The 211,728-nt window shown below is 44.3% G+C and overlaps 6 protein-coding genes and 1 long non-coding RNA gene across 10 annotated transcripts; 3 read left to right on the top strand and 4 right to left on the bottom strand.

The window, feature by feature from the left end:
• Positions 1 to 29,861: 29,861 nt before the first annotated feature.
• On the bottom strand, positions 29,862 to 41,690 carry LOC115616018. The gene is made up of 4 exons (XR_003994204.1): positions 40,028 to 41,690; positions 39,277 to 39,341; positions 38,130 to 38,265; positions 29,862 to 31,287 (listed from the first exon to the last, which is right to left on the bottom strand). It is a non-coding gene; the product is annotated as an uncharacterized LOC115616018 (long non-coding RNA).
• Positions 41,691 to 43,688: 1,998 nt separating this feature from the next.
• SMIM32 (small integral membrane protein 32) lies at positions 43,689 to 47,188 on the top strand. The gene is made up of 2 exons (XM_030504824.1): positions 43,689 to 43,759; positions 44,497 to 47,188. The coding sequence occupies exon 2, from the start codon at positions 45,211 to 45,213 to the stop codon at positions 45,529 to 45,531; it is 321 nt and encodes a 106-aa protein (XP_030360684.1). The 5' UTR covers positions 43,689 to 43,759; positions 44,497 to 45,210; the 3' UTR covers positions 45,532 to 47,188.
• A 5,228-nt stretch (positions 47,189 to 52,416) lies between these two features.
• SMAD5 (SMAD family member 5) lies at positions 52,417 to 88,446 on the bottom strand. Of its 2 annotated transcripts, none has more exons than XM_030504442.1 (7): positions 88,218 to 88,446; positions 63,419 to 64,015; positions 61,914 to 62,165; positions 60,653 to 60,772; positions 59,812 to 60,033; positions 57,068 to 57,324; positions 52,417 to 56,133 (listed from the first exon to the last, which is right to left on the bottom strand). In XM_030504442.1, exons 2-7 carry the CDS (start codon positions 63,819 to 63,821, stop codon positions 55,990 to 55,992), a joined length of 1,398 nt encoding a protein of 465 aa, XP_030360302.1. In that variant the 5' UTR covers positions 63,822 to 64,015; positions 88,218 to 88,446; the 3' UTR covers positions 52,417 to 55,989. The 2 variants fall into 2 exon arrangements, with proteins under 2 accessions (XP_030360302.1, XP_030360301.1); XM_030504441.1 differs by lacking the exon at positions 88,218 to 88,446 and adding an exon at positions 73,536 to 73,745.
• A 7,557-nt stretch (positions 88,447 to 96,003) lies between these two features.
• TGFBI (transforming growth factor beta induced) lies at positions 96,004 to 156,405 on the bottom strand. Of its 2 annotated transcripts, none has more exons than XM_030504981.1 (17): positions 156,266 to 156,405; positions 151,635 to 151,733; positions 145,221 to 145,285; positions 144,201 to 144,358; positions 143,249 to 143,413; positions 142,629 to 142,775; positions 141,804 to 141,945; positions 141,023 to 141,235; positions 140,740 to 140,877; positions 140,360 to 140,505; positions 140,058 to 140,194; positions 139,485 to 139,615; positions 137,455 to 137,579; positions 136,434 to 136,536; positions 136,163 to 136,242; positions 135,751 to 135,775; positions 96,004 to 96,403 (listed from the first exon to the last, which is right to left on the bottom strand). In XM_030504981.1, the coding sequence occupies exons 1-17, from the start codon at positions 156,379 to 156,381 to the stop codon at positions 96,384 to 96,386; spliced, it is 2,010 nt and encodes a 669-aa protein (XP_030360841.1). In that variant the 5' UTR covers positions 156,382 to 156,405; the 3' UTR covers positions 96,004 to 96,383. The 2 variants fall into 2 exon arrangements, with proteins under 2 accessions (XP_030360841.1, XP_030360840.1); XM_030504980.1 differs by lacking the exon at positions 96,004 to 96,403 and adding an exon at positions 134,500 to 135,581.
• A 26,843-nt stretch (positions 156,406 to 183,248) lies between these two features.
• Positions 183,249 to 186,211, top strand: LECT2 (leukocyte cell derived chemotaxin 2). Its single transcript, XM_030504979.1, has 4 exons — positions 183,249 to 183,356; positions 184,749 to 184,845; positions 184,988 to 185,133; positions 185,616 to 186,211. The coding sequence occupies exons 1-4, from the start codon at positions 183,305 to 183,307 to the stop codon at positions 185,780 to 185,782; spliced, it is 462 nt and encodes a 153-aa protein (XP_030360839.1). The 5' UTR covers positions 183,249 to 183,304; the 3' UTR covers positions 185,783 to 186,211.
• A 4,895-nt stretch (positions 186,212 to 191,106) lies between these two features.
• On the top strand, positions 191,107 to 195,663 carry LOC115616112 (myeloid protein 1). The gene is made up of 7 exons (XM_030504978.1): positions 191,107 to 191,213; positions 191,713 to 191,845; positions 192,940 to 193,091; positions 193,623 to 193,793; positions 194,536 to 194,650; positions 194,858 to 195,009; positions 195,426 to 195,663. Exons 1-7 carry the CDS (start codon positions 191,168 to 191,170, stop codon positions 195,614 to 195,616), a joined length of 960 nt encoding a protein of 319 aa, XP_030360838.1. The 5' UTR covers positions 191,107 to 191,167; the 3' UTR covers positions 195,617 to 195,663.
• A 1,561-nt stretch (positions 195,664 to 197,224) lies between these two features.
• LOC115615958 (F-box/LRR-repeat protein 21-like) lies at positions 197,225 to 210,605 on the bottom strand. 2 transcript variants are annotated; one of them, XM_030504705.1, is made up of 7 exons: positions 210,231 to 210,605; positions 207,244 to 207,339; positions 205,876 to 206,014; positions 203,437 to 203,886; positions 202,189 to 202,311; positions 201,368 to 201,539; positions 197,225 to 200,093 (listed from the first exon to the last, which is right to left on the bottom strand). In XM_030504705.1, exons 4-7 carry the CDS (start codon positions 203,809 to 203,811, stop codon positions 199,450 to 199,452), a joined length of 1,314 nt encoding a protein of 437 aa, XP_030360565.1. In that variant the 5' UTR covers positions 203,812 to 203,886; positions 205,876 to 206,014; positions 207,244 to 207,339; positions 210,231 to 210,605; the 3' UTR covers positions 197,225 to 199,449. The 2 variants fall into 2 exon arrangements, with proteins under 2 accessions (XP_030360565.1, XP_030360564.1); XM_030504704.1 differs by having other exon boundaries at positions 207,244 to 210,569.
• Between the last annotated feature and the right edge of the window lie 1,123 nt (positions 210,606 to 211,728).

Below are 211,728 nucleotides of genomic sequence, written 5' to 3'. Positions count from 1 at the left end.
TAGGATTTAATATTCCTTCGACAAATTCATACTGCAATGGAATGGAGCTTTGTCCAAGCTCTTTGTAGATACAGAATTATAACTTTTTATGGGAAGTATGTTAGAGAGGGGTCACACAAAGATGAAACTAACCTGAAGTCATCCACACAAAGGTGAATATTCTCCAAGAGATCATCCTAATTCTGCAGATCCCACAGGCTAGTCAAACTAGAACTTAAACAGACACCCTGAGGAAGATCAGAAGAAAGCCATTAACTAGCCGATATTGATTTACTGACTTCAGACAATTGTTTCACACCTTGCAAAGACCAAACCATTCAGCTGCTGCTAACAGAAAGGGAGCAAATGGAAGACAACATTACCATGACTCCAAATAGCTGAACTACCAGGTTTCAAGGCAGGAACCCCTGCTGACCAGAGGTGCAAATCCCGAACCGAAGAGGGCTGCCCGAAGGCATTTGGCATCACGCCACTGCTTTCAGCAGCATGAGGTGAGGTTTGCAGCCCACAGGGTGGAGGTGGTGTTTCACACACAGCTTTGCTTTCACAGCTGGACTAATTCTGCCTGTAACTCTACAGAGAACGACTGACCATCACAACCTACAGCTCCCACAAAATATGGTTTAAAAGTAAGTAAGAAGCAAGAGCAGTGTCATGAAAAGAATGGCTTAGAGGGCTGCCTATACCCTGATTAGAGCTCACAGCAGATTAAGTTGTCAGAGCTAGGTGTTATTTTTAATTAATCCACATGAGAAAAGCATTTCCAGCAGTCCAAAAGAAAATACCTTAATTAAAAGATGTAAGAGACATCTTACACTCAGCAAGGACACAGTGCATCACCTCAAATGCAGAACAGAGCAGTGTGGACAGGGTTTCAAGCACATCTCCAGCTGACCGCAGATCTCTGCCTGCACCAGGGCTGGGTCTGTGCTGCAGCCCTGGGCTGCAGGTGCAGGAGGAGGAGGCAGCATCAGCCCTGCATCAAGGGCAACGCCTCTGCTGCATCTCACATCCCAAGCAGGAGCCTGGCAAACAGGTCTTTTCAATCCTCATTTGGCTTGCATTTGCTTCCCTGACTAACCCAAGTAGGGAAATGAAAACACGACTTCATAGCCAAGGCTACCAGGACTGTTTCGCAACATGGCTTTCAGATGGGAAGGGTAGATGTTTCCTCTATCCAGACATCATAAATACTTTCCTTGTGACCCAGCCTGACCCCTAAGCAGCTCTGTCCTTGCTTTGGCTACAAATCTCTCACCACTGCAGAGTTAGATGCTATGGTCAGCAGACCCCATGGCTCCCTTCTTCACTCACTTGGTTCATGTCCATTATGTTACCTTGCCAGTGGCTGGGCTATAAACCCTGAAGGTGGGAGATCTGATGTTGGACACCAGCCTGCACAAATTACAGCCTTACGTGTCTTACTTACATTTTTAGTAAAAAGGAATAGGGAGCAGAGGAGCAATAGCCCTAGCTTCCAATGAGGAAAGAGAAGTGTAGAGAAATCCAGGGATTTACCTTAACAAGCTGGAATTCAGAGGTCAAAAATGGGACTGTGGCTCTGAATCTTGCTTAGGGCTATATATACCCATTAGCTGCACTCTGTCTTGGCCCCTGTTCTGCATCTTTGTAGGGCACTTACTCCAGTGTGAGGGATAAGATCTGCCAAAGCCCAGTGCAAAGCAGCACAAGAGCAACAAAAGGAAAAAAGAATCATTGCCTTAGTTATCATTTATCGTTTTAGGAAGTGATTCCCTCAGCCTCTGGGAGGTTTTAATGGCTCCATATCAATAATGAGATAAGTCTTCACTATAGCTGAATTTAAATAAAGCCAAATAGAATGGATGATAATAACTGAAAGAGGCAAAATAACTAAACTGGTTCTGGAATTTGTAATGCCTTTAATAGCAAGTAAAAGGCCACTCATTTAAGGTCATTTGAGACAGATATTTAACACAAATCTGCGGTGTGATAAAGGGCTTAAAAGGTTAATGAATAGCTAGCGAGCTTGTTAATATATAACTAATGTTTACTATAATAGAGGCTAATATTTAATTCCCTTACTAATGATTAATTATTCTGCTGCAAGCGTTTAATTAGGGCTTACACAGCAGGAGTGTGGGGGATCTGGTGCTGAGATGAATTTCCATGTGGCAGGCGCTGGCCCCAGCTCTAGGCTCTCCTCCAGCAGCCACCCCTGTGGTGGGCACAGCTTTAGGTGTCAAGGCAGTGTGAGACTGACAGCTGAGATCTTCCTTAGCATGAAGGTTTTTTTCTTGTACACCCAAATGGGTGGCACACAGACTCCATAGCAAGTTAGTTTTGAAAGCAAATTCCAAAAGGAAACCTCTCCTCCCACCCTTAACAATCAAGAGCATCGTGCACTGCAGCTGTGCTCTCCCCTTGGAGCTGGTCTCCAACTCTCATTATACTGCTATCTAGCATCACTTGTGACTGCAAGGATGGTGATAACTTACTCTAAGGTTTTAATTTGAAGATTAAAGCTTCCATCAAATTAAAAAGTTCATTTTGTACAGAAGTGTTTTTTGTATACTATCATGCTTTATGCCAAATCTACATGATGATTCCCAAACACAAATAATAAAAGTGAATTCATCCTATAAAGAAAGTCATTGGGCACATGTACTTAGGAACAGCACTAACTGATACTGGCAGTCATTCCTGCAGCCAGCCAGGGCAGATAGTGCTTCAGTAGCCTATTCAGCAGACCACACTCATCTTCCCAGCCCTGCATTTGCAGCCAGCCAAGTGAACTCCCAGCTTAGTGACTTCTATTTTGGTACTTCCCCCCCCCCCCCCCCCAATCAATGTCACAACTCTCAGGGTCATCAAACCTGACGCCTATAAAGAAAATCGTTCCCCCAAGCTGTGCAGACATGCTGGCTAGCTGAGAGCTAACACAGGGGGTTAAACATGGCATAGATGTATCTATAGTCTGCCGAAAGCCAGCCCCGAACCTAAATGCTGGGTATAGCCCAGAGAGAGCTTCATAAAGTAATAGGAATCATTGATCCTGGTAATGTTAACTGATGCCACAGCCTGCAATAACCCCAAAATCCATAAGCCACCCAAGCAGCCTGCAGTCTGAGAGGAGAGAAACTATTTCTTTACCATTGTTTCAGGAACTTTTTTCTGTCTTTTAACTGCAAAATTTCAAACCTCCTGTCTCTGCAGAGAGCTACAAGGTGTTTCCCTGTGTATTCTCCATGCTTCCGAATAAAGGGTGTCTAATAGGGATTTCAGTGGGCACATCCATTCCCAAGGGGAAAACATAAACCAAAGCATTCCCAAACTCCACAACAAACTCTTGTGGATGAAGGAGGGAGGAGGCCTTATGCCCACCGCTGCATGTTGCGGCTGGAGCCGGCAGGCTGTGCTCATGAACAAGTAATCCACAGCTCTGCCTCTGATGCTGTAAAGTAAATCAAAGCTACAGGAGAAAAGAAACCTCTTTCTGGAGGGTTTTTCTTCAGCTCGTTATAGCAACCTGCCTACAGGCTTTAATAATGCTTAAAGCCACAAGAATCTGGCTCATATTAAACTGTATTATTAAGCCAAAGAAATGTTGAACTGCAGCTTTCTTGTTAGAGGGAAAGATTATATTTCTTTAGCTGACTAATGCACGCAGATAGGGTTTAGTCTTTTTACTGTCTTACTTTTTGCTTTGATAAAGGTCTACCTTGCCCCCAGGGGATCACATCTTTCAGAATCTCACCCTCGTTCACACCCACACAAAACAAAAAGCTCCATAAGCAAAACTTTCGCTTCAGCTGAAATTTGTGTTTAGGACTTGCTATGGCCAAATCTCCAAAGTGCAGATTCAGCTATTTATACTTATTTTTAAAAGGTGAAGATTAGCTTCTCCTCTAATCTATACCTACTAAGCCAAAACAAAATTACTTTAAACTCATGTTTCTGCTATCATCTCATAATAAGCAGAGTTTTCTTCACGCATCCTTCAATTTTTAGTAGTATTTCTAATAAAATGTGGAACATTCCTAGATCTGAGATACCAAGACACTTGTGATAGCAAATTAAGTGACAACTCTTTTCATATTCTAATAGGCAATCCCTCCAGCATGCATCCTTCTCGGAGCTGGAATTTCTCCTTTAGCCTTTACTCTTTCTAGGCACAAAGTCTGTCCTTGATTAAAGATAACACTTCAGTCATAACCTAAAATTCCCAAAGTTTTTTTCTTGCTATTCCTCTTGCACTGGTGAGTCAGAAATCTTTGTGTTATGACAGCTTAAACCAATGAACCTGATGCTCCCAGATGCAGTTAAGAGACAGGGAAAAGCTCAAGAGTGAAGTGCATCTCTCCTGTGCCAAAGCCAGGATAACCTTATTCCTGACATTTAGGTCTCCAGTGATACTAAGATGCACTGTCAGTAGTAAGGAACTCCTCTGAGGGCTGGGTGAAAGACAGGAGTGATACAGAGTTATTGGGGTGACACATCTACCACACTCCTCAATTTTAATTGGCATTTCACAGAAAATACCCTGAGTTGCCCCATCTAAGGAAGTTCAACGGTTTCTTGAAGAAAAGAATAAAGCAGAGATACATGAAAAGCATGCCAAAGCTGAATTAGTGAGTATCAGAAAGATCAAAATGAGTCTACCAACAGCTCTGTGTGTTGGTCCTGCTATTTCATGTGCTCCCACAGCCTTTCTGCCCTCCAGTGCTAGAATTGCAGGGACCTGGAGCTACCCCCATGCCATGAGCACAACCCCGTATCGGTGATGTTCACAGCATAAACCACAACCTTCATCTTGCTCAGGCAGAGGGCTGTGGCTCAGGAACATACTATTATCATCTAAGTCAATCTTCTAAGCCAACCAATTCCAGCAAGTCACTTTAGAAATACCACCCACATCCTATAAAAATTCAGATTTGAGATGCAGCCCACAGAGATTAATGAGGGTTTGAATTTATACTTCAAGAGCTTCTAATAGTTTTATTTTTCTGCTATATCACTATAATCTTCCTATACAGGTAAGTTGCTCACATATTTTCAGCTAGGAAAAGGGCTTGATTTCACAGCTAATAAATATTGCATTCAGGAAAAAGACGAAATAAAACAAGTGCTATTATCCAGGCTGTATTTTAGCACAAAGTTTAGTTACGTAAAGGGGTGTGTAGTGGACAAACTAAGTTTCAAGTGGTATTTTTCTCAGCTGAAGCTTCTGAAGCCCCCCATTGGTCCTGGCACCAGTGGGCACATTGCAGCAGCTTCCATAATGCTACAGTGGGGGTTCCCTTCAGAAAGCTTTTTGCTTGAGCTTTGAGGAGTGAAGTCAGGAAACATACAGCACTGGTGACAGCCAACATGGGCCTTTCTTATTCCTCAGCTGGACAGATCTTGTGAGGATGCTTTGCCACTCATGCTGCTGAAAGCCAGCCCACTGAGCATGCCCATTAAATGCAATAAAGCACACCTCTGTGCTTACCAGGCATTTCAGATCAAGTACTAAACAAGCTTGTTAGTTTGGGCAGAGTTGGCTGGAAAACAGCTCTGTGAATGTATGTTTTACTCTATGTACACGATAGACATGGGCAGCCCTTGCAGAGCACCCAGGTTTCGCCTTCCTTTTCATTCTGAAAGGAATGAAATCCTTTCAGATTTCATTTTCCCAAGTTTGAATTGGACATTCCGGGGGAAAGGAGGGGAAAGAATCCTGGTATTGCCTGAAAAGACAAATAACCTTGTTTTCACAGCCTACAAGAAAATGTCTCTGTCCTCTCCAAAGGAAAAGAGAGAACATTTATCTTTGCTTAGCACTGAGTACCTATTTCTGAACAATTCCAGTACCTATAAAGCTGTAGGAACGAAAAGACATTCTTCCTCTCTACACATTACACGTTACACACCCTTAAAAAGCTCTCAGGACTGTCTTGTAAGACCATGACCACTATGAGAGTGTGAACCACTGCTGTCTGAAGCTTGTGATATTCCTGCTTCTGTGTGTGCATCTGTTTGAGTTGCACTGTGCATAATTCAGCACAATTGTACACATTTCTTGGTTGATGTACTCAAAATAATCATTACTCAGCTTGATGACTAGGTGTTCGCTTACAGCCATCTGGATGGTTTATTTTAGAAAGAGATTTGGAAGAACAGTGCTTTATTCATAATTATTATGAGGGCTCTGTAAGAATACGAGGGCTGCAGGGATGCAGCTCCTGGACATGTCTTGCCTTTCTCGCACTAGCCTCCAGTTTCATGTTTACCTTAGCAGTTCCCACATTATTTGAAGGAGGAAGATAATATTTATCATCAACCACAGCACACTCTTATCATCAAACCTTAAGCAGCAACAGCATAAAGGCCACCCAGCTCCAGAGCTGACTCACGTAAACCCACTACTCACACACCACCAGCACATGTCAACCTGCTCTGGGCTGCAGCCAGATAACAGAACTACACTTAACATCGATGACAATTAATGCTCAAATGACTCACTCAGACCTTTTCTGTTGCCTTTCAGTGTAGCACTTGCTGCGCCAGAGCTGTACCTGGGTCAGGATGCTACCAACTCCTGCAAGGCAAAAAGGGAAAGGCAATGGAAATTTAGGAGGGGTTCTTACGTATTTCAGACAAGCCTCGTGGTACCTAAATGATTTTCTCTGCATTTGATGCATTATTTATTGTGCCCCTTTTGCCCACACTTGCAAAGGAACACAAACTAGTGGCTCTGCCACAGATTTCTACATCATCCTAGCTCCAACGTTTTCTTCCAATTTTCTTCCAAAGGTCAGATTACCATGCTGTTTTCAAGGTAAACATATTTTCCTTCAGGTACATAGGTCCCCTTGGGTGAAAATGTCCCAGTCAGCCTCTGGAGAGGCAGGAACATACCCAGCAGCTACAGCAGAATGAACTGAAATTATCGGAAAAGGTCACTGAAAGAGTTTTCATTATACACATGGTTCTGATCACTGTGAATAAGCAGCTGCTTTGCTGCCCACAGCATATTTACATGCCCAGAGGCTAACTACAGAGCATTTACCTGTTAGGAGGGTACTGCTGGACCCTCCTGCAGTGGCTTTCTCCTTGCAAGAGGGCATCATGACTGTGGAGCATTTCCCATCTTGGAACTACTGAAGGCTTTGGTGGCTGGGTTGCTTTCCATCACCATCTCCTGCCATGTGGGGCAAACCCTCTTCACTGCTCGTTTCCCCTGAGCCAATGCTGCCTGTTTAGAAACGCTTCCATCTGTAATTACTGTACAATGGGACTAAGTGAGGGTGCCTTGATCACACATTCATTATATCTCACCTGCTTTGAAGAGAACTCTGCAGAGTGACAGCATCTGTTTTAACCCCCAGGTGGTGCCCATAAACACAGGAACTGGTAGTTTAATACGATGCTATCTGGTGGTGTCCTATTCCTTCAATAGCTAATAATAGAACAAAACTACAAAATATAGCAATGATCCTACAGCTGCAAACTACCCATTAAATCAACACAAGACCTGTAGAGGACGGCTGTTAGCACCCTCAAAGCCAGTGAGTCATCTAATGCCCTCCCATCAGCTTAAATGAGCACAGATCTCATTTATTTCCCCAATACCTGTCAGAGCAGGAAAAGAAGAGCATTTTAAAAGGATATCAAAAAATCATCACTGTCAGGACCAGGATAGAACCTCTTCAATTGTCAGATGTCACAGCAGAGGCTGCATGGCACTTCTGCAGGTCTTTCCTAATGCTGCCATGTCAGAAAGTTACTGGGCTGCTTACAATTTGATCCAGAAAGGAATTGTCAGTTGGCAAAAATAAGCAAGGCCACCCATTATATTTCACAAAGAACAAAGCCAAACAAAAAGATAACAAGACAGGGAATAGATCTGGCTTGCTGAAACAGACAGGTACTCCCTCAACGACATTGCAAGTGGCAGGAAGGCACACCAGGTTTTTTCCCACTGTGCCTTTTCAATGAAAGAAACAGAAGCAAATAAGGAGGGTTGATACCACGAGGCTGCAAAGGTAGTCTCAAGCGAGGCAATTTTGCCTATAGCTCTTGCTGTGTGGTCTCTGGGGATGTAGTCTTAGCTGGCATTAATTGGCATGGAAAATCAATGCAGCCATGTGTATAAGCCGAGGTTGTTGCCAAGGTCTGTCTTTTCCTTCGCCTTCTCTTGCACAGAGGTGTTGTGTACTGACAAATTGCTTCTTGGGGTGGTATGTGCTAACACCACAGTTCCTCCTGTAAACTCATTTTCTTTAATCCCTTTCTGGTGCAGAGGCTTATGAAGGCAGTTGTGATTCCTGGATCTCTGCCTTTGGCTACACTGGTGATTAATGCCATTCCGTGAGTCTTGCAGACTTAGTGTTTTAAGAATATGATGGAAGAAAACCCGAAATTGTCAGGCCCCAGGGGCCTAAAGTATTTTGAGGGCCATATCTTTCCTGTGTGGCATTAGATTGTCCTCACTGATACATTATTTTACCCAGATTTTGCATTTCAAATAACAATGCTTGTATCCATTTTTTGTTAAACACAGAGAAACACACTCATGTTTTTTTGCTGCTCTTTCCCTCGACACTGCATTGCTTTTTGGCTGTACCCTCCTGCTTATTATTCTCTTCTTTAAACCTGAATAGTTTACTTTTTTATTTCTACTCACCTTTTCACTTCTTTTTACTGCCCTTTGCATTTCTCTGGTGCTGGTGTGAGCATCCCAAAGAGGGCAGGATGAAAGTCATGCAATCCCAGCAGAGTCATCCCCTCTTACAGGACCTGTAGGATCAAGTACTGTTTCTTGGTCTTTACTGGACATCTATTAAAGGCTGAAATAACAAATGAGACCCTTCTTTATGCTGGTAGATACACACATTCAAAAAGCAGCTGGAGGACTGAGTCTGGTAGATGTTGGGAGAGGAAGTCAGCAAGTACCAATGCATCTCAGCCAAGGGAGGTGCAGCAATCAGCTCACCCCGTCCCAGCTGTGGGCTCCTCAGCAGTAAGTTATCACACCTTCTTTGGAAAACACAGGGATGTGACAAGCACAGGGTTAGAATATCCCTCACAGAATACATTTTACTATCTGTACTCTGCAGGATTTTACGTGCTGAGGAGTGTTACCACTGGAGAATAAAAGGGAAGGAAGACAGCTTCCAAGAACAAATGGACATTCAGCAACAGACATCAGATAAATCTCCTTGAAGGCACTTTACATGGATCCCAGCAAATCTGCAGCATGAATCAGAATTCTGACCATCCTGTATGTTGTTAAAAGGGAGCTAAGTTGACCTCTGCCTTCCCTTTCAGTGGCTTCTTCTCTAGTCCAGCACCAGAGGGATTTGCTTGACAGTAGCAGAAGCAGATAGAAACTTAGAGTTCAGATAAACAACATAAACAGGAAAACAATAAAATCATTACATGGATTACACTTACACAGGAATGAGAGCAGTAACAGTGGTGTAGCCAGGACGGTGCAACTCCACAAGCAAGAATTTGTATGTGTCCTGAAGAAGGGACTTTCTACTGAAAACCTTGTGTTTTCCTAGAATTATCATTCGATCTAGCAAAAGGCTCTGCCTTTCCCTATGGATTTGGTGTTATTCATAGATGACACTTGATGCTGGCTTCAGTGAGTATTAGCCCTCAGCTCTTGCTGTGTGGAGAGGTGTCCTTGCTGGAAGTTGCAGCAGACACAGGGCAGAGGAGGAACACGTCCAGTCTTTGCTCTCTGACACTGCACAGCAAAGGACAAAACGAATCTGACTTAATGACACTATCCAAAAAGAAAGTGCTCGTATCTCTGAGGATTTAAATCATTCCGTCAGACATTGCTCCTGCATGAACTGTTGGCATGGAGACTGATGAAATGTAATACAACATAAATAAAATATTAATGACATAGGAGAAACCAGCAGTGATTTAAAGGGATACCAAGCGGCCAACCAAGCTAGTTTGGAATTCATCATACAAACAACAGGGAAAACTATGATTAAAGTTATAAAGGGCAATGAGGAATAGCCTCATTCTGCCAAAGTCTTCTGGCCATCAAAAGCACTTGGAAAAGTCTGATTTGGCAGAGGGATGAAGTGAAGAACTTCCTAAAAGTGTTTTTCCATTATCCCAAACAGAAATAAAAGGAAGGCCCCTGTGTCACGAGCAGCAGGGCCATGCCAGCAGGCTGTGGGACGTGGCTTGGAAGTGCACCAGATACATCACAGCACTCACTGAGATCAGAATAACACTGTCACAGCTCTTGCCTCAGCGTCTTGGTTTGTCTTTGCAAGAAAAACAATACCCAGAGGGGAGGAGAAAGGACACTGCTGAGGTGGGGATGCCCAGAGCTGGCAAGTATTGATGATGTTATTAACATGGATATAGACCGAGAGATTCAGACTCAAATCCCCATTTCAATAAGAAATTATTCCAACAGGTTCAGCCAAGTGAGAAACTAACCCCAGATTAGCAGAAGCAGCTTTAAGGTGTTCACTGGAGGAAGGAAAAGGCAGCATGAAAATGTATCCTGGTCTCTCACATCCTGAGCAATCACCTTTCCCAGTAGAAATGATGCTTTTAGTGGTGCTCTCCCAGTCTGAGAAAATTATTCTTCTGTAAAACTATTTCACTGAAAAATTCCCAACAATCCTTAATTCTCACACTAAATGGTACTTGAAGTCACACACTTCCAAAACATGCAAAAATAACCAGCTTTTAGTATAACCTTGGGCATGATGGTAAAAACTAAGTGAAATCTGATTCTTACATGGGTTGTCACAGGCTCAAGTAATTGTAAAACTGTTCATAAACTGTCAGAGAGAGTCAGCAGAGTGGCAGAAATGACCAAAACAGTTCCTGAGCTGGTGGAACCAGAGCTCAGAGCTTAACCAGCTCTATTGAGATATCTGGCCTCAGCAGAGTTACATCAATAGACATGGAGGCAGAACTTCATCCCAAATCAGCACATTTCTTATGTATTAATGTCTGAAAGAATGGAACTTAAGTTCTCTTTATTCACATCCCTTTTCTCTTTGCAAGGTTTTATAATCCTCATCCCTTGCCCCAGATCCTCTTACTGGTTGTGTGTAAATAATATTAAAAAATGAATACATTTCTGAAGCCTGATCATTTTGCATTTACATAAATCATAAAAATTTCTCTTGCAAGTATTGGAGGACTGAGTGGTTTGGGAATAATGTAAGTCTATCTGGACCACATATCTGAGAGAGAGCTGGAGATGGAAGACACCCAGATACAATGCAATGTATTAGTCGTGATTTAAAAGCCCTGTCTCCAGGAGATAAAATTGTCCCAAGTGACTACTATAAATGCTGAATTTCTAATACAGAAGTAAGCACTTCCTACTCAATGCTCAGTGCACCACAGAGCAGCAACACAGAGTACTGCTGGAGGAGGACATGAAGTTGAGTGGCAACAGAAGCTGAAGCATAATCACTGGTGATTTGCTTACTGTCATTATCTTGCTATTCAAAATGAACCAGAGACCACACAGGTACACATTTTTCTGTTTGCAGGTGCAGATACATCAACTGCATATATGTGCACGTGCAAAATCTGTCACAGAACCTTTTGCACACACTTGTATAACTGCATCTAAAATATTTGAAGCATAATCTCATTGTGGAAAGCTCACACAGGCACTGAAATCACTAGGAATATTATACTCTTCATAGAAGAGAGCAAGTTCACATTCCTACCAGCTATTCAGTGAATGAGAGCTAATGTTTGGGCTAGTCCACAGCTGTATCAGTTTATTACGCACTATCTAGAAAGCTGCATGAGGTGCTTATTGACTCATGGGGATGTGGGGAAATACAGGAGAATGGTGTGGAAGTGCTCATTAAAGTGTTTAGCACATGCACCTATTGTGCTTGTTTTCCTTCTATTGTCTCTTGGGCAAGCAGGAGGCTGGGCCGTTCTCAGTGAGAGGATGTCTGAAGTCAACATCAAAAATATTTTCCTGGGAAGTGGATGCTGCAGTTATAAACAGGAGTTCTCTCAGCCAGAAGCCAAGTGTCCTCATTGCCTGGTTAACATCACCTCTGCACCTTCCACCGCCCCTCTGAACTGAATTCCTCTAGCTTGTTGCATTATATTTTCATTCCTGTAGCTTCAGGTGTTACTTTAATCTCATTAAGTGCTAGAAAAATTATATTGCAATTAGGTAAATAATTATAAGCACATTTATAATCATTCATCCAGGATGCAGAGCATTAGGCTGCTCAGGAAAAGCTCATTTCCAGGCAGGTAGGTTTCAACACGACTTCCTCCTGTCTGCAGAAGGTGATGGTGATTAGAGATGGAGCCCAGATGTACTCCCAGCCTAACCCATTTGCTTCCAGCCTCACTAGAGGTTGAAGACAGCCAGCGCAGAGGGCAGCCCCTCCAATGCAGACCCTGGGGACTTGTACAGCTCCGTGATGTGTTTTTCTGGAGCAGGGCCCCACAGGAGTGTGTTTTCCAAGCTACCATCTGCTATGTTGGGCAGAGCATCAATGGTATCCATTGGAGGGGTTGTTGATAAAAATCCTGTACTTGGCAGCACTAAGGAATAATATTAAAAGAACAGAATATATTAAAAGAACAGAATAGATTAGAAGAATAGAAGAATATTGGAAGAGAAAACCAGCAAAAATCCAGTTTTGAACAGCAACAGCAAGACGAGAGTATGTAGGAAGTGCAATGAGCAGTCTGAGCAGCATTTGCTTTTTTTCCCAACTGCTTTGTAACATCATGCAGTAGTAAGACCTTCCAGCAACCCTACCAGAAACTATTCCCCAGGCTGCCTGCTGAGCAATCCTGAGAGACGCACCAGTACCAGGAAACCCTCAGGAGTCAGCTGCCGTCTGCTTCCCAAACAGCAGCACGTACTGCTCTCTTCAGACATTGCAGTACTGTGCCACTTATAAAGGATGGCTCAAGCATCCTTGTTTTGTCAGAATTCTCCACAGGAGAGTTTCCTGGAGGAATTTAAGATGTTATTTGCATCCCCTTCTTCCACAACAGCCCTAGGGCTGTTTGCTATCACCTGGAGATGCAGACATGGCCAGCAGCCTATGCTAGCTCAGCTCATGGGGTAGCAGTCACTAATTGTACCAATGTAGGTCACTGATTCTGTACAGAAATAGTAGCCCTTATGTAGGTTTTGCCAACTTTGGCTGTGACAGCGTTTATCATCAGTGGAGGAGTTGTAGTAAACATCATGGAGAGGGTTTCTACACCCTCCTGGCTGTGCCCTTTGAATGTTTCTCTCATTGAACATTCAAAAGCTGAGACAGATTCTTCGCCCCTCATTTCATCACCGCTGACCCAATAACATACAAAGGGAGCTGATGCACCTTTGGAATGCCAGATTTTGCAACTATGGCGATACGCAAATGTGTTTCCTTTCCCCCTTCTCAGGGAAATGAACTGAAATACAAACCCACAAGAAGAAAAGTTTGCATGCCCAGTGAACCTGGTGGTGATGGAGCAACCTCAGCTGGGAAGGACTCACCAGCGGTGCCCAAAAGTGCCTATTGAATTCTCTGCAAAGGGATTGACAGCTTTGAGGATTCATACCTGTGAATCTACTCAGCTGAATTGCTATAAGCTTGGCTCAGCTTTTACGACTTGCTATAAGCTACCAAACAGCCCGGCCTGATTAGTTTTAGTCATTGCAGCACAACTTTCTGAGTCAGAAAAATTTAGTTTTTCTATTGCGGAAAATGATAGTTGCACGTTGTAGGAGTAATACTCATATGTGAGGAAAAGTCAGACTCTGAGATGAACCACAATGAATTTTCACCTCAGGCACCCTTTTTACCACATGGATTTGTTTTCTTTAAGGAGAAAACACCAGTGCTTTAGAGATACAAGCTTTATGGCAGCAGAATTAACTACGCAAGCTCATGTAGTCTGTGGCTCACTTTGGACGTTCATCTCAGTGGCGATTTCCACCCTATTCTTTTTCACACACCATTACTCCGGGTGATTGCAGCCTGTTTTCCAAAGGAAATGTAAAAGTCTCCTTGAGACATGCAACAAAATTCCTCCAGCTGAACAGGGAAAAACTTTCACAACTGCACTGTGGCTGCTCCCCAGTGAAAGCTGCGCCTTTCCTTTCCCTGCTCTGTTTGCATTGTGAACAAAGCACAGAGCTGCTTTTCACTGGAACCGCTCTTGCCTTGCAGCGTTTCACCCTCCCACATCCAGCATCCCAGTAGGATTTCCCTGCCGTGCAGATACTTGAGAAGGAAAAGCAGATGCTGTGCTTCATCCCCAACCCACTGGAGCGAACTAACAGCTTGGCTTCAGTCCCACTCCAACTCTCCTGCGTGCTGTGAGCCCGGCTCTTTGACAGCGGCAGGTAAAGACAGAGGCTCTTCACGCACTGCTTTAGTCATCACGGCAGAAATCATTTCCGTCTCCGTGTACCTACCGGGAATAGCTACAGGAACATATTGGCAGCATCCTGTTGTTCCTGAAAGTGAACTGCCCCACAAGAGCTTTCCCATGTTACCTCACTCCTTTGCTATCTGAAGCATTCGGCTGTCCTTACTGGCTGGGAGAAGCTTTCTGGAAACACAGAAGGGCCCTGGGCTCCCCTGGCAGCAGCAGGGCACGGTACTCAGCACCCTGTTCCTCACAGATCACCAGGCACATCTCTGGCTTTCAAACCATTGTGTTTTATAGGAGGAGAGAGTGTGTGGGTTTGGAGAGGATGCCCAGCTCTTACACAGGTGAAAGTGGGAATGGTGCTCTCCCCTCTCCTGCTTCTACCACCATCTGTCCCACCAACAGTAACCTGCTCGCCTGTGGCAACCCCTTTCTCACTGTGCAGCCCCCAAATCGCAAAAGCCCACAAACACAATTCAATAATGAGCTTCAATGCACTAACATACACTTAAAAGCAGAAGCTGCTGTTGCTAATAGAAACAGATGCTCCATTTCTAAAGAGGCAGTTTCCTCAGTAACTGATGCCAGCAAAACAACAGGGCCTCATCCTGCACGGTTCTGGCTGCTCAATGGGAGCAGAGAACTATGTAGGAGGTGCTGAGGCATCTTTCCTTAAACACCCTATTAAAAATAGGCAGTGCCTCTAGCTGTTGTTTCAAAAAGCAGATTCTGATTTCCCTCTAATGTGAAATAATTACATCAGGGAGGAAACATTCCCCCATCAACAGGACATTTGAGCAAATGTTCTAATATGAGAACAGTCACTGGTTTGCAGAACACAAGCAATGTCACACCTCTAATCACAGACTTTGCACTGCCTGAATATGGTCTAGTCTTGATGACACTTGACAGATTATTAGACAATATAAAATCTGAAATGACTATATCAGCATTTAATCTGGTTTGAATGGTAGATTCTCCCCTGATTTCTATAGATGTAACATCAAGCGATAAGAGAAACTGTGATTTTACTGAGTTGCTTTTTCTCTCTCTACAGAGATGGTGTGAAGAGCTATTACATATTCCTCATTCTGCCCTCAGATCTGCCTGACACCTCCCACAAAAGAGCAGCCACTCTTTTTTCTGCTGGGAACTAAACAGAGAGCAGAAACTATGGGTAAATGCTGGCTTGCCTCTTCTGCAGCCATGGGAGAAGACACAAGTCCCTGCAGGGCAAGCTGCCACCACGAAAACTCATCTGCTCAGCAGGGGAAGCCCCTAAGGACTGTGGGTTTGGGGTCAGAGCGCTCCCTCGACATCCTATGTGTTTTGGACAGCTGTTTTACTGTCAGCTGTATTCACCATGGAGGTACCATGGAGATCCTCCCAGATCCCAGAGGGAAAATGTATTTACCTGATCTCTGCTGCCAAGCAACCACAGTGGGACAAGAGCAGCACATGCTGGGGCTGGCCTTGGGCTCTACATGTGCTCAGTATGTACGTGATCCTGGCCAGGCAGCAGTCTCCAATCCTGTACCTCAGCAGGCTACCTACATATTGACTGACAAGAGACCCAGGAGAAGGTCTGACCTGTAAAGTCTCTATCTGGGTTCCCTCTGGGGTGAAGGCTGCTGGGGATGCCGGCAGATGGTGGGGGCCATGGGATGTTTGACCACATCCAGAGCTAGAGGAGACCTCCAGGAGTCATCTCGTCCATCTCCACCCCAAAGAGCAACAACCACACAACAACAATCCTAGCAAATGCTTCTCCAGCCTACCCTCAGCAATCCCAGTGACAATATCTCCAGACCCACTTGCCAGGGTATGGATCTGCGCTGTTACCCCCACCAGTCACTCAGCTGTCTTTTGCCACCTCCTTCCCAATCAATCATGTTTTGTCTGTTGTCTTCAGTTTTGTTCTGCTCCTTTTTCTCTTTTCTCCTTGCCTTTTCTTTCTCTAATCCTGACATTGATTTGTTTCTCCTCCAGCTTTGAGACTCATCTGAGCTTTTCAACACATTTTATTTCTTCTCATCCTTCCATTTCTTTCCCTCTCCAAGATCCTCCTCGTGTCGATCTCAAGCACAGACCAGGCTGTGGAAGGCAATTGACTCTGAAAGCCTTTCTGAACTGTATTTTCCTTCTTGGAAATAATCCCAAAACCAAATAATAAATGTTTATTTTAATTAGTGAGAGTCCACTAGCCTAGTATTAAAATCACCTTCTGCTGACAGGATGCACTTAACTGGCTGCTGATTTGCTCAGCCAACAGGGCTGCTGGGTTCTTTCATTAATTCCAGGCAAGAAAAAGAGAGTCCCACAACAGACTTGGCTCTGCACATAAACAGCACCCGTCATCACAGCAGCACATCTGTAGTTAAGGTTAAGCCAGTCTACTTCTGAAACCTGTGCTTGTCCAGGCTTCTAACCTGGCAATAATGGGACCTGCTGAACCAAAACGTCTGCACTTTCCTCCTCCATGAGTCTCTCCCACCCACAGCAGCACTATGGATAGGCAGGAATGCACTTTTTAGCCAAATGAATGGGCAGCTAAGGTAACTTCCCACCTCTTGTGTTAGTCTTCCCATTAGATAACTGCAGTGAATCAGGGAGCTTGACCTCCAGCCCAGTGTGCAGATACATTGCTGTGGCTGAGGGAAGTCTTTCCTCGATCTCTGGGTGCCATGCCATGCCACGATCTCAGACTCCCCCAATGGACAAAAATCAGCTATGACCCAACCTGAAGTTTCTCTGACTCTCTAGAGCAAAACAACTCCCTTGTTTAACCTTTCCAACACCTTCGCTTAGTATCAGTAATTCCTTGGTTTCTCTATGAAGGTTTTTAGATTGTCTGGAGGGGGCCTAAAGATGGAAACAATCTCTTACACTGAGAATCCAGTTAAAACCTGTAAATATCAGCACCCTGCGTTTCACCAATGCCTGAACAAATACACTAATATCATCTCTCGGTAGTTGGGGTGTCTCACTTTTACCATCGTCATGTAATGTAGCCATCAGTGACTTTTGTCGTGTCATGGTACCTGCACCTCTGTGTCCTCTGAGCAGCGGGTAGGCTTCCAGGAGAGATGCTGAGTGATTATTGAAGCAAATTCCTGGTGTTCATGAGGAGATATCCATCCAGCTCTTCAATGCCTCTCTCTGAGGGGTGAAAGGGAAACAGCATTCACTGACTGAATCTGATCCAAGGGAAGAGACAGGCCTGAGCTTGGCAAAGCAGATAGACTCGCCTTGCTGCAAGGTTCCATGTGCTGCAGCTGCCAAAATCCCACAGGGAAGATGACCCCTGAGGCCTTACCTTCAAGCTTGGCATAGCCCAGACGTGGAGGTGCTGGGGTGAGTACTGGTAATAGGACCAACCCATCCTGGGCAGCAGGGGCTTGTCTGTTCCTTCCAGCCACCTCTGGGATGAACCCAGCAAACCAGCTGGTTTACTTTGTGATTCATCACTAGACCTGCACCACATTACCCTGGGTAGTCCTCCTGGCCAAAACACCTCCAAATGATCCCCTCAGAACAGGTTTTCCAGACAGTGTTTGCAATATGCCCATTCATAAAACAGATGATGCTGCTTTTGGTAGGACTTGCACTGTGCTCCAGCAAATCTGCTCAATGGTAGCAAAGTTTCCAACTCGTCTACCAATGCATTGAAGGGCAGACTTAAATACCTCTTTTTTTCCTCCTAAGTTTCTTTTAAATTACAAACTCCTTATCTCCTGGTTTGAGGCTGATATCTCTCCTTGTTTAAGAGAAGAAACCCAAATCTGAGGCATCAGTCACCCTTTCGCTGGCTGACACATCCCTATTGACTCAGGCTCACTTCCTAAAGTCCTACTGCCATACAATAGCAGAAATGTTTTGTTTGATCTTCAGAAATTACACCTGAGGAATGAGGCTACAGAAGGGCTCTTTGGTAGAATAATTCTTTGAAAATACATGCAGGTTTGTCACAATGGGCTGTTCTCAAAATCAAAATGATAGAGTCAAGTGCCAAATTTATAACAAGAATTAAACCTTTAAAACAAACCCCAGTAATGTCCCATTCATTTGCTGTGGAAACCTAACAAACACCAGCTAGGGCATCGGTGATGGCACATTCAAAAGAAACAGCCACTGTTTGCCACTGTCTGCCCCTGTCAAGCATTGAAAGAGAAAAGTCTGTGGCCCCTCTGCTACATGCCCGCAGAACAAGGAGGAGGACTCCAAGGGCTGTGTTTGCAGCTTGCCCTTCTCTCAGCGAGTCACCCGGTAACATTTCGGAGCCAGCAACTGTCAAGCTGAAGCCTCAGCTTCTGACAAGCTGCTCAGTAAAGGTCAGGCACTTCGTAATGAAGCCATATACATCACCAGCACAAAGAGAACACAAATGACAGGCAGTTCTGGGAAACAGCAGTCCCTGCGCTGCACATGCCGCACTACCTGCCAGCAACGGCCCCCACTTTTAATTTGCCCCTTGCCCCCAGTGAAAAAAATCAGACTGAATCAGGGAGCCAGGATGGGAAGTCGTCTGTCCACATTTCTTCTGCTCCATGTTGGACCAGAACCATATTTGAGACTTTATAGGAAAAGGTTCAGACAGGAGTTCACCTGTTTCATGTGCCACACCGAACACCGAGCTCACAGCCTGACATCAGCCACACTGACACAGGGACACGCACCCAGAGCTGTCCCCTTCAGTCTCCACGCTGGTGTTTGTGATGTCCGATTTCAGTCACCTTTTGGTCATCCTTTCATTTCTTATGAGCCAGAGGAGATCCTCTTAGAAGCAAATGCCTTGAAGATGCACTCCTGAAGATGCTACATGCAGTCCCACAGGGATAGTGCATGTGTCACCCTGCAGCAGGTACAGCTATGATGGCTGTCCATGGGTCTAGCGGACCTGTGAAGATCATAGCTGGATCAAGCATCACTCCATGAATTATCTTTCTCCTGATAAACTTATAACTTACATATATTACATATGCACATCTATGTGTATATATAAACACATTATACAAAAACGCAGATATATTGTATAAAATAAATGATAGCATCAGGTCTGACGATGCATTACTGATGACCTGGAATAATGAAAGAAAGCAGTAATTTCTTTTTTTCCTACAGGAGAAGGGTATTTAACACAATTATGGTTAAAGCATTATTTATAGGGTAACCTTGTCTCCAAAATCTCTTACAGTGGAAATAAATTAGGGCTCATCCATCATGAGCAAATGCTGCTGTTCCAGTCTCCCCTGGCGCAGTTTCATACCAGACTAGGCAATTTCACCAAGCACCTGGAGTTGATTCGATCTCTGCTGCCTTTGGCCATGCTCAGCTGCGTGGTTAATACACCCTTCCTGCACGAGCAGCCCAAATGAAGTCAGCACAACATTAAGGTAATCTGGAACTGCCTGGTTCAGATAATCAAAGTCAGATCCCCAGGGCTTGTCTCCACTGAGAAATCAGAGCAAGACATCCAGGATGTGAATTATCAATGCCAGAAGCACTCGCATTAAGTCCTCCTGCTCCCCCCCTAAAACTAATTTCTCCCAGTTCAGTCTAACCGAGTTCCCAAACTGAGCTCAGTGAGACAAAGGTAATTTCAGAGAGCAGTGAAGGTGTGGTGGAAATTAGTGCAAAAAGCTGCAACTCGGCAGTAACAGTTCTGCCTGCTCTTCCAGGCACTCCAGATGGGTCTTTGGACATGTTTCCATTTGAAGGTAGAAGAGTCATCTTCCCTCACTTCCTACCCACTGTCTTATTTTAAGTAATGAGTCACATGGTTTACTTTTTCCTTTTTCCCTTAGGAAGCTGCAAATACAGATCTTTTTTACAGATCTGCAAATACAAAGCTTTTCTAGTCTTTCAGAATTCCAGACTTCTGCAACCCTAGCAGCAAATAACCTTTGCTGCTATGAAACATTATTTTAACATTACTAAGTGTCATTTGTCATAGAAGAATGACACTTTTCTGATTTCTTAAAACATTCCCCGGGGTGATAGACCTTGTTTTTTTCCCTAATTAGCAAATTCCTTCCTGATATTCAGAAATAAGGGAAATATTCCACTCTGAAACTTGAGGATTAATCCAGGATGTCTGTGAACCTCCTGAGCCGTGGACGAGACCATGCATGTGGAGTCTTTTTCTGTCAGAGAAAGATGATTTTTATGCACTTTTCTAACTGAACCTGAGACCTTGGAAATAATGTCTGTGTGAAAAAATGACAGGGAAAAGCAAAGCAGCATACAAAACTGCCCCAGAGGTGACGGCATGTCACCAGTGCAGCGTGCACCATGTCCTTCAGCTGACAGCACTTTCATTAGCAGCTGAGCATGCTACATTTGCTCCAAGGTGCCCAAAACACCACACTGACAGCTCTTCAGTTGCTTTATTAGGCCTGTTAGACATGGTAGCAGGGAATCAATCAGCAGTCAGAATATTTAAGTTGTATGTAACTGTGTGGACAAACACCCTAAAGCAACTCTCAGCCCATGCAGATGCTTGACCAGCGTTTCCTCACCCAGAGGCTGAAGGCGTTTTAAGTGAGAAGGCAATGATAAACAAGGATAATTTAGGCAAATTACGGGTTCAAACTTAAACAGGGGAAGTTTAGGTTGGAACAGGTTGCCCAAGGAAGTTGTGAATGCTCCATCCCTGGCAGCGTTCAGTGCCAGGTTGGATGGAGACTTGGGTGATATGGTTTAGTGTGTGGTGTCCCTGCCCATGGCAGGGGTTTGGAACTGGATGATCTTAAGGTCCTTTCCAACCCCAACCATTCTATGATTCTATGATTCTAAATTGTGCAAGAAGATGCCCCATCATGCAGATGGAGCCATTCAATCTGGTCTATCCCAGAGGGGGGATTTGGTGAGGAGCAGCTCAATCCTTACCCAGCCACCAAGAGCCACGTCACCCCCCAAAACCTCACAATTGTTAAGGCCTTCCCTGGTGTGAAAAACCTTTCTGGACTTGGGGAGGGGAGAGAATTTTCTGGGTTAGTCCTGATAGTAAAGTGCCTTTTATAGGCACCAAACTCATTTCCAACATAAAAGCAGAAAAATATGGAAACTCAAGAGGAAGCAGAAGGTAGGGAATCTAGGAAGCTAATCGCCCGCTTGGCCAAACTGACAGCAGCAGACTGCTTTGCAAGCTTATTCATACTGTACACAATTATCCAAGACTTTTCTCTTGTGGCTTGGTAAAATAATCAATACCTACCCACTTGTGAGGTTTAGTGAAAATAATGAACTGGCAAATATTTATAGCAAAAGCCATGGCACATTAGCTATTCCAAAGGGCTTATGTAGGCACCGCTTTCTCTAATACAGCTTTAGAGGGAATGTTTTAAGCAGCTTTATCAGCATAAAACATACTCTGAAATTCATGAAAATTAATAATGGGCATAGCAAAGTCGAAGCCATCCAACTGGAATGACTTAACCCTGCTGGACAGTATTTATCACTAACAATAATGGTTAATCTGACAGTTGAGAGGGGAAAATTCTCTTCTATTGTCAAACGCAATGAAACAAAGGAGGAAATGTCTCCAGCTGGTGGGGACTTTATGTCAATAAATGGAATAAGGCAAGTTCTATAGAATGAAGCCCATTCTTTAAAATAAAACCAATTAATCCCAACTAAGATGACGAAACTGAGCCAGAGCAATTTCCTTGTGACTGAACTAAGTGCTAGGTTTTACTCTGGCCTCAGCCTTTATCTCCTCAGTGGGTATTTTCTTCAGACCAGCCTTATGGTGCTGGCATGGACTTGCCATCAAAGTCCTTCACTCTGAAATATTTACACTGTTTTCACACCCATTCAGTGGTTGACTTCTATATATATTCTAGCATACAAATGGCAGAGCTTAAGGCCTGGATTTTCCTCCAGGAGGTTGTAGCAGGGAGTCCCTGCAGGGGCCAGGGCAACATAGATCTGCACTGTTACACATTCTTGATTTTGCTCAATTAAATGTATGAATTGAACATACATTGATGTATGGAGAAGTGTGACAAGGCTTTGTGCAGTTTAATTTATACCCTGAAATTCACTGAGCTTCGTATCTTCCCCTGCCATTCTTGCAGAGTACCCACACCCCAATTACCACAGAAGATGAGTTTAGAAGAATTTCTCCTCTCTTTTGGGTCTAATTTTATGCTTCACAGAGTTGTTTGGGGTAGTTAAGGGCACCTCAGGCTTGGGATGCATCCTTCTGTAGCTAAAAGCTACACAGAGAATTCACATTCTTGCTGTCATCAAATACATCCCTATTAAAAACTAACAAACTACGCTCCCTGCCAGCAAACCCAATTTTTTTGCTTAAAAACAACTACATGTCTTCAAGCTCCCTCCTACCAAGGGCTGCAAAGAGAACTCTTTTATTTATCCTAAATTGAACTAAAATCTATAGCTAGTTTCTTGCACATTCTCTATTCTTTGCTTAGACCAGGGCCATTTGTCCTGTCACATTAAATGGGTCCTTCTCAGTTCCCTCTTTGGAAGAATACACAAGAGCCACCAGTGGACCCCCTTGGGCTGGGCTGACTGCAGGCTCCTCCTGACCATTGCTTCTTGCTGATTTCTGCTCCTTCCTTAATCTCAGAGTTCCTGATCTGTTTACAAAGATCATCTTGGATCACAAGACTTTGCCTAAATCCTCCTCTTTTCTGGCATTTATCACCTACTGAATTTGGGGTTCTTCATTGGAAGAAGCCACCATGTCAAAGCAAAAGCAGTTGCCAAGGCTTGTCGATTTTCAAACAAAAGCCACACATACCACCAAACCAGACAGGATTTGTCTCTGAGTTGCAATGAGTGAAAACTTGTAGCCTACTAAAATTTAAGATCAAATGAAATCTCCAGCATCTCTATACCACTAGAACAAATTGTTCTCCCTCAACAAATTAAAACTGCTATACTTCGCAAGGTTGTCTTTGTAATCTCCTCAGCCAACAGTAAGTTCTACTTTATATATACAATTTGCTTTGGTTATAAAACTGTGAACTCTGGGAAACGTGCTGTCCACCTGGCACTAACTTCCACAGCCTCCAACACAGAGGATGCAGTTCCTCATAGAAACACTCCTTACGCTCCATCATGAACTCCTTGAGGCAAGGAATGATTTTTTTTGTGTGTTGTGCCTGACACAACAGGGGCCAGATTTGCATTAAGCAGCATATAATAGGATCAACAGCATAATGTAGTATAATGAGTGATAACAAGCAGAGTGGTAAATGATGTAATTTAGTGCATACTATCCCTGTGGTTCCCTATCATGAGCTTTTTATTGAACTGGCTTCTCCTCAGTTTCTTGCTGATCTGAAAGTTTGTCTCTAGCATTATGCCTGTCTGGGTGTTTACTAAATGCTTTTCTGCTGTGGCTCCTCTTTCTCAGCCTGCTCCATGGAGTTGGGGACCATGTTCCTGTTTATCCCTTTTTTTTTCCCTTTTTCCTTTTTCTTTTTTTTTAATTTCCTTTACCGCTTCACTTCCCAGCTCTGTAAGCAGCCAAGTGCTTTTGAAGGCCAACACATGATATGCAACCACAGAGGCAGATTGGCCCCAAACCCAGAGATGATCCTCACAACACCCCTTCTGCTTCCTCATTGCCTAAGAAACTAAAACCAAACACTTTTCAGAGCATATCACTGCCAACTCTTCCTCAGCTCTCATTAGCACCTGACCCAACAGCAAAGGAGCCACATCCTTAGTTGTCATCTCAGGTTTTAGCTTGCATCACTCTCAGTCCCCTTCCCATCTGCACCACCTCCTGCTACTTCCATCTTCAGTCCACACATTTCAAATCATGCAGCAGGAGCTAATACAAGGCTGGTTGTTTATATTTCTATTAATCATCTTCCCCTCATCCCATCTTCCACCTCTGTTCTTCAGTCTGGCCCACCCAGCTCCCAGATTTATAGCACTCCTGATTCAGAATAGTTAATAGAATCCAATATCTCAGCAAAACCTCTGGCATCTGCTGTTCTGTATTTGGTTCCCAGCAAGGGCTGCTCAATCCCAGCCTCATCTCCTTTGTTTGTACCACAGTTCCCATTAGACCGAATAAAGAGCTTAATTAATTAATTGGTACCCAAACGTTCCACATGCATCATTAGAAAGAATCAAAATAGCTCTGCTGTATGTGTATCTTCTGGCTATGTCTTCTCACTACATTTATTATTTGCAGAGTAGCAGTAACTCGGAGCCCCAGCTCACCCTAGGATCTCACCACTGCAGGTCTGAAGGGAATGCAGGGAAGGGAGAGCAAACCAGAGAAAAACAGGCAAAAGTTATCCATGGCCTATACTTTGTGTTCGCTTGAATAATACTCAATGAGTGTGGGTTTCTAACTGAAGCTATTGCAATTAAAAACCAATAAAAATCAGAAGCAGCATGTCCACCCCTACCAGACTTACCTGGCTTTGAAACAGAATTTCTCAACAGTTAGAAGGTTTTAAAGAGGATATTTTTAAGATCCTAACCAGTGTTTGACTTCTCACAGATCCTGAGGCCAGTGTTTTCTGGCACAAAACAACAAGTGCCGCAGGCAGGTGGAGGCAGAGCTGGGGCCAGGCAGCTTTGAGCACTGTGAGATGTAGAGAGCAAACCCCAACAGCCCAAACCTGCTCTTTGATACCAGACCCAGCTGTGCTTCCTTGTCCTGCATGGCCTCCGCATTTGCCATTCATGGATTCCAGCACAGTGGTCCACGGCACATCTCTCATGAAGACGTGTTATCCCTTTTTGTACCAACACTAATGGAAAACGCTTTATCCACCAGCCCAACCCCACTTTCTTTCAGAGGTGTTACCTCAGGCATTCACTTAGTTGACATCCATTATTTTTCTGGAGCCCAACTGCTTTAGCTCTACCCCTCATTCCTTTTCTTCACAGCACAAATCATCCGGATGCATGCTTAACTCTGAAACAAAGCAGCCATTTCTTCCTGCACAGCTATGTCTGGTGCCTTCTGCTGAAGATAACTCATACATCTACTGTTCTTAGCAGCAGGGATGTAAAGGGAGAAGGCTGGGGTCTGTTTAATAAAAGTACATCTTATACTGTTTACTGGCCAAAGAGTTGTTCGACAGATGCTTCATCCTTAGCTGTTTAAATTATTCCCTAAGCAAACAATACAAACTGTGCACTTCATCTTACCCAATACAAAAATAAACAGACCATGCTAAATATATGGCCATGGTATAAGATCCCATACAAAGAACACTGATTTCTCCTTTGCTTAAATATTTTCCGCACAATGTTTGCTCGGTAATTCATTCTTCCACTGGCTACAACAAATTAAATGTCAAAATCTGTTTATCTAATGAATTTTCAAGACTAATAGTGAGTCTGCTACTTCAGCTTAAATAATGTTGTTGGGGAGATACCTCTTGATGGATTGTATAAATAAAGCCAGATACATAGATTAAAGAAAAAAAACCCAAGTGCTAGAGGTTTTTTTCCCCCATTTTTCTTAGTTTATCAGAGAGGCACATGAATGCTGTGACCAGCTCTATTTCTGAGGTGTCTAGGGCCTTTACAGAGGAAAGAAAAATCATTACCTGAAATGGATTAAAAAAGAGCTGCCTTCAGGTCCTTCCTCCCACATCGCCTCTGCATCCTGCCTCATCCTGCAGTGCAGATGCTGTCATAAAGAATGACAAAAAACACTTCTCACCTTGACCTTTGAAATATGGAGCTATGTCAGACATACCAGACACCAGATTAGGGAGCAGAAGTGAATGTGTCCAAGGAAGGCCATTGGCCTTCCTTGCCCATCATTACAGTTCATTCCATATTAGCCCAAGCTGGGCTCTCCTGGGCTGCCACAGAGCCTGGAATAAGATCCCAACTAACAGTCTTCACATGCACTTAGTATAAATGCTTCCCACTAATTAAAGTATTTGCTCACAAGTTATAAACAGTCTAAGCCTGGCAAAGCCCTTCCATATCTCTATAACCACCTTATGCTAATTCACAAACAAATTATACCAATTTATTTTTCACAAGACTTAAAGGCAGAGGGAGGAAGAATCCATTTAGAAACATCCTGGCACTGCTGCCAAGAGCTTCTTATCATTTCCCCTGCAAAAGCAGAAGTTGGGCTGTTCTCTTGCTTTCTCGAAGCTCAAAACAAAGCAACATGTTATGTGGATCTACGTAGATCTACAAAGCCCAGGAGCTACCATCTACCTGCTGCCAGCAGTTCCTGCTGATTGCCACGTTGCCACCTAGGACAAAACCATGTATTGAGACTTCTGTAACAGGGTCAGGGACAAGTTCCTGTCTTGCTTTCACTCCTGGCAAACTTCACATTTCCAGCAACAAGTAGGAGAGGGACAGGAGCCTGTTTCCTATTGTGTACTTAATTCACATGCTGCTCCAGGGCTTTAGCTGGGGAAGTTTGGATCCTGACTTTCTGGATCTGTCTCACTGCGTCACTTCCCACCAAATATATTTAGAGAAGCTGAACAAAAGAATAAAACATCAAGGAGCTAATGGGTCTGATTCATGGTGGTGTTTCTCCAGATTTAGGTAATTCCTCTCAAAACTCTGCTTCACAAATGCAGAAAAACTCAATGCAGACACCAGCAGCAGGAGTGGAGAAATTTCTGTCAGTAGTGATGCAAGAACAGTGACACAGCCCTTGAGGGGAAGGAAGGATGCAGATGGAAAGGGAAGAAAGGAGATGGCCTCAGTTTACCAATTACTAATTCAATAAACAGATTAGCAAGATGAGGAAGGCCCAGGGGCTGAAGAGGAGATGCCCTGGAGAAGGGATTAAAAGTGCAGCTATTCAAATAACTGGAATGTTTTACTGGCTCTTTGGTGTATACAAACCATTATTGTGAGGGTGGACCAGTGACAGAGACCTTTATGTTTAACAAGCTTTCTATCGGAAGATTAAAATGCATCTTTGAATGGTGAAGGGGCAGGAGAGATGGTACTGACACCTTCCCGCGGAAGACAAGCACAATAAAAAGCAACTGGTTTTCACATCGAGAGAGACAGAGAATTATCGAGCTCAAGGATCCTACTGCACCTGTGGGTATCTCCAAAGCAGCTGAAGAAATATGGCCTGATTTCTCTCCACAGCCAGGGGATTACATACCCTCAGTTAGCAGCAGGGATGAAACAGCTGTGCACAGAGGTGTTTCTTCTGCTTGTCCAAGTGTACTTGATAAATCACATCTCTGCTGTACTTGGAAAGCTTCATTCTGACACCTCCAGGTCCAGCCTTCCCAAGTGGCCACTCTCCAAACGAAACGTAGGTCAGGGAGGTGTTAGAGAATGTAACAAAGCTGTCAGCATCCAGGCTAGCATCCCATGAGCCTTGTGAGAAATGGTTCTAAAAAGGGTTAGATGGAGGCTCTGTTCAACACTGCACATAGTTTACCTGAAGCAGGATCCAGGAGAGGACAAGAGCAATGGGACATCCTGCAGGGTCCACATCTGTCACTGGGCAGGGGGGGCTCATATGGACTCTTGTGCCAGCAGAGAGATGGGGGGAAATATTTGGCTGTAAAAACACCAAACCAAATCAGAACATTGAGATTCTGTTACTTGAACAGGAATGTCTTTGATAAGAGCTTTGCAATAAGGCAGCCTTCATATAAAGTTGAAGATAAAGAATTTAGCAAGAATAGATGGTAAATAGAAAATAGTAACCTGCTTGGAGCTAAATACATTAACCACAATCCAAATAATACTGAAATTAAGGTACAAGAAGCACAGCAGCTCCCACATGACCTCTGGGAGCAGCATGCATGAAATGGTTCCTTCATTTAACGAATAGTTTTATGGAAGTTTGTTTCATACTCAGCAGCAATGCTAAGAGGGAGGGAGCATCTCTTGCAGCTTCTTCTCACTAAGAAAATTCTAATGGATGAGAAAATAACTGTAACTGAGTGAAAGAGGATTTCCATCAGAGGATTTTCTTTGCATCCGTGTGTGTTGCCAAGTCTCAACCCAGTGACAGATCACTCAGTCCATGACCTTTTTACAGTGTTCTGGAATTAGCTCTACTAATAAGACATGGAAATACTCCATTTAGGTGAAGGATTTGGAAAAGACACAATTTTGGTATGGAAATTAGTATCACATTGAAACGAATTTATTCATTCAAATGAACTAATGAGCTGCCCTTCCTCTGCCCTGACACCAAAGGCTGCAGTCAATGGTGGGCTCAGCCTGGTCATCCCTGATGGAGTAAAGGCTGTTTCACGTATATGAGCACTGGAGACACCCGCTCTGCTGTCATCTGCTGGGAGCCAAACCAGCTCTAGGGAGGACCTGAAGGCATGTATTGAGGCTGGGATACCACCGGAGAGGCAGGTACAGCCCTGGGCAGACCTGGGTCCAGCCTCCTCCATCAGAGCGGCCAGTTCTGCCAAGCCTGCCCTGACGCCATTCATGGATAATGGTCTAAGGAAACAGCCTGTGCTCACAGTAATGGGTCTGTTACCTCTCAGCTGCTGCAAGGGGAAAGTGGAACAAACTTTCCTGTTCCTGTGAGTTGGTTGCACAGTGAGGAATTGCTGTGAATCTGCTCTCCACTGACCTACAGCACTGACATGATCCCAACTGCCAAATGCTGCTTGGGACTTAGGAGAGTTTATTGTCGAGGGAACAGGCACATACGGGGCTGTTTCATTAGGACTCATGAGCTGGAAAATGCTTTCAAAACGCACTGAATAGAATTATAGATCCGGAGAAATGCATCATAAAATGCCTCTTTGAACATTACTACCAAGGAACCCAGGAGAACAAATACTTTTATGATATGTTCGCTTGTGAAAGAGGCTGTAAAATACGCCAATAATCTGAATTTTGGTATGTTTTCTTCTGCAAGATGATACTGCACAGAGGTATCATACAGACCCCAAAGTAGGAGCAACCCAAATTATCTTGAATATCAAAATGTACAGTCATGCATTGCCCGCAAAGGGAAGGAGGATAACTTGGTATTGCCTAACTATAACTTCATTATCATCATGACTCAATTATGATTTTTACTGCATAGCTTTTCCCACTGTCAGACCCACAGTTATCACTGAAGAGGAGGTTTATTTTCCCTTTCTTGTAAATCAAACTTGGAACAAAGAAAATTGGGCAAAATGTATTTTGTTGGCCTATTGCCTGTCCCAGCCAAACCCCTGCATGTCTGCTTGGACAAACAGCTAAACTCCTTCCACCAAAGTTACACACTGATTTTGCAGACCCTTTGTTTTCCACTGTTCCATCAGAGAGTAGAAGCAGCAGCATAAGGCTTATCTAAACAATGGCCCCAAAACATGAGAAACTTGCAACCTCTGCACAGATAGTCTATGAACTGAAAAAGGTCTCAGTTACTTGGCTAACAGAAATACTTACCCAGCTCTAGGGAAAATACTCAGCCACAGATTTTTATCTAACCATTTCTCTAGTGACAGTTTAATATGGAATTTGCACTCAAAAGGGTAATTGAACTTCAACAAGCTTTTCCTACAAAGAACACTGAAAATTGCACTTTATTCTGGCCGATGGATGTTTTCATTGTTTATGGTATAATATTCTCTTAGCATAAAGGAGATTACTCATATCTTATGCATTTACAGACATAGGTCCAAACACATGTACAGGTATTTTGTGTACCACTGAGACGTTGCAAATTAAAAATGTTGAGATTTTTGCATCTTGGGTGAGGTTTTAACTAGCTCCCAAATGTCACATGGCAGTTAAAATAGAACCACACTCATGTTTTTATTCAAATAACTACTCTAAAATTACAAAAGATAAGTACCACCTTTCAGCATGAATAAACTTGAATACATGCTAAAAATAATCTCACATTAACTCCTGAAGTTACTGCCTTCTGGAAGGTGGAAATGGATAGAGTTTGCTATTAGATGCTTTACATAACCATATGTCAAAAAATTCAATAGAATGAAAATTGCATATTGAAAAGTGAGTCTGCAGCATTTTGAGAGATAGTTTCATAGTTATTTTATATATATACTTATATTTTTTATATATATATAAGTCTTATAGCTAAGTCCAAGATTTTTTACACAATTCATTTTTTCAGCCTGATTAGATGACATCAAAATTTTAGGGGATGGACAAAGAGGTCTGAAACACAGTTGGGGGATTAGGGTACAATTGTTTTATCCTTACTTACAACAGTTTGTACATAACAGTGTGAGTAGCCCTGATGAAATCAATGAACTCAACTGCAGAGTAAGGAACAGCTCAAAATAAGGAAGCAAGCAGCATGTGACCCACTATTGACAAATGAACTCCCATGGTAGACTGTGGTTTGAGCTATAACCCAGTGCCCTTCACTTGCTTTTGCATACCACACCAGACTTTTTAACCCAGCCAACCGGGTATTGGATGAACACCCAGTTCTAGAGGATCAAGATGGCCCTGGATGGTGCTAGGAAAAAATTCCTTGTCTATCCCAAACTCTCTTCTTCTTGCACCTTTTCTCACCCTTATGGCTGACCATGAGAAGCCCAGAGCAGTGGGACCAAAAGGGATCTGGTTATCGTCCCTCCATCACAGAGCCACAGAGTCACCTCGTGGTCAAGGAGTTCCGTAAAATTCCTTGGTGAGAACGCAGGTGAACAGGATGTCACTACTTGGCTCTGCTGCCATGGAAGATGCTGAGGTTCCTGCAAGCTCAGAGAGGAGTTACTTATTATATGTCACTTACTTCTTACAAAGAAACTTCTCTCAATACGTGTGGCAATGAGTACAAGTACACCACTTGTGAAGCAAAATGCAGCAATGCTTCTGCAATTGTTTGCAGGTTACTTGAGGAAGGGCAGTGCTGGGTTGTGTTTCTTTCTCATAACTCGAAGGACAATTTTCATCCTTGAATCAGGCATTTTCAGAAAGTGGAGCTGCTGAGAATCATCCAGAGAGTATTTGGAACTGTGAATAATAAAACATTTATTAACCTGAGTACAGCAGATTACAGCTTTTTATTCCTAGAAGATACAGCGCAGACAGCTTCTTGCTATATGCAAGGATGAGTTCTGTAAATCCAAATAAAGCGGTATCATAAGCAGGCAAAGCATAACACAAAATGAATTTGTAACTATGAAGTAAAGAGTTTGAGAATTATTGTAAAGGCTGACTTTTAATCATTTCAAATATGGGAGGTTCTACCTTCCAGCAACAGGATACTCCAGGACTGAACTTTTGGGCTGTATTATTAATGGTCTATAAATATCTTGACTTTCACTCTGCCACTTCTGTACACATCATCTTCAATTATAAAGACCCACATCTTAGAAAATAATGGTATATATTATTATACAATAGTTCTACTTCCCAACAACATAGTCATATCCAAATTTCAAGCTGATAAATGTGCAAGAAGACTCTTTAATGTAACTTGAAGTTCCAATTTCAGGGAGGAAATTACACACTGGACCAGCCCCCAGAGGGAGTTTGTATGTTAATTCAGGGTACTTAAATCACTATGTGTGCAAGCTGGCTTTCCAATGAATTACTAGGTTCAACAACATAAGTAATTTTCCATGTAGAAATCACAGGAGTGGGTAGTCTTTCCACCAACCATTTCTCCTAGCACCAAGGCAGATACCAACACTCTTCATAGAGCCAGGGCAGAGGTTCCTCAGAGCTCTGCTGAGCTGTCCTCCCAAGGAGCCCAGCTCCCCTGTGGATGACTGCTGTGATCAGTCCCTTCAATTATGAGTTGCAAATGCACAACCTGATGGACAGACTCAAGTCTTTACAGGTGAGGGCCGTGACACTTAACTAAGAGTTTGAACATGGGATGCAGAGCAGATCTTCAAGACAGGGCAGCAAATGTCAGGTTCTTTTTAGAGAGAAACTCTAACCAAAACAGTGACAGAGAAAACAGCTTCGTTTTGGGTCTTCTGCAGACTCACCCCATTGCATGCACTGTATTTCAATGTCCAATTTGACATCCATTGTTGGTAGGACAGAATGTCCTGATTTTTCTTTACTAAGAGATCTATTCTCTATGGAACTTTACAGATCTCCTTGCTGTAAATTTGCCCTACTCTGATGACTTCACCCCTCTGGAAGTATAAGTGCCTGCCTCATTTGGACATAAACCACTACACATTGAGAGCAGGAGGATTTTGGAAAGTCCACAGCTCACCCTTCTGTCTTCTTTCCCCTGGCTCCAACAGGAGCAGAGTTAGATCAGCACAGGCTTCCTTTTACAGCCAGTCCCTGCAGTCCCATGTTTGCAAATCATTCTTAGCTGTGGGTATTCATGCTGCAAACATCTCTTATCAATAAACACCTTTCCAAGCCAAGCCTTTGCTGTGTCACAACTTGAATTCAATAAACGGATTTTAGGCATTTGTTGAAGAGCCTAAAAAATAGGAACATAGAGTTAAGGATCTTTCTTTTTGGGAGCAGTCATTTGCCATCATTTTCCTTCCCTCTATTTACATGTTTTAGCAGAGCTGTGTGATTTTTCTTTCTTACATAACATAAACTGGATAATTACCAAATGTCCCATATGTTGTAGGTCATTCCCACGGCTGTTGTCACTTAATCTCTTGTCTCCTGTTTGTGATGCACAGAATATATTGGGTAGAGGAAAAGGATTTCTTTACAGTACTAAAAAAAGGAAAGGGGAGGGGGAGAGAGAGATGTTTTGAACTATCAGAGCAAAACATTTTAATTGAGCTGATACAAAAATCAGTCCAAAAAAAGGATCCAAATCTCTCACAATATGGCAAATCTCACCCAGATCTGAACTTGAGGGGTGGATGCTGGGCGCAGTCTGGAATCTGGAGCAGAGACAAGAAATTAAACAAACAGCAACCGCAGGAGAAGAGGAGGTATTTACATGAGACATGATAAGCAGGGCAGCGCCTGATGTACTGATCCACAAGGAAACCATTGCAGGATCATTCATTAGTGATTGACACTTCGGATCTCGAGGTGAAGAATTCCTGAGGCTCTGACAGTCTCGCATTTGGGGGAAGGTAATGAGAGCATTTTGTGAGCAAAGTAGGTCATGGCTCAGCAGGAGAGGCACGTTGTCACATTAAGCTATGAAGATGCATAGCTTCCAAGAGGGTTTCTTTCATCCTTCAGTTATATCGTTTCACCCAGTATAATCTGTATTTTCAGGAAAACAAGATGGTCCTCATTTATGGGTCACCTCTTTGATCTTGCTATGGCTTTGTGAAAGAGGGAAGTGATTGCTCTGTCTCGCTACAAAAGATGGTGATTTGAGTAAGTAAGCTCAATTGTCTGAACAATATTCTGCAAATGAGTGTAAAAAATTATATCAGAGAACAAAGCGTGAGTCACACAGAATTACTCAATAAGACAGAGCAAGTCAACTTTCCCGGGATTTGGGCAACGTGGATATCTCCTGAAGTTACACTTCGCTGCAGCAGCAGTCATGGTGAAAACAAGATACACATAGAGCAATGAAAATACCCAGTCTCTTCGAGAGTAATAAGCAGAAAATTTCAGGTGACAAAACATAAAACTCAGTCACCCCTTATTCCTGATAGCAAAATGAGCCCACAAATTATCCAGAGGCCTAAGGAACTGTGATGTTTTGCCCGCTATCCCATCAGGAGCAAGAGACTAATGACACGAATGATTGAGGCGAGATTTTGACACTCGAGAATACATAGAGTAGGTGTAGAAAAGATTACAGCTATGCACACAGATGGGAGAAGTAGATCACTGGAGAACAGAAAAGTGACAGTATTAAGACAGATAAAGTAATTTATTTTATAGGAAATGATTATACAGTTGAGAATCATGGAGGTTTTTTTTACATCAGAGTGAAAAGGAGAGATTATCTGATTTTCTCCCACATGATCCCACAAGATGTGCCATGGGATTCTGATGGTGTCAGAGAGAAATAAACTGATTTAGAGAGTGGGTGAACATTTGGATTTCTACCTGACTGACAATGTGCAAGTCAGGGAATTGGCCTGGCATCAGTATCTAATTAATTTTGGGATTAAATACTGCCAACACTGCAGGAAAACGGTCATGTAAGAGTTTCAGAATCAATACACTGTCCTGTATTTAAAGAGTTAACATTGAAATTAATAATAATTTTACTAATTCCCTGTCCTAGGCTTTCTCCTGTAGAAGCTGGAACAGCTCCTACGTTTAGGAGTGGGTTTTGGGCACTGTTTCTCAGGGTCCATTTAATCTAGTGACCCAACATAAAACCCCAACATGCCAGCACTGGGAGTTACCCAGGTCTCAGTGGGAACCTCCTCCCAAATCTTGCAAAATATGATCTTCTGCTCTGAATTCATTGATTTCATATCTCTTTGCAGCAGTGACATCATGCACTGACCAGAAAATATCCTGCAGCCAGGGATTAACACTTCTTTCTTTTGCACCAGGTAAAGGCATGCATAAAGCAGGAGTGATTTCTAACATCAGAATGGGTTGCATTCCAGCATGCTGAGGCCAAATCCTCTCTTACAGCCAACCCCGGAGTTTCACATAAATTACAAGACCAAATCTGAAATTCTATTAGAAAAGGATAGAAGAATAAAAAACTTTAAGGAAGAGAAGCAGTTTGAGGTAGCTCAAAAGTATTTCAGAAATTCATTGACTTTGCAGTAATTGGCAATGCTGTTTAGGCACCAAGTAAGCAATTCTTTATTGTGTAAAGCAAAAGCTCTAAGGGATGTTAGAAGAGAAGGGCAGAATACTTGTAGAAAACACTTCTTTCCTGCTAATCTTCCATGAGGTTATCTGTAAAACACATGCAGGCAGTACAAAGGTATTGGAGCTTTTCATAGTCTTTTGTATATTCTTCCTCCACACATTACAGAGACATTAAGAGTTGAACAGATCACCAAAAGCAATGTATGTGCCTAAATTCTCTTCGTTTCAGTAGCCTACATATTTCCTGAGACTCCAAGTCCAGAGACACCAGATGGTTGTTTTTCACAGCTATTTAGGCACCTACACATGCAAATAGGTGCCCGGTGGTATTTTCAAGCATGTCCAAACACTTTGTTCTCTAAATAACCATTAAAAAATATCTATGCAACATTTTCATCTTACAAGATTTCTCTAAAATATCACAGGGAAAACTAATTCTATGGAAATCTTTCAGAAATTGAATAGCTGTGCACCTGCAGGCTACAGAGTGGATAACAGAGAGATCTGTGATATTGCAGCTAAATGCAATACAGGGCAAAGCAACGACAGCAGCTCTAGGAATAGCCTGGCACTGGAAGAGTTAAAAACTCTAGTTAAAGCTAGGTAAAAACTACCAAATCTCTTTGTATTGCAACTATGCAGTTATCACTGCCTGTGCACACAAGGCCCTCCTGAGGTCCAACAGGCAAATGTCTCCGGCTCTCCCTATTCTCCAGGATTCCCCCAGAATGGATGGGGACACAAAAATACACTTGGGAAGGCTGATTTTATGAAATTCATCTGAAATTTACCCCTCTAAACATTCAGCAAAGGGTCCTGAACAAAAAGAGAAGGCAGAGGCACCTCAGTGTGGAGAAGACAGGTATAAATGCTAAACAAAAATATGAAGATTTATCCCCCTCTTTCTATGAACATGGATTTTGTGTACTCTAACACTAGCAGAGCTCTCTCTTAAACCAAACAGCCTGTGCTGGGTTTTATTAAGGAGAAATAGGGTGTTACTTTGGTTGTTAAGAATAGATGATAGGTTTTGTCCTAGAGATCTTTTCTTAGGTTTCTGACAGTTCAGCAAATCAGTTTACAGCACAATACAAAGGAAACTGTCTTGGGGAACAATTAGAGAGTTTTAAAATGCAACAAAAAAATTACAGGGAAAAATCTCTTTCCTACAATTACAATTCACAGTTTTGTCTCAAAGGGAATTGAGAGAATTTTATGACTTTGATCTCCTAAAGAATGAGTTTCTTAACTTCATTAGTCAGTTTGCTTAACTTTAAAGACGGATGCCACAAGAGATAAAGCCCCAGCATTTTAAAAGGGACAGTCCCTCCTATATTTGTCAAAATTGCCCTCCTGAAGTTCAGTTCAAAAGTTCAGTTAAAGAGATTTATGGCAGATGATCTATTATAATTAATGAGTATTCATAATTAATGGCAGGCCTGATGTAGCCTTTGAGAAGGATCACAACCTTTCTCTTTCTGATCTTGACGTAGCGATTTCTCTTGATGATCACAACCTTTCAACCTTTCTCTCTACTTAAAAATGTAACAATGAGTTAAATGATAGCAAGGGTTAGATAATTCCACTATTAACCAAAGTTAAAAGTCCTTTAGCTTGCAGTTCAAACTGTACTAACTGTACTGATTATAGAGCATGAATTTTAATGACAATACCATACTGTATTCCTCACCAGCATGAGTTGAGAACTAATTAAAATGCAACGGGAATGTATTTGCCTTTATCTGGGCAAGGAACACGACTAAGTAACAACATCTTTTTGCATCACCTCAAAAAGAAACAGCACTTGGTAACACCACTTTTCTCTGCAAAGTTAAAAGGCAGGTGAAGTTTTATTTTACTAAGGGGGAGGGCATTGTAAGTATTTCAAGCGGTTGAGATTTAAAGTATTCCTCTTTGCTTTGTATTTCTTGCAGTTTTCCTTTTATGAGCACTGTTACAGATGTGAAGAAGATGATACTGTTATACTGACACTGTCTTTTGAGCTTTTCAAATTTACTTCCATGAAGTTATGGCAATGAAATTTAAACCAATTTGTTTGCTCTGTGAAAAAGCAGATGTTCCAGAAGCAATAAGATTTTAGATTATTAAAATAATCCCTGTCACATGCTGATAGATTTTCTCTCCAAGCATATTCAGCAAGCATAAGCTTCAGCCCATCTTTGCTGAGGGTGTTTCACATCTTCCCTCAGTGGTCACCAGTGGGCACCAGGATGCCACATACCCACAGGCAAGCCACAACCCTACAATGGCAAGGTCACCTCTCCATGGCTTCCCAAAGAACAGGCTGTTCCAGCATGGTGTAGTCCCATCCCATTTGGCAACCATGGGCAGCTACCTTGCCTTGACTAATAATAATTACAGTCTTAGGCAATGAGAGCCAAAGACACGAAGCCATCAGTTAATGAAGAGGGTGGAGAGGACTTACAAGGTTAAGCTATGCTAACAGGAGAACCAAGAAGATGAGTAAGAGTGGTTTCCCCTGCAGCAGACGCTGCTGGCTGGGCTTGCTGCTCACAGATCTCTTTTCCCATCTCTGCCTGGCTTTCCTCTTTCTTCTGGCTTATACAAACACACAAATCACCTAAAGCAAACCTGGCTTTCCATAAAGGCCTGAGCAGCGACCTCCCATAGGAACCAGGAGAGGGTTTATGGGGATCCTTAGGAATCTGGAACACGAGAAAAATTGACTGATTTTATCTGATTCAAACCTGGGTCTGCTCCAGGTTTGAGACATTGTGTAGTCACTTATTTAATTAAAGGCAGCCTAAATATAGAGCACTGATAAAATACATCAAATCCTTCTCCAAGATCCAGATTCCGTCACGGAATAAAGAATAACAGATACAGAAACCTGACGTAGAGGTCTCTGAGCCTTTTTCTCCCCTTTTTGGGCAATTGTTCAATGAACAGTGCAAATATTTCAGATCAGCTGTGCAGTAGGAATTAAAACTACAACTTTACCCTCTCCTTGGACATCTGCAGGTGGTTTAGGAGAGCATAAGAAGAAGGGAAAGGTTGGGGTTTTTAAGGATTTCATCCAAAAAAATTGAAACAAGTCCTTTTGTTCTGCCATCCTATAGATAACTTACTTCAGTCTGGGACATAAGAGTTCAGCTGATGGAAACTTTGGCTCTGCTGAGGATTGACCATTCCCCGCCACGGGCAGGCCACCGCTTTGAGATGCTCCATGTATTTTACAGGTTTCTATCTTGACACCGAAAAGACCTTTGAGATAAAAACAAGCAAAACAAGCAGCAATGTGATTTGTTGAGTCAGACTGTTATGAATGGCAAATTAGAAATCATAAAACTGTTTGTCCTTTATCAAGCAGCGCACACACAATTAAAGCCGCTGATTCCCTGGCGTGCTGAGGAACATGTGTTCCATTTTCTTTTCATTTTTGTTACAGCTATAGATGGAACTATGCCTTAAAGCAGTAGCCAGGCACACTGAGGGTCTGGGCTTCCCAAAACAAAGTTCATCTAAAACTCTGAGGTCTATGCCCAGCCTAAGAAGTGTGATGCGCTGCTCACTCTTTAACCTAAGCTGCTGTTACCATCACCGTGGGGCACCAAGGATCCAGCTCTGTTAATATGATCACTATTTCTCTGAGCTAACGCTGCAAGCAGGCTGAGCTCACGCCGAGACCAGTAATAAATAACCCACCTTGAGCAACACATTTGCTTTATTAACTTACAGAAGCAGGGAAGCACACATGCAGCAAATCCTAATGCTGCTCAGAGGCGAGGATTGCCCTGCAGGGGGAGGCATGCTGTGTGGGAGCAATGGGATGAAGGTTTAACCTTCCAGAGACTGTCGGTACTTATAAAGATTTCAGCTCCATCACCCCCAGGGTTCAGCTCCCTCTTTTAGGTGGTTCTTTAGTCCTTTTTACTGCACCAGAGCACTTGCCACCTTCCGTAATTAATCCTACAGAGCCCTGCAGGGTAAAGAACTATTATTAAGCCTGTTTTTCAAGCCAGGAAGGGGGTTGTAATATAGACACCTTGTTGCACAGAACCTGATGACAGAGTTATCCATGTGTGCAGGGAGGCAGGGGTACCCCGGTGGGTAAGATAGATAAACTCCACATGTATGCCATGGGGATCACCTAGGTTTAATAACTCACCCTCTCTACTTGGTGTTGACTCCCCTCAAAAGTTACAATTGATACTGACCTTAAAAAAACAAAGCAAAAATCAATAACCAGAGAAGAAAGAACCCTGTCCACCCAACCTGTCATCTGCTGTCTGATAGACACAGCCACAGCTTCCCATCACTGACAGACCATGCCCCAGTGCCTGCAAGAAAGGAGGAAAAAAGTCTGACACCAGACAGGGGAGTTGTACGAGCAAGAATCCATGAACAAAGGCAGGCTCAGCTAATAGAAGAACCCTGTGATGATCTCTGAAGCTTCCCAAACAATCTTTGTCTCATCCCATACCACTAATGCTGGCAAAATCAAGGTAGGGAGAAGCAGGGCAATGCCAAAGGAAGAGGGTTTTTTAGCTGAGTTCTCGAAAGATGATGGGGACCCCCCAGTCCCTCCTGATCTGAATTCCCTACAACAAAGCTAATGTTATGGTTAAACATGAAGCTTTACAGCATACCAGTGGAACAGGCAGGAGGAGGGTTATATATACAGGTGGGATGTGTTTTGTGCAGCAGCCCACAGAAAGATTCATTTCATTCCCTTTGAGAAGAGACATGAATAGGAGAGAGATGACAAGTTCTATTCTCCCCACAGCCTCCCCAGATCCGTTTCTGATCCCCAGAGAGTATATTCAGGATGGGACAGACATTGCCCTTTATTCATATTGCAGGTTGGTAAGGGATTGCTACAACCAAAACCAAAATACATTCAAAACTAAAACCTCACAGTGAGTTTTAACACTTCCTCCCTTCTTCTCTGAACTAAAATTCGACCTCCAATAATTGGGATTAAAAGCTGGGAACACAGGCACTGTAGCGCTGTTAATGCACATACCTGTTCTTGGGTAGTGGCAGGCTGGAGCAGGAGCCAGCCCCAGGGAGCATCGTTGTGCTGCAGAGACAGAAGTGAGACAGTCACAAGCCAACGCGTCTGGGCAGCCCCAGAGCAGCAGCCTGAGGACTGAGCTGACACACACCTGATGAGCTGGGAGACTTCCTCCTGCCCAGCACAGCATCTGCAGCCCCTTCCACACCCAGCTCAGCTCACAAAGCAGTGCTTGTGACTAGAAATCAGTTTAAGGGTAAAGGAGGTACCAGAGACAACCTTTATTTACAATTACACCTTTTGCTTTTACTTCTAAAGCACCTTCCTGCTCATGTTCTACACGTGGATGTACTGATACTGCATCCGCTGCAGCACCACTGGATGAGCACCCACCCGCTCCTGGCTGCATGAAACTCAAGATGTGCTTTCCCTTTTGTACACACTGAGCTATCATAGAAAGAGAATGAGAGTTCCTGTCAGGACACGGGGAATCCGCACACCTACCACACAAGGATACAAAACCTTTCACTACGGGTGCAGATCCTAGCACTGCAAAGCTTGGAAGCTCTGCCGAGCTGCTGCAGGATGCTGGACTAGTGATGGGAGGGAGGGGCAGGTAGGCTGGGATGCTCCCACCTTCCCCAAACAGCCAGAGTTATTTCCCGACATCCTCTTGAGAAGTGGCAAAGCTTACCTGGATGGCAGGAGGTGCAGGATGCTTATCCCCATCCTCTGATGAAGCTCCTCACAACCCAAAGAACAGCAAAGGATCTGGATGCAGCACTGATCAAAGGCACACGAGCTCCTGCTTTTCACAGACTTCTCCTGAAATGCTCTAAATGCATCTGCTTTGGCTGGTGCAAACATGCCCTGAGAAACCTAATGTTAGAAGTTGGTTTTAACTAACTGGCTACACACAGGCTTTGAAACAAAATATTTTCAAGACCTTTCAGCACTTGGGCCAATTTCTTCAGGCATCCAGCCCCATACTTAAGCACCAAAGGCAAGATCCCCGGATTAGGTGTCTAGTGCTTAGTTTTATGACCCTAGAAAAAAAAAAGTCCTTAATACCTGCTTCTCAGGCACCTGGAAATAAGTACTTTCCTTTGGAGTGATTAAAAAAAGGACGTGATCTCTGTATATTATTTTTATTTTCCTTCCTTTATATGGTTTTAAGACTGCTTTTCTGCGTCACTGGAAAGTTACAGCCTGTGATTTGTTGCATTCTGCTCTGCTAATAGAAACATCCCTCTGACTGCTGCTCACTCCTAAGAGCAGGAGGATCGTAACACAGATTGTAAATGGTTGCATTACTGAGAAAGATAACGTTTCTTTCCACTTTCATTTCCTTCCATTGATATTTATCACCGTAGGGGTTGTGTAAGCATACAAGTGAGAGATCATGCATTATTTACCAGGCTGGAAAAGGGGGAAGGCTCCAGCCTTTCACAGCGTGGCTGAACCCCAAGTGGTTCTCACCCCTAAGATTTGTGCTGTGTTTGGTGGCAGCTTGGCTGAAGGATCGTTAAAGCAAATACAATCACCCTGCCAGCCCAGGGAGCAGCAGCAGTGGAGAGGGGCTGAGGGTCGCATGCTCCTTCTTTGTGAGACCCCCCTGCAGTCCTGATCCAGCTCTGGGGCACCAACACAAGAGGGACATGAAGCTGCTGGAGAAACTCCAAAGGAGACCACGGAGATGCTGCGAGAGCTGGAGCAGCTCTGCTCTGGAGCCAGGCTGGGAGAGCTGGGCTGGGGCAGCCTGGAGAAGAGAAGGCTCCTTAAGGGGAGACCTCAGAGCAGCTCCAGTGCCTAAAGCGGCTACAGGAAACCTGGAGAGGGGCTTTGGACAAAGGCCTGTAGGGACAGGACAAGGGGAATGGCTTTAACCTGCCAGAGGGAAGATTGAGATTAGACGTTAGGAAGAAATTCTTCACTACGAGGGTTATGTGGCATTGGCACAGGTTGCAAAGACCCTCTCCAGCCCTGCGATGCCACCAGGGCCAGTGATGCTGACCCGGCTGCCAAACACGCCAGCAAGTTGCAACACTCAAAGGTTTATTATTGCTAAGCTCCAGCCAGTGTCAGAGGCTCTATGTTTGTCCTTGCAGCATCATTGCCAGAGCACGTTAAGTAAAACCTTACAAAACAAGCCATTAAGTGCTGGAAACCTTGGGGAATAAAAAAAGAAAACAAGAAACATGAACAAAACTACTAAATAAGAAACAAGTTAATGAGGAAAAATTACCAGGAACTTTAAATGCTTTCCCAAATTAAAGAGAACAAAGGGAAAGGATCAGCTCTTATCTTTGCAATTAAGGTATTATTTATGGCAATTCAGCTTTTTAAAGATTAAGCCTGGATACAGTGCTGCAGAAAACACATCTGATTCACTCCCTGGGCTTCTCATCCACTCTATATCAGCTTCAGCCAGCCAAAAAGCAGGAGGAATTCTGTGCACTCCCAAGCCTGTGAGCACACAGGGTGCTTGGAAAGCACACGGAGGATTTACCCCAGTGACTGTCCCATCGATGCGAGTGTCCCGTCCGCCTGCAGGGATACCTCCAATGGCTCAGAGGGACATCCCCGTGGGCTTGAGGGATGGAGGGAGGTGGAGGATGAGCACATGGCCACCAAGAGCCCTGGCAGAGCCCTTCCTTCTCCTCCTCTGCCTAGATTGACTCCGAGCCATCAAACAAAGCACCATGGGGCTGCCCAAAACCACACTTTGTGCAGTCGGAAAATGCACCCACAACTACAACATCCTGTGCATCTTTTGTAGTATTTCCCCGCCTCTTGCAGAGTTGGCAACATTCACAGAGAATCTGTTTATAACAAACTTTTGGCTGAAATATGTGAAGCATTAAGACTGCCCAGACTATTTGCAGCACTCAACCCCCCCCGATGCCCTCCTGCTTTTCCTACAGACTAATAGAAACAACAAAGTAAATTACTAAAGATGCAAAGTTTAACCAAACTCAAACACAGATGAGGGATGAGAGCACTGAAGATGGGATCGTCCAGCTTTGCAGCCAGCCACCTCATGCTGCTCAAAACTCCTATTTCAAAGAGACATGACAGATAAAACAGTCGCGAACTGTATTAGCTTTATGACTCTGTTGACTTTTCCAAGCTGCCTGCCTGCCTCGGTGTCCTGTTCTTTGAACCCACACAGAGTAAATAGGTGTAACTGCTGTGGCTGTGCGGGCAGGAGACGTGTCCCCAGGAGGAATGTTATTAGGTACAAGCAGGGAAAGTCTCCTCCAGGCATTGGAGACAACTGCATGCGGAAGGGCCAGCTCACTGAGGCTGAAAAAGGATGGAGGGGAACAAAGAATCAGGAAAACCTTCAAAACTTGTGAATTCAAAAGGTCCCCGAGACTCAGAGGTACACACACAGGTAGCGGCTTCTCCGAGGGCAGATGCATAAGGATGTGAACAGAGATGCGACAGCCTTCAACCGCCCCAGCACACTGGACGCACAAGGGGTTTAACTGCAGTGCCTGGAGCTTGGCAGGAGATGAAGAACACGCTGACCAAGGCCTCAGAGGGTGCTTCCCTGTACCAGACACTTCATTTAAATCTAACTGACCAGGAGATTTCTCCTCTCCCCATTCTCCTTCTCCCTGCAGGAACATTTATTACGCTAAGTGAAACATTTAACCACCCGGGACCGCTGCCTGCAGTAGCTCATCATAAGCAGCTTTAGTGGTTGCTTGGATCAGCACCCTGGGACTGCAGAAGGTGTTTCACCCTTTCCCCTGCTTAGTTCCCAAGCTCTCCTCTCTTCCCCCCTCTTTTCACCCCCTGGCTTTGTCCCCTGTCCCCTTTTTCAAGTGCAATGTGTTGATATAGAAGTATGAACAGTGCTTATCTGATGCAGGGGAGTGCGAGAGCTGGCGAGCGGCCAGCAGCTAATAGCAGCATAAAAGCAATTTGATGGGAAAAGAGAATTAACATGTTAATTGTCGGGCTGGAGAGGGTGCTGGGGACCAACCAGAAGGGAGGGAAGTGAAGAAAAGAGACATTTTCTGGTTACAATAAAGGTCTGAGGGAGACAGGCAGGTTTTGAGGCAATTTTCTTCCTTTTTGTCCCGTTCTCTACTGCCCTCCCCCAGCTCAAAACCTCTACCCAGAGCCTGAGGCACTCACAGGGATTTATCAGGAGATCTCTTCCTTTCTAGCATCGTGTCACTGCCAGATGCACCACGGGCTGCAGAGCGGTCGGCACCACTGTGCATAGTTCTCCCCTTCCCACGGTAGCAAGTGACGCTGCGGTGGAGCTTCTGTCAGGGGAGAAAAGTGATGTTTGACAGAGCCCTGCACAGTCCCACCTCGCAGCTCGAGCCGAGGGCACTGGGGAGGTTTCCAAAGCACTGACCCTCCCTTCCATCCCCAGGGAGGCTTTTTTTGGTGTTTCTTTTCTAAACAAAGGGACAGTGGTTGATTTATCTTCTTCTTTTTACATTTATTTTTCTCAGAGCAGTAGAAAGGAATGCCTGGAAAGATCAAGCAGGAAGCTCAGCTGCTTTAACATTGGCTCCACAGCTCGCCGTTAACTGGGATTAAAGAAAGTCAACTAATGCTTCACAGCACCGGGATTTCAACAGCACAGAGCCTCCTGAGGCAGAGAACCGCGACGGCAAATCCAGCAGGATCTCAAAGCAGCAGCTGCCTCTCCCCACGGATGCCATTTAACCCTGGATTTGTGAGCATCCCACTTTGCAAAATCAGCTGGAAATCCATTGTGCCTTCTCTTGATGGACGGTGAGTGCTGCCAGCCAAAGCCTGGGCTCCACACTGCCCAGCTGCCACCACCAGGGCTGGGATAGGGAGAGCCTTTTCCCATGCAAGGGGCTCCCGGCAGATTCCCGGAGCTCCCAGCCCATCCCGGCTGACCAGCAGATGATCCAGAGTGTTTCCCTACGAGAGGTGTGCTGGGGGAACGAAGGCCAGGACACGAGGTACCTGTATCATTTTGTGATTCATATTTGTGGGTGAATGCTGTAAATATGAGCCAAGAAGATTTAAAAGAGAGTCCCTGAGCCACGCAAGTGAATTCATTTGCTTTTAGACAAAATGCGGCTGGTTTTCAGCCTTTTACAAGCAGGAACATTATTTCTTTCCTATGCCAAAGACTGACTGCATTTGCTCTCCTGCTTTACTTCTACCGTGGAGGATATTTAAGCAAGAACATGTATAGTGAATTGCTAAATTCAACCAGTGCCACTGAAGCTCACCTCATCATTCAGACCAACACGCCCTACCTGAGCAGCACACCGAGACCCGTGAGCTCCTCAGCTTTCTACATGTCCACAGCCCGGGTGTTAAAAGAAGGGGAAATAAATAAGCCAGACCTGGTGACTTACATCATCCTGTTTTTCTTTCTGTTCTTGACTGTGACATTCATTGTGCTCTTCATTAACTGCCAGCTGAAAAACTCTTTCTTTGCTACTCTTCCTTACGACAGATCGCTCAGAGAAGCCAAGAGCCCGTGGAGGACACAAGCTGTCTGACACTAGAGAGCAACGATGGGTTACAACAGTAGCAGGCACCAGAACCCCCGCGCAATAAGGCATTATCTCCATGTGTTGCTGAATGGATGTGACCCTCTTTAGAGTAATAGGCGGCATCGCAGGAAAAGATTGCCGAGAAATATCCTGTGTGCAAATGGGAATAGCTGTAAATAAAAAGCTCTGTTATGAACTCGATAGAATGCTTTAGCTAATTTACACAGTTTTGTGCTACAAAATCGCCCCGTGATTCCAGATTAAGCTCTATATGTATGCAAATGTCATCATCCACCCATTCAGTGTCCATACAAGGATATTTGCATTAACAACCATCTCTGATTTGGGCATCTGGTGGAGCTTGTTACCCGTGTTTATGAAACCATAGCATCAAATGTAAAAAACCCACAGTATATTTACCTAACGGTTCCACGCTGAGGGTATGAGTTTACTTTCCAGACCCATTTCTCTCCACTGCTGCTGTAATGCAGTGGGAGTCCTGCCAGGCAGGAGGAGGGAAGGAAAAATATTTATTTAGACTTTTGATTGTGATTCTGTTAAGATTGGGGGTTTTAATGTTTTACTGCATCATCGATCAGGTTTGAAGTTACCAGTTATGTGAACCACTAAATACTTGAAGGAATTTTGCCTTCAACTTTCTTTAGCTACAAAGGAAATTGTTTGCCAGGGCATGAAACCAAAATAATCAGGATGGGGAGAAGGAAGGAGAGAAAATAAATATCATTAATAGTATGCAAACTAATGAAAGAGGAGAGCAGAGTGCTCCGAGTTCTGTACAAAGCAGGTAACTTCTGCAAGCCATAAACCACAGTTCTACAGGAATAGTTGCTTTAATGCACAATACCCCCACTCCTTGCTCTTTATATAAACCTAGCATGATTAGAAGCATGCTTTATCAATACAGTAACAGCTTGATTCAACACTGATTGCCAGAAAACCCCACTATTTCATATTACTAGCTATCCCACTTTGTCTAAAAGCTTCTGCTTAACCTTGTTAGCTGACATGCTATTCTACAGATGCTGATTTCTAGCAATCTTGCAGTTACAGCGCATTTCCCACTTGTATTTCCCCAGAAATGGCGGGCAAAGGGCTTTTCTTTTAAGCCCAGTGGCTCAACATGCAACCAAATTGCAGCTCTCCCGAAATCCAGAGTCCTACACTCTATTTTTGCTAGCGGATCATCTATCACAGGAATGGGGTTCGAGTTGTGTCAGCCGCTGTGCCCCTAAATCTGTTCTTAACATGCAAAGTACAGCAGACGTGCTGTGTGTATATATGTACATAACTGATTTAACCTAAATGAGATTTTACAATGCAATTACACCATACTTGCACTCGAGCACACAGACAAAATGCATATGTACAGGAGCCTGTTTGCAAGCTTTTTTTACACTGAAATGGCACAGTTGATAACACTTCCATGTCATTGTCTTGGTTACCATGTTTTATTCTGCTCAAGTGAGTTAAACTACTCAACAACAGGCTGAAATATTTTATTCCTTGATAGGTGGCCAATTTTGATCTCCTCTGAACCAAATTTAAGCGGTGTGATTCCAAGCAATTACTCTAATGTAGAAAGCGAGAATAAATTCAAGTGTGTTTCTCTCAGCCCTTTTTGAATAAATCAAGTTTTATCAAATCAGGAATTTCTGATTTATTTTGAAGTAACAACAGCTTGTTTTCAGCCACCAGCCTTAATGAGTTTGCTCTAAGAATTCCTGCTGGCAAAAGCCTCAGAATCTGATCGAGCACGTGTTGCATTGCACCCTTTATCGAAATAAATGTTCAAGAACAACCCAGGAATAATCTGACTTTTCTCCACAGCTTAATAGTTGGAATAATACCCCAGAAGAACCTGTCACACTTGGAGTGCTAGCTGATTTATCCAGAAAGCTTTTGTGCATGCCCTCTGTTGCTCTTGTTGATACTCAGAATCATTTCTATTGCAGAGGAAAGTTCTATTAAGGACTTTTTAACGATTGTATGAAACATTATTTATAGAAAACATCTGCTATATGCTCTTTTACCAGAACCAAAATTCAAGCTGACCACAAAATCCACTTCCCAACCACAAGCATGCCAGAGGGACCAATGGGCATTTATTGACTTCTTGTAACTGGTTTGTTAGGTGCATGACACACACGGGGCCCCAAATGCTCACTCCATCCCTTCCCTTCGCCTTCTGCCAGTCACACTCCTGCCCCTGGCACAAATACACCATTCACTGGGTCTTTAGAGCAATGCCTTCCCAAAAAGCCTCTTAGCACCTGCAGCAGCCCCCTCCGAATGGTTTCTCTTCAAGCGGACTGGAGGTCAACGTACTGAAACACGAAAGACAAGTGAAACACCAGAAATGTGGGACATGGTGCTATGAGAAGCAGGGTGGCCCCAGCTCAGAGAAGCTTTTAATTACATGCTTTGCTTTCAAAAGATGAGTAGCTCCCATAAAGCTTCGGAGAGCATCTGTACGCTTAAAATACACGGCCATGTGCTGTGCTGCATCACAACCTGCGTGTTAAATAGGGGTTTAACTCTTCTCCCTCTGAGCCAGGGAAACAACTCACCACTTCCACCTGGAAGCAGTGAGACCTTTTGTATCTGATGCTACCCTTCCCATGGATTACTGCTGTATTTCAGTGTGTTGGCTTTAATCTCTTAGTCCACAGATGGTTTTGAACCAGCTACCCACAGGGAGTTTGCTGCAGCACTGGTGCTGAGTAACCAAGGAGGAGCTGCCAGCGCAATGCTCCTCTGCAAGAGCACCCCAAAATTGGGGGCTCATTCATCCAATTGCTCTGCCTGAACACTGGGTTCATCAACACTCTGGGGACCCAGCAGGACCCATCTTTCCTCTCACATTTCCCACCCATAGGTGGGCTTTTCTATGGGCGTTCGCCCTCCTGCATTTCCCTTTCCCTCAAGCAACAACCAGGGGCCGAGCTTTTTCCACACCCAACGCCACACGGCCATCACAACTGATCCTGGACAAGTCTATCAAACTACACAGCAAGGCAAAAGGCAAAGAATAAATCCCAAAAGCTAAATATTTCACGCCTACTTGGGGTGCCTCAGGTTGTTAATTACCCGGGTTCTACAGGGCAAAGCAGAAAGCAAAGCTGCACAGCATGATCCTGCATCCTTAACTTGTACTTCCAGGTTTAACATACTATATTTACCTCTGATTTCTTACTGGAAACTTAAGGAGAATTCCATCTATAAAGATCAGCTTTTAAATATCAGCCAAAAAAACCCAGATCTTGCCTGGCAACATGTCTCTGCTGGGATAGATCTCCTGCCTCCACAGTTTTTAAATTAACTAATTAAATTTTAGACTGATTTCTTTTGTTCTACACAAAACATATCGTTACATATTTCAATGCTGTATGTTGCTAGTGGCTGCAATGCTGGTTTTTAACTGGATGCCCAAAATGCCCTACAACCACATTTACCAGCTGATGAAACTGCAGCCCCGGACTTACCTTTAGAAGCACAGAACAGGAGAATTAAGAGAATCCCAAACTGGACTTTCACTTGGGTTTGCACTCATCCAGAGCTCAAAAATGGTGTTCACAGATTTATTTGTAGAGCACACTCGAGCATGTGGCCCCATCAGGCAGGTAATAGTATATTCAAAAAGAATCTGATGCAAACTGCCCAGATATTGTAAAGCACGAAAACACTTATCACAGGGGTATTGTACGTGTTTGTGCTGTCTTGTATTAAGGTTTGCTCCCTGTTTTGAAGTGATGTACCACTAGAACTCCACCAGCCTAGAAACAAGACTCAGCGGAGACCTTATCCACATGTCCCAGTATTTAAAGGGTGGCTGCAAAGAAGATGTAGACTCCCTTTTTACAAGTAGTTATATGGAATAGAGGGGTGACGGGCACGAGTTACTCCTGGGGAGACTCCGACTGGACACGAGGAAAATTTTCCACAGCAAGAACAACCAGCCATTGGCATAATCTCCCCAGGGAAGTGGTGGACACTGTTAAGATCCAGTGGGCAAGGTGCTGGGACATCCAGCCTAGGTCGTATTTTGCCTAGAAAGGGTGGACCAGATGATCCTTGTGCTCTATGATTCTATGATCAGCTAGAGGCTTCTTATTTGGTATCTTAAGGTCAAGTCCTTTGACTGTGCTGGACTTTGAAGACTACACAGTGTGGTTTTAGACGAAAATAACCCTAAATATAGAAACAGGAGGCAAAACTAAAAAAGCCAGACAGTGTGGTTTAGTCTACCTGCAACAAACGGCTGGCACATCCCTCTGTTTTGACTTCTGCTGTTCCCACGGGAAGCCTGGGGACAGATGCTAAACAGCTTGCACAAGTCTCAAACCTCCACTCCACAGCTTGTGCAGGCTTCACTTTTCAGTCTAAGTAAGCTGCTTTCCAGCGTGCACCTTCCTTCTGATTCACTATTACATTTGCAAGTGGTTGGAGTGAGAATTCACACTACAGAGCTACAGAAAACCATCTCTGCTGTGCCTGTATGATAAAAACACATAGGATGATAATTCTTTACTTCAAAGTTAACACACAGATAGCCAAAAGTAAGGGGAATGATTATTGCTGTTCAATGTCACCCACCCAAAGTGCTAAGAAAGGCTGACCAGCACAAGCCACAGCTAATTGAGCATTAAGATGATGAACTATCTAAAACCATTTACATTTAACTGAGTGGCTGACAATTCACAGGTACTTTGGGACCTTTTACACATGCCTCAGCACACACAGCAGATAGCCTGTTCTGCATCCTAAATCAGAAGATTAACATTGCTTAAGATTCCAGTGGAAACTAGAGCCAGTACCATCACTGAGTGTAGTCTGGTTTTTTTATTTTAGCAGGGTCTGGAAAACACAAGCTCTGAATCACACAGGCCAAAGCACAAAATTTGGCAAGTTAAATGGAATCAGCATTTCCACGATAAAGCTATTTAGAAAAGCCTGATTTAGTGCACTGCCGTGACGCTCCAATCACCAGCGTCCTCTGACTACAGTATCTATAGCAAAAGTAACTTTCCAAGTTTTCCTACTTGGAATTTCTATGAACTAGATTATCATATAGATGAGTAGGATTTCTTGGGATGGTGTCAGACAAGGAACAGTCCTTGGCTACAACAGGGCAGGGAGCACTCCAGGACAAGAAAGGCTGATTTCTCTTGGCACAAGGTACATACAGGACACCCAGCTTTAAATGCCAGCGAGATATTTGCTTTTTACCTAGCAGTGAATAGAAGTAGCCTCTGACTCATTTAACACACAATGCAGGTTGGAATCGGGTGAAGAGGTTTTGCCCAAACCTTTTATTTCCCCCTCTGAAAAAAAAATAAATTAACAACTTCACAGGTCACTTTGACTGGTTACTCACAGAGATGTATTTGCCAACTGTTACTACACATCTAAATTCCCCAGAGAGAAAGACTAGTAAGGTTAACAAAACCTCTTCAATCTATAAAAGATTTCATTTGCTTTTACTTATATAGAAAGCTATTAATAATTCCATATAAAGTTTCTGGAAAGTCGAAAAGCCACTGCAACACTTCATTTGGATGTTACAAGTTAAACTGTATCATCTAGGTAATACTGTCACAGTAAATCTATGAGCTTTACATGGCAATCCTTGTTTTGGAAGTAAAACCATCAAAATTGTATCAGGACATATATATATAATATAACAAACTAGTACCTGAGTGATTGGATCCTCCTTAGTATAGTGCAGTTGCACATTCAGAGGAAAACACCCCTATTATTGTTGAGAAGATGAGAGAACTTCGGAGTGTCACTGCACCGTGGCAATCTGCTGGCCAAATTAAAGCCCAAAGCAGGCAGCACACACAGGATGAAGCAGTGTCAGCACTTTTGTCTCAGTATTGTACTAAGCAAGCAATTTGTCCTTTCTGTAGTTCACAGAATCACAGAATGATTGGAATTGGAAGTGACCTTAAGAGATCATCTGGTTCTTAAATGGGTATCCCTGTGGGATTGGGATTCAGTATTTTTATACTCATCTTACCCAAAAAAGAAAGATTTCTTTTCATTTATGCACTCCACCAATTACTGTTTCAACCTTTACTTCTGTAGTATCTTGGTAAACGAGAGAAGAGTTTTTTATTCCTCAATCTTAAAAATTAAAGCAAACAGAGAGTAAAAGAACAGCTCACTAAACTTCTCCTAAATTCTCGTTTTACTGGAACAGTACGAGGACATTCAAAGAAAGACCTTCATTTCAATGACAAGGCTATCAGGTTAGAGGCCATCAGTTTAAAGCTCTACACATCCAGACATGATGATGGTTGTTTAAAAACGTTAAGGTCAGCCACAAGGGTAAAAAAACCCAAACAAAACCCCAACCACCCCCTACACAATCAGCGCTGTTGAAGTCTTACAGATACACTTTTGTACTGCAGGTTTTGTATTACCAAAATGCTGTAGAGAAGTGTTTGTAAGACCTCACCTGTACGAGGAGGAGTATGTACATGATAAGGCATCAGCACCGAGTTACAAGAAGTCATAAATCAGCCCTTGCAAACAAGTATTTCGGACGTACGGAGTTACAGAGAAAGGAAATGAGGAAAATCGGTGGGTTTTTTTGTTTTGTTTATTGAAATATGAGCAGCAGTATGCAAAAAATATCTTTAAAAACGTAACATAGCAAAACCTAATCATTTAAAATTAACAAAATAAAAAGATGTTTAGAGTTAAATGAAAAAAACTCATTGCTAGAACTGTGTTTCCTACAATGTAAACAAAAAGCATAAAGGTTATGCTTGCAACAAACACAGAAGCAGGTTTATGGAGCAGCACAATAAAGCAACATTATGTTGTAATTTGATGGTTTGGTCTATTGATTTGAATTCAGAATGGGACACCTTCCTAAAACACAACTATAAAAAGTTAGTCACATGTTTGTCTTTTGAAGCAAAACATGTGGGTTGGTGCTTTTGTCCTAAAATCCATCACTAGCAACACTTTGGGGCAACTAAAACAATAACCTGAAGACAAGTTTGTATTTTAAAGTAGGGAGAAAGCCTGACACATTTTAGTGTTCTCTAGACTTATGCTGCAAGAAAATCTGCCCAAGAATTGACAACTTTCACACTGTGGTATTGTGGGGAGAGGAAAAAAAATCATAGCTTCAAGCAAAACCAATTCTGTATCAAATGATAACACATGGGCTGGTTTATCACTCTTTTGACTAATGGCTGTTCTGTTAGATTTGTCTCTCATCAGTCAGTCATACTAGAAAGTTGTATTTTGGTCCTATAGATACTCTAACCCAATGTCATCCCTTCATGTACAACTACTTCATGCCTAATGCAATTAAATGAATGTAATACTTATGCAAGGCACTGGACTGACTGCCAGCAAGGCTGAAGTCCTCTAAGGAGGAATATCCAAGCTACTATCTCATCTCAGTGACTATAAAAGCAAACCCAGAAAGAACTTCAGTATAAGGCTGTTCTAGGCTATTTGCTGGTATTGCCAAAGCTGTTAGTTAATGCTGTGGTCGGTGCAAAGTAGAAAGATGCCCAAAAAGGAAATACTTACACTACAAAAGCCAAAACAGTTTTCACTGAAGAGTAACATCAGTCTAAGCTGGGCTACACTAGAAAGGCTCCATTCTCCACTACCACACTACTGGCTGGTGCAGTTTCTCCATCCCTCCATCTAGATCAAGAAATGACTTACACACAAGTATGCTGCAACAGAAGCAGCGCTTTCTGATATCACTATGCTTAAACCATCACTTGGGTCAAACAATTCTCCATCCAATCCACCCATGCACTGATAGAGGAATTTTATATCAGCAGCACAGTTGAACTAAACATGATTAGGAACACCAGGAACCAGTAGCACACATTTGTTAACTAGAAAGCTCTCAAAAAATCCTTCTTAAAAGGAACAGAGTGTAGAACATAGACAAATCTTACTGGGTCTGCTCCTGCAAGCCTACCCTGGTAAAATCAGCAGTCACAAGGATATTCCCATCACTGCATATATTACAGTTCAGGACTATGTACACAGACAAATGCCAGAGCACTGTAGTACTTAATGACAGCATCAGAAGTGGGTTAACTGGATATTATTGCAGAAATTATGGTTCAGTGCATGGGTAGCCAATCTAACCACAATACTAGCACTAAGCACCAGCTTTGGCTCATGAACACCCCACTTCAGCAGCCATTCTTGAGTCATTTCGTTGGCCACATCTAAACACACAAGTGAACAGCAGAGATGAAGCCAAGTGAGAAACATTTTGGATAAAGTAAAACCTTGTACCTACAACTGAGATCGTTCCTTAATCCAATGTGCCATGACATTATAAAAGCTAGTCAAGAAAAAGATCCTGTAGTGTAAAATACACATATTCAGCAACTTGGCAAAATAAAAGCCTGATCCTGTGGCCAACTGACTTCACATCTTATTCGATCGAAAGAACCATCTCCGGGTTGCAGCTCCAAAGAATGAAAGAGAAAACCCCAAAGGTGAGTGGCAAATCATGTTCTTCCCCTTCTCCTGAGCATTCACTTGCTTGGTTTTGAACACACTTGAGAAACTGCTTAAAAAACACCAAACCCCCAAAAAATAAACTACCAAAGTAATACAGAAATTCCTGTACAAGAGAACATCAGGGTTCTGTAGAAGTGTTACAGTTTATTCCTTTAAGGCATTTTATAAGAAACATTTTAATGACACGTAAACAATTTCATTTCTTTAAGATCATTTGTTACTTAGGTACCATACGATGCTTGATTTCCATGTCATTCAATAGAAGACACCAGAACGTGTGTAAGCAATCAATGTCTCAGGATTGCAGTAATTAACTGCTACACATCTTTGAATAAGTATTTGCATTTTAGAGTTTTCAGCCTCTCCCCCAAATGCTGAACCCTTTTCTGAAGAGGTGAATCAGGATAGTGAAAAAGGAGGGTGAGAAGGTAAAAAATATGATAGGTCTTTTTCTGCATGCAAAGAGATTTTGTATATAATTCACTTTAATTCTCTTAGAATATTTCTTTCAGCCTCCTTTTTTATTATTTAAAGGGGAAATATATGCATATGTTGTTTAACTGATTTCTTTTAGTGTTTAGTACAGTGTTTAAATTCTCTACTGAGTAATACAACAGCACAGGCAACAGGATTCCTTACATGTGAGAGAGAAATTTCATCATCATATTAATGCAGTCCTTCCATCCCATAAAGCTGCCAACTACAGTTACGAGTCTTCCGACTGAACACCTGCCATCAGGGACAGGATCAAGACCACTGTTTCACGTAGGCTACAAAGAAGTGATTACTTTTGGTCATTACCAACGGGTCTGTATTAAATTACATGATCTGGAAGTAAAAGCTTCTGCAATCAGTTACTAATTTGCTAAGCCACTCACAGTCTTCAAAGAGACTCAAACTCATACTGAAAGTGAATTAAATACAGTGTAATCACTAATACTGCGTAATGTCTACGGAGAGATTAAAAAGGCCTAACACAGATCAATGCCAGACAGGTAAAATAAACAGCTAGAACACCAAAAAGAGAACAAAAAAAAACAACTTATTCCTTCCAAAAAGTAGTAAGCACTGCCATTTACAAATAGTAGTGTTTATGTTAAAATAGAGAAGGGTACCTAAAAAGAAATAGCCTTGGCAACCAAATCCAAACGGCATGAGTGTAAATCAAAGCAAAACAAGGATTATTACTCCAGAAACGTGCAAGATGTTTACCTTGTATTGATTACTATTGAAAACGGTGGTTAAAAGAGAGATTACAAAACTGAAGTGGGAAAAAGGCTAAGAACTGCTATTCTGCATTAATACAAAGTGTGTTTATGACAGCATTTTCCAAAAGACAATAAAAGTGTTTTTTTTACACCACTCCGAGATTTGTAAAAAGTATTTCATGTGTACACTTAAAAAAGAAAAGTCACATTGTTCAATCTGAGGCAAATTAGCCATGATAAAGTCTGATTTTGCTTATGACAGATGTCAACCTTAAGATGTTAAGCAACTATGCTAAAACTACAGCTTGCAAGCTGGAGCTGCACATGTTCAAACAGTAAAAAAATCCCAAACTATGATATGCATTTATTTGCTGAAGTCAGTCTTCATAATTCTTGTCCCTCCAGGACAAAAAGCATTTTCCAGTTAAGACATATGCCTGTAAGTTCTAGGGGAGGGAGGGGAAAAGTGTTCTGAATCTTTTCAATAGACTTTTTTCTTTTCCACCCTTAGGGCTCAACTGTCACTTAAGCATCACAAGAACAAATTGAAATGTAAAACTGATTAGCTATACACAATGGAATTGGTCACAAAGGGCTTTAAAAAAAGAAGTTAAACCGTAAGATCCATTCTCCATATAGCTCACAGTATCCACACTGGAAGTTTCACTAGAATTAGAATAAGTTCGCTAAAAATAAGGCTGAAGATAGAATTTCAGCACTATGAAACAGATGAGATGGGATTAAGAGGAGAACCCATTTGTGTAAGTACTTTATCCAGCCACTGGAGGGGCCCATGAAGGTGAATTTCTATCCAGCATGGGGTGCTCGTCACGTCTTGTCGGTGATATTCAGCTCCCCAGCCCTGTAAAAATGAACAACATGTTATCAATCAAGTTGAGGACATGCTTTCAAAATAACTGTACTAACAAGCAGCAGGAAATCATGTTCTAAGATACTTATCTGAAGGTAACTCACAATTTAGCAACACTCCTTATCTAAAGGAAAAAAACCTGAGGTTTGGAAGGAGTGGGAGGGAAGCTACACCTTGAAGCCTGAATCAAGTCTTACCTGCTACAGCCTCGAAGTGACTACCAGAGCTCCTCTTGGAGCACACTGCTGACTCAAGAATGACTTCTGGCTATGGCCACATCTTTTCTGTTTCTCCCTCCTGCTCCCTATCCTGTACACTCTCAAATTGAGCAATATTTATCACAACTGACAAAACAAATAAGATATCTTTTGGACAAGACGCAAAAAAACCCTGGAAGGCCCAAGTCTAGACTCTGGGCTAACTCTGAAATGGACAGCATCTTGATTAAACATGTTGAGAAAACACTACTGACAGTAAGAGCAGAGTCTGACTTCACAAATTCAAATCATGTCTTTTTTCCCCACAGTCAATTGTTTAAAACTTAATATCATCTCTTTGAAGGAGTTGCATTTCTTTCTGCAATCTCTTATGCTCCTCTCTACTGACACTCTTTTAGTGGTCTTATAATTCACTTTGTTCTTTCAAATTTAGAGCATGAGCTCAAATCTCCTTTAATAAAATTTTAACAATCACAATTAAATGCCTTTCCTGAACACTGAAGTAACTAGATAGCCAACATCCAATATAGCAATGTGTGCTTCTCCTTTCTTGCATTGATTTCCCTCTCCCCTAATTAACCATTTTCAACATAGTTATCATTGAAAAGAACCACAGCAGGTCAGAATAGCTTTGCTACCTTGTTACAGTGCTAATGAAATTACCGCTGAATACCCAAATCCACAATAGATATCGATGCCCTGTTTACCTTTACAAAGCTCATGCGAATGGTGCACATTTTGGTGAGCTCATACACTGCTTCAAATCCATGGTTGACAGACTGAGCTAAAAGCTGAGCAAATTCCTGATTGTTAAAGATTTTCAGACTGCATCCACTGGGAATCTTGCATACAGTCGTTGGATGAAAGCCATGGTGGTAGTTGCAGTTCCTGCTCTGTACAAATATGCTGCTGTCACTTAAACACTCAGCATAGACTTCTCCACCAACATAGTAGAGATGAACTCCTTGAAAACAAAAAGATAAAAACGTTTCAAATTACTTTTTCTTCCAAAAATATAGTACTTAATACAGCTCCCTCAAAACCAGAGACAACAAAGTACATTTTCTGTTTGAGGAGCTTTTCAGTAAAGCTCTTTTGCCCACACTATAACACACTTTCTCAATGCAAAACACAGTAGGCTTCATTGTACATCAGCCACTAGATGTCCTTCTCGCATCGACTACAGAATAGAATGAAAAACTACTGCCACACAACAGTTATTTCAAGCTATTTTCCTCGAGAACTTCTGCGGATTTTAAAACTCCAGTTTTGTAAAACAGGTGGCTTCTGCCTATGGCAATTCCAAAAGAAACAAAAGTGTCCTAGAGAAGGGGCAGTGACAGACATGAATGAGAAAATATATCCATGCTCTTGATTTTGAGTGTGTTTTTATGCAGTAAAAGAAGAGGTAACGCAATTAGCTGCACAACTTAAACACCATCAGGCTTTACAAACCTGATAATCAAAGTCCTTAGATTTTCACACCTGCCTGGATTCAGCTATGTAGGTAAGTGCTTCCCTCTCATTATGCACTGAAGCCTATATATCACTGCAGACTATCCTGTAGTTTGCCAGATGAGGCTGCAGCAAGTCAACAGATGCAAGTTAATCTTTCAGACAGCAGCAACTGTTGTGTACATTGCTAGATTTGCCTGGGACTATGGTAGGATGAAGGTTACACAGAGGAACCACTGGCTTCAACAACCATAGGCAGCTGTCAGAAAATCTGGGGTGGGCAAGAATGCATTTTCACCACACAATCTTATTTATTTAAAAAGACAGGGACTACCACTTGCTAACTAACATCTTCTGAGTAAAGACTTTCTGAAAGATCTCTGAAGAGGGCAGCTAGATAATATAACAGCCTGAGAAGAACAGAGGTACTTCTAATTGTGCACTGGATTATGCTTGATATCATGCTTGCAATGGAATACTACAGAAAAAAAGCTTATCAAGTAGGATTGGGTAGTTGTAAGGAGGCAAAAAACCCAGACCTTCCAAAAGCCATAAACAAACAATATTTGAATCCAAAACCCATAGAAGCATAGAAAGGTTTGGGTTGGAAGGGACCTTGGAAGGGTTCCAACCAGGGGAAGGTCTTCCACTAGAGCAGGTTGCTCGAAGCCCGTGTCCAACCTGGCCTTGAACACTGCCAGGGATGGGGCAGCCACAGCTTCTCTGGGCACCCTGTGCCAGCGCCTCAGCACCCTCACAGGGAACAACTTCTGCCTAAGATCTAAACTAAATCTTCTCAGAACTTTTACCATAAAGCAAATTTATTTTAATAATTAGTATTAAAGATGTAGACATATTAAAGCTCATTGCAGCCAATACTACTCTACAACATGATGCCGGGCCCTTGTTACACTTCTGACCTTAGGGAGATGCACTAGATTTCCCTGCCAGCACCATCAAAAGTGGTAAGCCAAAACAGAAGAACCTGACAAACCACCCACACCCCAGAAATCAGTTGCTCCCCTTCATATTATTAAATTTTCTTGGACAACAGCATTGCAAAGCCAAGTTCCAACAGATTAATATAACTTGTGGTCTCCAGATTATGTGAAAAAGTTTGCTGTATTTATAGTTGTTTCTAATTAAAAGACCATTAAGGGGCAGGATGGCTCTTGAACATGTATTACAAGTAACAGTGACCAACTGTACCGAAAGATCTTAGGTGTTAAAAAGGCCTCTATATGTGCAATAGAAACAGGGTTCTCTTCTCAGGACTTAGTTAGAAAAAACCGAGGTATTCAGAAAAGAACTACTACCTTTTAAGATAATCCAAGCACATTCCATCAAAGATGAAAACTGTGCATCTATATGTGCTATCAGCCAAACAGTATGGGAAAACTAGAAGATCTTGCAAAACCTGCTGTCTCCAGGAATCCCTCCCACACACAAACACACCCCATGGATCCACTCAGACAAATGAGCCCTTGCAGTTTTGCATTAGCACTTCAAAGTCCCGCTGACAACTCATGCAAGATACTTGAACATACTGTAGACAGCAGCGTAGTATCTTGCATGTACAACAAAAGGGAAAAAAAATCTATCTTTGATACACTGCGTAGTATGAAGAACTTGATTTAGGAAGAAGATATAACATAGATTACCAGAAATCCTGCAGTATTTCTTGGTGCTGAAACACAAAATTCTACATACAGACTACCACCAGCCATAACAAACAAGCCCCTATGACAATATAGTGTGGTAAGGAAGAGGTAATATTTAATCTTTTAAATTAAAGCCAAAGAAAAATGTGTGCGATTCCCAATTAGAACCAAACCATGCTTAAGGAAATCGTGTTCTGATACCAGAGTGGTAGATAACATATCACAGACGACTTCTACTATTCTTATCTGAGAATAATCATTGCTGCAGCATACAGATGTTCAAATAAAACCAAGGACTTCACTTCATAATCATGCATAACACAACTGAGCTTTACCTTTTCCAATGTGTCGTCTAGTGTTCTCGATTGTCGAGTTGCGATTAACGTTGGAGAGCAAACCTAAGCAGAACCTGTTTTTGTTATTGGAGGGATCTGTAAACCCATCTACTAAGACACTCGTAGAAGATGCATGAAAAGCCTCCCCAACACGATTATTTAGCTCGTAATACACGATGGAACACCAGTGTTTGGGTTCTTCATAGGCAACAGGCTGAACATCTGAAAACAGGCAAAATGGAAACATCAGTGTACATAAGGGTTAAAATATTAAATCTCAAACTGTAAAGCAGACCTTCCAGTGTATCACCAGGTAAGTAAAAGCTTAGTCAACAGTTATGATGGGCAAGAACTGGCCTGATCAAGATCTTTAGGATTTTTACTTTCATGCTTTCTATAACTTGTCTGCTGATATTATAATATTTTCCTATTTTAAGCCTCATACTAAACAAAAACCTACACAAAAAAATACAGATGACTGTGATATCACGTGAAACAGGATTCTTCTGTTTTAAAAGAATTGTTATCATTTCTGGACTATTTTCAGAGCCTTTGTGCATACACAATTCCAACAGCAGGCAAAGGTAGTAGGAAAAAAAGATTCTGAAAAATGAATAAAGTTCAACTTGTTGTAAGCCATAGGATGCACCTGAGGCTTTAAAAGCAAGAGATGCAAATAAGCAAGGCAAGCTTTATTTCTCAACTCTTGTTCTTACGGCCCAGCTTGCCTTGGAGGACTGCTTCCACTTATCAACAAGGCTCACTGTGCCATCTGAAGTTACTCACTCAATCTGGTCATAAGCCAAACTATGTTAATTTTATACCATGCTCTACAACTTACCTCTGGTAGATATATTTGGCATGATTTGAGGGATCATTGAATTGCTTGTGTCCATAGACTGCGTATTATCCTGCCCCATTTGATCGTCAGGGGGCATATATGCAGGAGGTGGAGTATCAGCTACAAACATGAAAAAAGAAATAAGAATAAACCAGAACAAACCTCAACAATTTAAGAGTATTTATTTATTCATGCTACAGTTGTAAATACACAAAAATACTCTTGAACAAGAGACGTTAAAACATTTGGACCCATTTTCAAAGTAACCTGAAGACAACCCAGCCAGCTGCCTTTACTGTAAACTCCTTCAACACTTGCATTCTTACCTAAAAAAATGAAGAGATGGGCTTTTTTCTTCTTGCATTTTTGTTTTAACAACTGCACTCCTGCAGCTGGGCAAACTACAGCTCCTACCTCCTGTCACACAAACACTAGCTTTCCTGCCTACCCTCTTCTCCATGCTCAAAAAGAAAGTACTAGAAGAAATAACTATTTGCTGTAGCATTAACAAAGGCCTAAACCAGTTATGGTTTTGCTGCTTCTGTAGGCTGAGTTCATTACAAAAGTGTGGATCTCTGCATTCTTCCGATCAGCAGTCAGTGTACCAACATATTATTATCCCCTATTTCAGAAATTCCCTCTGGATACCATTAATGCATCCATCCCAGTGATCCCAGTACTTTATCATACCCCACTGAATGGACACTTTTTGCAGCCAGAAAGAACGAAAATGCGGCCACTGAACTACTGGAAAATCAATTCTTTCATCTATTAACTTCTTGGCTTTATAAACCACACCAATAACCAGACAGACTCAATAAGGCTTCTTTCCTTTGCCTTATCATCTGTTGGTTTTTCCTTATTTTTACCCAAATAGGTTAAGTTCCTATCAAAAATCTGCTATTTTTTCCAGTTAAATACCACATGTGTCTTTGTTCAGAGAAAGACATCAATAAACTTCTTGTTCAACCTCTTACATCTGCTTCCCTTTCATTGCTAGATATTCTTCTAAAGCATGAACCAGTTATTCTACATGGAAGCTGTGCAAAATAACTGACCACTATTGCACCCATGACAAAAAAATATTTGAAAAAGTAAAACTAGAACAACTAATTCTGACAAAACTAGTAAGAAACCCCCCCTTAAAATGCAAATGGAAAAGCAATTTACTGCAAGTATCACAAATTCCTGAGCTAATAAGTCACAGTAGCATGTGACATTTCAATTACTTTTATTAAGTTGACATTTAGGCTGTACTTACCCGGTAGCTGAAAGGGACTGGATGGTCCAGAGCTAGCTGGGGAGCTCGGGTAAGTGCTGCTGGCTGGAGAAGGTGGATAGGGACTGTTTGGTGAAATGGAAAATGGAGTGCTGTTGGGTTGCTGGAAAGAGTCTGGAAATGTCGCGTTGTGTGGCATGTGTGGTTCGTTGTGGCTTAGGTTCCTGAACTGGACTAGTAGACTGTGCTGCGGATTGAATTCACTATGTCTAGGCACTAACACTGGAGGTAGAACTGGAAACAAAAGACAGATAAACTCAGATTAAAAACAGAGATAGAAGGAGAGACAAATAACATGTTGTTCTGCTCACCCCAGAAATTTCAACACTAGCTGGGGTGGAAAGAGGAGTAGGGGATTCATCTGTGATGCCTTTACCCCATCCTCTCTCCTTTATCTTTTTACATTATCCTTCATGGAAGACTCAAACTCTACTCTTGCAAAACCAGAGCAAACTTACATTTATTTCATGCAACTGGACCTTTTTTTAAGAAAAAAGCAGTTTACATGTGGCACATACCAAAGTACTGATTTAGAGGTGCTAAACTGTCCTGGTTTTGGCTGGGATAGAGTTAATTTTCTTCCTACTCTCACTGTATGTGTACATTATCAACTGAGTAGAAATGGAAATACAGTCTTTATTACTATAGCTTAACTATATAGTTACACATAGTCCTTTCTTACTGAAGACAAACGAAATCTATACTACAATACAACTATTGCTAAGCTGGAGTTTTAACTCTTAAATTCAAGACTGCTGGAGTCTGGAATCCAAGTGCTAAAGTAGAGCACTTGAGCACTACAGGTGGTTGCAGTACGTTACAACCATTTTGTGGAACAACAGAAGCAACTTTTCACTGTACTTTCCAGAGCAACATACTCCACCTCTCCCACTCGTAACCACAATGCTCCTCACCTTCTCCCATGGCAATGTGCCCTAACAGCAGACTTGCTACCTGACACAAACCTGGTACCTTGCTCTAACTGAGCATCACTCTTGGTTCTGTTCAGCTCTGCTGCCTGCTGCTGGGAACTCAAGTCCCACCTGACTTGATGAACGCTACATCCTAGAATTCATTTTTTTTCTTCTATCTCCTCAATCTGTGTCACTCAGTGATGAAATATTAAGCTCCTAAAAGGTTATAAACCTCCTTGCAAAGACTGAGGGTTTTAAACAATTTTGTCAAAGAAACCAAAGTCTTTTGATCACTGCTTTCTGCTTTATTACAGTTGAGGACTTTGCCATTAAGTTTAAGGTTAACGGGCTTAAGAGATCTGTTGGAAAAGCATGATTTACCACAAAGAAAAAACAGCTAATACAGAATGGACAACACACCTCCCCCAAGCCCCACAAGAAAAGTACACTTGGAACATTATTCCTCTTCCAAACTCCCTCATACACCAAACGTAGTTTGTTATACAGCACTGGAGGAGGAAGTGAACAGTAAGTGGTTCCTAGTGTTTTTAAGACAGCCATGTTCAAACATACCTGGGCTCTCCACCCTCTTATAGTGGTATGGATTGATGCAGACTTCCTTCTGTTTAGATCCAAAAGGAAATTCACAAATATCCAAAGGCTTCAGCTCATGATGACTTTGTAGATCAGGCCAACGCCAAACACGACAGTAAATGACATGGGGAAGGCCCTTTCTGTGAGAAACTTGAAGTCGTCCATCTAAAGAGCGGGGGATAGTAACGCACTTGCTGGGCTGTCCTGGACTGCTCAAGGCTTTCTCCAGTTCTTCCATAGCACCCTTTTTCTTCTTCAGCTTTTTAACCAAAGCGTCAACAGCTTTTTCTGCCCATTTTTCCTCTTCATCTCCTTGTTTCCAGCCCAACAGACGCTTTACAGCTGGGCTAGTAAAGGAGAACAAACTGGCCATTGACGTCATTTGACACAAGTCTTCAAAAGGTCTGTTGGGTTTTGTCTGTTGGGTTTTTTTGTTTATTTGGGGTTTTTTTCAAAGAAATGTCAGTTATTGCCACTGATGAGCTGCACTAGTTCTTGGAGGCCAACAAATGAACATATAGACGTCAGTGATGAAGTCTTCACATCAAAATAACGATCGATTCCTCCAATTCAGTTCTATGAAACAGATAAGTTAACAAGGAATTAGTAAACAAGATTGTGGTAAAACAAAAAAGCAGATATGATTCTACATTAAAAAGAATCCCTGTTTCAACCCTAGCCATGGCACCTGATTTTATTTCAGAACAACATCCCAGAAGCACAAGGACCTGACTCCAAAGCTAAACCAAGTAAAACATGATCAGAGTCCCCAACTCCTGCATTACTGATCAGTGGAGGAAAGGTCAGCCAAGGCACCAAAAGGACAGCATGGTTTCTGTTAGCATTCTTTAAATAAATGATTTTCCTTCATAAAACAGTCTTGGGGAATATACTTTAAAACTGGTACTATATCCCTGTCATAGTGCTTCACCAGAAGACTTAAACTCGTGATGAAGAAACAAGGAGGCACAGTGGAACGAGTAGTTCCACAGCCAGTACTGCACTGAAGCACTCAAATGGACCTTTATTATCCAAAAGGAGAAAATATGAAAGCATCTGCTTGCTCTTGAGCTCCAATTTGGTACCTCATGCTTTTTGAAGAGTGTTAAGAAAAAAAATGAGGAAGAAGCTGTAAGATAACTACAAGGAAAACAAAAAACAATTGAAAGAAAACCCCATTAAACCCCCCCCAAAGCAGCCCTTCCCAGCCACTCAAAGGTGATCAACCTTTTCAGCTGCGGCTATTTTTATGCTGCACTTCCTTGTATCTTTTAAGAAGAATATTTGAAGCGCTGGATATTTTTAGCCTTTGGCACAGAAAGAAGTGTTTTCTTTTCCCCAGCAAAAGAAGGGGGGAGTCACGGTGGAGTAAATACTGTGACCTTTACTACGAACTGCCGCAGAGAGGAGAGGAGCAGAACAACACTGTGCAACTCAAGCAGCGCTCATGAATGGTGATGTTTTCTACCACTCACCAGCTCTAATGCAAATCCTCCCCCCACCGATTTAAGGAGTACCGATGACAAGAGGAAATGATGTGCTGTGGCAACGCACTGATAAGAACTTGTAAAATCCCTTGTGAATACTAAATAAGCAAGTATAGACAATGAGCAGCTGGCAAAAAGCAAGAGCAGAGCTAAGAGAAAGGATGTCAATAACAAAAGATGCTTCCTTTCTTGCTACAGAGACTGCCAAACAACATTGTCTCTCAACTTTTGATAAACCGTGGTGAATTAGAACACCTAACATAGCCCGAGACGCCAAATCTGCACATAAGAGAAAGGTGTGTGTTGGGGGGAAGAAAGATTTAAGTTCCTCTGTGCTGGTTCTCTTAGATTGCTACCTTTGATCAAGATGATCTTTTTTTTCCTCTCATCTTTGATTAACTAAAAGTCATCTGATAAGGTTTCTCTTAGTGTCTAGGCACATTTACAAGCTTGCTCACACACATGGACAGGTATTTTACTCTAACAGAACCATGCATTAAGCATCATCAGTCAAAGATACAGCAAATATCCCTAGACAAAGCATTTATGTCCCACATGTAATCATCCTAAATTTTCTACTAGGGAGGTGGAAGGTGAGGAAAGCAGGGAACAAACCCAAGGACACTTGGCCACAATGAACAGTGTAAATTTAAAAACTTATAAACACTTTTCACAGGAAAAAGCCCATTTATTTCACACAGTAGCTTAATCCCATTGGTAATTCTTTGATTATTCAGCTTTGTTTCAAGAATATGGAAAAAAACCTGGGAAAACCAAACCAAACAAAAACTGTTTGAAGATCTCTTCCTAAGTTCTCATAAAATGCAAAATGAACAAAAAGAAATTAAGGGAACAGAAGTCTCCCACTGCTTCAGTAAAGCCTCAGAAGAAGGCACTGAAGAAAAAGAAAAGAAGAAGAACCCACAACCAATTATGTATCACAAGAAATAAGGACATGTCTGCACTTTAAGTATCATTTAGTTCCCCAGAACTATTACACATGAGAACCTTTGCACCCTTCAAAGTAACAGGAAACACATAAAGGGAGATAAACTTGGCCAAGAATGCAGACTAAATTTATTCTTTTAGTGAGGATAGAAGTTTACTGTTTTAAAAAGTAAAAGCTGTTTATAGTCACATTAAGTTGCTTCCAAGCCTTGCGCGCATTCAATAGCTGTAAGATATCAGCTATTGCTCACACCCCTAAGAAAGGAAATGAACCCACCTAGAATCTCAGACCAGAAAGAAGACAATTCAAAAGTTCTATTTTTGGTTCTCAGCTATGCTTTCAAAGAACCTTCAGCATCACCCAGGCAGAAGAGACACCAGAAATTTCTATAGTTGTTGAGCTCAGATGAGATTCTAAGAAACGCCTCGACTGTTGCCACCCTGATCTATTTTCCATTACAGCTGCCCCATCTATATTAAGCAATCAAGTTTGCAGATCTAGGATTCTATTCTATGATCATGTATAATTGTTTATTTTTTATTTAACACAACAGGATCATGCATCAAGTAGGAATGAAATTTTCCTGCTTGTATATCATTTCAACATCATTTACCCACAAGTATGCTCATGGAATAAACAAGCTAACAAAAGGCAAAGAAAGTTGGAACAGTTCTAAACTGATGCTTTGCAGTAACTAGGATTTGGAGGGGAAGTGTCCAGAGAATTTTGACAAATGACTGTCCTATAAATGATGATTTTAGACATAGTCTGCTTGGAGTAAGTAACATAATTTAACTCTAAAACCTTTACATTCATCTGAATACCTAGTAACAAAACCAAACCTCGTAGAACAAGTATTCCAAAAGCACTGTTAACAGATTTGATCACAACTGTTTCAACTTCTTAAAAAAGAAGTTTCCACATACATGCTTGTACTATAACCACCGAAAAATGAGACTGCTGAAGCTGAAAATGTTAATGGCATTTGCTGGAAATCCATTCTGGCCACCCATGAGGCTTTCAAGACTCTTCTGCTGAAGCATATTTTCACCTGTTCAAGAAAAGCAAGGGCAAAAAAGAAACCCTGCGACAAACTACTAACAGACTTTGAGAAGCACAAATGACACTGAATTAAATCTCATTAAAAGCCTTTCAGAAGTTCATTCTGGAAGGTAGAAATACTGAAGGTTTACAGCTTTCGCTTTTTCTTAAGAAAGCAAAGTAGAATTAAAAAGCTTCATGAATTATTTGTAGACTTAAAGTGTTTCCTTCTTTGGAACTATTTAAGGCCACAGAGCAGCAGGTTCAGGCATTTATGTAGAAACTAAACATTTTCATGCAGAAATGGCAACTCCTGCAGGGTTTTAAAATATCTGAGCAGCATAAACCACATTTAGAACACATATTTGTATTTGATATCATTTCAGCATCTAATTTTTGAAAGGTTTCTCAGTAACCATGCATCTGCTAGGAACACCATCATCAGATCATCTATATTTACAATCAATTTCTTCCGAGATTTTAAAAGTGCACCTTATGAGCTGTGATTGCAGTACAACAGTGTGTCACCAACACTTGAGCACAGAAACAAATGCTTTAGAGTCACATTTTCATTCATAGTGTTGCACAAATTACATGTATTGTGGCACCTCTAGACCCAGCTGGTAACAGCTTTCATGGGGGGAAAAGAGCTTTCTTAACTTTCCTTAAGAGGCAGAGGGGCTATTATGCATTACCTGCTTTTATTAAATAACTTTTCAGCTGAGCTACAAGAGAACATCAGCTGAAAAACATGTTATTACATTTAAAATAAAGCAAAAGTTACAAACACTCTAAAGAGTGAGCGTAATGCATTGCATGGGGTAGCATGAGGGGGCTGTTAACAGGTGAGTATAAAAGGAAGTAAATGCTGTATCAAAACTGGACTTTGGGGCATGCATTATTTATATGTTTAAAGTTCTTGGTAATGACTGAAGCAAATGGAAGGAAACTAGTTGTGTGAACAGATCCATTGTTAAACCCCCTTCTTCATAACTCATCAAGGTAGCTATATACACACAAATTGGGCTAACAGCAGAACTTATATTTCAGTTGTGAAGATGGGAGGAAGAGACTACCTTTCATCTACCATCACAAACACTAAGCAACTCAACTACTTTTTGGTTCCTCTTCTGAGATTTTCTTAGCCTATTATATCAAACCAACAAGTTTGGCAGATAAATTTGATTCACTATCAAGGAATCTCTTTCTGGCTAAAAGGGCCTGAGCAAGACTCGCAGCAGAACAGATCAATATAAAATTAAATGCAGTGTATTTATTTTAATGAGCTGCACTTTTTATGTAACATGTTCTGCCATCGATTCCAAACTAATTTCCCACCTGCAAAATCTATATTTAAAGTATCATTAACCAAGCAGGCCATCACCCCCAGCAGTGTGGCAAGGGATAATGCTTTTTACAAGGGTAAGAATAAAATGGGGAACAACTACACAGTCCTCATCTTTCCCTACTGCCAATACTAAGCTTGTATTGCAAATGTACGAGCACTATTCTCCTCCTGCTTAATTTACTTGTTTGCAAATTAAGACAGCTTCCTGTAGCACCATACCCAGGCTGAACTAAGGAACCTCAGTGCTCATGATTAGAAGCTGCTTTGAGACTCAATTTCAGAATAGAAACAAACCACCACTTATAACCAGCTACACAATTGGTAGTTCATTAGAGCTGCTGCAGATCTGCAGTTAAAACTGTGCTTAACTTTACTGCCTCTTCCAACTTCGAAACGCTCAAGTATTTTGACTCTACACACACATTATTATATACTCACACAGAATGCTCAGAAACTCAATTACAGCATATTATGCTGTATTCAGTCATCAGTATTTTCTTAAAAATTGCCTAAAACTACAACCTCACACACCAATTTCACCTGGTTTTATGAAGGTCCTTCTTTCTCTACAAAGTTCCTGACAGGGATTGCACTTTTATTATAGTTTTCCCAAGTCTATGTCTTACCTTGTAGCTCAGCACACAATCCCATGCAACAGCATGCACTAGAGCCTTTTCTTGACGACAAATACAGAAAACACGTTAGCTCCACAGTTTTCCCATATATACCAAAGATAAAATAAATCCCAAGGTTACACAGTGGTTAAAAACTTAAGTAATAAACCCAAAGGGCCTACATATCTCATATCACTGCCATAGCCCTCCAACAGAAAGGGTTTTTCTTCAATTATCCTATGCAACACCTTAGCCATGAAGCAGATCACCAGTGATATAACTATTTTTTTCCCCTCCTCCCCTTCAGGATAAGTAAAAGACGAAAGGAGATTTTATAAATGGTATCAAAAAGGAACTTGTGGTGTTTTCATCAGAACTGGGTTTGCATATCCAAATGCACATCCAGTTGACCAAAACCCATAAATGCTTTTATACCAGCACTAGATTTCTTTGCTTGAAACATGCCTTGTAAGGCAATATATTCTAAGTAATACTACATGTAAACAAGAACAGAAGGGAATTGTCTGGTATCTTCAAAACTTTTACTAACCATGAACTGTTCTCCAAACACAAAAATGCACTGACAACTTCAGACATGGCTTTCTCACACAATGCTTGTTCTTTTCATTTCCACATCTGTACATCATCTAACACAGCTTAAAAAAAATGTAAAACTGAAGCATTTAGCTCTGTCAACTGAGAAGTATTTAACTAGCACTCTCTTAAAGGAAACATCATAAAAACTCTGAGGCCAAGCACAAGCAGTAAGTAATACATTGTACATAGAAGTAGAAACATAAAAGCCAGATAGTAAAAGCAATGCTGCTCGTTTTTCTTAAAATCTTCTCAAAAATTACTGTTAAAATATAATACAAGTGATCATGATTTCTATCACAAAAGAGGTCCAGTAAGGAGTTCACTAATAGAGCTTTACTGCATTTCAAAAGTACCCTCACTCCCAACTGATGCCAAGAAAACCTCAGAAAGAGTGTAACCAAAGAACAGAAAGGTCTGAATTTGGTCTGCATGATGGCAAAACTTGAGCTTAACTGTGATATAGAAGAGAAACACAGAAAACTTCCCATGCCTAAACAAAGTTAATATCTATTTCTTAAGGCATCTGCCTAGAACACAAAAATCCACCACTCCCATGGCCCTGGTGTCTGCAGCTACTCTAATTACTGAGCAATTAGCTTTTGTAGAAGTTCTCAAAACCTACAAATTCCATCTCTGAACCAAAATCTCTCTCCCTTAAGTGTTTTGTCAGATCTGTACATTTTCTCACACTTCTGTTTCTGCTAATTGGCACTTTCCAACAGAAGCATTATGCTGAAAAATGCCATTACCAACAGTAATCAGCACGTCTGAAAGCCAGCCCTGAAACTGCCTCATGTTTTTAAGGTTAAGATCTACTCTAACCACAGCAGATAGCTACAAGTTAGCATCCCTTTCTTAGTTAAAAATCACACACAAGAGCATTACTGAATTTCACTGAACATGAAAACAAAAGCCTATGTCTCCATTGTTAGGTTGGTGGACACAGACAAGCAAGGAGGTGATTAGAAATGACCTCAGTTCTACACCTGCAGGAAAAAACTGGCGAAAAAAAGGTTATCTTATACTTTTCACGAATCCTAAAGTATGTTAAAAAATTAAACTGAACAAACCCTTCCAAAAACGTTGATGTTCATATGCAAGACCTTCATTAAAGAACAAGATCCTAAGATGTGAATTAGCCAACAAAAAGCATAACCTGAAAGAAGAGACTGTACAATTTCATGAAGCTTTGAAAGAGGGGAAGAAAAATAAAGATGTATGTGTGTGTGCGTATACACTTCCACTCCATCTGAATCGCATTAAGGCTGTGACAAGTTTACAAAAGCTACAGGATTGGAGGGAACACTGACAATAGTAATTCAACCAGCTTTCCCCCCACACCCCCTTTGCACAGAATGAATGAATGGCAAAGTATTCTAAATTTGTCAGTTTGTGACATGCACTGACCCAGAATTCAGAGACACTACTTCATAGTTGGTGTATCAGTAGCAGCGATCCTGACAAAGATCCTCTGTCGGGGATGACAGTCCTGGCAGGCTCAACCTTGGTGGTAGGTCAGCAGGGATACAGACTTGGCAGGCGGCGGGCTGCACCTTGCCAACCCACGCTGGTCAAGCGCGCTCAAGTGCCAGCCAAACCTTTCTACGTGGTCACAGGAACACGGCTAAAAAGGCTTCCAGAAAACAGGGCAGGAACTTGCACTAAGACTAATGATAACTGCAAAAGTCTTAAATGACTGTTCAACTTGCTTTTAATGAGCTGTTTATCAATGTTAGCCATGAACTATCTGAAGTGTTTTCAGCTCACACAAGAACACATCTTTTAATGCTGTGCTCCCTTACCTGTTGCTATTAAAAAATATTGAAAGATCTTTGAGGAAGAAATATGAACACATTAATTTTGGCAAATCTATCATAGACATTAGCAGAAACTTGAATTTTGATTAAAAAAACAAACCAAACAAAAAAGCGGCTCAACTGGCAGGGAAGGAAGATACAGGGACTTGCACAGAATTGCCACAGCAGTATTTCTGCAGGTATGTAACTTAGCCAAGAGCAACAAAGGAGTTCTTAAGAGTTTTCTTTAGCGAATTATAAAGAAAATATAGAGGACATTTTACTAAAATTAAAAGCATCCTCTGGAATATTAAAGATCACAACCTAAGTTGCAAAACCCACTTGAATAAACCCCAAAAGTTGCTTAACAGAGTGTGCGTACTGTATCTTGAGACAGAGTTTCTTTGAGCTCAGATAATATTCTATCATCACAAAAACTCTGCCCAGGAGATCACCCATTCAAGGTGCAAGATTAAAAATTGGACTTCATAACCAGAACTAAGTAGTACAAAGTCCACAGTTCCTTCAGATTCCATCAGAGGTTAAAATTCCAAACCTCAGACAAAATACACCCACCACAGCTGTGTGCAGCATCATAGCAGCATGCCCTTTGGTTGTGATCTTTTGTCATCGAGAGAAAGAAATGCAGATGAAGCCTCTCTTCCTCTTTTCCCACTTCTCATCCCCACCAGGACTGTCCATCTTGGGCTTCCACTAGGAAAGTTTTCTAAAGAAAACAAGAAAATTCCTCTCTCAAGTGTATTTTGTCCACATTGGAAAGGAAAGGAAAGCTTTGACAAAGGCAGGTACCCCGATAAGCACATGGTTTGTAAGAGTTTGGTTTTGTTTGCAAAAGTAAGTGCTATTAAGCGCTGAGCAGCAATTTCAAGGCCAAGCGAGCAATTTTAATATCAGCGGTAAGAGTAAACCACTATCAAACGGTAGGGATTAAGACATTAAATCCAACAGCGCTCTACACACAGACAGGGCACTCTCAAAAGTTACAACACACTAATTATGAAACATCTTCAATTAAGTTATTTGCTGCTGCTATTAACTTCCACTACCACCAGCTGCCAACTTCATAAAGTATTGCATTACTTTTGATGAGCACGGGCACATGACTGCAACACTGTTTCCACCTTTTTTCTCCCCCTTCTCTTCAACCTAATTCTGTGATTCCTCAATTATCGGATAGATATTCCATAACTGGGATATACAACGATGTTAATTTCAGGTTTGAGTATTATTAAGCCACTGACAGAAGGTAAAATCAACTGAAATTAACAAAGGCATGAAAACCAATAAGAGATTTCATCTAAAACCATCACATACTGACGATCTGATTTCCCCTGACAAGGCAAAACTCAGAGGCTGATGCAAATGTTGACAGTTATTTCTTGGAGGTTTTGTGAAAGCCCAGCTCATTCACTGAGTAAAATCCCTAAATCCCTACAGATCCCACCAAAACATTCAATGACTATTACTGAACCTATTCAATAATATATTCAACAACTACTGCAGAATCAGTTCTTCCCTACCTTATTTTAGTAAGAAATACCTTCATTCAACGAGTCTCAAGTCCCACCAGAAGCTACCCAAGTGGAACAGCACACAGATCACTTGATTCCCAGTCTTGTGCTTCAAACCGCAAGACCATATTTCCTCTATTAAGTTTACAACCCACAGAAAACAAAAATTGCCATTCTAAATCACTCGGGCGGCCCATCTGTTGTCAGGCAGCTGTCAGGGCTGGGTGCACGCAAGGGAAGGCCGAGGTGGACAAGTGCGGGTGCCCCACCATCGCCTCCGCGGGAAAGCGCCTCTCTTTCCCAAGGGATCCGAAACATGTGGAATTGTTCCTCTCCCCTTTCCTTGGGCCAAGGCCTTGCTCCAGCCGGGAGCAAGCTCCACGTCTTAAATAAATAATAAATAAATAAAAAGAGAAACAAAAACCACCGAGGCTCTCATTAGCGTTGCAACAGTTCGCTCCTACAGTTACGTGCACAGACTTATTTTTATCAGCACCGAGCGTGTTTTAACAGCCCAGCAGCGCGATCCTGAGCTCCCCTTTCCCTCCCGCGGCTGCTCCTTCCTCCACACGCCGCTCACCCGCCGCCTCCCGCTCCCCCTCAGTCCGGCCCGGGACGTCCCAAAGCCCCGCACCGCCGGGGGAGGCCACGGCCCCGCTGTGAGTTTCGGAAAGGCCCTTTCCCCCACCCCGGGAACGCGAACCGCAGCCCCCCCGCCCCCCCCGGACCCACCCGACACGGAGCAGAGGCAGCCTGGCTCCACCGCGGCGGCGGCCCGGGGCGAGCGTCCGTCCGTCCGTCCGTCCGTCCGTCCGTGAGGCTGGAGGCAGGGGCTGGGCCGGCCGCCCGCCCGCCCGCTCAGCAACAAAACTTTATTGGGAGCCCGCGGAGGGGGACAGCGGCGCGGCGGCGCCGGCGGGGCCAGCGCCGGGACCCGGATGTGCGTGAGGGGCGGAGCCAGCGAGCGGGCGGGAGCCTGCGCCACCCCGCGCATGCGCCATGCAGACGGGAGAAGGCAGACGCGGCGGCAAGGGTTTGCGGGGGTCTGGCGTGAACCCGCCAAACAAAGTGAAATAGAGAAAAGAAGAACCGTGCGGGGGCTGTTGTCGATAAAACAACTTATCCCGAGGCAGAGGGATAAAAAGTTGACCTGAAGATCAGTGCGGTCCCGCTGTGGCCGCTTATGAAACGCCTCTGGCGGGGTCGATCGAAGGCCCCAGTGGCAGCCGAGGGGTGGAAGCCGCGATGGCGGCGCTGCAGGGGCTGAGATGCAAGGGCAGGGTTGAGGGGAAGCAGCGGGAAGGGCCTGCGGGGATCCAGCTTGTACCCGCAAAAGAAGATGAAATAGAGAAAATATAGAAGTGTAGGGAGTTGTAGGTGAAAAAATAACTCACCTGAAGACGCAGGGATAGAAAATGTGCTGCAAAATGAGCGCGGTACCGCAGAGACCCCTTTCGAAACGCCGCTGCCGGAGCCTCATGAAGGCCCCAAGGGTCGGCGCTGCAGGGCCTGAGGTGCAAAGGCTCGGCCGGGCTGATCGAAGGGCTGAGCCTGGCTGAGGGCATGCAGTGGGGGGGGCCTGCGCGGATGCGGCTTCTACCAGCAAAACCAAGTGAAAGAGAGAAAAAATAGAAGTGTTGGGGTTTGTTGATGAAAAAACAACCCACCCTGAGACAAAGGGATAAAAAATACACCACAATATCAGCGTGGTCCTGCAGTGACCCCTGCGAAACGCCTCTGCTGGGGGGTATTGAAGGCCCCAGTGGCAGCTGAGGGGTGAAGGCTGCGATGACCAGCGCTGCAGGGGCTCAGATGCAAGAGCTGGGGAGAGGGATGTGGTGGGGGGGACTGGTGGGGCTGAAGTTCATACCCACAAAGTGGCATAGAGAAAAAATAGCAGTGTTGGGGGTTCTACACGAAAAAAATAACTCACCCCAAGAAGGAGGGATAAAAAAAGGGATAAAAAATGTACCTGAAGATCAGTGCAGTCCCACAGTAAACCCTTATGAAATGCCTCTGCTGGGGCCTATTGAAGGACCCAAAGACAGCCAAGGGGTGAAGGCTGCGAAGGCCTGGAGGCCCCAAAGGGAGCTGAGGGCTGGAGCTCACTTGCGCTGAAATAGATAACAAAACCAGTTGTCTATTCAAGGGCCTCATATCGCAGGGCAGGACTAGCAAAGTCCTGTTTCACTTAGAGAAGACGAGGTACCTTACAGCAGTGTGTGAAGGCTGAACAATGTTCAGTTCTGCTCCTCGCTTGCTTCAGTTGCAGGTGGAACTGCTCGACACAAGGCTGAGGCCTGAGCTCTGATAGCACTGCGAAAGGCAGCGCGTGTGCAGTGCTGACAGTTGGAAGTGGATGCGGCAGGGAGGGCAGGGCTGGGCTGATGGGACACTCGGGAAGGGCTGGCATAGCCTGAGGGGACACAAGCGGGTGGGCCTGGGGGGATCCAGCTTGTAGCCACAAAAGAAAGTGAAATAGAGAAAAAAGCGAAACATTTGGGGGCTGTTGTCAAAAAAACAACTCACCTCAAGATGGAGGAATAAGAAATCTAACGCAAGATGAGCGCAGTCCCACAGTGACCCCTTATGAAACGCCTCTGCTGGGGCCTATTGAAGGCCCCAAAGACAGCCAAGGGGTGAAGGCTGCGACAGCTGGCACTGCAGGGGCTGAGATCCAAAGGCTCCGCTGGGCTGATCCATGGGCCGGGCTGAGGGGACAGGGTGGGAAGGGCCTGCGGGGATCCAGCTGTACCCGCAAAACCAAGTGAAATGAGTTAAAAATAGGAGCGTTCAGAGCTGTTGAAAAGACCACGATCCCCAAGACAAAGGGATATAAGAAATGTACCTCAAGAGCAGCGCAGTCCCACAGTGAATCCTTATGAAACACCTCTGCCGGGGTCTATTGGAGGCCCCAAAGGCAGCCGAGGGCTGGAGCTCACTTGCGCTGAAATCGGTAACAAAACCAGTTGTCCATTCAAAGGCCTCATATCGCAGGGCAGGCCTGACAAAGTCCTGTTTCCCTTACAGAAGACGAGGTACCTTAGAGCAGTGTGTGAAGGCTGAACCATGTTCAGTTCTGCTCCTCACTCACTTCACTCGCAGGTGGAACTGCTTAACACAAAGTTGAGGCCTGAATCTGCTGATAGTGAGACATGTAAAGCATGCACAGTGCTGATGGGAGGAAGCGGGTGCAGCGGGAAGGGCTGGGCTGGGTTGGGCTGATGGTACACAGCGGGAAGGGGCTGGGGGATCTGGATTGTACCCGCAAAAGAAAATGAAAGAAATTAAAAAGTGTTGAGGGCTGTTGATGAAAAAACAACTCATGCGAAGACGCAGGGGTAAAAAATGTACTGCAAGAGCAGTGTGGTTTCACACTGACCCCTTTGAAACGCTTCTGTTGGGGCCTATTGTAGGCCACAAAGGTAGCCAAGGGGCGAAGGCTGCAACAGCCGCCGCTGCAGGGGCTGAGATCTACAGGCTCAACTGGGCTGATCCAAGGACCGGGCTGAGGGGACAGGGTGGGAAGGGCCTGCGAGGATCCAGCTGTACCCGCAAAACCAAGTGAAATGAGTTAAAAATAGGAGTGTTGAGGGCTGTTGAAAAAACAACTCGCCCCAAGACAAAGGGGTAAGAAATGTACCTCAAGAGCAGCGCAGTCCCACAGTGAATCCTTATGAAACACCTCTGCCGGGGTCTATTGGAGGCCCCAAAGGCAGCCAAGGGCTGGAGCTCACTTGCGCTGAAATCGATACCAAAAGCACTTGTCTTTTCAAGGGCCTCGTATCGCAGGGCAGGACTGGCAAAGTCCTGTTTCCCTTAGAGAAGACGAGGTACCTTAGAGCAGTGTGTGAAGGCTGAACCACGTTCAGCTCTGCTCCTCACTCGCTTCACTCGGAGGTGGAACTGCTTAACACAAAGTTGAGGCCTGAATCTGCTGATAGTGAGACATGTAAAGCATGCACAGTGCTGACGGGAGGCAGCGGATGCGGCAGGGAGGGCTGGGCTGGGCTGAGGGGACACGGCGGGAGGGGTTGGGATAGGCTGAGGGGATGTGGCGAGAAGGGGACACGGTGGGTGGGTGGGCCTGGGGGAATCCAGCTTGTACCCACAAAAGAAAGTGAAATAGAGGAAAAAGCGGAACGTTTGGGGGCTGTTGTCAAAAAACCAACTCACCTCAAGATGGAGGGATAAAAAATTTACCACAAGATCAGGGCAGTCCCGCAGTGACCCCTTATGAAACACCTTTGCTGGGGTCTATTGAAGACCCCAAAGGCTGCCGAGGGCTGGAGCTCGCTTGCGCTGAAATTGATAACAAAACCAGTTGTCTATTCAAAGGCCTCATATCGCAGGGCAGGACTGGCAAAGTCCTGTTTCCTTTACAGAACATGAGGTACCTTAGAGCAGTGTGTGAAGGCTGAACCACGTTCAGCTCTGATCCTCACTCGGTTCACTCGCAGGTGGAACTGCTCGACACAAGGCTGAGGCCTGAGCTCTGATGGCAGCGAGACACGTAAACCATGCACAGTGCTGACAAGTGGAAGCGGATGCGGCAGGGAGGGCAGGGCTGGGCTGATGGGGCACTTGGGAAGGGCTGGAAGAGGCTGAGGGCACGCAGTGGGTGGGCCTGGGGGGATCCAGCTTGTAGCCACAAAAGAAATAGAGAAAAAAGCGAAACATTTGGGGGCTGTTGTCAAAAAAACAACTCACCTCAAGATGGACGCTAAGAAATGTACTGCAAGAGCAGCATGGTCCTGATGTGACCCCTTATGAAACGCCTCTGCTGGGGCCTATTGGAGGCCCCAAAGACAACCAAGGGGTGAAGGCTGCGACAGCCGGGGCTGCAGGGGCTGAGATCCAAAGGCCCAGCTGGGCTGATCCAAGGGCCGGGCTGAGGGGACAGGGTGAGAAGGGCCTGCGGGGATCCAGCTGCACCCGCAAAACCAAGCGAAATGAGTTAAAAATAGGAGTGTTGAGGGCTGTTGAAAAAACAACGCGTCCCAAGACAAAAGGATAAAAAATGTACCACAAGAGCAGCGCAGTCCCACGGTAAACCCTTATGAAATGCCTCTGCTGGGGCCTATTGGAGGCCCCAAAGGCAGCCAAGGGCTGGAGCTCACTTGCGCTGAAATCGGTAACAAAACCAGTTGTCCATTCAAAGGCCTCATATCACAGGGCAGGCCTGGCAAAGTCCTGTTTCCCTTACAGAAGACGAGGTACCTTAGAGCAGTGTGTGAAGGCTGAACCATGTTCAGTTCTGCTCCTCACTCGCTTCACTCAGAGGTGGAACTGCTCGACACAAGGCTGAGGCCTGAATCTGCTGATAGTGAGACATGTAAAGCATGCACAGTGCTGATGGGAGGAAGCGGGTGCAGCGGGAAGGGCTGGGCTGGGTTGGGCTGATTGGACACAGGGGGAAGGGGCTGGGGGATCTGGATTGTACCCGCAAAAGAAAATGAAAGAAATTAAAAAGTGTTGAGGGCTGTTGATGAAAAAACAACTCACGCGAAGACGCAGGGGTAAAAAATGTACCGCAAGAGCAGTGTGGTTTCGCAGTGACCCCTTTGAAACGCTTCTGTCGGGGCCTATTGGAGGTCCTAGAGGCAGCCAAGGGGTGAAGGCTGCGACGGGCAGTGCTGCAGGGGCTGAGATCCAAAGGCTCAACTGGGCTGATCCATGGGCCGGGCTGAGGGGACAGGGTGGGAAGGGCCTGCGGGGATCCAGCTGTACCCGCAAAACCAAGTGAAATGAGTTAAAAATAGGAGCGTTCAGAGCTGTTGAAAAGACCACGATCCCCAAGACAAAGGGATATAAGAAATGTACCTCAAGAGCAGCGCAGTCCCACAGTGAATCCTTATGAAACACCTCTGCCGGGGTCTATTGGAGGCCCCAAAGGCAGCCAAGGGCTGGAGCTCACTTGCGCTGAAATCGGTAACAAAACCAGTTGTCCATTCAAAGGCCTCATATCACAGGGCAGGCCTGGCAAAGTCCTGTTTCCCTTAGAGAAGACGAGGTACCTTAGAGCAGTGTGTGAAGGCTGAACCATGTTCAGCTCTGCTCCTCACTCGCTTCACTTGGAGGTGGAACTGCTCGACACAAAGTTGAGGGCTGAATCTGATGGCAGTGAGACATGTAAACCATGTACAATGCTAACGGGAGGAAGCGGATGCGGCAGGGAGGGCTGGGCTGGGCTGATGGGACACGGCGGGAGGGGTTGGGATAGGCTGAGGGGACGCGGCGGGAAGGGGCTGGGAGATCTGGATTGTACCCGTAAAAGAAAGTAAAAGAAATTAAAAAGTGTTGGGGGCTGTTGATGAAAAAACAACTCGCCCAAGACAAAGGGATAAAAAATGTACTGCAAGAGCAGTGTGGTTTCACAGTGACCCCTTTGAAACGCTTCTGTTGGGGCCTATTGGAGGCCCCAAAGGCAGCCGAGGGCTGGAGCTCACTTGCGCTGAAATGAATAGCAAAACCAGTTGTCTATTCAAAGGCCTCATATCGCAGGGCAGGACTGGCAAAGTCCTGTTTCCCTTACAGAAGACGAGGTACTTTAGAGCAGTGTGTGAAGGCTGAACCACGTTCAGTTCTCCTCACTTCAGTTGCAGGTGGAACTGCTCGACACAAGGCTGAGGCCTGAATCTGGTGGCAGTGAGAAATGCAGCGCATGTGTAACGCTGATGGAAGTGGGTGCAGCGGGAAGGGCTGGGATAGGCTTAGGGGACACAGCAGGAAGGGGCTGGGGGATCTGGATTGTACCCGCAAAAGAAAATGAAAGAAATCAAAAACTGTTGCAGGTTCTTGATGAAAAAACAACTCACGCAGAGACGCAGGGATAAAAAATTTACTGCAAGAGCAGTGTGGTTTTGCAGTGATCTCTTCCAAATGCTTCTGTCGGGGCCTATTGAAGGCCCCAAAGGCAGCCAAGGGCTGGAGCTCACTTCCGCTGAAATCGATAACAAAACCAATTGTCTATTCAAAGGCCTCAGATAGTAAGGCAGGCCTGGCAAGTTCAGCTTTTCCCCTTACTCGCTTCAGTTGCAGGTGGAACTGCTCAAGACAGGGCTGAGGCCTGAACTCTGATGATAGTGAGACATGTAGCTCATGCTCAGTGCTGACGGGAGGAAGCAGATGCGGCAGGGAGGGCTGGGCTGGGCTGATGGGACACTCGGGAAGGGCTGGAATAGGCTGAGGGGACGCAGCGGGTGGGCCTGGGGGGATCCAGCTTGTACCCACAAAAGAAAGTGAAATAGAGGAAAAAGCGAAATATTTGGGAGCTGTTGTCAAAAAAACAACTCACCTCAAGATGGAGGGATAAAAAGTTTACCACAAGATCAGGGCGGTCCCGCAGTGACCCTTTATGACACACTTCTGTCAGGGCCTATTGGAGGCCCCAAAGACAGCCAAGGGGTGAAGGCTGCGACAGCGGCTGCTGCAGGGACTGAGATCCAAAGGCTCAGCTGGGCTGATCCAAGGGCGGGGCTGAGGGGACAGGGTGGGAAGGGCCTGGGGGGATCCAGCTGTACCCACAAAACTAAGTGAAATGAGTTAAAAACAGGAGTGTTGAGCGCTGTTGAAAAAACAACGCGTCCCAAGACAAAAGGATAAAAAATGTACCACAAGATCAGTGCAGTCCCACAGTGAGCCCTCATGAGGGTGCCTGTGCTGGGGCCTATTGGAGGCCTCAAAGGCAGCCGAGGGCTGGAGCTCTCTTGCACTGAAATCGATAACAAAACCATTTGTCTATTCAAAGGCCTCATATCGCAGGACAGGACTGGCAAAGTCCTGTTTCCTTTATAGAAGACGAGGGTACCTTAGAGCAGTGTGTGAAGGCTGAACCATGTTGAGCTCTGCTCCTCACTTGATTCACTCATAGGTGGAACTGCTCGACACAAGGCTGAGGCCTGAGCTCTGATGGCAGTGAGAAAGGCAGCGCGTGTGTGGTGCCGATGGGAGGAAGCGGATGCGGCAGGGAGGGCTGGGCTGTGCTGGGCTGATGGGGCACTCGGGAAGGGCTGGAATAGGCTGAGGGGACGTGGTGGGTGGGCCTGGGGGGATCCAGCTTGTAGCCACAAAAGAATGCGAAATAGAGAAAAAAGCGAAACATTTGGGGGCTGTTGTCAAAAAAACAACTCACCTCAAGATGGAGGAATAAAAAATTACCGCAAGATCAGCGCGGTCCTGCACTGACCCCCTATGAAACACCTCTGCTGGGGTCTATTGAAGGCCCCAAAGGCAGCCGAGGGGTGAAGGCTGCGACAGCCGCTGCTGCAGGGACTGAGATCCAAAGGCTCAGCTGGGCTGGTCTAAGGGCTGGGCTGAGGGGACAGGGGGGAACACGAGGGGATGTCGGGGGGCAGCAGGAATCCAGCTTGTACCAGAAAAAGTGAAATAGAGAAAAAATCGAAGCATTGGGGGCTGTTGATGAAAAAGAACTCACACCGAGACAGAGGGATAACAAATTTATCCCCAGATCAGCAAGGTTCTGCAGTGACCCCTCATGAGGATGCCTCTGCCGGGGCCTATTGGAGGCCCCAGTGGCAGCCGAGGGGTGGAGGCGGCAATGGCCGGCGCTGCAGGGGCTGAGCTGCAGCAGTCCCTCCTGCCCTGTGCCGTGTGGTGCCGTCCCAGCGCTGACACCAGCCCAGGGATCAGTGTTGAGGTTCATCACCTGAACCCTGATGGCATTGGGAAATTTAGCTTTAAGTGGGCACCAGGAACATCCACAATTAGGTCACAACCCAAAAGCTGCCTTCCTCAGAGAAGGCTGACTGGAGCCTGTGTCAGACACAGCACTGACCTAAACCAAATCCTGGTCTCATCCACCACAGAAATTCCTACAACATGTGTAGGAACAGGGAATATGAGGCAAAATCATCATCTCTGCGTAAACTTGTATCTCTGTTATAGGACATGTAACTGCTCCATTGTGCAGCAGTTAAAAGTCTGGTATACCGACTGCATCTGCCATGCCAACTAAATCTTGCTATCATCAAGCAGATTCCTTTTGGAGGAAAATATTCGAAACAAGTATAATGGAAAAGTAATTTTAGCTATAAATATGTATTTGTATATATGCACTTATAATTAAGCAAAAATGAAACCATATGAAAGCCTACGTTTTATTTATGTGAATTAAGAGTAAAACATCTACCAAAAAAAAAAAAAAAAAAAGACAAAAAAAGGAAAAGAGAAAAAAAAAAGAAAAGAAAAAACCTGGGGGGAAAAAAATCAAACCAAACCCCACAGTGTAAAGTTTGTAGAAAGAGGGAAAAATATCCAATGAACCAAACTGAAGTTTCCATTTCAAATATATCTGAGCTTTGAAGACATTTTCTCTTGATTCAAACCTACATGGCCTTGGTTATTTTTGAGGTAAACAGGAATATTTTGCACCAGTGTACTCTGATCAGATCTATACAGAGGTCAATTAATAGCCCAAGAGGATATCTCTACTGAAGTTCATGACAGTGGTGAAGGAGGAAAGCTTTGGTGTAATTCAGCCTCAGAACAGCGCTAACCTTTGGGGACTCCTCTGTATCTCTGCACCAGCAATTGTTCTGCTTTGGCCAGGCAGTCCAAAATATGGGACAAAAAAAACCAACAACTGTTGGTCTTCTTCCAAATCTTTTGTGTAACTTAATTAATAAACCAAGTAACAAACAACAAATTGGCAGCAGGCATTTTAGGTGTTGTTCATGTGCCAGCCATCGTGTCTCTGCAAAACAAAATGTTCTCTTATTGAGAAGTTACAAAACAGTTGTATACTGTCAGATGAATCTACAACGCAGAGCTCTGATGTGCTTCCTTGTGCAGAGGTTTTAGAGCTCCAGTGGTGAGGAAAGCTGAAGGTGTGCATGCAAGTGTATGGGAAAGGATGAGGAAAACTAAGTTTTCCAAAACTGAAGTTTTCCAAATGGTCTCAATTTTGAACTACAGGCAAGTTGGACATGTCTGCTTGCAGCACACCACTCAGAAAGCAGTGATTCTTAAGCAGAGTATACAGACTATTTTGGAGTATGGTAATAATGAACATGATCTACCAGCTAAAAAATAGTTTTCCTCTTCTTTTACGATCATTTTGTCATAGGCTAATGCTGAATGGGCAAATGTCTAAAGTCAAGTTATCTCAGTGAGACAGAGTAAAGGACAAAGTAAATGACATTGGTCATCTGATTATTCAAGTCCATATACGCTTAAAGTTACAATTAACACCACCTTCACCACTGTCTACTTCATATATGGTTTCCATCGCTTTAATCTCTACAGCCACTCTCCACTGGGTTCAATCTACTAACATACCAGTTCAGTGAAAGGCTTGCAACAAGGAGGCTCAGGGCATCCTGAACACAGTTTCCAGAAATCAAGTGATTTCACGAATTCATTAATTTCACAACTCATGGAACCATCAATCCTCTTTAGCATTAGCAAACCCAGATTTTCCAACACATAGACATGCAGCTGTGATGGTCCAAGGAGAAATGACGAGCTAACCTTCTACTTACCTGAATGTTTAATTACTAACTGTGTGTTCAGATTCTGTAGAGACAACTCCACGTGTCTATACTTTTGGTCCTGCCTTGTAAAGTCAATCAAAGTACCTGTCTTGCATTCCTTTACACACGATCTAATGGCAGTGAAGATGGAAAACTGCCTTTTCATAAACCAACATTACTGTAGATGTGTGTGCTGGAGCTACTATAGCCTTACAACCTGATCAAAGTACAAAACAATCAACAGAAGAACTATCACCAGTTTGTATCAGGCCTTGCATGGTTTAGAAGCAACCATGAAGTTCAACAAGTATCTTAAATTACATTATTTTGATGTTTCTCTCCAGATTTTGAATGCAATCTGTATATTTCTTTATGAGATTTTTTGTTTGGTTAGAAATGAATAGTTTGAAAATCGAATAGATTGTTTGAATTATAAGGAAATAGTCTTGGGGAGGGGAAAAAAAGTTGCTTTATTATGAAACTTTGGCCTTCCTGTGACTTCTAAAATGACTGCATTGTTCCACTTCATTCTCTGTCAGCTTTCTAAATTGCTGGGGAAGAAGGGGGAAAGCTCTTTATATATATATATATAAAACCAGTTATCATGCCTCTACCCACATCAAGCGTTTGCAGACCCACTTTCTACCTATGTTAAAAAACTCCTGCAGTGTGAAAGATGGCTTAGCTGTTTAAACCAAATCCAGTTTCAAAACAGGATTGGGGGAGATGGTTCGGATAGCTCAAGAAAGTTCCACTCTCACAGCTGTCAGCTGAGAAGAAATGGGGGAAGGGGGAAAGGCTGAGAAAGGAATTTGAAGGTTTTTTTGGCAGTGAAGAGAGGAACATGCCATCCCTGTTTGAAAAGTTTCAGGGTGGGAAAGGCTGAGGAGGGGCTAACATACTATACATACCTTTACGTATATTTTTGAGGCTGAAAACCAGTGTTATGTTTGAGCAGAGTTCAGCAAGTGGAAAGGGAGGTGGCATTGGCTCTGGCCATTTGGTTGTCTTAACCCTGCAAGTTACAGCAGACTGAGAACAAGGATGATAGATGCTAAGTGGCTGCCTCACAACAAGAAGGCAATACAAAGGTTGTGTACATTGCATCAGATATGTAAAAAAATGAAAAAACATAAAAGAGTTTAATGTCTGGAGGAAATATATGAAAGGTGTTTATCTACCAGGCCCTGGTGGTGTGGGCTCCTGTGAAGTTACACTTGCTCAAAGGCTCACAGCCTTTGAATGCCAGGAGGATAAATTATGTACCCTGTTATTGTTGCAGCCACACTTCTGGGTACCTTGCATGACTCAATTCACACAGCAGTACAGAGAAACTGTGTGTTTCTCAGAGAAAGAGAGAGAAGAATGAGTCTTGTTTCCTGAAGCTACAGGTACAAGACATTAACATGAAATTGTAGGCCAGGGGAGAGAAAGGCAAGCTCAAGTTATACTTCCCAGTGAGTCTAAAGCTGCAAACTCTTCTCAGGCTGGAAGAATAAATGAGATGAGACATGTAACTGAATGCTGGTACATCTATGGAGATGTTAGAAACAAAGACATTATATAAAGGTTTTGTAAGTTCAACTCCACCACATCTTTTCCCACTCTACAGAATAAAAATGTGGGTATCTTGGAGATGGTGTATCCAGTTTGACAGATCTGGGAGTAAACAAGGGGTGCAAAAGTGGACGTGCAATTCAAGAAATAAATGACTGAAAAACTAATAAAAAACCAAAGCAAAATTCCAAGAAGGGAAAAAAGACACTGCAGGAAGAGCCAGATGTGTAAGAAATGACTAAGAGAAGCCTCTGCCTGAGAACCGTTGCAAAGTCCACGTCAGGCTGTGAACCCTCTTCCATTGACACCTGTGGGTAGCGCTTGGTCATACTGCTGAATTGGATCTGCTTCTTGGAACAGGGGGTGGAAACCTTCCCAGAGGAATGGAAAAAATGTCCCAGCTGATTAACACAACGTAATAAACTGCTCTCACACAGGAAGCGATAAAGAATTTTAAATGCCACGTTTCCTTTGAATATTCCCCCAGTGTCGCTATTTTTCTGGACCATCCACCAGCTTATCCTCACCATTGCATCAGCAGTACCAAAGTCTGTAGTACTCTCAGTCTTCTAAATCAGTGATTTCCAACTGCTTCCAGAACAGGACTTCACAGTATAAGAACACTTTCTGGAGTCAGACTCCCACTACTAAGCACAGAGGATAGCCCCTGCCTCCTAAAAACTGTCTGCAGCAACCAGACAAAGACCTCTGGGTAGCCTCCTGGGTGTATTCTTCAATGTTATCGTAGAATCAGAGAATGGTTTGGGTTGGAAGGGACCTTAAAGCTCATCCAGTTCCAACCCCTGCCACCGGCAGGGACACCTTCCACTAGAGCAGGTTGCTCCAAGCCCCTGTGTCCAACCTGGCCTTGAACACTGCCAGGGATGGGGCAGCCACAGCTTCTCTGGGCACCCTGTGCCAGCGCCTCAGCACCCTCACAGGGAAGAGCTTCTGCCTAAAATCTCATCTCAATCTCCCCTCTGGCAGGTTAAAGCCATTCCCCTTTTTCCTATCACAACATGCCCACTATTATCGCCTGCATAGACCCAGTTTTTCCTGGGGCTTCTCACTCCCCAGCCCGCGTGCTGCCTTCTGAGGATGGTCCCTTTGGGAAGTGCCTGGCGTTTGGGTGGGATGCATTTTCACTTGGGGACACTAAGGAGATCACTGCAGCCTCACACTCAACATAATCATCAGCTGACAGAGTCATGAGCTGGAATTCCATTTCTTGCAGCAATAGTTGGGACCAACATCCACAATAACTGTGCACTGAAAACTTGTATTTGTGGCTCCATGGCCAAAACCACAGGAAAACTATTTTTAGCTCAACGGAGCTCTAAATAGTGGAAGCACTGAAAATTTAGCTCACATCATGGGCCAAATTCTTCCCCTGGTTACACCCACTCTATGGAGAAGCTTGAATATAATAAACAGAAACACTCTGAAACAGAAATTTAAGGGAAAAAAGAAAAAGGAAACTTTTCCTTCAGAGTAAAATCAGCATTTTAAACATTAAATGAAGAAAGGTACGCATCCTCCAGCATGTCCTCTGGGAATAAATGAAAGGAAAAAGGAACAGTTTGAAATAGAAGCCATCTATTACAATAATTGTACCTACTACGATAAAGGTAATTCATCCAACAATATGTGTCTGAACAATCCCTATAGCTAAAAACCATTCATTATGCAGATACTTTTGGCTTAGACCAAGGAAAAGGACACAGAGTTTATCTGTATCTTAACAGAAGACACAGCAGATGAGTGTAGCCTATGAGTAACAAACCAGGTTTTAATAGCCAGACCCACGCTTAATTACTCACAGGCCAACTTTCTAACAGCAGCTTTATCACCTCAGGATTTCACAACACAAAGCAATTAGTGATGGCAATGCCAAGTGCTGGAGCTTTCTCATGTAGGAACTGACAGGACCTGACTTTCTCCTTCTGGCTGTGTTCCTGCCCAGGTCCCCAAGTTACAGACGCTGGGCCTTCTGTTTAAACCTGTATTTAAATTTCGTGGCACACTTAGGGACATGGCTTTTTTTTTTTCCACCCTCATGACCAAATAGTTGGGTTTAATAATTTCCTGTACAGTATCAGGATCTGCATATACAAGCATAATAATGTCTATTATAAAATTAAAGTGCTCTTGGGCATAGTGTAGTGCAGGCTTTGGACAGCATGTTGCAAGCTGTTTGCTTCTCTTTTCCACTGAAATTGTATTTTCCTTTCTTTGCTTTTTGTTAGGAGAAAGGGAACTGGATCATTGTCTAAAATTAAACCTTTTAGAGAAGACAGTAAGATGAGAAAATCACAAAATAAGTTGATTTTTTTTCTCAAAGTAATAATAAAAAAGTTATTTTTCATTCACTATGAGTTTTCTTCCACTCTAAGCACTGCCCTATGGCATGTGCTTTAAAAGGAAATACAGGAAGGGAAATCAAAAGGCAAACAACACATCTGCAGCTTTGGTTCCCTTTTTGCAAATCTGAAACAAATTGGGATCATTGTTATTGTCTAAAAACCTTCATATGTAAAGGAAGAAAACCCATCAACTTCATAAATGCCTCAGCTGCTTCCATGGGCCCCATGTAAGGCACTGTCACTAAAATAGTTCACAGCCCTAATTACAATTCACCACATCTTGGGAATGACATTTAGGATTCTCAAGGCGCTTTTAGATAATTTTTAGACTCCGTGTAGAAGTTCAGCTGTCACGAAGTCGGTTTTATTCTGTAACAGATTTTATCCTTTGGAATGTTATGTTTGGATTGAGCTGGAGATATGGAAAAATACATGCAATATAGTTCGCTTACCCGACTGAAATACAACTCCTAAAACAAAGCTGCAACTTTTTTGTCCTTGAATGTTCTTATTCGAGCCTGTGCTTGCCTATAGCTATTTAGATTTGGGGGGAGGTAAGAGAAACTGCTCTCCCTTACTGCACTATTCCGACTCCATTAGTGTAGCCAGGGAGAATTCCTGCTCGCTATCCAGTAATTAAATAAATATTTAACATTGCAGGATTTAATTGGAATCCCAAAAGTTAACAATAGCCTCTGCTATCGGTGTCGCTATCTGCGGGGTTCTGTTTCCACAGGCATATATTTAGATCTCAGCCACGTCGCCCACTTGCATTACAAATAGTACAACAACCCCCCACCTCCTTTAAAAAAAAAAGAGAAGAGAAGAAAACAAACAAGAAGCTGAGTAGAATCTGGAGACTTTTATAAGTGACGCCATCTCCGCGAATCTCCTTCCCCCTGCTGCAAAGCGTACTTCAAAGCTTAACAAACCAAGTGGCAGGCAGGCGCTCGTAAGAAGAAAACAAAGCAAGAAGCAGTAACAAATGAACAGGGCTTTACCTTCCAGCAACTTACTGCAGCTCCATTTTCTGAGCCTTTATTTTTTTCCCTAGCTCCCTTCCAAGTGATTCCTATTCCTCTCTTCCTCGCATGCTGGTGGCGGGGAGGAGCCGAGGGTCCCCAGCACCGGATCGGGTAACACACCCAGCAGCACACCCAGAGCCGGCTGCAGAGAATTCAAATTCCCACTTTAGAAACTTTCAGCAAAACTTGTGTGTCAGGTCTATTTTTGCTTCCTTCCTTCATCCTGTAATAACGCTCCTCGCTCCGGTGCGACGCAGCCATCTTTTGTGCCGTGCCTTTCCTACAATCTGTAGATCAAAAGCTCTTTCCCGGTGTAAATCCCAGCTTTGCCGGAGCTGCCTGATCCCTTTTAGTGAATAGTTTATCTAGTTTGCAAAATGGGAACTATTACAATCGCAGTGTATTGACTCTTTGCATTTAGTCTATGCTCACAGAAAGAATGCAATCTGAATGCATTTAATGCAATTAATACATGTTTAATACATATATCTATATACAGATATAAACATATGTATACACACATTTAAGGCATTTACATGGTATGTCTGTGTGCACATGCAGACACACAAACCTCAAAATGGGCCAGTTTAATTAGGATAATGGCATTTTTCATGTAAAAAATGCAATTATAAAGCATGAATGATCTTCATGTCAGGCCTTCTCCATTTGCATTTTACCACTCTCTGTGTTATATACAAAGATGGCAAAAATGGAGACTAACATTGTAAGTCTGCATGCTCATGCTCTGTGAGTTCAACACAATAAAAGCCGATTAGTCTTGTTGACAACAGAGCTCACAGAGGTTTCAAAGTCCAGGAACAGTCTGACAGCAGCACACCCTGGGAGAACAATGTAAAGCAGAAAATAAAGTTCATGCAATTAGATGCTTAAAGAATCAAAGCAGTTCTTACTAAAATAATGAGAATATTATGATTATGTCTAGTTATTAGCCATTGATCCTCTTGAAGATCATAGAGCCATAGAATGGTTTGGAATGGAAGGGACCTTAAAGCTTACCCAGTTCCAATCCCCTGCCACAGGCAGGGACACCTTCCACTAGACCAGATTGCTCCAAACCCTGTCCAGCCTGGCCTTGAACACTGCCAGGGATGGGGGTTGGTGACTAGGGTTGTGTCTAAATGATCAGCTCAACCCTTTCAAATCCTAGTTCCTGAGAAACCTTGTGTCTCCCTCACACTGCAAGCTGGAGTTTCCTTGCCAGAGCTCCAACTATCTGGCAAGATTTGAGCCAACAGTAGGAAGGAAGGTTCAGACACCCCCCGTAAAGCATACAGAGGGGAAGGATGAACATGGCTTCTCCAAGGAGAGTCAGACTCTGCAGATCACTACTGGATTTCTTTGAAGGATTCAGTCAGTGTGAGGAAAATAATATTCTTCTTGATGTATTCTACCTGGATTTCTAAAAGACTCTTGGCAATGTTTCCCACCTTTCTCAGGGAAGATCATCTGCCAGGGGAAAGGACGTAATGGTCTCCTGAGAAGGTATTGCTACTCAAAAGAAGTATCTGGTTACTTCCCACAGCAGAGGGAAGTGGAATTTCACAGGCAAGCGTCTTGCACATTGGTGCTGCTCAACGTATTGCTCAGTGAGCTGGAGAAGGCAGTAAGATGATCTGTGGATAAAAAAGTTGTCCAGGAAAGTGAAGATGAGGACTCAATGTGAAGAACGGAAGAAGGAGTTCACCATACTGAGTGGGAAACAAAAGACAGATGAAATTTGGTATAACTATAAAAGTAAAGTAGCACACGTGGGAGTGAAGTCACTTCCAAGATGATGTGCTTGAGCATTATTACTCAGGAACAATAATTTATAATAGTTTGATGCAGGTGTTGAATGTATTTTTGGTCACCAAGGAGTTCACTGAATGGCAGGAATAGCTACAAAAGGAATGGCAAACAAAGCAAAGCAGATCGCTCGGACGCTGTGAATTCCTGGTGCACCTGCATCTCAGGATCCATGCGAAGGGCTGGGTTTCCATCTGACAAACAAATCCTGCATCTGGCAGAGGTACAGACAAGGCCAAAAAAGAGTGATCTGAAGCATCAAATTGTCCTATGCAGGGAATGTCTAAATAGTCTCTTCCATCTGGAAAAGAAAGAGCTGAGAAGGGATATTGCAGACATCTGCAAAAAGCCCAAGTGGAACAGGGAAGGTGAAAGAAGATTTTGTCTTCCAGTTCTGGAGGAGGTGAAAGGAAGCTTAACTGTGGGCTTTTGAGAAGGAAAAAGGTGGTTCTCCACACAAAGCGCTATAAGGGATTCAAATCTCTGCCAGTGAACATTGTGGGACTAAAAGTTTTACGTAAGTTCACAAACCAAAACCAGTGACAGAGCAACTCATAAAAGAAAAACCCATTAAAGATCAGTAAATACAAAGACACTGACCTCTGGCTCCAGAAGTCCCTTGGCTGCCAATTGTTGGTGAGTACTCTGTGCCATTACTGTTTGCCTTGTACTTATGTTCTTCCTCTGGGGGTCCTCTGTTGCTGGCTGTTGAGCAGGACACTTGAGCTGGGCAGACTGTTGATCCCACCTAGGAGGGTCATACTTGTGTTCTTCACATGTGTTAGGAGAACCGCTTTTCACCTTGAAGCTCATCTCCCACTGCAGTCATATTTTATTGTCTAAAGTACCATTTTGGTCTGCATTTTTTCCAAATTGTGTGATACTGCAGTTCTTCTCCACCATCCTAAAAATGCCATTGCGTGTTTACAAATTACACATATAAATGCAACCGTTAATGGGAATATAACTCTTCTGGTCAAAAACAGTGAAACTGGTTTTTAGTGTACCACTTCGGCTTTCTCAATACATCCATAGAATCCCAGACTGGTTTGGGTTGGAAGGGACCTTAAAGCTCATCCAGTTCCAACCCCCTGCAATGGTCAGGGACACCTTCCACTAAAGCAGGCAACTTCAGAGCTGAAATTTTTAATTCAACCCCCAATTTTAAATTCCAAAGACTAACCTGATACAGAGGATCTTGGGTGTGAAAACATAGACCAGTTGTAGTTGCACTGCAGTTCCCACTATCCCCTAAATTTGTAGAACAGAGATACGTTTCCATTCTACATTACCAAGGATGTGTTTCTGAGAAAACCACAAAATTCAACTTGAAATAAGCTTTTTCCTGCCTTTCTTATACATAACTCATCACACCCAGATTTTAATATTTGCGTTCTTGTTTCAAATCTACTCTGCTAATTTACTATATAAGCAGCACCTTGGACTTCATTCTGTCCAACAAACTTCTTAGAAAAACCCTGATTTTGGTGCCAGTTTTCGTAGTAGGGTAGGTGGAACTGCTGATAGAAGGCTATAAACTTTGGGTTTAGGGAAATGCTGATTAGTGCTACGTTTAAGCATGAGAATAATTTCCTGGCTATTCAGTGAAGTATTTATGGCTATGCTTTAAGTATAGGCTTAAATTCAATTAACTTCATTTTAATCATGGGCTTAAGTGCTTTACTCTCTCAGGATAATAAGGCCATTGGCATTTCATTTAGCTGGCTGAGCTTGTTTTTAAGTAAATCTTGTACTCTCAAGCACAAACTGACAAACATGCAAATAAGAGTTACCTTTTTGCCTAAAGACAGAAAATGATAAACCGAGTGGTTTTCCAGTCCATGAGGGGAAACACCTAGGTATGGAATGGCTTTTCATTTCCCTGATACTATCATATTAATTGTCTGGTAGTGAAACGTTGCCTTGCAAGAAGGAATTGTGCCATCTTTGATCTCCTTCTGTACCTGAGCAAAGAGAGGCATAAACGTTGCTTTCCATTGAAATGAAGAACGTTTGTCTGCTTGTTTGCTAGACAAAAGCAAATGTCTTTGAGACATTGTGGGCCATAGCTTCACTTGATATACATTGGCATGTCTCTTTCATTCCAGGGGAATTACACTCATTTTACACCTCAGAGTACATCTCGGAGACTTTCCACGTCATGTATAAACTTGAATAGAGAGATTCTGTATCATGAGGTGAGATCATAATATCCAAGTGTTTCACAGACATAAAACTATGAGGTCTGGGAATGCTTGACAGTAGCTAGTAAATACAGTTTGGTCTACTCATAAGTGGGACCAATTGTTTAGAAGCAGAATAAACCAGGTGGTAGGCAGAGACAAAAAGCAGTTTTCTTTACCATAGCACTCCTCATTAACAGCTTTTCCCCATTGAAGCAGTAAAATGCTGAATTATGGTTTTGTTAAGTCTTAGGTGGCTCAAAAAAACCCTTTCAAACATCATTAACATTTGACCTGTCCACCAGAGAACCAGTTCACACCACTGGCTAGAATATTTCTGATGCAAATTGAGAACTGTCATAAAATAATGCCAATTTTACCACCATTCAATTTTAAAGGAAATAGCTTGTGTGATGTTGTCACAGCTACTTCAGTTAACATGAAATAAAAGATCTTCAAACCACTGGTTTATAGAACCAGATCAAAAGCAAACCCAGCAAAATTGGAATTTCTGATATAGGGAGAACTTCAGACAGGAAACTTGGTTCCTTCAAAACCAAGAGTTTTGAGAAGTTCTGGGTGATTCACAGCCACTTTGGAGAGTTGAGAAACTACTACCGGCTGCTCATTGCTCATTGGAAGGTGACTGTGGGTACAGCCAGGGCACTGTTGGTGCCAACACCTAAACTGCCCCATGCACCTCTGAGGATATCCTCATCAGAAAGCAGAGCCATTGCTCCCACCTTTCCGAGGGAGCTGGTCCAGCCCAGAGAGGTGGGAGGAGAGTGGACTTTCCTCCTGCAGGCCACTATTGGTGCAGGAAACTGAGAAGAATTATAATTAGTGAGACTATGAGAAGCTTGCAATGAGCACTCGGGGGTTTCTCTCAAATTACTACATGTTGGTCTTGCTGTTGGTGGCTCCAAAATTTAGGGACAACATAATTCTGAGTAGGATGGCTTTCTCAGGTCCTACCTTCACCTGACTGACAAATACCTTTTCCTGCCTTGAGGAAACACTGGTTTTGGTTTGCAGGTCCCTCTCTGGCTCTTCCCCTACCTGCCTTTTGTCCTTTCCACTTACTTTTGCAGGCTTTGCACTGAGAAGAGCAGAATGCCTCATATATCAGCTCTAAATACATTATTTAGCCCTTTCTTCTAAAAGGAAAACAAAGTCTGGGGGCAGAGTGATTTCCAGCTGTTCGAATTCCTGACATGGAAAACCCTGTGGTTAGTCAAAGATAATCCTGTTATTTCCACCAGTTTTACAACACTATAACCATCACTTCCCATTGGGTGGTTATGAAGCTACATCAATGGAAAGGGAGAACAAAGTTAAACCATCCCTGCTTCTGAGTACAGAAAGGCGTTTGGACCTCCATAAAAGTTCACTTCCTTGTTGTAAATGACAATAATTCAGGACAATTCTTGTGAGGTTTTTGCATTTAAACATCAAATAACATTCAAGGCTTCAGAAGTGCTTTCAATCTGCACTGCAAATCAGAGGGGAAAAAAAGGCACTAAGAGTTAATAGCTTCTTTGGAGCAAATTCTCATTTACAGCTTGTTCATCGTTAATATGTACCTGAACAGCCACCCTGAGTTCATAAAGTTCAGTGAATTCAGTAAAATTTAAATGACTTATTGTATATTAAGGCCAAGTCATATGGGGGTTTTATGCAAGCAAAAGCCTCACTGCTTTCTTCCTGAATAGGGCCTGATTAATGACAGCAGAATTCAGCTTTATGTTAATGCACCATTTAGTGCCCCACTTCTGCACGCTGCAGTGCTACATCTGTGCCTGTCCATGTTCTCAGTTAAATTAGAAGCAAAAGAGGAATAGATTAAAATGGTGCATTCCAAGTATTCCGCACACAGGCTTGCTCCTAAGCTCAATGGCCCTTTTTGTAACCAGAAGGCCCAGAAACAGCCTCCTTTCCAAACTGGAGGGCATTTTTAAATCTGGCTTTTAACATTCTTTATGGTAGCAGAGAGAAAAACCTCACAGTCTGTCCTGATGCTCTGCTTGCAGCTTGTCCTCCATTGCAAGGGACACAATGCACTTCCCTGGCTGATGCATGGCTGCACGAGAACCATCCATTTTTATCACTTTCAGTTATTGTTTGCTTCCCTCGCCACAAATATTTCCCACAGTGCCACTGTTTTCTCTTGGCCTCCTTACTCATCCAAGCTCATAGTTAGGGGCACACTGGGCATTTTGTTATGCCCTTGTTTTATGTGCTGGTAGGCATGAAAACACTCAGTAGGGATTCCATTATGTTTTAGCACTTGTGTTGAAGGGTGAAATAACTTCAGAGCCTGTCAGGGGAGTGATGCATCATGAATAGTTCCTTCTTTAGTCTACATATTTTTGTTTAAACATTCTTCACCATGTTTTGTAACAAGCTGCTTTCACTGTACTAGACTGTCTGGAGGAGGAGGATCTGTTTTAACTTTCAAATGACCATGAAAGATTGGAGAGAAGCAACAAACAAGGACATCTCTGTATTATCTAACTTTTTCAAGGAAGCGGAGGCTGGAGAGCCAGAAGTTAGCAGGCTTCAATGTTTTCTGCCCTTGGTTTTCAATATTTGCATTCTTTTCACCTGGGTATTGATTTCACCTTAAATTTTTACAACTTTGTCTCTTCTGTGATTTCTTTGAAGGCCAAGTGTGGCAGAATTTACATGGGCAGAGCGAAGAGCAGACCAGTGTCAAACCCCATTGGCACCCTGTTACTGATAATCTTCAGGTTCTTGTTAACAAATCCTATGTTTCCAAGACAGAGAATGTCAGATTTGCCATTTTTTACCATGATATTAGAACTCATTATCACATTCAGCTAGATAACTGCACCAAGCCTTTGGTTAACAGACATCACTGACAAGTTCAGTTTTGGGAAACACCCAAAATTCCTTTTACATCATCAAGTATGTGAAGGTCATTTAGCCTCAGCAAGCGGCCCTTGCTGGAAGGGACTGTGATACAAGTCAAGGATGGAGCATCAGCAAGGGAGAAGAGGAAAGGGCATTTTCCTCCCCTCAAAGCTCCTCTCAGTGCAGTTCAAGCCAGAAGTTACTGAGTATTCCTGACTCTTCCTGAGCTCTTTAAAACAAGTAATGTCAGTGATGAAGGGATTTTGTATACTCACAAGATGAAGTCAAGTCACAAAAAGTCTGCAAAGTCTTTTCAGTCTGATAATGTCCTTCTTACTTACCTGGGCTCATTTTTGGATTTGCTTTGGGAATCTCTGAGGGGTTGGCCAAAACCACCAAAGCTGATGGTACATCAAACCAGGATGGTGCATTAGCAGTAGTACAGCATTTATTATCTTGCTTTATTCACTAACATGTGCTCATCACTAACATTTCTTAAATAAGCCACAACACTATATGTCCACCTCTAAAAACAGCCTAGACACTACATTCTAGAACGTTAAGTTGAGAATCTAAGAGCAATTTCTTCACAATACTTGAATCGGGAGCATCTGTTGTCACTTTACCCTGAACCCCACTCATGGTGAGCACCACACGTGCTGCCTGGAGGCAGGCTGAGACTTAGGTCATGACTCAGAGTGTTGTTAATCTTCCTTCCTTAGGGTTTCCTTCCTCCCTGCCTCCAGGAAGTGGGTCCTGCACCAGCTTTCTGCCTGGAACAAAAGGTGGCCCCACCACAGCATCTCGGGCTCACCTCCTGCAAAGGAAAGGAGTTCACTGCACACACAACCCCATCAGTTCCTGCTGACAGACAGGGAAAAGGCAGAGCTGCCCCGCTGCTCACTTTGATGCTACTCCTGGTAGTATCAGGAGCATGAGTCCATGGTGCTCGTCTAGGGGTCTGTTTAGCAAATCCAAACCTGGTCAGGTTTGAGCACTCTGAGCAAAGTCCTTCATTTCACGTGACATCTGCAATATCAGGATGCCAGTAGCCAGCAGCTCTAAAAAGCAGGGTCATGAAATCCAGAGACTTTACGCTGTCTTGTGCCTTGCCAGAAGTCACAGGCTGTACTCCTTGCATGATGCACCTCCAGAAATCAGTGGTCTTATACTTGCCCCCAGGCTGAAACAAAAGGTCTGCTTCCCAGGCGATGTGCTGGATCAGCTCCTGTCTGGCCTGTACAATAGATTCCAAGTTATTTGCGTGCAATGACAAGGTTCACATCCTGTCTTCTGCCCCTAAAGTAAAAAGCAGAGGGGAAAAAAAAATATTTAAATTGGTCCATTACTTTTCTAAAAATATGAAAATAAAATCAGCAACTCTTTTACTAATGCATTTATTATGGGAATAACTGTGAAGTGCAGAGTAAAATTGCTGGCTGCATGCAGCTTGTGCTTAAAGGACAGAGATCAGACTTCATGCTCCCTCCTGTCTCACAGACATTTTATCAGCTGGAAGAAAATGAATAACATCCCAGCAGTGATTTGCATTCACAAGCTCAATGAAAGAGATGCAATGCAGAAAAAGCAATCACACGGGAATGTACAGAACATTAAAACCAGCAGCAAAAGACAGTGTAGAGTCAAAACACAGGTGCTTCATCATCATATTTTCACTCAAGTATCATATCCTCAGATAACCTGCACAAAATCCCTGGAAGAGGTGGTGGTGGGAGGACTCTGGAGGATGAAGGGAAGTCTGTAGATGACATGGAGCTGGAGCCAGAGGAGAAGAGGCAGCAAGAAGGTTCTGGCTTAAAGCTCTTCTCATGAGTAGTAAGCTGCCAGGTCACAGGCTGGGCGCCCTGGTGGGCAACCTGCTTTGATTTGCTCAGAACAGATAAGACTTGTGAGTTTCATGTGTGACGGTTATGGTGAATAGAGGATAAAGAAACTACCCCTTCTGGGTTTTCTTGGCTGTGAATTTTACAGCTAATAATTCAACACCATGTTGAAAAGCAGGCCTTTGCTGAAGATGGGAGAGGAGAGCGCAGGGCTGGACACCACCGTGCACAGCAGATCGAGCTGCTGTGAAGTGTGATGTTCTTCCTGCTGAAACTAAATCATGATAAAATAGATACCACAGGTCAAATAGTGTCTGCACACCCATGACTCTGGTTACAAGCTCCCTTCATCAGGGTGAGAAAGGTGCCTGAACAGCCAGAGCTGTCAAAGAGCACATGTCCATACACATTTTTAACCACCTCTGATCAGAAGAAGGAAGGAGGGGAACCATGTATGCTTGCAATTACAAACCAGGGGCCTGATCCAGAGTCTATTGAAGTCAACAGAAAGGTTTCCATTGACGTCAGCAGGTGCTGGGATGGGCCCCCAGAGCTTCGCTGCATGCTAACAACATCTTGACTGCTATTAGCTAGAGCTTCTCTGGGTGGATTTCAGGACCAGCTTCAATGCCCAGGTTCCTTCTACTTGCAGGATGGGTAGAAGGGCAGCCTACAAGCACAGGCTGCAGGTTTTAAGGCTGGTTTAAAACAAGGACCAAGCTTCAGCATATTGTGCAGCAGTCTTGGGCTGTGCTAAATTAATGCCATCTGCTACTGGCCTTCCTCCCCTCGCCTCCTCCCACCTCCTCCCTCAGGGGGCTTCTGACAGTGGAGAATAGCTGGAGTACAGTCACAAGCATCACGCCTCTTCCTGTCCCTAACACACCCTTTACACCCTTTGTTTCTCTCTAAGTGTCATGGGTGGAGTAGGATCCCAGTACGCTGGCTCCAAACCAGCTGGCAGCATCTGGCCAGGCTCAGCCCCATTTCTCCAGGACTTGGAGGACCTGAAGCAAGGCTCTGCAATCTCCAGGGGTTAATGATGGTATTTTTCACCCAGGAGAGGAGTTATTTCCAATGATGTCACCTCCCTCCTAGTTGAAAGCTTATGAACTATCCAGAATCAGGGGAGAATTGCAAATACCATGTGAAATCTCTGCTCGCCCTGGGTTGAAACCTCTGCCAACAGCCCTTGCAGAGGGGGAGGCTCCCACTGCTAGGCTGAAAGTTCAAAAGGTAGGAGCCATTTCTCACCATCAGTGTTTGTGAATGGCAATTGAAAGTAAAGATCCTAATTACATTTGGCATTTCTAATAGCCAGGCTCCCGCTAAACAAATGACATCATTTGTGGCACTGGCAGTATAAGAGCCCACTGTAAGGGACTGTAAACAAGAGTCTGTCCAGCCTCATTCTTCCCTAACAAAAGGAAAGGGAAAGGGGAGGGATCCTGCTAAATGACCACGATGTTCACATTTTCTTCAATATTAGACATGTCCTGATACCTCTGCAAAATAGTTTTGAAACAGGGGATAAAACACACTCAGAAACTGGGACTTTTGGGAACCATTAGGAAATCACTGGACACAACTGCTCAGGCTGGGGCAGGGTCTTTCTGGGCAGGAATTTTATGGGTGTTAAAGATCTGTGAGGCTGGATTGAACCTCCTCCTCATTACTGAATGCTGTGTTTGACATTTATAGGGGATGCATCTTCCAAACCAGGACTTATATTCACAATTCCTCTTGGAAAATGGTTGCACATCATACCACATTCGTGTGCTCCTTGTGCTTCACCTGTGGATGTCACAGCTCCCACATCAGTTGAAGGGGAAGAGATGGTTGTATTTAAGTCTGGAAGGACCCCCTTCTAGAGAAGAGCAAAGCAGCTCTTCCCCAGCAGGGTGTCCACATGGGTTTGGTGTAGGAACATCTCAGCCTGGTGTGGGGGAAACACCAGGATGCAAGAGCTGTGCATCAAATCAGGATCAAGGGAACAGACAAGAATACCTTCCGTTTCTCCTCAAAAAAACCCCACACACAACCCCCTACCCCCCCCCCCCAAAAAAAAAACCCCAAAAAAACACCACTGAAAAAAAGGAAAAAAGAAAAGGGAAAGGAAATGGGAGGAAAGGGAAAGGGAAGGGGAGAAGGAAACGGGAAAGGGAAGGGGAGAAGGAAAAGGGAAAGGGAGAAGGGAAAGGGAATGGGAGAAGGAAAAGAGAAAGGGAAGGGGAGAAGGAAAAGGGAAGGGGAGAAGCGAAAGGGAATGGGAGAAGGAAAAGAGAAAGGGAAGGGGAGAAGGAAAAGGGAAAGGGAAGGGGAGAAGGGAAAGAGAAAGGGAAGGGGAGAAAAGGGAAAGGGAAAGGGAAGGGAAGAAAAGGGAAAGGAAAGGGGAGAAGGAAAAGGGAAAGGGAGAAGGAAAAGGGAAAGGGAAGGGAAGAAAAGGGAAAGGAAAGGGGAGAAGGAAAAGGGAAGGGGAGAAAAAAAATAAAAAGAAAAAAAGAACAAATAAGAAGGGAAAAAAAAAACCAAAACAAAACACAAACCACAAGAGAAAAAAAAAAAGGAAAAAAAAAGAAACAAAAAGAAATCAAAAACCACACACACACACACAAAAAAAGAGAAATAAAGAAACCAAAGCAAACAACCCCGAACCCTCTCAGGCTGCCGTATCTCAGTCTCAGGGTGTGTTTTCCAGTTTGCCCCAGCACAGCAGCCTGTCCCGGGCTGTGCTGCGAATGAGCACAGCGCCAGCTCCGAACAACCCGAGCTGCCAAGACGGGGGGAATCCTCTGAGCTCCCCTTACCTCCTAACGATCCCGCCCGACCCTGCTTAGTTTGTGACATTTGAGGGCATCGCAGCGTGAAGCGCTCTGAACACAGGCCATTAATTGTAACAGGATGCGGTTAGAGGCTTTTTGATAGCTACATGCCCGTAACTGTAACCTGCATTCAGCTATTTTCAGCCCTTCATGCAGAGAGAAGGAACATTTGCATTCACATTGCCCTTAGTGCATAGATGTGCCGGATGATAAATTAAAAGCACAGTGTAAGGGCAATACCCATCTGCTCCATGTCAAATATAGATTATTTCTTTCCTCGCTGGGTTCTGTAGATGGATGCCCTTTGCCAGATCTCTTTTTAGGCAATTGCATTCACCACCAAAAAACAACTGCTCATTTGGCCTGTGAGTCAAACTATGATCTTAATACTTTCCCACTGCTCAGTTTTTGAAACCTCCTTCCTAGCTCTGCTTCTGATAGCTTCCCTACCCTAAGGAAAAACCTTCTCCTTGGTCTTTTATTCCTTTGCAAGAGTAAATTGTGGGATACATTCTTGATCCAAGCATATGGAAATATCCCCTCGCCTGCAAAGTGACATGGGTTCATAATGTTCCTTTCTCTTATTAATTTAGTTGCAAGACGCTCTCTGAATCACTCGCAGCATCATCATGCGAACCCTTTCATGGTAGTTAGGCTTGATTCAGCGGAGCACTCGCCTTGCCGAGTGTGAAAGAGGCCATTTATGCTTAATAATGATAATAACCAGCAGTCGGAGACTGGGAAAAGAGAGGAAAATAAAACCCTGCAGAACTTTACAGGAAAGGACATTTCGTGTTGCCAGAAGGGTGAGAAGGTCAGACATCTGGTGCTTAGTCTCGCCCTGGATTACAGGCAGGAATGTACGGCCATGGAGGTGGGGCTCGGCCGGCCGTCGGGCAAAGGCTCTTGTGGCCAGGGGGATTTGGGGTACCCCACTGTTCCCCCCTGTTTGTATGAGACCTCTTGTGTTCAGGGGTGCAGAGCAAAGTAAGCTCATTCTGCACAGACACACTCTCAGGGAATGAACAACAAGGATTGTAGTGATAGGACAAGGGGTGATGGGTTCAAACTGAAACAGGGGAAGTTCAGGTTAGATATAAGAAAGAAGTTCTTTACTGTGAGGGTGGTGAGGCCCTGGCACAGGTTGCCAAAAGAAGTGGTAAATGTTCCATCCCTGGCAGTGTTCAAGGCCAGGTTGGTCAGAGCCTTGGGCAACACTGGAGCTAGATGATCTTAAGGTCCTTTCCAAGTATTCTATGATTCTATAAGGAGGAGAAAAGCGTGCCTTGAAAAATATTTGGAGATTAAGCTGGTAAAAGACTACCAAGGAAATATTTAGGAAGTCCCTCAGGGATCCTATTGCATTCATCCTCATTAATCACGAAAAAACCCAACAAACAGATATCACAGAGACCTGCATGCCCTCACTTGGTGGTCACAAACTTTCTGGGCTTAGACTGTCAGATATTCATAGAATGGTTTCGGTTGGAAGGGACCTTAAAGCTCACCCAATTCCAACCCCTGCCAGGGGCAGGGACACCTTCCACTAGAGCAGGTTGCTCCAAGCCCCTGTGTCCAACCTGGCCTTGAACACTGCCAGGGATGGGGCAGCACAGCTCTTCTGGGGTAGACAGAGCAGCTCTATGAAGAGCTTCTTCCTAATATCTAATCTAAATGTCACTTTAAAGCCATTCCCCCATGTCCTATCACTACATGTCTTGTAAATATTAACAACAAAGTGTGTGTTTCAAGAAGCCAGCTGCAAACCACCTTACCACTTCTAGATCCTTCCATAAGGGGCCACCAACATTGCTGCTTTATTCCACTCTAGTAAGGCAAAAACATTGCAAGTGTGCTGAAACCGAGTATCAAGACCACGCAGTGTACTCCTGTGAGAGCAGGGAATGGAGAGCTCATCCAGTCAGCTCTCACTTGGCCACAAGTCATTGAAATACATAGAGTAAGAGGATCTACATTTTCCTAAAGCCTAGAATAATGCTTAAGTTTAACCTTCAAGAGCTCAGCAACCCACAGATAAAGGACTATTTTATTATCAAACCCTGTAAGATCTTACAATGTTTTTCCTTTGGTGCTGCAATTTCAACACCCCCAGCATTTATTGTAAGTTATCTCAGACATTCTCTGTGTTCAGTTTACATTCATCTCCATCTATTTTTAACAAAAAAATAAGCTCAAATGCACACTGGAGCAGTGCAGAATTTCTCTGGAGTATCATAAGACTGCTTGATCACATCTTTTCCTGGCACTTAGTCCATTGGTTTATGAATTATTTTGTTACACTGAGTACATAGTTGATAGTTTAATGGCTAGAAGTGATTGTTCTCGAAATATGGATGGAGTTGTCATGGTAATACATTGCTAGGAGGATTAAGGCATGCTTAAATTAAGGCATGCATTGAATTCTCAGTTGTTTTAGCTACTCTTTCCTTGCCATGTTTGGAGAACATCCTATCTAGTGCAGTCCTCCAAGACATCTTACTGGATTCCCCATCAAGCAGTGACTAACCCAATGCTTTGAGTAACCCATCATTTGCCATCCTTGGGCTCCAGCCAGTCCCGTGCAGCCTGCGTTGGCCGGCGGGGCAGCGATTGGCCTCCAGCACTGCCTGTTTTGCAATACCAGGAATTCCTTCCAGCCCCTTTGAACTAAATCCTGAACAGATTCACACTCCGACGGAGCATTTGGCTCCAAGATACACAGGAAGGTTTTCAAAAGCACAAAAGAGTTCAGGCAACAGTGAGAGCTGGTTTCTGCAGTTTGAGTTTTAAGGGGTTTAAAGGCATCAATAGCAAGATATGAGGCCTGGAGAGATTTTCTGGAACACGTATTGGAAGTGTCACCCTGGGGTTGCCTCCCTCATGCCCCACACAGCAATTTGTTCAAAGTCACTGTACCAATTCCTATCAGAAACTCTGATAAAGAACATTTGAGTTGAGCATCTCAATACTCCTGACAGACTGATAACATTTCTGGCTTCTGCTGAAAGACATCAGCCAACACCAGTTAAATCTCTGGTCATTTGTGACCTGTCACTGGGGCTTTTTACACACTGACAGACGGAGATCACATGCACGGGTAGGAAGGGAGAAGCATCATTTCCCCACAAGCATCTCCCTATAACCAGCCCACATCAATGTTCTTGGGTAGATGTAGTCTTTGCCTCCCCATCTATGCACAGTGAAGAATACATAACTAAAACCTTATCTTTGAGCACATTTGTATGGGAAAGGAGCATTACTGGCAGTACCATGCAGGGTCTCAAATCCATGCTGGTATTTGGAACGTAAGCAAAGAGAAACCTTCAGATATTGAAACTCAAGTTAAAAAAAAAATCAAAACAAACCTCAACAACAAAAGGCCAGCCTATGACCATGTGGAAATGCAATTTTCAGACTTGCTTAAATGAAACAGAAGCCCTGTATTTATTTCTGGACATCCTATTGCTATGGACAAAGTAAATCCACAGCGATAAGAGTTAGCAAAGAAAACAGATTATTGTCAAGTCCACTGACACGGAGTAATAACAACTCATTGCGACTGCAGTCAACACCTTACTTGTAAATCCAGCACATAAATATCCTCTGCCCTGTACGTGATCTGCAGCTTGCAGCAAAGATGACCCCAAGCACATCCCAAGCACATGGGAAAAGGATCAAAACAAAAAGCACGTGATGGTTCTTAACAGAAGCTACATTATCCATGGAAGGGACAAACACACATGGCCTTCAGATCCGTGTAAAACAATACCAGGGCTGCAGCAGGGCTGAAACTGGGAAAAGCAGATGCTGCCCAAAGCAGAATCTGCTTGAGAAGTTTAACATGCACAACACACATCAGGAAATCAGAGCGCTTTCGTGTGAACGGAGAAGAGCTCATTGCAAGCTTATTGCCAGCTAGAATCGATGAACCAAATGCCAGAGACACTCAAGAAGCAGAATTCAGACGAGGATCCATAAGTTCACTCAGCCTGATTGAGTCTGCCCTTGTATTCAGCTTCTCGTGGAGACAGGAGCCAGCTACAGAAACGAGGCCTGGCTTAAGGTCAAGAGCTACTGAAAAACATAGGAACAGTTCTGCAGCTTTTCCTCTTAAGAGGCGTTATTATCCACAGCAAGAAGCAGGAAACTTCAGCTGGTGCTCATTCATGGGAAATTAAAAACTCACTCAAAGCACGAGGGTCCCTGAGACACTGCAGGAGGGGGGAATCCCCCCAAGCCACATGTGTTTGACTCCTTCAAAGATGCATTCAGTTTAACCCTCAAATCCAGAGCTGTTTCTGCAAATGTAAGGAAACCATCTCCAGCTTTTAGAAGGTGCCAAATCCATTGTTTTGGCTAGAGAGACAAATTAGCTTTGGGCCAGTGGAACAGAGTAGATGACTTAATGAAGTCCCTTTCACAGTGCTTGCCATAATTTCGTAAGCCAGTTACGACATGCAGAGAGTTTTAAAAGCATCCAAGGGCAACGCTGGCCTCCTTGTGCAGTACAAACCAGTGCAGATTGCATGGAAGTTACCAGTGCTGTTTCTTAGGACTAATACATCTTAATTCTTTTAGTTATTCCTAATTCAAGTAACAAACATGGAAAATTTACACTGTGTTTCTGGCTGATTTAGACCCAAGACTCAATTTGTGGTTCAACCATGAAAAAGTGGCAGATAAATCTTGTTAGATAAAATGGACTAACACTGTTATTTTCACGTGAACTGAGTATCTCCAGAGGAATGCTCTCCTTGAATGGTCTTCAAGAAGGTGTGGAGCTTCCTGTGTGAGAGCAGTTGGGTATTCACTGTTTTCCATGCACACAGCTTATGGATGGGAGAGAAAGAAACCTCTACACTCAGCTGCCACTGCCTACATGAAGAGGAAAGGCCTGTTCACCACATCTCAGGTCCTCATTCTCTTTCTATAGCATGACACTTGCAACCAAATCTCAAAGCACTGAGAAAACAGCAAAGACCAAAGCTTTTCCTCATTTGTCATTGCCAAACATGAGAAGGTAATGCTCAGAATCCCATTGAGGAGGGGCAGGCGTGCTGCATCCATGGTACTCACTACTGCATCGCTCCTGGCCTCCATGTATCTCCCAGGGGATGTTGTGGAGGAGCTGCAGTGCCATGCAAACAGGGTCAGGTGAGTGGCAAAGCTCAGGCCAAAAGTGACATGGGAAACAGCTGGGTCTTACGAGAGGGAGGTGGCTGCAGCACGGGTATTGCTGTTGGCTGCCCTCCTTGCCCTATGCTTAGGATATAAAATGAGCCTGCCAGGGTGATGGAAAAGCAGTTTGTGCCCTGAGGCTGTTCTTCCCCTTCCTTTCTAAAAAAAAACCCCTAATTAAACCCCAAACATTAAGAGCATGGGCATGGCACCTTCTCTGAAAGGATGTTTTAAAACTCCTGTGCTTTTTCAGACTGTCCTGGGGAGAGTTATCCCAAAAACATCATGCGAGGCTAAACCTCCCTCATCAGGAGCGGCAAACACAATTAGCATGGCTCTGGCAGTGGTGTGCAAGCTGCCAGCCAGAGAAACATGCAAAGCAGCCACTTGAAAAACAAAATTCCCCACTTTCTCGTGCATGTGGAATGAGCATGATTTATCTGGGAAGGAATTTGCCCTCAGTGTTGATCTCCTTAAAAGAGATGGTAACTAAAATAGCCTCAGGCCACTCAAAAATTAACCAGTTGTCGTGTACAGTGGCTTTCTGATCACTTCCCCTCATCATAACCCCAGACTCTTATCCCAGCATCTGTGTCAGTACTTCCTTAGCCCCTATCCCACAGCAGATCATGGTGATGTTCCTGCATGGACAGATAGTGGTATCACTGTTGGATGATTCCTAATTCAGCGGAGGAGCCGGGAGAGCCATTCCCAGCTTGGCCAAGCAGATTGCTTCCCAGAAGTGGGAAAGAAGAATGATTTGGTAGGCAGGGAAGAAGCCAGCTGACACAAATGGCTCACCCGGCCAAAAAACCGGGATTGCAAATATCAGGAAGCAGGATTAGAATCACAATTTCTTGGCACAGGCGTTATTGGCTTTAATATTGTTTGTGAAACCTGCAGTGAATTGGTTGGGGGGAGGAGGGGAACCAACCAGCCACCAAAAAACCTCCCAGACAAAACAGTCTGTCTTTTGTAGGTTCATGTACAAACTCTCCCACACAGCCTGGGACCAAGTGTTGGACCAAGGCCTCAGCTTGGCTTTCATTTACCAGCCAAAAACAACAGAGCGGGTTTACAGGGGGGCTAGGCTGGGCAATGCAAGGGAGGTTATCATCTCCTTGGGTTGTCCATCCTGCTTTATGATGCCCTGTCTGCACCCACGCTGTAGGTGCCTTTACATCCCCATGCAAGGAGGAAGGAGATGAATTCTATTCCCTTTGCAGAGCTTCTCGCCCCTGAGGGGTGCCCAGGGCTGGGCAGGATTTCACCTCTAACACCTATAGCTGTCTGTCACCAAGAAGTGATGTCAAATCTGAAACACCCAAGGAGGATGGGGCACACTTCAGCAGGAGAGCTATGACCCTCTATGACAAGCCCAGACAATTAGATGCTGTCCCACATGGAGAAGTCGTAAGGATGATCGTACCATCATTGTAAGGGCGATGAGGTATCACATAATGTAATGAAGGTTTTATCAAGTCTTTTTACTCAGGTTATTATTGACAAAAAAATCTTTGTTTTAGTCTTTTGCTTTGAAAAAAGACAAGAGTTCATTGAAGGGTTTAATGAACCTTTAAAGACATCACTGCGAGGACTGCCAAATTAACCTGCCAAAACAGCGTTATTGAGCTCCTGGAAATTCATGACAAGGAAATGTGTGTTTAGTGTACCTCATTTAACTCCTATTATTCAGAAGAATCAGCAGGTGTATTTCTGTGAAGCACACAAGATGCTAATGGAGACAGTGTGCAGTCATTCAGCCTGGGCCTTTCTAGAACTGAAGAAAATACTCTTTCCCCTCTTCCCAGAACCCTCCAGAGGCAAAGGGCTTTTGTCAGTCTCTCTTCAGAGTTCCATTCTTTTCCACTGCTTCAACCAGCATTTATCCCCCCCTTGCTGTGTGCTCCACCATGGTTCAGATGCCTCATTCCAGCAAGCTTCCCTTTATGCACCAGTGCCTAAATATAGAGGTACTTGCTCACAAACTACTCCTGCAGTGTCAAAGTAAGTATTACTCAGTGAGTTCCTGGAGCACAACTCAAATATCTGCCTTAAACAGCTGATTATTGCTGTTGTGGCTTCTTGTGGCAAAGCAGCACAGGCTGGCTCCATTGAACAGATAACACAGAAAGAAAACCAGGGTGATGTCGCAGGTGAGACAGGACAGGTCCATATTTGAAGACCTGGTTGATTCTCCCAGAGACATTCCTGAGTCCATCTGACCCATACTCTGCTCTCATTTTGTGCACATCAGGCCCTTACTGTCCTCCTGCTCACCCGAGGAAGGGCTTTAACACCTCACCTGAAATATCACCGAGCACCTGATTTCTGCACATGCCCCAGATTGCTGCACAGCATCCCCCAATTCCCTTCTGCAGACCCAGCTCCTTGCAAGCTGCCGTCACAGCCAGCCCCACACTCACAAACCAGTCACCAATCCAGGCTGAACTCCTCTATTTTTTGCATAAAGAAACTGAAAATGGCATCTTGCACTTCCCAAGACAGCACCAGGGCTACCAAACTATTGGCAGCTATTTGTGATAAAGGTTCACTTACAAATAAGTGAAGATTCACTGATGCCGAGAGCAGGATGCTATAGCTCGCTATGTGGAACCTGGGTAGGGTGGAAGGGGAACAATTCTGGTCTTTTCTTCCAAAACTGCTCCACCTGATGGTGAATTGCTGTAAAACATATCCATAATCCTAAAATACAGCAGAGAAGCTGGCCCTCTGCTCTCCACTTCGAGCAGCAGCTCCTTTGGTAGCATCACAGCAGGGTGTAAGTGCTCACACCCAGCAATGACACCACCGAGATGCTCTTATTACAGCAGCTCAAGTGCTTAGGAAGGGGATTGCATGAAACTGCCCATCACAGTCACATCTGAAAGGGGTCTCCAGGGCACTGACTCCAATCTGATATCCCCAGGGCAGCAGCCCTGCACCCGTGCAAGACATTTAAAGTGGGATGATTTCTATCCCCAAACCTGGCAGGGCTCCCAGAGCCATCCTGTCCTCCCATCCAAAGTGCTGTTGGTGAGTCTGCAAAAAACAGAACCATCCCCAGGCTTTGCTGAAGGGGCATCCTCCATTTCTGGGCACAGTAACAGCAGGGGAAGGATGACAGGAGAGTAAGAAACAAATCTTTATCGCTTGGCTTTGTGCTGCGTATGGCAAGAGAGCCTTGTTGAGCTCTCCCAGCTGGCCAGTGCTCACTCTCCCACTTGCTGCTGGTGGTGCCAGCAAAGGTCAGGACTGCAACCAGAGCCATGCTATTGGGCTGGGTGCATCCCAACATAAACCAATAAAGCCAATTAGAAAAGATAAAAAAGGAATTATTCAGCTATTTCCCATAACGTGACTCTAGATTGTGCTAACAAGAGACCAGGACACCTTCTGGAAGTAGAGCAGTTTGCAGCAATAAAGCTACTTCCCTTGTTTCATTAGACCTTCCTGTTTGACACTGAAGAGGACAATCCTTCCTGATGTCCTGGATCCACATTGCTCAGGATCCCTATCCCTTTTCCCCCTCTCTGATCATCATTCCCTTGCAGGTATTTGCAGAGCAATGCAACCAACAGGCACGAGCTCCGCAGCCCCTCTGCCCTCCGTTGCCCTTAGTGCTGTGGGTTTCTGGAAACAACATTGGATCACTCCTGCTTGCTAAATCAGTCCCTGGTTTTACAGCACCATTTAAACTACTTCCTCAGGAAATTTCACAGGCACACTGGCAGGCATTGATTTCAAGCAGAAAATATCCCAGCAGGAAACTTAAAAAGGAAAGATGTGCTGTAATTATATCTCATCTGGGCTTGGAAGATGGAGGAAGACAAGATATAAACTAACACATGCACTGAAGCTATAATGTGCAGTAATGCCATAATTAATACAATCAGAGCGCTTCAGAGCACAATTCAGAGCACTTTCCTTGCAATCAGAGTTTTGGTGCCTAAGTGCAGAGCTTTCCATTTGGTCATGCACATGATCGCAACAGTGCCATTGCTAAATGACACAGCCCATCTCAGCTCCTCTCTCCGCAATCCAGTTAAACAAGCACAAGCAATTAAATACCTGTGACAGCTTCTGGTGCACAAAAAGGGTCTGAGATGCACATCCAGGTTTTCAGTTAATTTCTAGAAATAATGAATGCTTTAATAGAAGGAGAATGACTGCACAATGAATGTGGATAAAAGCTCTGAGAAGTTCTGAAACTACTTCACACTGTCACAACATACATCTCTGAAACTACCTTTCCTCAGCCAGTTTGGGATCTGCATCAGTTTGGCCCTTTACCTAAATGAAAATTAACCTGGGGTGTCTATTTGCTTCAAAACATGGATGGTATTTAGGGTGATAATTATTTTTAAGTTAAATTCCCAGATGGATAAATGAGAGTTGGAGTGGGGGGGACTAGAATAGCAACTTTCTTTTGTTTCAGTGAAGTTAATTTGAGGATGTGTGCACCAAGGAGACCAAGTATCTTGCCATAGGTCCCATGATAAGCCTGCAATTGAGCCCATGTTTTCCACAGTCCAGACAGCATCTTATCTGTTGGACTGTGCCTTCCTCAATAGTACTTCTAAATGCTGATGTCCTCAGCTGCAGAGCAGACGTAACACAGATTGAAAGTCTCGTGGCATTAGCCTGCTATCAGCCCCTCCTTTGAAAAGAGAGCCCTACTAATAAAAGGGGATATCCTGCTCCTGTAGTGTCCCAAAGCCACCCATCATGTTGGGCAGCAATGTGGGAAGACAGAGTCAGACAGTACCATGTAAAGATTTAGAGAGGGATTAACCCTCTGAGCCAAGATCGGCTGGAATTAGATTGCAACCACAGACCACAGTGAATAGGCTGTAAGTCAGCATCAGGAGCAGCTGAACAATAATTGTTTTCACTTTTAGTGCCCTTGAACTTGTGCTGCAGAAGAGAGTGCTCCTGCAGAGCACTCCCTGCCCTGACACAGCCGGTCCCTCTCTGAAGTGGCAAACACAATGCTTGTACCCAGGGGATGGATATGATGAGGATTTGGGTTTTGCCTAGACAATGCTATTGAAAACAAACAAAAAATCACTGCCCAGTTCTTGCATCTGAAAGTTTATCAAGCAGAAACTTGATTTATTCTTGTGAACCTGATTTTGCAGGAACAGGATGTAAGAAGTAGTTTTTTCATCTATAATTTAAAGCCTATTTTGACTTTGCCACTCAGGTACAAATGTCACATTTGTTTAATGGGGGAAAACACGCTTATTGTTTTACATCTCTCTCCTCGGAGCAGATTTACCTGTTGTGCTTTGCAGGAAAACAAACTAAAATCCTCGTTATTGGCACAAGCAGGAAATTCAGGCACAACTTTATAACCGTGTTTTATAGATCTGACCAAGGGTGGAGACGTTCCTTTCTAGTGCCGCCTTGTAGCTTGTTCCACTTTCCTCACCTCAGAGCTAAAGAAGAAACGAAGCTTTTCTTTCAAGGCTCAGTTTTGCGTTGTTACCAGCAGGGCTATTTATAATCCCTGGAACAATAGCTGACCTTGGCCCAGCGCGAGCACTTGCATACCCTGTGCCTGCATTGTCCCGCAGCATTCCCACCCCGCTGCCTGCGGCTGCCTTCCCTCCCCAAGGCTGCCAAGCCCTTGGACGCAGGGTGGGGACATCACAGGAATCATAAACAAAGCGAGGCAAGCCACGACACTCAAGGTTTTACCGATAACACGTCCAAAGCCGGGGAGAGGTGATGCCTCTCTCCCCCTGCAAGCGCAGAGGAAAGCTTCCCCGCTGACCTCTGTAATGAGATAGAAGCTATCGCTGATAGCGCAGCAAACTGAATATAAAGCAAAACCTTCTCCCTGGCTTTTTTTCTTTCTGGAAAACAAGCCAGATGTCCTGGTTTTCCTCCTGGGTTATTTTTGCAGCAAGGAAACCGCAATTAGAGAGGAGCGGGGCATACACTCCTGCCTTGACCCTGCAGAGCCTGGCTGCCAGCGCGGTCCTTGGGCAGCATTGATGTGGGTCGGTGGGGTGAGCCTGCTGTGCTGCAAGGGAGGGGGATGCTGCCAGCCCCCTCGCCCTGTACACACCAGCAAAGCCTGGATGGATCCCCTCGCTCAGCTCTTATCTGCCGGCCTTGCCCAGGCAGCCCTGGCACAGCTCCTCGGCTGCACGATGCACAGACCCTGGTGTGTTTGCAGAGGCAGAGCAGTCAGAGATAAAGCCAAGGCCACTGGCTGTTGTGCGGCCAAAGGGCCGAGAGAGGACAGGTTAGTAAAGAGGGGCATTGAGGAAAGAGTCAGAAATCACCCCAGAGCCAGGGCTGTCACTGCTTGCCATGGGGTCAGATGGACAAACCGGTTGGGTTCCAACACTGCCTGTGGGGAGCAGAACGAGGAGTGCAGAGAGCTGCTGGTCAGAGCAGCCAGAGGTCCAAGTGCTGCTTTGGGCTTGCTCTTGAGCAGAGATCCCCACCAGAGGGACCTCTTGCTCAGAGCTGGGAAGCCAGGCTCCAGACACCCCTCCAGGCAGGCTCTTGTCCTGGTGCTGGGCTCCTGCTCTGCAGCCAGGCAGCTGCGTTTCCCACCTTCTTCTCCCTGGATCAACATCTGGATCCAGCTCTTTTGGAGAAGAGGCCTGGGTTTGCTGGTGATGCTAATGGGGACAGCATCCCCTCTTCTGCAGGCACAGGGGGAGGAAAGCAGGCAGCCCCACACTTGGCTGTGCCCCTTGACGCGAGGCTATTGCAGTCATTATGAAGTTAGACTGGTCACTGAAGGCAAACCCCTGCACAGCAATGATGAGCAGCAGCAGCCCTTGCTTTGAGCCCAGGCTCAGATGAATATCTCAGGATATAGCTACCAGACTCCCAGGAGAGCAAAGCCCAATCCTCCTTTTCAAAGATACGACACATCCTCCTTGTTCTGGCAGCAGCCTCCGCTGGTGCACTGTAGGAAGGAGGTACAGGAAGAATGAGGTGCTTTTGGCCTCAGTGCTCAGCAAAGCTGCCAAGGAGCCACCATGTACCCATCACCAGAGCATGGGGACTTCAGCATGTTAACAACTTCTGCCCTTCTCCATCCATCCCAAATCAAACCCCAACCAAGGAGAGAAAGCAAATGTGCACAATCCTTGTGCCACACCATCAGACAGCCGGAGATGCAATAACAATTCACTGGGAACCATGTCCTTTGGCACCCGATTTAGGCCAAACACTTGAATTTGCAGCTTAAATCCAAGGAGGGAGGGAACCTTTCATCCCCCACACTAACACCTATATAGGAATTTATTTTAATTTCTTCTGAATTTGGGATTTCCAACCAGAGTGAGTCAGTGCATTTGCATAGAAGTGTTTGAAAAACTGGATTCCCCATCTGCCATTAAAACCCCCTTCATTGCGGGATCTCCCCATCCACACCTTGGAGCAGAGGCAGAGCCTCCCTCTGTGCCCCAAGCCAAGGAGCCACATGCAATTAACCCCTTTGTGGGTAGATCTGAGACTGCCCCAACCAAGTAGCCATTATCAGAGCAGCTATTTAAGGCTGAACGATTTCCTCCTCCCTGTCCTAATGGGATCCTCAGCTGGCTGGAGGCCCAGGGGCAGCAGGAAGCAGTTCTGAGCCCCAGCAGCTCTGCTGGGAGATCCTTATTTCTCTCTAGCGTGGTTCTAGGTATAATGACAGTCCCACAACAATTGGATTAGAGGTTAGATTGCCTCCCCAGATCCCCAGGGGAGCAGCAAAAGCAAGGAGAGGTTATGGAGCTGCCCAAGAGGCACTTTGTGCTAACACACACCTGCAGCAAACCCAACCAGCCTCACAAACACCACCCAGCAGGTCACGTAACACTGGGAGGATGGGTGGCCACCACCCATCAACACCACAGTGCTTTTGCACAGTAGCCTGCATCAGCCAGAGCAGAGTGCTGGGATGGAGTTTAATTGCAGATATTATTTGGAGAAGAGATTCAGGGGCAAGTAAACACACACACAAATATTTGTGAGCAGAAGCCCGAGATTAACCCCGGTTTCCAGACGGCTTCCGGAATCACTGCTCTATTGCAACATGTGTGGTGCTTTCATCTGCCTCTGCACCGATTCAGAGCAACCACCCTTATAAAGTATCATTTGGTTTAGTAATAATAATATAATTCAGTGTAACTACCCTTATAAAAGAGGCCTTCAGGTTTTATGCGCATTTATTATACTCTACGGAAGCATCAGATGTTTTATTGTCATCCCAGGGAGCATCCTTTTTCCTGCTCCCACCAAGACTGGCTGCAGGCAGTGAGCCAAAGGCTGCTCCTTCCTCTTCCCAAAAACTTACTTTTCCTGGCAGGGGATTGAAAAAAAAAAAACAAACATATATATAAAAAAATTCAGGACATTTCTTAGCTCATCCTCCAAGAGCCATGGTGGAGGCAGGGGAACATTCCCACCTCCGGGAAAACCTCAGAGATGAGCACTGTTAGACACCCAGCCTAGGTAGCCAAGATGTTGCTGCGTAGGGAGTGCTTAAGCCTTGGGCACAATATTCATTTCTAGTTTATAGATTTATTTATAGATAATAAGAACATGGGCATAATGATTTAATTTTTAAAGCCTTTTTGGGCTTTATGGTTTATGCTTTCATATCAAAGAAACTAAAAACCTTGTTTTATACTAGATTCCATAAGTTGTTAGGCAGTATTTTGCCCATGCCTGATTGCACCACACTTCAAACATGCTCTGAATGCACCAGGAAGCAGCTATCAATTTTATATATATATAAATATTTATGTATTTATACATATATATATTTTATATATATAAAAAAAATTAAATAATTTTGCTGTGGAGCAATGTTCAATGATCAATGGTAGTCCTAAATGATGCCTCAAAAAAGTGGTATTCACCCACATGCACAACTCCACCTGGTTATTAAGAAACTCCGTGCTGATAACTGAAACACTTAATAGCTTCATGGTAAAACTCCAACCTCAAAAGTGTCTCCCACAGCCTTTGCAAACAGCTTGTGCTTCCTTGCCTGAGTGGCAAGGCCTGAAGCGAGCAGCCTTTGCATGAGTGAGAAACAATGGCTGCAAGCGAGGAGTCACAAGTGCTCTGAATTATGTGCAGAATAATTCTCGTATTGATGTTAAGGGGGTTTCCTTTCTTGATATGATCATTTCCTTTAACTGCTGAACTTGGAAGGGAGCCGTCCCAGTGCCATTGTGCAGTGCTGCACCATGCTGGCCGTGGGGAGGGCTACGGTGCTGCTCCCGGTTCTCCTGCTCCAAAGGAGCTGCTGTGCCCTTGGGATTTGTAATGTGGTGGCATGGGGAGTCCTACAAACACCAGCAGTGAGGTGCCCTGGCCACGCTCTGCTGCCTGGGAGAGGAGGAAAGCCCCTGAGATCTCCTTTTTGATGCTCACGCAGGGGGATCGCTGGGGGTGCTGCTGCTCCACCACCACAACCACCCCTGCCAACTCCATGCCCTTCCATTGGGAAACGCAAGTCTCTTGCTGTTTAATCTTAGTTCTCTCTTTTTAGGCAAAGGGCAGCTCCTCCCCAGCATTGCCTGGTGTCCTCAAAACACCCCGTCCTTTCCTGACTCATCACTTATTGCCTGTTCCAGCCTTTTACCTTTCCTCCCGAGCACCATCCAGTCCCTCTCCAGCCCCATGGCTTTCACTCAGCAGCACACATGTGCAGATGCTGTTGTGACGGGTGGTTAAGCAGCGTCTCCCTGCAGCGATCTCCAGGCAGCACCACACCAACATCTGCTTCAAGCCCTGTTTTCCCAGTGCCCCGGACATGATTTCAGCACAAAGTGGTGTTTCATCATTAGCAGAAGCAGCGATGCTTTAAGAATTATGTGCCTGCCTCATCGCACTGCTCCCGATTAATGCTCCACGGTCTTGGGAAGAAACAATTCAACAAAACCCAAAGAGGTACAAGGGGAAAAGTATTCCCTATGGCCAAGTCAAATTCCCACTGAAATCCCTGAAAGCATTTCCACTGGCTCCAGGGAGAATTGGACCAGTCACACTCCAGGAGACAACCTAGAAATGGATGAGGTTTCTGTGTGAGTCACCTATATATACAGCCAAATTTAGCTCCTTTCTCCAGCAAGTCTTTTGTCTTGTCAGTGCTGTTGATGTGAGGAGCTTTGTCCTTCTGCCACCTCAATATCTTAATGGTCAGACATCTGGTATTGTGCACAGGACAGTGACCGCAGGCAGAGCACCATCACCTCCCAACTCTCTACTTGAACACAAGTCCATTTGTTCCTTCATGGCAGCATTTGCTTATGATCATCACCTTCCACAATAAAAACCTATTCCCTCTGTTTTGAAATAGCAGATCACCATGAGAAAGGAGGAGGGCTTCAGAAAACCGTGTTGGTTTGTAAAGGCATTTTGTTAGATGGCATTAAAATAAGTACCTGTCCAGACTCACTTCCCAGGGAGCACACCCAGGAGGAAAGCTGCTCCCCTGGGATCCCCAGCAATGCTCTGTGCAGTAGCTGTTGGCTGGCTCTTGCCATCCTTCCTCACCAATTGCTTAGTATAATCAACAACAAAAGAGCATGGAGTCTGGAAAAAGATGTCTGGAAATCATACTGGAAAATGGCTTTCCAAGCTGTAATGCACCACTCAGCCCTTACTTGACATCTGGATGGGCAGCAAGAGAGAAGGAGCTACACCACCACCCCTGTAGATCCAGACATCAAAGTCATTAACCAGTGGATTCTGTAGCTGAAGATCTTCAAAATGTTTAAAATAAATAAGGAGCCTTATCTGTTAAAAGGGTTTAAGCAGATTGAGGCCAGGACAGCTCTTCAAGAACACCCAGAAAAACAAGCCAACATGGGAAGTAAGTCTTCCAGATCCAAACCCTCTCATGTTTGCTTCACCAAACCACCACTCGAGTTAAATTCAGGGGATTTAGGAGAACCTAATGTGTTTTAAGAGGGGATTGCTGAAGAGACTGACAGGGAGAAGAAATGCACTAATGGGAGAGAAGCCCTTAAGAAGCAATGAAGCCTCCCTCACACTACGTATGTGAGACAGAGGAACAAACAGAAGCTGTAATTACTAGAAGGAAACATTTCAGGAGCCAGCAATTACCCAATTATAATAAAGGCAGATATATACAGCACAGGCCTGAGGACAAGCAGCAAGTCCATGTCCCCAGACTGGCCTTCTATAAACAGTGCTTTCTGCCAGAAACCAGGCTTTCTGGCAAGACACAGCCAGTCCCCACTTTGAGGGACTCTTCTGAGCAGACAGTTTGTGTTTGTTACTGGCACTCAGTGCCCTGAAAGTACCATCATCTCACTTGCCTACCTGTGAACTGCCCACCTCTACCTCAAGCACATCAAGTCAAAGCCAAAGCTCTTACCAGCCACATCTCTCCCCTCTCCAGGGCTCCAAAAGGACCCATGACCTCACAGTACCAACAAAAACCTGGGTGCTGTCAGGCGATGACCAGTGGTACCTCTAGACAGTGCAACAGGGTCACATTCAAAATATGAAAGAAGAAAAAGCCTTCATCTGCTTAATGGATGTTTTTCCTTCAGGAGACAGGAGAGATGGGTTTAGTTGGCCACCTCCCACGCTTGAAACACACACACTGTCCATTTGGACCTGTCCAAACTTCACTGACTTCATTACACCCCCACATTAGTTGGCATGATTGGCCAAGTGTAATCCTAGAAGGTGTTTAACTCACATTTTGATAGACTACAGGCAGGAGCTCAGTGTTAACGTCAGAGAGGGTCATAAAGTCATTGCTTCACACTATGGAATCTGGGTGTGTAATGGCTCGCTGTGACCTTCCAGGGTCATCTTCCCTACACATCCCAGTGCTTTTGCTCTGCATCTCATTCTTTGATATTAGAAATTAATTTGTCCTCACTTAAAGATGAGGGATTCAATGGAGTAACAGATTTTATGGTCTCTGCAATTAGGAGGAAAACATATGAAAATATAACATTAATGTAACATCACTTGTAAAAGTGTGATTGAGCATCAGCTATTTTTTGCCTTAAGTGTAATTTTCAACTTCTCAAAATTCCACTTAATTAAATTCATTTATAGCAACAAAATTAGAATCCAAATAATGAAAGAAATTTCATTTACAATCTGCCTTTTTAATTGCTTGACTCAATAGCAAGCAGCGCTTTTCTTATCAGTCTTCCATGCTTATTGTTCATTTTCTTCTATAAACTAAACTCCAGACATCTTCCCTGTAAAAGCATGCCAGAATTTACAGTGGCACCAAGCTGAAGCAATAATTCCTGCGGAAACTAAGCAGATTTCATTACTGTCAGCATGTTTTTCACATCAGAGGGAAGAGGTTGGGCGATTCAAATGTCACTTAAGAGCTGGGATTGTTTTACTAGGAGGGAGGGTTGGAGGATCTCAGTCCCTTTAGTATTTTAGCAGCTATAATTCCTCCTATGAGGCAGAGTTCTAAACTGTAGAAAACTAGAGATAAAATACTGAATCAAAAGCTTTCTCTTAATTTCAGCAGAATTTGGACCAGCACAGGTATGCAGAACGAAGCTTGTTTTGCATCTCCTTCTGCTCTTATAGTGGGGTTTGGCATCACTTTTAGCTGGAGCCCCCTATTGCTGCATAAGAGAGGTCTGCAGGGAGGTTTGCCAAACTAAGGGAGAAGCTAGTAGACCTTCAAAAGAGAAATCCATCCTGGAGGCCAGCGTCTAAATTCCTCATTAATTCCCTAGTCACCACTTGCAGCCCCCAGGAATCCATCCAAGAGCTCTGGGGCATTGGGCATTTCTCCTTAAATCCTCTCAGCACCCCATTCATCTTATTTCTTAAGTTATTTTTTAAGGAAGCCTCCTTTGTCTCTCTCCCCTTGCTTTCTCCTCCTGTAAAGTCTTGGTTGACAGTCTGGGGACAAGACTGGGTCCTGCTGGCTGACAGTCTCTCAGTCAGTGTGGAAGATTACAAAGGAGTAGCAGATGTAAAGAGTCCTTTCTTTAACCTTTGAATACATTATGACTTGGAGGAACTACAGGAAAACCCCCAAGAGGATATAGGGGAAATCCAGTATACAGAGACGTACACAAGACTAGAGGCACTTTCAGTCTGCAATCACTAATGTGGACAGGCAAATTCAAGCAGCCCCCTTAAAGCTAAAAGCTTCATACCCTTGGGCTATTACCCTGCAAGAACAGCCAGAGACAGGGATGCTCAGAGACCTGCATCTGTCCACGTTTAAGCTGGATTTGTTCCCCACAGTTAAGGTTCGTGGTGCTGCTGAATCAGTGGCAAAGGAAGAACTTCAGAGATTTTGTTTTCCATTTACCAGCCCACACCCAAGTTCTTCCACTTTTCAACAGAGTAACGGGAAGCCAACCAGATCCTGCCGCTGTTATAGAAATGAAAATCCTCTTAATTACATGGCAACAGACACATATTTATGTCGATGTTTAACAGCTCATGAAGAAGTAATTGAAACTTGAGATTAATAGTTGATTTTTGAAGGAACTCATGCCTAGACCATCAGTGCTGACTCCAGAGGAGGTTCAGTCCCGGAGAGACAAAGGCTCCAGTGTGCCTTAACATCACTACCAGTGGTTGCTAGAGGTATTAAATTAGGAGCCAACTGGTGCGTGTATGGTCCATGCCAGGCCCTTGGTCTGCATTAGCATTCCAGATTGCACAACTGGTAGTGGAATAACAGAACCACATGGAGAGCCACAGCCATTGAAAACCACGGGATCCAGCCAAAGGCCTGGGGTTTTTGGTTGCAATAGAAACAAAATATTTTCTGAGTAAAATCAGAGACAAATGCTTGCTTCAAGACCTTAGGGTCATGCTTAGACTTTAACATGCTGCCTACAGCTAAGGAAGAAAATGGCACATTGTAGAGCAATAGTCAAGAATCCTAATGATGGCATTAAAATGGGTTTGGTTTTGACCACGAATTACTGTTCTTCATCACAACATGAAGTGCTCTCCAGCAGTTTTTATCATTTTTAATTCAGAATTAGAAGGAAAAATGTCAAGTTATCATGTAAACCATCAACTGCAGCTTTTTTTGCTGACACTACATTCAAAAGCTTTTGTCTGTCATTGCTCCAATGACCTCACTATTTCACCATCCATTTCTGTTCAGCATCCAGATGCATTAGACTTCAATCCCTCTAGCTTCTAACAGCCAGCAAGAAATAGAGGGGCTTTTGCAAGAAGAGAGGAGTCTAGGACTCTTTCCAGGAGGTTGAGAAGAGCTGCCCTAGTGTGGAGATCCATAGGGAGCAAAGGGAACATGAATAGGAAGAAAGATGACGCTGACAGGCCTGTGTGAGCAAGCCAAGTGCTCCATTCAGGACCTTCCCAAAAGTGCCTGGGAAAGGGAACCTCTGGCCATTGCCTGCCCTTCGAGCCAGCCCTGTGGCCACTATCTCTGCAAAGCCAAGGGAGATGCTCTGAATGTCCCGTCACAGCCCAAACCTCGTCCAGGCTGGTCTCTCCCCTTCTGAAAGGGGATCCTGGTCAGATCACCAACACCTCTGCAGAAGGGATGAGGCGGCCTGGGACTGACAGGTCTTGGGTCAACGCTCAGTGAAAATCAGTCCTGATGCTGCAGGGAAAACTGCAGGCACTTCTGCTTAGCGTAAAAGTGATCAAGATGCAGTAGCACATTTAAAACAGCTTTGCAGATGGCGAGTAGGCTGCAAAGGAAAACCCAGGACACACAATTTTACAGACAAAACGAAAGCCTGAAGCAGCAATAAATTTAAGGAAATGATTTCTGAATTCCCCAGACTGTCTGCATACAGCCTGACCATATTAAAACGACTGTGTTCTTTCCACAACTAAAATACTTGGCGTGCCTGAAGAAACCTCATGTAAACAGGCAAATAAGCTTGCTTACATTTTACTTAGCACAACTGCCATTTGTTGTGGCACTGTGCTCCAGTGTTGGCACAGCAAGTAATTTTAATTCGCAGAATGGAACAGAAAAGAGGAAGGAGGGAGTGGGAGAGACCATCCCAGGAAAACCACGCCATGCAAAATACCCTGACAAGCAACACTCTGCAACACCTATCTTCCCTGCTCTGCCTGGAAAGAAGAGCCAGTGCAAAGCAATAGGCATTTCCAAAGAAGAACTCTAGTTTCTTTGTCTGGGATTAAAATTAGCAGTTTTATATGAAGCACCTTCGTGATCTCTCTTTCCAAATGCTTCAGATGGATATTATATTTCCATTAGCTGATTACGATTTGCAGGAGATGGTTGCTTTGGAGAGGCCAGCAGTATGCCAGCACCTTATCCAAATGGCTACAGTTTGGAATGAACACAAGAAGGGAATAGACTTCAGTATTAAAAAGACATTTTCCATTGATATTTCAATGTCAAGTGAGTAATTTCAGCATGTGGAAGCTACTGCTGGGAAGGGATGCTCATGCGTTAGTTAATGAGCAAAGGTCGTCTAGCCCATGCGGCCTCTCTGGAACGGGCTGGCTGCTGGAGACAGGACAAGTGGAGCTTGACTCAGAATAGTGTGGCCTCAGCCCAGCCTCTGCTAATGAGTCATTTTGATGTGGGAACATTTCTTCAGTACAGCTGCCTTCAGATCAGAGTGTTGACATGCACGGTTGAAGTCTTGAGAGGCCGAAGGAGACACTGTTTCCAACATCCCCTTCAAGAACAGGGAGTTCAAGTGCTCCAAGCATCAGGCTCCACGTACAGGGCCTTCTTACTCAAGTGGCACCAGTACTGGAAATGGCCAAATCTTCTCTACAATGTTTTTCTCCTCAAAAATACCCACATCTGCAGATGTTTCCCACGCAAAAACTGAATATTCATAATTACTATGAATATTCAGTGTCTTAGATACTTGACTGTCTAAAGCTGAGGATTTAGGCATCTGTCTTCACCCAGAGGAAAGGTGTTCAATGGTACCTCAACTACCCTCCAAACTCCTCCCTGACAGTACCATGGTCAGATAGCTGACTGCATTGGAGCTGCTTCTCAGCTGTAGATGTTCAACACCATCCCATGAGGAAGGTGACCTCCTACAAACTGGGAAGCCACCTTCAGCACGAGACATCTGCTTGGTGTCTCTGCTCATAACCAAAATGATTGAATGGTTCTGGATGTCTAGGTTTCTGCTGATAGTGAGCTGCTCCCTGGAGGAGTTCTGCTCAGATAGACCGATGGAAGAGCACACAGAGGGAGTACACTGGATGTTTTCCAGAACTGATATGCAACAAGATGGATATTGGCATGATCACAAGTGGAAAAGGGAGGGATTGGAACAGAGAAGGGAAAATAAGAAAAATGTGAAGGGAGGGATAAGAAGTTGTGCCAAGAGAAAAAAAATAAATTACAAAGTAGGAATTTCTGAGGTGAAGACAAGAAGAAAGGAATTGATGTTACAAAAAGGTGAAGTGAGGGAAGAGTTATATTGGTAGATGCTTCTCTGAAGGCAAAGCTGCTCTGACAACCCAGCAGCGAGGGTGCTCTTCTGAAGACTGTTTGCTAGGCTAGCTTAATGTGATGTTCTTATAGCCTAAACAGGCAAGATCAACGATGAGGAGACAGAGCAAATGGAAGGAAGGCAGAAGGGCTGACATTTTTAAGTCACAGATGAAGAAATGAAAGACAAACAACACAGACTCAGCAGCCACAGGAGGAAGAAAGCTGCAAAGATGTTCCATGGGCTCCCACGATTTGAGTATTTGGGCTGAAAGCTGATGTCCGCATTCTGTGGGCACAGAGGGGAGGCTGAGGACCTGCTCCCAAGCAGCAAGAGACCAGGATGACCTAGTAAGAAAGTTTTGCAACTATAGAATAGTTCAAAGCTGCCCTGTGGCACATCAAGGCCTGCTCTACCGAGCGTGACTTAATCAAATAGTTTTACCTTTGTTCCCATGATTTAATGAATGTAGGAGTAGGAGGAAAAACCTCAAATACCTCCTACATTCATCCAAGCCTTCTGACATTCCTTCTTTCCCTTCTCCCCTTGGCCTCCCAGGGACAATAACATTTCCAAGCCGTAAGCTGGAAACAATTAATGCAGAGACAACAGGAAAACATCCTTTATGGATTAGTTCACATAAGTAATTGCACTAGCATTCTCAGCAGAACTGTGTTGAAGCCAAAAGGCTCCTGGCTTCAGTGACTGCTGGTGGTTCCAATTATAGTCACCCTCTTACAAGTAAAAACACAGGCTTGCTGCAAGTGACAATGATTCTGCTCCTATGGTAATTGTGCGACACAGTTATGATGTATTCGCCTGCCAGAGACATGGTGATCTAGTCGCCAGAAACAGATTACTAGAGTCAGAAGAATGTGGATGGAGTTTACTATAAACATAATTATATTACTACCTTACAGCGGTGGTATGTTTTCTACATAAGGCTTATAAAATGCGAGGCATCTGTATGCGCAAAATGTGGAGTGATGGAGAAAAAATCCTCATTAAAGTCCTACAGATGAAACACAGAACAAATTCCAGAGTCTTTGCCAGTGTTAAGCTAGCAGCAATTACAGCCACTGGAAAGCAAACTTTACAGATGTCTACACCCCATCGGCATTCAGTTGGCAAAGGACAGGTAATAGTTCACAAATAGACCTCATGCCATGGTTTGAAAGGCCACGGTAATGTGAACGTGCACTTGCTACCTGGATGGAGCTGCTGCTGCTATAGGTGTAGTAGTGATATTATGTTCGTGTGTTATGTACTTAAGTAATGTATATTAGGTACATTAATATACACATCTATTTACTTAATATATTGTCATGATTTAAGCTGAACCCAGGACATATGTTTACTTAAATGGAGCAGCAGCTTTGCATGGCTGACAGCACTAGCTAAAGCACTGCAGCTGAGCTTCAGCATCATCCCAAGCATTATGCTGAGGTTTTCAAAGTTGAGGTGAAGTAGGGAGAGACAAAACCAGAAGCTGTCTCACACCCACTCTAGACAGGTAGGGCCAGGGCCATCACTGGAAGGGCTGTGAGGAGGTGGTTCTCACTATCTCACCGTTATATACCCTTGTTTGAATTCTGACCTTGGTTAAAATTAATGAGGAACAGAAAGTAAAGACATGTTTCCATAAAGGAGTGGGCTGGAACATAACTCCAGGGTACATCTATGAATAGCTCCCTGGTGGGTGGATCTCTGTTGGAACAGCAGCACTAATACATGTCTTTGCTTTTGGACCAATGTGTGGCACATGTAAGTCACCAAAAGGTGTGACTGTCAGGGCTAAGTCTGCTCAGCAAGGTATATATGCCACAATCCATACAATTAACAAGCCCAGAACTACCACGAAATGCGTGCTCAGGCTGATGGCCACTATACTCATCTTCGTGATACAGCCTGAGCTGCATATTGTTGAATGGATGTAAGTAGGTTCAGCTGCAGCCTCCAGCTGCAGCAGAGCCTCATTCCTTCTGTTTTAAAAGTCTGATGAGAATTTTGATTAATCAACAGGGTAAACTCTTTCTAGGGACTGTCCTGCTTTCAGTAACATGGAGCAGAAATGCCGTCCTTTGTAGAGCAGCTGAAAAAACAGGAGTTAGTATTTCTTCCTCTTTTCGATCCCCCTCTAATCAGCAGCCATCCCTGGTGAGCATCTGGTACAGTCCCAGAAGTCAGGGAAGAAAAGAATTGTAAGTTATGTGGATTTAACTTTGGGGATAAAGTATTAGAAGCAGGGTGTAAGCAGGCATGGTACATTTTAATGCATGGGTGGATTTAATCAAGCTTGATTTCCTCTTCTACTATGGCAGCTAGGAAGAGTCTGTGGAACTGTAAGAGATGTCAAATGCCTAAACCTGACAAGTTAATTGCCTGCACTGTAGTGCCAAGAACAGACGTGAACCCATTAATCTCCACCTGCTGGAAATCTCCAGCAAGTTCTGTGTGCTCAAGGGGTACCTCACAACCAGCCCATCGAGCACTGCATGGCTGGTCAGGGGAGATCCTCTCTTTCCAGTTGGGGAGTATCCAAAGAACCACTGCCCAAATCCATACAAGGTGCTGCACCTGAGGTATAGGTGAGCTCCTCTCTTAGCCTAAATCCAGCCTGAAATACCAGCCTCAGTTTCTTAAGCCCAACTGTAAGCGATGCTGTGATCCATCTCTCTTCCCCAAAATCCCACCCAGGATATAAGAAGAAAGCTTTCTCATTGTACTGTCAACGTTTTGAGTTCAGTGAATCAACGTTTCCCAGCAAAAAGGGTTTCGCTGGAAAATTCCTAAACCAGATCAAATTTTGCTCCCCGAATGTAATAAAAATTCCAGGCCAGATCCTCAAGTGCTGCAGTTCCAGTGCCCAAGGCAAGGTGGAGTGGTGCCACCTCAGCAGGAGTTGGCACACAGCACTTTGGCCAGCTACTTTCCTCTTATTCTTTATGGACATTCCAGTTTGCCTTTACCTTAAACAACCCAACCTGCAGTGGGCAGCTGTAATTACATCTGTAGCTTGCTCCTTTTTTATACATCTTGCTGTTCAAGCTGACGTGGTGATCTCTAACTCTGAACTATCTGTGATCTTGTGTCTGGCAGTGGATGGTGCAGGTCAACGTGTTCATGATTGAGTGTTTGTCTTGATCTAGAGGGAGTCAGCTTTGCCTTTCAGGACATGGTTATCTACTCCTATGTGGTGTTCTCCACCAAACTCTGCAGTAGAGGCTCTCAGCATCACTCTGTTCCCGTCACTCCCTATGAATTACATGGAGGCTGGGAGAAAAATGTCAGAAATAGCGCTTTGGTTCTTATTTATGATAAGATAAAATTTAAAAGTATTGGGTAGGAGTGAGGCAATGCCCATCCAAACTGATGGGCAGAGATTTAAAAGTAACCTGCAGCCCAAAGCCATACAGCACCACATTCCAGGAAGAGTAAAGTTCCTTCTAAACCACGTTCTTATTTAGAGCTTAGTGGTGGGCAGCCAGAAGTTTCTCATCAGTTATGCAGAAAATGGGTTTAATTTAAATGGCCTTTCAGAACTAGACTTGTAAATAGACCTCTTTGTCATAGCAATAGTGTCTGACCGCAGCTCAATTGCTTTTTCTTGCATCTGCATGTTTAAGATGTTGCTGAATCGCTGTGGTCAGAGGAAGACATTGACCATGGAGACATCTGAATCTAAACAAGAGTCACAGGACAGCAGAGAGTGAAGAGCTGAGGCTGTTCCGACAGTGCTGATGCACAAAGGCAGGGAAACAGACCTGAGGTCATCTCCTCGCCTCTGCATGCAAGATCAAGGCTTTGACCAACAGTTGGATAAAGCCATCACTAAGGATTTGGAGAAGCCGTACCTCTGGAGGGAAGGTAAGTGTGAAAGAGCAACCAGTTGAGTACCCCAGCCTTACACAACTAGATCTGTATCTAAGAGTGCATCAGAGAGCTCAGAGACTCACCCAGTGGCAGTGAAATGCCTGAACTGCTTTTTCAAGCCTCACTTGGTGACACTTGGGGCTCTTAAGCATTAACTAGGAGTAAGACAAACCATTTGTCTCTGCTAAGATGTGTCCCTCCTGCCTGCCTATACATCTGCAGAGCCTCAGAGGCACATTTCTTTCCTATTCAGCGTCTGGTTTAAATTAGACTCAGAAACTTGTTCCAGATACCAGAACATGGAGAACTCGTGACTCATGCTCCGTCATACCTATTCTGGCCAGGGGAGCCTGGTGCCTTCTATCAAGCAGGGGAAGGAAAACCCAGTGATGCCTTAAAGGGTATGGCAGGATGGTGCTGCAGCAACAGGGAGCTGCCAGGGAGTCAGCACATCATGTGTATATTCAGCAAGGACTTGCAAGCAGAAGTGATGCAGGTGATTTAAGGTCTAGGATGGATATTCACTTTCTGCAACAGGACAACACACCCTTCTGAGCTATTCCCAAGGGAAAAGTCACTCCAGCACAGCAGACTGTACCTTAGCAAACTTTGTGCACTGGTGGGCATTCAGCATTAAATGAAGCTGGAGGATTGATTGTGTGGTGACAAACAACTAGTGAGATAATCCTGATAGAGAACATTTATGTGGATGCTATCCAAGGGTCCCCACCTTTCTTTTTGGCTGCTATGGTGCCTTTCCAGCTGCTGAAAAATTCAGCTTGGTTTTCCATGTAGTATCTGCAGTGACAGCACGAAAAAAGGAAAAGTAACTGCGAAGGGATATTTTCTCTTATGCATGGGGGAAGCACAGGCAGGATTACTGCTGATACCCCCTGCCTGCGAAGGATGGAGACTGAACCCTTTCTTCTGCCCCATCTGCATCTTTCCAGGGTGCCTGGAATACAGTAACAAGTGAGAAAGACCAAACCTAAAAGCAGAGAGTTTAGCAGCAACCTACTGTGCTGATCAGCAGAATGATCCTATGATTTTAGAGGTGAAACTCCTGCGCTTTTCTCATGTAATGAATTTCTGGATAGTGAGCTGGCAATACAGCACACCACATTCCTGGTGTGCCAGAGACCTCTAATCACCATAGCTGTATCTGACCATCCATCCAGCAACACTCCCCTTCATCCCACACCGGGCTGAGAGCTTCCTTCCTCACAGCCTCATAATAAAATCAAGCTCTCACAGGGCTGCCCACCTGGGTGCTTTATTTCCCACTCGGAATTAAACCAGATAGAGTCCATTCAAGCAGAAGAGCTATGAATAAATTTGCTGCTGAATTCCACATTTTATACTGTAATAAAACCTTCCTGAGATCCTACTGCTATTAGCTGCTAAAATTTACAGGAATCCTTAAAACTTCATTTCCTTGTACAGCCTTTTTGCCTCTTAAAATGCATGCTGCTCACCAAAAACCACCTAGTGAAGTATAATTCAGCCTGTGAACTCTATAACCAAGCTCACCACACACCACTGACTTGTTTCAAAGAAGATTAACTCACATCGAAACGTGGATAAGGATTGTAATCAGCAGCCAGAAGCTGCACCCTCTATTTCAATATCATTGACTATAAAATTACATGAATCAGGTTTTAAAAGCCTAATAATGCCTTTTGCCTGAAGATGAATTCAGTGAATTCATAAATGCAGAAGTTGTTTAAAACAGATAATTCCAAAGATTTAGTGTTACATTTTTACCGTGGTTTAGTGCTTAAAAAATATTGCCTCAATACCAAGTAATGAATGAGCAGAAACAAGAAATTCCTAGAAAAGAGCTTGGGAGGGGGGTAAAACCAGCCCAAACCACTAAGCGCAAGGCAAAACAGAGCTCCTTTCCCTCGGGTGCCCACTGCTCCCACCAGCCTCATCCCTGGCTCATTGCTTTCCATTCAAGTTCTGCATTATTTGTTTTCCCTCGAAATGACATTAACCAACAGCTTAAAATGCCAGTCCCCCGAGACTGACAGCTTCCACGAGAGCATGTACAGTGTATGTACCATAACTGAAAGCTTCCCAGTGGCCCTTTCCTGCTGTGGCACTGCCCTAACGCACAGGCTGTACCATTACACAGGGCTGCCACATCATACAGCACAACCCAATTTTCTCTCTTAAAGCCACCTTCTACATCACTGTGCAGGCATACTGCTTATAGAAAATAGGCTAGATAGAAAGGACGAAGCCTTGAAATCATGAACTTCTCTCAGGATATGGAACAGTGGAAGCCTGTTGCTATTTAGACTTCTTTTTCAAATACTGGTCTTAGCTACAGTTTACTTTTCCCACTTAGAAACGTGGAAAAATTTGTTCAGCTTAAAATTTCCTGTTTGGCATTAGCAGCTGCTGGCTCTGATGTTTATAAATATTCCAGCAGGCATTTCTAGAGGAATCTGGTTGCAATTAAGCATCGAGCAATGCGTTTCTCTGCTCCCAAGCAGAACTAGTGCTGCCCAAGGTGACCTGTGGGAGACGAGGGGCTGCTGCTCGGCGAGCCGCATGTGCTGCAGGGCGAGCGTTAGCAGCCAGCAACGTAGCTTTAGGGGGCCTGTGATTCAACAGGAAAGTGAAATCACTCGCTTGTGGTGTCCAAATATAGTAGCTCGGGAGGAACATTTGGTCAGCAGGCCTGGGACCACCTACTCTGAGCATTACTCATCGCGCTCCCCAATGCCCTCGAGCATCCTCAGGTTGTGCCGTGAAGAAACGCGCTTCTCCGAGCTAAGCATCCCTCCCTGCCCATCAGCCCCCATACACTCCAGTATTTCGTGCTCTCCCTGGGCACACCCAGCCTCAGTTTCCCCTAATTCTTGTTAATATGCCCTAAAGCCAAGCAAGCCAGAGCAAAGGGCAGAAGGAAGAGCACAGATGCAGACAACCCTTTCATTTCCCAGGCAAATCTGCCCATAGGTTTCTGAAGCATTCACCTCTACAGAACCAAAGGCAGGTTATTTCTCCCCAGGCAGGCACCACCTTGTTTCGGGGCTTCCCAGGGCCAATTTTTTCCCCATCTTTTTAAAATAGCCTCTGATATGGTTTGGATTGCTCTGGTCCTTAAAGAAAAGGTTCCAAACATCTCCTCAGTCTCAGCAGGACTTTTGTGCAGTTGATGCACAGTATCCTGTGTGTATGTGCTTTCAACCCTCAGTGATGGGCAGAGGCGAAGAGGAACGTGGCTTCCCAATGAGCCAGCTCACTGAGGAGTCAGGAAACCCAATAAACAATGAGGCAATGGTATTGCCTCAGAAACCACTAACCTGGAACAGGAGCTGCCCTTTTTACTGTAAAGGTCCTTAGCAGGGGACAGATTACTCAGAGGAATGGCAGGTGGAGAGGACACATGTGCCACTGAGCTACTTTCCCCCAGGCTGTCTGGTTTTTACCTCCTTGATAGTATGTCCCACAGTCTCACTGTGTAAAGCCAGAGCAGCCTCAGAGCCTCTCCACCAGTCACATAGGCAGGGGCAGTTGGGACCTCATGGCAAGCACAGTCCCCATGCCCAAGCCCAGGCAGTCAAGTGTGAATGAGCATCATTCCTGCCTTGTCCACACACCCACTGGAGGGCATCTCCCACATCTGCAGTAGGAGATCTTTGGGCACAGCCCAGGACTGTAGCTGAGCTTGCACAGCTCAACTAGTCCTGTGCTCACCGTTCAGTGCTGATCCAGCTCAGCATCCCATCTTTTGGGACCACAACTCAGAGGCCTCTGTAGCTCCACAGGCATTTCAGAAAAGCTTGGAGCCCAGGTCATTTTACTGCTGTTCCCCTACATTTCAGTGTAACAGCAGCAAGAATGTAAGGTAGAAAAAGCAGCCCAAAAGAAGAAAGCCCATGGACGATTCTGCAGTCAAAAGCTTTTATGGCAGAAGTGACTTTTAAGTTCCTCATTTGCTGGTTTTACTTAGAAAGAGGCAAAATATGCTGAGCAAATAAAAGGCATAATAGCACAGCCTCACCCCCAGCCTGTTTCCGGCACCATGAACTTCTTAAAGAGCAGCATTTCCTGAACCTCAAGTGCTCGCAGATGGTGTTGTCCTGGAGCCCTTTCTGCTGATGCTCCTCGGTTCCCTTTGCTTGCGTGACTGCTCTGCAGCTTTAGTTTGTTTATTCCACTTTTTCCTGCTCTCTAGTTACGAGCTAAGGAAGGGAACAAGCCACTTTTGCTACTTTAATCACTTGCTGGTGCCAGGGCACGTCCACGGGGTGATTAACGGGGTGTGTCACTGCCATTCATGTGAGCAGAGATTGCAAAATCGGGTCCCTTTAGCGTGAGTGCGGGGATGGATGTAGTATGGCCAGGTCCGAGCCTGTAAGTGTTTCTGTCTGAGCACTTTGGGCTCTGCATAAGGGTGAGGATCTGTTATCTGGCTAGGACCAGACATAGCCAGACTTGGTAGGGCACCCTGTCCAGCCAGAACTCCAAGATCCCAGACTGGTTTGTGTTGGAAGAGACCTTAAAGCTCATCCAGCTCCAACCCCCTGCCACGGGCAGGGACACCTTCCACTAGAGCAGGTTGCTCCAAGCCCCTGTGTCCAACCTGGCCTTGAACACTGCCAGGGATGGGGCAGCCACAGCTTCTCTGGGCACCCTGTGCCAGCGCCTCAGCACCCTCACAGGGAAGAGCTTCTGCCTTAAAAAGATGCCAGCTCCAAGCTAGAAGCCGCACCACCATGAGTCTGTCCAGTGTCCAAAGCCACAAACTCCGCTGACAGCATTGCTAGGAGAACTCACACCATGCCAGGTGCAGGGATTAAGATGCATGCAGCAAATGGGTGTGTCTTCAGATTAGTGTTATAAAGTCAGCCTTAATTATAGAGTCACAACTGCTATCATGGTTATCTTGATATTTCACCTTTCTTCAGAGCCATCTGGCTCTTCATGGAGGTTGATAATGCCACAAGTGCTGCATGTACAAAAGTACTATTGTAATACTTGGGAGTTAGGTGGGATTTCTGCCTAATCATCTCTGAAAAAGGTCACTTATCCCAGTTGTAAACTTTGAAGCAAAGGCAGAGAGGTTCAAGAGCTACCCAGAAGCACTGGTGGAAAACCTGAAATCTATTAATTCATCCTCCTGCCTCCAAAGAACCAGAAATTTGACAAATACTCTCAGAAGGCCTCCAGCTTCGGCGCAGTTATTTCCAAAACAGGAGATCTTGATTCTGGCACAGAAGTGACAGTTAAAATATAACCTGTTTTGCATTGCCAGATAATAGGGCTTGCTGCATGTGAAAAAAAATGAAGGTGTTACTTCAGAAGTCAGATACCATCCTTTTGGAAAGATAGACTGAACAGAGAAAGAAGAGACAAGTGGCAGTTCAAATGCCTAAGGGGTAGCCAAGCTCTCTGAAAAGCTGCAGAGAAGTCAAGGGTAAAGGTACCAGGAAAGAGATGTGCCTGGATCAACTCTTGACAACTCTATAAAGAATTTTCCAGCGTATCCTGAATGGCAGCACCCAACAAACAAACCCTTCCTCTAACCTTCCTTTCCAGGAGGTCATACTGATCCTTATTAAAGCTATTCCACCTTAGCAGGAGGATGCCTTCATGGGGCACAGTGTGCCGCGTGGCTCACTGGCCACTTGATACCCCTCTGCTCTTGCACCAAATGACTTCTCCTAGGAAAAGTGCTGAGCTTTTGCAAAGCAGTTAATCATAAAGATGTTACAAAGCAGTGAGGCATCACCCAGGGTTGGAAGGAAGTCCCCCTAAATATTTTCCTTTGGGGAATTTACAGATTTCTGCAAAATCTCTCAAATGTGTCACCAAAAAAGGACTTGGGAGGAAAAAATGCAAGAGTTGCCTGAGCTACAGCTGGGTGCCTCCAACACCGATTGCTCCTCCGAGCCCATTTTTCACCAGCACTAGCATAACCCTTAGCTTTTCCTTTTGCTCCTCCTGAGAGCATCTAACAGGTGCAACAACTTTGCAGTAAATCACGTGTAGGAACAGGGATTTATGTACAGCACAAGAGCAGGGAGTACAATCCCTTCCAGTGCTGGCATGTGGGTGGCTTCACCCCTGCCTTCAGGTTCAACTGTCAGGGGTCATCCTTCTGCCGCACATCTGGCTGTGATGCCATGCCTTCATCCAAGCCTCTGCCTGGCCTTTGACACCCACAAAGGCTTTTCTCTTTCCACCTTTCATGTAATGAGGCACATGGAGCTGCCATCACCCCACTCCCAGCCTGACCCCCCCAAGCCCCAGAGCCTGGGGCAGGTCAACTCCAAACTTCTTCCATAAGCCAAGCAAACAGTGCTCCGGGATTCCCAGGATGCTGGGAGAGCTCATGTTTTCCACTACGACACCGCATGTGAGATCCCTCCTGGGACAAAGCACAGAGCTGCTTTTCCTCTTACTGTAAATACATTTGCAGGAGACCACCAGAAAGTAAAAGAACTTTCTAGAAGAAAAGCATCTCTGGCTCTTCTCTCAAGATCTAAATGAGCAAAACCAGCACATGAAGCTTCCCAAAACGCAGCATTTCACATTCAACCCTTGCTTTTCCAGCCCTTCAGAGGTGCTGCTTTTCACTGCTCCAGCCCAGGAGAGCACCGGTGCTCAGCCAGCACAGGAGCTACCCACCAGCATCCCCCCAGCCATGATCACCAGGCATCAGCGGGATTCCAGGACTCAGAGCACACGCTTAAAAGCTGTATTTTTCCTAAATGGATTTCTGCATACGTTTAATTATTTTGTTGAACTGAAGCCACTGCAAGTGAAGGAATCATTATTCTAAAGTAGTAACTGGGGGTGGCTGCACATTCCTGTGAATTTTTGATAGAAAAACACTCTTGGCTCCAAAGGAAGAAAAAAATCAGGATTTTCCTCCAAAAGGCTCTTATTTGCTCTCAGTTTGGCTCCTTCTGCCCCAGCCCTGAAGGGAGCAACAGCATCCCAGACCCTCAGCCAGGAGCACCTTAATCAGGCTTTGCTGCTTCTCCCCCACTCCAGACTGTTGCTGTCTGGAGACTCCTGGAGCTGCAGGGTGGGGTGGGATGGATGGGTACATAGGGGAACCCCAGCTCCTCAATCCCTCAGCTGGGACATCCCTCAGGTTCCCACACCGAGCCGGGCTGATGGGAGCTCTTTGCCCCTTGGTCAGCACTTCCTCAGAGGAGTTGTGTTTCTCCCCAGCACCAGCAACTTCCTTCTTCCTTTCACTTCCACCTTTTGCCACATTAAAAAATAAAGAAAAATATTTCTTTAGAAAATGATAAGTTTCATATTCCCGTCATCTCAGCACTCCTCATTTCCTCATCTTTCAGCTGCTCTCCTCTTGCTTCCTCCCTTTGCACCCCTTGAAGGCTGAAGCAATAACATCTCACTGCCCTTGGTGGGATGGCTGCCAGTATTCACCCTCACTTCACAGGGGTAAGATACAGGGATGAACATCCATGGGGGGAAACATCCCCAGAGTGTCACTGAATCAAAGTGAGAGATGCAGTCCCTACTGATCAGTTAAAGCAGCTCAACCATTGCTGTTGATCTAAGCCATCTGGGTAACCCTCCCTGAGCACAGTGGGATGAGCAACCAACTTGGAGCAGGGAAAAAAGAGGGAATTAAGTCATCTCAAGAGTTTCCACCAACGTGAATTGCCATCTGGAGACACCAAAGCCCTGGGGGTTATTCCAAGCAGAGAGCTTGTGGGAAGGCACCCTGGGATAGTTTCCCAGGATGTGGGATCCTGGCGAAATTATAGAGGCAACGCTACAGGGACATCAGCCCTGCATCCACAGCATGTGGGAAGCTGCTGCTGGCACCCACAGCAGCTCAGAGGATGGAGCAGGCAGCAGGAGGAACAAGGGGGGAGCACTGCCAGGGAGGATAAGCAATGGGAGAGAGCAAAAAGGGAATTGGATTGACAGGATAAAGCATCTCTATCTACTATAAACTCTGCTGGGTCTCTTAAACCTGGCATCCCCTCAAAGCAAGCCTAGCAAAGTCAGGCCATGTGCAAAACACAAAGGAGACCATCACTGCATCACCACCAGTCCCAATGCCTGCCCATAAACCACACAGTGGAAAGGCAGGGCTGTATTCCCAGGACCAGAGAGAAAACTGCTCTCTCAGCAGATGGGACATCTTGTAGTTACTAAGCATATCTAAGCAAAGTTTCCCTGACTCCTATCTGTTCAAGTGGTTTCATTTTACAAAGAAGTGCTTAATTAGTCACCAAGCCAGACACCAAGAAAGTATGAACATGGGACACTCACCTAGATGAGGATCAGATCTACTTACTACTTTTCCAAATCGTGAAGGACTTTGTATCACTTAGTCATGAAGCATCAAGAAGGGGAGAGGGGAAGGAAAAGCAAAACAAAAAGAGATAAGACCATGCCCTTGCAATTGCATGAGCTACTACTAAGGAAGATGCAAAGCAAGTTTCCTGCTCTCTCAGGCTTTTGTAGGACTTAGTAATTAATTATTCTAATTACAAAAAGCTGAGCCTCCCCTAGCAGTCAGTTCCCTGATACAACTCTTCTTCCTTAGACTGCTGGGAATAGATGGCTCAAAGGGTTCCCCATCACTAATTCCAGCCTTAAATAGCAGCTCTGCATCATGCCAGGAAAACAGAAAAGATTAGATGGGAGGTTGAGGAAGGGAAATGAAAGAAGAGCTTCGTTATTTTTCACACATTTGAGTTATGCAGATGGCTCACAGCATATGGGATTTCAATTAGGGTTTGTAATAGAAGAAAAATTACCAGCGGGTTTCTCAGCCAGAGCGACCAAAACGATCTGGGTTTCTGTATTCTGCGCTTGATAGATACCCTATTTCTTTTATTTTCCTCATAATTCTTGCTTTCACCAAGGTAGTAACTGGCCAGGAAATGAATATAAAGCCCTGATGGGGTGAGTAAGTGCTGCCAGCATCATGGCATGAGGCACTGAGCTCTAGCTGTTGGGGACGGTGGCTGAGCATCCAATGGGAGGGATGCGCACACTGCCCTGTGCTCCTTGAGGTGTGTGGCAGTGACTGCTCCTGAAAGTACCACCCCATGGCATCATGGCATCGTGATGGCAGGCCAGGATCAGAGAGGAGAAATGCTTTGTCCTTCCACTCTAGTAACTATTAGACCTGTTAATACAGCCAGATCTGACCCCCCTCCTTCCCAGTGCTCAGATGGTCAAACTGTGCCACCAGGCAGTTCAAACCAAACAAAAACCCAAACAAGCATTATCACCACTTTTCGTATTTATATTTTTGATTTTATTTTTAATTTTTATTAAAAAAACCCCACCATTATTAAAAATGGATCATTTACTCAGCCAGGGAGAACTCTCATTTCAACCTCGTGAACAAAAGGCAGCACGGTTAAAACCCATAGGCATAAACAAAACCCAATTAAACAATGAAAATAAAGAGAACAGTTCAAACCATAGCTTATAATTATGCAGTTTCCTCAATGTCAATAGAGGGGCTTTTGTTAAAAGCCTTTAAGTCAGAATTCCATGGAAGACTTTTGAAGCACAAGGGAAGAAGGAAACACATGCTTGTTTAAAAAAAAAAAAAATTAAAATAAAACAACCCACAAAATAAACCCAAAAACCAGGAAAAAGAAATTGCTTGGGTAATGGTTCATTCATTCAGCAAATTTACTTCCTCCAAAGCAATCGCTGTTTGCCCAGCCATACAGTTGGCCCTGGGTGATGTATTTGAACATACACAATTCCTGCCAAGTCATCCTGGCCCAAATATCCCAATTCTGGCACTGGTTTGGAAGGGGTTTTCAGTGAGATCATCCCTGGCTTCCCATTCTGGGAGCCTGGAGTCTGCAGTGGCAGTAGGTACCACTGGGAGCCTGGAAAAGGGGCTTTAATTCAGCCCCTTTCAGTCTCCCCCAGTGAGACAGCACCAAGGTGAGCTCTGAGCATCTCTCTGAGCTCCTGAACCAAGGCAGAATTAAGCACCTGCATTGTAGGAATGTGTCAAGCCCCAAACTGGGTACGTTAAAAACTGCAAATTAGTGACTACTTTATAACACAAAACCAGACAAAACCTATCTTCAAGTCTGGGAACTTTTAAGGTCCAAACCCAAATAAAAATGGTCTTAAAATATATACATATATATATGGCTTTTCATTTTTCCTATCCATTTCATTGGAAACACAAATAAATTTAAGGGTGATATTTGGTTTTTAAGAACGATTCTGTCCTTCTCTTTAGCCGGAGCAGATGGGATGGAGGTGCTGACTCTGGTTGCTCACGACGCGGCTCAGAATCTACCTGAGTTCTTCAACCTTTCTAGTAACCGGGAGTAGACGGGTGCTGCCAAGGAAAAGACTGAGTTGGATGGGACAGACACACAGCACCTCCCTCTGCCCTCCCCTCTCCATGATGCTGCATCTTGCTTGGAGCAAGACAACAGAATAAACCTGTCTTTAAGGGACAGGGACATACGGTGGAAATTAGAAACAAACTAGAGAAGTTGTTTTACCTGGTCGCATATTCCTGTGAGAAACCTGGAAGGAAAAGACAAGGTTTGCATAAGTACAACAAATCTCTGACACCTATAAGAACAGTTTGCATGTCAGTATATTTATCCTTAGTCTTCAAAAACTATGGATGGGTGACTCCTCATTATTGGAAGGTGGCATAGATAGTACAATGCCAAAGTTAAATTCAGAGTGTGCTGCAAACTGTAGGCTTCATATTGCAAAATGTATTACTTTTTATATAATTAAATCATGCAAGAAGAAAGGATTGGTCATTCCACGAATGTGGAATTCCACGAATGCAATACATATGCTCACTCTCGGCCAAAGTCTGAATGTGCCATTATCTTCCAATCATTATTATCAAAATGTAATTTCAATAGTTCTACAGTGAGAGACTTTTTTGCCATTTACCTTGGGTAACAGAGATGCCTGTTTGAAGATTTCTAATGCAGGATCTGCAGGCTCGTCACCTCTTTCTTGCAGCCTTGAAGCTAAGGGTGGGACAGAGATAGGAATTAAATACTCTTCAAAGCACACAGGCTGCTTCCTTACATTATTTTGTGTTGAAAATCTCAGACTAATATACTCAATATAGTGAAGCAATTGCCACGTGTCACCACTCCCTCCCAAAGCAGCTCTGCTTCAGTGGTGTGGCTCTAGATATTTCTAACCATAGACCTACCATGTGGCTGTAAGACAGAGTTCACGGCATAAATCACACCATTCGTGGCCATGATATCACTTTCAGCAACGGGCTCCTTGTTGATGTGTATTACATTGTTTTTCTGGTCAGGAAAAGAAAAACATTTAAAAAAGTAGAAAATGAGGAACTTTTGCCATCAGTGGTTTCCAGTTTTATTAAAAAAGCCCCCACTTTATATTCATTCATTCACTGGGTGGCTGCAGGCATTTTCCTCTCTCAATTAAGGAGAATATAAAAACAAACTATAGCCTGAGCAGTTTGTCATGGAGGTGCTGGCAGGCTTTGGAGCACGGACTTTCTCCATGTACTGGCTGGGAATGCTGTCCTGTGGCAGCAGAGCACATCCACCAGCTCCCTTGCTCACACCAAGATGGCATCAGGAGAGGGCAGAATAGGACAGGACATGGAAAGAGTCTAGCACGCAAGTTGGCCAACTCAATGCACATGGAAACACTGGCCTTTCCATTTCATCCTGCATTTTCTTCCTTATGCACAGCATGGGTCATGGTTATTTATTTTCTGAAACATATTTTTTAGCTCAACAGAGGACCCCACATTCTCTTAATGCAGCTCAGAGTTTGTGAAATGAAATTACATATCTAAATAAATCCTGCTGCGCTAAGGGAGCCCATGCAGAGATCATTTTTGTTACACTAAAAAAGACGTGTGAGCTGAACAAGCTATTTGTTTAATTTATTTACGCTTTTCCCCCCATGACTTGGGGTTAAATTTATAACAGCTCCTGGAAATCATTTACAATTGGTCTTCTGGGGAGAAAGCTGAAGCAAACCACATTTCAATACTGCCAGCTTGCTGAATTGAACACATGGCAACAGTCCCTGATCTACAGCCCAGAAAACACTGCTTGGTGGGTCTGTGTGCACTAGAAGAGGCTCCCACACCATCCAAGTGAGCACAGACATACTTTGGTCCTTGACACGGACAGCTAAAGACAGACCACAGCCCTGCTGACCACAAAACCCCATCCAAGGTGACTCACCATGCTGACTTCCAGCTTATCTCCCTGCAGGGACTTGAGTCTCACAAGAGCACTGACTGCGCCGCTCACCAGGATCTCATCAGCCACATGGAACTTGAGGATGTTGGCGAGCTCCTTGGCATTACCTGTGGGGGAGAAAACATTTACATTTGCAAAACAGCATCAGGGTTTGATTCCCATATTCCATGTGCTGGAATGAGATTTCATGGAAAATACCATAATTTCCTGAAAAGAGCAAGGAAACAATGTGAAATTGAAAAGAGCAGGAAGAAGGACCTTGGTTGGAGCCGGTTAGAACATTGAGGCCATTTCTGCCTGGGTAGGTTAGGATCCCAGCGAGTCCAATGTCCAACCTTGGTACATACCAAACCTGCCTTACACATGAAATCCCTATCTCTTGGTTTTTCAGTCCCTCATTCTCTCACTGTGCACAATATGAACGTGCTTCTGTTGCTGCTTTCACTTCCCAAAGAAGTCTGTGTAGGGGAAAAAAGACCCATGTGAAATAAGGAAGCAGACAGAGCACTCTGGTATTTGGAAATGTCAATGCTTTTGCCAGCACCAGTGTCACTTGGCAATAATCTTCACAGCTGAAACTGCAGGATTCCTGGGTAGGAAGTGGAAAAGTGCAGGAGAAATGTCACCAGTGGCTCACAGATTGCTGGCCTGATCCCCACCCCACCAAGTCTCTACTCGTCTAGCCATGCTTTGAAACAGATTTTAGGAGGATAAGATGCTTCCCCTTCACTGTTTTCCAGAAGAGGTAATGATGTGCACAGCCCAGGCTAACAGTTCTCCTCCATCTTCTCCTTTAGAGAATGCAGCATCACTGACAAAACCCATATATTGGTGATAGGGAACAGCTAGTGAAAAAGATAGCCTCCAACTACAAAACCAGAGCAGCTCCTTCAGCAAGGGGAGCTTTTTCTTTCAATGTTCATATCTGAACACACTCTGAGCTTTTTTCTCCGTTAGTTTTTTTCTAGGGTAGCCGCAGTTCACACTGCACATCCTCACGAGCATGATTCACTCCTTCATCAGAAATATAAGCTAAATATTTGTGTGAAAAAAGAAGCACATCTGAAGTGTCTGCATCTGGGATGCTTCAGTCCTGCAGCCATTTACAATAGCTGCAAAACAGTTGTGAAATATTTATGTATTAAGCACTAGACTGGATTTGCAGGGTGGTATCACCAGTTCCTCATCCCTGCACTTAAAAGGATAACCAGCTACCATGGGCAGATGCTTCGCAAATTATGATGTCAATGTTTGGTTGGGCTTTGATGACAGGAAAACATTACACTCAAATACCTGACATTGTTTCCAACCACAGCTGGCTTTCAACATGAACAAAATAAAAGATCATGCTGCCTATCCAGAAGAGCATTCCTAAACATTTCTATGCTTTTTTCCACACCCAGCCTGCACGCCTGTGCTTTTCAGGATATTGGTCTTCACCTGTTCTAGACTGGAATATCTGTTGTCTTAGGATCAGACTGGGCTTCCTGTTTTATCCAGGTACACATAGATGGAGCAACAGCTCTGTTATTTTACCTCTTAAATTTCATTCAGTGTAACTCGAGGCTGAATGTAGACCATGTTACCTTGTTTTCTATTTGCAAAACTCACTTTTGATACCCTGATGATCCCTGACAGCCTCATTGTCACCTCTTTCATCCCTGAGAGAGGCAGGGACCTCACTGGTTCCACCTTAGAGTTATCTTGCTTACACCAGCTAGCACAGGCAAATTAAAGTCATAGTAAGTTTGTAGTACATGCTATAAGCACATCTCCCAAGCACAAGGAAAGTATAAACCTGTGGCCACACTTTATGTGGGAGTTCAGTGCTGTTCTGCACATCCTCAGCTTTCTGCTGGATAGGGCTTATCCAAATCAGTTGCATAAGAAGCCCATGCTTCCAGCAGGCAGGGTTAAAGTATGAAATACGGCAGAGAAACTTAGCCATTCTTCCCCATATCATGCCAATAACACACAGCAGCTGTTCCTCAAAATGCTTTAAAAACACTCACCCATTAGTTTGTCCAGTTCCGCCTGGGACATGGCTCGGAAAGCTTCATTTGTTGGAGCAAACACGGTGAAGGTACCTGGCCTGTTCAGGTTCTCCGTTAGACCTGCAGACTGGATCGCAGCCACCAATGTGCTGCAAAACACACACACATGAGATGCTTCGCTATAAACTACTTCTGTTGGGCTTTGAAAGTTGATTAAGTAGGAAATGAGCCTGTGAGGTCCAACCAGAACATCTGAGAAATGGCAAAGGCAACCTGGGAATGCTGACTCCTTGGGGAACAAATGGTAATGAAGAGACAGAGAGGTCTGGCCACAGTGGCTTGGATGGGCAGAGAAGGCTTCAGAGCCAGCTTCTTACTGCATAAAGGGGGACCACACACTCTTGGCTCACAACTCATTGAAGGGTTATTTGAATCTCACTCCCCGTAATTTAGGGATGAGACCATGGTTTTGGATGCTCTTTCTATGTTAAACAAAATATATGTAGTCATGACTACAACCCATAATAAATAGGAACTGCTTTGGCAGCTCTTCTGCTTCCAACTAGCATTTAGGAAGAGCAGAAAGGTCACCTGAATCGATGGTCTGCCTTGAGAACATCCATCACTGAGCCAGATGGTGGAGTCAACATTTTGTCCACACTAAAGAGGGTCCCGAACCTTCCTCTCTTGTCATGGGCAGCAATGCAGGCATTTTCAATGCAAAGGTTCTGCAAAACAAATTGCAGATAAAAAGACTTCATTAGCATATACTTCAAAAGAGAGATCCTTATACTTTCCACAATGCTCAGTTACACTTCTAACATGATAGCCATAAATTATAGACATCGAGCATCATTCAGCCACATAGAGCACTGCCCACTGCAAGAACTCACATTGCGGTACACAAAAACTCTCAGTTCCTTGTCGCCCAGAGTCTGCAGTTTCTGTCCGTGGTAAAGATATTTAGAGGAGAGCTGGTCTTTAACAATGTGGTTCAGAAGCAAGTTTTTCATGTTGCTGTCAACAACAGGGAGCCCATCTGCAGTAAAAAGATGGAAAGATCCAGTAATTCACTTAAAATGACCATTGAGACGCTAAAGTGTTCAATACAGAGTGTTACCCACTCCAGTTTTTAATTGCAAAGCTAGATGCCATTGCCTATAGCTGAGGCATTCACTAAAGGATTTACATACTTGTGCACTGAACTTGGCTAAAGACTGAGATCTGTGGCCAAAACTGGTGGAAAGAAAGGGATTTACTCCCCGCAGTTTACCTTTGAACACATCATTCACTGGGGCAAGGAGGGTCACTTGCTCACTGCCAGTCAGATGAGAACTGAGACCAGCTTGTCTGAAGAAGTCCATGGACTTGGAAACTTCAGATTCTTGTGCCAACTCAAACAGAGTCTTAGCTGAAAAGAAAAGCGACACATCGTAACCTTGCAACAAAGACAAACCACACATCACTGCAAATTATCTACCCTCTCTAAATCCAGTATTTCCTTGACAAAATAGATGAAAGAAAGGCAACAGAAAGATGCAGAGAGGCACCAGTACCTGAGTCTGGGATCAGCAGCTCATTAACAAAATGGACAACACCGTTGGTTGCCAGGATATCCTTGTTGGCAATGATGGGCTTCCCATTGAGGGTCAGCTCTTCCCCACTGCAGCCCACGTCCAAGGTGGTTCCTTCCAGAGTCTCCATCGTCAGGCCAGCGATGATGGCCTCAGCACACATGGCTGACTTCAGGATGTGATGGTTCAGCAGGTCTGTAAGAGAGGCAGTGTCTTAGTGAGCTGCAAAAATCAGCTATGAAATAAGGGCAGCTTTTAGGGACCCTGTACTGTATGGGGCTCCACTCCAAAAGATGCACAGTCATTTAAAATTGTGCTGGTTTTAATTCAGCAGCCTGTGAATGAAGTGCCTAAAAAGAGTCATTTTTATACACCTTTACCAACTTCAAAAGGTTTCATGTGGTTATTCGACTCATTTGTTAGATTAGATTTTAGTTAAATATTAGTTTTCTTGCATCTTGCTGGATTGATAGAAATCACCATCGCATACAGGAGTGCTAAAGGAAAACTTGGAAAAGGGACTGCTTCAGCCCCCTCCTCCATATCTGGATACCACTCTTGCTGCCATATCTACACATCTACCATATCTACATCCAAAGCAGTCTGGGCTGTCCAGTTTAAAAAGCTGGAGCCTGCCAAATCAGCTTACTGCAGTTGTTGTCAGAGTGCATCAAGGAGGGGTTCAGATGTCCTGGAGAGGGAATTCAGAAGAACCAAAAAACACTCTTCAGCCTCTCGCTGGGCTCAGTAAACAAGCACATACCCCGCAGGGCTTCTGGGTCCCCCAGGATCCTGTTCAGTGTTTCTCGTGGGATCTTCTCAAAGGCTTCGTTGGTTGGAGCCAGGAGCGTGTACTGGCCTTTGCTTTCCAGCAAGCTGTTGAGGTCAGAAGCAGCCACAGCAGCCTTCAGAGAAATAGGGAGAGGGTAAAACATTCAGCCAGAATACAAAGGTCAACAACTTTGTCCAGGGCCAGATTTATTAAGGCTTTTATAATTTCAGAAGACTTAAAAAAAATCCTGAATAGCTTCTTTCAGCACTTTGGTCCCTTTATAAATTTGACCTGGCCCATGGTTCTCTTGTGTTCCAGAAATTTGAGTACAAGAGCCCTATTCTGGCAAGACTGAGAGCTAATTCAAATACCCTGATAGGCCTGGAAAGGGTCACAATAATTCCAGTGAATAATTCAGATCAGAACCCACAGCTGGCTGACTGCAAAACCCCTGTGCTTTTAAAGTTATTCCTTAACTTGGAGAATGCCAAGGCAAATAAATTGGTACTCATCAAATCTGAACAGTTAATATCTTCCAAGTGAGACTCCCATAGAAAAGTGAGGAGATGGACAGACTCAGCCTACATCACTTTACTGACAGCAATAGCAGGGTGACAATCATTCTCATAAAACCCCACTTGCACTGATATCAAACACTTCTCTTCCTAAAGCAAAATAAGGTATATTGGCACAAGGATTTTATCAGCAGCTTTAGAATCACAGCACCTAGACACTGGCAAGCACTTCATGACAATGCACCAGGATGGATGACTGAACATCTTTAAGGAGCCTGGAACATACGCGGGGTGGACTCACCCGAAGAGTTTCCAGGCTTTCCTCGGTCTCAATGATGTGTTGAATGCTGTTTGTAGTGGTAGCGATGACTTTGTCGATGACATGGACCACTCCATTGGTGGCATGGTGGTCAGCTTTCAACAGCCTGGCACAGTTCACAGTCACAATCTGCAGAGGGAAAGAGCCGCGGGGTGTTATGTGCACTAAAACATGAAGGTAAAGCAGCCACTGCTGGTTTTCTATTTCAAACACAGCAAGTGCTATAATACTGAATCAGCAGGAGCAGAAATGTGGTTTCCTAAAAAAAAAACCACACAAGGAATGAGAATGCGCTATCAAGAATGTCTGAAACATTTAAAGAGCTTTGAAAATAATCAGTGGTTTTGTCTCCCCTGAATCATCAAGACTAAGGAAATCTGCAAGAACCAACACTTAGGCAGCAACGTGGGCAACTTCCGTGCAATAGCATTGATGAAACTATTGACTATAAATATGCTTTTCAAGATCCTTCTAACTATGTGTTCTAAATTAATAGTTGTCAACCTGAGCATTACAGAGTCCTAGAGGTCCAAGGACAGCATAGGAGTTGCAAAGCAGCAGAAAAGCAAGCCTGCTCTGGGTAGGTTTAATACACATCTTACCCCATTGGGATAGTGGTGAATCTGGATAGGCAGGTCTTGGTACATTGAGTTAAGTGTTGTCCCGTGTTTCAGATCATCCGTGAGGACTCGTTTGTTCACCATGTGGTAGCGGAGGGCATTGAGCAGCTCAATGTTAACGTTACTCACTAAGGAATCCAGAGTTTCCTGAAAATCAGAAGAATTCGGGTTTTAGTGCTGAGTGGAATTAAGGCAGTTGTTAGAGAGAGCCAGGAGCCTGGCTGCATCCAGCGTGCTCCTAAGGTGTGTGTCTGTGTGTATATTGAGTGATGTGTTCACCATCTGTGCACATAAAGAGCTCTAACTTTTGCAGATCTTTTGCCTTACAACAGCAGCTCTGGCACCCCCCTCTTTGGCAGAAAAATGGATGATGGCAGCAAGCTCCAGTGTGGGATCGCTGCACTGAAATGAGCAGTGAGGCAACAAAAGGGCCAAGGACAAATACACCAGACCTTCCCCAACAGAAGCATCCCTGCAAGGGGCTCCACTGGTGCACTTTTGGGTAGAGGCGGGTTAGGGGGGGTAGCCAAAAAGATGCCCCCTCCCTGCCCCAATAGCTGTTCTTACATATCTTGTACAAATTATTAAGAACAACCAGAGGGGTAAAGTAAGTGTCAACAAGAAAAACACGAAAGGGATGGAAAGTGCCTTAACGCAATCTCTAATGGTAAAGAGCAGGGAAAACTAAATGAGGTGATTTCTACATCCACCTGCTGGAGAGCATCCACATCTCTCTAGTGCTGGGCTCTTCCAGAAACAAAGCTCTGGAGCTGATGGACCAGTGCAGCGATTCCCTCCTTGGAAAATCATAGTCCTTCCTGTATCAGAACTGTGTCTATTCTGCCAGATGGGGCTGGATGCAGACCCCTGCAGAGCTGGATCTCCACTAGACAAAGCCAGAGGGAGAGAAGGAAGAAAAGGAATTATATCTTACAGCAGACAATGATGCCCAGGCCTCATTACTTGGGGCAAAAATCGTGAAGCTTCCGGGTCCTTCAATTTCTGGCCTTAGGTTGGAGCGGTCGGAGTAGAGCTGCGTGGTGGCAGACCCAACAACTCCCAGGGTTTCATAGATGTTGGAAAGTGGCAACGCTGAAAGAAGAGGCGGTTATGTTCCCAGCACATCATTCATCCCTCCCACTCTATGCTGAATTAAAGGAGAGCTGCTGGTGAGAACACCTGGGGAAACGAAGCACATCAGGGAACTCATACCTGTTCATTAATTAGATAATAAATAATCATAGCCTGACAGCCCCAGCCTCAATTACAGCAGAGTAATCCAGGATCTACTGCATCTCTGCAGGTTTAAATGGAGTTACTCTGGATTTATATGGATGTGAACTGAGGCAAGCAAACACATTCCTTGTTTTCACTTAATCCTTGTGTGTACTCAGGCTTTTGGTGCTCGGAGCTGGCAGCTCACCACTGGACTCAGTCTCCACTGACCCATCCACACCACCCCACGTCGTTAACTGGGTAGCATCAAGTAAGTATTCAGAAACCAAAAGCAGAATATATCTGTCTTCAACAAACCCAGTGAATTCACCAGTGGCCGAACTGTATCTCCTCCTAAATGCAATTTTGCTAACCTCACGCTTGCCAAAACAACAATGAGCAGAGATTGGCAGAGCTGCCGGCTACTCGATCATTCCTTAGGATTGTAGTTCCAATACAGCTATATAACTTGTTGGAGTAAGTAGTTCCCTACGGCCCTCCCATGCTTGATTAAGCTTAATTATAGCCAAGGTTTGAAGTTGTCTGGAACATTTTGCATGCTATGGAGCTGATCTGGCACTCAGCTGGTGCTCTGCTGAGTCCATTTCTGACTTGTTCATGGCAATATTGTGCACAAATTGCAAAGATCAAATCCACTTTGAGCAATTTCCTAACATTTCCCCTTACCAGGCAGCTGTATCAGTTTAAGGAGTCTAGAAAATGTCAAACATATTTTTACCAGCTGGGCAGCCTTTTTCTCCAGGAACTTTTTCATATCCAGGACAGCACTCGTAACTGATTACTCTGGAATAAGAGATGGATACAGCAGATTAACGGATGGCGTCTCACTGCTTTTTCTCTATTTGCTATAGTTCTGCGTCCATCCATATTTGGTGATGTTTCTAAGCAAACTCTTCATTAGAAATGCAGAATTGGAACAACAGACAAACCGTGGTTTTTATCTCCTTCAGGGCTGCATGCTGCCAATTTCACCACAGAAAAAAGCAGGCGCAATTCCTTTTTAAAACCACACTTTCCAGGAGACTTCATACAAAGAGGGGACTGAAACCAACACCACGTTCCCAACAGATAACCTACACAAGGCACTGCAAGTGCTGCTTCATTTGGGCACATCTCCCGTGGGATTTAGGGAATTCCCTGGCTGATGAGTCCAGAGGAGGCCCCGGAGCTGCTGCGAGGGCTGGAGCAGCTCTGCTCTGGAGCCAGGCTGAGAGAGCTGGGCTGGGGCAGCCTGGAGAAGAGAAGGCTCCTGAAGGGGAGCCCTTAGAGCAGCTCCAGTGCCTAAAGGGGCTCCAGGAAACCTGGAGAGGGGCTTTGGACAAGGGCCTGTAGGGACAGGCCAAGGGGAATGGCTTTAACCTGCCAGAGGGGAGATTGAGATGAGCTCTGAGGCAGAAGCTCTTCCCTGTGAGGGTGCTGAGGCGCTGGCACAGGGTGCCCAGAGAAGCTGTGGCTGCCCCATCCCTGGCAGTGTTCAAGGAAGGTTGGTTGGAACTACATGATCTTTAAGGTCCCTTCCAACCCAAACCATTCTGTGATTCTATGATATTAACGGGGGGGGGGAAAAGAACAAGGAAAAAAATAAATCCAAAAGTTGCCCATTTATTTTCCACAGGGGATTCTTTCCCCTGTTGCTCTTACACTTGGTGTGAAAGGAGCAAGGCCATCTGATTGATGGGCTAAGCCAGTGAGGGAATAGGTGTTCCTCCCGAAGAAAAGTGTTTCCTCTGTGCTCCTGGCTGGATGTGAGACAAGTAGGATGCTGTATCGCTGAGCCTCAACACACTCGCTCAAAGAGAAAGGAAAATCCTCAAGCTTCAGATATTTGTCATCATTTTAACACTGTTAACAAACACTGGAAATGCCTGGGGCTTAAGAGGGAATTCTTCAGGGTAATTAAGAGGCAGTAAGTGAAACAAATACCTGCTTTTCTGTGACAGAAGCAAATAAATTCTGTGTCATGGTTTCCTAAGAGAATTACAAAGCAAACCCAGACTGATTGTCTAGACATTATATATTCCATGTGGGAAAGAGTTTGCCTAAAGCAATCCCTTCCTTTGACTACTGGAGATCTTAACACCCTGCTGCTTTGCTCTCCCCAGCCTCCCTGTCTCGTGTTCATTAGAAACACACACTTTCTCCCCCCACCACTTCCCTCCCCTACCTCCAATTTTTCTCCCTAGAAACTAACTTCAGTCTAGACAGTTCCCCTGGTTCAGACCTGTAATCAAAGACGAAGAGCTGATTAAAGAGAAATCATTCCAAAGTTCAGCATAAATAATTCCTGAGGGCTGACGTAGGCTTTAAAAGGCTTATTTATAGATCGATCGGAGATTAATGAGCTGTGACGAAGGGGCAGGATGCTGATGCACACAGTGTGGGGCTCGCCGGCTAGGGGCTACCCCAGCAGCCAGGCGCCTGCCGGGAAGGGATGGAGGGACCATGCGCTCATAGAATCCCAGACTGGTTTGTTTTGGAAGGGACCTTTAAGCTCATCTAGTTCCAACTCCCTGCCATAGGCAGGGACACCTTCCACTAGAGCAGGTTGCTCCAAGCCCCTGTGTCCAACCTGGCCTTGGACACTGCCAGGGATGGGGCAGCCACAGCTTCTCTGGGCACCCTGTGCCAGCGCCTCAGCACCCTCACAGGGAAGAACTCTGTGAGTTCATGGACATTTCCAGCACCAGCCCATAAGGGAAACTAACAGCAAGAAGCACCGAGGCTGGTCATGGGGCCAGCTCCATATGTGCAGGGGCTCCCTCAAGCCCCCTGTCCCCTTCACCCACTGAAGGTGACCTACCCGCATCACCTGGTACACATTTTGCATGCCAGCATTTTGAGTACCAGAAAACTTCTGCAAAGGGCTGCTGTGTGAACACAGAGGTGCTCAGCCAAGTGTTTGCACCTACAAGGAGGCAGAGATGTGGGTCGCAAAAAAGAGCTTCAGCTTCAGCCATTTGCTGTCCCATGGCTGGTGGACTTCGTGGAAGCACAAGACTATCCAAAGGCACGTGGGCACCATTCAAAGGGTAGCTTGGGACTGGGCACGGGGCACCCTCACAGCTGGTCCTGCAGCCACCTCCAACCCTGGGGAGCAGCAGCACAGCTCTGGTCTCTGCATCTTGATGCTACTGGACCCTATACATCCATATGGGAGGAAGACTGCTCCTTTGACATGTCCTCCTCCAGTCTGCTGCCCAGGAAGAGTATTTCTTTTACATGGCCAGGGGAAAACAGCTCTTGGGAGAAAACGCTGAACATCTCCCATGCACCACACCACAGGTTCTGCACAAAAGCCTTTGGAGTGCCAAGTCCATCCCTGTTTCCGGTGTCTGCTCAGTGCTACCAAGCACTACACCAGGACATGGCAGATGCCACTGATGTAGGTTAAACAAACAATTCCCTTTCACAAAGACCATTTGTCATCCACTCTATAACACCTCTGACCACAATTTCCTGGCCTCCCCATTAGGTAATTTGGAGTCAAACCTATAGTTTTTCAGCTTCTGGTTTTGAAACACTCTATTTATCTATCTGTCTATCTGTGTCTGGCTGCAGAAGCAAGCTCCCTGGCTTTATTAGTCCGTGTGTCACTGTTGTTGCATTCTTAGGATCTGAAATTAAATTTTAAGTGCATTTTTCAAGGTAATAAAAATAAGCTTAGGCATATATTAGTGAATAAAGATCCATTTGTAATCATTTCCTGTAATAAAATCCATATGTTTTGGTTTTGTAAAGTGCGTGCCAGAGTAATTTTTTTTCCTGCAGGAAAGTGCATCAGACAAGAAAAGGAAAGTTAAATTAAAAGTTAAAGAAGAAATGTATTAAGGGGTAACTTACTGCCACTAGTTATTCCTCAAAAAATAATCAAACCTGAAATGTATGTAAGCTGTCTTTTCATTCTCAAGACAAAAAGTGTGTGGGGACGTGTTCAGTTGCAAGCCCACTCCTGGAACAATGAGTCCAGTGCATAAGGGAGTATGAAAAGCACAGGCACAACGATGAGAATATACTCTAAATAAACTGTTTCTTTGGCTTTGAAATAACCAAGAGTGGAAAATTACCTAATTACCAAAACAATCTCGTTTCAGTGCTCATTAAAATCAAAGCAGTGTCAAACTTCTTGCCAACTGTCTTATCTCACTTCATCAGCAATGATAAAAAATGTACATAACTCTTCTCTCTAATTTCTCCCTAACCTGTGTGAGCCAATACTCCACCAAAGAGAAGAAAAACAAGTTAAAATAAGGCAGATAAAGAGGTAGGAGTCCTCTTCTGATGCATGAGTTGGAATTTCCATCGTGCACATCCAGCCCTGGTTGAGCACTCCACCCCTGAGGACCTGAAGATGCTGCAGGAGCTCAGCTTTGCTTCCCTGCAGTACCTGGTCTCCCATTGACCTCCCTCTCTACTACCTGTTTGAAACAGTGCTCAGGAAAAGGAACCAAAGCCCTCAAAACTATCTTCCTAGAGCCACGTATCTGCACCTGTACCACACATCCAACCTGGGGAACCACTGACCCTTTAAGCAAATCAGGAGGATAACAGCCAGGTCAGATGTGAAGTAGGTGAGACGGGTCAAGTGTCTCCTATCCCAGGACTGCTCTTCTCACAGGTGGGATAAGGCTTTTAGCAGGAGGAGAGACATGACCATGCTTACCCAGCTCCACGACCCTCCCTGTGCTGATGGAGTGGACCCCCCTGCCAATGGGAGGGCCAAGCACCCAGCTCCAGGAGAGGACTTCTGACTATGGATCCCGAGCATAGGCTGGATCCACCCAGTTATACAGAGGAACACGCCAAATCCTGACTCTCCGGGATTTAAAGGCATCTGGTGTTCCCAGAACCTCTCAGAGACCAGCTCAGTCCCACACAATGGGCCAGCTTCAAGGGTTCCTGCTGAGCACCATTAACTGTGTCCACACAGCACTGAGCACAGCACACCATCAGACCCCTGACACTGGTTTAAGAATCTGACTGCCGTAGTGTAACGGATCGTGTCCTTTATGGCCCAAATGACTCCTGATTGCTTCCATACGCCACGAAAACTAGGTCCAGTGGGAGCCATCACCAGCAAAGGTTTGTAACCAGAGCTGTCCCAGGGTCCCCTGGAAAATCTGAGTCAAGGCACGTGCCTTTTGCTCTGCACAAACACTGCTAAAGGGCAAAGTAGGGCCAGGCTCAAAACTGACTAAGAATTGAGAAGAAGACAATAACACCCATTGTGGAGATGATGCAAAGCAAATAATAATGAGCAAATTCCATGTATAATGGGAATATTATCTCACAGGTTAACAGGCAGGTTACTGCTCTGTACACTTTTCCCTCAGTGATACATCACTGCATTGGACACTTGGGTAAAAGCAGAGAAAATGAGGTTAGAAGAGATCACCTCATCTCCTCAAATGAAATCATGAAATACTGCCAGATGCCACTTGTTCCACCTCTTCCTGGAGATAAGCAGATGAGTTTGTCTCTGCCAAATTCAGCTGCACACTTGGGTTATGTGAGGTTAGTTTTTCATATGCTTCAGAGCTGAAGAAATCCATTGCTGGATCGCTGTGCCTTGCAGTGACTACAACAGCAAAGCTATCCCACATCCACAGCTGAGTCATGTTTTCTTTGGAGACCTACTAAGCCACTCTGTTATCAGAAGAGGCAATGATGATACCATATTGCCATGCCATAATCTTGCCCATTTTACATCAAAAAAGGCCACTATTCAGCCACGATGAGAGCTTGAACTCTAATCACACAAATTAGGTCTTCCAAGATTTGGTGCATTTGTAGAATTAAGGGAAGGGAGTTGGGTTTTTTTACAATATTCTCTCTCCTTTTATTTTTCATTGTTTTTTTTATTCTGTAAAGACTATTGGACATAAGGAAACCACTACACAATCTCACTATATGGTACACCCTGAAATACATCATCCTGAAGTATAGAATTGCCCTCTTTTAGATGAATTCATGGGTAGCACGATGAAAGGCCGAAAGCTGTGTACAGTGCTGACTCCTGTTTTGTCTCTCTCCTCTCCATACCAGACCCACAAAATGAATCCCAATGGCCAGCCATCACATCTAAACCAATGAGGGCAACCAAAATATAAGTAATATAGCTTGCCACAGTTCAAATCCCAAGGTCTGCTGTTGAATCAGAGTTTATATAATCTGCAGTAAAGAACTGCATATTTCTATAGAATTTACATTGGAAAGACACAAGATGATTTTATGCTCTTTGTTCTTGACCCTGGAGATCCAGGACCAACCTGCCCCACATCTCTGCTCCCTACATCCAGCACTGTTCAGAGCATCTTTGCACTGATATTTGGTGACATGGTGGTACTTGCTGAAGCGTGGGACAGCAAACGTGCCTGAAAGCCCAGCTTGGCCTCCACCGAGGAGAAAGATTCTCTGCTCCTGATCTACAGCCTGGCACAGAGTCAGGCATGCACAGCCTTAATTATCTGCTGACTACATCTTTCAAAAGAATGTCCCGAGGCTGCTTACACAGATACTTTATGCAACAGCTACTTGAATATTATTGTTTGCCATTTCAGACGTGGAATTGGCCTGCAAGTCTAATTCATTTTCCTGGTGGAGTCATCAGAGAGTGTTGGCTAAAAGCGACACCTCTTTCCCCTTACTTCTGTTTTCCCTTCCAAAGCAAACATACAGAGATGAATTTCATGTTCTCTCCAATATCCATCAGCTCTGGGTTGCCTTTTCCCCCCCCTCCCTTTTTTTTGTTTTAAATCTAGGCAGCATTGAGCCTAGTAATGGAGAGCGACACAGCTAAGTACTAGAAAACATCTGGCACACACTTCATTACAGCTCTGAGAGCTATATAAATATATATAGAAAAGCAATCAGAATAAACCATCAGGGTTTGTATTTACATGATACTTTCCATTCTTAATATCTAAGTGCTTTAGGATGATGATTGCCGTTTGAGGAAAACACTAAGATTGCTTAGGGAGTAAAAGGCTAAACCAATTCCTAACACATACGCACATTAAACCCACGCCGCGGGCTGTGATATCCCATGTCTGTCACACCATCTGTTTCTCCCACCCAGCACCCACCTCCACAACGGGCTCTTGTGGGAGACCCTGGCCTCCACTTAGGTACTTACGTTGACTTCCCGCAGATCTTCCTCTGGTACCACTGCTTGCAGTTGGTGAAGTATTTCCTGTTCGTGCCAATCAGCTTCTGCACCGCGCACACGTTGGGGCTACAAGTAATGACAAAACAGAAGAGGGTCATGTAAGCCTCCCTTCTTCCAGTGCTGACCCCCAGCATGGAGCCAGACCCCACCTGGCAGTGCCCAAAAAGCCCTGCTGTGACTGCAAGGGAGAAAATACTGAGAGCGGCAAGTCAACTTGCTCAATCTGAGTGTATAATGACTATCGTGAGGTGGAGGAAGCAGTGAAGATCTCTCTTCACTCTGCCAGGGCATCTTTTTCTTCACTGAGTGCAAAATCTTGGCTTTTTTCCATGTTCCACCTCTCACCAAAGTGTAAAGAAATTAAGTTAAAAATAATACTTTAGTTAGTATTCCCATGGTGAACAGTTACTCACAATTTGGGATTGTAGAATCGCAGACTAGTTTGGGTTGAAGGGACCTTAAAGCTCATCTAGTTCCAACCCCCTGCCAAGGGCAGGGACGCCTTCCACTAGAGTAGGTTGCTCCAAGCCCCTGTGTCCAACCTGGCCTTGAACACTGCCAGGGATGGGGCAGCCGCAGCTTGTCTGGGCACCCTGTGCCAGGACCTCAGCACCCCCATAGTAAAAAGTTATGCAATAATTCAAAACCTTCCAAACCCCCCCATTATTATATTGCTTAAGACATAAAAACAGATATTTATCAGCCTGTGGACTGACTTGCACCAAAACCAGAACAGGTACTTTTGCTCTGTGATAGATTCAGCCAATTCCGGCCACCGATGCTGAGCTGCTGATGGGAAAACGAGCAGTGGCAACTGCCCACTCCTGTTTCAACATACCAGGTATGACAGCACAGATTGAGAGTGGCTCTACCAGCTCATAAAGTGCTGAAAGCTCCTCTACCAGAAGAGCAGATGGTGTTATCTGTGCAACTAACCTCACTGGAAGCTGACTGCAGCCTTTCAGCTTTCTAAGAAGTGATATCACTGCAAGCAAAGATGTGGTCAAACAGGAGTTGGGAGTTTACTTGCTGCTGGCTTGGCCAGTACAGCATTTCCCTGCTCAGCTTGGCTCAAACCACAAACCATCTTTGTGGTTTATGGCCAGCAGCCCTGGCCATGGATGCACAATCAGTGCATGAGATATGATTTATGGATCTGGGTTGTGAGGCCACTGACTGCCTCTGTGCTTGAGCCAGAGATGTAGCAAATACCCGAGCAAGCTGAGGATGCTCAGCCCAACTGAGGCTGGATTCCTAACGCCAACATCATGCCCCAGTTGAGGCAGCAGCACCAGAAGAATGCGCAGTGTTGGCTGCCAGGCGGATGGAGGGAAAACAAACAATTAAGCAAAATCCATAAATCATCACTTCAGCCCATCAGAAGTGCTCAGCAACTTCAAGGCAGAGTTTTCATGTGCACAAATGAAACTCTGGATGGGCCTGGAGTAAAGGTCTTGTTGATCTGTTTAGGAAAACAGACAGCAGCCTGTTTCACGCTGAGTTTGACCGGGATGCTGCCTGCCTGCCTACCAGAGTTAACAAAAGCGGAGCTCGCAGCCTGATCACCAAGTATTCCTGAGGCCGTGCTTGCTTTTCACCAGCGTCCCAAATTCAGCTCTCTCCAAAACGGGCCAGCCTGCCCATCATTAGCATGAATTAACGTGAGGGTCTCCTATATGTTGGCTAAGTCCAGCGCCAGTCTCAGCAGGAGCTTGGCTTCCCTTCAATGAGCCTTTGTTGACATGGCTGCCGCAGGGCCTTTGGAGGCAGGATCCAACCCTGCATGGCCCTGGCACCTTCGTCCTGCCCCAAGGGGAAAGTGGAGGGCTGTGGGACATGGAGGAATTAGGTTTGCCGTTCCTCTTGCTGCTGCCATATCCAGTAATGGTAGTTTAGCTCCCTTTCTATATATAAGGCAAGGGACAAGGAGAAAGAATCTCCTGAAGTTAGAAATCACAAAGTTAGAAGTTAGAAATCATAAAGCCAAACTTTCAGCTGGTGCAAACGGGTCTGGGCCCAGAAATTTCCACACCAAATCATCGCTTAGAGAGTCGTCTGTGCTCCCTGCCCCAGCCCACCTCAGCTGCCCAGCCCCGCCGCGCCGCAATATGGTTCCAATTACATCCAAATTCCAAACCTTGCCTCGATTTCAGCGTCTGGCTGACGGCAGTGGACAATCCCTCTAATATTCATCTTGACAAGCCTGGCTACTGAAGGACTTGTTTGATCACTTCCCCTGTATCCCTGGGAGCAGCCTGCCAAGAAAACCCTTGTGTCTTCAAGACAGCATCGAACCCGGCGCAGCCTTGCTCCCTGCTCCCTGCCTGGGACTGCAGCTCTGTGGGGCTGCTGCTCTCTCCATGACTTATGGGGGAAAACAACTTCCCACCAGTGTGGAAAAATCCCCCCCAGGGCCGTGTTATCAATGATTCCCGCAGGCAGGCTGTAGTAGCGGCTCCCTGCGGTGCGTGTTCTGGTCTTTTGCCCAGTCTGGCTTAAAATGAATTTGTCAACACTCTCCCCTCTCCTCGTTGGAGTTCATCACCTCTGCCATGCCGTTCCCAGCCAGCCGCGCTGACTCGAGGATAAAACTGCCTATTGTTCCCTTTCAGCTGAAGCCTTCCACTTGGCAGGGAGCAGCTGGGAGCTGCTGGGGCCGGGACTGCCCTTTGGAAGAAGCAGAGCAGGGCAGGATTTACCATATGGCCCCAGCTACCTGCCATGACTATGCCCATGAAGCTCCCCAGCATCTCATAGTGCCCACAAAGCCGGGTGGGCCCTCCTAGTTCTTTATCTTCAAATGTTAATGTTCCTGATACACCTCTCAGTTCCTCCACTGGACTTGAGCTGATTCACTTTAAAACCCAAGGTTCATTAAGATGTACAAGTTTTGCTGCAGGGCCAAGCTCTGCCACCCAACTCGCTCTCAGCTCAATAGAGGCATTGATGGTGTGGGGGGATGCTCGCAGCAGAAAGGGTGGCAATCCTGGTCGCACATCCCTCCTGAGCTCCCTCCTGTAAGCAAAACAACACGTCTCACATCCCAGGGCTTGTTGGCTGGTTTTGTGTTGCTGTATCTGTTTGGCACGTCGTTAATCAATGTTCAACGTTTAACTGATGTTTAAAAGCTAGCTTGGTCTAAATCGCTCTCTCCATCAAAGGGACCAGTGAGCACCGGGCTGTGGTCAGCTACGCTGGGTTTATCTCAGTGTAACTTCACTTCATCTGGAAACTCTGGAATACTAATTCCTTGTGTCTTCCAAAGATCTCAGGCACCAGCACTCACGTCTTACCCTGTGGCTATTGATTGTACAGGGATTAACAGGCTTCTCTCTGCAGAGATGAGTGCGCTGATTTACACCAGGACTAACTTCCTGAGTCTGAGCAAACTTCTGCCTTGGGGCTATCAGCAGAACTGGGTATTTACTGGGTTTCAGATCACGTAGAGATGAAAAGGAAGACTCACTGTATTTGTGTGTAAATCACAGTCATTCCTTCATTACGGAGATTTTACAAACAGGCATCAGCTCAGCATTTATTGCATTCTGTACCTCATCAGACACACAAACAGCACACTCCTTTTCATAAACACTGACCTGGATCTCTGCCAGATAACGTGTTAAACTGCAATAGTTAAGTCTTGGGGGGCTTTTTAAAAGCATTTTATGACCCTGCCTTCAGCAAGCCATTTAAATGGAAGCTACAGTTCAATCAATGTCACCCTCCTGCGAGACAGAAGCCAGCTGAAAGGTTTGTCATCCCTTCACCCTCCCTAATTCCCAATACATTTTAAACACAGTGGGAACAACTGTTAACATTGGGTTAGTTTCCTGCCTATCAGTGAAGACTCAAACTACTCGGTCCATAACATACTGTCCATCTAACAAGAGAGGTCTACACACATTTTTTGGATATCCCTTATCTCGGAAGTTTTATGAATGAAAAAGTGAGTACTTTCATCCAGAAAACTTCCAAGACTTTTCAAGACATCCATAAAACCTTCCAGACTTTGAGTGGGGGTTCCACTCAAAGAGGAAGTTGGTGCTCAACTCCACAGAGACACTCCTCTGCCATTGAACCAATTCCCTTTCTTTTGCCATAAATTGATGAAAACAAGAATTCCTGAATGCCTGCCACAAAATGTTTGACCCTTCAAAATCTGGGGATGGTTTTTTTTTTCCCCTTTTCCCTTAACGGGGATAAGGACTGATAAGGAATCACTGAGGGGTCTAAAATGACATCTACAATGTTAAGCATCCCGAAAGAACGGAGGAAAGTTATCCACAGAAGAAAGAAGTGGCTCGAGGATGAAAGAAAAAGTAATTATCCGAGCGACAAGGTAAGAAAAAGCCGTTCTCGGGGCCGAAAGCACCGCGGCTGCTTCCCCCGGGGGCCGGGCCGACCTGCCGCTGTCCCGCTCCGGCGCCGGGCTCCGCGGTGCCTCCGCACCCGCGCAAAGAGCCGACGGCGGCACCGGGACGGGCGAGACGGCGTCCGGGCAGCTTCCGCCGCCGTTTCCCACTGGGATTTGTGCAAACGTGGGGAGAAGCAGTTTTTTCCCCCATTGTCCCCTGCTTTCCCCGCGGGGATGCGCTTACCCATGCTGCCGGCCGCGGAGCCGGCTGTGCTGCAGGACCTGCTGGTACGGGGACTTGGCGGCGGCGGCGAGACCCAGCGCCAGCGCCAGCAGCAACGGCAGCGGCGAGTGCGCCATGGCCAGGAGGCGGCGGGACGGGAACGGGACGGGACGGCGGCGGCCGCTCGCCCCGTTAAATGCGGCGGCGGCCGGGGGCGGGGAGCGGCGGCGCGGGGGGAGCGGAGCCACCGCCCGGGCCGGCGGGAGGGGAGGGGAAGGGAAGGGAGAGGAGAGGGGGCCGCCCCCCGGGGTGGTGTCCGTCCGTCTGTCCATCCGGTCCCCCCCATTCGGGACTCAGACCGGGGCAGTTGGGCTGACACGCTCCGGGGTCCTCTGTATCTCAGCCCCACTGTGACCCCCCAGCCCAAGGTGGGCTCTTGGCTGCCGCCCGGCCCTGCCCCACCACTGGTTTGAATGCCACCCCGTGCTGGGACCCTCATAGTGCCCACTGGCATCACACCTCACTCCCAGCATCTTCCAGTGCTCGCAGGGATCACACGTGTTGAGAGGTTTCTTTTAAGCAGGAGCAGTAAGGGTGCCATCGGCTTGTGCTCTTGGCCAGGTTGCTTTTGTTACGGCTCTGGGTGAAGCCCCAGGGGGAGTTTTGGCATAAGCCACCCCATTGTTCTGGAGGGTCACAGACGTAAAGGTGCCAGCCCTCTCTGGGTGGTGGGACAGGCCCCCAGGAGCCAGCCCTGGCCCTGCAACCATCCTAAGAGCTCACATGGAAACCTCCTTTCCAGCCAGGGGTAGCAAGTGGTGTTTGTGCTCGTAAAGGTGATGGCTGCAGAGAGGTCAGACCCTCCCTTGAGGCTGTCACTGTGCTCATCACCATGGGCTTTGAGGAGAGAGCCCTTGCACAGTTCCTGAATGGGTCAACCTGTGGGTGAAGCACAGAGAACTGAGGTTCCTCATGCAGTGCCACGTACAAAGGGGCAGGGGAGATTCCAGTCACCCAGCCCCCAGTTTACCCAACCTGACTCATCGTCGCATCCCAGTGTTTGCAGTGGATTTGCTCTGACACGGCTGACACCAAAGTTGAAGGGCTCTTTCCTCCCTAAATCCTCCTGAGAAGCAGAAGGGGTCCTTCGTGGCCACTTACCTTTGGGACAGACTCCTGCACAACCTTCATGTGTCTTTACAGACCGGGCAGTGGCCAGAAAGGGCAGCTGCTCGGCAAGGGATGGGAGTTGAAACACATCCAGTGAGCAGCCACTGAGCCAAACAGGAGAAGTCTTTAGCAATAATAAACACTTTGGATTTACAAAGATTTTTTTTCCCTCCACAGTAAATAAATCTGATTAGTGTAAACAGCATCAGTGCTTCCTGGATAAAATACACAAACTCATTGCTCAGTTGGGTTTCCCCTCTCTGGGGAGTGCCTCTGTCTAAAAGTAGGTAAATCATGAAGTCCTTACCTGCAAAGGCTCATGACTCCAACCTAAAAGACAAGAAATAGAGGTTTCCGGTCTTCCTGAGGAAAAGGCAAAGTTTTGAACCCTCTTAGGTATTGCCTAACCCAAGCTTTTCCATCTGCACCCCTGTAAAATAGAGGTATTGTAGAAGTGCCTCCAGTGCTCCATTTAAACAGAAGGGAAGAATGATCTACGCTCCACCCAGAAAAGGGTGACTTGCTTCCCTGGCTCTGGGAGAAGATTTAGAGCTGTGAAGCCTCATCTGATGGATCTGCATTTTTCCAGGCCAGAGTTAGACCCTCTGACCCCAAAACTCACCTCTCCTCCACCAGCCAGCATATTCTTTTTGCCAGGAAAAGACTTAAAGCTCCTAAAAAGTGAAATGAAAAGAGGAGGGAGATCATAGAAAAGCCATTGCCAACTGCTGAGTCTTTCGATAACAGTAGCTGGTTGCAATTTCTCTGCAAAAAAGAGCAGCAAAGGTCCCATGTGGTGCCATTCACACAACTGGTTTATAGACCTGTGAGCTTCACCCCCAAAGAGCAGGAACCCCAGATCCTCAGAAGAGCATCTTCTCCCAGGAGCACAAGGCTGCCTGTCCTGGGATGAGCTCACTGGTATCACCATGTTCCCATTCTGACATTCCAAAGCGAGGGTTCACATCCTCAAGCCACCAAACCCCGCACTGCAGTCAGCAGAAGTTTGTTGAACCCAAGATGTTGGAAATGAATCTTTACACAATGTGAAGTGCTTTCCTGGAGACAAGGCAAACAGTGGGTGAGGAGGGATAAGCTGCTGTGAGGGCTCAGTGCTGAGAGCAGGGAGGAATGGGGCAGCCCCACTGCCTTCCTGCACCCAGAAGTGGCACACACGCCATGGAGACACACTGCTTTTCCTGCTCCAAAAAGTGTGGATCAGTTGTGCCGAGATGCACAGAGCAAGGTAAAAGCAGGAGGGGAAAACACTCAGTGCACGGCAGGTGGGCAGAGCCGATGCATTTGCCATTAGGGCAGCAGAGAGCTCAGGTGGAAAATCATCTCCCATGGAAAATCAACTCCCACAAACCCCATGGGCAAATCCGCTGTTTCTATCTACCACTGCTGGTTTCCTTCCTCCCCATCCCTCCCTCCTGGACCTCGTTCTTCTCCAGTGCATCCTTATTCATTATTCCCCTCCAGCAGGACTCTCTGTACTGACCAAGCCTTCAATTAGCGTCTGTGGATCTGCTCGAAAGCAGTTCAGCTGTTGCAAAGAAACATTCAAATACAGCAGGCTATAAGGCTGTGACAAACCTATTTGTGAATGACCACTGCTTTGCTTTGCGCTTGTTTTAACCTCTGCTTTCAGGCGAATGTTTAGTTTGAAATGGACTCTCCGCACACTCATACAAATACTCAGGAATCAATCACGTAGAAAATAGCTCTTACACAAATAGACACTTCTATAGACATTCCAGAGTAAGCAAGAAGCAGAAATAACAGCTGCTCCACCAAAAGGGAGGAATCACAAGACATACCCTAAGCCAAACAAAGAAATCTTCAGCAATAATAAACATCTATTATGTAAAAAGCTTTTCCTCTATAAACAAATCTGAAGGCTGAAATTACTGAGTCGTTAAGACAAGAAATATTTCTTACTTTATTCTGTGAGCTGCACAGAAAGGCCAGAAGGAGAGATTCAAGAGAAAACCACCTTTCCACCTCTCTAGGAATAGCTTCAGGAGAAATAATCAAGACCATAGAATTAAAAGAGGTTTTGTATTTGCCTGCCGTATTAAATTTCTACTATCCCCATAATAGTATAAGTCCCGTAGTAAACAGTTATAGTGACGCACATCCCTGCAAAAGGCTGAATCTCCATTTCTTTTCCAGCTCTGGTTAACAGTGATTTCAGGTTGGCTTTCTCCCCCCTCACCAGCCTCCACTCTCATTTTCACAGATTGAGCAAAAGCCCTGAAAATAGCTCTGAGCATAGAAACATTGAATGGTTTGGGTTGGAAGGGATATTAAAGATCATCCAGTTCCAACCCCTGTCACTGGCATCTTTGTTGTGCTCTTGTTTTAAACTCAGCAGGCCTGAGCTGCTCCAGCACAAAAGGGGATGAAGCAAACAAATGATCCAGATAAATGGAATCAGAATATCACAGGAAAATATCCCCTGGCAACAGCAACACTAGCAGCCAGAGGTTCATGCCTGGTCTGGAATTCAGTGGAGGAGTCAGTTAACTGGTGGGAAATGACCTTAACCATGAGCCTGTCAGTATGCTGTATACAGTTCACTGTTTTCACTACCAGTACTGGTATCGAGGGAAAAGATTTCCCTTCTGTGTCTTTTCAGGTCTTTTTTGAAGAACTTCTTCACCCCAAATGCTCCTGCACTTGCCTTTTGGGTCTTCTTTCCATGTCCTGTGTTAACGATGTGGCAGATGCTCCCTCACACCATGCTCTTGCTTTCACACATCAGTCTTGTAAAAAGATCCTGATAAAGATCACGTAATCCTCTTCATTTCCCTTTGTAGACAGCTCCATTTGATGTGTCCAGAGCCTGCTGAAAAAGGAAGAGAACTAATCCCGCTTGCCTCTGCCGCACAGAGTGGGGAGTTCATGGGATTTATGTTCCAGCTCTGCTCGAAACTGTGTCCAAGGTCCCTCTATATGTGTAAAGTGTTATTACCATATACAATAAGATCTTGGTCAGCAATTGGAATAGAGGCAGGCTGAAACATCAGGACAGCCTGTCTGGCCACTGAGAGATGTGCATGTGGTGGGAATTCAGAATGAAAGGTAAGCCCAGCTCATAGAATCATAGAATGTTTTGGGTTGGAAAGGACCTTAAGATCATCTGGATTCAACTCCACTACCATGGGCAGGGACATCTTCCACTAGACCTACAGTGATCCAGGGGAGCTGCCCTGACTTAGCTCATGAGATTTAAATGGCACCGCATCATCTTGTCCTTGGGGACCACTTGCCAAAAAGACAATTACACACAATATTCTGCTCTCTTTTAATATACCATTGTGATGGAAGAAATACGTGCTTTACCTTCTCTGGTGTAAACAAAACAATTCTCTTACCTCATCGTATAAGCTTGTAATTATCTTGCCACATTAGATTCTTCAAGATAAATTTCTTTAAGAACACCTCTCCATTGCTGTTTCTCTCTCGTATGCTGACAAGCACACACACACAAAATAAACTCACTGAAGACCATGAGTAGTGCTGTGGGGCCAAGCTGATATCCCCTCATCTGTTTTCTATTTTCCCCTCCTTCCCGCTGCCCCGTATTGCAGATATATGATACAGTAAAATTAGAGAGCAGGAAGTGACACGAAGTAGCAATTCAACTTTCAGGGAATAATTCAGTGTCACTTAGTCATATCGTCCGTACATGAAAAAGGAAAAAGAGAGACAGAAAACAGCTCCCACAAGGCATTTCTAGCTCTCACATGTTCTTATTTTATTCCTTATCCTGCAATTTATCTTCTTGTTTTCAGCAAGCCAGCAGTGAAGTAGAAAACCCCTAAGAAATCTTATTCTGTCATATCTTTCTGGGGAGTATTCATTTCCACGCATAGCTGCATAAGCCATGGAAAAGTCTGTGCCATCACTGGAGAGCAATCCACTTGACGAGCGGAGTCTACAGACCTTAAAATGGATAAAAGCAAGTTTTTTCTGGCCCGCTTCAACTGATTTAAAGGTCTGATAGACGCCAAACGTCAGTGCAGTAATCTGCTGTGGTTGGCCGTGGGCCATTTTGTGATGCAGAAAGAGAGCAAACTTTGGGCCATCCTAAGCCAAATTACAACAGACTATTATTTTGGGATGCTGTGCTTTGAAATCTGAATTCATTTAGTTTATTATGATATATTGGAACTTCCTAGAAAAAAAAAAGAAGATACTCATTAACTGCAGTTAACTAGAACAGGCAGAAGAAACCATCGCCTGCCAAAAAGATACACAAGCTACATTATGTCAACAGACCATCTTGTAACTGGAGATGTGTCGCCAGAAGGCTGCTTCTGTTAGCCTACAGGCTTGGGATGAAATTCAGCTCACTGAAAGCATGACAAAACTCTGAGTTCAAGACAAACCTCAGCAAAAACCCCTCTGTAGCTCAGCACAATCATTTCTTCAGTGAGATTTCAATCTGCTACACCCAACGTGACAAGGTGATCATCACTGGGGGACCACAGGGCCTGTGCACAGTCATCTCTCAGCGAAGCAAAGGGAAAGAGACATTAGAGCATGAAAGTACAAGCATGTTCCCTACAGTACATTTTCCAACACCCTGTCCGTATTTCTGAAGTAAACCTGAGGGTTTATACAAACTCTCCAGGATCTTGCAGTTAGGAGAATATTAAAAGTATTTAGAATCACAAAGTGCTGGGAAGTCAAGAAACTGGTGAATAGCAGAGTATTTCTCAAAGCTGCTGTGCCTTATTTGATTCATACCCTCATCAGTAGGAAGAGATGCTGCATCTAAGAGAAGAAAGAGAAAGAGCCTTAAATAATGATAATTAAGAAATGCTTGGTAGCTGTTTCACATAGCATTTGCACCACACTGATATGCCATTTCTGTAAAGTTATAAAAGTGCTGGCTGTATTTTCTGGTTAGCCCATTCATCAGACAACAGCCGCCTCAAGCACCGAGGTGAAGCAGGTGCATAAAGACCAGGACAAAAGCCCAAGCGAGTAGTAATAAGTTTTAGGAAAACTAGGTCCTAATAAAGAAAGTCTCCATTTTTAATTAAAAAAGAACAAACACTACTGACACTAGAGGTACATCTCACAACACATCCAGTAATGTCTCAAACCGGGCCACCACCGAGGAGGCACAACCCTCTCCCACCATGCATCAGGCCAAGCACTTGGACCCAGCAACCACCATGCTTGAAGCTGAGCAACCTTCCCTTGTGCTTTCAGCTCAGACAGAAGTCTGCAGGGAGGGGAAAGCCAGCACGGAGCCAGCCTGTGGATGGGGAGAGGGACTAGATGACCTGAGCTGTCAGTGTGGATTAGATCCATCTACACACTCCTGGACCACTTTCTGCTGGGTAAAGTTCAACATTACAGCTGACTTGTTCCATAAAGGATGCTCCTCCCTCCCCCATGTGCCAACTCTTCTCCTACCTCCACCAACCCAGCACAGTGCTCCAGGCAGCTCCTTTTCCCCCCAGCTCAGTGGGACCCGCTTTGCAGGTCCAGCTTCCTGCTGGATTCATGGGCTGAAACAGCTCCCCAACAGGAGAAGGGACATCGGCACGGGCTGTGCCTGCCCCAGCTCTCCTGCACTGGCCACCTCCACACTGGTACCCACAGGGCTGGACCATGACAGGTACAAGAGCAAACCACCCCAGTCCACGTGCTCTCCTGCCTGGCATCACACTGGCATCAGCCATAGACCTCCTCAGGCTTTCCTTCAGTTTTGACTCTCTAAGCACTGAAGGTCATTATATACCTCATCAACTCTTTCATATCTGTATTTTACCTTTTCCTACTGCTTCCTCATGGCTAAAAAAACTCAGACAGAGACATCCCATTCACCACTGTCTGCTTTGGGAGGGCTTTATGCCCAAGCAGAGCTTCACCCAAGGCCCATGATTCTGGAGCATTTCTATCTGCACACCTGCATACATACAAACACAAACCCCATACAGACTCTTCTTGATTAGGTATTGCAAGTTCATCATCACTGTAAGGAATTATAGGGGACATATGGCTTAATTTAGTTGCAGTGGTTTTCTAGTTCCAGCTGAGTAGATAACATGACAAGGCTAGTAATTGTTTCTAAAAGGGAATGATTTAGTAATATAATGTACAGCTCTCCTTGATAAAGGGCCAGGCAGAGCTGGAACAGTTTGGATCCATTTCCTTGCCGCTGCTGAGAACGAATGTTGCAATATGTGTTAGGAGGGTTGAATGGAAAATAATTGCCTTCATTCTGCAAGTTCAATGTTCAGACATATGTTCCTGGATAAACCACTTCTGCAAACAGCCAGGTCCACGTAGCTTATTTTCCATAAAATAGAAGGAGCAGCATTTTCTACAGGTTTCAGGCAAGTGTTTGAAACAGGCATGTGCTGTTTTATCCAGCAAAGCATATGCATGCTTCTGAGGTTGAGATGCATGCAGGTTTATGGCTTTTCGTAAGAGATGCAGGTGTGGGAATAGGTTTCGTAGAGGATGTCTGAACATGCACCAGGACTTTGGCACATCCAAAGCAGAGAGAAACTGGAGACAGGGATCTTTATAGGAGACACAGCACATTGTAAAGCAAGATATCTTGTGTCAAATCCAGTTCCTCTTGTTTAGACAAACTGACCTTTTGATTTCAGTGGCACTTCTCACTCAGACAAGGTAAACAGAAACTCAGCTTTTATGGGAAGAATCAGAGGAGTGATTTCTTTAGTGTAATATAATAGGACTTTGTATTAGCATTAGCCCCAAGTGCCTGGAAATCTGGAATTCAAAAGAAGCAAAACCTCACTACAAATAAAGAGCTTCTTAAAACCCAACTCGTTTCCACCACTACTTTTAAAAAGCAGAGCTGCCAGCTACTGAGAAAGTGAATAAATGATGCTGTGGCCTGGGAGGGTTCCAGCGGGATTAGTCTGGCAGTTGTAGCGCAATCAAGACAGACTAATTTCTTCATTATTAGTTCTTAATTCTTCTAAGTCTGCTGTTCACAATGGTTTGGCACCATCCACACCCGTCACTCTCTGACTCTGAAGCTGGCAAGCGGACGCATTTGCTTTCTTCTTTTATTCAAGCAGAGGGATGGGCTAATTCACACCAGGAGTCCCGCGACGCCAGGAGGAGTGGGAAGGCAGCGCTGCCTCGCTCCAACTGCTGCGGGAGAGATGCTTCGTCCATGAGCAGGAACAAACATCTATCAGACAGGCTTTCCAATCATATGGTCCTAATCCCCGCAGCAATGTGAGGCTCCCAGGATGAGGTCATGGCTGTTTAATCCCAAACTGTGCTTTTCTTCTAGAGGCCGGATCAGGTAGGTAGGAGATGGAGCGCGCTTCTCCCTGCCTGGGGCTCGCCGAGAGCAAACCGCAGGGTTTTAGGGACATGATGTACAAACACACACCCATGAATACACACAAAGAGTTGCTCCAGAGCACGACAGGGCTGCCAGGGTGCAGCATTAAATTTCGAGCAGTGACACTGGACACTTGTTGCTCTGAGTTTCCAGAACTTATCAAAATCCAATTGTCAAACTCCCTGAAAGCCCCTTAAACAAAAACCCTTCTCAAAAGTGAAGAAAACAATAAGATAAAATAGTTTTTTAAAGGTCATCAGAAGATCCTCTGAGCTGGTTACTGCAGGGAATGCTTTTCTAGGTGGTTGCAGTGTCTTTGGTTTGCTTATTACCCTTTCACTGGCTTTTGGTGATTTACACTTCAAACTGAAGAACCAGGGAATTCCCTGGCTGTTTTCTTCAGGGACTGTTTGGATCAGGAATTGTCCAAATTAGGAATTGTATCTGAATCCTACCAACGCCTGAGAGAACAGATTAGCTCATGGATCCCGGAGAGACCCTTATTATTTTAGTCCAGATGGTACTAAAAAAAGACCATCTCAAAGCCATGAGACATACAACAGTGTATTTTAGGACAGCACATTAAATACGCAGACAAGCTAAATTCCTTCCATTTTCTCCTTACATAAAGACAGGCATGCCATACATATGAGAATAGCACACAATATTTGGAATATTAAGTAAAACACCTTAAAATACGTTGCTCATCAGTACACAATATATAGCGACAAGGTTATCCTTGAGCAGGGCTGAACCAAAGGAAAGAGCACAACCAATGTATTGTGCGTTGAATTATCAGCTGGAAGGTTTCCCAAGCTTCAGACAAGATGAGATTTCTGTCACTCCCAGAAGAACCTGAGAGCCAAATAATCAAGGAGGTTGGAAAGCCAGGTTATGTCCTGAACCAGCCTTTGGCTCTTCTATTTCATGTAAGATTGAGTAATTTCTAAGTGTAACTAATGCGAAACAGCCTATTTAGCTGCAGCCAAGTGATTCCTGAGAGGGATACTTGGGTCTCCCACAGCCCAGGTGAGCCCCAACCACCAAACACTGGACGTAGCTTTGGGAAGTCTTTCTCCAAACAGTTTTTTTCCAGAAGTCTGGAGGTTTATGTCACACCAAAATGAAACTAACCATTAAAACCTCTGTGTTTCCGTGCCTCTCCCCCATGTCCGCAGCAGTGGGAGGACTCCCCCATTTGTCTCAGGTCAGTGGTGGGTTCTGCTTGAGTTGTGCTGTTGAGCAGATGCACAAAGTTGCTGGGGCAAAGGCAGGGTCAGAGGCTGAGCCTCAAAGGTTCTCACCAAATCTGGATGAGAGTTTGTACCGGGTGGTGGTTTAGGGTTTAGTTAAAGCTCTGCTCGCCACCTCCCCAGGACGAGCATCACTGAGCCCCAAACACTTAGTCCAAGAGGGGAAGGTGGCCAGGGAGCCCCCACCACCCTGCAGGAACGCAGACCCTGCAGGGCTTAGTGTGTTTTGCTTTCAGCACATTGTAGTCACCTCTGACAACAGAAGGGAAGGGGAAAAGAAAGTGGTTGATGCTGCAGAGCTGGTTGTTTACCTTCCCTGAGCAGGTCCTTTATTTCACATGTGGCAAGAATCAGATCTTCAGTTTTCTTTTCTCATTCTACCTCATTCCCTTTGAATCCATCAACCAGAGAGATTAGCGGTGTCACAGGAACTAGACCTTTCTGCTAAATCCCTTCCAGATGTCCACAGCCACAAAGATATCAGTCTTTGACAAGAGCCTAATGACAAGTTGCTCCCTGTTCATTAGCACTGGCTACTGTTTCCCAGCAGAAAAGCTTTTTCTTCCCCCCCCGAAAGCAGGTTTTGCAGGGAGGGTTTCTTCTTCCTCATCCAGAATCAGGGCTGAGAGCTGATGGCTCACGAGGAGCTCCCCATCCCAATTGCCATCAAGAGCTGCCCTCAGCTTGCCCAGCACTGGCACCAGAAAACTGGGCATAAGGCACCGTATTAGGATCTGCAAAGAAACAAGTAGCAGATCCGCATGCAGCCAGTGGGGTTTGGCAAACCCCAGGCCATAAGGTTCTCCAAAAGCTTAGTGGCATCAAAAAGTGCTTTTTCTATGTTGTCTTTGCCAGCCCCAAGGAGCCAGGTATGAACTCAAGCAGATGCCAAGGTCAGGATGGCTCTGGAAAAAAACAAGCAGGTAGAAGGGTTTTCTAGAAGCAGTTCAGGGTGGAAGAGATGGAAATCATCTGGCTACTTCTTTCTCCTAAGCAAGGAGAGCCAGGTGGCGATGTTTCTGTCTTGATAATGGAGAAGGCCAGAAGCTGCGTCAGGGGCATCTCTCAAGCACAGGATGCAACGGAGTTTTAGCTCCAGGCCTGGAAGCCAGGTCTTTTCCTTTCTGCTTGCCCAAAGACATGTTATGGTTTTTTCAACCTGCTGCAATACATTCCATTTCCCACCCTTCTTCAAGGGCATTTTGATCAGTCTGTGATTGCTATGTTGGATTTGTCTTATATCCCCAGATCCTCAGGAGGTACTTTTCCAAGCTAAAAGTATCCTCAGAAAAATCCATACTATCCACTGTGGAGGTTCCTGACGTTTGTATTTCGCCCTCATTCATCTCAGTTAACAGATAGGAATTAAGAAGTGCAGCTGGCCAGGAAAGGCCGTTCCTTCCATGGAAAGTGCCAGTCTCCTTGCTGGGATGGGCAGCGGGATGGACTGATGCAACATCCTTCGCCATGCTCCCAACCACACCACCGCAGGGAAATGATATTCAGCAGCTCATCCCACCTTGGCACAGACACTGCAGTGAGATGCCAAGCCAAAACTTGTGCTGAAGTCTCCGAGAACTGCTCTTTTAATGTAGCTGCTTATTAACATGTCCCTACTTGGGAAGATTTCTTCCTTTATCCTTTGAATTATGAAAACCATTTCAAAACTCGATCCACGGGAAGGTTGGGCATCGTGTCAGCTTTCAGAAGCTGAAAATAGTGATGGGTTCTTTGCAGTGAGCAGAAAAACCCACTTGGAGTCTGCCATTTGAATTTATGAATGTAAAGTCTGCTCTTTTGACATGATTTTCTTGATTTAAACTTGTGGTTTCCGCACACAGTTTCCATTAAAATTAATGTAAGTCATCTGGGCAAATCTCTCCCAGGTTGACAGGATGAAAGGTTCAACTTCTGGAGCTTTATTCCTCGTTTATGGGTTCAGCACTGACCTGTGCACCATCCAGCCCACAGCCTGGATTGAAGCCTTCCATCCCTGCTCAGTGGGACCCTCTGTTATCAGGTATAAGGTGCCTGATCTGGACACCCAAGACACTGAGGAAGGTTAGCAAGCACCTCTAGGAACTGTGCTCGTGAGCACAGCCTCAGGACAAGCACCAGGTATTTGCTAGATAAACCAGACAGTCAGACCTTGCACACCTTTTCATGCTGCAGAACTTGTGGGCTGAGATGCCTGGTGCGAAACCAGCATCAGCATTGCTTCTATGGCAATGTAACATAAATGAGTGAAGCAGAAAATAGAGCAACTCAGCAAAAATCCCAAACAAGGAGGTTTGGTTGCAAACCAGCATAAATGTGTTGCTGTAAAAGAACATACAGGTGTTTCCTCAGACACATTAGTGTCTCATTTAAAGTCAAACCCACCCATTTTGCAGAGAGTCTCCCACATCACACCCATCTGAAAAGCAGCTGGAGGCTGCATCCTTCCCAGATTCGGGTCATCCATGTGAACCCTTCACAGTCAGCCCAGCGGAGCATTGCTTGTGTGCGACAGCAAGACCACAATTGCTGACTCAGCACACTGCCTCTCACGCAGTTCCCAGTGATGACTGATTTCCTTTATCTCCACCACTGTCACATCCTTGACCCCAGGAAAAGACCACTACCTCTTTCCAAAACAAGACCTATCTCTCCTTTGCAGCACACGTTAACACTCATTCACTGGGCAATCACAAGCAGAGTGCCTCATGTTTTCCCTAAGAGAATGTGGATAAACCCATCTCCCAGAGCCTTCTTCCTCTTCTCCCCATATGGGAAGCGCTTTGTTTCTCCAACCCACAGCCCTGCCCCATGGTCCCTGTTCCCGTCCCCAGTGCCCTGGGGGGACGCCTCTCATGGAAATTGCTCCTTACAGCAAATGAACATAAAGAAAATCCCATCAAAACCCCATGAACCTGCAATGTTGGGATCCTCCTGTGCTAATATAACAGCACTTTCCCTTCCCTTGAGCCCTGTGCATCCTCAAGCCTGCATCCAACCAAACCTGCCACCAAATATCCCCCAGTCACTCCTCTACACCTCAGGCTGCCTCCTCCTCCTCCCTTCCTGCTGATGGAGAGCAAATATCTCAGAGCCTGACTGCAACCCAGTGTTCTCCTGAGGTGTAGACAAGTATGGTGGAAAACTCAAGTGTAACCTTATTCCTCCCCACGAAGGAAAAAAATCCCATCCAATTCCTTTCCAGTAAATGATACAGTTGGTCCAGAAAACACAGCGTGCTCCAGGCATTGGCTTCAGTTTTGGGAGCGAGGTGGGATGGAAGAACAGAAAACCAGAGTGAAAAATGAGATAGGTGAAACCAGGGAGCAGAGCTCTCAGCAAATGCTTTGCTTTGACACTTGTAACAGTGGTTATTCATTTTCCAGTAACTTTATATTGCTCTTAACCAAAGCAGCCAGTGCAAAAGAATGGCATGACAAGCACTTGAAGATTTATGTGAAGGCTTTGTATCAGAGCACCCATGTGTGGGGAGCCCTGGGCACTCCCTTGCTCATCACCAGGAGTGCCAGCCTTGGGGCAGGTCCTGACCATGCCCTGGGGTTTGCAGCACACCTCAGCACCTGCCCAGGGCTGAAAACAGGGCTAAAAACCTCCACCAAGTAAATGGTTTAGGTTCCTCGATTGCAGCAGTAAGAGCCTGATGTGCCCATATAGCCTGATGACTGGATCAATGAACAACTCCATTACATGACTGCCAATGATTATTGTTTAAGAATGATTAATTAACTTTTTTTCCTTAAATATTGGAAAGCTCTAAGTAGCCTAAAGGAAGAAAGGGGGATGTGTGGCAATACTGATTTTACCAGGAGGATAAATCCAATGCCATTTAAGTGACTGAATTTAAACTAAAAATTAGAAAAGGACACAAAGTCCATACATACCATAGAACCATAGAAGAGATTGTGTTGGAAGGGACCTTAAAGCTCATCCAGTTCCAACCCCCTGCCACGGGCAGGGACACCTTCCACTAGAGCAGGTTGCTCCAAGCCCCTGTGTCCAACCTGGCCTTGAACACTGCCAGGGATGGGGCAGCCACAGCTTCTCTGGGCACCCTGTGCCAGCGCCTCAGCACCCTCACAGGGAAGAGCTTCTGCCTAATATCTAATCTCAATCTCCCCTCTGTCAGTGTAAAACCATTCCACCTTGTCCTGTCACTACATGCCCTTGGAAAAAGCCCCTCTCCAGGTTTCTGGGGAGATTTTCTGTAGATTTCTTTCTTCTTGCTCTGGCTTCCCCACTATCCTTCAGCTCTACTGCCTTTTACACAGCACACACTGCACTATTGTCTCATAAAAGCCTTAGTTCAGCAAATGAGAAACACATTGTGGAGTCTGACATAATTGCAGGCCATGATTCATCCACGTTCCGGTACCTACAGTAGACTCCTTGCTGCTATCGAGGGCTGCTTCTCATTCCCAGCCGCCGGAGGAGGCGAGCAGGGGACCCGAGGCAGCAGCTCTGGGTATTACGTATGGGAGGATGAAATCATCATGGTTAGCATGAACAGTGAGAGGAGAGGGAGGGGAAAATATCACAACTGCTTTTTGCCATGCTATATCTAGAATTAACCTATTACATCAAATTGTCACCTGCAAGCATAGGCCAAGCCGCTGATGGCAGCTGAGTGCCTGGCCCAAGCACTGCCCTCGGCCCTTGGGCATCTTTACTGAGGACTTTTCATTTTCACAGTTAGAATTTGACTTTCCCATTTTGCCTGCCCACTGGGAAAAGTCTGGCACTGACATTAGTCCCTAGTGCTATTGCCTCATATTCTGCTTAGACTATAAAAAGCAGAAAAGGAGGAAGAAAAAGCCCTTTCCATTTAAAGGAAACGGGAAAGAAAGGTAGAGTGAGGAGAAGCAAACTCAGAAGTGTAGAAATAGTGAAATCTGGTCTGTAAGACATTCATCAAGAAAGTTTCCTGCAAAGTCATGCTCAGATTTCTCTTTATCCAGAGAAAACATTTCCCTTTCTTCCAAGGGCTATCATGTTTTTCAGAATACAAAGCAAATGAAGAGGCTCATGTGAGGAACTTGAGCTGCTGTTGTAAAACCTGTAAGCTCTTCAATAATTAGAGACCTTCAATAGTATTACACAAAGATAAATGATTCCATATAGTCCATAGCTGATCTGTACTCCTGCTAAGTACCTTAGTCCTGGGTAACTCTAGGAATAAAGAAATAGTGTATATAAACCTCTCCATGATCCTTTCATATAGAAAAATGAAGGGCAGTTGGTTTTGAAGATCAATGGAGTTGCTGTTTTCTTCTTGTTTTATTGTACCAGTAGGCCATGGAGGAATTTGGACAGCAAATGGTTTGTGAAATGTAAGAAATACATTTGTTGGCATTAGAGTAATAAGCAGGATTTTTGATCAGTGCTGATGTATTATTCTTTCATATATATATATACACACACATATGCATATACGTTTGCAATATGTTACTATAAACCATGTGAAAACATAGAGCAGATGTTCTTTACTAGCCGGGATTACCGTGCCTTGGTTGTGCTTTCAGGGGTACCGACCCACAGTGAGCTCAGAACATGCCTCATGTATAGAGTAATGGGGCTACTTGAAAAGAATATTTATACATGAGGCTAACCTAGTTTGTATAAACATGAGAGGTGACTTGTCTTCGCAGTCTGCTTTTAGATGACTCAGACTGTGTACAGACGCTTTCATTAGAGGAATATTTTCCAGTAATTGGGGATTTGTAATTGTCTGTACATCCAGAGGACAGGTTTTCTCAGCCATTTCCCCAGCCCATGCGCAGGGATGCAGTGGGTAGAACCATGGCTGTGTTTGAACACTGCTGGCCCCAGAAGATAAAAAGCCAGAACAGATTGGGTTAAAAAAGAGTGGTCAGAACGTGGTTTAAAACTCTTTGCTTGTGGTGGCGAACTGCACACTGGGTGGAAACTGCTCCTATTTATCCCCACTGTGCCCAAGCCAAGAGATTTGTGTATCTGCATCCTAAAAAGGCAGCCTGAAGATCAAAATAGCTGTTGTTCTGAATAAATGGCTTTGAATTATGCTTGATTGCCCATACTTCTAAGGACAATACAGTCACTGCTTCAGAGATGTATCACTTTGCCATTCATGTTTCTCTACAGCAGAGGTTACAGGGACTAAAATCATAATACTCTCTATGTATAATAATTTATAAGAAACTGAGGATTAATGGAGCAAAATCCTCAGCAGTACCACATAAAATACCGAAACAAACACACCTTGAAGTAGCATCAGAGAGAAAACAGCACAAAACCACTTCAGAAACACCAATCTCTTTTATAAGCAGCACTTCTTAGATTGTTCCAGTCTAGAGAAAAACGATCAAAACACCATAACTGGATGTTAGTGAGGAACAGGGCAGAACAGGAGAGCAACAGAGAGATCAAATACAAAGATCTATGTATAGAAAGAGATGTTCCAGCTGTGATGGGCAGACCAAGGGGTCACACACCCCCAGCCCCCACATGATGATTTGCCCCTTGACAGCACTTCCAGCAATTTTTTCCCTGTATTTGGGGGTCTTCGCTCAGATCATGTGAATTTGGGGATGCCAAAAGCATATTCATGGGAGATGGGGGGGCAGAATGACACCCATCATGATGGCACCCACAGAGCAAGAAGAGACCATTGCAGTGCAGCAGGACCACAAACACAACGTGGGAGACAGTGCAACACCCTGCAAATACTTTCCACATTTCAGAGCAGACAGTCAGCAATGAATGAAAAATTAGAGAGTTCACATGTGTACATGCTTTATAAAGAAATAAATAAAACCCCACTAGTCTCTATGCCGCGCTTGCCAAGGGGCAGCTCTAATTCATCCCCTTGGCCACCTCTGTCGAATTTTCCTCTCTACAATTTGCTAAACAGCTGGATTTCCATGGTTACTACCGCTCGCCACTGATAGGCCTCAAACACACTGCACATTCTTGCTGGGGAGACGCAGACACAGAGTCATTCCTACACGACTGCCTGGAGCAGTGCATTGAAGCCAAACCCTGCGCTGGTCCCTGCTGAGGACACAAAGGTGATCACAGGAATGAACCCAGGTGAGAGGTGATGGATGAGATAGTGCTTCGTCCTGTCTTCTGCTTGGTCTGAGGAAGAGAGATCATGTAGCCACATGGCTTTAAATATTTCATAGAATCCCAGACTGGTTTGGGTTGGAAGGGACCTTTAAGCTCAACCAGGTCCAACCCCCTGCCATGGGCAGGGACATCTTCCACTAGAGCAGGTTGCTCCAAGCCCCGTCCAACCTGGCCTTGAACACTGCCAGGGATTTGGCAAGGGCCATGGGATTGCGCCATGGATCCCCTTTTCTGGCCGTACCCCTTGTACATGCACCATCGTCTCCAGCTAAGGAATCAGCATGGCTTGGTGTGGCCAACTCCCAGGATCCAAATCTTTTTCCTCTCCCTTTTTTTTGGCACATGTGGGCATAAACATGCACATACATATTGCATCTGTGGTGGGTTCATAGGAGGGAATTGCTATGTTAAATTTAGACTTAAAAAAAACCCAACAATGCAGTTAATTTCCACCAAGAAATCACGTATTTTCCTACCTTTGATGTTTAATAAACTAATTTAAATCAAGAGGTGGTATAATTTCCTGCTTTTCAAGTCTAATGAGTAAATTGCACGGAAACCTCCATAAAGCACAGAACTCATTAATAAATGTATAGTCCCTTTGTCCAAGACTTCCAACTTTAAATCAAACGCACAACAACCAGATGTTTTTCACATTACTGCATTTCAAGATTTTACTGGAAGTGATCTCATCATACATACTTAATGTAGGTGTCCAACTGTGCATGTTATTCGTATCACGAATCAGAACTCAAAGCTTTAGGACACTGTGTGGCAAACACAACTATTGTTTAAAGTGGATAAAATTTATGCTCAGCTTGCCACGGGGATATGAAGGAGACCAAAGTGGATGCAATATGCTGCTTTTGATGAGTGTCAGAAGTGAGGAAATTATATCATTCAAACATTTGAACTTATTGTTAGGAAACACTGAGCCACTGCTTCTGGGAAAGGTCTTGGGTTTAGCCAATCTAGTAACTCAAAGATTTTTTCTGTTTTTCTTTGAAGTAGGAAATTAACTGCAAATGCAAAAGATTGAGACCAGGACAGAGGCAGAGCTGAAACGAGATGTACATTTTCCTAAGAGAACCAAAACAAAGGTTCACTTGTAGGGAGGAGTGGAATAATATTTCAATATGAAAACATTGCTTCATCATTACTGAAGAAAATATATACACTTAGGTTAGGATCTGAACCTCCTGCTAGGAAGCACAGTGAGACAGTGGAGAGAGGATTCCTTCCCTGAAGGAGCACAGGATGCAGTGACTGCATGTCACTGCTTCGACTTTCTTTGGTCATTAGGGCAATACTCACTATGGACTCCAACCTATGAGTACTAATTAGCCACCTATTAATTATCAGCAAGAGCTGGCTGAAGGTTATTCAGGTTTATCCTCAGAGCTGAGCAGTGAGCAGCCTTTTGTCCAGGGCAAATTCACACCTCCAGTTCATTGCAGAAGAGCTCTAGTAACAGCCTCCTCTTCCCCGCCATGGCTGAATAAGGTTTTGAGTTTACTCAGGGCTGTAAGTAACCTCACAGAAAGGTTTCTCAGGGGCCTTCAATCTCTTTTTGGTTCCTTCTTCCATTGGAAATACTGTGGGAACCCAAATCATGCAGAGCATCTCATGGTCATTTGCTGAGACCCCCACCCATCATGGCTCTGCTCTGAACCAAGGGCCCATGGGATTTAAAGAAGAAGGAAGACAAGGGTTTAACCTGAGAAATGGGTGAAATGATCTTATCTTTCCCTCCACATCAATTCATCCCAAACTGCTCTGACTCCATCCTCCTACAGAGATCGTATTCTCCTACTGCATTCTAGGGTATCCTCAGCAGCGAATGGCGGCTCACAGCCTTTCCACAGAGAAATGACCATCAGAAATTAAAATACCGCTCCTTCCTTTTGGGTCAGCTTTGACTCACAGCACAAGCAATGGGGAAACAGCAAGACTGACCAGCATCTTGCTGGTTTCCTCTTTTAGAGGTATGGGAAGTTTACCCAGCTTCTTATCCCATTCATTGGGAAGGAAAAGAGAAAGCAGAAAGGACTCATTTTCTCTTTCTACCAGGACAGTGTCAAGGAGCTGCTGAATTTGTGCCTCTTACTTACAGATTGTCTGAGCCCAACACATCTGAGCAGGTTCAGTGGAAGTCGTCCAAGCCCTGGTGTAACAACAAGGATCATGTTGGCACACATTAACACAAAGTGTCACAATTAAATGGGGGAATTCTCTCCTTTTAGAGAAATAACAGCCTTTCCAAACACCTGAGCAAGCCCCTTAGTGATGTCTAGAGATAGCTAAAATTAAGTAGATAAATCAAACAGCCACGAGCACGAGAGCGCATGGTCCCAGGCTGTACCCAGACCTGAGCTGATGTCCTTGACATGGCCTTATGTGGGAGCAACAGGTCTGAATATGGGAGCTGAATTGCTGAGCGCAGATCCTGCAGGAATTAGATCACTTTTTGGCCCTCATTAGATTGGTGCACACGGCTGTTAGAGCAGCCGAGGCGATGAGGGGTGCTCGGCCTGGGTGCAGCCAGCACACAGCATTGCCAAGGCCTTGGCTCTCTCTCCCTTTGCAAGAGGAATGAATTTGGAGCATTACTCAACACAACCACTGATATCCCATCAATAATCTTTGCAAGAATCTGCAGCTCATTAAAAAGAGAATATAGGCTTGATTTAGGAGGCTGAATCCAATTAGGCTGCACTGAGTTACGATGTTCCAGGTCTTAGAAAGACCATGAAAGCCCAATCCCATTTGAGATGTACAGTTTACATGTTGGATGTTTACAAAGAGCAGAGTTTGCAAACCCTTAGATCATTTTTGCAGCAGTCCTCATTATACTCATGCCAATTTCTGTCAATCATAACTGGCACTATAAAATGAATAAATCCCCATCCCGCTGTAAAGGGATTGGGAACCTTCTGGAGACTTGGCACTTGTGTCGTGCTGCTCACCAGTGGGTGAACTTGGCACAACAGCCCATTGCTAGAAGAATAACAAGGCCTTGATCAACTCAGCCTTCAACATCAAGACCTGGGCTGTAATCTAGTGAAATTATCCTCTCCACTTCTCACTGGGTGTCAGCATACAAAGGTGTAGTGAGGCTGCCCAACTCACACCAGTCTGCTCCTGCACAAGCAGGGGCAAATCACCTGCTGGCTTTTTGCAGGACCAGTGCTGGGTTTGTTGTTGGTTTTTGCTTAAAACAACCCCCCAAAACCAGACTTTGCTGGCCAAAGCGACTGCTTGACCCCTGGCAACTCTCCATCACTGCTTGGCTGACCTTTGTGGCAGAGAAATTATTCACAAGTTGATATAAGGATCAGCACAGGTTGATATAAGGATCATAACCAAGCGACTTCTGAACCCAGTCCTACAAAGGAGGGCTTTGTAATTGTGGTGTCAGGTTCCTCCTGCCCAACTACTGTTATTCCAGGGAAAAAGCTTGTGTCAGTCTATACAGAGTCTGGAAGAAGCAGCCATTGAGCACTGGGAGACATTTTGTACTTGAGTTAAAGGAGAACTCATTTTGCACAGAGCATTTTGAAGCCAAGAACCTAAAGATTCAGGTGATCCACCGGGTTATGTTCTCCTGTGGCATCTGTAATACCAAGCACTTGTAACATGGAGAAAGCAACATCCTGCCCTTGCTACAAACACTGGGAAGAGCAGACTCCAAAAAGCATTACCAAACGTTAACAAACCCAACACAATTTGATATGTGAAAGTATATAAAATTAAACGTAAAAGGACACTTATAAACGACCTGTTAGGTGCACATTGACAACTTTTCACGCAGATAGAGTGTTTTCTGAAGGAACTATAATACTGCTATACTTTTCTCTAAAATTAAGTAGATTGTTTTTGATGGGGGCATTAAATAATTTCAGTTTTATGGGAACAAAAGTCCTCTGCAATCTCTTTTTCCCTTTAAAAACAAACAGAAGTGAGGAATGAGGACATCCCTTCCCCGAAAGCCAGCTCTGCAGATGTGAAAAGCCATTGCACCCTCTGCCGGACACTGCCTAAGGGACTCCTTTAGACAAGCTGTTCACATTATATGTTGTCTTGTACAAGAGAAATTAATTAGCTATCTTGCCAATTGTACAGCACAGATGAAGCCACAACATGGCTCAAAGCAGCTCTCCTCCCAGTTAGAGGAGAGCAGTGGTGCAAATTGTGCTCCAGGTACCCGAAATGATACATCTGGCATCAGCCACAACTAGGAGTAAATGTGCAGTTAAGTTTGCTTTCAGCAATGATTAAAATTAAACATCGTTTAGCCTAGGTATCCAGAGTGGCTCAGGGGACAGCCTCACAACAGCATCCAGGAGCAAAAGGGGGAGATGCATCCAACGCTCCCGGTATGGGCACATCTGGGTCGGAAAGGCCAGAGAGGGGCCAAGCACCTCTCACTGCTCTGTGAGCACCCACCAGCCAGCTCAAATGTGCATCCTCCCCCCGCACCAGGTTTTGGGGATCCACAGCCCTGTGCGAGCTGGACTCACCCCACATCTCTTGGTGGGACATGTTCTACTTCTGAAGGGAAATGGGGCAAAACAGAGAGGCATCATCCAGCTCCTGAGCTGGATAATCATGGCCTGAGATAAAGTGCTTGGGGTTTTCCGTAACAAACCATTAGTCCATGAACTTTTCCAGAAGCATGTGTCCCCCATTTCACAATACAACTGACTAAACAAAGCTGTGTGTCCAAGTAGGACCTCGCAAACAAGTAGGAATTCCTTTGCCAGAGCTGCAGGAACATGCAGTCTACCTGCAGACACTTAATTGCTTCTTAAAACGCAAAAGAAAGCTTCCCTCGTTGCAGAGCAACATATCCTAGTGAGGTTTTAATTAACCCCATACACCAAAGGAAGGAAATGCCTAGCAGGAAAGGCTGTTTTCCAAGAGAAGCCATACAGCAAAGTTATCAGCAACCAGGCAATAAAGTATAAGGACAGGCGATAAACCAGGTTTAATGGTTCAAGGAGGAGTTACTTGCAAACCCTCTCGTAGTGGTGCAGTGTAGAAGTACATGTAGAAGAAACCTGAAGTACATGTTCAGCAGCGTGGGCGCTGATACTGCTGGAAGTGGCATTTAAGGTGTCACACCTCAAACGCATCAAGGGGGACCCTGGATGTGCTCATCTCAACTCTGAGGTTTGGGCTTGGGCAGAGGAAGGGAGAGAGGCTTCTTAATACCATTTAAGCAAATGGTTAATTTCCCGAATCAGGACCATAGGTTTCAGGAGGGATTCTACTTGACCTAGAGTCAGCAACTTTTTCCACCAACACTAAAAATACCTTTGAATGAGCCGTGGAAATACGATAGCTTGAACACTGAGCAGTCCTTTAGGCTAGACAGTGGTTTATAATTATATGGTTTCCGTTCAGAGACCTGCCAAGAGACCATTCCCACACATTCTTTATTTTAGTGAGGACAGGGTAAGGGGGAGAGATGGCATCTCTCTTTGCCTATCAGCAAAACCAACCTCAGGCCTGCACCACATTTTCTGCCTGCAGCGTTTTAAAACCCAACAACAGCTCCTCTTAAAGGGTAAAAGAAGATCTGCTGGACACAAAGGAGTAACAATCACCACAACAGCTGTATCATTTATTTTATAGTCATTTTTATGTGCTTTCATATTTAAAGATCCAGTACACTGCAGTTCTCCTTGCTGGTAATGCCAAAGTACTGAGGAGATGGTTGTGGGCTGATCCTGGACGCTGGGTACCTGTGCACACCAGTTCATCCCAGTCCCAGTGAGCAGATGCTGATGAACATCCCCATAAAACCCACCACTAAGGTTGGGCTTCCCTTCGTCAAAAAAGGAGCAGTACAGGTGGTAAGTATACACACACAGAGACATTTTGTCTCTATCTATATACACAGATATAAAGACCCAGGGAGATAAGGACGGGCTGCTCAGCAGGACAGTCTTCATCTGCTTTCCATCAGAGAGCAGTGGCATTTTCACCACCCCCTGCACAGTCCATTTCATCTCATGAACACCTTATGCTCTGGAGGGTGATCACTGCCCTCCCCTGGTTCTCAGGTGTCCAAAGCCAAGACCTGGCTGGCACTAGGTTGCTATGGGCTTCTCCAAGATGATCCCAGCTGTACCAAGATGACCTCTTGCTCAATAGGGGTTGTTTTTTTTGAAGAAATAAACATCTCCAAATACTCCCAAACCCAGCAACAGAACAAGAGCAGAGACAACTGATGCAAAATACGCAGAGAGTGACCACTACCGTGGGACATGAGGAGCATCTTGGTGCCAACACACTGCAGCAGGAAGGAAGTGACATGGGACTGTGCAGCTCATCCCATCGCACCCCAGTGCTGACAGGGAACCAGGAACTCAAAGGAATTTCTTTCTGCAAGAGCAAACAGGCAGCTCTGCACAGTAAACTGCAGGGTTTCAAGCTAAGAACGGCCTAAATTAAGGTGCAGAGTGACACTTTGGGTTTGGAGAGGCACCTTGTGGGACAGCCTGGAGGTGGCTCTCCATCAGCTCAGGAAGCACTGTGAGACAAGTGTGTATTCATGATTGCACACAGCATCTTCAGTTGCTCACATTGGCTAATAAAAACCCACTATGTGTTTCTATAGATTGAAGCAAGGCTTTCTGAGGAACCACAAAACCCTGCTTTTCCACAGGCTGAATGTTTCTAAACTTTTCCCCGCCACGAAACTCTGCAATAAAGTCTCCAAATTACACTCATTAGCTACATTGGGTTTCATTACCAGCCGTTCCCTCAGTGCCCATTACACCAGCTGGGTGCTGCATTTCAGGAATCCATTACATGCTAACAACAGAAATGTTTCCTCTTAAAATAAATAAAAAGAATAATTAAAAAAAGACTTTTTGGTGATAAACTGGTTCCTATTTCTTTCAAAGTCCAGGATGTTATCAGAGAAGGGAGATGGAAAAGCTGCTTTTGGACACCAGAGTTTCTCTACAATGCTCTTTTCTTCCAATTTATTTACTTTTAATAAGCATAATGAACAGAAGCAATAAGTTGTTATCCACACAAACAGTTTTTTAACCAATTCAGGCCCTGGTTTATGCACTCAGTAGTGTCTAGGAAACATGGTCAACACAACCCAGCATATCAAGAGCGAAAGTGTGCTGGCATATGGAGTTATAATTCACCCCCTTCTTGAATAGCTCATGTGCGGCATTTGCCACCATCAACAAAAAAAGAGAAGAAAACAAAGATGTTGGCAATAGACATCTGCAGTACCATGCTTCAGGGCTCACTTCCTTTAATTTCATGTTAGAAATTAAAGTAGGATCTTGCAAAACCTGGATATTTCCAAAACCTGACATTTCAGTAACCAAACTGCCCTCTCCACTGCAACCTACCTGTACACAGGGATTTCACTCTATTTGAATCTGAAGGCTTTTAAAGCATATTTAGGTGTAACTGGAATATATGTTATGAATAGAATCATAGAATGGTTTGTGTTGGAGGGGACTTTAAAGATCATCCAGTCCCAGCGCCCTGCCATGGGCAGGGACACCTTCCACTAGAGCAGGTTGCTCCAAGCCCCTGTGTCCAACCTGGCCTTGAACACTGCCAGGGATGAGGCAGCCACAACTGAATAGAAGAACTAAATGGAACATAAGAAGGCTCCTGTCTATTGGGTTTATATGTTGGGTAATTCTGGTAAAGCAAAGACCAAAGCAGGCTGTGAGCTGCAGCATACCTGGATTAGTAAAAGCTCAAATTTGAAGGGGTGGGAGGGAGGAGCAAAGAGCATTTTTGCATAAGTTACTTAGGAATTCACAGCCTTTAGAGGGTTGCCAACAAACTCAGCCATGCCTTGGTAAAACAGAAAGGAAACTATTACAGATATTACAGCTATTTGCATCCCTTCCATAGCAGGGGAAAAAAAGCCCTTACATTGCTAAGTGACAGGCTGAGTCAAACACTTCCTTTTTAATGAAAACTTTATTAGATCCCAGCATGGTTACAAGTTTGGAAATTGCTTTTAGTGAGTTTGATGAGTTTTGGAGCTAGGATTTAAGTCATTGTCCTTTGAATTTAATCTCATTCAAACTACATTTAATTTGATTGTGCTGCAGCACTTACTTGCATATGAGTAGTTTACCATTTTGCTACTATTCACCCCTTTGCAAGCAAGACCTCCCCTACCCCCAGCATCACCGCAAATACAGCACAGTGGCTATTCATAAGCCACAGGTGTCCTGCAAAGCTGCAGTGTTTGGGGTAATTTTGTGGGTTTTATTCCCCTCCATACATGCATGCTATCTAATACACACGTTTTACCTCTTTCTAAGTGGCTTCCAGCACCATGAGAGATGAGGAAAAGCTCTGCCTCACTTACCTCCCATATGGTTTGCCCATCTCCTCCCCAAGGAAGAAGCCCTTCATCACATGCGTCAAACAGAGTCTACCCTTGGCTTTTCTCTCCCTGTCCTGCTTTAACTCTTTCACCTGCCAGCAATGCAAAATCAACTGCAAATTGCTGCCACCTTTCTGCAACTCGATTTGCTGCCAAGAAAAAAAACCCCACCTTTGGCTACAGCCAGCAACAAGCAAAATGTGAAGAAACTGGTAAGTCATGTACATTGCTTCAGTCCTTGGACTGTTGTTCAGACACAGAATAAGGCTGTAAACCCCATGAAATGCAGCATGGTGGGCACAGAGGTGAGTGAAGCACCTGCTGCTCTTTCACAGTTCACACACAATCTACATTAAGCACTCCTTACATCCCTTATTGCTATCTCCAGGTACAATGTAAAATGTCAGCAAAATGATTTAGTCTTACTATGTTTAATTCACTCAGTTCTGTAAAAACTTTTCAACCCAGTTAGCAAAATCAAAACAAAGCCAAAAAAGTGCAGGGAGCCGTGTTATTAGGCAGAAGCTCTTCCCTGTGAGGGTGCTGAGGCGCTGGCACAGGGTGCCCAGAGAAGCTGTGGCTGCCCCATCCCTGGCAGTGTTCAAGGCCAGATTGGACACAGGGGCTTGGAGCAACCTGCTCTAGGGGAAGGTGTCCCTGCCCGTGGCAGGGCGCTGGGACTGGATGAGCTTTAAAGTCCCTTCCAACCCAAACCACTCCGTGATGCTATGACAAAGATGAGGTTTGAATCCTGTGGCGCAGAACTGCTCTTGGTTCTATTTTGGGATGCAGAGCCAGTCTTCACACATTCAGTGCCCGGAAAGAGAGACAGCGCGGGCACAGCATCCTGGCCGAGAGCCCTGACCTGAAGCTGTATCTAACTTGGGTTCCCAGTTTTTAATTGCACAGAGAAATGAAGCGGTCAGTGGATCCCAGCAGCACAGACCGGGCAACCAAAGAGCCAAGAACACAAAGGACTTCCAGCTCCTGGCTATAAACCAGGGCAACGCATTCCCTCCCTTCCCAGAAACAACGCTTGAGGTGGCCTTGTTCATGCTCCAGTGTTCTCTTCTTCTTCTTTTTCCCGTAATCTTGCTTAGCCACAATATTATAGGCTTTATAACATTTTTTGTTCAGGCCCAGTGAAGATTGTAAACATCTGTCTCTCCCACTGTTAATGATGTAGGGTCAGCAGCAGTACACGGCAATATCTGGGATGCATTAATGAAGCTGGCTAATAAAACTGGGGTACAAAGGTCTCATTTCATGAGTTGCCTAATCAGATGTTTCCAATATGAGCCTGGCTGTGATGCTCAAGTGCTGTGTCCACCTTCCTTCCATAAAGCAACAGCCATGGTGTGAGAGCAAGGTATCCATCTGCCCAGATATGTTGTTAAGTTCATGTGAACTCTTTTCCCTTCTCCACCCATGTCATCTTCAGGATTGCGCAACAGGGCAGGAATAGTTACAAATTGACCTTAAAATTTGGGTTTAATATTCATGGTTTCATTGTACAGAAAGCCAAACAAAAGCATGCAGCTGCTGTTGCACAATAGGTTGGATCCTCTACATGACTGCTCCGCGGAGCTGTTGGTACACCTCAAGGGCTGCTCTCAGTTCTTGTTCTTGGCCTGAGTCTGTATACAAGAGAACTGAGGCCACATAAATTCCCTGATTGGCTGGAAAAATTTGGATACAGCCAAATTTTGTAGAGTATAAATAGAAAACAAAGTATTTTGGACCTTTCACTTTGAAAGCGGAGCTCTCGAGGCGACATGACAATGCACAGAGTCACAGCAGTCATCCTCATGATTGTGATCTCCAGTGGTGAGTTGCCTCAATTTTAGTAAACATTACTCATTGTAACCTGCCCTCTTTGTCTTGCTTTCAATGAGGTGTAGCTGTAAGGGTTTAGGAACTGATTTGTTCTCTGACATTTTTTGCTTTGGAAAACCACCCTTCTCTTATTGCATAGAAACCTCCATGGAAAAATCCTTTTTAGATATGGTAAAGAGTTGTGGCAAGATTTTGTTGGAGTAATAACACTGATTGAATAAGAAAGAATCAGTCGAGGCACATCGATTACTAACAGCATGCATGTTTTCTCGCAAGCCTTCCCCTTAAAGATCAGCCCGCTGAGCTTAGAGTGTTCCCAGAGATGTTTCAGTGTTTAGTGTCATCACCTTTGATTTGACAAAGAATACACAATTCATTAAAATAAGTGAAGACTACCTAGAACAAAGGGTTGCTTTGCTTGAGGAAGGCATTAGAGGTTTCCTGCAGCCTTGTAGCACCAGACCTTCAGTGCCAGCACATCATTTCCTCTGTGTATACTCCCAAGACCAACAGGGATGGTCTCTGCCGAGCTGTCCACACACACCAATAAGCCCCAGATCATTTCTTCTTCCCAGCCCCATTCTTGCCAAAGCATCCTGTGGGAAGCCCTGGTAGTTCTGGGAGGGGAGCAGGGCTGTCAGAGGTGTGTAGAAGGTACCAAGGCAGGGCTTGCCTTTCTCCCCTTCTCTCCTATGTTTTCCATCTCTCAGACATCATCAGGGCTGTAGCACCAGCATGGATTTGACTGTGGGTGGTGATAGCTGGAGTCTGGAATAAAAAATAGGAGGAGGTTCCTCTAATCCCCTACTTGCTGCTACTTTGAAACAGTGATATAGAAATGCTGGGAGGTAGAAAATGAAACCAGTAAAAGGTGGATGGCAGCTTGTATTTGTGACTGGATCCCACATTAGAGAATAGGAATGGACTTGGTGGGTCTCTCTTGGCCCTATTTTTTACAGTTCAGTATCCCAAAATCCTGGTGGCTCAGCTCACCTTCCAGGCAGAGAGATCCCATAGCTCCAGCCTCATGCCTGGCATGTGAGTGCAGCACAGCCCATCTGCCCTGGGGCGGTGGGAGATGAGTGGGTCATCCCATGATGTCCCCTCCAGATCTATTTGTTCTGCATTTCTGCTTTGAGGTTTCTGCTGTAAGTACCCTCAAACATCACTGGAAAAAGCATAAAACAAAAGAATGTTGTTTCATTGCATTTCTAATATTAACTTGCATTAAAAGATGAGCAACCTTCTAGTTCGCAGAAGCCTGATACATGATTACAGCGAAGTCCAAAGGGAACTTGCTGTTGATTAAACAACACAAGCAGGAAAATCCCATTTCTAGCTTGTGGCTTTCATCTTCTGCTCTTCTCTGTTCTTCTTTTTCAGCTACTGCAGCACAATGGGCCAAAATCTGCTCCGGTCAACCCTCAAACAAAATCAGAGGCTGTGACTCCCATGGCTGTGGTGGATACAATTACCCCAGGTTCTGGGCTGGGATTGTGGGAGATGGCTGTGCTTAAAACTTCCTTAAAACAGGAATGAGCATGAGAAAATGGGCAAGAGGGGGGTTTCTAGCTGCAAAGGTGCCCTGCTGTGGGCTAACCCACCTTGCTCTTCTTCTTCAGAGGGGCAAGGAAGCACAAGGGAGTGGATGTGGTGTGTGAGGACGGCTCGGTGGTGTACGCACCCTTCACAGGGAACATTGACAAACGAGCCAGGCCCTATGGAAACAACAATGCCATCGACAACGGAGTTCAGCTGTCAGGATCAGGTACAGAGCTAAAACGTGTGTCTTGCAAAGCCTCGTTGCAAAATACTTCGATTCATTTATAGAGCTTTAAACCAACCCAAAAATCATGACCCCAACTCAAGCCACGTCTGCTTGCACATGAATCCAAGTGAGAGCTGTAACTCAGAAACCCAGGCTCTGTTAATGCAGGAAAATTGATTGCAGAGGTTACAGCATGTCACATCTATTATAAAAGTCAAAGAATGAAGCTGGTCCTTTTGCACATTTTGGATAATTAAAGGAACCCATCTTAACTCCCTTCCCCACCTTCCTCTGTTAAGTAATTTCCTGTTCTCTTCTTGGTGCTATAGGAGCATCATCGTATTTTCTGTAACTTTTTCTGCTGCTCAATCTCTTATAATTTTATTGTCATTTGCATTGTGCTACTGAACATTATGACTTTGCCAGGCTCTTAAACCATTTCATAGGAGCAAGTTTCCCTCTCTTTTCTCTCCCGTTAACAGGATTCTGCATTAAGATGTTTTACATCAAACCCATCAAGGTCAGCGGCCTGATCAGGAAGGGGGAGAAAATTGGCGTCCTGCTGCCCATGCAGAAGGTCTACCGAGGAATTATATCCCATGTCCACATCCAGAACTGTGACTCAACAGATCCTACTCCCAACCTGTAAACAGGAGGCTGCGTATCACGGGCAAAGCCTTCAGCCCCCCATTTGTACTCATTAAATTGCTTGGGCAGAGGTAACCACTCTAGTAAAGTGGAAGCTACTGAGTCTCAAATGGATGTTCCACCTAAAAAGTATGCATGAGCAAAATGCTGGTGGTCATCTGAACATAAATAGGCTCAGAGTAAGGTATAACACATGCTTTAACACTGTTATCATATATTGCATGTCACGGACCTCACAGGTGAAGGCTGAAGCAGTGGGGAACGGGGTGGCTGGGAGGTCGTGGACCCTCGATGCTCAGCTGCAGCTCCCTCCTCTTGGACTTCCCTTCTCCCTTTGCAGCCAAACATGAAGATTTCTTCAATAAGCCAGAAATATCACTTGTACTTGCATATGGAAAATCACATTATTAAAGGGCTGCTTCACTACAAACGGCTTTGAATTCCTCTGGTGCTGTCACAGAGTTTGGGGTGGGTTCTGCTTTTTTAATACAGCTGGGGAGAAAAAATTGTGTATAAAGCTGAAACCTAAATCTTTCCTGGGGCCCATCACCAAAAACATAAACCACCATTAATGAAGTAACTCATTCCTTTTCCCCAGACTCCTGCTTCAGCATTGCCTTGGCACACTCGGGCTGCCTTTTGTCCAAGTGAGGCATTTCTTTCCATTAGTAAATCAGCTGAAGACTTTCCTGGGACAACAAGCTCTTGTTAACAGGACAGGGCTTTTCAGGCCAAGACTACCAACATGCTACTGGGAGTCTCAAGAGCTAAATGGCTTTACAAGCGCCGCAGGCTCACTTATTTACCAACACAACTGCAGCCTCTGATAAGCTGCTTCAGTGCGAGCTGCGTGTGTCCTGACAGCAGGTTTGTTGCTCCTAAGAAACTACAGGAAGATACTCACTACATCTGTGAGAAGTGCTTAATGTGCCATGTCCCATTCACCTCCCACGGGAACCACTTTAATTTTGCTATGAGTGAAAAATCAGCATGTCCCTATAAATATACTGCAGGGACAGATAGTAACCAGGCACTGCAGGAGAGCCAATACAATTGAATTTGCAGTGAAAAAAACCACTTTCCCTTATACTGAAAGCAGAAACATTTCAGTTTCAGAAACATTTCCACTTGTACATTAAGGACAGCAGCCCAGTGTTTTTGTGGTGTTCCCCACAGGCTGGCTTCACAAACCCTCTTCAGGAAGCTATTATTTAGCCTGAGCTTTTCCAGCAGCACAGGGAGGTGCAGTGCTTTGAGATGCAGGATGCTCCTGAGAGAGATACAGGGCAAACACTAAAGCTTCCAGTTTAGCTGGGGCTGTCACCCAGCAGCAGGGAGGAAACAGTGAATACACTTACCGCTTTAGGTTACAGAGCAGTTGAGGCACACAGCATAAGTAAATCCAGCTTTATCTTTTCAGTCTAGTAAAAAGATAACCGGCTGTAAAGGAAGAGAAAAGACAATTTGTAGCTGACTCTGGGAAGGAAATAAAGGGCTGGTAAAATGCACAGATCTAGAAATATTCAAGGTGAGGAAAGAGGATGCTGGAGGAAGTAACCTGTGCAACAAGGCTTTTCAGGGAAGAGCCATGCAGAATTGCTCTGTTTCTGCATCAGTTCTGCAGGGATCCTTCTATTGTTATCCCTTTTATTTTACAGGTTTTTACCACAAGGTCCCAGACTAACCGCCTAAAACTGTGACTCAAATCTACACTATACCCTTCTGCTTCCCCAGGTGCCAAAGGACTTCTGTAGGGTTCAGTCAGAGCTTTGGCCTCCCCATGAGATAGGACATAGGTAGCAAAAAGATTGTGTTCTTCAATCCTCATAAAAACCTGCCTAACTCAGGCTTTGCAAGTATGTTAGTAAAAGCAAAATAAGTCAGAGATGGAGTCTTCAATCAGACTTGTGCATCAGCACAAGTTCAGCTGCATCTTCAGCTTATACTTTCAAAAGGAGAAAGGCAACATACTCAGATCTGCTACACCCAGCTACCTACTTGGAATGACATACCCAGCCATGTCTTTTGGCTGATCAGCTAGCGCAACCTGCTGACTTTCCAGAGATACTACAATATAAACCATGCACACAAAGCTTAGTTAATCAGAGGCAAAATTCCTCTTATCTCAGCCTTGTCCACCATCAGAAGCCTGAACAAATAGTGAGTGCAGTTTGGTTTACGCTGTGCCAGCTTGATTTTCACCATGAAAGCTTATGCTGCTAATTGTACCAGTGAATTCTGCTACAGTTAATTTTTAGAATGTACTTTGTTTTATAATACTTGTTCATTTTTCAGAGAAGCAGCTTTTAAGGTTCTTTAATAACATATTGTACACAGATCAGCCAGGACATAAGTGCTCAGCATTGACTTGTCCCCACACTAAACACACTGGACTAGCCAAGAGGACAAAGCCAATTATTCTGGAATCCTCTAGGAAGACAATTTGCCTTTCCAATTGCCTGCTGACAAGCCTGGCCAACCTGCAGTGATGATACTATAACATGACCAAGAAGTAAGATGTGCAGTGCTCATTTATCCGATTCACTAGGGCTACAGCCCCACAGAGGTTGCAAAGAGGAAGGACTTTACGGACCAAATCATCAGTTTTTGGATGTTGGCTGAATCTTCCTGAGCTGAAACATGTGTAAAGGAAACAATGGAGAAACCAGCCCTCCCTTGCGGGCAATCAAAGGGGGATGGCAGCACAGCTGGAAGGAAACCACAGGCCTTGGCTGGGGGGTTGGCTCTGCCTTTTGCTGATGTTTCTGCTCACAGGGTCCACTACCATTGCCCACATGTGTCTCATAGTTTTCTGGCTTCTATTCCTCCAAAAACATTGTTCCATCATTCTACTATCTGAATTTTCTTATTAAGAAATAATGGTAAGATAATTAGTATATTAAGAGGGCCCAGTCTAACGTTTGCAATGTTTATGGACATATGCACGACAGGTACCATTCATCCAAAAGCACTGGTAACTGGTAGTGTACCCTCCTGAAACACCACATCATTTACACAGCACAGTCACAGCACCTTTGGAAAGGCTGAACAGCAAAGTAGGCATTTCTCCTGGGCAGTATCAGGCTTCACTCATTCCCTGCCTGTTGATATCACCCCAAGCACTCACATTTGCCCACTGTACTCTTGCTCGATCCATGAGAAGACCTCCAATGGATTTACATAGCCAAGGAAGTTACTACTGACATAAAAAGGGCAAAATGGGGAATTCTCACCATTTATACAGGAGAAAGCAGCCAGCATTTCCCAAGTGAACGCACCTGCTCTTGCTGTGCTCCTCACAGCACTGGCTCCTCTCTGTCTCCTTACCCACTCCCCACCACAGGGAAGGAAGTGGGGCAACGTTGGCTGGTTGTCCCATATCCTTCTGTTAGAATGTGCTCAGCAGCCAGTTTGTGTCTTTCACAACTGCACCTACCAACTGTTCTATTAACATCTCCGTTGCCCAACACAGGAATCCCACCAGCTTTGGTTCAGCGCTTCCTCATGCCCAAGGGGAGAGGTCTGCAGCTTCCAGCTCACCCAGGGAAGATGTGGAATGCAACCGCAATATCATACCCTGAAAACTCTTTTGTTAAGAATACTTCACCAGAAGTGCATTAGATATATTATAGTAGCAAACGACGTTTTGACATGTTTTAGAAAGAACAGAGCAAGAAACGATGCTGTGAAGATCTCTGATGGAGAAAACATAGGAATTGTACAGAGCTATGAGCAATTTGGAATCAGCTCTAACACAAATGAAATGAAATAAAAATGGTAAAGAACACGTAGCTTAGAGTCATTTTACAAAGCACCAGACTGCAAAACAGGACTCAAAAGAGCTTTCAGTGGCTGTGCACCTATAACAGAGTTGAACTGCTCTCCTCCTGCCTTCCAGCTTGGCTGGCTTTACACCCAGCCTTTCCTTGGCAAGGTATTCTAGAGTGGATTGAGGTGCTGCAAGTTCTTCCTTGGTAAAACCAGAGGGTTGTTTCTGGCAAGGGTCACACAAACCCTGTCTTTCAGCTCAGGGATAAGCAGCATCCCTAAATCCTGAATATGCACTGAAAGCTCTTACCAGCACCTTTGTAAGCCTAGACTCTGTTATATTGAGCAAATTACAACCAAAATCCCCATCAAAACTAGACTGAGGGGACATAACATTCATATAAATGTTTGAGTGTGAATAACAGCAGTTCTTTCTGGCAGGATGGAGGAGAAAGCAGCAGGGGTAAAATCAGCCAAGCCACTTGTAATAACCCCAGGGAGGGCTAAAAGATTGTTTGTAACATTGGCTGTAAATAAAAAGCTTGGAACCACGAGTGAAAAATTTGTCTCCAGTTGCTTATTCCATGGAGATTTGCAGAAAGCACAATGTACAGATGGTCTTTGCAAACTGGAAGTGAGCAGAGACATCTGTTCGTCCTCCAAATAAAACCTGCAGGACTTCCAGAGGTCTCTCTAACTTGGAGCATCAGACAGGATCAGAAAGCACCATGATTCATTTAAATGTCATATTGACTAAGACATGTCTGTAAAGAAAACCTAACGCTTTTCTGCAAGTAGAGCAGAAAATCAAACTGGAGGATTAAGAGAGACATTAAGGATCCTGCTTAATAGTACAAGAGCTGAAATCAAGCAGATATTATATCAATCATTTAAAAACCTTATTCCATGCAACTTGGGTTTGCAACTGTTTGTTTCAGAACTTGGAAATGTTTTAATAAGAATTTAGTTGTCAAAAACTATGGTTTCAGCGAAAAGCCTTTATGGATTTCATAGTCCAGGCTAGGTGACAGTTTCAGCTGAACAGGGGAAAAAAAGGCATGTTTCCATGCAGAAGTGTCTGTATTTCTCAGCCTCAATGAATACTCATGTTACAGCAAACATTACACCTTCATGTGCTCTCTGTCACAGTGTTAGAAAGCTCTAATGGCACATACACCTGAGGAGGAGGTACTGGAATGTGGATGAAGTGGTTACCTCCACTGTGGAGTTTCTCCCTCCAACTCAATCCTCTGGACCACATTATTAGTTCCTACCATTTTGGGCCTAAATGAGTCCTTGCTTCAGGAGGGGAAAGAAAAGGTGTTAAGAAACGTTTCACCCAGAGCTTCCTGAAACGTGGGACTGTTCGTTTCCATCTGTTACTGTGTGCTAAGAGACCACTTATTTTATCCATCTTTCCCAACCAGTTCTAACAACTGTTTGTAGACATCCTCAGTGCCTAATATGGCAACAGCATCTGCCCAGAGCTGTAATGATTTGCCTAAGACTGATTGGCCAAGACAACAGACTTGGGCTTTCAAAAACACATAAATACCCCAGGCAGCAACTGCTCAATGTCTTTGATCCGATCAAAGAACACCGGTGAACCAGCCACACAATGCCAGCTCTCAGCCTGGTCGCCCTGGTCAGCCTGGTGTCCACTGGTGAGTTGAGATCTCTATATTGCAGTTGGTCTTGACTGGTTTTAGGTAGACACTAATGAATTAATGACATTTGCTCAAACATAAATAATTCTAAGGGGTTTTCAATGTAGTTTTATGAAGAATTATGGTAATATGCACAGTTATGGTACTATAAAACATTGAATTAGGTGTGCATTTAGAGTCATATATTGAAGTGTTTAGAGGTTTTATGAAGAAAGTGAAAATAGTTTGACTTCTTTCACAAACTAATATTAAAAACATTTATCCACAGCCTTGCTTTGGTTTTAGGGTGTGTACCTTAAAATAAGACCCCAAGAAAAAAGGATCAAATCTATATAGCAGGTTGTACCATGTTCTTTTACCTGTATTCTGAAATTATAAACTCCCATGAGCTCATGTCTTCCGCTTTAAACACCCTATTTTGCACCTTAACACTTTCTTTTGTACTGTACAAAGAATATGGTTAAATTTTCCCTATTTTCCCCTTTTGCACATGCAGTTTTTGCCACGCAGCTGGACGCACACCCACCCCAACAACAACACAGACACTGGGCCCCTATTTGCAGTGGGAACCCCACCAACAAGATCCGGGGCTGTGACAGATACGGCTGTGGCAACTTCGGTGCTGACAGGTAATCACAGACTCGTTTGGGTTAAAGGGACCTTAAAGCTCATCCAGTTCCAACCCCCTGCCAGGGGCAGGGACACCTTCCACTAGAGCAGGTTGCTCCAAGCCCCTGTGTCCAACCTGGCCTTGAACACTGCCAGGGATGGGGCAGCCACAGCTTCTCTGGGCACCCTGTGCCAGCGCCTCAGCACCCTCACAGGGAAGAGCTTCTTCCTAATGTCTCATCTCAGTCTTCCCTCTTTCAGCTCGAAGCTATTACCCCTTGACCTGAGCACTGGGGTTTGCTGCTGCTTTCCTAAATGAAATGTTTAACCAGAGTTGACACTTAATGAGTGAAGATTGTTGGCTGCAGGACCTTTTACTCATTTTCAGGACATTACTTGGCAATCTTACAGAAGTGCAGTAACACCACTGCTACCAACTGATCCATGGGGGAAGAAGCAAGACCATTACATGAATTAGCAGCCAGAGTAGAGGAAATGGGAAGCATTTCAAGGATCTGAATCATCTATTCTTGATGCTTATAGACCAGATACTTAACTAAAATTCAGCAATGGCTTAAAAGAATGCCAAGAAGATTAATTTACACAAGCTAAAGGTCTGCCAGCATCATTATTTTTAAGTAGGCACCTCATAGCAGAACAAGCTATATTTCCCTGAAAAATGCTTTTATGCATAGAATGGCTCCTGCCTTCCCTGCATTTTCCTGTCACCTTCTCTCCCCAGGCACTGTAAGAAGTGTCCATCCTCATCATGCAACTTCCAGATCTCTAAGTGAGAAAATGCCAAATGTAAGATTCTATTTTATACCAAAATAGGATGTATTTTGGGGTAGAACAGGGCTACTTTTCTACACCATGAACATGGGAAAATTAAAAGTACCCTTAAAATCTGAAATCTCACCCCCCCTTAATGAAGGTTAGAGTAATACAAACATTTTACAATAAAGATGGATCAAAGCCAGTGTTTCTTTCCAATTTCATTGCAGATGCAAAAGATTTCTTAGACAAGCTTCAGATACCCTACTGTGTTAACTGACATATCTACATGTGATGTTAAGCCCGACAGACTCCTCTAATTCCATATTTGTGTTTTCAGGCACAGTGGTAAAGGAAAGCACGCTGGCGTGGATGTCATCTGCACTGATGGAGCGACAGTGTATGCTCCTTTCAGCGGGCAGCTCTCTGGACCCATTCGATTCTTCCATAACGGAAATGCCATCGATGATGGAGTCCAAATCAGCGGATCAGGCAAGTAATTAACAGCAGATACCTTGTGAGGCAGGAACAAGTAATCATTTTACCTACTTGAGTAAGGTTTCTGTGCCTCTTCAATTCAAGCAAACTGTTGCTTGATCTTACACCCTCTCTAGTTCATCCACTAAAGTACAACTATGCTGCTGCTCCAAAATATCAGAAGTCAGCACCAGCAGGATGTAGTTCTTTTCCTATGCTTTTCTTGGAGAGGAGGGAAGAAAGGAGCTGAAAAACAGGTAGCAGGAAAACAACAACCCTAGATCAAAAAAAGGAAGCAGTAAAAATAAAGTATCAGGAATAGCTCTCAGTTTTGCTGAGAGGATGTTTTCTGTCCCAACTCTCTCTTTTCCTCACTTCCTCAGCAAATTCAGTAATTTTTGTTTCAGGATTGTTGGTACCTTGACCACATTTCTGCTTCATCACTACAGTCTCCAGTAAGAGGCTGGCACGGAAGGTTTCTTGCTCACCCCAAGATCAGAGGCAGCTGATGTTTCCTGACCTTGCTTCCTCTCCCGTCTCTTCCAGGTTACTGTGTAAAGCTTGTCTGTATTCACCCCATCCGGTACAACGGCCAAATCCATAGAGGGCAACAACTCGGGAGAATGCTGCCAATGCAAAAAGTATTTCCTGGCATTATCTCCCACATCCATGTTGAGAACTGCGACCACTCCGATCCTACTCATCTACTTACGCCTGGTAAAAAAACAGCAAACACCACCCCCACCCCCCCCCAATAAGTAGTAAAATGAATTAAAATGAAGTTATTAATTAATTTCAATTAAGGAAAGCAACATCAAAGAGCAATAATCCCCCTCCTTGACAGCAACATCCAAAAGGAAGAGAATATGCATTATACATACAGCATAACAGGACTGCAGGCGGTGTTACAGTGAGGAGAATATATGAGCTTGTGTTTATTGCCCCCCCACGACACAGCAGCATCAGGTCTCAGCAATAAACTGAGTCAGACATCTCTTCTTGGTTGTACACTTTTAACTACTGAGGTGTTCTCAGTATGACATCTATAGCAGACTTTGGGATGATTCTTTGTAAATGCAAATACTACATTGGTAGTAATGGAGAAAAGGATTTGAGGAGCCTGGTCCCATCAGCCTGGGCATAGAATAAGAAACAAAACTGAGTCTTTTCCCATCCCTCCTATTACCCTGTAGGAACTGCGATACTCCTGAATTTTTGTCTTTAAAGCGTGTTCCCTATGAGAGACAACCCTCACCTAGAAACATTACAATCCAGTCTTAGGTGTACATTCTATTTACATTTCCTAATGGATGACACGTTTTGTGGAGCAAACATCCAATTACACATATGGAATGTATCGAATGTTCCTACCTAACTAAAGTTAAAGCACAGTAGTTACAAACAACACACTTACAACCTAAAAGTTAACCTTGATGTGTTGTGTTTCTGTATTTCAAAGTTGTTCCACCACTCCCACAAGAAGACAGACACTGGGCAACACTGTGCTCCGGGAATCCTACAAATGAGATCCGAGGCTGTGATAAATATGGCTGTGGATACTACGGAGCTCCAAGGTACTAGAATTGGAACGTGTGGGGGTTTATCGCTGCTCCACTGAAATAGAGTTGAACCCTGTTCTAGTCACTTAAGCTTTGAAGGCGTAGGTTGGACATGAAGAAACATTTTTACTACAGGGGTAATGCAGCACGACGACAGGCTGCCCATGTGTGCTGACCATGAGGCCTGACCAGAGACTTCTCTAATTGCATGTTTGTTTTCAGACGCAATGGCAAAGGAAAGCACACTGGTGTGGATGTCATCTGTTCTGATGGAGCAAACGTCTATGCTCCCTTTTCTGGCCAGCTCTCTGGACCCATCAAAATCTTCCACAATGGAAATTCCATTGATGATGGAGTCCAAATCAGAGGATCAGGTAAACAACTACTGTTCATTTAACATTTCTTCGACTTGAGGTCATGTAGGATGTATTACCTTGCAGCTAACCAAGTAGTTAAGCAAGGTACATGTTTTGAAACACTGCATCCTATCCACTTACCTGCAGAACTTTTTGCTCCTATGTTAGAATGCAAATCATTGAGTTTTGAAGAATGTCTTCGAGCTCTTCTCTTTACTAAAGCAGGAATTCCCACCTTCTCTTCCTTCTTCCACCAAGCCAACAACTCCAACCACTATCTATTTTTTATGACCGCAGCATCTTTGCTATTTTGGTATTTCCACTATTGATATCCCAGTGGAAAGTACACAACAGAAAACGTATTTCTGAAATAGAGTTAGTACAGAACAAATGCTTTATCAGTCATCGGATGTTTTCCCTCTTGTTTTCACCAGGATTCTGTGTAAAACTACTCTGCATCCACCCCATCAGATACAACGGTAGGATTTCTAAGGGGCAAATCCTTGGGAGAATGTTGCCAATGCAAAGAGTATTTCCTGGGATCACATCTCACATTCACGTTGAGAACTGCGATCGCTCAGATCCTACTAGCAATCTTGAAAGGGGGAAAGGGCAAAGAGAGTGAAATGGAAACATAGTAAATTCCAAATAAATTCATCTCAGCATCCAAAAGTTGTTTTTCCTTCTCATGTACAACAGCTTATATTACAACCGCTTTGATACTTTAAGCCTTACATAATATTGCAAGGTGCTAACATTACTACACGTTCCATGTACCAATTAGGTACTGGGTTTTAAGTACCTGTAGTTGTTGTGAATGTTGTATCTTAGGCTAATTGACAAACTATTACACCTTGGCAAACAAAGATTATTTTAGATTTTGAGGGCACCTGAACTGAGGAATAGAGTGAAATTGAAACTCTCCACAAGGTATAAAAGATGCTGTTTGGCGTTGTCACACCAGAACAACCGGTGTCTTTACTGGATGGCAAAAGGGACTCCACACAAGGAAAAAGGATTTTTGTCAGAATTTGCATTTACAAGAGAAGCGGGGAATTAGCAATGACTAAGTACAAGCTTTCTCAGCCTGAACAATCAGCATGATGAGTAGCTCACCCCCTCATGTGGCAGAAAAGGCGTATTACTGTTAGCTTCTCTCTGCAGTGACCCTACAAATCTCCTCAGCGTATCAGGTGTAAACGCTGTACTTCATTTTGAGGGGTTTAGTTACTCTAACAAACTGTTCCGTTGCCTTACATGCTTCACAGATGGGGTTTTAGAATGCCTTTGCAGAGCAGTAAAACCAGGAAAAGCCAATAAAATAGACAAAACTTGCCTTAACTAGGACAAGGTGGAGCTCTCAAGCACAGGCTACTCCAGGGACAGGAGGAAGTACATCCAGGCAGCAGGCAGCTATCTGCAGGTTCTTGCCAAATACAAATCGTTTAGGAAGATCGACCTAAGAAGGAAAAGAAGAACAAATGCTGCTTTACACAGGGCAGTGTTCCGACACTTCCCCCCAAAGCACAATGTGTTCATTGTAGCACCAAATGACCAAATTTCATGAAGAAATCTAATGCTAAAACTATAAAATCAACATTAACCTAAGGTCAGAAGTTATCTTTCAACTACAGTTAGGTCCCTGTGTTACCCATAAAGAATCAGTATTTCACATTTATCAGTTTTGTTGGCATTTAGTTATAAACTTAAGTATCAATTGGCCTTACTTGTTAAGATCAGCCAGCAGAGTGAATCCACAGGAAAAATCATTGTATCAAAAATCACAACATTAATAAATGCAGGTCCATTTTTCCAGAAGCTTGGAGCTGGAGCAAGCTAACATTGACAGCTTCACAGAAAAGCTGCGTTAGTAAGAGGAACAGAGAAAGGGACAATATTAAAAGAAGTATTTGAAGTTTCCTCCTGAATTGTATTCCTGTTAATAGCCACTCGTGTTTGATACTTCATTAATGCTCTGTGTTGGCTAGAGAGACATGAAGGACTCCAGGACACACCAACCACCTCCAAGATTTATCCACATTCCATTTTAGTTTCAGCGTATCAAAAATCCTCAAGTTTGAGGCATGAACATGAAATCACAATGATGTGATTTGCTGTAATCCAAAAGTTGAACATTTCTACTGCCTCTCCCCAGGTTTCAGCAGATGGTTTCTGAAAGGACAGAACCCTGCCTAACAGGAGGACATGGTGAAACAGATGGATAAGAGCCTAATGTCAGTGCATGTATTAGATCACTTTATTATGTTTACACTTAAAGCAAACCACACATCTTAAACCAAACACTGTTTAGAAGCATTTCAAGTCTTTCAATCCTCTAGATTATGGAAGCAAGAGCTTGGGTTAACAGGTGCCAGTAACCCGAGTCAAATGCTTCTCCACTGTGTAACAGGCAGTAACACATTACTGACTCAAACAGGCATTATGTGTCATCCGAAAGCCTTCAGCTTGCAACTGGGAACAAGTCTGCCCGGGACACTGGTGGCTTAACCCTTCAGCTGTTATTTTTGCAGTATAGAAGTATAAAGCTTGAAAGGAAACCAGTATTTTATCTGATATGAATGTGCTGGGCTTGGCTAGGATGGAGTTAATTTCCTTCACAGGAGTTTGTATGGGACAATGGTTTAGATTTGTGCTGGAAACTGCGGATTTGATAACCTAGGGATGTTTTTATCACTGAACAGCACTTACACAGAGTAAAGGCTTCTTCTGCTCCTCATTTCACCAGCAAGGAGGCTGGGGGGGTACACAGCTGGAACAGCTGACCCCAGGGATATCCCATATCATAGGACATCATGCTCAGCATATAAAGCTGGGGAAGAACAAGGAAGGGGGGAACATTGGGCATTTGTCTTCCCAAGTCAGTGTGACACATGATGGAACCCTGCTCTCCTGGAGAGGATGAACACCTGCCTGCCTCTTGGCAGTGGTGAATGAATTCCTTGGTTTGCTTTACCTGTGTAACTATCTTTATCTCAACCCACAAGTTTTCCCATTTTCACTCTTCTGCTTCTGTGCCCCGTCCCACCAGTGAGCAAGAGGCTGCATGGGGCTTGGTTGCCAATCAGGGTTAAACCAGGACAGTGACAAATACCACAAGCAAATCAAATGCAGACTTCTCATTATAAATAGGAAGATTGAACAGTTACAGCATGAAAATAATTACAGCAAAAATTATATACAATGCATTTCAGTCTACAGTGTGCAAAATGTCAACGCAAAAATACATACTCTCAATTCACATCAACTCACCATTCCTTTCCCCTTTAAAGAAAACAGAGAAATTAAATAAAATCTTCCCCAAAAAACACTTAATAGCAATAAGTAGTAAATAGTCCTGAATTAAAAATCCCTGGATCACCTCCAGCAACCCTTACTCTACAAATCAGGGCTTACAGCACAGCTCTGTGAGCTACAGGCTAGATTCCTACAGGCCACTGTAGCCTCTAACTGGCAAATAATGTATCTTTTAAATGCTCTAAATCCTTAATTCCAGACAGAAAGTAATCAAAGACGATTGCATTCCATTTGATCCTTCTTCCTAACTAGCCACATTTTTGAGATCCTTCTTATCTCTTAATAATGAAAGCATGGCACAGCATACAGACATCAATCTCTGTAACAGAAGATTTGAACTCTCCCAAATCCAGAGGCTATTACTTACACTCTGGCAGTGTCCAAAGTGCTTTGACATTCACCCAGACAACCAATCTAGAGCCAAACTTTTAAATTCATTCATTTCAACAAGGTCTCTTTCCCATCCATTCAATGCGTAAGACGGTAAAACACCACAGTGAACAACACTGTCTCTACAGTTTAGCTAGTCTGACAAAATTAAAGTGCCATTTAAAACTGGAAAGGTTTTTTGTAAGCATAAGCTTATTTACCACAACATCTTAATACACTGCCATGAGTTGAAACTAGATTATATTTGAGTAATCTGGGCTAGTGTAGGTATTTTAATGTACAAGCTTTTACATTTATAAACATGAATAGTTAGAAAAATAGCTGCATAAAACATCATGATAAATAATACTGAACTCCAAGTTGTATCCAGCTTCCCATAAATGGGTTTACTAAAGAAAAAAACATGTTTCTAGTCCTCTTGTGCCTACATCAGAAAGGCTAAACAAAGACATGAAAAAAAACCCCCAACCTTTCCTGTGAACAGAACATTTAAACTGAAGCTCACAGAAGCCCAATTCACTGAAGTTTGAAGCACCTGTAAACCACAGATATACTTTCAGAAGTGTTAAGTACACTGATTCTATTTCCATATACCATTAACACTCGAGAATGTTTTGCTGTGACACTACTAGAGGTTCTCAAGGTAGAAAAACTCAAACCTAGAAATAAGTTTGTACATCTCATTTTTAAATTCTTTATTTGCATAGAAAGCAACACCCTGATTCTAGCATTTTGCCCACAAATGCAAAGAATTCACCATGTTGGCATCATATCAGGAAACCAGAGTCTTCCCAGGTGTTTGGAGACTTCCAAATGGAGTCGATCTAAGCTATAATCATTATCTGGAATCAGTACCTCCTCCATTATAGAGAGCTGGGTAAGCCTGCCCCCACACATCTTCACAAATTCAATGAAACCTCTGCAAGTCACTTCACATTCACCAAGTCCCATTGCTGTCAAGTTCTTACAGCGCTCAGCAATCCGGATAAGTTCATCATCCAAAGGCTGGAGTCCATTAGCACACACAACCAACTCAATCAGCCTTGGGCAATTCATGCCAATGCGACCTAACATCGCTTTGCTTACTGTACGACCAAAGTAAAGGTGTGTAACAGGGGTTTCCTCTCTGAAGAAAGCATCAAATTCCTCTTCATATAAGAAGAAATACATCACAATGTTGACTTTAGGGGAGTGTTTAACAAGAGCATCCCAGCTTTGCTTTTTAATAGTGTGAAATTCAACTTGTCCAGGATTTTCACTCACAACGTCTATGCGAAGGTGTTCAAGGTCAACATGTTTTTCACTTGACAGAGCCAGCAGCAGTTCATCACTTAATATGTAGTAGTTCAAAGCCAGCTCCTTAAGTCCATGACACTGGTCAGCAACACAGAGAATTCCTGAGGAACAAAAAACAATTACTCTGCAAAATGAAAAGTGAACGTAAGCACAACTTGTGCTGTAAAGCTCAAGCAAGCCCCAATTCTATTGGCTTGAGTATTTGTGCCTATGCCCAAACCCCATGAAATACCATAAAGTTCCAGATATCCACATCCTTTATAGGGTTTTGGCCATAAACACTTATCAGTTAAAGCTGCAAGTCTACCTAGTTGTATTCACCTGGGATCTGCATATATCCTTCTTCCTCTTTGCAATTCCCTGTGCAGAATTACCTCAACTTTGAATCAGCAGCTGAAATCAAGTAAGGTTCAGCTGAAGCTGTCATTTCCCTTCCCTAATACTCCTTCCTTCAGCATTCATCTAAGCATTCTAATTAAATGACCACCAGGAACCTAGTTTAAGAGCTGTTCTAAAAAACAGACCCTTCCCTGAATTGAGACATAAACCACATAACTGCTCTCAATATGTTGGAATATAAAGCAGACAGATTAAATCACCTTCTATGGACTCCGGAAAGTAGAGGAAAGAAACAAGACCAGGATTCCCTTTCCCCAGCACCAAGGTTTCAGGGGAAAGATGAGAAGGGACCCAAAAGCCTTTTGAACTTTCAAAGAACAAAAAGGAGCGAGCCCTTCATCATTCAACGCTAAAATGAGCAAGTTCGTAACTACCAGATCTGGACACGCGAGGGCACTACAGACACGGAAAGACTCGCAGTCCTACACTGCTAGTTTTTCTGTGCACACTCCACGTCTTTTTAAGGTAACTTTGAAGCATTAACACTTTTCCTCAGTAAGTTAAACTCTCAGCACGTTATGAAACTCTTATTGTTTCATCTCCTTTATCCCACCAACCAGTAGTCGATTCATAGCTCAGGGATTTTGCATGTGTGTTCCCACAGAATGCCAGTCAGTTAAGTTCACAAGGTTGCCCACATTACTCAGCACATTTTTGGTTACCCTTAACAGAACCGGCAATGAACATCAAGTGCTTGGAACATGTGTTAAAGGCTTGCACTAACTAATGGAGGCTTTTCCTCCTCAAAGCCTATCATCAGAGGCACTAAAGCAGCCGAGAAGAACGTGAAGTAAAAACCCCAGAAGATACAGTCAAGCAAGGAGCATCTCCACCTTCATTACTCCAACTCATTCTTCTTCCCCTTCCACCTATCTAAAGCCAAGACTAGGTCAATAAAAGGCCTCTGCTAAGTGACTCAGAAGAGCACTGAATATCTTGTTTCAAACTAAGTCTTGACTTAAAGTTCACTACTCACCAGCAGGTGATACATGAGGACAGCTGCTCATCTTTAGCAGTTTTAGAGTATCACTATTGTTAGCAACAAGAACCTTCAAGGAAGGATCATCAAGTGGTGTGTCATCTATCTTGATTGAGGATAATGACTTGGAGTTCACAAATACCACTGTCAGTGCTGAAGCAAAATGAGCCTGTTGGGAGAAATTGAAGGAGGGGAAAAGAAGAAATCTTAATGAAAAGATAGGCAAAATTTCAACATCTAAAACTTAGGTTTTGCACACACAGAAAGTACAAAAAATAATCACTTCTTAGGTATTCCCTTGCTTGTGTAACAAAGAAAGCATTATTTGAACACGAACATAGGAAATATTTGCTAGAAATATTCTACTGCAAGTGACAAGAATTAACTTTACACTCAGTAGTTACTCATCCACTCTGATTTATCTTTTCACTGTAACAAAACGGGGATAAATATTCATAGTGATGAGTCTGAAGTATCTAGAATTTACATGCAGAAAAAAGGAAGTGGCATTTATTTTATTTTCCAGAAAGTAACTCTGCTGTGACCTGTGGAGCCAAGGAAAAGAAACATCTCCCAATATTTTACCACCACATTACAGCACGTGGCCATTTTATCTTTTAATCTAGAAATGAGGAATTCCAGCCTTCTAAATCACTCCCCATCTCTATCACAAAGCATCAACACTACTGAATTTAATGAATAGAATCAATAATTAATTATTTTCCTAACACTAATGGATGCCGCAAATTAAAGATACAAAACAACAGAAAGCTAAAGTGGTTTTAAGAGTGAATTAGTTACAGCTGATGGAACATTACCTTAGAGACATTCATGAAGCTTGGTTTTGCTGTAGAAATCAAACCCAGTGTCTTGATAGAACAGTTCACCAGCTGAGAAAGGATGTTACAGGCTGCTTCTGCTGACTCAGTACTACTATCAACCTGTAAAAGCAATTTAAAAACAATGAAGTCATTCTTTATTACTTTGAAAACAGTATCATGGATACCCAAGACTGCAAGTTCCACGCACATTCAGCTGTACTGCACCAGACTGCATTATCACAAGGACCAAGCACAACAGTAATTAGAAATGTCAAGACAAGTTCGGGAAGGCCACTGTTAGAAAATATACCTGACTGTGACTGCTGGGTGTTTCTAGTGTGAACAGCAAGCTGAGATTTAATCCTTCTCTTCCAATAACCTCATGCCTTCCAGAACAAGTGTAATTAGTATTGGTGTTATGACAGACAGTTGTGTGCATGCCTCTTTTTTAAAATACCAGTTCTAGGCTCTTAGAGATGAAACTACCAATGCTGAGAAAAAGGACCTTCTGATTTTTATCCTAGCTTTTATATCAACCCTTTCTTCTGCTTTTTCTTCACAGCTTAGAACTATGATATCCTCTAAGAAATGACTGCAAAAAAGTGAACACAGCACCTGTAATTCCAACTATGATCTCAGATGAACAAACTGGATCAAGTATTCAAATGAAAAAAAATCTGCATTTATGCAGTTCTGAGACTATAATCATAGCCTTCATCTAAATCAAGTTTACTGTTACTTAATGTCCTTACGTGTCAATCACCTGAATATGCAGGCACAGCGTCTTCCTCCCTTACTCACACTTTTTCAAAGCATGGCTCTAAAATTTCACGACATTCTTCACTGTAAAGCCTTATTTTGAAGGCAAATTATACACAGAAGACAAAGTTATTTCCTTGAATGCTTCTATGTGTAAGAAATATTTATCTGCACCACAATCTGCTGAATACTGGGATTGCCACTAACACTGACTCACAGAAATTACGTATTCTGTATATGCTGAAAATGTATCACTCAATCTTCAGCACTGTATTGCATGACGTTAGCTCTTTCTTCACTTTGTAGAGATTCGAGGGTAGGAAATGGAAGGAAACCATGTGCATGCACGGAAATAAATTGTTGCAGTAGCTGCATTTTAAACATAAGACTTCCCAGGTACAACACTAGAGCCAACTGACACAGAGAAGCTGCACATATTATGCTCAGTAACGTGACAAGACAAGCCTCCGCTCACCCAAGACTTACCTTGAAGCTGACGTACTGCAGATGATCAGCATGCCTCTTAATAATCTGCTGAATGAGATCAGGGTGTGTGGACTTTAAGTAAGAAGTAGCTGGCTGGCTAAGTTCAAATTCAAATCTCCTCCAGAGATCTGGGATGTGGAAAACTTCATTCCACTTCCGACAAACAGAAGATGCCCTGGCTCGATCAACTAAAGGCAGAAACTGGAAAACACGCAGAATAACGTGGTGGGGAAGGTTTCCCCAGTCCACTGAGGAGTGCAAGTCACATTCACCAAACACTGAGCCATAGGAACAAGTTTTCTGCTTCTTGCTTTTCTGTGATGTTTGAGGAGCTTCATTTTCAACGACACCCTTCTGCTCAGCTCTCTTCATCATGAAAGCTTCAGGTACTGGAACGATCCGATGTATTCAAACAGCAGTTTCCTGAAAGGTCTCAGGTGCAATAGGGCTCTAGTAAAATAGAGAAGATTAGGGAGGAAGAGAGACAAGGAATGGAAACACAGTCAGAGATAACAAGTTAGGAAAACTTAAACACAGCATGTTACTATGAAAAAAGGTATGAGTTATGTCAATATCCAGTGCACAGACATTAGCAAGGACCTGCTTTCTCAATACCTTTTATTTTGTACAACTTGATTTGAACCTGGAGAACTTGGGTTTTTTAATTTACCAAGTGTAGTTTCATGTGTTATTACTTCATAGCATATAAAACATTTTGGGGGGGGAAAGAAGTATTTAACAGCAATTTAGTTTAGCAGTAGCAAACTGTGTACGTTTAAGCTTAAACTCAGCAGAAAAACTATGGAACTACTCGCAATTTCTAGAAGAATTTTATCAACTACAGAATTCAATTCTTAAACTTCCTCTTTAAACAGCAATGAACTTGGAACAGACACGTTCAGAAGAGTCAGATGGAAAAGTTTTGCTCCCCCACTGCTTTGCTGGCTTTTTGTCTCGGTTTGGTTTTTTTCAATCATACCAGGCAGAGGTAAAATGTTTGTACAACTAACAACAAAAAACTTCAGAGGCCACTTATGAAACCAGGGCAAGGTAAGTAAGGTTCACATGCTGGTTTTCAGCAGGAGAGAAGGACAGTGACTCTGGGATACAGCAAACTGCATGAGTCCACTGAGGAATACCTACATAAGCTGGAGTTCAGAAAACTGCAACACAAGGAAAAGCTCCTCTTTCACATGCTGAAACAGCGCTATCTACTCAGTCCATTCTAGACTGAATTCTGTTACTCAGTCAATTCTCAACTGTCTTAACTGTTTCAAATGCCACTTCATTTTGTCATAGGATGAGGTCCCTTCTCAAAGACCGCAGGACTTTACCTCTTCCCATCGAGTCTGAAACTAAACTTTTCAAAGCAGCCATGCACTCTTCAAGAACAAAGAGAACACATTATCTATTTTTACTGAACAACCTTCCACGGCAGCACTCACAGCATGCTTTTTCTGGAGTGAAAATTTTACATAGGAACTTCATTATGGGATCAAAAAGAACCCAAACCAAAATCCAGGGACAGCTGTCAAAATACAGACTATTCTATCAAAAACTTATCTAGCATTTTCCTCAACTTATGAAACCTGATCTGTATGGCTGATGAGGTGTCTGACACACAAGTGTAACTCCACTTTCATGAAAAGAAAGCCTATGCATTCTTTGAGAATTAGCCAACTAATCAAGAGCTGTTCATACGACAGTCCTTAGAGATCTTCACTCAGGCTCTTTAAAGTTCCACTTATGATAGTCATAGGTAATATACGGAGATGGATAAGCTAGAAACAGTCTTTAAGTTATATTTACTAACAGAAGGCTTTCCTCCCTGAATAGATACACATGCCTGACATTAACAAAGGCAGCAAGTCACAGAGAATGAAGAAAAATATGCTCCAAAACACAGCAGTATTTCTAAACAATACATTGCTGTTAATGTAATGAAGATGCAAGCTCGGCATGAACAAACATTTTGCTACTAGACCATGTTATCAAATTGTCATCCACATGACCATGTTTTATGACTTCTGACTGCTTTAAGTCACACAATGAATAGGCATTCCAAAGCATTATGTATGGATGTAGCAATTAACCATTACATAACTCTCTCCTGAAGCTGCTCAAAGCCTTGCTAAATATAGCAAAGGCTCAGTACTTTTTGAGTCAAATACCTGCTGGTTTTTTTAGTATTCTATACTGCAGGACTGTAAATATAGTGAAATTATGATCTATTACTGTGAGACGCAAAGCAGGAAGAGGTTCCATGGGTTATAAATCAAAGTTTTCACCAAGCATGAAGCCCTAATATTTATTGTGGAAACATCAATACTTTAACTACAAACAGTATACATTTCGAAACCCAATTGAAGTTAACTAAATTGTAGTTCCATGTGATATAATCCAGGTAGTATTCAATGATAGGTTTACAGACATACATACCTCCAAAAAAATCTGGAAGTTCCTGTCAAGTTACCAGCACTCTCCTGGTATGCAAACATCCACCCCAGTGTTGAGTCATCCTGAATATGTGCATGGATTCCTTAACCAGAAGGCAGGGACTGGTCCCAGATGAACTGACCTGTGAAGCCACCAACCAAAGAAACACTGTAATGCCTGGGAGACCCAGAGAAGGATTAAAATCAGATATGGAACAAAGACTGAGATGAAGAGCACACATGGCACTGCAGGGCAGACACAGAAGTAGAACAGTGGAATTTGACAAGCACAAATCTAGTTTTCCATTATCTAAAGCTTTAGGCACATCAGTACTCTTATGCAACACAGATACACCTCTGGATTCTTGAATATTACCTAAAGAAATTACAAACCTGGATAAGAAATGGTAACTACTCACTTTTACTGCAAAAGTATGTTTACTGCATCATGATAATCCTGACAGTAAGGAAACTATTTCGGCTAATTAAACAGTCTCTGGAAAAAGGATACCAATAATGGATTAATATCTTCCCCCATACTAATATGAAAAACCTACCCTGTATCTTAGTATGAAAGAGTAGCTTGGTCTGCTAGAAAGTACACCCCAAACCTCTGAATTCAGTTACCCACTTTATGTTATTTGTAAATGGTTTAATGGAAAGCTATAGGAATGGCAACACACATCTTATTAAATCATGACAGATTTTACATGAAAAATTGATTTAGAAACTGAAAATGTTTACAGAGTATTGTGTTCAACCAGTAATAACACTTGTAACACTGAATGTTTCCTTTAAAAGGTGGGAGACACGAGGCCTTACATTCTTCTAGGTCATATCCTGATGTTTCAAAAAACTACCCACTTAATACCAGGCTTTATAGTTGTAAAGTTTAACATAGGTGCAGTAAATGTGCTAGTTATGAATACAAGAGAATCAGCCCCCATCTCCTTAGCAAAGTCAAACTCAAACACTGAAATCTGTGCAAGTAATGCTGTTGCTCAGCTCACACATCAGAAAACTTAAAAGCTGCACAGTCATGCTTGTCTACACTTAGAAGTTGATACAGATCAGTAACTCTGCAGAAGGCATCTGAAAAAGTTCGCAATTCATGGTAGCCTTGTATTACATTCTCCTGAGAAGTGAGCAGACTGTCCCTTTGCTAACTGCACAGCACATAAAATTAATTTACAAAAGTGCAGTCAGTTTCTAACACAAAGGCAGGTTTACAATGCCACAAGTAAACAGAATACATAAATAACATTGTAATTGAGAGCATAAAACACTGAGACGCAATTTAAAAATTCAACACAGAAGTGTGTTAAGTGTAGGTTTATAAACCGCATGATGTATTTTGAAGCAGCTTGCTTACCTGAAGAATGCTTCCAAGTTACAACAGGCAATAAATGAATGCACAGAGGCAGCTGCAGCCATGGGGCATTCACAAGCATCTGTCTGCTTTCCCCTCCTGTCCAGATAAACAAAAACCTGTATTAGTTTTGAAATAAATAATCCTGGTATCATATCCCATGCAAAAGTGAAAGGAAAATACACTGCAACCAATGTATACATTTTTTTGCTTTAGTAAACGAGCTCGAGGACATCATCTTAACACAAGGTACCTTCTCCCACATTGCAAATACTGTGGCACTGACAGAAATGTGTAGATGAAGTACATAACTGATGGGAAACAAGTGTTGCAGCTGCATTTACATTGTACTGGCCAACACTACAATGTAAACAGTAACTTACTCAACATTTCCATTATCATTAGTAGCGAAGTTTGGCAAATAACACTGGCCAAGGGAACTACATGACAGATGATGAAGACACAGAGGCCACATGGCACAGCTTCCTACCACCCAACGTGCAGCAGCCGTGTCACCACCCAGTACAGTGTCACCACCCAGTAGAGCCCCAGGAATGCAGTCACCTGGCAAGGAGCAAGGCAGGAGCTGCACTCAATGGACAACAAACCACCCAGCCCGCAGCCTCCTCCCTGGGGATGAGCTCCCAGAACGCAGATGACAGCCTGTGCAACCCGGCAAGTGTAACACCAACTACCACATCAAGGGGGCTTAGACTCAAAGTCTCCCACCTCCCTCCACACTGCTTTCTTTTAACCCTACATTACAGCTAAGTTGTTTGTGCCTCAGTATCTTCCACCATAAGGGATCATTGAAAGCTTTGCTTCCAAGAATTTCGCTAAGTTTGCTTTTATAAAACCACACCAAATAACTGAAGTCTTCTTCATAATAAACGTTACACGCCTATCACTGGGCTAAAAAATAAAGAGTATACCCTTCCACCTGGCCTAAAGTGAGGGTTTCAGTATTCTTTCCAACACTTCTCAGTGTGGCTGCAAGCAAAACAATTGCTAATATTAAAATAACATCTCAGAACTTTAGAAAAAGACATTAATATCCTTTTATAGTAAGGAATGTATCAAATTCAGATACTCCATTAACAAAAAGTTACTGAAAGTTGTGAAATAACAAAATAATCAGGTGTACACAGCCTTCAAGGTGTGCAAGGTCAGAAGAACCATGTGAAGCGGCTTGAACTAAGCTCACATAAGCAGAAATGTTTATAATAAAAGAATATCTAATTATCAGAGATGCAATCAAATTCAAACTTGTTATGTAAATAACAGTGAATTGTTAGTCTCAGGTAGAGTTACCCAAATTATTATCAAAGATAAACAGCAATAACACAGTCACTGAAGTGAAACGCTGTGATAACTGGTGAGGTTTATTGAATCTGTTTGTGTAGAGCACAGTATCAAATATTGGTGCACTACCTCATACAGCTGTTTCCTCTATAAACTCTTTGACCTTAACTTCCCATGATCAGGTATTTTGCACAGCTGCATGTTTTACTACTCAAACCCACAAAACCCAACAGGGATCCAGAAAGAAATCAAATTTAATAACTGTTTCTGCAGCTTAGCCCGGTAAAAGAAGCATAAACTTCTGCTAAAATTAAGATGTTAAAATCTCTCCCATGACATGAGGTCTCAGCAGGGAATTGAGAGAAGCGGTCAGCAGCGGCTCAGTTAATCCAGCAGCTGTTCACTACTTCCCATGCTACAGTGGCTGTTGCAAAAAAGGGGGTTTATTACTAAGATCCAACATATCACGGATTCAAGCCACAAAGAAATAACTGCTTCCTCCGATTTGTAGATTCCCCTTTCAGTTCTCAGCACCAGGACCCAGCAGGACTTAATAAAACACCATAAAACCAGGTTTCTAGGAGAAACAGGGGAAAAAAAATCCAAAACAAATGCAGCAGAAATCAAGTTCCTGAGAAATAAAAACCCTTTCAGAGAACTAAGCTCAGAAATCCACCGGGATAAAGCAGGCATCGTGATGACTAAGCTTTAACTTTCTAACACTTGGAAATTAACGTTTATGGATGTGCCTTTGAGAGCTGAAATACTTGTCACATTAACCACAGTGTCTTTTAAGAAATCGCAGTTCAGTGATAGCATCAAGGTCACCACGTTAAGGGATGCAGAGTCCCTGCGGAGAACAAGCGCAGCAGATCCTGTACTCCAGAAAGGCAGCGCTGGAAAGCTGCTGAACTGCTGATGCAGCCTCGGAGTCACTTGCTGAGTATGTTTCAAAACACAGATCAAAACTGCATTTTAATCTTCAGTTTCAGAACATCTAGTACAAGCTCCAAGAGTAAGTTTTTACTTCATTAGGGCACAGTGATCTTTTAATGGGTGGCATTTTTGCTGATGAACAGGACTTTAAGTCTTAATTTTTCCCTCAAAACCGAGTCAAGGGATTTATCACATTTTTAATGTTAGACCTAAAAATACCAGCATTCAGCTGAACACCTTAATGCTTGCATTAATTTTAACTGAAGCAGTATGAACTCATTATCACTTTTAGTGTTATTCAGGTGACAAAATTCAGCTGTTCTACTGATGCACTATTTTCAGAAGAAAGCCACCCCCATCTGAATTCACTTTCAGACTACGAACACCACCCAAAACTCCCTTTATTTTACTGACACATCTGAAGCTCCACAGCTCTTCAAGAGTTCTCTTGAGCACTTACCCAAACATTACATGGCAGAAACACATTCTACAGGCTATCTAAAAACAGTTTTACCCAACTTTAACAAGCCGTTTAACCTCTTTACATTGGAAAACCCTCTTTCCTTCCAAGCGACGGCTCCCGGGCAACCCCAGTGCACCACTCGCCCCAACCGGGTGCCCGAAGAGGGAACAACCCCGGTGTTAAGGCACATCAAGCCCTGCCTGCGGAGATCGGAGATCTGGAGTTTGTTCCACCCGACACTTCAGCACAAGCCGGCTCCGAGCGAACGCAGCCCCGGGCAGGGCATTACCTTCCCCGCGGACGTCCCCCGCGGCTCTCGCTGAGGGGAGGGAGCCCGCTGACGGCGACCCGGCGCGGTGACCTCCCCTCAGGCCGAGGGCGGGGGTTTACGAACGCAGCAGGAGCCCTGCTGAGCTCAGGCTCCTCACGGATCACGGAGAATTAAGGTCTCCAGGCACGGCGGCGGGTAACCCAGCTCCACACCGCCCCGCCGCTGCTCTCCCCGCTTCCCGGGCCGCCAACCGGGGACGCCCCGGCCTCCTCCCCCCCGGCCGGAGCCGCCGCCCCGCCGCGGCTCCCTCGCAGAGGCAGGGCCGAGGCCAGCCGCAGAGCACGGTCCAAGCTCCGCGCACAGCCCCGGCCACGCCGCCGCGGGGAGGAGCCGGCGGTGCCGCCCCACACACACACTACCCCAGCGCGCAGGCGCTGCTCGGGGCGATGGGCGCCATTTCGCGCCCGGGTGAGCGGATAAAATGGGGAGGGTAGCTCCGGAGCCGGTCCTGATCCCCCGCCAGGCAGGCAGCGGTCGTGACCGTGGTAGCCTGACCGCTCCTATCCCTCCCCAGAGCGGCACGGCCGGTTGTACCTCTTGGCCAGTTGTGCCGGAGCCCGTGCTGCGAGCTCTCTCTCCCGTTCATTCTTTCCCTCATCTATTTTGTATCATTTCCTTACGCGAAGTTCCCGTAACTCCAGATCTTCCTTGAGCCGGGGCAGCCCCGGCCCTTGGAAACTGCCCCGTGAGCCTCTTTAGTTTGCCTCAGGTGTGGCCTTTCCCTATGGAAAGAGCTCTGTGGCACAACAGCAAAGGAGATCCATCCTTCTGGCCTAAAGGATGGACACGGGAGCAGCACGCTCTCTGCCTCCTTGCATTTCTAACCCGACTTAAGGGAAGGCTCAGCCAGCCAAGGCTGGTCAGTCCGCAGCTCAATAGTTACACTTCAGAAGAGTTCAAGCAGCTTCTATTGATTTTTAGCTGTCTGTTGGCCAAAAAGGGGCTCTATTACAAACAGCAAGGCTTTCCCCGCTTGCTGTGCATACGCTCCGTGCATGCCTCTTCAAAACACCCTGCCAAGGACAGAGAACTGAGCACTGCCTTGTATGTCCAAACTGGAGGTGCTAAAAGAATACCTCGTAATTTACTACTTAAAGCATAATAATAATAAAAAACCCCATATTTTATTTATGCAGACATACTGCATAACAGCTCATCACTAGTCAGTGTTTCTTTATCATTCTAGTCTTATCTGAACAGTTAAGGTTTTATTACCAACTGCTACAAAACACTTGCCACCGCAGGTTTCCTGGCTCTTGCATATGGCAATGAGTAACCATTAATAAGCCTTTATAACATCTTTTTCTGAAGAGATAATACTAAACATGCAAAGCAGTTCAGTGGTAGATTATATCTGCATAAAAGCAAAGCTGGCAAAATGCAGCGGAGTATTTGTGTGACATCAAAATATGGTTTCTTCACGCAGATCTGAAAAAGCAGAACATGAGCATGTTGG

This window comes from Strigops habroptila, chromosome 12 (genome assembly GCF_004027225.2).
Source record: "Strigops habroptila isolate Jane chromosome 12, bStrHab1.2.pri, whole genome shotgun sequence".
NCBI lineage: Eukaryota > Metazoa > Chordata > Aves > Psittaciformes > Psittacidae > Strigops > Strigops habroptila.
This window is presented reverse-complemented; position numbering and strand designations above follow the sequence as displayed.

Excerpts from the sequence above, each read along its gene's own strand:
- SMIM32 (XM_030504824.1), top strand. The coding sequence starts at position 45,211 with ATGTATAGTGAATTGCTAAATTCAACCAGTGCCACTGAAGCTCACCTC.
- LOC115616112 (XM_030504978.1), top strand. The coding sequence starts at position 191,168 with ATGCCAGCTCTCAGCCTGGTCGCCCTGGTCAGCCTGGTGTCCACTG. Across the intron at positions 191,846-192,939 it reads GGCAACTTCGGTGCTGACAG|GCACAGTGGTAAAGGAAAGC; the intron begins GTAATCACAGAC and ends TTGTGTTTTCAG. Across the intron at positions 193,794-194,535 it reads TACTCATCTACTTACGCCTG|TTGTTCCACCACTCCCACAA; the intron begins GTAAAAAAACAG and ends TGTATTTCAAAG.
- TGFBI (XM_030504980.1), bottom strand. The coding sequence starts at position 156,381 with ATGGCGCACTCGCCGCTGCCGTTGCTGCTGGCGCTGGCGCTGGGTCTC. Across the intron at positions 145,286-151,634 it reads AAGATCTGCGGGAAGTCAAC|AGTAATCAGTTACGAGTGCT; the intron begins GTAAGTACCTAA and ends CTCTTATTCCAG. Across the intron at positions 135,776-136,162 it reads AGGCATCTCTGTTACCCAAG|GTTTCTCACAGGAATATGCG; the intron begins GTAAATGGCAAA and ends TTTTCCTTCCAG.
- SMAD5 (XM_030504442.1), bottom strand. The coding sequence starts at position 63,821 with ATGACGTCAATGGCCAGTTTGTTCTCCTTTACTAGCCCAGCTGTAAAG. Across the intron at positions 62,166-63,418 it reads TAAGAGGGTGGAGAGCCCAG|TTCTACCTCCAGTGTTAGTG; the intron begins GTATGTTTGAAC and ends TTTTGTTTCCAG. Across the intron at positions 56,134-57,067 it reads TTCGCATGAGCTTTGTAAAG|GGCTGGGGAGCTGAATATCA; the intron begins GTAAACAGGGCA and ends TCATTTTTACAG.
- LECT2 (XM_030504979.1), top strand. The coding sequence starts at position 183,305 with ATGACAATGCACAGAGTCACAGCAGTCATCCTCATGATTGTGATCTCC. Across the intron at positions 184,846-184,987 it reads GGTGGATACAATTACCCCAG|AGGGGCAAGGAAGCACAAGG; the intron begins GTTCTGGGCTGG and ends CTTCTTCTTCAG. Across the intron at positions 185,134-185,615 it reads AGTTCAGCTGTCAGGATCAG|GATTCTGCATTAAGATGTTT; the intron begins GTACAGAGCTAA and ends TCCCGTTAACAG.
- LOC115615958 (XM_030504705.1), bottom strand. The coding sequence starts at position 203,811 with ATGATGAAGAGAGCTGAGCAGAAGGGTGTCGTTGAAAATGAAGCTCCT. Across the intron at positions 202,312-203,436 it reads TGCAGTACGTCAGCTTCAAG|GTTGATAGTAGTACTGAGTC; the intron begins GTAAGTCTTGGG and ends TTGCTTTTACAG. Across the intron at positions 201,540-202,188 it reads GCTTCATGAATGTCTCTAAG|GCTCATTTTGCTTCAGCACT; the intron begins GTAATGTTCCAT and ends TTCTCCCAACAG.